A 279,651-nucleotide genomic window follows, 5' to 3' on the forward strand; every position below is an offset into this window, starting at 1 on the left:
AGCACCTAATACCTTCACAAAACTGAAAACTACTCCTTGCCTAGCTCTACCACTGACTTTATTTCTGTGGCTGACGTTGTCATTTCTAAGCTATCTATAGGCTGAACTGCTTGCACAGTGTAATATATTCAGATAACTGTATCTCAGTTCAATTTTCACTTTTCCCTTTAGAATGCAACAAAGTCACTAGATACAATTCAGCCCTTCAAAGCATCTACAACATTAGTGAGAAGATATTCCTTCTCTTCTAGTAAAGGTGTTCTTTAGATTCTTCACTAAATCATAAAACTAGTGCTGTCTAATGCAATATTCACAAGTTCTAGTATTGCGGGCCTGTCTCTATTTAACCAGACATATACACGGCTCAAGTCCAAAGCACTAAACTACCCTAATTTCATGTTGCCCCATAAACAGTACAAGCATTATTGTCCCTTTCTTCCGCTAATGAGTTAGGCAGCTTGCAGTTTCAATGGATTAAAAATATTTTGTAAGGGAACAGTTAGCAAGGTGTGGGGGGGGGGTATCCCTGTTTCCTTTATTTTACTCACAGAAGCACACTCACATAAAATCACAATGCCAAATTAAACAGGATTCCTCACTGAAATCTTTCGGTGGTTCAAAGGACCAGAACTGAACTGTAGTGTGATCTCTATCCTTTTGTACCTTCGGTCATTTCTTTCTTACTCTGAACAATTTTTAATCCATCAGTCAGATCCCAATACAGTAACGTGAATCTGTTCCTCTGAAGCCAACTTGATTTTACGGTGTGGAGTGTCATCAGAAATGGCGATGCACCTTGCTGATACACTGGTGGTGGCTGAGGAGGGCAGTTCGGTGTAGTAGACCCTGCAGCACATGTGGAGTTCAAGCATTGGAATAGCTTCCAACAGAGGCTAGAAAAAGGGACCTGCCTGACAAACAGGCAATGGGAGAGCCATAAAAGGGTCCATTTAATCATGGAACCATGTCACAACATCAACCCAGCATCCTGGTCTTTCCCTTTGATTCTATTTTTGTTGCTTTGTTTCTTCCACACGTGACGTGTTCTGATGCAAGAAACTTAGTATTTGGTTTGCAAATTTCATTAACACGGTTGTATTTTTTAAGGTGAGGATATATATATTTAAATTTTCTTTTGACAAGACAAACACAGCCTTGACAACTAGAAGTAAAAAAAGTGGAAATAACTCATGTGTCTACTAATGAAAGAAACCACATCCATGCTATTCCAAACACGATGGTCTGCAATGGTGTAATTTACAATACCCTGGCTTTTTGTTCAGTACATTCTCCAGCCTCACGTAACAAATTTCACTGGTATCTGACTGCAGTACTTGACTCAGCAAGGTGCACTTTAAGCACAACTTAAACGGTACAAATCAGGTGTTTAAGGTAAAATACAGTTCATGCTAAAACAGGTTCACAGCTAACAGGTGCAAATAATGGCCTGCTCTGCAAGTGCCCCCAAATATACATTTTACACAAAGGACAGATTCAAAGACCTCTTAAATTAACTGACGGACACAGTAAAAACTCTGCCAATGTAACTTAAGTTCAAACAGCTTCTTCGGTGACTGTCGCTATCAAGCTGCAAGACAGGACTGGCCTTAAGGATCTCTGAGAGGCCCCTGTGTAGTGGGAATTCAGCATGTTGCTGATTTGAGTTTTCATTAAGGGCTATTGTGCTAAGTGCGTTGTGATAACAAAACAGTCAGTACAATGGTGTCAAGCAGATGTGCTCACTTCTGTTTTGTTTTGTACTCTCTCAAGTCTACTCTCCTTCCCTCCTAAGGATGCAAGATATGCTTGGTAAAGTGGGAGGCTAGTAGTGATTTATAGAAAAATTGATTGACTTCAGCCATTGTTGTCTTCTTTACCTTGGTCTTTAGTGGCTTTGTGCATTTATTCATGGACTTTTAAATTCCTGTGAAGGTCACCCAATAAGCTGTATGTATGCTATCTTATTGAAGGGCAGCAAAAATATAGCAAAACTTATATTTCAAATAAATACTAGACCTCCACGGCCATAGTTCAGAAACATGTCTGATGAGTGTTTTCTTTCTAAATGCAGTTAAAAATAACACTAAATATAGTGGACAAAATGCATAGGAAGACAGTAAAACAACTGTAGTAGTCAATTTTTTTCATGAGTGATTTCCGCATACTAATTCAGGATATTACATTGCTGTTTCATTCTCATGTAAAATGAATTAACCCCGTGATAAGTCAATTCAGAACTCTCCACAGAACGCAGCTGTCTGGGTTTGCCACTGGATGTGCCGGATCCTTCCTCAGTGGTGTATTTCAGCACAGGGCAGGGGAAATATCACTATTAACAGTGATAATTGCTTGCTATTAAAAAATAAATAACTGGCAACTTCGTGTTTCCCATGCTGCTGAGGAGCGAACCGAAGGTTTGAAACAAGCAGGATCATCCCAGGAAGGGAGCTGTCATTGAGGGTCTCGGTCGCTGCTTGGAAGGATACCGCCTACCTGGTTCCAGTAAGCACACGGAATAAGTTATAGGCAAGCAGAAGCTGGGTTTCATGAGGATCCCCAGTGCTCGGGGTCTTCAGCACCAGGCCTTTCCTTCACTACCTTGCAACTTCTTTTCCCTCCCCAGTGCCCTTCATCTGTCCTGCTGGTACTGCCGACTGCACCTAGTATGGATTGCCAATAAACTGGAGAGATCCCTGCTCATTTTTCTCCCTCCTAAAACCAAACTTTGCTACTAAAATCAGACACTTTTTTTCTTCCAGTTTCCAGCAGGGAAGGGAACAGGAAGTGCCAAAATACGTGGGGGTGAGGGGGCGGCTGTTCTTGTGGCATTTCCAGCCGGGGTCAGAAGCAAACCCACACAAAGGCCTTTTTGCTTAAGTTACCCAGCCCAAAATTCCAGCGCGGAAGGGGGCTGACAAGTTCAGGTACTCCCCCAAACTTTCGGATGCCTGCCTGACCGCAGACCCCTGAGATTTCCTCATCAACGGCACCGCCCGCTTCTTAGTGAAAACGAAAAAAAAAAAGAAAAAGGGGGGCAGGATGGGATTTATATTTGGATTTATGTTTGAGTACATACATACGATGCTAATCTGATTACTCATTAGGAATCCTCCTTTGCAACAGCTTTTTCTTTATTAATCTTACCACAGTAACCTTACAGCCTTAGCAGCAAAGAGCAAATGGAACACGCCAGCCCTGTGTCCCTCCATTTCTGTCTCTCCTGTTTTCAGGAGACACAAAGCGCTCATGGCATGAAGACCCCATGACCCCCAGCAGCTGGGCCGTACCGCTCCTGTCAAACAACTCCTGTGACCAACTTCACCATTCCGAATGTAAATTAATGCAGCAGCCGCTGCAAACCAGGGCTCCCTTCTTGCAAGGGGATAGATGCAAACAGCAAAGTATTGCATACAGCAAGAGCGGGAACAGCCACTGGAAAATTGCTGCATTACATTAATTAAGATTTTATTCGTGCCTTTCGATACGCTCTGCTACAGCAGTAATGCACCACAAAACGTATCACGTTGCACCACCGTCGCCCACGACCACGTGAAGTTACACGCGAGCGTGCGGGCACGCGCTTCCCTCTCTGCGTGTGACTGCATGGGCACACCTGCGCAGGTGCGCTGCCTGAAATAATTCTGGGGTGGGTGTGGGGGGTTGGGTTATTTTACGGTTGATTTGGGGGATTTTTTTAATTGAATGACAAGCAGAATAGAAAAGCACTCACTCACCCGCCCGCCACTGCCGCTGTACCTTCGGGCCGCTCGGGTCCCGACAGTTCCCCCCCCTCCCCGTCCAGCGGGGCTCCGTCTCCCCCCTCCCCGCGGCCGCGCTCTCGGCGAGCGGACGGGGAAGCCTGCCAGGCGGACGGGGAAGCCTGCCGGGCGGCCCCCCGCACCGGGGACCCCCCTCCCTTGCAGCAGCCCCGCTGCTTCCCGGCCACCGAGCCCCGCCTGGCCCCGGGGGGCCCTCCGCCCCCCCCCCCTCCGCCGCACCTGCCGCCCGCGCAGGCGCGGCCCCACGCAGAGAGCTGGGACGCGGACACGCGTGTCGCCGCCGCTGCCGCCGCGGCGCGCACCCACCTGCCGAAGGCGCGGCGGGCCGGCGGGGGGCGAGGGCCCGCCTCCCGGTGCGGGGGGCGCGGGGGAAGCCATCTTCTCGCCCCGCGGCTCCTTCCCGCCGGCGCCCGCCTCTCCTCAGCCCCGCGGCCGGCGGCGTCCCGCGGCCGCCAGCATGCCGGGGCCCCGCGGCCCGGCCCCCGTCCCGGCGCCGGCCGCCGCGGGGGGCGAGCGGGGGTGGGGGGGGGGGGGGTGACCTTCCCGGGCGGGCGGGCGGCCGGCGGCGATGCCGCTGCCCGGGCTGTGCTGCAGCGCGGCCGCACGCCCGGCCCCTGCGCGGGTGGGTGGGTGGGTGGGTGGGTGTGCGTGCGAGGGAGCGTGTGCGAGAGGGCGCGGGGGAGCCGGTGCGGCGCGGCGGGGTGCCCGCAGGCGGCGGCGGGCGCGGAGGGGCGCGGAGGCGGAGGCCGGGCTCCCGATGAGATCATGGACAGCTCCGCGGCTGCCGGCGAGCGGGCGGCGCCGGCGGTGGGGAGGGGGGGGGGGAACGGGGGAGGACCCGCCTCGTCCACGCACCCACACACCCCCCCTCACACCTACAACCATCGCGCACGTACCCCCTCGCGTGTGCCCGCGACCCCCCCACACCCACCCTCACAACCTCTCCCACGCACGCACCCACAGTCTCCCCACAGACCCAGGGCAGCGGTGAGTGGGTGGCCACGGCCAGGGCAGCGGGCTGAACCCATTAGGGCTTTGTTTTAAATTACAACGCCTCCTTATTCCTTCCCATTCTGCTGTGAAGTTTCAAAATACAGGAATAAAACTGTGGCTTAGGGTTTTAGAGAAACTCGTATATTTTCAGGTGCAATTATCATCATCCTCCGCTGTCTGGTTGCACAGAAATGCGGGCAGGGTTTTCAGCTGCTGAATGCCTTTTGGCCTTCGTCTGGGTGGAACACGAGGGGGGAAGAATTATTCCCGGCTGCCTACATCCAGAAATTTTAAGGCCACAAGGGACCCTATAATCAGAGAGTCTGATCTCCCACATAAGACAGGAATTTCTAGGAATACAATTTCCCTCAGTGACTCCTATAGCAAACCCCAAACAGCTGGTGGAGCTACCATATACATGTCAGAAAGACGATTTGAAATCGTCGAGTTAAAATGAAGCCATTATATCCCTAGGCAAGCGGTTCCAACGGTTAATTATACTCACTTATCTCTAGATTTTAGCCACAGGAGCTGGCTACACCCCCGCCTGCCTGCCCAAGGAAACCTTCGCTCGCTCGCTCACATGTAAGTGTGGCACCATGTCACAAATCCTCACCAAAATACCTGTCTAGTTATACAGCGATGCTCCTGCTAGCGTATGAAAAAACGTGATCCTCTTATTCAGGAGAAATTTGCTGCTTCACTCAAGTTTCTTTCCAAAAATATTTTTGCTCTGTAATAAAAGGTATAGGAAAACTGTTATTTAAAAGCATTCCTCTGCAAAACTCAGACTCCCAACCCTGCCCCAGGCTCGAGAGCCTGCTCCAGTTTGTGTGATCTTATCACCAATCCTGTTTTTGAGTGCTATCAGCTAAAATCGGTCTTTGGAAGAACAGGCTCAAAAATCATCATTTTTATTGCATGAGGGAGATGCTAAATTTACTCCTACCAGCTAATTAATCTGAAAACTACTTAGTCTTGTTTACGCTGGGATTTAGCCAACACCTTTAGCCCCACCTCCAGCTTCATATCCCTACATCCCTTCCTTGCCGAGACGTTGGCAGCTGGATGGTCAGCTGGATCCAGCTGCAGGCTGATGTTTTTCGGAGGGCTGTTTGCCAGCTGCCCCGAGGGACCGGAGGGAGAATAAAGCCTCCCTTTGAACAGAAACTTATTTTTTCAGGTTATTATCACAGCTCACTAGGTGCGAAAGTGCTACACAGGCACGGAACACAGCTCCCTCTTGTCAGAACCACAAATAAATAATTGTATGTCTGCCAGCCAGCTTGGAGAGCTGGCACTCCCTCCACATGTATTTCTCCCATAATCAGCATATGTATTCCATTTATTTCACTCAGTGATGGATGCAGAGGATAAGGAGGGCTGAAGAAGCAATGATAGCTGGTAATAGGTGGTGGGAATTGGATACTTAGTTAAAGAGAAGAGTGGAGCGGAGAGAACCAGTGGAAAACCAAGACACAGGCGAGAGGGCAGCAGTGCTCTGGCCATGACTAAGCTTCAGTCTGAAGCCTGCGGTATTTAAAGGTGCTGTTGGACAGTGGCTTTAAGGGAAGCTTGTGACACTGCTCCGGTCTGAGAAAGCGCCAATGATCCTGTTCCCATTCAGGGCTAGTTTTCCCTCCTGTTTTCTTGCAACTCTATTTTACCACTTAACCTCCATAACAATGAGGCTTTTCTTCTCCTTTCCTATCTCCCAAGCCTTTGCCAGGTGGAGGACCTCCCTCACCTCTGCGCTCGGGTACAGCCCATTCCCGGTGTGGAGTTCCTGGGGACAGGTAGGGAGAACCAAGGACATAGTAAAATTCCCAGAGGGTCCAAGGAAGTTAAGCTAGTGCAGAGAAGCTCCCTATGGTCTTTTACTGATATGGCCCATAGCACCGGCTGATTGTGGAAAAATCTCTCTCCTGACCCCAAATAATCCAGACAGGTTCAACCTTGGGCATGGGGACAGCCCAGAAGAACCCCGAGGCACCCCGTCCTAATTTTGTTTCTGTGGTTGCAATAAACTCAGTCTGAGGCAAAAAAGAGCAAGCTCTTGGTAGCCAGTTAGTGCCTCCTGGCAGCAAGGAGGGGAGGAGGAAACCAGCCTGCGTACTGCTGGTGACCAGCGCAAGGCCCCAGCGCACAGGGGGAAACGGTACAAATCTATAAAGAATGATCCAATTTTCTCAATTCCTCCTTTGTCTTTCTTAGAGCGAGAGCGCTTTGGGCATGGTTTCCCAGCCAGCCTGTGCCCTGCTTGAAGAGGAGGACCAATGCTGATGCAGATAGTGATTCAGCCCCGCTCAACTTGGAATAATTGAGGAGAGCACAGAAGGACAACATTCATCTACGTCAATTAAAGCTCTTCGGGGACCTTGCTTCAGCAGAGGATCACACGTGCTGGGGACTTGCCTCTCTAGAGTCCCACCTTCTGTGCCACGTGCCCTGCTCCGCAGGATGTGCTCAGCACGCGCTGTCCTTCTCTTAACGCTCCTTCACAAAGAGTCCTTCAACTTGAAGGACGAGCACACCCGTCATCTCTGCCAGACTTGACGCCTAGCCCAGAAGATGTAGCCCTAACAAACAGGTCAGGTGCATGGTATGTGCATGTGAAATGCTAACATCAGACAAGAAAAAAAAAAAACCTAAAACCAAAAAAACAACATTCCAAATAGACCTCACAATTCTTAACTTCACTGGAGTGCGGCCTGCTTTTTCGCTGCTGATCCAAATTTGTTTCCACCTCCGTGGGCCAAAAGTGAGAGGAAAGTGTCTGGTGGAAAACTAGCGGTCGGCTGGTGTGTAACAGCTGCCACAGATTTGGCTCGGAATGGCCTCAGCAGGGACAGACTATCCTCTCTCCTGTCCCCACTGAGGCTGCTCGAATGCCATGTTTCAAAGCTCAGCTATTTGGCTGAGGCTTCAGCCGGAGGTCTGTGCCAGCGGGAGCCTGGGGATAGTGCTGGGAGAGAAGAGTGAAGAGAAGCAGAGGGGAAAATTCTGACTGAAAATTAGATGCAGTGCAGAGCGGTTGTGATTTTTCAGGACCACCTAAGGACTTGGATGACCAATTCCTGTTTAATTGGGCATTATAATTTTCCAGGCATCTTTGAAAACTTCTGCCAAGACTTACAAACCATTAATTTTCATGTCCAGCTTTGGGGAGCAGCCTGTTCTATCCCAACACACAGTACAAGCTTCACCTTAATGAAGAAAACCTCTTTTCTGCTCAAAGTACTGAGTTTTTGTGACCAGGACATCTCTATTTCTAAGCTGCCGTTGTGTCCTTGCTTTTATTCTCTCTATACTTTGATACCAATTCTAATATTGTTCCCTTTCTTATTGATATCTGCAGGTCCTGGATTAAATGACATTCCTGTACACAGCCTACTAACAGACATCCAGCCTTACTTCCACCATTTAATGTACCCTCTGCTGTGCCTGGGAGTTAAAATCCCCGTTAACACAGCTTTGCCCTTTTGCCTGCTTTTTCACTTGGGCAGTGATTTTACACTCCAGTTCTTTTTGGATGAACAGCCTGTAAGATTCATATAACCAGTTTTCTTGCTGAAGTATTTCTAGTATTGGGCCACAAGCACTCTACTGTTATTCTCTGAACAGCCTCTACCTGTCAAAGCTCAGGGTTTCTCGAGGGATATTATTCCTGGGCATTAAAAACAGGGGCCAGGTTACTCAGCCCTTCTGACTTTGCACCTGACAGGAGGACCCTAAGGTCCTCCCTGTCGCCTGTCGAAGCACTTCAGGGGGTCAGTGGTCCGGTATCAGAATGGTTAGCAGAGAATTAACAGCGGGATAATGGATAAATGAGCTTGACCTGATCCTTGCCAGTCTCTATGTGAAGGGAGCGATCTGCATTACATACACCGATCATCTACTTTCACACCCATGTCAGATGAAGATGTCATTTTCAGAGTGCTGCAGCAAGCAGCATGGCTGCTCTTTCTTGTTACGCCTTCTATTGCCTTTTTTTTTTTTTTTTTTTTTTTTTTTTAAACAGCAGGGCTACATTGCCAGCAACAAGACAGGAGCCCTCCTCTTGTTATTTTAATTTGCCAAACATGACCGGCAAAAGGCTGAGCTGGATTCTCGGGTAGCATGATCTGTATCACTCCCTTCAGTTAAAAAACATCAATCCATACTTTCTAAAGATGTGCCCGTGAGACAGCCTGCAAAATATTCGTGGCAGCTGATGCCTAGCAGCCTGTGCTACAGCTTTGCGGCGCAGCCACGCAAGGCGATGCACCGCCTCATAAAAATCATCTTGTGTGGCGTGTTTGAGAAGAGTGCTGCCTGCAGACAGGTCTGCAGACAAAGCAGAGGCACCATGGAAACTGCTCGAGAACAAAGGCACCACAGAATGGGTAGAAACAGTGAGCTGTGCCACGACCTGTGAGGAATGCCCAAAGTACTTCTCTTTGCCTTATGTTCACCTCCCAAAGCTGCAGCCCCCACTGCACCAAACTGAACTGTGACCTGCCCAGGGATTTCAGCAGGGTCAGGGTTTCACTTCCTCACCTCCGATAAAGAAAATGAATCGGGAATGAGGACAAGCAGATACCGCTTTTGCACAGAATTTTGTTTTCTATCTCCAAGGTGATGATGTAAAGTAGGGCAGCCCGTGGGAAATAGAGAGCATTTACTTTCCAGTAGGCATCACCAAGGACTGAAACAGAGCCTACTAGAAGGGATAATAAAGTAGGAGTTAAAAGAAATACTTTGCACTCTAGAGGCTCAGGGGCTGTTTCAGGGACATATCAGTGTCTATTTACCCATTTTTTTCCTCTTCCCTGTGTACCAACTGCTGGTGCTGCTGAAGACGGGATGCCAAGCTAAAGGAAACCACAGTCCCACTGGGTATATGGCTGCTGTTACTTGTTCTTCCTTTTCACATCTACCATTAGCCAAATCTTAATCTAATTTGTTTTCAGACAACCATAGGGAGCAACACAACCAGCTCATTCCAGCTAATGGAGTCTATACTGTACCTTTTTCATCCAGTGGTCATAGCGGAGCCTACAAGAGGATTCAGACTGTACCAGTGGGAAGGTGACATGCCGAGCCCAACACGTTGTCTCCTTTTGTTAGGCAACAGCTGAAATGAAGTGTAACTGTAGATTTTGGTCTAGAAATTTTGAAGAGTGACAATTGTATTTACTCGTAAGTGGGAGATGACGTGGTCTTTATACAACTTGTGGGTTTTCCCCCGCGTTACATTTTAATGCCCATAAGTACCACAAAACAACGTCTAGCAATTCCCACACGGCTTGTATTGATGTCAAAAAAGCCACTGCATGACATTGCCAGTTCTTTTTCCTCTCCAGTGGCTCTGAGTCTCAGTGACAGATGAATACAAAACAGATGGGGTGGTGGCAGAACCTCATCAGATTGACCTGATGGGCCTCAAGCTGCCCATGGTATTGCATAGATTCGTGTCACGTAACGCTGGGCTTTGTATTTTGATACTGAAAGATACACAGCGGCTTTAGTCTTTCATCTTGTCCTGTCCTAATGTCAGGATCCTCATTTTGACTTGATATTATGCAGAAGATATACTTAAGAAGATGCACCTGTATTTCTGTGTCTCTTATCAGCTTTCTGTGGTAAGCCTCAAAATAGCAAGAGATTTCTCTGCTGCATGAAAAGGCTTTTTGAATCATGGCATTTAAAATCAGACAAAAAAACCTCAAATTTTGACCAAAACGATTTTTGTCTTACTAGACTTTTGTCATGTGTGCTTCTTCGATTGCTATTATCTCACATGCAATTATTTAAAAGCCATATTAGTTTGGAAATATCTGTTTGTATTTGGCCATAGCAACACATTTGACATTTCCATTCAGTCCAAGATATCCCAGCAAGCTATTCTATGAGTATTGACAGCACAGCGATGTCACTGAAAAATAATGTCCTTACTTTCTGACAAAATTACTCCTTGCCTTTTCCACAGCAGACACAAGACATTTCCAAGAGATACTGCAGTCACACAGCCGAGTCAGCTTGCTGAGGCCAAGAACATTATTCAGCTTCTCCGTGACCTGCAGCCGTGTGTGCAGGCCCCTGCAGAAGGGTCTGTCCTGGCCGGTGCGAGGGGCCGGCAGCAGCTCCGAGCACTCAGCACCTCGCAGCTGCGAATCCCGGGTCGCCTCTCTCTCCTTAAGGATGTTCACACCTCTTTTGCAGAGCAGATCTAGAAGAATATCAGAAACAACAGGGAAGCAGAGTGCCACGAGGAATATGTTTGCTGGGTATTAGCTACTGGGCTTTTTTGGTGGTATTACTATTCTGTACATGTAATTCTTATTTTTCGCATTACCACGTGTTGCCCTTTCTAGCCGCATGGTGTCACAGGGCCGCTTCGAGTCATCACCCTCACCTGCAGGCACTCATTCACATAGGCCTCCCTTGGCGCTAGGATGCTGCCGAGACCAGGAAAGCCTGTCCCAGCGCTCCCCGGGAGTCACGCCTTCCCTACGCTTCTCCGAGGAGATCATGGCGAGGGAGGAAGGAATTGCACTGCCTCTGCCAGGGGAAAGCAGAGCCTGTCGTGCCAGCTCACCCCTCCCCATCACATCTGGCTCAGAAAACATCTTGGTATGCTAGAAGAGGTGAATGCCAAAAAACTCAAAAGCTCCTTTCACTTGGGAAGCTGAGATGCTCAGCCAAACTGTGACTGGTGTCGGAAGGGTCTGGCAGACCAGCCTCTCTTGGGAGGTTTTTGGTATGTCCAGCTTTAGGCGTGATGCAAACCCCATGAGAACAGCTCCCCTGCAGTATGCTGTCACTTCTAATTCCCATCATGGCTAAAACCAGACAGTGCTGAGACATGGGGAAAAAAATGTTTTTAAAATTAACCCTTCGAACCTGGATTGGGACCTCCTGGTAGCATCCCTGAAGAGATTCCACCCTCCCATCTGCAGCCAGTCAGCAGCTCCGATTCCCTCGTCCTTCCTGCTTCTGCCACTGCCAGGTTCAACCCGTATGTGCTGCTGCTACTGCCTGCGGCATTTGAGTCTCCACCTGTACACAACAGAAGCACCAGCATTTGCTTTCCTACCTCTTGCACTGAGATAGCAAAAGCCACCATATTTAGAAAATGTTTCAAGCCAGGTACTCCAACTTTCCACTGTTAACTCTCTGCTTCTCAGTTTAATTTTTGATAGGGCTTGTTTGACTGCAACCCCATTCAGCCACAGGCAGCGTGACAGCAGTGCACTTCTTTCCAAGCCTGTTGCATGCCTCTTCCAAAGAGGCAAAGCAGTGGACGAGACACCCATCATAATTTGGAAAGGTGGCAACCACCGATAAAATGACCACCAGCATGAAACAGTTTGATTAACATCTGCTCATGCAGCAGAATACATTGTCTGCCATCCAGCAGCCATCACATTGAGCTAGTGGAGAGAAATAACATTTTCCTGGGTGGGCAAACTGCCTTTTCCCAGCGCAGGATGCCAGTCTAACACTGCAGAAAACACTACCCTTCTCTCTCAGCCTCACCTACCACTAGCTTCAGCAGGAATACCTCCATTTCCCCACATACATTGCCACCTCACATCCAAAGGCCAAGTTATCATCTCCATATATGATGTGACCGCACTCAGCATTAGCCAACACAGCCATACCTCCCCATTGTGAAAGCTCCAGACGTTCCTTTCCGATACAAACTCCTCAGGAAGCGCCCTAAGGAAGGACTCTCTCTTCTCCACACACTGTCCAATGCCTACCAGCTATCAGTTGCTTTAACATGTTTGAACATACCTTAAAATTGTTGCTTTCACACATCAGAGGCGAGCATACGCAATTTAAGACAAAATAAACATGGAGTACCTGACCAACAAAGGAAGAATATATGAGTTAAAAAGAGTGGCCCACATTGTCAGGTTTCCCTAAAGGAAAGAGTCCAACCCAGCCACAAACAACGTGTCCCCAGCACTGGCAAAACACTTAGACAACAAATGGGATATAAAATACAGCACAGGAGTCATAATCGGGGCATCTGAAACAGAGGATGGTACCAAACTCAGGCTTAAAAACTGCAGAACAAGTCTGTGTCCCTCTCCCTGCTGGAAGCTGCGGATGACCTGTTCTGCCACTGCAGCTGCATCTATATATAGTTGCATTGAGAGAGATATATATGGCTATAGAATTATATATATAGTCTAAACCCAATTAGGCTGCTCAGCTGCCTGTTTCAACACCCAAATAACTTTAAATATTGTGCCCCTGATTCAAATTATATTATTCTGGTTCTTCCATCAGTGTAAGAGCGTGGCAACGGACCTGGCAGAGAGCAGTAGGGTTTCAGGTACGCTTGTGGTAAGGAGATGATGAGAGTGTTAAAGGGGCTTACCTTTAATCCTGGCATCCAGGAAACCAATGAGAAAGAGAGAAGAAACGGGTGTAAAAGAAGGACAAGAAAGAAAAAAGATTATGTCAATCAAAAGGAAAAGGGAAATTATTTCCCTCTTGCTTAAAGTTCTCAAGACACTCACTGTGTTTTTTCCACAGTTGTGATTTTTGGCATAATAGCAGTTCTGGTGTAAACACAGACATCGGGTGCCTGGCTGGGCAGCCATGGGCAGGGCAGGGAGTAGGATCACGGCACGGACTGGAGCTGCCAGGCTGAGACCCTCGCCACCATCTTGAAGACCAACCCTTGGCAAAAAGCAAAAAACACTGAGTAAATCTGCTCATCTCAGTCACTTGGTTTTTCTAAGAGCAAAATAAACCACTGTCAAGGGGAAAATCCAGAAGCTGTGGTTGTTTGATACTGTCGCCATCGCTCTAGGTGCAGAGTTTAATCTACCTTTTCACATCTGACACGAGAAGTGAATCCAACACAGACCAGAAAACACCTCAGAGCTATTGCTGAGAGAAGATGGGGGAAAATTATTTGAGGATGAATTGTGGTGGCATAAATAATAAGCTTTGCAGTGGATGTTTCAGTGCAAGTCAAGGCACTTCAGTGGATTCAAAATTCAGCTTTCAGTTTTGAGAGAATTAAATGTCAGAATAAAAAAAAAATATTTATATCAAAGCAGCATTGTATTAAAGAGATTAATTATGCCTGAAACTTCAGCCAAATTAACGGATAGATGTTTCTGTATCTGCCATAGTGCAAGACACTAGAAGCAGGAAAGCCTACAGCTACAACATGGACAATAACAAAGAAAACTGCAACACAAAAGGAGGCAGACAGAACTGGCTTCTACGTTGTCATTAACAATGACCTAACTTTGCTTTGGGAGCTGTACTCAAACATGAGCTCCATGAACACTCTGTACTGATAGGGAAAAAGGCAAAAGGACAGCCTGTTGTTTGTGCCGACTGAATCACACTGGTTTTACAGCAGTGGATGCCCCTGAAGCGAGTGCGCAGCATGGCTGAGCTCACCTCTGCCTGCCTCCGCACCTAAGAACTTGTCTGCACTGCAAAAACGTCATATTTTCTTTAGGCTATGCCAGGTAAAAGCCACTGTGAAGACAGACTTTAGCTTGTCATCGGTGAGAGAAAATTCCCACCTTGTAAGTTACCTTGCAATAAGATTGAATTTATTTGTATACAAGAATAACTGATATATATTACTTGCCATAAAAGAGGAAATTCAGGGCTTTTGGTTTTAGAATAAAGCTCTTTTTGGTGAGTGTGAAGTTCAGACTAGACAGCATAGCCTGTTTCTGAACCAAGGTTTTATTAGTCTGACTAAACTGAGCCAGCAGGCCAAGTACACTTTGCATTTGTGCACATGGAAGAGGTCTTCTAGGCTAAACCTTGCAAGTTATCTGCTGAGGCACCACGTATGATGGACAAGATCTGAAGGAGTGGCTGTATTCCCAAAATACTCCCCAAACAAATACTACACAAAACACTAGGTAATAAAAAGCCACTTTTTGTAACAAAACCACATTTCAGTGTGTAGCGGGTAAGGGAAAGGAAAGCAAACAGAAATACCAACCACGGTGAGGAAAAAAAAAAGCACAACAAAACAAAGAATAAAGTTGCATAAAAGCATGAAGGTAAAAAGGTATTCAACCATGTCCGCTCCATACCTTATTCAGAAGGTAGGAGAACTGGAACTTGCTCCCTCCACTGAGACAAGGAGTAGGGGAGCTTCCTACTTTAATATTAATTATGCTCTTTTGCTTTTGGCGACAAGGAAGAACACATGTAACATGCATCCCACGTATCACGATGTATGCTCCCACCACCAGTTAGGGGAGATCTCTCTGTTGATGAAACTTCTGCATTTATCTGGTCTGTTACTGACTGTGAAGAGTACTTCAGTGCCAAACTACCCAAATTTTTCTGTGGATAGCTGCCGTCTGAGGGAGGAGCAGTATTCAACCCAGATGCAAGTAGTTTCAGTTACCCTCGGAGAAATGTTTTCCCAGCCTGATGAAAATCTTTCCTGAACCTACTAGAAAACCATCCTTCTGGTCCATCACAGGCAGCAGATGAGAGCCAGGGCTCGTGGCTGGTGCCTGGGGACCATGCGTCCCAGCACCTGGCCACCTCGCAGGCTCCCTGGGAACACAGGGGACTTCCACCTCCCCTCCCCCCAAAAAATTATGTTTATAGTTTCATCTATGTGATCAGCCAGGGTGTAACGCATAGCAAAACACGCTGGATGCAAAGCTGCCCTAAGCTTTGCATCGTGCCTGCAGCACAGGACAGCGTGTACCAGCTTTGCCCTCTGCTGGCCAGAGCCTGGGAGACCCCACAGCCCGGCCCCAGGCAGGAGCCCGCCTGCCCCAGGGGCACCCCCCGGAGCTGCCACCCCTGCCCACAGCTCTCCCCAGGCCGGCAGAGCAAGATTAGATACAGCAAGAGACTCGGCGAGTCGTCAGCTGGTGGGTAGTGGCCCCTCACTGGGAACGGCTGTACCCAAAACTCTAGCAAAAAAACAGACTAAAAACCTCTAAGTTTGATGGAGCCACAACCCCTGCCCCCTCCTCTGCCCCAGCCCCACAAAAGATGAGAGAGAAATGAAGTAGCTTAAATGACCTTAAGTAAAATCACACCATACTGGAAGGCTTTTCCCATCAGACTCATCACACTCTTCATTTTATTCCAGGTCCTTTCTTTTACACAAATCATTAGGATTCAACACTGCAATTAGACTTTTGGAAATGGCTATACTGGCAGCCGGCTACCGCTGAGGGGTGCGCAGGGCCAGGGCGCTGCGACACAGGTTGGAAACAGAGATGCCGATGCAGAAACAAAGGCAGCCATTCTGCCCACGCGGCCATCATTAGCTTTCGAGTGCCAGGGCTGGTTTGTCCCTTCCCTTTACCTTTCTCCCACTTCTTTTCACCCTCAGGTGTTTGGTTCCACTCAAAATGCCATAAGGCAATAAAATCGCAGCAGCGATGAGCGAGTGTTTATCCAGCTCAAAACGAGTCGCCTTGGCAACAGCAAGCAAAACTCTCCCATGTTCTCCTGCCTTCATTTTCTCCTCATTTTGCAGCAATTGGTGTGACCGGGAAACAGCTATGCATGCTAAGTATGCCATCAACACCGGTTCCAGCAGAGACGTGAATAGGAGAGCTGGCCCAGCTCTGCTTGTAAACTACAAAAACCTGTGGGCTGCCAAGTACCCCGGAAAACTGCCCAGCCTCTCGGCACTGGCAGCTCCCAAGTTCAAAGGATTCGCCTACCATTACAACAGCGACCGCTCACTCTGAAGGCAAGTCCAAGAGCCCCCAGCTTTGCAGTTCTCTGTCACTTACAGCTCCATTAGAGAATGACCCTTTGAGGATGAAGACACAATTAGAAAATCTGTAAGGTTGGTTCGATTACACGTTCAACCTGTATCTGAACATCAACGGTTTGGGACACAGTGACTTTCTGCAAAGCCCAAGCACTACATTACGCAGCGGGTACTCTCGTTTGCGGCACTTCTGGTTAATGCCTGGCAATGTACACCCAGCGTGCGTACTTCAGCCAGGCACTTAGGTTGTGCTTACTTATACACAATGTCTTCCTCAGCAATGAAGTCAGCTTAAAATTTCCCACCGTTATTTCTCCAGATCCTTGAAATTACACACTTTACAGCAGGCTCCCAGGGACCGCTGTGCAGCAGGACCTGTGGGCTCAGGGGCAGGCACAAGCGGCTGCCCGTGAGAGACAGGACAAACTCCTAGGCCAGCATTGCCACCAAAGAGACAGACTGATAATCCCATCTTCACAACACAACAAAAAGCAGCTAGAAATATTTTTTTTTCCCCTTTGTAAAAGTAATCAAGTACAGTCTCCTAGCCACTTCTCTAACACACTGACAAAACACTTACTGGCATTTATTTAAAAAAGTAAAACACCAAAACATGACAGCTGTGGACTTGCATTTAAAATAAATGCTCTTCAATACTTGCAGGACCAAACTTCTAACCTGCTACAAGAGAAGGAAGTACATTGGGAATATAATGCTTTAATACAGTTGGTCCAAATATAGCTAGTTCACATAGAATAGTTCTGTTCACCCAGAACATTCAAGGTAAACAAGTCATATTCCTCCAGTACAGCGCCACAACTGACACGAAGAAAGTGTATTTAATGCTAGGAAGAATATTGCACTTCTGGTAGAAAGTAACTTCCTTCCTTAACACCATCCACAGAAACTTAATCACTTGTAGGTGAGATAACCATATTACTTCCCCACTCAGGCACATTTCAAAGTCACCCAAGCATACCTTATCTAATTATTTTTTACAGCATTATGCAGCATTATTCCCTGATTTAATCCTGTCTGAGATCATTAGACACGATGGTACCGTAAGTAAGCAATTATGACACTGACCTATGTTCTAGGGGACTTGGGCAGGCAAGTGCCTTTGTCGTCTATCAGAGGGTAATTTTCTAATTTGATTTACAGCCTCTCTAGAAAAAGATAATTTACCTACCTGCTAGCTTTCAAGGACTGCCTTAAAGCCCTATTTAAACTAGGATACACAGTACATCTTGGGGGGGTGGGGGGCAAAAATGTACAGAAAGCCAGTATTAGCTGTGTAAGATAAAACAGGTAGAACAAGCAATGTTAAATCAGACTCAGTCAGATGGTAAAAAAAAAATTAAGCGTTAACAAAGAGAAGGGCATAGTCTTTGGGAATACAGCATGTCAAGAGAGAAGGGAGATAAACATTAAGGAAGCTCTCTCACTGTAGACACACACGCCTCAGACAAGAGCACTCTGGCATCTCATGGTAACTTGAGTCTCCTGTGGGAGCTGTAATTCAGTGCAAATATTCCTCCCCCCACCCCCCAGCTTCTTACTTGCTCCAGGTGACAGTAAGACTGAGGGCAGTCAAACAAGAAACGTAAAAATTAACACGAGGTACAAAATCAAAGATAAAGAAGCTTTTCTATGCTGCCAGGACAGGTAGAAAGAGCAATGGAATACAAGCATCATGCCATGAATGGGATACTGCACTGACTGTGGACCACTGGCTACTGAAAACCCAAAGGTGCAGTAATCACAGAGTATCAGGCTGCTGCTTTTGAGTACAGGTGTTTTACTAAAACCACATCCTTCCTTGCAGCACTTTTACTGCACAAACACAGCTTGTGGGAGGCAGGCAGTCACAAAACAGGAGGACACATGTGAAGATGTGGGTAACGTGAGTGTCCCTTAGAGGCATGCAGTGGCTCTGCAGCTGAGAGCAAGGAAGCCCCGCTACTTTTTTCCAGCACCACTGACATCCTCCACTTGCTCATTAAAAATTACTCTTTGTTGCCATCACACCAACAACTGCACATCTCCATTCCCATCCTGTCCTCCCCTTCCTCCTTCCCTCTTACTTCTGAGCTCTCTAACTGTAGAAAGCCCAACACAATGGAGCCCTGGTCCCAGTCAGCAAGTTGACACCACTAAGGTAACTGCAATAGTCCTTGCTAAAAGACAACAGTACTCACAAGGCCAAACTCTAAGCTTGGAAATGTTGTGTCAGAGGAGAAATCGAAGAAGCCTTCGGGGGGACAAGATCGTGGGCAACGAGATCTACAATCAGATGTTACTGTTACCTTTCCTTTCCTTTTTTTTTTTTTAAACAGAGCTCTCTTTTTAATTAAAGACCCAAATTATGAATATTCTGTTGGCACCAAAGGCCTTACATAGGTCAGAGTTACAGTCCTGCTGCTGCCATGCAATGTCTGCAACTATTAGAAGAGACGTAAAAATATGAGTGCTAAAAATAATTTCAGATTCAACCCTATGCTGGGTCATGAAGAGCAGAATCAATGCTGGGTTTTGCTCCAGGCAGATTTATGTGTAATGACGTTCTTTCAAAACACTCAACAGTCAAGGGAGACAGAAAAATCAGCAAAACCAAATGAGCAGTCCAAGGTCATGAACTCCTATAATTTTACAGTATCATCCTGAATTTTTAAATGAAATGTGGTATTCTTAAGGGGGGGGGGAGTGGGGCAAGGGGGAAGTCACTATTGGAAGTTCCTAGGAGTGTATGAACCTAGAGAAAAACAACAGAGCAGAAAATTTAATGTTAAGCAACAAACCAAACCACTGCAGGTAAACATGCAGACTTCACTAAAGGCACCCTCCATCGGTAAGGTCAAACATGAAGTACCTTTAGGGATGCAACTCTTGGGATGGTAAAACTTGACAGATGGACTCCTCTTCTTAGCGTATGTTGATAGGGAGCGATAACAGCAGCAGATATTAACTGTCATGTGTACTTAAAGACAAAAAAATGCATAAACCATTCATTCTGGCATACTTAAGAATCCAAGCTTCTTTTGTAAAAGCATATAGACCATACTGTCCATACATGACTTCTGAAATAAGTTGCAAAAATTCTATTATTAACTTCCTCAGAAAAAACTAACCACCACCCTTCCCTGCTGAAGCAGATTTCTGCGCTAGTTTGAAAAAGGAAAAAAAGGAGAAAAAGAAAAATGATGTTTAATTGTAAATACTTAACATACATAAATATGGAAAGGAACAGAAGGGTGACTTCTCTTGCTATGCGTTCAAGTCAGGAATTATTAATAAGAGAGCAAAACTCCAGAAGTTAGGCTTTTGCAATTCTGCTCCACTTTCCACAAAACATAAAAAGTCTGAATCATTTATGATGTGAATTATTTATAACGTGGATAAATTTTTCACTTAAATGAATTTCAGCAGAAAAATCCAAAACATTTTACCCAGAGTAGGCTGTTGGGTTTTTTTCCCTTCACATCACAGAAATGGAAGAAAAAAAAAAAAAAAGTGTCCTGACTTTCAGGCAGGATGCCTAGAAGACATTCATTGATCAATTCTTTTCATAGCTAGGCATCTTAGTTCTCTCTGCTGTGTCATCTTACCCACCTAGTATAAGAGAGGAGTGGAAGAGTAAATAATAATTAAAAAAATCCTGCAAGTGGACTACCTCTGAATACCGCTGAGGTCCACACAGGAGGCACCTGGCATACAGATTAGTTCCTAGCCTCCCCCCCCCCCCCCCTTTCCGCTGCAGTCCCCTGAGAGGAATCGTCCTTACGCAACTTCCAAGAACCACTATCAAGTCCTTCCCCTCCAGCCCCGAAAGTTTGTCTCTTATCTCGCACTTTTTCCCCTCTGTATTTCTGCTATCTTTAGTTTGATCACCACTATACCCTGTTCATTCATCTGCAGTAATCCCCTCCATTCCCTCACACACCGCCCGAGGAGAGGGATGCCGTCTGCTGGTGGCTCAGATGCTAATCGGAGTCTCATGGTGGTGAAGGACAGACTTACACTGAGCCTACAGAATGTATAAGTAAATAGTTCCCATTGCTGCGGGAGTAGGCTTCACCACAAGTAGCTGCACAGAAATGGTGCTCCCTAAACATTCCTCCTATTGTGGTGCTTCTCTACACTGTTCTTACCTAGGATAATTTGATTACGCTTAATATGCTTTCGTATAATCTCTTGGACAAAATATTTTGTCCTTTTTTTTCTCCTTTGCCTCCTGTTCTTCGTGACTGCAAAGCCACCATGGGTATTATACCCACACTACTTTAAAGAATTCAACAGAAATCACGCAGATTCTTTTCTTAGCTATCAAAAACATACCAGTGTCACCAAACTTTGATTTATTATAACATGTACCATTAAAATACCTACACCAATCCAGTAATTTGATAGCATAGAATTTAAAAATGTTAACCTACCTAAAAATGTTAGCCTATCTTAGCAGTGAAATCTATAGCCACAAAGATGCCTAGAGTGTCACTGACAGTTTCCTTCAAGGGACTCCGATGGTATTTTAGGAATGTACTTCTACTTTCAGAATACCTTGCTCATCCTTCTATATATAAGGAAGTTTCACACTTTTATAAACCTATGTGTTTCTTGCCCTGCAGTAAAAAAAAAACAAATAAAAAACCACTAAAACAATCTTACATTAATGGAGAGAGCTTTAGTCATACATAAGTCCAACCTTTTGGATCATTCCAATTTTATGTTCAGGTTTGGTTTATTTTTTAAAATATTGCCGTCTACAATACTTTAAAATGCATTAAGATCACTATCTTTACATGTGAACTACACAACTTTAACACTTATCTGTAAGTGAGAATTACTTCTGGAGCTAGAGTTACCAGATGTAACAAACAAAGGTTTTCTTATTTCTTCCCCCGAAGATTCTTCTAAAAAAAAAAAGTCTAAATTCAGTTTAGTGTGCACTTCATTCGAGCAGATTTTCTTCCAGACTTCTCAATGACAGGTTTTCTGACAGTCCTAGCCACTTTAAAATACATGGAAGATTATCATCATTCTACTGTATTTTGGAACAGTCTGACAGACTAAGCAGAGGCCTAGAGAGGTTTATATAGCATTAACCAGTTTTATTATAGTGTCATAATGCATATTGAAGAATTAGAGATGCACAACTGAAAATTTCCCAAGCATTTTATTTCATAACCTAGTATATAAAACTTCAACATACAAAAAAAAACCCAAAACAAAACAAAACCAGAAGTGAACTAAAGCAAGATCTCTTAATACATTTTTTCCAGAAAGCTTTACCTAGAGGCTCAGAAGCAGTAAACATTCAGCCTATTTAGAAATGGGATTCAGAACAATCTTCATACTTGCAGTCTGCAGAATTATGAATCAAACAGACCAGGTTTTGATGCCGCCTTAAAAACGGTTTAGTTGCTGTAAGCAGTGGTGTTTGTGGGGTTTGGTTTTTTGTTAAACACCTCGTTCACTTTCAAGATCACATTCAGTCTTGGTTAGTTATCTTCAGTGAAGCGAATATGTTTACTTGTTTGTTGAGTCTTTTCAAGTCTCATTCTTTCAGCTTTAGCAATCAACTGCAAACAGGAAAAATATTGTAGCAAGTATTAGAGGAAAACTTCATTGTTACAATTTCATCTCACAATCATGAACATATTATTCACAGATTTACCAAACTTCATAAGAAAAGGCTTATCTCTGAACAGCTGAGCTAACCTCTATGTATGACAAAAAATAAAAAAAGGGGGTTGTGTGTGTGTGTGTGTTAAAGCAGCCCTGGTAGAATTTATTTCACTATTGCCTTAGAACCATCAAAAATGCTAAAGCATCCCCTCAGTCTCTGGACAGCGCAGCATCTTCCATTCGATCCCTTCTTCCTCCCAACATGGTTGAGGAGAACAAAATTACTATTTCAAAAATCCTAAAACACAGTCTCATACAGTAAGTTAAAAAGCCCTACCCTTTTATTGGAATCATGCTGTTACTAATGTAAAAAAAACCAAAGTCAGACCATAAAAAAAAAAAGCCTTAGGAATATTGTATCATTTTCTACACTCAGTTGGCAAAGAAACAAAACCACTGAAATCCAGATGGGGGCCACCCTTCAGGCTGGGAAAACAGCACAATACATATCACAACCCTGCTGAGAATTAATCTCAAGAAATAACGGTGCAGTTTGGAGGAACACTGATCCTAGGAATCCCTAACTCAAACCCCTGTCTGACCAGGGATTTGGTTGTTTTCAGTTGCATTTTGGGAAGATTGCCTAAATTACTATAGTACCTGGTTTAGCTGCTCCCAGTACAGAGATATGAGAAATGCTCTTGTGGAACATAACTAACCTGCTAATTGTCAATTTCTGTGTACTGTGTCTTCAGGCAGAAAACAAACCACTGAGAACAACGGTAGTTAAAAGCATACATGTTTTTAAATTGTCCATACTAGACCATTCACAGATTTAACCACAATATTGCAACAAAGTCATACTAATGCCCAAAAGCAAAGGTACAAGCTTTGCTACTGCGATGCCCCATTAAGATTCCTTAACCATAAGCAAAAGCTGAGAAGGTAACATGAATAAGGTAAAAAAACCCAAAATGCTGTCTAATCTGAATAAAAAGTGAGAAAGCAGGAAAATGCTGTAAATCCAGGCATGCCTTTAACACACCAGCATAAATCCACATTAATTTATCTGATGGAGACTACTAAAACATATTAGCTGGTGCTGAGGTAAAGGGACACTTGCTCACCAGGCAGTCCAGTAAAAACTTTGTTAGATTTGAAGAGTTTCATATATAAATCAAATTATTTACTATTTATCCAAATGACTGTGGTCATAGCTATGTCCTGCAGACATTGCATCTTGTACAGAGCATGGAAGTGCAAGGCATGCCGCTGCACTGATTATGGCAGCCAGGAATCACACTCTACTCTGATGTTGCATGGATGAGTTATTTGCTGTGCTGCAATATAAAATGCACCCCCCAGCATTTAACTTGATAACAATCTGTAACATGTTCTCAACAGCATCAAACCATGAGTTCTGGAAAATTAGTTTCTCAACCATTCCTCAGAAATAAAATGGATCTAAAGATGTAACTAAGAGTTACTTTTTCTCTCTGGTATCTGAAAAAATGGCTTAAAAGTTAAACTCTGAAAAGAAGCAAGGAGTACAGTGGCTCAATTGTTCACCATATGGGATGAAGAATCAGAAACACTGCAAGGAAAGCTCCAAGATGTGAACTGGGCAGTTCACACCAGCAAGTATTTCTGTACCAGCACCTCAGAATTTGCAAGAGGCCTCAAGGATTTCCGTTTTCAGCTCATCAACCCAGTATCAGCAACTATTTGTAAGCACACCACTGTTCAGGGCTCCAAACAGGTACCCAGCCCTTCCATAGATATCAACTGCAGAGAACCATGGAAAAAGGCTTATTTGTGCTCTAGAGCAGGACCTCTCCCCACTGGCACACAGGCAACTGGTCAGTCTTGCAAAGACGCAGCCCCCAAGCCCCACGCATAATCAGAAGAGAATAGTGTGGGCTCTGCCCAGGCATTCCCACTACCCTCCTTTCCCATATGTTCTGCAAATTATTCCACCCTTCACAAATACCCAATTGTCACTTCCTCACTAAATGCCTTTCACTTCTACCACCACTCCCACCCTCTTAAACTTCTTCCTTTCCTTCTGCTTAAGAAGATGTACAAAGTGTAAACTAGGTTTCTCAGCACATCCCCCCAGAAGACAAGTACCCAATCAGAAAGCTTGCAGGCACTCATGCCTTTGCTTTGTGAACATAAAACTTTAATCAGTCTAGAGAGTTTAAGGCTACAGACTGATGAATTGCTTTAGATCTGCATAAACTGGAACTGCGCAAAAGAAACAGTTCTGGCAAGAAGATTTTTAATCTGTATCACTAAACCGCTAAGGTTGTTTTATCATGCAGTCCAATAACAGACTAAAGAGAACGTGGATTTGGAAGGGGCAGCAGAGGGGAGCACAGAGGCGACAATGAACAACCAGGCCTGACACTGAACACCTTTTTAACTCCAAAGGACAGCTAGGCATTAGCCACAAGTTCTGGGGAACCTTTGGATATCTAGTCTCTTTTGGACATTTAGTTTATCATAAGAACTATGCCAAAAAAATTTAAATCTCTAAGCCTGTGGTTGTGGGTTGTTTGTTTTGGTTTGGTTTTTGGTTTTTTTTTGGGGGGGGGGGGGCGGGCGGGGCAGGAGGCATTATGCCAGAAACCCTCTGCTGAAGTGATCATTAACCCTTACCCTAGCATGCCGCAAGACCCACTGCAGGAAAGCTGAGTAAGCCCGTACTTTTTAGAACACATGGAAAAGAAGAATCTCAAACTGCCTAAAGTTACACTCAAAAGCATCTCTGTACTCTGTTACCGTGTGCCGCCTGTAACATGATCCAATCCATGCAACAATATGTACATTCATTATTACTATACTCACCTTGACATCACTGCAGCTATATAGCTTGTATTAATGTAACTTTTGAGCCTATGCTTAAACACTAATTGAAAGAAGGTATAAGATGTTATCTTTATTATAAGTATAAAGCAGTTAATAGGCAAATGCTCCTCTTCAAAGAGAGATCCTGTAAGGGATTTTAAAATCTTTAACAGAATAGATCTTTACAAGAAAGATACACTGATGGCATATTCAGCTGTACATGTTTAATTAATGAATCGTCACATTACTTGTTTCCTTCCTTTTATTGTGACCTTCAAAAGAAGTCAACTTGTGAGTACCTCAGTAGAATTTTCAAATAAAAGACTAAAATCAATATTAATGAACAAAAACCCCATTTTTCTTATTATCAGTCTATTTCTGGAATATAGACTCAAAAAGTGAAGAAAGGGTTAAGAGTTACTGACTGCAGGGAGACATTCTTTTCTTGATGTTTTGCTTAACAGTGTTAGCATTTAAATAGTATTCACTAAGCTTTGAAGTTAACACCTCCCAGTGTTGCAAGGTGATGGGTAAGGGGGAAGAGCAGGAGTTTGCATCCTTGCTGCTGCTATTGTTAGGCAGAACTGAGACAGTTTATATTTGCAAGCCTAGATGAGGTAAATTACTGGCCAATTTACACCAGCTTGATCAACAAATACCAGTCTTCAAAAGACGAAGAACAGAAACTTGAGAACAGGGCACCTACAGTCCAAATTAAGTCAAAGGTGCCACTGGCACCTTTTGTTTAAAAAAAGCAAAAGTACATTTAAAAAACCTGAAGAAAACTGCCAGCACTCAGTACAAGGCTCTAAAACTGTACAGTTTTCACATGCCCTTACTGCTTATGTTAAAGAATAATGGCTAGAAGCAATGCCATTTTGATACTTTTAAGAAAATTAAATCAGTCATTTGGGGAAATTCTTTATGCACGCCTTTGTTTAAAAGAATTAGATTTATTTGTCTACGGGATCTCTGAAGAACATTTCAACAAACAAGATAATATATGCAAAATACGCCTTGTACAAGATAAGGTTTTGACCTGCACAACTGCTGTTCCTTTAGGAGAACGTAAAATTTCTTTTTCATTATATATGGAACAACTAGGAAATTTTTGGTATTGTGAGCATCACTGGAGCACATAGGAAACAATAAGTCTCCAAAGTCACCAGCAATAACTAAGGTCAGATGATTTTGAAGTTTTGCAAGCAACAGCATAAAGATTCAGGTTAAAACCAACTCAGAAACCTTATCTGCAATGTGTGTGAAGTAAACCTAGCAATAAAATGTCTGTGAAACACTCTGGCTCCTCTCTGTCAGGTAAAGGATCTGACTGGCTTAATCAGGAAACCTTCATGCCTGGAAGGATCTTCTGGGGCAGGAGTGGAGACTGCAGCCTGCAAGTTCATTGCAACACCCTCAATGCTGCAGCCTGACAGGCACACAAAGGTCAAGGCTGGAAAGAAATTTCACTAGAGGTGAGGCAGTTTTGGTCTGGAAGCTGCTGAGCTACGGATGCTCACAGTGGCATTCAGATTTGTCTGAATCAGAACACAGACACACATAGACTCTTGACTACACTAGGAACACACCAGTGTTTACCATAGCACAGAACTGTACAAATAAAAACACTGTAAATCGTGAGAAAACAGATTTGTTCTGAAGAAAAATTTATTATACTAGAGAATTAAGACTAAAGCACTAGACTTTATCACCCTAGAGTAAATCAAGACTACTTAACTTCTTAACAAGTTCATCCAGGCAGAGTTTTACAGGAAATCCGGTTTACAAATTAACTTCATGCCTTCAGCCATGGACTTGACTTTCTCCAATTGTTTCCCTAAAGACAAGCCTTGCATTTGGCAATTGGACCAGGACAGCCACACATTTTCTATTTTGTGGCTATAAAAGCCTGCTGCAAAGTCAGTAGGAAGTGATTTAACTGGATTAAACACAGAGTCAAACATCAAATTATCAAAAAATGTAGACCTACACAGAAACAGAAACATATTTTCGACCATGGCTGTACAGGAAAAAAATTTACTTGCAAATTACCTTCTCAGTACCCCGCTTCTTTTCTCGAGGCTGGTTAAGTTTAGCTTGTCTGTCCACTAAAATCTTCTGCCAGTAACGTTGTTCATGATCACCTTGAAAAACAAATTAACATTACTGTACATGAATAAAACTATTCAATACAAATGGATGCAGTGTTTTCAGACTGTGATGAGAAGGAATCCTTTCCAACTAAGGTAAACACATGTGAAAATACGTTTTGGGGAAACCTAACAAGTATTTCCCCACCAGTCTTAAATTTCACGGTCAGAGAAACCATACAGCATTGCAACATCTGACCAGCACACACCGAGGTGAACAAAGAAAAGAAAACACCTGTCCAAAGAAGCTTAAAGCTGACACCGAGATCTCTGTTCTGTACAAGCTGGACAGGACCTGAATTATTCATTTTATTAACTTTAGGACTGGATTGCCAAGGTATTTAAGCCTTCCCGAGCGAGGAGTTTTACAAACTTAAGAAGAACTGAGGAGACAGGCAAACACCACTCTCTTCATGTAATTAGCAGAAGCAGCTCAGTATTAGCTGAAGTTTCACCATGGCACTCGGAGGCCCTTTGATTTACTGATGTACTCAGACCCACAACTGATTTTAAACAACTATCAAACAGGAAAAAAAAATTACTGTAAGAATGACTGAGATAATTTTGTTTCATAAAAACCACTGTTAGAAGTAAACTCTGGGGACTTCATGGGCAGTTAGGAATACTTTAACATAGCAGGGAATATGAGAGGAAATAATTTTGCAGCTTCAGTGGCTGGTTTTCAGTAAGAAGCAGCTTGCCACTGTTTCCTCTGGTTTGTGCTGAAACTATCATGATGGGAATTTTGTGATGTAATGTTGTAAGGTCTCATGGGAAATCTTCAGTTACAGGGAAGTTTCTAAGTGATCTTGGAAAAGACTCCTGCAAAAGTTACGGAATTAATAATTCTAAGAACCAATTTTGCATACATTTTAACAGCATTATTTATACATTCAATCACAATAACATCTAAATATTACCGTAGATGTTTAATATCTTGTCAGCTGAAAAGCTGAAGATAGTCAAAGTCAAGTTCTAAAAAGTAAAATATTACGGAAAAAGCTTTAGTTCCTGCAGCAGGGAGCATTAAAGATTCTTTCCCTATTCTTATTCTCTGTATTCACCCTTATGCCACCAAGAAAAGCTGAAATCCTTACTGGGAGTCACTTCTGCGTTCTTCAGAAGCCTTTCCATTCTCATTTCAATGAACCAGTTTGAAAGAAAAAAAAAGTAATCTTAAAACTACGAATGGAATGTTCCTACAGTGTGGCACTTACTCCCCATCTACTACTACACTCTTTTATATAAAGATACAAAACCAGAGAGAAATACACACAGAGCATGCAGCTGTAAAATGCGTATTTCAAGTTGGTTTTGGATCTCTGGAACACAGCACGCTCTGGAGACAAATCTATCTCCAAATGACATTAGCAGCATTCAGTGAGTCTCAAACTTTAATTAACTTTGATATTAAGGTTGATGCCTCCATTATAGCTCTTCCTCTGCAGTCCTTAATTGACATTTATTAAGGTTTACATCCCTGCATGCATGGAACCAGGCCTTATGTGAGGATCTGTGCAGCAATGCGGTAAAATATTTAAATACACAAATGAGAGAATCTCATCTGGATTGTTTTACACGTTTTTTGTGCATTTAGGATTTTTTGTGCCTGTCTATAATTTAAAAGTTCTATGAAGACAGTAACAAAACTTCTCCCCACCTCCTTCTCCTATCCCTCACTTCCATAGAGGTTTCTCTACACTTTGAAGACTAGTCCAATCTAATACACGATATTAATTTAGAACAGCAGAGTAATTTCAGAAAAAAATAACACATATTAGAATGAAGTTCAAAAGTAAGCCGGTAAAAATTTTAGTGTAAATAGAATTTAAAAAAGGCATTACTCTGGCCTAAGTTATTCAACTTCCTGAAAAAAGAAAGATTAATTAGAAGGCAAGTGCTAAAACCACTGTAAGCATATCCATGCTGTTAGATCCTTGTCCTGTTATTTCACACAAGTTCAGTAATTTCACAAAAATCTTCATTTAAAATTATTTTGCATCATCAGAATGTTATATTCATAAAGCTGAAATGTAAATTAAGCTCTACAGTCCATTGCCACTAAAAGTGATGTAAATAAATCAGTCTCAAAATAACAGATTTAAGTTGATAAAGGGAAGCAAAATCGTTATTTTGCTCTGAACAATGGCATAAAAACCCTTACTGTTTTACTAATTTCACTATAATAGCAAAATAAGAAGAATCACAGGGAAAAAAAACCAAGTGCAGTCTTTTCCCCAGCTACAAAGATATCTAAATATATCCATAAAGATACCACGCCATACAATCCTTTTCACACTACTCAAGTCTTCTCCTGTACTACCATTAAAAAAAGAAGTCTTACCAGTGAGAACTTCGAATTTCCAGTTGTTTTTCATCTGTATTTCTTTGTATGATTTCACAACAATCTGTGCATCCTCAGGAGTTTTAAAACGGACATGACATTCTGTGTCTCCCTGCAGCATGTCAACATAAGCAACATCCGCCAGCACTGCCAAAGCATCCTATCAAAGCAAGCAAGAGAACAGACCATAAACTACACTTTAAAAAAAGAATATAAACAGACTGACTTTTTGACCATTTGTAGATGACTGACATTTTCAAAAAGGTCATGAAGTACAAGGCAATAACTGAACTTTTTCATTTAATCAATTAATTTATTGTCAAATAATTCTGAATTAATATATTTTCCTAAGAGGATCATAACTTAATTCTGATTTATGATCCAACCACATCTATTTATCCATCATCCTGTGCTCTGAGAACAATTTAAAGCAGTAATTGCTGGAGATGTTATTCTGTTGCGTAAGAATAGTTGTACTAATGGAGCATCAGTAATTAGTCATTTATTTCAATGCTGTGTCTCTATGGAATTTTTTAAAAAAGAAAAATGATTTGTGTACTCTAACATTGATATAAGTCAGTCCAACAGCAAAATATCTAACTTCATTCTATGCATGAAATATATAAAAGCAAGCTCATTCATAGCAGATGGAGAGATGAGCAGTAATAAACCAACCCTTCCTATGTTTATGAAGTGACCTCTGCCTGAAATTTTTCACTGACAGCTGAAGGGAGAAGAGTCACACATGCTTTTTCAGATGAAGTACTTCACTTGTAATACCTGCTGTTAGGGAAATTAACTAAGACTGCACATTCCTAGTCAATTTAGTTCACAGCAGGGCAGCTCAAGTAAGATGTTTCTATTGAAGAATTACACACTGCTTTTAACCCTCCACTACCAAGGACAGCCTTAAAACAAAAGGTAAGTGCCAATGCTGTTGAGACCATTTAAGAACCAACCAAAGCTACTTTCCACTCTTCATTCTGATATCCCAAAGTCATGCTTACCCGGAAAACTACAACGACCCAGTTTACTGCAGTTGGCAAATGTTATGATCTCTGTAAGCACCTTAATAGCAAAATATGGAAGTAGTGAAGTAAAAAATAAATAAATAAAATCATCAAAATAATATTACAACTACTCTGCAAAGACCTTTCCAGTGTGTGGAAGTAATTAAGCCTGCCACAAAATCAGAAATACAGATCAATTCTGGAAGTTTATTAAGGAAAAAAACCCCAGATGCATTGCTTTGTGGCAGTGTTTCCTGTAGCTACGACAGTCCAGAAACACAGGCAAAGCAAGGTTTTGCCGAAGAGTTACACCTTTCATAAAAGCAACTAGTATGGCCAGAAAAATCCAGTAAGGGTCAAGTACAGTTTGCAGCTTCCACTGCTGACCCCAAAAAGTGCTGGTGCACACTAAAGATTATTGCTTCTTCCAGCTACAGTTGTATTCTGCAATTAAATAAGGCTTTTAGGGAGACATACGTTTGCTAACATTTTGTGAAATATTTTGCCTATCTACTTATTATGGGAACCAAAGACATGATTAATAACTGCAAAGGCAACCCCAATCTTATTTTGTCCCCCTTAACTTTCATAAAGCATAAGTTTTCCCTGGAACACGTCCCTAAAACTAAATCAAAAGAATAACTGGAAATACCAAACTAAGTTTGTTTTCAGCTATTGCAGGAACAGTAAGCTTACCTCCTGACTACAGTATGTTAGGTTGTGACACAAACTTAACACAGTAAGGTGTATACTGCAAAGGGGCCCTCAAATGTTAGAGTGATAACTACTACATTGTCTCAGTGTCTCCAGCACTCAAGACAACTGCCTACAAATATACCAAGGCTGATAAGGCTGATTAAGTTGAAAACCTATCATCAATTTGTTTTCAGAGAGAGACATCTCATCTTGTTTGAATTTATGCACACACTAAACTTTACACACTTGCAAGCAGCCAGTGACTTCAAATGGACTACTCAGTTACAAATATAGGTAGTTTGAGAAGTTCTCAGAACTCACATTTTGAGCCATTCTCTCATTGCCCTAAGTGGTCTGAATATTTATTCCAACATGAGTTGAAGTTGTTCAAATTCTTTCCAGCTGTTATTCATCCAAAAGTGCAATTTGTGAAAGAAAATGTATTGTGTCACATTGATGGACAACTCAGGATCTGAAAAAAGCCTGTTATTTACTTCGGAAAACTTTAAATATTTCCATTCAAAAAGATGCAACTTAAAACCACTATTTTCCTTAAAAGAAAATACTCTGCTTAAAATGTGTAATTTTCATATCATAATGTGAAACAAAGTTTAAGTTACCCTAAACACTTTTTTTTAAATTGTGGAGAAAAAAAAAGTACTTGGCACAGTGAAAAAGAATAATAATAATTAAAAAAAAAAGAAATAAATGGGTGAATTAAATCTACTGCTGTCCCTCTCACTGAACTGGAGTTTCTGTAATTGTGAATTTCTTACTGAAAAAAGACAATCCTTTTCTCATGCAGAGTGCATTTTTTTGCCCCCAAATTTCTGTTAATGGTAAAAAGCCCAACATGCTGTTACAGATTTCTTGATCTGAATTGTGCCAGAATGACTGGCACAATGACAAATACAGAACACTGCACCCACTTTGTCTTCAACTTCTCTTTTTAAACTGGAAAGAACTACTCATCCTTCTTCATTTTTGTCATTATTTTCCTTATAAACTTGACATTGCTTGAAGCACTCTAAAAGCTAATTTTTGCCTTGAAACATCCTCTTTACCCTGTTCTGCCGTTGTAAAATTTGCCATTATCAGGTACTAGAGAAGAATCTGTACACAGCTACTGGCCAAACAAATTAAAAAAAAAAAAAAAATCAAAAAAAATCAGCGAGACTTGTTTAAGTGGTATTCCATATTCAAACATTTGGGGGCCACTGTAAGAGGAAAGGCTAACAGCTACCCTGAGGTTACAAAGGCATTACCTTGATCTGCTTCCTGCCCGGCAGGGGCTCAGTGCTAATGATCTTCACAATTACTCCAGTCACGAACTGGGGCCCCATTGTGTTAGCCTTGGCAGGAGGGGCAGAATCTTCACTGGTGGCTGGTCAATTTAAAAACGAGAAAAAAAAAAGAAGAAAATTTTTACATTTATTGGTTTGTCAAACTAAAGATGCTATGAAAGCACATAAGCAACATGATGTACACAAGAAATGAAACAAGGGGCATCAAATACTGCTACTTCAGATTAAGTGTTTTTTGGTTTTTTGGGTTTTTTTTTTTTTTTTTTTTTTTTTTTTAAATCCAGGATCAAGACTGTTCACAAGGTAAAGTCAATGTGAGTAAACAAAAAAAGGGGCGGGGGGGAATAGCTCCAAGAATCTTAGTGAAGTTTTTACAGCCTACAGGGTCTTCTCATAAGAATATTTTATATTCTGTGGATTACAGTTTAATAGTTGAACCCTCAGTTCTAGGGTGATTAAAAATAAGCAGACAGGCATTGAGATCTCAGTATTGAAGTTAGTGAAGTACAGAGGATCCAGAGCAAAAAAGCAATTCTATCTCTGAAAAACGTAAAAAATTAACTAAGAGGACACAATTACAAAGCTACTCTTAACCATAAAGCTGATAAAACCCAATTGCAATTCATTTTTTTCATGCCTTACATAGCGAAATTATTTAGTAAATCACTGCAGGTATAGAAGCTTAAGCAAATCAAGCCCAAGTTACATCATCAAAAAAGCTGATTCTTGATTCACCTCTCTGAGGGTTTTATAATTACAATTACTTAAAAAGATCCTTATGCTTAAGAAGTGCTACTGGAATATGCTGAAAATACTTGTTAAGTTTTTACTTATGAAATCCCTTAGCCCATAATCTATCTAAATGAGGGGGTTTTGCTTTTAATAATATTTAACATTCAGAGAAAGCACCAGCATTATAGAAAATAAAACCATTTTGCAGTGTTTCTAGAGGACCAGTATCTTAAATCACTTATGTTTGTGTAGTAGAATCATGAAGAAAACAAGACAAAAAACCATCACAAACAGGATTACATTTGTCATTTTCAGATTGAGGCTTTGTCTGTGCACGAGATTCGGTTTCCATCTCTCCCACGGGCTCAGGTCTGATTTGAGACATTGTTTTCTTTAAGGAGGCCATACTGGCTTTTTGAAGGGCCAAATATTCCTGCTTCAAATCCATCCATTCGGTCCTATAAGTGGCAACACAAGCATAGGATGTCAGTTGTAAAAAATTGTTTAGAAACTCAGTCATAACTTTAGACAAAACAGTTTACAAATAGCATAAGCTGAACTTGATGAGCAGTGCAGACCATCAGAGATCTCTCTGCACTTAGGTCAAATTAGGCCTTGTCAGTATCTACACTTTATTATTTTGCTTTAGCTTTTAATATTCCAGGCAAGTTCTAACAAGATCAAGCTATCATTCAAACAGAGTGGCTCCCAAATTTGTTTTACATATTCAGAAAGCATATAGAACAGCTTGGTAAACTGTGTTTTCTACTAGAACTACACAGAGCACAGACGCTAAATTCAGACTTAATTCAGAGACAGTGAACTCTGAATTCACTGAATTAGCTCAGTGAACCGGCTCCTGTGTTACTATATTAAGAATCAGTCATTTATTTTCTAGAAAAATCATTGATGGAAAATCAACAACTGGTTAAACTCACCAAAAACCTACTGAGATAAGAACATTCCTTACTATTCAAATGCATTTTGGTTAAAAAATACCACCACATGGAAGCAATTTATATATTTACATACATTTAACATGGAGATGTTTCTGCAAACAGCTAGAGCTTTGCTCCACAGAAACACAATGCCTATAGTGCCACTGTGAGAACGACTCATTGTTACCCTAATCTGTGCTATCAAACAAGCTGATAGAGGATTTTTAAAGAGGAGGATATCTTGTGGTAATGGTTTTAGCTGTTAACATTGACAACTGTATACTTCAAAAAAGCATCCAGACTCACCCAGGATCATACATTCTCAACAGAGCAAAGACATTAAAATAACAAAAGACCCACGTAATGATTCTTAGAGATAAAAAGGCAACACCATTCCATAGCGAGGTATGGTATAAATACAGGCTCAAGGAGGTGCTTGTTAACTTGACTCAGAGGAGAAGACCATGGGCTATGGGTCAGGCAAGTATTTGCAATGCTTATGCTCCTTTAAAATTCCCTCCCCCCCACCCCCCGCCTTGCTATACTTAACTAAAATTTTAAACTCCTTCTCTTTATTTGATGCAGTAGTTTCAGAATTTCAGTGGAAGTGGGCAAGCATCGTTGATGACTGCCGTTTTTGTGGACCCCTTTTACTTTAACATGGAGGTGCTTTCTGTGATTTAAAAAAAGTAAGTGCTTCCATGTTTTAGTAGAGGTGAATCCTGATCGCAATACTGAAATACCATCCCGGATTTTTTTTGTCTACACTTCAGTTGCAAGATTTTTAGGTCCGGGAAAAGAAAAAGAACTTTGGCTGTAAGCAGATGAAGCGTGCTTCTCCAAGAACTAAAAGCCTAAGTGTTGCTGAGTAAGGCATTTTTTCAGTGGCCTGCATATTTGAAACATTTGAAGCAATTTTTGAATCCAGGACTCCCTTCGCTTTAACATGGAGGTACCTGCTGCCTAAAAAAGTAAGTGCTTCCATGTTTCAGTGGCGGTGGATCCTAATGTTGAACAATGCATTTCTAGAAATGCGCTACAGCTCAAATAAGCCTGCTTACAGTAATATGTGGATGTCCATTATTGCATTAGCAGGACTCTGTATATACCATGCTTTTTTTTTTTTTTCAGCTTTTGCTTATTTTTTTGGTTACTACTTAGACTCCACTTAAGGACCCCCACAACTTAAATGTGGATGTACTTGCTTTGCTCCTCAATAGTAAGTGCTTCCATGTTTTAGTGATGGTGAATCCTTTTTTTACTCAACTGAAAACACTTTCCTCTTCAGAAATATATAGAAACATACCAAAACAGAAAAATGTATCTGCAATGCACATGTGTACTCCGTGTTAAAACAAAGCATAATTTTGCATCATGATGGCAAGGACCCCCTCTACTTTAACATGGAGGTACTTGCTGGATGCCTAAAAAAGTAAGTGCTTCCATGTTTTAGTTGTGGTGACTCCTAATAGCCCAACAGTTTAGAGGCATGATGAATATTTTTGATAAAAGTTTTGGAATGGCTTGACTCCAGGGATTTGCAGTTACTGTTACAGGCGGCACTATTTCAGACAGAACTCCACACAGCAGACTTGAAAAACTCTGGTATCTGAACCTTCTCAGCTACAGGCTAATACTGTTGCTAATATGCAACTCTGTTGTTTAAAATTGGAATTGCACTTTAGCAATGGTGATGGCCTGTCAGACATACAAAGATTCAATTAGTCATTAAAAATATTCCAAAGCTTGAAATATTGTGAAAATCATTGTGCCTGTTAAGCAATAAAAACAATAAAAATGCAATAAAGTATGCAAAATTTGTGACTGACAAAGTGTCCTGTAACTTGACAATTCATACAACTGCATATATATACACTCCAGGAAAACACTTAACATTAATAAAACAGGACTGTTCAAATGCCAAGATTTGGAGAAAGGCAACATGTTGGCTAGCTAAAAAAATAGCCGCCATTAGGCCATCCCTACTGCCCTTTGCAGTTGAAACCACAACAAAAACCTAAATAAATTCAAAACTGTATTGCCAAGAGACAGTGCAAACTGAAAATTACATACTTTGTGAACAAACAGGGAAGCTGAGAGCCCACCCAGCTCCTGGACAGGAGGTGGTGGGATAAATCAAACTGAACAAGCTGGGATCTCACTCAGCAGTATCAGTTTTAGTTGGGGTTTGGTTTTTTTTTTTTTTGGGGGGGGGGGGTGTCTTTTCTAATTTAGCCACCCCCTTTAAGAAGGCCGGTTTGTTTGTGCCAGCCCCTCATCACACATACCCCACATCAGTACCCAATACTGGCAAGAAAAAAATTTAATTAGCTCAGTGAAAAGTGGTCTTCATTATACCAAACAATAAATACCTCCCCATCCACCAGATACCATAAGCTAGTCACAGAGATACCTACTTGGAGAGTACTCTGAGTGGAATGACTTCTTCACCCATTTTGTGTCTTTCTTTGTGTTTTTTCTTATGTTTCCTTTTAGATTTCGAAAGGGATGTGTCTTTTTTATCTTTGTCATCTTCTGCAGAAATGTCTACATTAAAAAGTCCAAAAGAAAAGTGTTTAGTTCTAACATTGACAGGTGCTTAAAAAGATACAGCCTGAATTAACAGTTCCATAAAATGTCATAGTATTATTTACTTGTGTTATCAAGAATAGTTTAATGAACACTGGATCTTTGATTCAAATTGAATAAAAACCCTTTCACAAAAATCGGAGCCTACCACCTATTTCTAGTCTACTTTCTCAACTACCTGAGTTTAGTCTCTAATCATGGATTCTTGTCAATCCAAATGTAATTTCAATGCAGCTTTTAATCCCAGCTATTGCTTTTTTTTTTTTTCTCCTTATCTCACATAAGAAGCCAGGATCATCGGCTTTTTCTTTTGTATTTTAATCTTACTTATCTAGATTCCTATACTGTCACCATTTGCCTAGGCTGACTGCGTAATCCATACTTCACTTCGGTAAAGTTCTGTTGATATTAACTTCTTTGTGAACTATTTTTACTTCTGATGAGATTTACCTGCTTCAGTGTTGAAAGTTCTTTCCTATTCTCCATGCACCTTATCTCCTCAGAATGACTCATTACCAGGTTTAAATTTAACTGCAGGGAACACCACATATTCCTAAACTGACCTTGTTATGCCTCCACCGTATCAACCATTTTTTACCTACCAACTCCAGGCATAACAGTTAAGTTTTCAGTCTTTCAAAGACAGAAATTCAGTGTCTCGGTCTTCTACCAGCACTTGAAAGTTTCACTCAAAAATCTTTAATCCAAGTAATAAACCTATTAGCCTCCAAAATGCATACTAATACATACACTTGTTACATTTCTTGTTGCTTTCCAGCCATGTTCTTTGCAACCTCCCTTTTGTTACCATATCCCTTTCCTCACTTGATTGTGACCCTCTAGCATATTAAGATTCCAATTTACTTAGGCCACTACAAATACCACTTCAACTGCAAAGAATGCAGTTTCTTTAACTCAAGCTTTTCTCCTTCTCTAGACATCTCCCTCACTACTAAGCCTGTAATTTGTAATCTATAAAAGAGATATCTGCCATTTGATTTCATTCATGCATATAAATCTTGAAAATACTAAGAAGACATGCAAGAAACTTTACCATTCGAATCCTTTGGAGCTTCTGTTGTTTCCTCTTTTACAGGATGAACGTCATCCTTTTGAACACTTTTCTTTACTTTTGGAGTTGATGCCTCACCATCTCCAGAGCTCGTTCTTTTTCTCTTCCCTGGCCTGCTTTCCCAAGGTACCTCTGAGCTTTCTGTTCTGTCCCATTTTCTTTTCTCTCTCTTTGAGGGCTGCCTGTGAGTCTCAGTTCCCTCCATTTCTGAACACTCCGATGAAGTCCTATGTCTTTTTGACTTGGGTACTTGCTCTGTTGTAGTGTTCGTGTTTGGTTCCTTTGTCTCTACAGCTGTCTGTACATTGCTCTCTTTCTTTATTTTGGATTTCTTTTTTTTCTTCTTCTTCTTCTCCTCTGTATTAAAAATACAATATTTAAAACTGCCAATGATTAAAACCTACATTAGATTAACTGACCTAAGTAAACAATCACGATAGTGCATGCCATGATAATCTGGGATGCTAAATGAAATGCCTGGCTCTACCATCTCTAACTACAGCAGACATGCAATACATTGTCCCAAAGTTCTTCCTAGGCATTTTCAGCAGAAAAGAAAAACACACAGATACAACTCTCAGTCTCACAAAGTGAAAAAGACCTCTGGGTCGCAAGGGCAGCTTGACTACAGGATTCCTGAAGTACTTACTCTCAAATTAAAAAGAAAGGAGCTAGACTTCTTTGCTTCTCTTTAACAAATGCACATTTTGTTATATCATCCCTTACTTGTCTTTGAGAAGAGAGACCTTCCTCCTTCCAGGCCAAACAAGAAAGACAAGAAAATAAAAAAGACTGCTGATTTGTATGCTGAGAATAAAAGGAGATACTCAGCCCAATGCATCTGTCACACTATTAATGTAATGAACAACTATTTGCCTACTAAATTGAAGAATGTTAACCAATCTGAAAAAAAAAGTTTTCTTTTCAATACTGTCTACTTGCTTCAAAGTTGTCATAGGCAGAATGCAGTATGAAGTAGCAGAGAGTATCTTAAGTGGGTTTAAAGCATGGTTTAAAAAGCATTTTTTTTCTTTGATTTCTTTTTCCCCTAACAATTACTGGTATAAAAAAGAATTAGTGATAATTGTGAGAAATATAACATGATTCATCATTCTGCTTATGAAAAGACAGGAAGATATCTGAAGTCTGGGAAATTGTATTACATCATCAGAAACAAAGAAAAATGTATCAGTGATCAAAGTTGTAACATAATCCTGCTATGTTGCTTTGTAAGTTATAGTAAATAGTATTTATTGGAAACATGCTCAACTGTGAATTCAGGATTCTTTTCTCAGCAATATCCTCCAGGTTTTTACGAGTATTTATGAATCATGTTAGTGGAATTATAAATATGCTGTAAGAAGTTCATTACCCTATAGGCTGCTTTGCTCAAATAGCAAGAGTTCCAAAGAGGAAGAAAGGCAAAAATCCACTGTTTTCATAGTTCTCTCACAGAAAGTTTCAGCAGAGAGAAGAATACCATAAGGTTTGCAGTGAAATATGTCAGATGATCACAAACTCATCTGAACAGCACTAATGTTTAATTTTGCTCTTATGCCTGTATCTTTCCCTTCAATACTAAATATTTTTTAAACAATCTGTGTCAAATTTGTCTTTTGCTAATGATAAATGCTTACATAACAATTTATTGTACAGCCTGAAGGCTGCTCTGCCAGCCTAACAATGACTAATGGTGGTAGCTGGCAACAGAGGAAAAAAGAAAATAAGTTCTTTATCAAGCAAGAAAGAAAAAAGGCAAAAATTTACTATATTTTAGTTTTACACTTTTATTCTTAAGCCTACATTGGCCAACAAACAAATAGCAACATGCATTTTTATTTCTATAAAGTTTTTAACAAACATGAGATTAGACAGCTGTAACAGAGCATTTCAGGGTTCTCTCTTCAGAAGTTGAGGCACAAAACATTGTTTCCTGAATACCACTTACCTACTACACTGCTGTTACTTGTATTCAGTGCAGGAACAGGCTTATTCTTTACTGTTTTGGGGAAAATCCCAGGTTTCCGTGGCGCTTCTTCTGGAGGATTATTCAAAAACTTGAAAAAAAATTAAAATCCACAAACCATTACTAAAAAATAGTATTTTCTTTTTTAATGAATCTCCATCCAAGTTAAAACTAGCAGTCCTATATTCATTCAAGAAAAATGTAGTCCTTCATGACTCCAGACGTAATACATTGCTCTGTCAGTACTGTCAGTGGTGTGGTAGTTTTGTGGGGTTTTGTTGTTGTTGGGGTTTGCTTTTTAAATGCAGAGCTTGCTTGATTTCACATTATTACTGTGATATCTTTATGCATGTTACCATTATGATATTGAAACATAAATACATGTTTTTAAACTTTCAAATCACATTTAAATACAGGAAATTAGGTATGACCATGCTTGTCTGATGAAATTTAATAGCCATTTTACTGTTACACAGGGATCTCTAGTTCTGTAAAAGATGGCAAGAGCAGCCAACCAAATTATTCCAAAAAATATCCACTATGCTTCTAAGTCTCCAGGTTAACAGTATCACACTTTCAAAGAATCACGGAATTGATGGGAGGTCTGGGCGTAGGAGACAGGAACATAACTCCTGCTATGTTAAGTTTTTAAATTATGGTATTTTAGGAATTTCTCTAAGATTCAGTAGGTGAACTAGGCAAGACTACACCATCCGTATGGCAAAGTGACAATCAGGAAGAATGTTAACAGACCAGAAGCACCATTGTTACCAATTAATACGTATAATACAATTGAGGTAACCAGGGAGCTGCTAAAGACCTGTGTACAGCCTGCATCAGTTAATATTTAAAATAGGGAAACAACAACTAGACATGAATTAGGGTTTAGGAACTAACTATTAGACAATGGGCCTTTATGTTTATGTCAGAAAAGGTAATGGATTGTGGTCTAGTCAATAAATCTTGAAGAACTGCTCTGAACTGCCATTATTAGAGAAGAAGTAGGTAAAAGGTAATTACTCCGGGGGGAGATAGTGACCACCGACTCAATGACCACCTACTCAAGACAATGAAGGAAAAAGAGTCCGCGCGCTAATTTACATGAGGGGTGAAGAAAGAACCAATCATTAAGGAAAATAACAATGAATAAATATCAGTTAAGTGTATAAACGTGAGAATTTTTGAGACAAGGGTGTGCTGTCTTGGGACGGGCACCCATTCCTGCACATCAATTAAATTAATTTCAAAATACCTCAACTCTGCGTGTTATTGGCTTGCACACCGTGTAAGTGGACCCTGTTTGTGGGACACCACCATTACTCACCTCAATAGCTTTCTCTGCTTGCTCTTTAGTTTCAAATTCAACAAAGGCAAATCCCTTTGGATCACCGGTAGTTTTATACCGGGGTATACTGATGTAAACTACATTACCACACTTCCCAAACACCCGCTCAATCCAACTGTGATTGACATTTTTGGGAAGCAGCTCCTAAAAAAAAAAAAAAGTAATTTTCTCTCTACTGTATTACCATTGTATCAGATAGTTTACTATATCTTCTAATTATAAACTTGACACAACAAAATATATTTAAGTTTCACATGACAACGTTGAGAAACTTTTTTAATTTCAGTAAGTATTCTTCTTGAGAGGTCTTAGTATTCAGGTAGTAAAACCAGTGATCTGAAAGTGGATGTCTAATCATCCATATACCTATAACAAACACATTATATATTTAATGCAGATATTTTTCTTCCTGTGACAGGTACCAAGACTTCACCTACAGCTGCATCTTTGCAACCTTAAATATCTTTGTACATTTAAGACCTTCAAGCAATATAATTCTGCATTGTCTCAACCTATCCACTGCAAAGCAGAAGGATTTTTATTTTTTTTTAAATTGTTAGTAATCCAGGTATCACAGAAAGAATTCTTGTGGGTCAGTAAAGCATCACTTCTCAAACTGATAAATTCCTGCTGGCAGATGACATTTTAAAAATTAGTAGTTCGCACTTAGAGCCTACTTGATCAGATGCAGCAGAAACTTTCAGCCAGCTCCTTGGATGATACAACTGTCTGATTTTCATTTCTATGAAATCCTTAATATAGCAACACATTTTAGCAGCTTGCAGACATCATGTCTCAGTTCCTAAATACTTCCCTTCACGAATCAAAGAGAAATCCTATTGTAATCAATTTCTACATAGACCCAACTGAACACCATTAAAAACCCTACTCTCAAATTCATGCCTCAACAACAACAGAGTCGGTAATACTTCATTTTCTTCATGGCAAGTTATTGCACTAAAAGGTTTTCCTTGTAGGAAAACATTATCACATTCAGCCAGAAAATTATTTTTGCATGAACTCTGCCTGGCTAAGGAAAAGCTTTCATTACGGTCTGGTATAAAGCTGAAAAGCCAGTTATTTGAAGCTTTAAAAATATTATGGGATGAGTATATGTCAAAGCGTAGCTTATGTTAAAACATATTAAAAAAGGTCATTAACCATAAGATTATTTCAAAGAAATTCAATCAAAACTTCCCCTAAATTAAATGAGATTGTAAAAAAATAATGAAGTTACTATTCCCTAAAGAAAAACATCTTAAAGTCTCAATTCTTAGTTCAGAAATGAAGCTTTGACTTCCTGCATAAATTCAGAAAACATACTACTGTTGAAGACAATCCTTCAAGTGGAGGCTTTAACTGTGACTTTTTTATTAAACCAATATCAAAATCTTTCTTTCACCTACTCCAGATTGAAACAAAACTTACCAACACCTTGAGTACTTCTGCTCCCCCCCATTGCTACATACCAGTCATTTAACATGACTTAACATTTCTGTAATTGCAGTATATATAGCAGGTACCTCATATACTAGTCTTTAAAAAGGAAGAAACCCACCTTTTTTGGTAGGAGTAAGAGAAGGTAATTGGTGGCTACATATTCTCTAAATAAGATCTCTATGAATTCAGTAACTTATAAAACACACCAGTTATCTGTTTTGGTCTTACAGAAAAGCTTAAAATTAAAAACCGTTTAGGTATGTACTTAAGCTATGTATAGACTATGTAGCTTATTAAATTTGGAGTATCTTTTCCAAAAATGATACAGACAAAATATTTGAGAAATTCTAAGCAGTCCCTGTAATCATGTTAGGGAAATAGTAGGATTGGCACCTTGTACTACAAAAAAAAAACCCCAAACAAACAACTAATAAACTTTCCTGGGCTTTTGTTAAAGCACGTAATGATCAGAGTAATCCAGCTTCTCTCTATCTGGATCAGTTGGCATTTTGGGCATGATTATTACTTATGTTTATCACAGAAAGCTTGGTGCCTGCTTAAAATTACTAATTCAAGCTGCTAACAGGTACAGGTAAATACCTAAATTGACAATAGTCATGAAAAGCTTTCTTTAGAGACAAAGGGAATTCCACACTGGCTCCAGTTCTATTTTAAAAATTGCACAGGATTTTAAGTGACAGTTCAACCATCACAACTCTTTCCACGCTACCACTTAAGTGGCTCAACAGTATGATAATAGCTGTTTCACTCAGACACATCTGAAATATCATGTTGAAATTAGGAGTTTTTCCAGCAGCACAAGCTATTTTCATTTAATTAACTAATCATGGCAGTATCAACATAGCCACAGGATAGTGCACTATTAGGAGGAATTTTTTTTCTAAAGTCCCCTAAAAATAAGACCAGCTCATTTAGGTACATTTTCCTTTTAGAAGAATGATGTTTGTGAGTTACAAAACCAGAGGCACTTGCAGTAACAAATTTTGTAAACATATTGTATTCTAGGAAGTACCCCTGATGATCTTGCAAACTCAGCCACATCCTGTTTGATAAAATTAATAAAGTCATTATTCTAACGCTTTGACTACATTAATGCAATTTGTAAGTATTTCTTGGTACCAGTGTTGCTCCACTAATGGCATTAACTAGAAAAGCCCAGTGAAAGCAGTAATGGCTAAATGAGAAAGTGCACCTTTTCTTACAAGCAGCTCTTTGCTCAGCATTAAAATGATTTCAGTTGGTACAAGAAATTGGTGTACCAAATTAACCCCTTTCTTGCCACGGTCACAATTTATTTCCCTTGTGTACACTGTAGAAGCAACAGTAGACGACCAACTGCCCTGTGTTAGCAAGAATATTGCTGCACAGATACATTCCCGATACAAAAAATATATACTGCATTAAACATGTACATTGACCCCATTCTATGGGCCTTAGCATTGCAAGTTCAGTACACTGATACTGCATTTCCCTCCTCACAGTCCTTTTCTTTTGGAGAAGAAAAAAAAAAAGATGACAATCAAATTCTATTAGGTTTTATACTTCATGTATACATTTCCTGTACTAAATCCATGATGTTCTCACAAGAAAATCTACCTGCTAATTCTGGTAAAGCTACATGAATGCTTTATGTTGCTTTTGTTGTTCTTAATACAGTAAATAATACTACACAATTAAGATTGTCATAGACACCGCACAGTGGGTTTTGCACTCTTAAAGAATTAACAGCAAGTAAGTTTAAGAGTCTCCACAGTTAGAAATAAAGCACTCTGCCAGACACAAGGCATGTCCAAGTACAACCTTACCACATAGACTGTACGACTATCCACATCCTTTGGTTCCTCACCCAGCGGTTGGCGTCTTCTGATTCTAGTTCCTTCTAAATCCAACTGAAAGTAACAAGAAATGAACAAGCATTTTCTGTAAGATTATTGCCTACTTCAGTACCACTATCATAGTTATTCCAGCATCAGCAAATACAAAAGAGTGAAATATTAAATACCTCTACAACAGATGAACTTTTAACTGCTCGAGCTATCAATTTTCCATCAGTAGTCAACTTTTTCATTTTGTTGAAAGAAACAAGAAGTGATATGTCAACATCTAGGGATAAAAATGGTGCAAATGGTGAAATCACAGTAATCTAGAAAGCATTAGTTAAGTGTTCTAATCTGACATTAAAACTCCACTAGTATTTCTGTAAAACAATCTGCAAGTCCTAAGTGCAGATTGTAACCATGCTGCCAGGGATGTTCCAGACAAGTTTTACCATCAAAATTAAAGTTCAAAGTAAATCTATATTTAATTTTCTTTTGTGCTAACTTTTATCAAAGGAATTTTGTTCTTTTACCTTCCCACTGATAACTATTGTCTTTGAAAAGAAAGGAAAAAAAACCCTTTCTGATGTAGTTTTACAATACAAAAACAATTTGCATTGAAAACATGCCTCTCCTTCAAGTAGTCAATTAAGTGTTTAACCTAGTCGTCTCAACACAAAAGAGGCCCTGCTTGCACTTCAGCTGCAACAAGTCATGCTGCTAAAGCCTTGACAGAAAATTATGTAGTATTACTCATAACAAAAAAGTTAAAGACAGCCAAGCTCTACTATCTCTAGAAAATGTAGGCTAAGTTTTATTCCTCTGAAGGCCCTTTTTTAAAAACTGGCTTAAAGTTCAATGTAATTGAGGACTACACCAAGCCGTTAGAAGGCTACACTTCTCACACAATGCAACTGCACTAATGATTTACACTTCAAATAAATATGGACTCCTTAACAAAAATAAGTATACACTTCTGGAAACTGCTATTTTTTTGTTTTGATGGAAAAGGACCACCTCTTTGTACAGACATACCACACTTCTAGTCCATCTGGCATAACACAGTTAATTGAATTATACTGATAGATGTATTTACCACACATGCACTGTTTTTTAAAGCAAAAGCATACTAGTCACTGCAGCTGATGCGCAAGTTAATTTCTTCAGAAAATCACAAGTAAGTTTCAGAACCAAGCTCAATTTCCTACTCTGAAGTCAAATCAACCTTGTCAAAAATTGTCTAAAGGAGACCCACAGTCGCCCTATGTGCAAATACACAATTTCTCACATATCAAACTTGTGCAGAAAACACACAAAAAAATGTATCTAACTGCAAATCCAAGTGACATTTTAATTTCTGCATATATATAGCCTACAAGTCAAGTACTGTACCTCCAAGGGCAAAATGACCCTTGTCTGTTTGCTTATTCTTAAAATCATACAAAGTTTAAAAAAAGAAAATCAGGTCTCCCAAGCAGTCATTTGTACCCTGGCAAATGCCTCTAACTTATGGCTGGTAGTAAAGGAAAGTTAAAGGGAAACACTAAATACAGTTTCTAAAAACTAGTACCAAGCTCTGCCTCCTGAGCTACTAATCCTCATGCTGGTTTTCAGCATGAAATTACTGTCTTCCCCAGGAGTAGACATGCACCTCAAAATAACTTGTAAATGTCACCAGCAATATACTGAAGAAGAAAGTTAAACATATCTGTTTACTTAAATACAGTGAATATAAACTTACACCCATCTCTGGACTTTTCTATTTGTTCTCGGAGAAATCTATCTTTGTGGAGATTAACATCACCAAACCAGAAATCCACTTGTTTCGCTATATCTGCGAGCACCTGTTTAACCCTTGACCTCTTCTTTTTCTCTCTCTCCTTTTTCTGTTCAGTGCTTTCTTCCTCCATGGCTTCGTCTCTTGCAGTTTCAGTCTCCATACCTGTCATTCTGTCAACTGAAAGTTACATACAACCTTTGAGAAAAATAAAAAATTTCTTATTTCAAGGAGTAAACACACTTGTTTTCTCTTACACTAAAAACTTCACACATCCCCTGTGAGACTATGCGCCATTCATTATCTGTAGTGTAGAAAAATACAAAGCATACAGAAGATGAGGAAAATTAGGTCACACAGTAACTGTGTGATGAAGACTAAGCTGGAACTCATGTCTCCTGGCACCTAGTACTGCCCTTTAGCCACAGAGATTCACTGGAGTCAAGCTGGTACCAAACTGCAAGGTTTCAATTTAGAATTTGTACTATTGTGTTAATTCAGAATGCCTTGTGAACAGTCTGCCCTCCCCATTAGATTTCTAAAAGCAGCTTTTGAATTTCAGCAGCACTCATGGAATTCACAGTTCCAATTGCTTTTACAAGTTATCAGACAAGCAGCGCTATTTAAAAAAAAAGTGAATTCTTTAAAGCTCTCGTGCAGGTCACAAAGTGTGTTTTAATACATAACTTCCACGTTACCAGAAAAGCAAGCTACTTGCTGAAGAGAGCCTACAAAAACTAGTCTAAAAAAGAAGACAATTTCCCTTCCAATAAACACATTTTCTTAGACTTGAAAAAAGACAGAAATAATTTGTTCTCCACTCCCCGTATCTCCCAGTACAAACCATTAGAAAAAACACACAAAAACCCCAGAGCACTATATACTTCAGAAATCACCCTTTTTTGATTATATAGGAAGACTTCTGAAAAGGCTGGCCAAAGGACCATGCTCAGCAGGCATATATCCTAACTCCAGTGGCTGCGAAGAGGTTACACTGACACACATACAGCAGTTGAAGAGCTTGCTGCAAAAATTTATGGTATGACCTCCAAATGAGAAGCATCTATTAATCCTTATAAATAAATACAATGTACAGACATACTTAAACACAGAGTTGATGTTCATGGCAGTTCTGGTAATAGTAAGCTTTGGTTTTAAAAATTGTCTCGGTTCTGTCCAAAAAGCAAACCACTTACTCTTGTCAATTGCTAAGGCCCTACCAAAGAGCAGTAGTTCAAAATCTTCCAATCCTGCCTTTGAATACGTTCTAATGCATTCTTACTTGCAAGCCCCTGTGGCAACCCATACGTGCTACACATAAACAAAACATTTTTCCTTTCTTTGGTTAGGGCTTTTTCATCAAATGCCACTGATTTTAACAGCAAACCAAGTTCTATCAGAACCTCAGAATCGGGCCCCTAAAAATTAGGCACCAACTAGAGGGAAGTGACTCGAATGTACAGATTTACTTTGAAAAATGTAAAACCTTTTTAATGCATCAATTTTTTTTTGTTGTTCACATTTCAATTCACTGTAGCTACTCAGCCCTCCTTGAAAACTGCCAGTCACCACAGTACTTCATTTTACATAAGCAAAACAAAGCTATAATGCCAAAATCAGACAGCTTTTTGAAAATGAAATTAACACAAAAATTAAAGTAATTAATGTAGCAATCACCATATGAAAGACTTCTCAGCTCTCTGCCAAGGCAACATAGAAGGAAACGTGAGTACAGTCATCAGAAAGGAAGCCCACCTCTACAACAGGATGACAAAAATGGAAATGGTCTTCAAATTATTGTGCAAATCAGGCTTCCTTAGCCGGATATCAGTTTCTCTCCCTGCTGTGAGCTGACCACTCAAGACAGTGAAAGGTCAACAATTACCTTGAAAAGATAAGCCATGTAAAACTCTCAACCCAAGCAGAAGTTTAAGCTCCATTCAAGCCCTTCAGCAAGATATTTATATTAATAATCAGCAGAACAACATAGTATTTAGCTGAGGGCTATAGCGAGTTGCACCATTAAAGGTAAAGCATCATTATGGGTTACTTTTAGTGGCGGAACAGTATTAAATGACCATGCTGACATATAATGAATGTGGCTTATGTACAGCAAAGCTTTATTTTAAGAAGCCATCTAAGTGTTTCATGCATTTTGAGTCAGTCAGCCTTGGGACTTCCTTCCAGGAGAGAGGTTCTCATTCAACCTTAAAGAAAAACAGCTGCAAACTGTATTCCAGGATTCCCCTCACTTTGTGCTACTTGCTTTAGAAATGAAGCTTTGAGAAAATTACTTTGGAGGAGCTTGGAAACACAGAGTCAGAGCAAATGTCAGCTATAAATCCATAATTAGAATATGTATACAATCTTATATTTAGTAGTGAAATATCCATACCTGAAACAACACTAGATTAAAACTCAGGATTTAAGAAAATACTCTTTATAAGTAAGCGTGTCAATAACTCATAGCACTCGCTTTTTCTGTTGGTGTTCTCTTCATTTGCAATTACTCTTGCAAACCTCAACTGATCAGTGAAAGCTGCAATGCCACGGTATAATATATTGCATTTTTGTTGACTTGCCAACTCTTAACACTGCCAGCCTCAGAGCTGCAAGCACTATTCTGATAAACAAAATCAGAACAAAGCAAAACCAGGGTCAAAACTTCACTTTGTTAAAGCAAAACAGCTGCCGTCCCTTAGCTTTCCTCAAATGAAATAAAATCAGTGTCTCTATGTGCAAGAGTGAAACCAGGAAAAGGAGGGACAATTAAGCAGAAGGCAGGAACTCTAAGAAAGCAAAGATAATGTAAATCAAAATAATACAGGTCCACAGAAACCTACAGTAACTTATCTATACTCTTTAAAAGGCAAATATTAAACATGTTGGTGCTAACCTGTACACAGCCAAGGTCCAAACCGAACTTCTATTATTAGAAAGATCTATAAAAACATCATAAAATTTAACTGTAATCCAGGGTTTGGAATAAAGAGGGTCCCAGTTATAAAATATCCTTTATTCTTTTATATTAAGCATTGATGCAAATGCTTGCTTGGGGAATTTTAAATAGTAAAATAGGGCAAGGGGGGCTAGCAGGAAGAGAAAGTATCATTCAAAATACTTTTTATACTATGAAAATGTTTCCATATAGTCAGTGGCCAAGCTTCCTCTTCTGGACATTTCCTCCAAAAATAAATGCAAGTAATCAGCAAACCTGAAACTACTTTGAGACACATTCTGTAATCCACCTTGGGTATTCTTACTCTAACATACACGCAGGCAGAGCTGTAGCAGTTTAAGTTCCTATCCTGCCTTGTAACGTCACTCTTTGGAAAGCGACCTAAGGAAGGACAGAAGTTAATACATGGGGACCAGCATGATTTTCTTAAGCTAAAACCAGAGAACCTCTGCTTTTTTCCCCATTTTAAGCAATGAAACCAATACATGACTTTAAACCTACATTTAAGACTTTCAAGAGATGTCACAAAACCCGTGTGCTCACACACAGAGAAGGCTTTGCTTCCATATGACAGTGATGGGTGTTAAGGCTGTTTCCAGACATAGGCAGACCCCACTGTGTCAGTCCCGCCGTGGTTACCCTTTCCTCTGTCATCACAAGAGGTGGAAAGTGTTTTTTTAATAAAATGCAGGCCTGCAGCACAAGACTATGATTAGATGGACCCAGCTATATGAACCAACAGTTCACTGACACGAAAAGGGCAGCCCAGCTCTCTCATCTTACTTGCTACACAATCCTCCCTCAGAGAATATATCACTCTCTGGTAACCCAGTTCAACTCTGTGACCTGAGAATTAAGTTGCTATTTTGTGGTCCTTCCCTGCTAGATGAGTGGGTTAAACCAACTCATTAAAGAGCTGAATAAGCAGCAGGAATAAGCACTTGGGAGCAGGACAGTGGTGGGTACAAAAGCAAGACATCCTGCTGCCCTATTAGCAGCTGCACACACTGCCCCAGAACCACTGGAGGTTTGTTTCTCCTACACTGCACAACTGTAGGAGAACCTCATCCTCCTCACCCTTCAAAAAAAGGGGAGAAACACAATCTGAAATAGATCTTTTCTAGCCTGGACTTAATCTTTGCCAGCATAGCACCTAACTAAATCCCGGTTCCCAATGGTACATTTGCCAGTTGCACAGGTGTTGACCACTGCAGGTTTCAGCACTGCCGCTGCCGTTGCTCACAGACCTTGTATGCATAAAATAGTAAAGCAGATACTAACACGCTAGCCGAAAGTCAAACACTCCCCATGTCCCCCCCTCGACACAGAACCCTCTCCTCCAACACGAGATGCCAGGTCTCGATGCCATGTGAAGGCACCTGAGCCAGCACCCGCCACCTGTGCTTCACCTGGAGGCAAAGTCACCACAGGGAGACGCTATGGGACAAAGGCTGTTAGAAAGCCTCAGAAAGGCGCCACACACGTCGGCAAAAGCGGGCACCGGCAGGGAACGCTGCCCAGGAGCCGGGCACGGGTGGGCTGAGGACCGCTACGGGCGAGGCCAGGGCACGGTTAAGGGGGACGAGCGGGGTGGGCGACACGCAGAGCGCGACGCCGCCCTGACAAGACGGTTCCCGCCCGCCGCCTGACAGGGCCGACCAACCGCCCGGCACGCGCAACCCCCTCAGCCCAACGGCCGCCGCCTCGCCTGGCCGCACGAGGCGCGCCCGGCGCATGCGCCCCACAACGGAAAGGGTGGGGGGGGCGATAAAGGGGGGGGTGGCTATCGGGGGCGGCAGCGCCCCCTGGCGCCGCCGCCGCGCCCGGCTGCTTCCCTCCCCCCCACCGCGCACCACTGACCTGCCGCCGCGCCCGCAGGGGCTCGCCAGGCGACGTCACGGCAGGGACACCGGGCCTCGCCGGCCGCGCCCGCCTCTCGCAGCGGGCCCTGCCTCCCTCCTCCTCCTCCTCCTCCGCCGCCGCCCCGTCGTCTTCGCCGTCGTCAATCCCGGCGCGACGCGCGACCCCCGCAGGGAGAAAAGCCCCGCGGCGCCGCCCGCGCATGCGCAGCGCGGCGGCAGGGCGCACCGCCCTCGGCGCACGTGATTTCCTCCTGGCGGCGGGGCGCTGTGACGTCGCGCGGGCTGCGGCGGGAAGTTTCGAAGGCGGGGAGGGAGCGCGGTGACGGCGGTCGCCATGATGCTGCGCGCCCGCCCGGGACAGGTGGGTAGGACCGGGGTTTTCGTTGGGGCTCTCGGCCGGAGCGACAGCTCCCGGGGGTCGGCTGACGGCGGCGGGTGTCCCCGAGGGGCGAGGTTCTGCGGCGGGGCCGCGCTCCCTGTAACTCTGGGAAGCCCCCGGGCTTGGATCTAACGCCGCCGTGCTGAGGGAAATGTTTGTGGCTGATGGGCTAAAAAGGGCTTACCGAGCCTGCCTCGGCTGTGTGGGGATGGTGGATGTAGCATGTCTGTGTGAATGTGTGGCAGCAGCGTTCCTATTCACCCCTGTTCCCGTGGCGCCCCGTGCCGAGTTATAGTTAGTGTTCGCATTCATCCAGCTGCTTTTAATAGCTAAAGGACTAATTCTATGTCTTTTAAGGGTGTCCATTTCCAGAGTTTCGCGCCTTGCTAAACACCGGGGGACTGCCAAGAGGGTGGCAGCCGTCAGAAACAGTGTGAATCTCTCTCCCTTCTTAATATAAACTGTTTCTCACTAACCCACAGTGTAAGAGGAGCTGGCAATCTTACCTCGTCTCTTGTGATCGCTTTCGTTGCAGTGCTGCTAACGGATTGAACTGAGGTCGCAAGTGCAGCTCTCTAAACGCAGATGCAAATGGCAGTGCTGATCAAATATTATAAGCCAGTGCGTACAGCAGTAAGTCACAGCTTCTGGACATGAGTTGCTTTTGTAACGATTTGTTCCTGGTTTCATCATCAAAAGCTATTTTAAAAGTTATTGTGATCTAACTTTAAATATGTAGAGGCTTGACTGCATGGGTGACTGGTTTTGAGAGTCAGTCATCTTGAACGTGAATTAAGCATGCATGACCAAGTCCAGAGTCAATAAACTTGTGACAAAATTATTCTGTTAATAGAATCTGTGGTATTTTTTTGCTGCAAGTAAACGTGTTTAGGATAATTTGTTAATTCTGAATAGCAATACGATCACTGGAGTTTTCAGAGTTGTCAGCCGTTTGTTTAAATGAGTGAATTCCCGTGAAAGTTAGAAAATATGTCGGCATCTATAAAAAAGCCACTTTTTACCACTAGCCTTTCTGTTAGATTATCTTTAAGGTTTCTCTTGAAAATGCCCACATCAGCTGTACCCCACTGTTTTGACATTGTCTTGCATCTAGCTCTTTTCTTTTGAGGGGGAAAAAAACTAATGAGCTGACATCTATTTTTTTTGTCAACACATGTCCTTCACAACTCTGGTGGATTCTGAACATTTCCCTTTCTCTCAGGCTGTATGAAGATGTGAATATTTGTGAAATAAGCTGTTGGGTGACTGTTTTGCCAAAGCGATGGCTTCTCAAGAATTTACTGTAAGTGATTTTTAACACTGTGTACAATTAAGTAGAAATACATTAAAAGACACTGTAGCTGCTCTGTTATTTAAACATTTTTTTACTGATTATTATTTCAACATCTTACACATTTAAAACAGGTATTATACACTCACCAAAAAATGAAAAAATCAAAAACCTGGCAAGATGGAATTCTGAGGATTAGAACTGGTGGAAATAAGGTGAACAACTCTGATTTAATATCATCTGCTACTGCTGGACTGTCAGTGGCAATCTAGTTGATCTGTGAAATAAAATTAGTTATTTAAAATTCTATTTTTTCATTGCAGGCTATCTTGTTTGATGATAAAGGACAATGTTTGGAGAGTATTTTTATAAAATCTCAGGTATATTTTTTCGGAGTGTTTTTTATTTTTATGCTTGACTGTGGTTTGTGTTTCAGGAAGCATTTCAAAGTTTTGCTTGGTAACTAAGGTAGTACTTTCTCTTATTGTGGATATGGAAGACTGCTGCAATGAAAATAATGGAAAGCAAAAACAACTTTATTGATAAGTCTTAATGTTTTTCTGGAACCAGTGTAGAGGTTTTATGGAGTTTATTCCTTTGGGGTAAAAGCAGTGTATTACAGTGATATATTAAACAAGCATAACTTGAAGCTAAGTGCTAATGCTTTCTCGTATATTTATATCTTAATCTAAGTATTCATATGGCAGCTGTGATATACTGGGTGTAAATTTCTGAAATTTTTACATACAAGTATTTACAAGACTATATTTATTTAGAAGACTTTTTCTTAAATAGCTCTACTATGTACACACTGGTGCTTTCTCTTTTCTAGGTGAATGTTGGAGATAATTTAGAAAGTGAACGATACTTGATCACAGTTGAAGCAGTAAAAGTTAATGAAAAATGTTTTGAAGATCAGCCAAGGAAAGCAGAAACGCCAGCAGTGGATAGAAATGGCGTAAAATCTGGTGTTCTGCCTCCAAGACATCTGTCCATTGGCTTGAAACGGAAGTTTACGGTATGTCTTTGTTTCAAAAGTTATGTCTGATGTTAACATGCGTTTTAAAACACAAAAGGCACATCTTTTAATGAACGGTAAATATATAGATTATGTCTTCCTGGTTTTTTGGAACTGTAAGCCAGAATGTGTTACCTGTAGCTATTTTTTCCAGAGTCTACTAAATCTGTTTGGTTTAGCAGGATTGGTATTGCTAAGGCTGCAGTGAAAAATCACAAGGCCTTGAGATTATGCCTATACACCTGTGGAATTGTCATGTGCTTCTTGATCAGAATATATTTTATGGAGCGTGCCCTGTTTTCAGCGTTTAATTACAAAACGTAAAGTTGATTTCTGAGTAGAATTAATTTACAATTTCTCCCCTAGGGTTTCCAAGGGCCACGGCAAGTTGAAAAGAAAATATCAACAATGGAAGATGGAGAAAAACCAACAATATTGCCTTTATCTAAGCATTGTCAGGGTACTTTTCCATCCAAGTTTTATGTTACCTCTCCTTTATTTTCTACGATTTGCAAGAAGGATGCAGAAACAAATCTATCTGCAGACTTTCATGAAGATGTGTGTACGGATAATGATGGAGAACACATGTCTCTCTCGTCACTGCTTTCAGCTCCATTTCTTGGCAGATGTGAGGAGGCAGAGAGGCAAAACTCTGATCGGTCCATTGTGAAGCCAGAATCTCCTTCAGTTACTGGGCACGCCAAATCTGGTAGTCAGACAGCTGATCACGGGGCAGTGTCATGCAACATCAGGAGCACAGCACAGATAATAGCTCTTTTGGAGTCTAAACCAACGCAAGGATGCAGAGATCAAACATCGTCTGAGGTCACAGAATGTCTTTTTAGGTTTCAGGCATCAGAAAATGCAGATAGTTTATACAGACAAAAACCCACAATCCTACCTGCTTTTTCCGGCAACCCTGCCAAAGGACTCATTCAAAATATTCAGCATCTGCCTTTTACGAAGGGAACTGTAAATGATACAAAAGAATGGAATGCTGAAATGCTTCTAAATTCAGCTGAACAACCTTGTGATAAAGAAGTCACAGGACAGAGACATGACAAAAAGGCATATACTTTAAGTCAAGACTTAGAAGATCCCTGCAATACAAATAGTTGCTTCCTACCTGAATCTACCCTAAGTAGAATGAGTGACAGTCAGTTTGTCCCATCCTCAGGTGACGTTTCATGTTCAGTAAGTCCAATCACCTTCGAAAAAAATCTCTCCAGATACAGGGAGGATTCATCTGTGAAGTTGCAAAGTGAGCTTCAGCCAAGACAAAATTCAGAAAGAATACCAGGTGAGCAGGAGCTCTCTGTGGATGTAACATTGACTAAAATTGGATTTGTAAAGGAGGAATTAAGTACGCATGGCAAAGACTGTGGTCCAGATGAACAGGTGATGGAGGTTAACTTTAATCTAATGGAGGCTTTTGATTTTAATGACACAGACAATGAAGACCTGTGTGAAAGAGATGTGAATAAGCTCACTGAAGGAGACATGCTTTCACAAAGTCCACATTGCTTAAAGGGAGAAGATGTAGCACAAAATGCTGCATTGAGACTTCATTCTTGCTGTGAAGTAGTGACGCACAGTAAAAACGAAGAAGTCAAATGTTCAACATTTGATGGAGAGAATGGTGGAAATCACTGCACTGAGGGTATACCATCTCAGCTTTGTGACAACGATGTTGGAGATATAGGGAGAACTGCAGAAGACTCCGCAAAGCAGACCAGAATTGAAGTGGAACTTTTGGGAAATGGACACAATATAAGAGAGATTAATGACAGTCAATTAAGTATTGAAGCCACAAACAATAAGAAGGATATTGATGGCTGTGCAGCGCATACCATTGATGGCACGTCATGGATAAAGAGCAAGCACTCTGATCTTTTGCCTGGTGACACAAATGTTAATGAATGTCCCCCTAAAACTAGTATGTTTGAGAAAACTGAAGGTATTTCATGTATTTCCACCAGCGGAATAATCTCTGCAATGGTCAAAAGGACTGAAGAAGATGTTGTACAGCTTGGATGCATGAAATCCCCAGATGTTGATTTAGAACACTTCTGGGGTACTAGGAGTGATGACATTAAACCAGATAGTCCTTTGCTGGCCTTGTCACAAAAATCAGAGCCTAGCTATGGCTCATTCCAGTATACCACAGAAGGCCATCAAAAGGTACTTGGCATTTCACATAAGGAAGATACTCTCATTTCCAGAAATTCTGTCTATCCTTTAAGAAAAGGCCATTCACCTCTAGAGGAAACGGCAATAGGTGAAACCGAGTTTGAAAATGCAGAGAGCATAAATGCCTTTCATGAAGCCTGCAAAGGGGAAAGATTAGGAAGGGATTGCCTGAAATGCACAGCAATGGCTGAAAATTCATCAGACCGTCCTGATTTTGTAAAAAATATCGCTCTTCTAAGAGCTGTGACTCAACATAGTACAGCATTAGGAAGCTTACAAGAGATAGAGGAAAATAATAGCATATTATATGAAGCAGAGACTTCTGAAGAGATATTTGAACCCCTTGTGAAAGATGAAGGTTAGGTCAGCTGCTATTTTACAGTGAATTCTGTATGACTCTGCCTATTTGACTTATGTACTCTTATCTCTCCTGTTGGACAATTCATATTCAGAAACCATACTTGGGGAGTGATGTGTTATAAAGGTTCCCTAATGCAATTTTTAGTGTTTAAAGCAACAATGCGGGCTCCAAGTCTGTGTCTTTGTTTGATTTAGTTCAGTTAAATCCTAACTGTGCAATTATTTGCATGGGTAGGGTTTGCGAGCCCGGTAAATATTCAGATGTTTTCATGTAAAAAGAATACTATAACTGTAACTTATTATGGTTTTCCATCTCTTGTAGCTATAAAACAGTTTACAGAAATGCCTTACTCAGAAAGTATACAGGCATCTTCCTGTTCATACTTTGATTCTTCTGGCCTTATGGTAACCAATTTTTGACTACATATATCTATCTGTACAAGATGAATTAATTTTCCACCAGGCTTCTTGAATAAAATTCTTGGTTTATGAAACTATGGAAGTGGAGCTAGAAGTTGCTTAGAGGCATCAACTAAGAAGCTAATAGTAAACAGAAGATGTCCTCTTGCAGACCCTATTGCCAATGAATGTTCAGGAGGCCTAATGTATGACAAGAAACTTAATGCAAATTGTAGTATTTAGTGATGTTTCATGTCATTAGTATGTTTGGTACTTCTCCTTCCCTACCCCATCTTGTACCATCTATTTTTTCTGTTCTTTCACTATCTCACTATCTTTTTTTGGAGTGCGTGGCTGTCCTAGGAATGTTAGCACTTGGGTTGAAATATACTTGCAAATCTGTTTGTGCTTCATGCTTCACATTGATTTTTGTCCAATGCTATGGATGGTCTTTTTCTTTCAATCCATCCAAAGTGAAGGAAAAATTGTAGATTAAATTATTCTCTTTTTCCTGTCCCATTTGAAAAGCAAACCTAGTTTCTTATCCTATTAGGGATTATTCTGGTTTCTAAATAAAAATGCTGTAATTTAAAATGCTTTCTCTTGTATAAATACAAGAGATTTCGTAGCTTAACTTTTCACTTTAAATGGTTATTAAATTGTTGGAGTAATTAGCTTTTGATACTTGTTTTCTGCAGCCCAACTGTGTGGACAATTTATTACAGAAAACAATAGCAGCGGCCCAGAGAGACCCTAGGACACTTGACTGCCAACCAAAGGTACAATTTCTGTGGAACTGAAGTATAATGAATAGTGTTTCTTAAATTTCAAGTCGGTGGTTTGCTGTTTTCAATATATTACAAGAAGTCCTAATAAATATTTAAGCAGTCTCATAATGGGCTTCTCATTGCTTTTTAGTACATTAGTGTGTGGGAAGTTTTCCACTGAGAGTTTTAAACTCAAATTTTACAATACAAAAAGACTAAACATACTACTTCACGATATCGATTTTCTGTTGACAGACCTGTGCAAAAACATTATTGCTGCCGAGTTGCAGGAGTGCAAGAGAAAGAGAAAAGCATAGATTTTTTTTTTCCCCTCTTCTGCAGTTTCCAAAAGATTATTTTTGTTGTGTGTAAGAAAAATGCCTTTATTGACTGTAGATAGTTCCAGAACATTACTTATTTTCAGTTAATGATGATTCCAATATATTGCGTAGCCTGTTGTGTTTCAAGGGCACCAAGTAAAGGGATCAGCAGCTAGTGAGATAATGTTGAGAGCTCCCTGCTCACAGCTAGGATGGCAGCAGTACCCAGATAATATGGAGTTTGCAGCCGAAAGATTTTTGTCACCCCTGTTTTCAAGGAAGTATGTCATTTCTGACTTCAGACAGGTAAAACATTTTTTTCAAAGTTATTCTTACTAACCTTAGGGCAAGCAAGTATCCTGTAAATGTAGGATAAAAGAGAGTTCATTTTTAGAATGCTACAATCATATCAAAATCACTAAGAACCGAATATAGTGCTTTGTGGTTAAAACTCTGCAGTTAGACAATTGGTTTTACTCATCTTTGTCATAGGACTATGCATTTGCAAGATGTAACTTGGGTTTTTTTCCTGTGGTCAGTTTCACTTTGAAAAATGTACATGGTCATAATGTGTAATAGTAAACAGAGAGAGATTTCTAGAGAAAAGTGGCAGAGGGCTTTTATAATGATTGTTTCCTGGTGTTAGCAGTATAATATTCACCTCAACTGCATTTGAAATTTGGTATATAATTGTTAGAAAGTTCCAAAGCAAGGGTTAAAACTTTCTTGGATTATGATGCTATTCCTCCTGGATGCAAAGAAACACGACATGCGGTGTTAAATAAAGAATTTTTTTTCTAATGCAGTATATATTTCAGTATTTGAAATAATGGAAGAAAATTGATATTTCATTATTTTACTTCCAGAATGGGCTAGAGATACTGAAGAATTGTATCTAGAAATAAGATTTAGAAATAAGAGTCACACAAAGATAATACTTATATGGGGATAAACAGTTTAATTTCTAACAAGTTTTTTGTTTATACTTTTTTGGTAAAGTCTCCAGGCTCAAGAAGTCTTCATGAGGATGATACCAACTTTATCAGAGAAGGAAATTTTCAAAAGAAGTCTAACATTATTAAAGAGTCAAGAATAGATCAGCCCTGTAAGTGAAAGTAAAAGTAGAATGGCAGTGACTGGCCTCAGAACAATTATTCCCCACGACTTCTGTCCTTTGCCTATTTTTCCTAGTATTGGCAATGAATGTGTATTCTGAAGTTCCACCACGGACAATGTCAGGCTCACCTTCACGTTCTGATTTGAGACAAACACAGTGGACTTCATGGGAACCTGACGAGGTGTGAATTGACTGTTGCTTCTAGATCTTTTTGGCTTTATTTCCTGTGTGTTCATGGTAGCAATTTCTTATTTTTGAAAGTGTTTAATCTCAACTCTGAGAGACATTTCAATTGTTTAGAATGATGAGAGAGAAAGAATAGTGACAAAAGAGCTATAATTAATGTTTTTTCCCAGTCATTCACTTGACATGTTAATTCGTCACCTGTAGATGATTTCGTCAGTAGAACTGACTTCCTCGCTTGATCCAGACTCTACAATTTCTCCAGCTTCAGGAAGTGAGGAAACTGTCAGACACATCCAGGAGCCCCTGATACACAGGATCGTGCCAAGGGAACCAGAACTTTCAGAAATTTTTTTCAGTAAGAAATTACAGTTTATAATTGCACTTTACAATAGTTTTGCTAGAAAATCTTTGAGGACTTTTGAAGCACAGTGAGTTGCACTATAAAAGGCAGTTACCCTGGGCACTGAAATACACTGAGATATGTCAGGGTAACTACAGAGTTTGATGTGTGTTTGTCACACGTTTTTCATAGGGGGGTGTGTTACTTTTTTTAAGCACGATTTTAAACAGTGTTTTCCAAATCAGCTGAATTAACCTTGAATTCCATGTCTTGCCCCCTGCCCCAATTATATTCTCCTGAAAGAGACTTCGGAAGAGTGATTTAGTTTTTATAAAGAAAAATCAGCTTCTAGTTCGGGGGAAAAAACAGGTGTAACCTAAGCTTCTAATTCATACTAATGTTTTCATTTATTTGCCTGCTTTTAGTTTTCTTCCATATTCAGCTGTCCTCTGACCCCCTTCCAGTTGACACCTATCAATGACTGTCATTTCTTATTGATAGTGAATTTAGTCAAAAGGATGCTTGTGGTACTGGAAGCCTATTTATCCAAATTGGTTAATGTTAATTTACACAGTTTTGTGGGTGATCTTTGTGGAAAAAGGAGCAAATGTTAAGCTGTTTGTTTTCCAGTTGGCAGTTGTGACTGACCTACCAAGAATATCAGATTAATGACCTCCAAAACACAATAATGCTTAAATAATTTCTACCAAACGCTTTCTTTTATACAAGTAGCATGCCTACAGAAATGCGTTCTGAATATAGGGATTTAAGTAGTAAAAGAATCACAGTTGAAATCACTCATGTCGTATGGAAATTTGGTGTGGTACTGCAGAGGCATGATACAAAGAGCTTGCCAATTAGAAGACAGGATGTAAAAGGAAGAACTTGGAATTCTTTGCTTGTCTTAGTTTTTTGTACCTCTGAAGTTAATGTGCCATCCTAAGTGCTACAAGTTGCTTGTAAGATGTATTTGCCCTACAGCACAAGAGAAACCCAGTGATCCAGAGGAAGGCAACTTCTCAGGATTCAAGCCCACAGTTAAAACACGAACTCCATTTGTCACTCTTCCTGCCACTGAGAAGATCTCTGACGCAGTTTATCCAACTGACAGAGAGGAGGTGCAGCGATCTTTTGGCTCTTCAGCAGTCCATTTAGGCAACAAGTCACCGGTATTTCCTATTAGCGCTTTTGGCCCTGAGGACAGAAATTATGAAACCTCTGTGTTTGGAGAATATATGGAAGACAGAGAAAGGGAATACGTACAACCAGTGTTCCCTAATGTGACTGCACAATATAGACAAAGCAAGTGGCTAAAATACCAAAACAGTGCTCAGTGTGACTTGATAACTCAAAACAGTGATGATGGGGAAGTGACTGATGACATCTGTGCTGAGGACATCCTTGGAATGCCGCTGGGTGACACAGGAGAGAGCAGCGCTGTGAATAAAAGTGCTCCCGGCTCTGCACCTCTACTGACAGCAAAGAGCATGCTTGGTAAATGCTGTGCAAATACCAGCAATCAAGATTTGATTTCAGAGAGGAAGTTACTTTCTCTGCACTTAAGTCAGACACCTTTGGCTGAAGCAACACAAAAGGTGTTAAGTCATCTGAGCTGCCACACTGTAACAGGAGACGGCCAGGTGTGTAACTGTTCAAGCAAATACAGTTATAAGTGACAGAAACACATTTTTCTGGACAAAGTAACTGTGTTTATCTGATTTCCTGCAAGATATTATCAGTATGATTGGATGAAATGTTTCTACATACGTAGTAACACAAAAGAGTCTCAGCTACAGAACAGCAGCCGCTAATGTATTTTTTTAAGTGCCGTGACTAATCCTTTGTAAAGGTAATTTCTTGGCACACAGTGCCAGATTTAGATTTTTAATCTGAATGTTGATGGCAGGAAGATGAAATAAAAGCTGTTGGGCTGTTTTGTCACCTATAATTGGTAAGAATGTGTTTTCAAGAAGTGTTTTTCTTAATTGTGAAATCAGCATTGTTTTAATGAACACTCATATCTTGCTTCAAAGCATAGTCTCTGATTTTAAAGTATTTTAAATTTCTTTAGTTTTAATTGAGGAAAAGTAAGTTATGGCATTGAGTAAGCACCTAAAAAATTAGCACAGCTGTTTGTGACCAGTAGACTGTCTTAAATGGAGTAAATTGGGAAAAAAAACAAACCAAGCACAAGTCAAGTTTTAAGTCGACAAATGGCTGTGTTTGAGAGTTATTGAAAATGTTAGATTTTCCTCTTTTTTTTTTTTGACACAAACTTAGTATGCTGTGTTTTCTAGTTCTTTACAACTGTACAGTAAAATATTCACGTGAAATAGAGGTGGGGAAATAACTAGTGTATTTCATATACACACTGGTATACACATTGTGTGTGTTTTATATATATATATATTTATATATATATATATAAAATCCATGTTTATTGCATGTTAAAAAGCTTATGATAAGAGTTATCATTATGATGTCCACTGCAGTGTAGATGGAAGAATCTCCTCAGGACTAGCTGGGATGGCAGGCACAGGGATAGCTTGTGGTGTGCACACTTTCCTCCAAAGCTCTCTAGTCTGGTTCTTCCTTCCCTAACCTTGTACTACCTTTGCTGTAGTTTCATCTGATGGATTTATTTCTGTGCAGAAATGGTGTTAAAAATGGGGTTTATGTGCTCCTTCCCATGTCTAGGGCTGAAAACATGATTCTGAATTATGTCATTTACTCTAAAGCCTTTGAAAGTATTGTCTATGTTACTATAAATGCGGGCTGTTTGTCAAGGAGCAAATTTTAACTTCATCCTAAATGGTAGTCCAAGCTCTATGCTATAGCTCCAGGTGTACTTAATTTTACTCCTATTGGCAGTTGGATTGTATACATGCTCCTGTACTTACGGTTAACAAAGCCGGCAAACATTTGTGGTGAAGGGGATTTGTATTTTGCTTTTAGAAAACTGATTCTTTATTGACAGTCTTCATGTTCAAACTTGTGGTTGCAGAATGAGACCCTGAATTTTTTCTGTTTAGTTGTACTTACTAATGAGACACAATATAGAAAAGCAAAAAAGGAAAAAGACAAGAAAAATAGATAGGTTTTGGCTTATCTGTACAGTAGCCATTTATCAAAATTTGTCTCATTTGGGGCTTTGCGAGTTTTAATCGTTTATTTTTCTGTTTTGTAGGACATAACGATTTCTGAGTTGTCTTTTCCTAATGTGGATAAAGTAAAATATACTAATCTTCCTAAAAGAAAGGTTTCCATACCAACTGTGTTTCAGTCGCATGTTCACTACAAACAGATATTTAAAGCTGCTCTGACAGGTATGTCTAACACCATGCTACGTAAAATGCTGTCATTATTAAACAGCGTATTTCTGAAGCTTCACAAAGCAGGATGAGAAGGAGAGAGATAGTCAACATCAGCTATTGGAACAACTGTGCGCATTTGGTTTTGGATATATATACTGAAACATATTCAGTGTATACCCAAAATTGCAAAGGCAAACCAAAAGACCAGTATGCTTCTGTTCAACTATGTAACCTTGTGCCTGTTTACTGATCTTTGGATTCCTATCTAAGCCTCCCCCCCGCCCAGTTGTTTAGTGTTTGGATTGTTTGGAGTCATATATTTAAATGTGATTTGAATGAAAGTAAGGCAGTTAGAACAAGTTAATTGCATGTGCAATATGTGAATTTTGCAGGTCACATGGTTTCTTTTAAGACTCAGACTAACTATTTTGATTTAGATTTGGAATTGAAAGTTTGAAATGAAAATGTATTTGTTTGAATGTTCTGTACTTGTGTAATCATTTTAAGGCTGTACTAATTATTCTTTTATTCTCCTCTCTGTGTCAAGAGCAATTAAACATAATGCTATTTGAGTTGTCACAAAGATTACACAATGCTCTTTCAAAAGTGGATACATCATTTCACACTTCATTAAAAGATGGGCAAAGTGAGAGCAAAGAAAGCTGCGTTCCACTCTGCAATCACATGCATCCTGCTAAGCTTGTTACGGTTAAAAAAGAAGGCCAAAACAAGGTGCTGTTTATTCCTTATTTGTTTGCAGTTTGGGGTGTTAGTTTGGCATGTAGAGACCATATTGTGTGAACAATTACAGGTTAAAGTGATGTGTTATAGAGATCCCTTTTAAGGTGAGTTATAGTATCCACTAGTGTCCAGTATTGTTGATGTAATAGTTTTTTCCATACAGAAACAGCTTTATATCTGTAGAGAGAAAACCCTGAATTTATAATTTTCTAGGTTATAAGGGATTTTTGTCAGGTATGATTACACACACTGGTTTCAGGAGCTGAGAGTTTTGGGAACACACTTGTGTTTTTCAGTGAAACACAGTGAAAACACAGGTGTTTATCTGATTATAGCAGTGAGTACTGATCCATTGCTTTACTTTTTTTTTTTTTTTTTAATTGTTTGTTTTAATGTGCTGATGGTCTTTTTTTTCTTTTCCTTCTTTCCCCCCCTCCCTCCCTAGGGTCGTTTGTTCTATACCTGTGATGCCCCAAAAGCTGAGCAGTGTTCGTTTTTCAAGTGGATAGAAGATGTGAACCCCACACAGATAAAATCCAGACCTAGTGTAGTGCTTCATGATATAAAGAGTATTGGGACATACCTCAGAAGTCAAAAGATTTCTCTCTATGAGGGATGCCAGCTTTTGGTGAGGTATTCTGAAACACTATGCACTTTTCACAAGTGCTATGTGAATTGCAGGATTATTTATAAATGTTTCAGTAGCTCGGGATTTCAGTAGCATTTAACAGCAGACAGTTTCACTAAGTATGTTTAAAGAGGCTACAGTTCTGTGTAGAAATGTAAAAGCCACATTAGTGAAGGAATAGCATTCACAGCAATGGCATTTCAGGTCTGCGCTCTTTTCAGCAAGAATCAACACTGCTTACCAGCAACTTGATTAACTGCTTAAGGAAATTCCTTATGATTGTTGCATTTGAATCACTGTTCATTTAATCTTGCGTGATATAATTTGATTTATTCTCTTGGTGATTCCAATTTTAATGTTAGAAGTTGTATCAAAGGCTATTCTGTGCTGCTTAACTGTAGGGGAAACAATTTAATTATGGCTGAATATGAGAGAAGTATTTTGCAGTGAAGATACGTGTATTCAAAACTTGGTAATGCAAGATGATGAACAATCACTAAGATCTGTGCTGTAGAATTTGGTCCAGTCTGTAGAGCTTTCTTATTTTTGGTGGTGAATCCAAAATGTGCCAGTTGTTTACATACTTTTTCTTAAAATTGCAATTTAACAGGAAAGCCTTCGAAATTCAAACACAGCGGTGTAGGAAGTTCAAGAAAATGATGAATACACCTGCCAGGTTTCATGGCGATTCCAAAACCAAATTATACCTCAAACTGAGCAGAAAGGAGCATTATTCTCTCTATAGCAAAGGTAAACAAATCTTAAGCATCAGAAGAATTGTCCGTGTCATGTTGTGCCTTTTTAAAGTTTTAATTTGTAATCTGAAGAGAAAAACTGAATCCTGTTTTTCAACTCTTGGCAACCCTGATCATTCAGTTCTCGTTCTAGAAAGGCAATGAAGTGTCTCATTAATTCATCTTTTCTTGTAAACGTTCAACTACCTTAGAGAAATATAGGAATTCCATGTCCTTGGGTTTGGAGTGTATTAAATCTTTGAACCATGACATTTCAGGAAAGCCCAGTATTCAAGCAGATGATATTTAAGGAAAACTTGATGTAAATCACTGAAATGTCACAAAGTTGGAGGACATTCAGTGGTTTGATCCAGATATTCTCAATAGTTCATTTCACTTCAGAAATTTTTTAATTGATACCATATTTTTATATTTTGTTCACTTTACTGTTCAAAATGATACAAAAGAATTTAGGCAGAAGCAAATGTGTTTGTGCACACTTTACGTACAGACCGAAATGTTCTAACAAATCAGGGTTTTGTAACTATAAATTCTGAAGCTCTGCAGGGGCAAAACTTTTACTTGTGTATGATAATTTTTTATCGTTTTTGTTACAGGCAAATACATATTATTGCTCCTAACTTTGAAGTCTCCCTTGCTGTGCTCTGCAATATATGATATAGGAATAGTGTAGTGAGCTTTAGTCTCATCAGCTCTGCTAAATAAAACAGAACATTTGCAGACTCCCGTATGTGTTGGTTTTGAAAGGGAAGGGAAAATGTACATTTATTTCAGTACTTGCTGTTCTTTGGCAAAAGTGTAGTTCACTAGATTTGTAGTGTTCTTCAGTGATTTGTTCCAAATACTCTCAAAATGGATAATACTTCAGATTTGCCAGAAGTCAAATGCTGCTAAGTGCACCAGGAGAGAACTTTAGAGTTACCATCAATTTCAGACAGTAAGTACTAGAAGAATTGCAAATTACATATTCATTCTTTTAGAACTGAACTAACACTTACTTAGGACTTTCTAATACCCCCTGCTTTCACATTAGCGGTGGTTTAATTTGCAGCATAGTAAATGCTGAGGTATTTTGTCCAGCTTCATTTTCTTTAAAAAACAGCAGTAGAAGCTTATGAGAACTCTGTATTTTTTTTGACAGATGATATTTGGGTTGTTTCGAAGACTCTGAACTTTGATCCCCTTGATACTTTCATTGCATGTAGTGCTTTCTTTGGACCATCCTCCAACAATGAAGTCGAATTACTACCACTGAAAGGCTACTGTCCCTCAAACTGGCGATCAAATAGTGAGTTCTACACCAAATAATTCAGAATTGTGGGAAACAACTATTGAGGGAAAAATCTGGCCAGCAATGAAGGATGAGATTAGAATTTATCAAATCTAATACATTATTTTATTCATAGTGTTTCTTTTCCTTTATTTTTGAATATGTAATTTGAATGCATGAGTACTTAATGCAATTAAACCTGCAAAGTAGCTGGTAAGAAATTCTAAATGGGTGATGAAGAAATGAGGGTAATATAAATAATGTAGTAAATAATATAATACAGAATGCAAATTGACTGTCAGAGTGTAGGTAACAGGAATTTGTTGTTACTGCCCTTGAAAAACAAATGAACAAAAACCCCAAAAAACTCACGATGGAAAATTTATATTTATTTAAAAAGCAACATATTAAATCTGATTTGGCTGTCCCAACGTTCCTTTCTGTGCCCTTATTACAGTCTAGAATGACTAAAAAATTGGTGTTTCCAGATTCAGTAAAAGCAAATCTGTGTAGTTTTAGTGATTTTAATCATTGTACTTTAAAAAGAAAATATAGCTAAACCTAGCATCGATGGTTTTTAATGAACTGCTGACCTTTTTATTCTTTAGCAAGCTGTTCCCAATTAAATTGCAGCCACCCTTCTTTTTGGTTTTAACATTTTTGTTTGGGGTATTTTTGTAATATTTTGTCATCACTGTTTTGGAAACAGTAAGGTTAGCAGGCCTTAAGTGCAGAGAGAAACAGTGGGAGTCTGCTATAGATGTCACAGAAAAATGACAAATGTGCAGCATTTGTCATCAAAATGTGTGTGTTTTGCATCAAACATAATGCAAAAGCTTTTTATTTTTGCTCTTGAATTGAGCTAAAGTTTTGTTTGTGTTTTTGGGGTTTTTTTAAGAAAAAGATAAAGAATGCATTATGTAGTCATTCTGGAGCTATTAATAATATATCTCTGCTTACTTTCTTTTAATGCAATATGAAAATTGTGTGCTTGATCGCTCAAGGCTCTATTCATAGCACTTAACCTTAAGCAGCTAAGTTGAGTGTTTTAAGTTAACAAATTAGTCTTTTTAGGCTTTCTGTGTAATCAGTAGGGAGAGAGTTCCTGCAAAGCACAATTCAGTGAGTCTACATCAGACTGTTCTGAATTACATTCAGAAGACTAAAAAATAGAGAGAAAAAAAATACAGAATGGCACACAAGTTCTTTGTGGGCATACATGCGGTCAAAATCATGGGCTTCAAACGCAATTGGAGATTAAGTTTTGTTTGTTCCCTGACTGGGAGTTGCAGGACTGGATCTATTGAGCAGTCAGGGTCTGGAAGAGTTAATATATAGTTTTTCAGTCTTAATGCTGTTGAATCACAGCATTTTAATTTTTTTTAGGAAATTGTTGGTCCTAACTCTTTCATCATAAATACGGATTATTTCAAAATTCTATAACCATTACAAATCTAAACCCCTAAGTTATATGCAAATAAAGCGTTAAGTAATGTTTAGTTGTAGGCAGCGATAAACAACAGCAAAATAGAGGTATGTGGGTTACTAAACATATTAGAAACCTGTTACTTAGGTGATCCCTGAGCTGCAGAACGTTAGGAAACTGGCAGTGAATACAGAAAAAAATAATTGAATACTTGTTCTGTTCTTATACCCTCCCCTAGGCATCCACTTTTGTACACTTTGGAAATAAGCTAGATGGAACTTGAGTCTGGCCCATTGGAGTTGTTCTTAGGTTCCAGTCTTTTTTAAGAAAGCATCTGCTTAGCTAATGTGATACAGATGGTTTACTTAGAAAATTCACCTCCTAAATTCCAAAGCCTTCTAAATACCTCAAGTGTTTCTAAAATGAGTAAGGATTTTTATCTAAGCTTCCTTTCCAGAAGGTTTCTAATGTTGGAATCACAAATACTTCAAAATAACACACCTTGAAAAGAAGGGCTAATAGGCCTCTCCTCATCTATAATATCCAGTCAGACATGGTAACTGGGTTAATTTGGCTTCTGTTACAGGAGCCTAATGACTCTTTTGTTGGCATTTTGTAATTCATTTTTCTAGCTGATTTGAAGTTTTGGCTAATTTAATTTTTTTCTAATTTTATTTTTCTTTGCCCTTTTCAGCGTTTGTTCATGCCTTGCTGGTTTGTAATGCTAGTGGTGAGCTTACATCTTTAAGAAATATGGAGGAGCACTTCAATCCATCTACATTACCACTAGTACCATACCTACTAAAAATGTAAGTTACAGTTTCAGTGATACTGAGAACATAGAATATGTCAGTAGGTACAGGAAAAAACCACAACAAAAGTACCATTGAGTTTGCCCTATTAAAAAGTGGATGAGGAAAACTAAAATCAGAAAAACAGTGCAAGGAATGAACTGTTGACAATGCAACTTTTAGTTATGCGGAAATTAAAATATATCGGTTGCTTCACTCTGACTTGATTGTAAGGGGTTTTTTTCCTTAAAACTTACCTGCAGCCCATGTTTTACAACCTAGAGATTAATATTGGGCATTATTATGATCATTAGACTGATAATGCAGTCACTGACTGATCTGTATTAAGTTAATGTATATGCTTCACAGGGGTTCAGTGGAACTGTTTTTCCTTCCCAATTTTTAGAGTCACTTGACACAAAACCTAAAAATAAAATATTTTCTCAACGAGTTGGAGCAATATAGGGATATTTCCAAGAGCTGCTTATGATTCACTGTATAAAACAAGTAATTAAATGAATCTCTGCTATCTCTGACTATGTCCTTCTACCACTCTTAATTCTGTCAGTCTCATGGCCTTAGAGTAAGTCAGACTGTAAGTGTTAACATACAGCAAGAATGATAAAACCCAAAAGCCTGTTTCATATGATCCAGCTTTCACCCAGGGAAGTAATAAGGGGTAGGAATATACAGCCCAGGTGTATGTCAGGGTGCAGGGGGCAGCATTTCAATGTCTGGTGAGTAAGAATATCAGAACTATGAGATACAAATTATACCTATGCAGTATTATACTGCAACTTTTGACCATTGTGTTTTTCTTAGGAATTTTGATTCTAAAAATGCTACTAATAGAGTCAACAAAAGAAAATTTATTCCACCTGCCATCAGTCTGAAACGCACAATGATCTATGGACCTGTCAGTACTGAAGTGGCAATGGGACTAGCTGAGAAGATGATCGAAACATTCTCGTTGAACCCAGATCAAGCTACATCACTGATTCAGATAGCTCAAATGATGACCTCATGTGAAAATATCAAACCAGCGGAAGAACATCAGAACTTCCCTATCACAATCATACGTGGTATGAAGCAAATAATTGTGAAATTTGCTGCTATTGTATCTTTCCAAAATTCTAGTTAATATGTGATGCCAGTGTTAGTGAAAAATCCCTAAATTCTCTCAGTGATGAAACAGTAGACTTGTTTTCTTAAGCATATAGTTACAATTCCAGGCAGACTTAAAGGGAGATCGTTATGTCTAGGTAAATGTTGACTTATTTTGAATGTAGCACAAAAGATGAGCTTGAATAAACTGCCTCTGTGTATGGAATATCCTTTTATACTCCTTTGTAACGCTGCTGTCCTCATCTACTCTATGCATTTCCTGAAAATTCATTTCTTGGATGAGGCCTCTCTGATAATGACCTTGACGTTACAACATCCATTCTATCAGCAGAGAGCTTTTGATCCTTGAATTTGCATTCAGCCTATTGCAGAATTTTACAGAGTTCTTTCCTAGCAAGATCTACACAAAACCAGAGTTATTTACTGTCTTCTGCTTATTTATTTTCATATTAAACCCACTTTTTGTCATGTATCAGCTTTGCTAAATTATCATATAAATTTTTTTCTATTACACATTATTCCTTGCTGTTTTCTACTTTCTTCTATCTTTGTTTTATCCCTTTTCGACATGTACAAAAAGGCTAGTAACTTCTTAGTTCAAAGATTTTTTTTTAAAATCAGTATTGAAAAGCAGTTACCATAAACGCGAGTTTTCAGATCCTGTCAAAGTAAATACGTTGACAGTAATGACACTCTTAGTACAGATATCACTAGACTTAAATTGCCTGAGCTTTTGTTAGGCTGTCAGGCACATTAATGTAGTTGAAATTATTAGTCATTCCAAAATAATTATCTCCCAAATTCCTTATTCTGTACCTGAGAACATGGTATGAGGGTTGTGCATGCAGATACTTGTATTATTTTAATGTGTTGATGAGACTCCTCAGCAAGTAATGCATGTATTCAATGAGAAAATTTAGGAAAAATACCTTAGCTTCCCCTCTTCTGTAGTTTTTTGTAAACTTACTGCAGGCAGTAAATGCAAAGTGTAAGAAACTGATTGCCCCTGGATACTTAGAGCTGCTGAAGCAAGCGCGTACAATGTTTTGACAGGAATCCCAGCATAATATTTAATAAGATAAACTTAAGTTATAACAATTGATTAGAACTGTACTTTCTGGAAAATTTCCCTGTGTAACTTTGGCTTTTTCTTCCAAAATACCAGGTGTTTTTGGGGCTGGAAAGAGCTATTTGCTGTCCATTGTGATTTTGTTCCTAGTCCAGCTCTTTGAAAGCAGTGAAGCTATGGAGGGTCCAAGGCCAGCTCCATGGAAACTTCTGATTGCTTCTTCCACTAACGTTGCTGTTGACAGGATACTGCTGGGGTAGGTTACTGAGATTTTTACAGACTATTGTTCCAAAAACAATAACGCACTTATACGGTAAAGATAATTGTGTTGATATTTCCAGTGTAAAACTCCAAAAAGATTGCATTCTTTCCCTAGAAAGTGTCACACACGGGCTTTAATTTTACCCTTGCTCCTTTGTACAGCATGCATATGCTAGAAGACTGTAAGGTTAGCTGCGTGAATTTACATGAGACTAATATTGGGCTCTAGTCTCATCAGATGTACTATTAAAATCCATCACAACAGAAAGTAGTATTGTTCAGGAATCTTTTGGAAGTAGCAGTGGGGGCAGGGGAAGGAGGGATAGAGAGGGAGAGGCAGAGTCAGACTTGGGGAAGTTTCAGCATGAAGCTAACATGAAATACAATTCATGGTTTGGAAGGATAAGGAAGGGAAAGTACAAATGGAAGACTATTTATGAAAGGAGGATCATAAAGGCATTAAGCGTTTTTGAGACAAATCATGATGAGGTAATTTCCTTTGATTTACTTGAATTGTGGCCCGAGTTACTTCATCTGGTTAATTAATCACAGAAGTTTGTGTTCTTCAGTGTTCTGATGTGTCTGTTAGCCTTTTTAGAACCACTTCTAAATTTTTCAAAATTCCTTTTTACATTTCTGTAACGTGTATCTTCTCTTTTTCTTTGAAGTCTACTGGATCTTGGATTTGAGGATTTTATCAGAGTGGGAAGTATTAGGAAAATCACCAAAGCAATTCTTCCCCATAGGTAAGAATCTTAATCTTTCAGGGATCTGTAGCAATTCTGAGATTCATGATAGTATGCATGCTGTAAAATTACTATTTTGAACTAATTAAAAATGTGATTGTAATACGCCTATCTCAGGGTTGTGTCTGTTGTCACCCCGCGTCCGCCCCCGCACAGTGGAGAAATTTTACCTTGATTTGGGAATGTCACTTGCTGCTGAATAGAGCTAATGCTTTTAAATGGGAAGTAGTAGACTTCTCATTAAAACTGCCAGAATAATGGCAGTTACAGATTTGGGAGTTGACACAAGGAGGAGAAGCAAAGCGGACAGACTTGAAATAGATACGTACTGCTGTAGTGATAAGAACTAGGAGGAAGTAATCATAAATTTAATGTGTGGACAATTAATGGTAACAACTCACGAATGCTGTGCTACTTACCCCAGTTATCTTTGCTATAGTGTTCTCGGGTTTGTCCTTTAACTACTTAAAAGTAAGCAATGTGCATGGTACTTTCAACACAATTTGAGAGAACAAAGTAAAGTTCAAGATGAACAAAGATTAAATTTCCATTCCTTGGTGTCAGTAGTATACCAAGGGTATAAAATGGTATGAGAATGAAAAAGTTCTCAGTTCTACTCCACTCTGAAATCAGCTGTGTACTTGGAGAAGTCATTTACTACATGTATGTCTCTGGCTGGGGTGGTAGGGTCTGAGCTGGTGGAATAAAGGTCTGTTTTAAAACAGGTATTACACTAGTCTATCTCAGCTGGATTTGGGATAGGTTAGTACTTGTTGTGAAGAACTGTCATGTATGATTATTCTTCTATATTGGGTGTTCACCGAACACTGAAAGCACTGTTATTTTCAATCATTGTAATGCACGTTATAAAATCTTTTTGAAGTTTACATGCTGGCTCAGGAAATGAAAATGAGCAGTTAAAAGAGCTGCTTGCTCTCATGAAAGAAGACTTAACTCCAGTTGAAAAAATATACGTAAGGAAGAGTATTGAGCAGCATAAACTGGGGACCAATAAAACTATACTGCAACAGGTACAGTCAAAGTGACGGGATGGGAAAGTGGGGATTTGCTACGTCTTATCCGCAAGGCCCAGCAAACAGAAACTGGGAATCCCCTCTCATACCTGCCAAGCTCCTAGTTTTGAGAAATAAAATGACTGTTAGGACTAGGATAGGTTTGATTCCACAGGTATAGCTTAGTGTCTTACCTGTGTATGACTTCACTGAGTTGAACTTGCAGTTCCTGTTTAGTGATCAGGAGCCCTTTTTGAACTTCATTGCAATCTGATTTAATATTACCAATCTAGTTTACACGGCGGGGAGAGAAAAATCTCCGAGCACAGCTAGTCTGCACTGTCACCTTGAAACTAAAATTTTTGTACTCATAAAGGCAAAAGATAAGGACTGAGCTAAATCTATCCTAGAGTTGAGTATCAACTGCCAAGAGGATTTCAAATGTATTTTAAGTAACTTTTCATCCAAGTATTACCTTTTAGGATTACTACTTCCTGTAGAAACATTTTCTCAATTTCTGGTCTTTCCAGTTATTTGCCTTTTCTCCTCAGTCCTAGACTCAAAAAAAATCCCCTCTTGTTGTAGAGCAAGTGTAACAAAGCAGATCTGAGCAATTTGTTTCTTGTGCTTATTCCCAGTAGTCAATGCTGCCACTTTTGCTGCTGGGGCTCAGAAGGTTTTGGAGGTGTAATCTGAACTCTCTCTGTACCAGACCAGATCTGGTCTTAAAATACATGAATCAGTGAATGGTTCTAATGTATAAACACCGCAAGCATAAGAAATGGTAACCTTGGATCCATCTCCATGCATACACAGGGCCTTTTACTGGAAGTTAGACTGTAATTTTTTGAGACCCAACCAGCATAACACAGCATGTAGTAGAAGTGCTAAAAATTAATTTAGGTGTATTCTGCCGCCACAGCTATAGTTATGTACTGCACAGAGATTGACTATTAAATGATCTTAACTTTTTGTCTGCCCGTTTTCCCCTCACTAATACCGAAGGTGAAAGTGGTTGGAGTGACCTGTGCTGCCTGCCCATTTCCTTGTCTCAATACTCTTAAGTTTCCTGTAGTGATGCTGGATGAGTGCAGTCAGATGACTGAACCTGCTTCTCTCCTTCCTATTGCAAGGTACAGCCTTCCTTTTGTGTTTCAGCAGAGAAATAACTCTTAGTTAGCAGTGACACAACCTCAAATAATTGCCAAGCTTGCACATCTTTTTAAGAACATGAACTCCAAGGTCTCACCTTAGAAAAGAAGAGGAGTAATTTTAAATTGAGGCCTGCTCTTAGGTGCCTTCCTTGAGTTACCATGTTATTTTAACTGTGGAAAGAGGGTGATGGACAAGGGAGCCTGATGGAAAGCAACCTGTGATATATAAACACAACATATGCTTTTGTTATGAATAGTCTGACATCCTTTTTAGAACTTTTTTTTTTTTTTTAAACATTCTTATTCAGGTTTCAATGTGAAAAGCTAGTCCTTGTTGGAGACCCTAAGCAATTACCACCAACTATTCAAGGGTCTGAGAGTGTTCATGAAAAGGGATTGGAGCAGACTCTCTTTGACCGCCTTTGCTTAATGGTATGTATTACTAACCACATCTTTAGCAAAGAGGGAGGGTGAAATTGTAGGTCCACTGAAGTCACTAAAAGAGTTCTGGTTTAGATGTCAGGGGATCACTGTTTCAGCCTGTTTTTCAATTAAGCATTCTAGTTCATTTCTCTGTAAACGTTATTTTCACAGTGCAGGGAAATTTGTAAGTATAACAAATGTGAAACAAGAATGGACTGAAAAACAGTAACAGATTCTGCCTTCTGATCTTTTTGTGCAGTTTTCAATCCAGGTAAAAGAATCGGGGGCTACAGTATTTGTTCTAACTTTTGCTGAAGTGAGTGTGTGAAGGTTAAGCCAGCTTACTGCAGGAATTGTTTCCACTTATTTCTTGTTTGGCCTAGGTGGCATTGCAAAATATTTAGTTACTCTTTTTCTTAGTCACACTTTCTATATCATACTTCTTTAGGGACATAAACCAATACTTCTTCGAACACAGTACCGATGTCACCCTGCTATTAGTGCCATAGCCAACGAGCTGTTCTATGAAGGAAATCTGATAGATGGTGTTTCTGAGAAAGATAGAAGTCCTTTATTGGATTGGCTTCCAACGCTATGTTTTTATAGTGTTAATGGGGTGGAGCAAGTAAGTTTTTAAACATTTCTTAAAAAGTCAATATTGTAGTTTTTCCTCTGTTCTGTTTCTTTTTGCATTCTGCTGTTTGTGAGAGCTAAATTGGAATTCTTCTTCCCTAATTTCAGATTGAGAGAGACAACAGCTTTTATAACGTGGCAGAAGTTCATTTTACAGTCAAGCTCATCCAGTCTCTGATTGCAAGTGGAATAGAAGGATCTGCAGTTGGTGTGATTACTCTTTATAAATCACAGATGTGTAAGGTTTGTGTAATGTATCATCAATAAAACAGTTTTCTTAAATGTATTTGTTTATTCTAAACATAGGCTCCATTTCAACTAGGAAGAGTCAACAAGAAGTGAGAAACAAATGCTGGATAGGTAAACTAGAGTTTACCGTAAGTTCTCTTTCTTATTTAAAAAAAATTAAAATCTACCTTTTTTTCCTCTAAAATTAGTCAAAAATCTTTTCATTCAAGCATATGATTAAAAAAAAAAAAACAACTTTCCATTTGTTTTCCTTCCACATGGACACTCAGAAAATTGGCAAATTAAATAGTATATAATTTTCATAAGGAAATGAGGGGCTGCTACAAACTGGTATGTGTGACAAGGACAGGTAACAGAGGTGTCTGCTTAGCAAGGTTGCAGTTGTACCTCACCCAGTCATCATCCAAGGCATGACATGGGCTGCTGTGATTAGTAAGCGAAAGTACTGGTTGCCACACTGAATGCGCCAGTGTTTTGTCAAATACAGGTTCGTTGCGTAGCATTTTCCTGTGATTAGCTGAGGTTTTACTGTCGTCGTACCCTCTAGTTTCTTAGTTCGCGCCTTGTGTAGGCTCAGATTTGTTGAGTGTGTTTGCTCAAAACAAGTGATTGACTGTGAGTAGCATAACTCATCACCATCTGTATTCCTTTTGTCTACAGATTCAGAATTTGCTTAGTGGCGTACACTCTGAGGCTTTTGAAATTAAAGCTGTCCAGGTGTCCACTGTAGATGCGTTCCAAGGAGCTGAGAAGGAGATCATTGTTTTGTCATGTGTAAGAACAAGACAAATCGGGTTCATAGACTCAGAAAAGAGAATGAACGTTGCACTAACAAGAGCAAAGAGGCATTTGTTGATTGTTGGAAATCTGGCCTGTTTAAGTAGGAACAGACTGTGGGGAAGAGTAATTCATCACTGCAAAGGTAATTATTTTCTTCTCCTGTATTTCTGAAACCATGCAGCTCATCTTCTTTAATTAAACTATGTATTATAGCATATATAAACTAGATAACATATAAAGTATATAGTATGCATACTATATAAAACAGTATATTTATTACATGTAAAATAGGGTATATTGCAGGAAAATGCAAGTATTTGCAAGTGTGCGAGCTGCATGTTTGCAGTGTTATCTGCAAACTGGTTTTATACTTGAAGGGTGTTTGTTATCCAGTAACAGGACTTCTTTTTCTTTTGATGCCATCAGATAGCTACACAAAGAGCACGCTAGTAAGGAGAGCTGAAACCCATTGCTGCATTCCTAGTCCTTCACAGTTTGCTTTTACGTAGCAGACCTGGGTAGAAACAAGTTACAAACAAATTCTTCTATACAGCAGTATTTCTGAACAGGTAGTACTTAAATAAAAGAGAGAAAAATGCATAGTATCTTTCTGCAACTAGAGGCTCGTTGGTTTTGGAAGATAAATTTTGAGCTGCTAGAAAAAAACCCAATGCTATTGGAGATAGGTAGGGGAAGGGGGTAGGGCCTCACCTTAGCAGATACTCCACAGGGAGCACTCAGTCTCTAAAGCATCTGGTAATGAATCACTGCAAGAATAGGTACCAAAAGAGTAATCATTTTATTTACCTATTGGTTGACATCAAAGTTGGACTCTGAAGAAGAACAATTTTCAAAGTAGAAATATTATAGCCATTTGATAGGCTTGGGGAAATAAGATGCTTGCATCACCACAGACTAATTACATGATGGATGCTGTAAAGCAAGATGTAATTATCCTGTTTATTGCTGCTTTTAGGATGGGAAAATGGATTACAACACGTAAGCCAGTGCGAGCAGCAGCTAAACGACATTCTTAAGTGTTATTTGGAGAACCGAAAGGAAAAGGAACAAAATAAGAAAAAGGAAAAATAAAATGTGTGCCTATTTTCTGAAGAAATTATGAAGTGCGTGTGTAAAAATTATCAGAAGGATGGCAATCTAATATTTATAGTTAATGTGGGAAATTTTTGTTTGTATCTCAGTGCACCGATCCTTCTGTTTTGACCCTTGTTTGTATGACTAAAAATGAATAAAGTAACTTTATCTGCTTGATAACTGAAATCCTTTTATGCTTACAAAGTACCTAATTGTATTATTAGTGTTTCATTATTCTTCAGATAAGATACACACGTAACACCATCTCTTAGAACAATTCTGTCATCTTGCATATTTACAAATGGGTGACATCTGGGAAGGAGCATGGCTAAAACAATTAAAAGGATAATTAAAACACAGAGTAATTTCTTCAAGAAAAATTACATGTCCTTGGTCTATTAAATCCTGAAATGTCAGCAGAACAAAATGAGACCGGATTGACCTGTATCCAGATTTTTTTACAGGTTTTAGGATAAGATCACTCAGCACTCTTTCGAAACTACAAAAAAGTGGAATGTTTTTGGTTTGGAAAAAGAGTGCTGTTGTGTCAGAAACTCTCTGACAAGAAAAAAAGTTCATCATCTTTACCATGGCACAAGCCGGTCCGTAGGCTGTCTCAGAGGTGTATAGGGGAGGCTCAGCGGTTAATCTACAAACGGTGGGGCGAAGTGGGCTAAGTATGGACATCGTAAAATTTCTAGATGCTGTTAAACTTCTTCCAGAGAAGACTGAGGCACGCCAGAGAGCCTGCATCCCAATAGCGCTGAAGTTACTCGAAGTAATCTTCTGCTTTCTTTTTACGCAGCTTTGCAATAAATCACCTGGTGAGGAGCTTGTTGCATTCAGTGATACGTTTGTTCCCGGAAAGAAATCAGAATTGTGGGAAACACTGAACTTCAGAACACTTGCAGCACGTGAGCTGATGATGGGACTGGTTTAGCCCAGGATGACGTAAGGAGAAGGGATAAGGAGGAAGGAGGGAAATCTTATCTTTAGGAAGCTAATTGAGGTTCTTGCTATGGAAGTAAATGTGTGTGGGTTGGGAGTGGATTGGTCGGTGAATCGGACTAGGAATCTTCCCTAGCTGCGCTGGGTCACCCTTTGGAGGTGAGGGTCAGTGCTGTAGCTCGAGCAGCCTTTGGGAAGGACGTCGCCTCGCTATCAGGGGGTGGGGAACAGTCTTGCTGAGGGACAAGTTCTATATTCTTTGGTGGAGTTTAACTGTTTCTTCTAACAGTGTTTTGATGGCTCGTGGTTGAGTGAGAGGATACTGGATTTTAGCTAGGCTATAGATTTGATCCTAGACGGTGGCTGTTTCCTAGCGATTCATGGGTACCTACCTTGAAAAGACATGTAGGTTATGCCTGGGACGTGCAAGTGTATTCTTCCAGCCATAAAACGACACCTTCTTGCTGTTTGTCAGAAAGGCCACGGTTCTTGCAGAACTTGCTTTCCCCAGCGTGGCACTTACCTTCCCTAATGCGCCGTGCGTAACCCAGCGTTCCTGTCCCTGAGAAGTGGCAGCTCACGCTGGACAGCAAGTCCCACTAACCGGTGTAAAAGTTGTCACCTGTAGGAACAAGAGGATTGTGTGTGTCAGCGTCTCTGCGTTAATTTCATCCCTGCTGTCCCCAATGGCTAACAGATGTGTAAAAACCCTAAACCACCTCATTGCTGTGTTTGGAAACAAAGGCAAAACGTATTGTGCGGTACCTGCCTGAAACCCTATCTGCATTCTTACCTGTCACGCTAAGAGGGCTTTTTCAGGCTGTTCTCCAGGTGCTTTTGCAGAGGCTGCCTTTGAGAAACAGACCCTTGCTCTATGCTCCTATTCGATCAACCTTAAAAAAAGAAAGCCAACCCTCTCCAGGGCTGCATCCAAAGCAGCGTGACCAGCAGGCCCAGGGAGGCGAGTCTGCCCCTCTCCTCCGCTCTGGTGAGACCCCACGTGCAGTACTGCCTTCTGTTCGGCGGTCCCCAAAATAAGAAGGACGCGGACCTGCTGGAGCAGGATGCCCCTCCAACCCCCTCGGGCCCTGCCCGGTTCTCCCCCCGCCGCCGCCGCCGCCAGGTGGCGCCGCCCGCCCGGCGGATCCCGCCGAGGGTCCCCGGTGGCCGGGGCGGGCGGCGACCCCCGGCCTTCTGCCGGGGCACCGGGGAAGGACGGGGGCGGAGAGCGGAGAGAGGCGGGTAAGAAGGGAAGCGGGGCGAGGGGGGGGGAGAAGGAGCAGCGGAGGGTTGAATAGCGCCTTTAAATTACTGCTGACACCTCTGTTAGGGCTCCCTAAAATCTCAATCAACAAGCCATTAGAACTCGACGGGAGTAAAACTAAATCCTCGTTTAAGTGTATTTATCCGCTCTCTTTTCTCTCTTTCAAATGCTAAATCCATTTCAGCATATGCCCCTTCTTTCTCTTGCCTTTCTCTAAAGAGTGGCAGCCCGTACTACTCTTGTAAATATGAAAGATGCTAATCATATGACATATCACGTCTCAGTCGGAGCCTGGAATAAAGCCTTGAGATTTGGGATCATTGCCTCCAGACAACAGCTTCATCAGCCGGAAAGTTGGTTTTTTTCTCCTTTCCTTCAACTCTCAATCCCTTCTTTGTCTGGGGGAAAATGCAGCCAACTCGAGCCACCCCGGCCATATGGTTCACTCTGTGTTTTCTTAGTTGAATCCTGAATTGTTTGTGACTTGCGAAGGGTCTTTTTTTTTTTTTTTTTTTTTGGAAGCGTGTATAAAGACATAGAAGAGCCTGCCTGTATCGGGGCAGCTTTGCAGGGTTACTACATGTTCTTCACGTGTTCATTTCACACACTCCTTCTGCAGCCACTTCACTGCTACCGCTCTGCCCAAGAGCCAAAAGATAAAGCCCCAGACACGCTTTTTAACAATAACGCAACCAATTCCAGGGATCTTGTTATTTTTCCCTTTGGTGGATGGAAATGCCTTCTTAAAACGCAATTCGTTTTGCTTGTACTTGTCCGCAGCCCGGTTTGAATTTGTGGCGTGTGTGAAACAGAGGATCTGCTTACTAGCAAATCCTTTCTGGAAATGCCTTGGCTAAGAGAAGCCCCCAAGTATTTTGAGTAAGGAAGAGTGGCTTTTAAGACCTGTATAAATTAGGAGCTGAATGAGTTCGGCGCGCTCGAGTTTGGATAGCCCCCTGTTTGATAGCAGCCTGCCAAATTTTCTTTCTCGCTTTCCTTACACAAACCCCCAAAAAGGCCCTTTCACCAAATCATTAAATTCTACAGAGGTGGTCAAGCTAGTCCTGCTTTTCAGGCGTTCGAGAAAGAAAAGGGTCCTTGAAGTTTAGAAGATGCCCAAGGAAAACTCATTGAATGACATCAAAAGAATGAGTTTCCATAGCTGTTGAAGCACGAGAGCCGTGTAGCTGCACAAAGGCGGGTTGGGGCAGTGGGACTGTCCCACTGCTCTATCCCAGCACAATTGGGTCACTGAAATAGGGAATTAATTACCATTGGAGAGTGGGCAGCCCATTCACCACTGGCTGAGTTTTATTAAACGCCAATATAAATAACAAAACAACTCTTGTGGCTGCACTATTCCTACACGCCAAAGGAAGGATTATGTTGGGGATTAACATCTTAAAGTCTATGAGACTTTCTGACTCAAGGCTCGGAGCTGGTAATCGTATTTGTCTCCTGGTTCAGCGATTAGTGCTCTCCCTCGCGCACCTTCGCCTGGATGGCCAATGTCCCTTTTTGCAGGCACTGGGTTTTTCACACAATCGGCTGTTCTTTTCCCCACATCTATAGAAAAGAATAAGAAAACTGAAGCGTGTTCACGCGATCCTCAAGCTTCTTCTCTTCTTCATGGGAAAGGAAGGCACCGGCGGCCTTTTTTCACAAGGGGGGGGAGGCAAACCCTCTTGGGGGGGGCCCAGGCGGGGCTCGGGACAGCAAAATCGCTCCGCAGGCCTGCACCTGCCATGCAAATCTGCCGGGAACAATCGGCCCCCGACGAGGGGCTCGTCCGCCCCGGGGGGGGGAGCCCAGGGAAGGATGCCGGGGCAGTGCTCTGAGGGGGGGACCCCTCCTCGTCTTGATCCCAAAACGAACCCCAAACTTGCTAGTGTGGCTTGGGAGTCGGGGGGCTGGTCCCCGTCCCTCCCTGCAGCATGCACGGGGGGTTCAAGAACAACCTGGCTGGGGGGGGGTATGATACTGCAGCAGCCTCCGATTTCTCCCCTCCACAGAGCATCCTGCTGGGCGAGGACGTATTCTGATCCCCAGTTTAAGAGCAGAACCATCCCGCTCGCGGGGTTTGTGGGTGCTGCCGTCGGGCTGGGCACCCCGCTGTGGGCAGGCCTGCTCCCCCAAACCCTCAGGAGACCCACGGGGGACTTCGGGCCCGGCGGGTGGGAAGGAGGCAGAGCTGGGAGGGGTCAGGCCATCCCGTCCCTGCAGCTTTGTCCCCGTTCCTCCCCACTTTCTGCGGGGTGGGGGGGTCGCACCCGCCGTTCACCTGGGGCAGGCAAGTCATTAATGCTGGCTCACAACTTGTGAGGTCGAAGTGTGGATGGGCTGTATCCAAAGGTCTCTCAGCAACACAGACCCTAAACTTTTAGGGCTATCGGGTCGCCTCAGAGTTCAATCTTCTTACAGCAAACAAAGCCTTTCTGAAGGTCTCCCCCTCTCCCGCACACAAGCTCAGCGTCCTTTATTTCTGGGCTGTGTGATAAGCTTAAATCATTGTGCTCCCATTTCTTGATCATCGCCTACTTTGGGCTTTTGTTCCCGTAAAGTAGGATTGAGTCTGGCAAAGGGGCTGAAGTTGAACAGTTTGACCCTTGGAGGACAGTTCAGGCGGTGGGCAGCAGCCGCAGCGCTCCCTCACCCCCCGCAGCCCCCTCTCCCCGCCGCTCTCGGCCCCACGGCTCTCTGCGGAGCAGCTCGGCCCTCGCCGGCCGCAGACCACACAAGCGCCTCTTGGACCTGCGGCGCCGGGAGGGTTGCGAGGACTCGGTAGCCGACTCGTCCTCAGTCACCTCGTGCTCAACCCTGCGGAGAAAACCGCTGTATCGGGGCGGGGGGGTGTGCTGGCGGCAGGAATCGGGCCGAACCCCAAAAAGGCACCCCGATGGGTTATACTCCCCAGGTCTGGCAAAAACTGGGCTTGTGCCCTCCCGACACCTGGCCCAGCACCGCAGCCGCCCTCCCCACCGCTTCACCGCCTCTGCCTAACCTCTCCATTGCTTTCACATCGGCGATGGAAGGACAGAAATGTGGGTACTGGTCTCTTCTGTCAGGTGGTTGGAGATAGGATGAGAGGAAATGGCCTCAAGTTGTGCCAGGGGAGGTTTAGATTGGATATTAGGTAAAATTTCTGTACTGAAAAGGTTGTCAGGCATTGGAACAGGCTGCCCAGGGAAGTGGTGGTGTCACCATCCCTGCAGGTATTCAAAAAGCGCATAGACAAGGCACTTCAGGACATGGCTTAGTGGGTGTGGATGATGGTTGGACTAGATCATCTTAAAGGTCTTTTCCAACCTAAAGGATTCTATGATTCTATGAAATCTCGGTGACCGGGGTGGGGGCAGAGGGACGGGCTGGCCCAGTCACAGGTGGCTCTGCTCTGCACTTTTAGGTGCCGAAAAAGAAAGAAGGTCCCTTTGTGTCACTCTCCTGGGATGCCAGAGGGACCTACAGATTTCCTATTTTTCTAAAGGAGGCGAGGGGAGCGTTAAAATCTCTTGGTAGAGTCACAGAGATTTTCTAATAGATCAGCTAAATCGTAATGCACGGGTTGTCACTGATCTCAGAGGAGGACGTATCCAGGCACAGCCCTCGGCCGCGAACGGCAGAGGGGAGGACGCGGTGCCGGACTGGGAAAGCTAACGCCGGAGTGCAGCGCACGCCGTTTGAGGCAGGCACCCGGCTGCCGTCGCTCTCACGGGCAGCAAGAGCGAGGGATCGAATCGCGGGGGCTTCTGCAGTGCGCTCTGTGAGACGTTCGCCGAGACTTAGCTCTTTCACCTCTTTTTGGCTTTTCCCACCAGTTGCAAATAATTTTCTGTGTCAAAGCCTGACTCTCCCAAAATGCCTCGGTGACGGAGTTTCCGCACGAGGACGACACCGCGCTGTGGTTTTCGTTTTGTACGTCCTCACCGTCGTTCCTTTCCCCGCGGGTCTGGCAGGCAGAGCGAGCGAGCCTGCTGACCCCGGGGGGGCATGTCGCCAGGGCGAGCTATTCACTGGGGCTTTCTGCCCCAGAGGGTGGTCTGGAAGAGAGATGGGGAGGGGGGGAAAGCTTTCCTGGTGGATTGATGAGTTGTGGGTTCTGGTTTTTTTTAAAAAAAGTCTTCTTGAGCCTATGTTGTGTCCCAGAGTTACGTCTGACAGCACCGAGCGAGGACCGCGGCTCTCCCTCCTGCCAAACCACAACTATCAGAGACGCGTGGCTTCTCCCTCCTCCGCCTTGCTCTGCTCCTTGCAAAAACTCCCAAAAACGGAGGGAAAACGCCAAGGCCGAGCCCAGGCGCCGGCGGACAGGGACACCGGCCTCGGGGAGCAGATGCACCCCGGGGGCTGCGCTGCCTCCAGGGCAGCTCTATAGCACCGCTCGAGGCCACAAAAGTCGGCTCCCCCCCCCCCCCCCCGGGCTGTGTATTAATTGTGTGCCTTTAGCAAACCTCCACCCGCGCACCGCTCTGCCCCCCCCGCCACGGGGGTCTCTCTCCAGCACCCACCTCCACTTTCCCCCGGGGCTGCAACCCCCGGCAGGCTTGCTCCCAGCAGAACACGTTATTTCCCTTGACACCCCCCCCCCCAAAAAAAAAAAATTTTTAAAAAAAGGCAAGCCCTCCCCGGGATCGCTGGAGATGATGGGGGGGGGGGGGGTCGGTGTCGCAGCCGCCGCCGCTCCTTAATGAGCGGCTGAAAGAGAACCGGCTCCGGCGCGCGTGGCGCGCGGGGCGCCCTGATTGGCCAGCTGCGCCTCGCGACACCCCCCCCCCCCCTCCCCTTTCCCCCGACTCCCCCTTCCATTCATTAATAAATTAGCGGCACGCTCCAGCCGAGCGCGAGGCACCAATGGCGCGGCGGCGGCCCCGGCCCCCGGGAGGGAGTTGGAGGCGGGAGGGGGTGAGGGGGGGGGGGGGGGAAGCGGCGGCGGCGGCGGCGGCCTGAAAAGAAAAGCGGGAGGCGCGGGCGGGGCGGCGGGGGCCCCGGGGGTAGGTTTGATTGTTCCCCGCGGGGTATATAAGGGGTGTTAAGGAGGGTCGTGTGCCAGACACGCAGCCGCCGGGGCCCCGGGCTCGCTCCGCCGCCGCCGACCGCCGCCCCGGGGCGCGTGCCAGCGCCGCCCGGCGCTTCCCCCCCCCCCTTCCCCCCCCCTCTTCCCTCCCTGCCCCCCTTTTCTCCCACCTCTTCCCTCCCCCCCCATACACACACACCCCCACACACAAATCCCCCCCCCCCCCGCCCCCCTCTCCCCTCCGCCCCGTCCAACCGCCGAACCGTTAAACCGCCGCCCAACCGCCTCCGCCGCCCAAACGTCGTCCCGGCTCGGCCGTGAGGCGAGGGGAGCGCGGCCCGTCCCCGTCCCGTCCCGTCCCGTCCCGTCCCGCAGGATGCTGGTGAAGGCGGAGGGCCTGGCGCCGCCGGCCGAGGAGGAGCTGCTGCTGCTGGGGCTGGCTTCGCCCGCCCCCTCGCCCTCGCTGCCGTCCAGCGCCGAGGAGGAGGAGGAGGAGGAGGAGGAGGAAGAAGAGGAGGAGGAGGAGCAGCAGCAGCAGCAGCTGCGGGCCGCCTCGCCGGCGCGGCCCGTCGAGGCGCCGGGAGCCCGGGGGCTGCGAAGAGCGGAGGGGAAGCGGCGGCCGGGTCGGTCCCGCGGTGCCCCGCGGGCGGCTCGGACGGCGGAGACGGCGCAGCGCATCAAGCGGAGCCGGCGGCTGAAGGCCAACAACCGGGAGCGCAACCGCATGCACAACCTGAACGCGGCGCTGGACGCCCTCCGCGACGTGCTGCCCACCTTCCCCGAGGACGCCAAGCTCACCAAGATCGAGACGCTCCGCTTCGCCCACAACTACATCTGGGCGCTCACCGAGACCCTCCGGCTGGCCGGGGCGGCGCGGCTCGGCCCGGAGGCGGGAGGAGGAGGAGGAGGAGGAGGAGGAGGAGGAGGAGCGGGGGGGGGCACCGCCGAGGGCAGCCCCTCGCCCGCCTCCTCCTGGAGCGGCGGCTCCGCCAGCCCCGCGCCCTCCGCCTCCCCTTACGCCTGCACTTTATCGCCCGCCAGCCCCACCGGCTCCGCTTCGGACGCCGAGCACTGGCCGCCCCCGCCGGGCCGCTTCGCCCCGCCGCCGCCGCCGCCGCCGCCGCCGCTCCCCCCAGCCCCGCTGCCCCGCCGCTGCCTCTAGCCCCGGGGACGGCGGTCCCGGGGCTCCCCCCCCCCCCCCCGGCCTCCTCCGCCCCTTCCCCGGGGTGGCGGCATCTGCCCGCTTCCCACGGAGGGTCTGTGGGAACGTCACCTGCCAAACCAAACTTTCTCTCGCTCTCTCCGATGTGCACTTTGTCCAGTTTCCCAGATCTGTCACCAGGGCTTTTGTGTCTGCGTGTGTGTGTCCGTCCCCGTCGTGCCCCGTCCCCCCCCGCCCCAACTCCTCTCCCTGCTCCCCCCCTTTGCCATCTGTCCCTTATGATTTATAGGCTGGGGAGGGGGGGGGGGGGGGGAGAAAGGGAGGGGGGGAAGGAAGAAAAAAAAAAAAAAAAGTAAATTGTTTTGTTAGGGGTCCAGGTTAGAAGTCATTGTATAATTTGTAGGCTTTGTGAGGGCTGAATGCAAGCGTGGAAATTTAGGCTGAACTCTCTATCAAAAGAAAAAAAAACCTAGAGGAAAGGGGTGGGGGGGGGGGAAATGGGGAGGGAGGACCTCCTCATGCATTATTTATTTCGACCTTTAGGGGCCGAGGAACTCCCCCCTTCTTTCAGGAGATTAAAAATAAATCAACAGACTGAAAACCTAAACAGACACGGAACATTACAGCGATCAGCCACACACGTGTTCACATTTATTTATTATAAAGACAGATTTCATGGAAAATATGTATTTTTTTGTATAATTTACAGAGTTTATTCTAGTATGTATTTACAGCTGAAGAGCAAAGGGATTGTTCTTGTGATAAAATATAAATAAAAAGCTCTAATTTTCGTAACTTTGGGGCTGCTGCTTTTTCTGGTTGACGTGCCGTCTACCGGGAATTCCGGGACTGGGGGAGGCCGGCGCCCGTCCTTGCCATCGGTGAAACCAGGCTCCGGCAGGAGCTGCCTGCGCTCGGAGGGCCTTACGGTGACAAACGCGGGCGACAAACGCGGGCGACACCTTCTTTTTCAGGTAGAACCGCAGCAGACCGCGGGTGCTGCGGCTGTGCCGGCGGCGGTCAGAGCCACCAAAGCTGGCGTGGCCTCCGGCAGGCGGGTGGACGTTTTCATTCCGAAAATTGCTTTTTGCTTCTTAAAACCCCTTTTTGCTGCAGAGTAACACCAAGACTGAACTCTTGGGGATGTCAGCTGAGCCCCAGGGTGAGGCTGGGGCAGGGGAGGGGGGGCACTCTTTGGGTGTAAAGCTGCTTGGGGAGAAGCAGATCCAAAACAAGAAAAAAATCTCTTTTTCCAGCCAAGTAAGGCCTCAGACTGGTTTTAGGGGGAACAGGCACCATCAGAAACACGCGCGTGACTCGGCCTCCGCCTCTCTTCATGGTGTTTCATTTCTGTTCTTGGGTTCCTCGTGCGGCTGATAATGTTGCGAAGGAAAACAGCATTAAGCACAGGATACGTGTGTGTGTATATATATAAAAATAAAAGCTTGGTGGAAGATTACTGATTGTTTACTTTTGCCTCTCGGTACAGAAGATGCTGCACTGCAATTGCGTGATAGATGGATAAACTGTTTATCGTGCTTCTTCAGGCTGATGGCTCCTGGATTTCGCAGAGAAGGCCCTAGGAAGTAAGCGTTACTGAGAAAAAAACCCAAACACACATGGGTTTGAAGACGAAGAACTTCCTTTCTCTCTCTCTCTCTCTCTGAGGGACAGATGAAACCCAAGTGCGAGGCAATTCCAGGGGGTTGGGGTCACTGGCTCGGAGGCCCCCTCGGCTGTCCCAGGGGACCGTGCACAGCGCCGGGTACCAACAGCACACGGCCAGGGATGTCACTGCGGAAGGGGGGGACGCTGGAGGCCGCCGAGGCCCTTCAATCATCGCCCCCGCGCGCCCGGGAGCACTTTGTGACTTCTGGGTACAAACACCTGGAAATCATTAAAAACCAGCAGAGGCGCCTGAATGTATTAATTAAATAAAACGCGCGGCACATGAATCCCGCCCGGTGCCCCCCGGATCCTGGGAGCGTGAAACCCGGCCCTTGGAGCGACGTCCCCAAAAAGGGGGGGGAGAGAGAAAAAAAACACACCACAAACCCAAAACAAAACGTGTGAAAAGAGAATTAGTGAAATTAGGTTAGGCCAATAAAACGTGCGGGGGTTCACCCCCCCGGCCCCGCAGCCTCGGGCGAGCAGCGCTATCTAGCCTGATCTATTGTTTCCCCCCCTGGCAGGGGGGTTATTGTGTGATAAATAATTCCTTAAAAAAAAGTGGGCGCATTTGCATAATCACTGCTTTGATGTGGCCAGCAAGATGAAGCTGTGTCCCCCCAAATCTGCCACGGGCCAGAAGGAACAAAACAAGAGGGAGCCTTTCAATCCGCTGGCAGTGTGTGGGGCAGCCCGTCGGGAGCGGGTTTTTCACTCTCGCTCTCTTTTAACGACCCCTTTTAATGATTAAACTCCAGGAATGCCAAAAAGAAGGCTAGCGCCTCGCTCACCCTCTCCGTCTTTTCTGGTCGGGCCTCATTGTCCTTCCCGGTTTCTCTCCCGCTTTTAAGCAGCGCCGGAGTAGGTGCCTTCGGCTCTTCAAAAGGCCGGGACGGATGGGATGCGTTTCCCCTCTCTCGATGGTGAGCCACGCAGGAGCGGGAGGGACGTCTCGGGTGGCTCAGCACCGCGATGCTCCCTCCGCGGTCCTCGGGGAGGGACGCTGCTTCTTGCCGGGTTCGGCATCCTGGAGGTATATCCTTCCATCCCAGGTAGAGACCCTGTCAGCAGGAGCATCCCCCATCCTGCTGGGGCTATGGCAACGGGAGCCACCGTGGGAAAAAGCACCCATAGCGTTGGAGGATGGAGCGGGGCAGAGTTGGGAGAGGGCTTGTCTGCGCCCGAGCGTGGGGTTTGGGGTGGGAGCCAGGCGAGTCAAACCTTCCCTGCTCCGCGGGCAGGGCTGCCGGCACGGCTGGGCTCGGCGGGAGATGCCCTCGAAGGAGACGGGCCCGAGCCGAGGAAGGCGCGGAGGGGGAGGAAGGGCAGCGCCGGCAAAGGATGAGCCAGAGAGGCTGGGTTTGTTACCTAACCCATTCACCTGCGCCCCGATTTTTCTTTCGAATGGGGCCAAAAGAGCTTATCTCCTTCCTTCTTCCCTCTAAACTTGAGTTTATTTCCCTCTTTCCTTTTTTTTTTCTTTTATTTCCCTCTTTTCTTTCAGAGGACCGATTGTTGGGGGTGATGGGACATCCCAGCTCCCACTAGAGCCGCTGCTCCCCAGAGCATCGGGAAATCAGCCTGTGGCTCCAGAGAAAATGACGGTGAACCTGGAAGCGGAACCGGGGCATGCAGGATCGTAAAGCACCTCTTCGGATGAAGAGGAAAAACCTGGGGGTGGTTTCCATGGTAGCACCTTGCCATAATTAACACGTGTTTATGATCCTTCTGTGTATTGTATTTTGGCATAAAAGCTTCTCCACACCGTCAGAGCTGGAGGGGCAGCTCTACGGCCCCCGAGGGGGTTTACAGCCCTCCTTGGCATAAGAATAGCGACAAGGAGCCAAACCAGTGCCGATGCGACAGCAGCCGCACCCCAAGGGCTTGCGCTCACTCGCTTTCATGTCAGACATAAATCTTGCAACCTATCGCCGTAATTAAAAAGAGCCTTCCCGACACAGCCCTCATCTGGCCGGCGGATTTTAAGCGCAGCTTTGGCCCTCCTTCCTAGGCGAACACCTACGAGCCGAGGCAGAGAACTGGCCTTTTGGGCTCGACCACCTCGCTGCTGAGCCCCTGGATGCTCGCCGAGATTCGAAGTGAAGGTAGAAGACCTGGGAGGTCCAAAAATTCAACTTAGGTAGCTTTCTAGGTAAAGCTGAAGACATTTAGGCTCAGCATGAAGGGTCTAGCTACAAAAAAACCCACCTCATTCGGGTGCCTCAGGTTGGGGTTCAGGGTCCACCGCTCCCCGGGTTTTATTGATTAAATTATTTTATTGTCACAGTGACACCTGGGTTTGCTGACAGTGGAAAAGTAATGCCATTACGCTGGGAAACAACTAGATGAGGGTTCACCTGCTACGGGGCATCCTATGGTGCTCTCTAATGACTTTGTCATTGAAATGTACGTGACATTAAGTAATTAAGCACACACTAGCTGCTTTTTTAACACTGGATGCATTAGTTATGGCATAATGTTGTTTTAATCGAAAGGACCGATTATCTGGGGGATGATTAAACAGTTAGTTACATATTATTTCCATAAGAAAATACGTATGCAACTTAACGAGAGCCCATCCCAAAATATTTGTAAAGCATATTTTTGTATATGACAGGGTATAGATTTCTCTGCAAATGAAAAGCAAGACCCCACGCAATCTTTGCAGTCCTGCCTTCTATCTTGGGACAGGCGTTTCACTGACTGTCTCCAGCCCGGCAATGCTCTGCCTCTGTCCCCTCTGTGTCCTTTAACTCCCTCCCAAATCTCTCATGTCCATTGCAGAGAAGGCACGTTTTGCCTTCCATCATTTCAGGCCAGAGACGGTGCATGGGGCACACCTTCCCACAGCCTCGCCTCAGGCTCCAGCTTTCCCCATGGGCTGGGCTTCAGGGGTTTTTTTGCATTTCACTACTTTCTCCCCCGGGACTCGGCCTTTCCCTGGTTTCATTGCCTTGCTTTTTACATAGGGGGGCTAGTCCTCAAATTTTGGGCTCCTGCGCCTCAGATGGGAATGTCATGGGGTCTTCTCCCTGAACTGATTTCACGTCGGTTAAATACACCAAGAGCTTTTAAGCTGATTTCTCAAAAAAAAAAAAAAAAAAAAAAAAATCACCTTTTCATTTTTATGATGTTTAACAAGTATTTGAGAGCAGCCACTGGGGGAAAGTCCATCACCCACCAGCTCAGTTCCCATCACCGCCCAGCTCTTCCAGCCGCCGAGGGGCCTATTGCCCCCAGAGGTGTGGTTTTATCCTCTGCGGGTCCCACGTCCGCAGGCACCTCGCAGAGCCCCAGACCGATGCAGAAGCAACAAGAGTTTTCCACATCCGTGGAAACAAGATTTTCCACATCTGTGGGACGGGGTTTCGGTACCCGGGGGGGGCTTGCGGACCTGGCAGAGGGGCTACGCATCGGGGAGGAGGACCGGCACACCGGGAGCATGAGCCACAAGCGGCAGCTGATGCCACGGGGCAAGGGGAGGTCCCGGGGGGGGCCAGGAGCCCCCCAGGGAAGGGGATGGCAGCCGTCCTGCCCGGGGGGCCGCAGGTGGCTGGGGGCTGTCTGGTTTTGTGGCCGGCTTACTCTCCCTGTGATGCTGTCACGGGACAAGACACAGCGCGTGTCCTCCAGGCACCGGAGGACATGGGTGGCAGAAGCGACGGGACTTAAGGGGTGGCGGAGAGGGGCACGGCCCTGGTGGGTGTAGGTGGGGGGTCCGGGGGTGGGGGGGAGTGAGCCTGGCATTGCCGAAAGGGCCGCACATCGGCAGGGGATGCCGGCGCTCCCGGCATTGCCTCGCAAAGTCACAACCTTGGCCCGGAGGGGCTCGGCTGCCGTGGGAGCCTGGCAGAGCGCTCTTCCCAATCTGATTTAGGGAAAGGACCGGAACCCGATCCCAGGTCCCAGCCCTCCAAGACAATGGGAGCACTTGGACCCCCCGAGATTTGGCAGCCAGCTCCCTGGACCCGCAGCTTTGCAGTAGAAATCGGGGTGTTGCTTTGCCTGGCAGCAGTAAAGCCCTCGCGACTTGCTGTACCCCCCCCAAAAAGCTTCGTCCAGCAAGCTGCTCCCTGCCTGGGCAGGACATTTTGAGCATTCGCTGGGGATGTCAACAGGCCGTCTGTTTCCCTCGGCCGAAGTAATCAGATAAACTCAGCGTGAAGGAATAAAAGCGAGCCAGGAGCAAGGCTAGCGGTGACACGAAACTAAGCCGGTGTTTCTCCCGGCAGGCCAGAAAGCTTGCCTCGGTGGCAAGCAGCTGCGCCCAGCGGCGCATCCCGCCTGGTCCGTGGTGGGAAGGGGCTGCGTCGCCCCAGCGTATCGCATCAGCAGGCAACCCGAAAAGCACGACCTGCCCGAGACCGAAAAGCACGACCTGCCCGAGACCGAAAAGCACGAGCTGCCCGAGACCGAAAAGCACAACCTGCCCGAGCGGCAGCACACAGGGCTGCGAGCACAGGGGTTTTGCTCTCGCAGGCCGGTGTTTGGGATAAGGCACGCATCCGAGCGAATGTGAAATGGTAATGCACGATCTTGGGGATTCCCCCGGTTGCACGTAGGGTAAGGAGCCGCCAGAGACTTTGCCGGGCTCTGCAGAGGTGTAGGGACCGGGGCGGGGGGGTGAATCGTATGCACCAAATCCTGTAAGGGCTTGGGACTTCATGACATTTTGCCTTTATTATGTGTGGACTTGGCCCACGCAGCCCCGATTCCCATACCATACGGGCACAAAAATCTCAAGCAACCCGTGTGTTATTTGGCGATCGCAGTGCTGCAGTCCACTTGCATGAAGAGAAATCATGGTGGGAGGTTTCTTTTTTTTTAACCTGGTGTAGGTTATTGTCTTACTACGGGGCCAAATCTCACGCCTTAAAGTCTGAGACAGACTCTTTTGCTCTAACAAGCTAACTGACACCTTCCACTAAAGGATATATCCTGCCTTCAGCCTATGATGCTGCAACATTTGCGCAGGTCCAGCAAACTTCTGGCAACCTTCTCATCCCTGTGACTTCTCGTACCAAATTCAGGTTTCTGATTAAAGAGAATTAGTACTGTTGCAATGCTAAGATTTAAAATAAAGCCTTTAGAAATTGATTGGAGAAAAAAAAAAAATTCTTCGGACCGCTGCCTGTGACGGAAGGTTGCTCGGCGCTTCGCAGCGGCCGGCAGCGTGCGAGGAGGGAACGTGGACGGTGCTGGGGTGGCTGCGACACGCAGCCGTCCCCTTTCCCTCGCCTCCCCTCCCCCTGCTTTTATTAAAAAGAAGAGCGACTGGACCAAAGCTGATGGCATATTTACCTTCATGAGTTTTAAAAAAAGTTAATTACTGCTTGGAGCAAGTTGGTATGGCTGTCCTGAGCTGTCTTTTATTAGTAGTCGCCTTCATTAATTTCCCTCGCTGGATTTGCTGCTAATAGCTGCTTGGTCCTGGGCAGCACAAAGCAGCATCTGTGCCATTGAGCAGAAAAGCGGGAGTCAAGCAAAGGGGGGTATTGGGGGCGGGGGGGCGGGGGGGGGCGACGCCGTTTGCAAATCAACCTCTATTAACGTGATGGCCTAGCTCGGAGGGGACGGCAGCCCCGGTAGCCGGCACGGAGGGAAAAGCAGTTTGGGCTTCACTTGGCTGCTACCGAGGGAGCAAAGGCACCCGCTGCCAGCCGGGGTTACCCTGCCCTTCACCGGCCGGGCTGCCCGGGCACCCCTGGGTGCTGGCTGTGCCCCCCTTGTACCCCCCCTTAATGGGGATGGGAAGGGGGATGCTGGACCTGCCTCTGCGGGACCTGTGCCCCCACCTCGGTGCTGCGGATGCTCCGGTCCTGCGGCACAGACTGCTTCGAGCGCGGGAGTTAAGCGGGATCTAGCAATAACCGAATTATTAATAACTTGGTGTCTTTTGAGGAAGGAAAAAGCTCCGTCTTAAAAGGAGCTTGGCAGAGAAGTTTTCTGATTAAAGAATGGGATTAAGTTCTATTTGGAGGGTCGCCGAGGGCAGGTTGCGAGGAGGGGGGGGCTGGAGGCACCACGGGCTCACACGAGCCGGGGCAGCGGGCGGCTGCGGAGGCCGAAAGCCCCATCTGCTCCCGCTTTTGCGGAGGGACACGGGAGATGATTTCATCCAAGTGGAAAAAAAAGGAGGGTGGTGCGTGCTGTTCCCGGGAGAGGGGTGAGAGCAGCACGCTGCTGCCGCGGGCCGTCCCCGGGGTGCTGCTTCCCCGCGGGGCTGGGGAAGGCACCCGGGTGCCGGTGCAGGGACTTGCCTCCGAGGCGGCAGGTGACAGTGACACTTATCAGGCCGCACTTTTCTGCAAATATCCCCGTTCTGGTTATTTCAAGGGAGCAGCGGTTACAACGGTACGTCACACCACCTGTAAAAAGCGTGCTTTTCCCAACACGCATGCAATGCCTACAGATAGAGCTGTGTGTGCTTGGTTTCCCGTCCCCTGGGGGCTCCCCCAGCATCGGCGGGGGGTCCCCCATGGCTCTGCCAGCCGGGGAGCAGGATGGACTGGGAAAATTCCCGCGCTGGGTGCCAGTCCCGTGCCTGGAAGAGCAATCCCACCCTTGCTACCAAGCCCTACAGTGGGAAGGAGATCGCCGAGGAGGCTGGCGCTGCTGCGTTGAGCAGTAGCGCTGAATTTTGCCGAGCAGAAGAGATTTGGCAGCGCAGGCTGCCTTTCTGAGCTCGCTCACGCGAAGCTTTCCCCTCAGTACCCATGAATAGCTCTTTCTGGCAAAGGACCGATGCCTAAATCCAGCAGCTGGGCTCTCAGGGCAGCTGATGCTGGGTTTATGGCAGCGGGGACGTGCTGCCTCGCGTGCAGGGGCTGCCTCACAGCTGGAGGGGTCACCCCGTGCCCGCTCTCCGCTGGCCTTAACGGCCCGGGATGCTGCTGACTCGGAGGGAGAGGGACGGAGGCAAGCCTGGCTCAGCCTTCTGTTGTCAGAATAACCGACGCCGCGTCTTTTGTAACAGAAGTTCCCCGAAGTGCTGCGTAGTGACATTAGGTATTGGCAAAAGAATGAGAAAATCGTTCTCCCTGTGGTTAATAGGCTTTGGTTGCATCAACTTGTTCCTTCTTGATATCAAATTTACTAACTTTTATGCATGAGTACACAACACTGCAAAAAGGTAAGCGGGCAAAACCTCTTTTAAAAAATACCTTCCCTGAAGGACAGGAAAGTATGTCACCACCTTGTCAAGAGCAGGACGTTTTTGTACCTGACTTACTGTAGCACGTGCATTGGGTGTAAACTTACATCCGTCAGTTGGCTGCTTTAGCTGAAAGGAGGAAACGTTTCTTCAGGCTTTATGTCCCCACAATTAATAATAATATTTCACTGTACTAGCACAACACAGTTTTGCTCATTTTGTAGAGACCACAGGGTGACTGGCTCTTAATCACCATACTGAGCTCTTACGTTGGACTTTGGAGTGTGTTATAATTAATCAAGTGCAAAAAGCGCCCTTGGTGGCAAGTTACTTAATATAATCCACTGCGTTTCTAAAAAAAAAACAAACCCCAAAACCCAAAAAAGTATTCCCTAAGCCTTGGTCAGTTTAAATTACTTTCTTCTGAAACCAGAGGAAATAGCAGTACAGCAATTTTTTTGGTCAGTGGCTCTAAGATGAAACCTCCAGCCAAATATTAAATGCTCCATCATCAGTCTAAGTCAACTACTTATTTCCCCCAATAATGACCTATTTATACCACAAATATGAAACAATAATTTAAGTTCTGTGTGTTCTGGGCCATGTGTGTGCCTAAGTTCTTCAGACAACAAGGTTATAGAGGACATTAATCCAGGATTTCCAGTATCCAAGCCCTGGATGAAGACAGAGTGCCTGCATATGTGAAGGACTGATATCTCTGAATTTGTGCCCAAGCCTGTAAAGAGTAAGACCAGTAGAAGCTGCGGAGTTAAATACAATGATGTCTGTTTTAACAGAGAACTGGACAAGCTGATACTCGATACTAACTTTTAACTGTGAGTAGCTGTAACTTTGGCTAAGATGGTAAAATGTGTGCTACAAACTAACGAAAGAAATCAGCTGCTAACTGCAAATGTCAGGAAGAAATCAAAATATTAACATTTCCCACAGATCGATCTATTCAGGAGCATATCTAAATGTGTTCTGTTTTTCTTTCTTTGAACAAGAGGCATAAGCTGGAAAAGACATTACTTTTCAGGGGTCTCGAAACTGCATGTGCTATTACAGCAGACATCGCGGGGCCGGCTGTTGGCAGAGTATTAGGACACTTTGTTCTGCAGAGATTGTCCGGGAGGTTTTGTTTTGCTTTTAATTGTCTCTATAGAGAAGGGAAAGCCTCTGCAGAGAGGCTTTAACACAGCATCTCTGCTGCCTATTAATTCCCGAGATCTTGCTAACTAGCTTTGTTTTCTCTTTAGAGCTCGGTGCTCTCTTTTGCCGGAGCACGAAGCTATGTATGCGCAACGTTTGTCACTTGGTTAAAGCCAGCATTTCCCTACTGCCGCAGACAAGGCCGTCCTTTATTGGCTGCAGAACAAGATAACGGACTTAATCTTCCCAGTAACACGTGAGTTTTCATGTATCACTTTAATCTGCGAAACACTGGGGCTGAGTGTACCGTCACATGCCGATTTTACTTTTCTATGAGCGAGTGACTCCCGGGCTCAATGATGGATTGTTTGCTCGCTTTTAACAACAGTCAAGATGGTGAATGCCCCGGGGTGATAGACAGTGTGCAATGGGAACGGCAGCAAATCTGATGGCCCAGTTCAAGTTCACCTGACAAAGCTGAAGCAGTCTGCAAGCAGCATTCGAGAAAGGATTATTCACACTAGCATTATATTTTTGAATGCATTTTTCTTCCTGCGCAGCTGCCCAGCTCCCCAACACTGAAGGTTTATGCACCATAATAAAGAGATTTAATTTTTTTTTTTTCTTCTCTTGCTTCTCCCTCTTTACACCTAGTTCTAATCGGTCAGTGAAGTGATGGGGCATCTTTCCAAACAACTCGGCACAAACATCACCTAGAAAACAATAGCATTGCTAAAAAGTGGGAACAAAAGCCTAAAACTCTCTGCTGGCTGCAGAAACAAAAGCGGATGGTTTTGTTAAAGCTAACTCTCTGTTGGGGACCCATCTTTTCATGGAAGTTTGATGCTGTGTTCCCTTTCTCATCAGGAAAATCTTCCCAAAGAAACGATCCCAGCCTTTCAGCTTGGGGGCAGTGGGACATCAAGGCTTTGGAGGAGAAGAGGAGAATTTGAAATGAAGGCAGCTTTTCACTGCTGATGGAGCGGGAAAGCTACCTACCATTTTTCAAATGAAGAGCCCCGTAATACACGTGGGAGTGCACATGCATATGTGTGTGCACACACATACTCTGGAGGTGCTAGCATGGTCTTGCAAGAGTAAAATCTAGGTTTCGTCATAGTTTCTTCTGGCTGGAGAGGCAGCAACAAACTTTAGCTCCAGTCCTGTGTCTTATTCCAGTAGTATGTGGCACCGTTGAGGGGAACAGGTATAACTGTTGCTTGAACTTTCCCAGAGGTAGCTTTTCTGCCTGCCTGTTAGGCTAGTAACACCAGCAAAGATGTGCTGGAAGAATATAAGATCGCTTTCCTTCTCCTGTGGAACAGAAAATCAGCTGCAACCTGTAGATGCAAAGATACGCCCTCTGCTTTTAATCAAAATTTGCAATGCATCCCTGACAGAGGCTGAAACAAGCATCCTCCTGGAAGCCCATGCAGGTTAATCACCCATTGGAAATGAAGGTTGAAGCCCACTCATCCTGGCCAGGTAACTCATTAAAAGCCTGTCCGCAGGAGATGGAAAACGGACAGCTGAACTTTTTAGGACTAAAATGCATTAGTCAGCCTACTTGATTTGAAAATGCTTTTTTCATCACAGCCTGAATTTGGGTAATATTGCCAATAGTTTTTTGGTTTGTTTCTTTTTTTCAACCAGACACTCCAGTTGGCTTAATTCAGCATTGAAGGGGCGCAGCATTTTGTGTGAGGAGTTTCCATCCCCTGTTTTTTACGGCTGTTTTCTTTACAGCGCATGTATACATTATCTGATCATGCCAGCAGGTTTGACTCTTTTCAGCTAACCAGCCTGTGCAGGGAAAAAGGAAAAAAAGATTTCAGCTGTTCAGCTAGAATTCATGAAGGTGGGAGGGCACTGCTTTCCTCTACGTGCTTCTGAAATTTGCTGTGACAGAATAACTCTAGCAGTTGGGTCTCTTGGAGGTGCGTGAGTGCTTATCAGTATGTGAATTGCTGTAGGTGTCCAAGAAGGTCACATGAATTAACTGCAAGCTTTAGTTCAAAAAAACCCAAACAACAACAACAAAACCCCCACAAAAGATTGTTTCATAAAAAGTAAAAGGCTGCAGCTGCCTCTAACCCAGGCAGGCGCTACTGAAGCATGTGGCCAGCGTACATGCCATGGGCTGTTCAGTCCTGGTGTTAAAAATCAGAGGCTCTCTGAATATGCTCGATAACAACCACAAACAATAACAAAAATACTGCTGAAACGTTGGAGTTAAAGACCCAAGTTGCAGCTGTTTGCATGTGTGATAGTAAAGCATGTTCCTAGCACAGGCGGAATTGTCAAGAACCCCCCCCCCATCGTGTAGGTACAAGTTTAGTCTTTGCCTGTACAAGTGGAGCGGGGTGGGAGGAGCAGGGTCTAAGTGTGGGCTGTTGGTAGAGGCAGGGTGTTAATATATCACTTAAGTATTATTGGACGTTTGTTTTACTTTCATAAATGTATTTTCTGGGATGTGCCAGAAAAGCAGCAGGTTGGCAGCTCTGCAGGCTGTACCTCCACCAGCACTGAGGCACAACCCATCGGACGCGTCATCCTTGCTGCTGGCAGCAAACTGCAAGCCTCCTTCTGCCTGCTTCTGTCGGGGACTCGGCTGAGGAAGGCGCCTCTCATTCCCAAACACCTTCCACCTCACAGGTCTGTGAGGCTGGTGACAGAGGCTCAAAGGGAGGGCGTGCTTTGCCTGCCTAGTTGGAACCAAAACTGGCACTGAGGCTGCTTACTCTGTGCTTGTCAGATGCTGGACTCCCCCCAGAACCGCTCCTTTGTACAAGCGGCTACACTCACGTCCAGTGAGATTATCTGTGGGAATTAGCTACGGAATTGGTCACCAAATCTGCGGTGCTCACAGCTTCATTACAGGCAGAAGAGATGTGCCGTCCTTAAGCGAGAACTGTTCTTCTCTTGGGAAAGTCTTCTGAGAGTTTGTTAAGTGTAGCAGTCCCCAATTATTCATGTAAAGCAAATCTTGGTTCAAGAACACTATTTTTTCCTTGCAGAGCTTTCTTGGCTGTTACAGGCAAAACCATATTTCCGTCTGTTTACATGTTGTGTCGTTGCGTATGCACATACACACCTCTGAAAAAAACTTTGTTACTTTTTAAGCAAACCAAAACATTACCATTTGTTCCCTGAAGCATTTATACAAGTTTTTGAAAATTTTACAGATGGCTGAAATACAACTCTCTGCTTCTGTCTCACTCTATGTCACATTTCATTTCCAAAGAGCAGATGGTGCCCATTGCCCTTATTGGGTCTGAATGGATTAGAAGTTTATACAGTCTTGTAGTACACCTCTAGCTGAATATGGGAGGCTGTTTTCTTACTCTTCTTATGTTGTGCTGTTAATTCTTACAGATGGTTGTAACAAGATGAGGTTCAGACAGTACACAAGATGGTAACATGGTATTACCAGCCCGGATGCAAAGACCAGAACTTGCCAAACTCATGCAGGTAATGACTGACCCAGCTCACGTGGGTATTGTTTCAGCAGCTCAGCGGCTCTCACAAAGACAATATGCTCCTAAAGGTGCGTAGTGTAAAGTTACTGTCCAGCTTATGGGTCATTCTTTGTGTGACTGTCTTGTGCAAGCCTACATAGGCAGCTCTACTGAGGGTCTTGTTAAAGAAAGGCAGCGACAGATATCATTGCACTCCACATGTTGATTATTAAAGAAGTAATAAATTCCTTTCTTACCGAAGTTGGAGTGTGAAACATCTTTGCTATTAAGAGAATGAATCTGGGGGTCTGTGAGGTAGATGAGGCCTTTCCCGTTACCTGTCACCCAACCTGTAGAAGAGAAGATACATCTTGCTATCGAACATCACAGCTTTTGTATTATCATACTCAGGACTGTCTGCCTGGCACAGCCCACACACTGCGAATGTCCCTTCAGTGATTCCCAGTTTGCATCTAAGTCAGCAAGAGTAGACCTCTAAGAGGTACATAATGAATATTTAATGAAATTAATATCCCAAAGATACCTGTGTGCTAAAGTTTGAGTCTGAAAGGTTTTATCCTTGGCTCTTAACCAAAGAGCTCAATTCTCCATTAGCTGAACAGGGGACCTTTTTTCAGGCTTGCCAAATTTAGGAAGGAGGAAGTGTGACAAAACCCACTGCCTCTTTTAATGATTCTCCTTTAGACGGTTCCAGAAGACACATCCTTGCAGGCGGGCTTCAGCCTAATTGCATGCAGGCCACTCCACGGCACGAAGCTGTGGCGCACTTGGGAGCGTGCGGCTTACGTGCTTTTGCTGTGATGCAGTGGAGAACAAGAGCACTGCTCAAGGCAAAAAAATACCTACACATCCCTCCCTCACTTTATGTCATTTAGAGACAGTACGCCCTTTATATAGCATATTCTGCAACATGAGAGGACACACAAGAAATGAAGTTCGCTGTAATACAAACCTTGCAGATCAACAACAACGTCTGTTCCATTGGAGAACTCATAAGAGAAATGACCGTAGGCCAGACCGTACTCTGTGGCTTTGTACTCATTCTTCACTACCTTCGTGTTATTGGACAGCTTCACAAACTCCCCAAGGATGTAGGGCTCCACACTCACACATCCTTTTATAGTTCTGTCTTCCAGTATCTGAAAAGAGAGTGTTAATGACAGTCATGTGAGCAGAAATGTGAAAACAAGGATGCTAAAGCTCCTCTAACTGAAGTCTTGTTTTTTCCTCCTACAACTTTCCATCGTAAGATGGTTGGAAAGAGTTTCCACGTTAACCCACAGCTCATTCAAAACACAGGCTCACATTTAACTAGAACAAAAGGTGAAACAAGATCCAACACAAAATCAGCCTGACAGGCCAAACTCCACGAGCAACGAATTCTACAACTGTCTAGTTTGTCCAGCAAATGGGAAGCTTCTTTCAGGAGACTATGTCTAAAGAATAAGCTAGAAAGCTAGAAAACATTTGGCTAAACCTGCACCTGGTCCTTCTTCAGTGTGTAAATAACCAGTGGGAGGTTTTGAGAGTTGTTTCAGTCATGTCTATGTTCAGAGACTTGTAAGTACTCATGCCAGACTCTCATTAGGTCTTATTAGCGAGTGGCACAGAGCCAGATCTAGTGCCAGAATGGCTAACAGAAATAGCGATATGCACAGCATGCTATCATATACCTACTCATAACAGAACAGTGAATTCAGCTCTGTACTGTAGAGGGTAGCTCTCCCTATTTGAAACACGAGTCAAATTGAAAGTTAAGCATACGAATACAGAAAAGATCCTTTACTTTCCCGCTGGGGGCTGGATGACAGCTTTAACCTCTGTGCCAGGTCACCCAAATGAGGCTCCTGCCTCTAACAATCAGGCTGGGTGCTGGCACAGCAGGGCCATTTGCCTCGTGGCTTTGCATGCTGTCCTCACAACCATCGTGCAGAAGAAAGAGGGTAGAAGCAAGAGCTGTCCTGGCTACAGTTATGTGAAACACATCAGGCCAGTGTGATCTGTGTGTTAAGACTTGAGGGCATGTCTAATGCAGCTTCCTCAGACTCCATGTGTTTGGAACTGAGTGGGCAAATAAGCACCTCCCGTGACCAAAAGCGGCTGAGTTATGGGTGGTTTTGTTGTTTAAAAAGACTAACCCCAAAGTGCTTTTTCTTGAAACTTTTAGCTTCAAGCTCCTTTTTTTTTTTTTCAACCCGCTCAAGAGACAGAGTAATTCTGGTGACTTTGCTGGCCCTTCCTCCCAGGTTCTCTCAGGTAACTCCACATCCCAGCCAGCTCTCAGCCACTTAGTTCTCGTGGCTCTCAGCAGGCCATCTCCAAGGCTGGACCCTTGGGATGGAGGGACAGAAATGCACCTCATTGAGACGTGGCTGATGGAACCGTTGCCTTGCTGAAGCTCATGGCCCTGCCAATTCCACCAGCCTTTCTTCACCCATCCATGTACACTCGGCTGCAGGGAAGGCACAGGCATTTCCTTCTCATGACTGAGTACAGCCCACACAGCTGGAGAGAGAGATACTGGTTGTGCTGTCAGGGACAATCCGAAAAGGAGCAGGCTGTAGGGCATTGGATCAGAGGTGAGGTTGTGTCAACAAGTTAATTGAACTGTAGTTTAAAGGTGTCCGTGGTCTAAAGGTGTCCTATTCTATGCTAAGGGGTTGTTATTCAGGAAAAGAGCTTTTTGTGATAGCCATTTGAAGGATGACTGAGCTGCCAGTGTGATATGGCCATGAAAAATGCAGGTCTCACTAAGGGTAAGGATTCCTATTGCGTCCGCAAAAGGCGTCTCAGGGGAACACTGTACAGTTCTGATCATCAGTATTTAAGAAATGGGAGTTCAAAGTAGAGCAGGCTCAGGGCTTCACAGGTGAACAGGGCAAGAGAAACCTGTATCTTGATGTGACACGAAAACAAGCTTGGCTTCCCCAGCCTAGAGAACACAGGCTACGAGGGGATGTTTTTGCTACTCCTTCCTTAAGCCCAGGCCTCAAAGAAGTTGTGAGAAAGACAGTAAATATAAATTCACTACTTTTAGGTTAGAAAAAGTTTCCAGACATCAAGAAAGCAGCTCTAGAATGATTTCTTATCGGAAGCAATGAAGGTTAAAACACTAAACACTACGCAACTGCTTTTAACATAGGGCTTAAAAAGTATAAAAAGGGATTATGCAGTGTTGTTGCCTGTGGTATCAGGGCACTGGACCTGATGGACCTCGTGGAGTCACGAGGAGGTCCTTTCCAGTCCTGTGTTCCTGAAATTCAGCATCGTGCAGAAAAGGCCTCAAAGTTGTCCTGCAGCAAATCAACTTGCCTGCAAGAACCTCACTTGCTGGGTTCTAGTGAGGTTTACATGTTTTTGTGGTGCTTAAAATGGGTCACTTTGCTGTTCAGATTTCCTAACTACCCCTGAAAACAGATGGCCATATACTGTTAGATGATATAAAAGGCTGGGTAACTCCTGGGCTTTATTTTCATTTCTGACTTCTAGCAGTACATGGCATGTTTTCTGCCAGTGCACCCACAAACTTGTAGCTCTGCTGGTAGGTGTCTTCTGTCCTGAAATGAACAACTGCAGCTACCAGATAAGATCACATGAATGATACCATGTCATCTCGAGGTAGCCTAACTGCTAGCGTTTTAAAATAAAAATTGACTTAAGACACTCTTCCCATCAATTCCTTTGTATTGCTTAAAGACAGTTCTTACCAGGAGTACTGCAGACGGGATATAAAAGATTTGGGTAGGGACCTTTTGCTCATACAGCCTTTTGTTGAATTCTGTCACGTAGTACTGGGCAGTCATTTGCCGTTCCACATCACTGAAATGATGAAGTAGTCCTTTTTCTTCTTTATATTCTTTCCCAACATACCTAAACAAGAAGAGAAGTGTTTGGTGTAATCAGATTTGCAGCAGACTGCACTTGGGAAGCCCTACTTGTGATACAGAAACATCACTACAAAGCAGAGCTTGGCTGTACAGAAGCAAAGCCAGCTGTTAGTGCTGCATTTAAAATGGTAGTGATTAAAGTTGGGGGTTTATTCTTTTATAGCTCTTACAGGCATAAAATGCTGTACTGATCCATCAAATCCTAGGATGGGGGTTTCATAACACCACAATGTTTAAAGCCAACTCTTCTTGACTCTGAAGGGAGACCCGACTCAGAGGTACTTAAAATACCGTTCTTAACCCATAATAATTCATAAGCTATTTCAAATAACAATCCTAAATCTGCAACTAACAGTTAGCAGAGTTCTCCTGGTGCAGAGGCCTTTATGAGGCAAAGAGATGATTTTAATCCTGCTTTCAGAGCAGATGCATCCATTGCATAAACCTGCTGCTAAAATTAAAGAAAAGCAAACGCATCACCTTTTTGCCTACAGGTATTGTGATCTATCTATCTATATCGCTAATTCTCTGATGCAAAGCTAGAAGTCAAATAAAAAGGAAGCAACATTTAAGCTCCCATGAGATTACCCCAGCACAGACAAAGGTGAAATCAGGCCTAAGAGTTGTCATGAGCAAATGAACACTAACATGGCTGTTAGAAGACAACAGTGAAGTAGCTTTTTCTTCCCAGAAATTAAGTAGTAGAGAGTTTCATGGAGCAACGGGAAAGATTGCCAAACTGCCCAAGAGATTTGGGAAAGCCATAAAACATTCTTGCTACAGAGTATCAGTCAAAATCTAACCAAATGTAAACTAGGTTGAAACAGACTAAAGAAACAATCTTCTCCCACTGTGACTATGATTTCTGTAGTTGTCCAAGTAAAAACTGGTACTGTCTTCTGAAAATACTTGATAAAAGCTACTGTCTAACAAGGCACTGGACTAGCTGAATCTTAGGTGTAAGTGTAAGACTAATCTTACCAGATAGTTTTTATTCACATTTACACAGAAGTAGCACTGATAAACATTTTGTTTCAGAATTGGTTTGGTCAATACCTTCCCAGGCTTTCTTCTTGGTGCAGAAAGTGTATCCAAAATGCATTTCTCTGTTTGCCTTCCTTTGCCACGTTCAGGTAGTCCCCAATGAATACAGCCGTTTCTTGGCCTGTCCAGAGGCCTGATTTCTTCGAGTATTTTAATAGAAGAGCAGCTACAAAAACAAAACACCACAAATAGAATGGACAACTCCACAGGACTGCTCTAAGCCTTTGCTGAGGGATGAAATAACCAGCACCCAGGAGATAAGATATCCAGGCTTCTCTGAAAGCAAAGTACAGGGCTATGAAATATATGGTAAGAGATATCTAGGTGCAGAATTGGATATTTTACATGAAGGACAAAAAACTGCTAAACGGGCTTGTGACATGCAAGATGGGATGAGCCCTACGTGGGTTTTACTTAATGAGCTCAGTGAAGCAGCCTATAGTGGTGTTGCTCTTAGCTTCTGTATTTCTAAGTACATTGATCAAGTGTCTGCATATTAAGGTATGGCTGTTATTTATGATTAACTTAATAATCATTACCTTAAATACACAGTTTGCAGGGATGAAATGTGTAATCTAAATGGGCGACAAAACCAGAGACTCAAGTAATGGGGTAGAAAGGGCTTGGTGAACTGGCACAGGGACTTCAAGCAGCCTCGGTTACCTCTTGCATGAAGAGATCGAAGCAGGAGGGACTGAGGGGGCTCGGAGATGGAGCCCATTTCCATGAAGCTGTGACTGATGTGCAAATGGGTACAAAGGAATAGGAGAAAATGGTTCAAGGGAGTGTTCCGCCATTGCTAAAATTCTCATCCAAAACCTCATAAAACAACAAAAAATTAAGTTCTAATAAATGATGACTATAATGTTGTGTTAAAAAGCCTGAGTCAGGACTGTTCTCTGCGGGAGTACCTACTGCTGCGTGAAAATGCCCATCACTGTGTGGAAACTTACAGTATGCATTATGAAGCTGTTTAGACTTAAAAATTCCAGTAGGCATCAGTCTCTGGACAAGCCAATTATGTTCTACCCCTGCCAGAAGCTGCATGTAATCATTGTCCCTCAGAAATCGAGCGTCAAGGATTTCTTCCTTCGTTCTCCCAGGCATGAAGACAAAACCACTTCCCCTTGGGTTCAGAAATGGACCTTCAGGGGAACCCTTGGGCATCTGTGCTGATTTGTACCATGATCTCAGAGATGAACTGGATTGCCTCTTGCTGCTCACCATGTCCTGAGACTTTTCTTCATCTTCTTCAGTAGTGGCACAGTCAAAGTGCTTGGTTGCGGGTATCTTTCCACCCAGGGGGAAAGCTGTTGGTGCACCGGGAGTCGACTGATGCTTTGGAACAGACGCTGTAGGATTATTGTTTACTAAGTCTCCAATACTGATGAGATCAAATTCAGTGTCATCTATTGTTTCTGCTTGGGCGTCAACTTCAGGCACTTTGAGAGATCCGTTTCCCACCACAGCAGATTTCCCCAGCCAGTCACACGCAGAGGAGTCGCTGGCCATTTTCTGCTCGATGCTTGTTGATAGTACAGAAGCAGCCCCATTTGTGGGGGGATGTGCCTCAAAGGAGGGATCCTCTGTGCTATCTGCAGTTTCTCCTCCTGGCTGGACCCACGCAACCTGGCTCTGGCACCGGGACGCTGGGGGGCCACCGCTGCCCTCCCTGCCACTCTCCTTGGTCCCGCAGCCCAGCTCCACCCAGGACGAAGACTCCTCCTCCTCCTCCAGCCCGGTAGGAACAGAGTAAGGGGTGGAGAAGGAAGGAACCGCGTTGTTCGCCTCCCCTGCTTTCTTTTCTGAAGACCTCTTTCCACGGTGTCTTCCCTCCTGCAGCTCTTCTCTGCAAAGAGACACCTTCTCTACCAGCCTCCCAGCTAGAGGTGTGTCTGCCTCTAAGGAAGGCTGAGGAGATCTCCAACAGCTACGTCGAGGCTCTCGAGGAGAAGGATGCCAGGCTCTGGGAGGCAATGAGCGCAAGTATGCAGCTTGACCATTTTCATCAGATTCTGTTGTGCAACATTGCTCCTCCGCTGAGCCCTTTTCCTGCTGCTGCTCTTCCCTGGGACACCCTTTGCTGCTATTACAGTTTAGTTCCTCCCAGCTGGATGAGTAACTTGATTTTGACAGCTTGCACCAAGAGCTGTCTGAAGTAGTGGTCTGACTCCTGTTTTGCCATCTGCCAAAAACTCCACTTTCATCATTTGTTTCTGTTTCTAATGGCTCAATTTCTTCATTGAAGGAAATTTTCATCACATCAGAGCCAATGTATTTATTTCTCTGGCCACTGAGTCTCTCTGAGCTACTCCCTGCTTTTGGTGAAGTCAGCATTTTCGCAGTGCCTTTCCTCTGGTACACTATTTCTTCAGTAGTACACACAGTGTCTATGTTTTTGGTTTCTGTTCTTAAGGTTGTGATACAAGCTCCCACTTGGTTTTCTCCTGGTGTGGTTTTATGAATCCTGCAAGTATTTTCAAACACTTCACACACTGACAGATGATGCTGAGAATGCACGGCAAGGATTTTCTCAAAGTTGGCTTCCCCTTGCAGGATAGGTTTTTCCACTATGCCTTTATAACTGTCTGGAACATAAGACCTGGCATCAGAATTAGGGAAGCTTTCCACTTGCAGGTGCTTCTTCACGGATGTGATCAGAGACATGATCTCTTTGGCAAGCATTCCTTTCTCCTCCTCTTCTGTAAATGAAGTGCTGTATGAATGCAGTTTTCCCATGGCTTCTCTACATAGTTGACTCACCTCATGGAGTTTCTCACTCTCCCCATAGAGCCATCGATGCACAGTTGTGAGGCAGAAAGCAGCTTTAATAAAACTGTGGAGCTCCTGCTTGCTGGTGACAGGACTCTTATCGTTCTTGGTGAGGAGGCCGATCTCAAAGGATTCTTTGGCTTCGGACAAGTAGAACTTTCTCTTTTCTGGGGGACAGTCCTTGGAGTGACTATAGGACAGCAAACACACCCCACGGATGTTCTGGGAGGGGATGAAAGAGGAGTGAAGGAGTTAAAAACCTGGACCTCTGTCAGAGATAAATAAAGGGTGGATAAAATACGTTTCTTTCCCTTACACAATTGGAAGGAAACGTCAGCTCTAACTGCCTGCTGCTGTGTTTCCTGGAGGAAATAACCTTGCTCTTTTTCCTCTGAAATATAGCTACAGTTAAAGGAGAAGCAGCATTTCCAGATGGGCTTGAAAGCCCATCCTTGCTCTGTGGACAAATACTGCTTTCCACCCATCTGCTTAGCTTCTGATTGGAGTTCAGAGCAACATATAGCATCATACCCACAACACAGACACAATACCCTGTATGATGCAATGTTTGAAAGCCAGGTTAGAGCCAAATTTAATAGACTGGACTCTTCAAATAACACTTTCAGAATGAAGACTAATACTTACCACAGCTGTGAGGACAAACAACGGGGTGTACTGGCTGTAGGCTGCCGCTAGTTTGCAGGCCTCAGCAGCTGATAATAAGCGATGGCTGAACTCTCGGAGAAGGTTCTAGCGAAACAAAAAAAAAAAAAAAAAAAAAAAAAGAGGGAAAACCTCATCTCAAAGACTTTCTTTCCAAAGAGGTGGGTCTACCTGGTAAGCAACCCTGTTAGATTGAAGCAAAGCAGCTTGGGATTTATTTCTTGTTTGTTGTAGGTTCCCTGAGCTGTCCGAGACCTTTGAGTCTTGACAGAATGGACCATCATATCTTAAACAACAACAGCCAGGTCTGTTTCTGCAGGAGACATTTTGCTCAGGTTTACCATCGATATGTCACTTTTTGACCCTATAAATATTCTATATATTACACAGACAGAGACAGACACACTCTGTAAATACTCTTAATGTTTCTTTTTTCCTGAAGCAAGGCATCCTTCCCATCTAGGTGCTAATGAACTTTTTTACCAGGAATGAATGGAAGTTTCTTCAGCCCTCTCAGCACAGGAGAGGAACTAGAGGAAGAACAAAGTGTGGGTGAATTTGGGACGACAACATACAGTCCATATGAAGAATCTACACGCACAAATATCAAACCAAGTCTTACCAGGTCAATCTCAGCATTGGTTTTAAAACGTATGTAATCCTTCTCGTTCATGGAAGCAAAGATGTCTGCCATAATACCCAAGGAAGTAGCAATTCCCTGAAAGAGAAATGGAAAATTATCGTAGTGTTTTTCTCCTTGTATTTTGAATTTTACTGCTTACAGTAAAGGAGATTCTGTGTAGAACATAGGGGAAAAAAATCAAACCAAACAAACAAGATGCAGAGAGAAGCACTGCTAAGAAATTCAGAGACGTCATCTTGGCAGGGGTTTATTAATTTCAACTTGCAGAAAGCATAGCCTGGTGGATACATATGAGTTTCCATGAGTGGCAGCTATCCCTGTTACCACTAACTCTAGGTTTCAACTTAAACAAGCATTGCATTTTCCTTAGCACTGCATTTTCCCAAGGTGCTATTTGTGACAATGAAAGTGAAGTCTCATAATATCACCAAAAGCTGCATTAAGCCCTTGGCTAATCACATCTGAAATAAGACTCAATCTGTTTTACTGTTGTTTTTCAGAAAAGACCACAGAAAACCAAAAATTATGTTTAAGAACTGGCCACTTGATCCCAGTCTTTCTAAAAAATCTAGGGTGAAGATGTCTAGAGAGATGATAGATGTAATAAATGCTCATGACACATAGCCCAAGAAAACAAGCATCTTTTTTAACACACTTCTCTAGCTTACTGCACAGTTTAAAAACCAAATAAACAGAGTTGGACAAAAGTCAAGAGTTCTTGATGTTGACATAATTGGTTTTTTTTCTGGTAATTTGTAATTGGTTCTACAGAATCAATTAGAAAATAAGACATGAACATGTAGTATAGAGATCTATCAACTTGTTAATTGTGTCTCTCTCTGGAAGATTTGATCACTACATGCTAGCTAAGGGTCTGCCCAGCTAAACAGTTAAAAACGCCGGAAATTATCTAGATGCTATCCACAAAATTCACCAGACATCTTTGCTCCCATAGAAATGTTCTGAGCTTGAGGTCAAGCTTTAAGGTATGGCACAGGGGAGGTGATGAGGTCTGGTTTTGTGGTATATCTTATGCTGAGGTACAATTACAAAACTTCTTAAAGCATCACCCTAGGACTTGCAAGACTTAGGTTCACATTCCTGTTTAGCTACGGACACACAGTGTGACTGTTGCTTCATCTACAGTGGGAAGATTAGCGTGGCCAAGCCTCACAAAGGTGTTAAAAGACAGATACGGTAGCTGTTGCAAGGTGTTCAGATACTGCAGTGCCGGGGAACACCCATCACCCACAACAGATAGTGTAGCACAGCTCAGCAAATAAACATGCTTGGTTACCAGAAAAAAATAATTAGCCTTAGTCCTAATAAATAAATAAAATCTATGGCTGCGTTCTGGAATTAGTCTGTCCTTGTCAGAGGCACCTGTGACGTCCTAGGTGATAGTTCACTTCAGATGATTCTGCTTAATGAAAACTATTACTTTTCTTCCCCTGCAGGAAAAAAGGTGTCCGTAAGTCTGTGTATGCATGCGGAAACAATGTGCAATACAGACTTTGGCTAGAATATTTGTCCTGCACGTTAACCTTGTTTCAGGTGCGTAATTGAAACATTATTGCTAAAAGACTTTTGTGAAGTAAACAAAAGCTTATCTGGAAGGATTATTAGATTGGCAAAGATATCCAGGGTGAAAAGGAAATACTACCTTTTTATCTGGTTGAGGAAGTTTGAAATATCCCACAACTGAAGCCCAAATCAACTCTGCTGCCTCATACCACATCCCTGAAATAAATCAGAAAAACAATCATTAAGCAGATTACTGCTACAGATGGCTTTCAATAGTTTATTTTACACCTCCTTGAGTCAGGAGCCCTCAAAACAGTATAAAACCATACCATGGCGTTTTTTGCTTTGGTGACACTGAACATTTATTGGTTTCCTTTAGCTTTTGGCTGTGCATAAACACACATTTTATGCTCATAAAGGACTTCAGCTCAACAGTCACAGAAGACGAAAGGTCACATCAAAAGCATAAAATTAGGCTGTTGGCCTCAAGTACCAAGCCCTGAATACAGAAGTCCATCATGCTGAAAACCAAGGATTTTCTTGTCTTGAGAGGGGAAATTGCTATGATGTACCTATGATAAACTACTGCATGTCTTTGGGAACAACGAATTTGGGAAAAGCGTTAGCAAACATGGAGCAGCACCGGGAAAAAGGGAACAACATTTCAGAATGCTCCTCAACTTCCAGTAAGATTAGTAATAAAATGGTAATTTCTAAAATGTGTTTGCCTGGTACATGGCTCTAGGTCCTTACTGCAAACAGATGCGTGTACAGCTCATCTTCCTTGGCTGTGTTATGGGCATCAGGCAGGTGTTCTACACAAGCTAAAACTCTGACATATGTCAAATGTACCATTTTAAAGCCTGACTGCAAATAAAAAAAAATAGGGGAAAATCTTGAGCAGACATTTATACAAAAAAGCCTTACCAAGCTTTTGGAGAATCTGTCCTCTGATTTGTAAGCAGACTGACTGAACGAGAATCCTATCGCTTTCCTTAGCATATCGCCAGGTACCTGCAGAAGGAGTGGAAAAACTCAGTAGAGAATGAAAAATGTTGCTGTCATTTTAAGCCTCTGAGGGTAACTTAAATCCCAGTAAATTGACAAGATTCTCCCCATTGAATTCAGCTGGTTTAAGTCAGATAGATGACAAAGTGACAGTGCATTAAAGAATATAAGTAGACAGCTATATGGGTATGCAGCTTGAGTGACAGCTATATAGAGCATAAAAACAATCTAAAAAGTGAAAAGTACCTCTATTCTGTGAAGTAACAAAAAGTCATTGTGTATCAACATTGTACAGAGTTCCACTAAAAACCAGTCAAAAGGATTAATATGGAATATCTTTGTTGTCACCAGTATATATAGCAGAGCAAAATACTTTTAACCACTGGCAAAACATGTGTTTTTTTCAGATATTGGTATCTCATGAAGATGAAAACTAAAGTTCTCTTGTTAACACAGTATGATTACTTACATGAAGTCTTTTGTTATCAAATCTGTACTGGATTTCAGAATAGAATATGAAATAAAATCACTAAGGTTTCCTAAGTATTGTGAACATTTCACTGCAATTCTCAGCACAAAGTATCTGTTCAACAACACATCTTCAATGCTGAACAAAGAAGTACTATCACTGAATATTATGAAAATAATCTTAAAGAAAAGCATAATCCCAAGAGAGATGAAATGCAGTGTTTTGCACAGCCAGTTCTACTTCAATAGTGATAACTGGTATTTTGTTAAAAGCCCTCTGCGTGAAGACCCTTCTTGTATGAGAAATTCAGTTTCACATGAAAAACAAACCAACAAAACCCAGAACAGGCTTCTTAAATTTCTAAGTTTCATGGTTGTAGAGAAACCTGAATGTATTGACTAAATAAACCCTGAAGGCTAAGAAAATGGAGAACAGATATAAAACCCTAAAATATATTGTCTCAAAAACATAACTAAATAATAATTATGGATGTCTGTCAAAATTAATGAATTCTTACCATTAGAAATACATATCCCTCTAGATCTGAAACAAGCCACATGACCAGCAGTATAATCATGTGACAGAAAGGGAAAAAAAAAAAGTAATTTCTACAAACATAATCATGCATTAAGGAATGGTCCCACTTTTACAGTTCTGCACATCTATCCAGTGATAGAAGAAACTGCTGTAGGAACCAGGACTCACTCTCTCTTTTTCTTAACCCCAAAAGATACTAAGTAATTACACTGCAGTCTGCTACAGGTCTAGAATAAAGTATTCATTTAGTTCGTAGGTTCAGTGAGAATTTGGAGGATAAGCATTACTCTAACAATCTGGATTTTTGGGGGGCAGGGAATTGCCTTAGTTTTCTAGATCAGTCAATTGCTTGGAATTGGTCCACATTTTAAAATTCTCTAGGCAAAGAAATTTCTAGGAAGGTTGTCAGTCCAGAATATTTTCCAACCCAATTGAAGATATTCAAGGATGAATTATAGAAATTTCAAAACGAAGTTGCATTTTCCACATTTTAGCAAAGAATGGTGAAAAAAAGAGAAACATGATGTAAGGAGTCATTACTGAGGTCAGATTGGTTGTATTTGAAGCTTGTGTGACTGTTAAAATTAGTATCAGAAACCCCACCAAAATAGCAAGTATGCAACTGGAAAAGAAATATATACGTACCTGTTGCTCCATTGTCACTAATAAGGCTGCTTAGGATATATTCAGCTTTTAAAAGTTTACCTGATCAAAAAAATAAGAGATAGAAAATGAATACAAAAATGTATCATGTGGCATGAAGTGAACAAAGATATTCATCAGTGAAACCCCTGCAAATTGTACTCTTCTTCCCAGCACTGTCAGTGTGTCTACACTTAGACTAAACTTTCTAATTAAGTATGCCCCGCAGATGCTACCTTGTGCTCAGAAATCTCTTTGACATAGGCTATTTCACATAGACAACAAATATTGCAGAAAATGCTGATAAGACAACTGCTTCTAGCCAGACACTTGCTTCAGAAAATCTCATTGAGAAGTTGTATGATATTTAACCTGATACATCCCGATATCACGTGCACATAGATTTGTTGCTGTCAATAATCATAAACGTATATGCGCTACATTTTGCAATATGTGCTTGCACAGTAAGATGAAATTACATATATATCTGTTTTACTTCACACACTATACATGCCTGAAAGAGTGCTTAACCTTAAAATGTGAGAAAGTCTTCCTCAAGTCAAGCTCTGGTATTTCTGTTGAATTTCTGTGCGCACTGTCTACATTCTACAATGCAGCTTCAGTAAACCGACCGCAAGGATAAAACAACGGATACCTCTCCTTTATGGGGAAGGCTGAGGCTGTGCGTTGTTTTTAGAGTAAAGCCAAACCCCGCGGCATAGGCAGGTGGCTCCAGGCACTCTTTTCTGACTCTGCTCCTTCCCACGCCTTGGTCTGCTGCAGGATCCAGAGCAGGGGAGGTGGCAACAAGACTGGGGCAGGCACCGAGCTGCTGCCCACCCCACCACCTGGGATTCCCTGCTCTTATTTCTCTTCCAGAAGAAAGCAGTCTAGCCTGCTTCCTTCAGCAACAGAGCTGCTGGTTTCCGTCCCAAGGAAACAAGGGTTTTGGAAACCCATTTTGGTCTCACTGGGGAGTTCACCAGGAGGGGAAGCTCTGCAGATGCACCTCAAAGCCAGCTGACTTGACATCCCAGCACAGAAAGCGTAGCCACAGGCTACGCTGCCTCCCTGTCACCCTCTACCTAGCTTTTAAGAACCATCTTAAGTACCGAACATATAGCCAAAAAATATATAGAAAGGATGCAGCCTGCAACGCAAAGTGAGGATTCTGCCTTTCAGCCTCCTGTCATATGGCTCAGAGGTTTTGTCCACGGCCGGAGTCTCCCGTGGCAGGCTTGATGGGCTGCAGGAGACGCCTTAAGGTCTAATTTGATCAGCTTGATTCATGTTGAACCCTGCTTTTTGTCTCAATTGTCCAGCTGAATTCAAGAAGGCTGCTCCAGCCAGCGAAGCAGTGTAAGTGTTGGCTGAACTAGCCCATCAATTGGAGTGTGCCAGGACCCAGACACCATGGCAATGGGAGCATGAGAAGCCCACAGCCACAGATGAAAATGGCTATGCAGGGAACTTATAGTTCTCTTTTCTGCAAATAAAATATTCCTTAGCTGGGTTTTTCAGAGCAGGTTTGTCTGGCTTTGTTTTGTTCTCCCTGATATAACAGTGGGAAGATACATTAAAAATCCTTCAGGTGTTGCCCACACGATAGGAATGGTGGAATTTATTTTGGTTTTAATCAGTTTATCCTCGAGGGATTGTAAGCTGCATTGTTTGCATAGTCAAGTGGTCCCACTGAAAAAAAAAAAAAAAAAAAAAGCAGCTGGGACAGTACAGAGAAAATGCCGGGATTCTAATTTACTTTTTAAAGGCCCTTGGTCAGAAGTATAGCAATTCAGATATCCCCGTTTGAAACCAGCAGGGAAGATTTGTTAAGGAACAAAAGCTCCAATTAGTATTTTCCACACCCTTTCACAATTTTCTCTCCTGCTTTTGGCTCTGAAACCCTTTATACCAGCCCCTTTGTGCTAGTGAGAGGAGCTGGGAGGGCTCAAGGGGGCTGGGAGTGGGCTGTGCGTTTGAAAAGATGGCACCGGGGCCGTAAGCATGTCATCCCCAGCACGGGACAAAGTATCTTCTTCAAAGTCAAGTAGTTCCTAATTGGGCTTGAGCTGAGAAAATGGAGCAGTACCTGTGTTGACGGAGAGGCGAGCCTGGCGGATGAGCACCTGAGGACTGATTGGCGTGGTGGGCTGCAGCCTGTGCAGACCCTTGGCAATCCGAAGAAGTTTGCTGGAGGCATCAATCCAATACAGGAACCGGTCAATCAGGAACACAATAGCAGTTGCCGTTACGCAGTCCTTGACCATGATGGAGGCTTTCAAATAAACCTGAAAAGAACACCAGTGCCATGGGGCAGCCTTGGAGAAACACACCCCGCAAAGGCTCACTGAACTGACTACAGAAAATATTCAGCTTTAGTAACCCTCTGCCTAATGATGCTGCCTATATGCCATTTCAAAACAGATGGGATATCCTTAGTTATTTGCTATAAAGTGGCTGCACAGTTTTTTGCAGCAAGTGAAGTACTGAACATTACGAGAAGCAAATATTCACTAGCAATTAAAAGGCTGTCTCAAAATTTCTACCCATCTGATAATCTCTATGTTCCTAGGCATTTATATAACATATATTTATATAAAAATAAGCCTTTGTAGCAGTGATCAGATAGGATTTCTTATAACCTGTAATTATGACTAGTCCTGATCACATTTTCATTTTAAGATAGGAAGGTTCCAGCTGTTTATTTTGTTTGAGCCATAGATATAATTCCTGAATTTTTTTTGGTCTTTCTAATTGTCATTTAGTATTTGGAACTGCATAATCTGGTGGTCTGTTAATGAATTTAAATCACGCCCGACAGATTACTAGCAGTAATAACAATTAGTTTAAAAGGAGGACGTGAGTCCGGAAAGACTGGAAATTGTCACTGCAGCCATTGTCCCAGATGGAGCTCAAGCCATCCACTCCTTTGTACACCACAAACAAGCAAACAGGCCAGGAGTCTGGCGTTTTTTCCCCTGCAGGTCATTTTTACTGACTACTAAGTCTGTATGAACTCTCTTGGATTCCCGCAGCGGTTGGGACCAACATGAGGAATCAGCCCGAGCTCCTGAGATAGCATGCTGTTAGGAGGCCAGCAAAGACAGCCATGAGGAGGCACACAGCCTCATCACAGTTGCAGAAGTCTACTACACGGACCTGGGGACATCTACCAAAAACCAACCCCTTCCCATGGTGGGCAGGAGTTGGCACTCTTGGCCGGCGGAGCGAGGACGTGGCTCCACACGCTGAAATCCAGGCGATTCCCATTTTACGGGTTTGTCGCACAGGGCGGTACGCAGTCATTGTTTCACTGGAACGTCTGCCTGAAATACAACCATCGGCTGTAAGGAAAGACCCATCTCTTCAGCTGTGGAGCCTCACGGGTGCCCTGACCTGTCCGGTCTTCACGGCCACCAGCCGTTCCGCAGCCTCACGCTGCCAACAAGGAGCCCGGCTCCCTGCTGCCCAGCCTGGCTCCAACACCCGGGAGCTGGCGATGGTTGAGGACTGCTTTGCGGTGTGGTCAATCACAAGAGGAAAGAAAAAACGGAAAACACCTTAAACTATACAAAGGCTCCTCAGAAAAAAGGATGCATTTCTCCTCTCATTCATGTCCGCGAGTAACTCTGCTCCTGACAGAGTAAAAGCAACACGGGAGGGAGGATCAGGCCCCACAGCACTATCAGAGGATGAGAGACTGCCAAGAAAACTTTGTCCAAATCCCTACTAGAACATCAAATTTGGCAGCTATCTCCCACTTTTGTCTTAGCACCAGCCTCCTTTCCTTGCCTTCCTTGTGGAAAGGCACAGGCAGAGCCAGAGAGACAGCAATGTCCACGAACTGCTTTAAACACCGCGCAGGCTCCTTGGACTCATCCCCAGCCTCATTTCTATTCTCTTTGCTTTCAGCTCAGAGCCCCACAATCTGACAGCAAGACTCGTTCTTAATTTTGAGCAGCATAACCACCATCTGAGGTCTGCAGGAGAAAGCCTATGTCAAACCACTTGGAGAAGAGCCTACGGTATACAGCATGAAGGCTGGCTTGCAGCACCGATCTGTTGCAAGCATTTGCTAGCTTGTTTGCACTTTGGCGAGGCGGATTTGTACAAATTTCCTTTTTTTTTTCCTGAGCCTGAGTTGGATTTTCTAAGAGGATGGCACTTGAAAAGGATTCCTGGAGCCGGGCACGCACAACTCCGCTTGTGCCGGCCAACAATGGAGGAATCCCCCTCTCCAAGCACCTGTAAACTGACACTGCAAACCAGCCATTCGAAATGCTCATCAACAGGCCATATATTTAAGCACAGAGCATCGCCTAATCTATTTTTTTTTCCTCCCCTTCTTCCTTTAATAGATCGGAGCACAAAAGCCTGAGAGAGGGTGACCTACCAAACAAAAGAGCCTTTGAGTTCCTAGGAAAAGTAGACTTGGAGGAGGATGGAAGGAATCCAAGTGGCCCTATTATTTCCACTTGCACTAATTAGACATTTTTCTGTCAGCTATTGAGCACTGCTGAGAGGCCAAACTCACTGAATTCATTTCTAAAGTGTTTACAGAAGTTTGCATCTGTTTGTGTCTCTTCAGGAGGAAAATAAGCACTTCAATAGCATTGTGGAAAATCTAAACGAAGCATCCTATTCTGAAGGGCTTGGCAGTCTTGCAGCTGCATAATTTAACTCTCCGCTCAATGCCGAAACCTCTTGTGTCCCTCTCCAAACCCAAATGGACACAAAATGTAGAAAAGTCAAGCCAGGGAGAGAAACTCGGCTATTTTTTTTTAAAAGGCAGGGCTGCATGCTGTGTGGCACACAGAAACACGGTTCGATGTCAATCTTTGTAATTATGTCCCCCCTGTTCCGAGCAGTACACCGAGAAACTAATACCCGCTCCTTTCATTCCCTGCCAACTCGTGTGGCTGGAAAATTCCTCAGCACCTACAGCTAATGCACCGGCGTGCTGGGCACGCACCCAAACCATGCACAAAGACCCTCCCCATGCCACTCTGAAATGAAACGGGGCAGCGGCTCCCTGTCACCCTGCCCAGACCCAGGGAAACCCTATTGACTTCCAAGATGTCACAGCCTGCCCCACCACAATCAGAAACTCGGTGCCGCTCGCCGCAGCCGGACACTTTGTTCTGCATAGCGGGCTAGTGCCCTAAACAGATTTACTCGCTTTCTTTATCGCTTTAAAGCCAATGTAGGCGCATCTACACAGAGAGAGAGAGAGAAAGAGCGAGGTACGTGCGCACTTTGTTTTCACATCTGTGTCCATGATGTGAAATGCATATGTCTAATTGAGTTTATGACACAAAGGGAACCTCGCGGCTGGGAAGTGGAATCAGGTGGTGAGAGAATTAAATTTGCACCAGATTTCTATACATGGACCATTGGGGAAAATGCAAAACAGCCTTTAGTGAAGGGTTTTTTTCCTTAATGGCGATGAGTGGGAGGGTGTGCTGTTTGCATGGTTTCCTGCATTAGTGGGTTAGCTCCTCCTCACGCCGGGGCTGAAGTTTGGGTCCCAGCTTTGGGTTCAAAGCCACGATGCCTCCTTTGCATTGACAATGGGGGCCGCTCCCGAGAGAGGGGAGAAGCTCAGAACCGGAGCCATCTGGCACTAGGACTGGCAGGAAAGCGTCAAAGGGAAATTATTGGTGCATAGTAAATGAGGATGAGGAGGAGGGGAAGAAAATAGGGGAAAATCTTTATGTGGCAGCTGATGTAAGAGGAATTACAAGCCCAAATAAATGAAATATTGATTTAATCCACTCTCTCTGCCCTCTTTATAAAGTGAAGATCCTGGAGGCAACACCCCCCACCCCAGCCTGTGGGCTCCGGAGTGTCCCCTTTGGAAAAACGCCTCTGCAAGTGGCGAGGTTCGAAAGCAGGGGCAGGAATCATTTCATTTTCAGAGTGTCCCCGCAGTTTTGCAGGGGCTCTGGATTTCTGTATTTGCTTATATCCATTCGTCTCAGACTGTTTCAGTCGTTGTTTCATTTATAACTGCAGTTAAGGTTTAAAATCTTAAAAGAAACCCAAAACCAATATCAGTCAACAAAGAATTTCTAATTCTGTGCACAAGGCAGGAGTTTCAGTGGCACATACTTCCAGGTGCTTTAGTTCTCTCCCAAGAGCTGTTCCTAGTTAGCACTTCACTGAACCCTAACAAATTGCCCGGTTTTCTTTCCCCCTACATTCGTCCCCTGTCAGATTAAACACAGAGTCACAACACCAATGGATTTGGCTGAAGTCTTTCACCCTTTTACCCCACGCGCTGTTAGCAAAGCCTGTCTTTCCAAGAGACCAAAGCTGCTGTCACCGCACGGGACTTCTCTATCAATCTCTGCCTTTCAGCTGGCAATCAGAGCCCACTCGACAAATAAGGAATTAAGCCTCCTACCACCTCTGTGATGGGCAGAAGAAAGCATGTCTGCGAGGTGCAGACGGATACGCTTGAAACACGGGATGGTCAAGTCACACAGTAAATAGCTGCAGACTGAGGAATAAGAAGCTCCTGGACACTTTCCTCTGTGCTCAGAGCAGCAGAGAACCCCATTTAATGGCTTGAGCTTCTGAAGCTGTTAATTAGCTCAAGTTATTCGTCCTGAAGGCAATGGAGAGTTGGGCGTTTATTCAATGGGAGCAGCGTTAGGTCCATTATTAGCAGCTCAACACACCACAGAACGGGTCAGTTTTTTACAACCAACAACATCTTGCTTCACCAACTGAGAAGTGCTAGAGCGAGAACAACTCACGCTTTTCTCAAAAGCCCCCCTTTTTTTCGCAATTTAACTTGCCACTGATTTCATTGTACTGCTGTTGGGATGTTCCACGTGCTGCTCTCGGCTTCCCCTCTCTAGCTGAGAGCCGCTGCTGTTTGCTGGAAGCAAAGCTCCGGCAGAGCAGTGCCTGGAGAGTCCTGCTGGCAGGACCAGCTCCATCCCTTGCAGGATGGAGAGGGCCTCCCACAGCCCATCAAACACAAAGCAGAGAAGGCACCATATCCCTGATCAAGCTGCTGTTGGCATGTGTAGCTCTCAGCGCCGGGTAGCCATAACGAAGGGAGTGCACCTACCCGTGGGGGCAAGTGGGAGAACTCTGTGTGATGAACTTGAGCGGTCTCAGGAAGGAGGAAAGCAGCAGGCGGCTCAGGCTGCTGAACAGCAGCATTTTGGGGCGAGGACAGAAGCAGAACCCTTTAAAGTGCCGAGGAAGCTCCTTGAGGGGAAGTTCCTGGAGGCCTCGTGTATCTGACAAGGCAGCCGGGGTTTTGGGGGACCACAGTCATCTGCAGGAGTACCTGTTCTTAATTATTAACAAGGATAGGTGCAACAATCATTTTGTGGCCCAGATTTGTCCTGCTGGGCTCTATTTATAAACTATTATGGAAATAGACTATTTATAAACTATTGTGGCAATTCCCTGTGGTACATTAAAATACTGTGTTGAAGGGGGTATTTTAATACTTAAAAATAGCTGAGTGCCAGTGACAGACACCCCCCCACCCCCCCCCAGAGGGCAGCATTGAGACCATTATAATCACCTGAAAATCCAAGAGTCTCTTTCCTAAATCTGTGTCCTCAAAACATCAACCCATTTGAGAAGTACTTTAATTTGGAAGGAAAACACAACATAGCAATCTCAGTAATACAACATTTAAAGTCTCTTCCGGGGAGGAAATACTCCATAAAGCTGCATCTGAGAAGAGGAAATCCTAGGCATGAGCAAAGTGAACTGACTGCCCTACAGGTACCCAGGATCAGGCTTCCCATTTTTTTATTTGGTGCTCCAACATAAATTCTGCTGTTGTTTTCCCACAGAGGCAGCAGAAGACCGAGTGCTTTGCAGCATTGCATGCTGGCAGCATCAGGGCAGTCACCCTGGGCAGCTGAAGCTCTCCTCCCTGCGCCTGATCTCTGATACTTCTCATTTACAAAGCGTCAAGGATTGCCCAGCGTAAGGGAGGCTGGGGTGCCACGGAGTCCCTCTCGGGCTGAATTCAGCCCACAGCCACAGCTCTCCCTTACGTCACTCTCCGTTTCACTGGGATCACCCAAGAAGAGCTCTTATGAGGCAGGTAGCAAAAGGTCAGCCTGAACAACCAAGATCCTAGGGCTACGATTTAGGGCTTTAATTCTCCTGTTACCACACCAACAGTTAGAAGGAGGAGAAAACTAAATCCTCAGCCCCCTCTTTAGCTCTTTTTCAAAGGCTTCCAGCTCTTAAGTACCACACACACACCTAAGGGTAGTTAGGGCATGTCCCTCAGAATGGTTTCCCTAATGGCAATCCATCACCACGTAATTAGCCAAGGCCCAGGTAAGGGCTGTGGGGCCTTATTTTCTACTGTTTTCAATATTCCCATTAACTCTCGTGAAATTCTGCGCCAGCAGGGGCAGGATCCGCGTTCCCCCATCCACGGCAGGGAGCATGGGGGTCAGTCTGCACAGCTCCCTACAGCGGGTGCAGAGGGACCTGCAGGAGCCCTACTCTTGGGGGCTTTTCCTTTTGTATTCGCACTGTACCTATCCCAGCAGATCCTGGTCCATGGCTGAATGCCTGAGCCTGGATGCAGAAACTATTGATATATACAATAAAAATGAAGTAAAGCCCCACATCATCAGAATGGATTTGAAAACAGGCTCCGATCTTGCAAAAAAATAATAAAAATATTAATGTGGCATGAATCATCCCACAAGAGAACTACTTGTGTGTATAGAGGTGTCCTTCAGTGAAACCCACAACAGGGTTTGTGGGATCAAACACGTGTACATGGGCATGTTGCCCTCTATTGGCTGGTTACCGAGAGTAAGGCTATTTCCATCCCTTGGGATAGCGAAGATCTGCAGGAAGGGTAACTAACCCCTGGCAGCCTCCCTTCTGGATCTGCAGCCCCAGTCCAAACCCCACAGCACATGTGGTATTCAGAGAGAAAAAGTAATCCCTCTTTATTTATACTTGTCAGCAAGGATGCTGTTGCAATTTTGATTTGGCTTTCATTTGTTAAAAACAAAAATCCCAGTGCTTCCCAGTTTTGGCTTTTGATACAGATGTTGGTTATCGCCCTTCAAGCCTTAGTGCAGATTCCCACCAAAGGGGCGTTCAGGCTGGGACAGGGGCTGCAGGATGGGTTTGGTTTGCTAGCCCATGGCAGCTGTTAGGGAGGCTCTCTTAAAACCTGCTAGGAAAATGTGGAAAACAGTATGTTGAGCTTGTTGAACTGGGGTGGCCTTTGTATTAGTTGGCGAATCCCTGGCAAGGAAAAGAAAATAAAGAAGCCAAACCAAAAAACCCTACCTTCAATAAGATGCAAAGATTTTGTAAAACCTGGTTTGCCTCAAGGATTACAGTAAATCTGTTGCCTTAAAATCCCTAGGGAGATTCAGTAATTTCACATACTGAGGAGAGAGGGGAAAAAAAAGTTTGCGTACATTGCCAAAATCTGCCCTGAGCCCTGCTCCAGAAGCAGCATGTCTCCCATTGAACCAAGGCTGCAGCGAGAGAGTGCCGAGGAAAGCCTGGCTTGCCGCTACCCCCTGCCCCCCCCAAGCTGGTTTTGCCATGCCTTCCTACTGCTTCAGCCAGCGTGCAGAAGTAATGAGCATCCCGCAGCAAAGGCGAAGAAGAGCACTTTAAAAGGCTGCAGGTGCAGGTGGCTTTGCCTTCTTGATACGTCAAACTAGCATGCAGCCGCCAGCAATGGGTATCCCACTTTTTAAAGTGCAACACTAAGGCAAACCCTTGAAGCCAAAGCTTAATCGGCTTACTCACTGTGCTGGTCTCATGGAGCTTTTCAGCCTACTCACAGAGTAAAACATCCTCATGGTGAGCCCTGGTAGCCAGCTCTGCCTCCTCATAACACCACCAGTGTGTTATGGTAATGAAGTGCCTTTCATTCAGGGATCTCAAAGCACTTTTTAAATGTAATGAATTACGGTTTATGAGCTTATTCTGAGCATGGCAAATTAAAATAAACAGTGATGAAAAATTTTAAAGGTTTTTCTGAACAATAAATCGACAAAGACTTATCTTTTTTTCCTCCAGGGAATTAAATTATCCTTCTGTCCCTCATGCCAAAAAAAAAAAAAAAAAAAAAAAAAAAAACCAAAGAAGAAAAAAGTTGCTCAGACTTTTATCTTTCCTCATCACACTGTAATCACTTCTCTTCAGCCTCATTTCCCCCCCCAGCTTTTTATTCAAAGAACTGAAGCAGCCTTTGCTCTGCCTTGAAATTTTATTTAAAAAAAAAGGGAGGAGGGGGGGGAAGGAATGGATGAAGGGGAAAAAAATCCCTTTTCCTGACTAATACTAATAATACAGGTCAAAATGTCAGTCTATCTACAATTAAATGGAAAACAAAAAAGGTTTTCCCTTTTTCCCATGGTACAATGGCACTGGAATATAAATTACCGATGAAGATGAAATAATACTTCAAAGCACATGGGGAAAGGCAGCACAACGTTTACAAAGTATTTTCAACCGCAGGATGAAACATTGAAGACAACGGTAACCAATGGACTTCAGGGGGTGTCGGTGAATAGTCCAAAACTAGCATGCGGTAGGATTTTAGGTCCCTATAGTCTATGACCCCATGATATGCTTTGTTTAACAAGGGCAGCTGCAGTTATCAACAGATGTTTCAGCAATAAATAATTGGTATCATCTCAGAAAAGATCCATCTACCTGGGGAGAAGGCATAATGCTGCAAACACTGCTCCACTATTACAGCCACATTAATCTCCCATCTAGCCAGGTCTCTCAGGGAGTTTACTGCAGGTGTTTATCCTGGGAGAGAGCAGACAAACGCTCCAAAGTTAGAGAGCTGCGCGGGGATTGTAAAGGAGGTCAACCTCTGCCATAAATTTCTGTCTAAGGCCACACACACCAAAGAGAAAAAAGAAAATAAATACCCAAGAAGCAGCCGCTCCCTGCCCACCCCCCCCCCGCAAGCAAATTTAGGATCCCTGCAATGGGGGATGCTGGCGAGGGGATGCTGGGGCTGACACTTCCCAGCTCTGCAGTTGGCTTTTCTGAGCTTCTCATTGCTCAGTGCTATTCAAAGTAATCGTCATCCTCAAACAAAACTTGCGGGCCTTACTTGGGCAGGGCTCTCTCTGAAGCAGGTGAAACCTCCTGGCCACCTTGGAGTTAACAGCAGTTTTGCAGCTGGGATTTCAGCAGGGCCAGACCTTCCTGTCCCGAACCCCCCAGATTTTCAGGCCAGACTGCCTCTTCTCACAAGGAAAGGGACTGCGCTGGCTTCAGACATTAACCACAGTAAGCAAAAAACCACAAAAACTTCACAAACCTCATCTGTACTTTGTCTGTCCTGCCAAAGGGATAGTCATTAGCCTAGATACTATGTTTACCATTGAAAAGGGAATCCTCTATTTGCTTCAAGTCATGTATGACATGCCTCCAACAAAATCAGAAAAGCAAAAAGCAATCCACATTTCTTGCTGCTTTCTAATCTTTAAGCTCAAAATCACCACCTTACAGGATGGGATCCCCAACCACCATTTGGATCCTGCAACTCTACACAGCCAAGTATCCTTTACTCACAAGAGAAGTCGCATTAAATTCTTGCCTTTCCTGCCTAGGTTTTGGTCAGCTTTGGTCCTCAAAGGGATCCTGTCAAGTAATTTTCTTGAAAAAAGAAAAGCAGGTCATGAATTGTGCAAGCCTACTAAAGTGAGTAATCCTCTTTGCCTCTGAGCGGTGCTGAACTAAACAAGGCACAGCTTTTTTTTCAACTTCATAGTTTTTTTTAAAACTTTATGTAAACATTCAGCATTTTAGTTTTATTATAATGCCAGTTCTTCAGGGAAGAGGTAAACATTACCTTGCTGGAAACAGAAACAGAACTGCCCTGTGGGCTGAGCATGAAAGTGAGCAGAAACAGCATAAATGCAGTCAAAGTCATCGCTGCATGTTTCAGCGAATGAGGTTGTTGTTCTGTTGGTGCTCAATGCATGCACAATCCCTATATACCTCTGGGATCACTTCTAGACAAGGCAGAGCAAGCACCCTCCGCTCTGCAATGTCTTTGTTGTTACTATCTAGGCACTTTTTTCCTTGCACAGCAGCAGCCAAATGCCTAGACACGCTCAAAACTTTATCACTTGAATCCATTTTATCTTCCCTGCACTGGGAGAGCACATAAAACTGCAGGTACCAGTAAGACCTCAAACCAACAGCCTTGCGTGGTGTTGCACACCCATCTGCCACAAGCTACATAGCCAACAGACCAGAAGCCTAACCCCGAGGCAGAGCTCCCACTGATCTCACAACCTTGGCTTGGCTGCAGTGGCAGCAGAGAGCAGGACTTTCATTCTCTTGGAATATGCAGTGGTGACATGGAGATGAGCTGTCTCACAAGGAGGAGGAAACCATGATTCACACATGTTGCTTCATAGCAACTTCAACGAAAAAAATCGGAAACTACATGTAGCTTCAGCGTCCCTCTCTTGTCTGAAGACTGAAACAAATACAAGTCACATCTCTGTTTTGGCCCTTTGGCCTTTGTGAGCAGCCCCATCGCAACACAGACTTGCTTGCCTCTGCCTGCCAAGCAGTTCCTCACCTGCTGCTGCCACTGTGCAAAAAAACAAGCCTCTGAACCCACCAGGGCTCTGCATACTCTCAAGCACCTCAGCGGGACATTTTACGCAACAGGTGTGTTGAACTTCATACCAGCAAATCCGGGAGCCTCGCGCTGATCATATCTTGCAGGTTTGTTTTGTCTTCTGGGCCAAGGTCTTGTTTGTATTGCCACTTCTCTGGTACAAAGGGCCACTTCATTTCCTTTGCCTCCTCCAGAAGGGTTCTCAAGTCCTCGGGAAGCAAAGCTGAAAAGGTCAAAGAGCAGGTAAAGATATTGCAGCGGGTTCACAGCCACAGCACTTATGACGGAGCACCTACCCTGCAAAAAGCATACCTCCCCTCCCTTTCAGACCTTCTCCCAGTTGCTACCAGCTCTTAGCTCTTGCCACCAGCCTCATCCGGAGGGAAGGTGAGCTCACCTGTCATCCGTTACCCTTGGCTGCTCTGCCCTCCAGGTAAATGGGAGCTATCAGCCATTAAAAAGGCTTTTAGCAGGAAGTCTCGCTGGCTGGTGGCTGGCTGGGCGTGAAGAGCTGCTCCAAGACAGACAGGAGAAAACCTGTTTCCCCATATAGAGGAGAGGACTTCTGGCAGAGCAAACGAGGCCAACAGCGCAGAAGACCTGTCCCCCTCGCTCAGGGCTTGCTGGTGACAGGGGCAGAGCTGGCTTGAAAACCCACATCCCAACTGGGAGATAAACCTGGACCATATAAAGCTATTAGACAAAGATCTAAAGGGATATAATGAATAACAAGCATACGCTCTTGAGAATAATTATTTGACTGATAATTCGGTAAAAAAAAAAGTTGTTGGCCTGAGTTACTCAACCTGCTCTCAAAGCAGTAGCTATAGACTACAGGACACACTCTCCCTCAGCACAAGAGAGCTCACAGCTATAGCAAGACAAAATGGTTTAACCCACGTGCCTGGGAACCACTGTTAACATGGCAGTGCCCACAGACGTATGGCAGATACCAGCTGAAGCCTTGCCATGAGATTCCCTGTTTGTAGCTGACGCATCTTCTTTGAAGCTGCCCTAGCCAAGTAATTTACACTAGCTGAGGAGCTGGCCTGAGCTTCTGCATTTCTCTTGCAGTTTGCAACAGCAGTTAAAAAGAAGAGGAGAAAGTACCCTTGGTCCAGGCATGCTCCTATCCAGGCACAGCCAACATGGAGCCACACGGAAACCCCAGGCCTCGTGCCTTGCACGCGAGGGTTTCCAAACCCTACCCAAAGCACAGCTTCCCTCCCAACTGGAAAGGCCAAGCACAAAGAAGTCAAAAGACAGATTTTTTTTCTTGGATGAGGGCAAAGCACTCCCAACTCCCACGCCTGGCCCAATCCTCCAGCAACGTGCCACAGCTCGCAAGGCAACAGCGCAGTTTGGCCCATGCCCATGCCCTGCTCCCTCCCCAGGCTGGCTCTTCGCCTCCCATATAACCATCGGCTTCGGCTGGATCTCCAACCTGACCCAACTAAAGATGCAGTTGCTAGTAGGAGCACACAGCTAGAGATCTGGGCTTGGATTTGTCCCTTCCTTTCAGCTGCAGCCCACATTTTAATTTTCCTTGAAACTGGGGTGAAGCTGCAGCCTGAGTGTGCTGTGCTGTGCTAACCGCCTGGCCGGGCAGACTCTCTGGCCAATAAAAGTGGATTAACAAGGATTATTGACCAGATGGGGTTAACGGTGATCATCAGCTGCAGATCTAGCCCCTTCTGGCCATTAATCCTCAGAAAAAGCCCAGCTCAGAGACCATCATTGCTTTAACGAGGCAATGCAATAAATGTATTACTACATATTTTTTAATCAGTCCTTTACGGATGACTGTAGGAAGCACAGTACATAAAAAGTCTAATTCATGCTCGTATTACGGTGCATTCACTGGTACATTTTTCCTAGGAAAAAGTGGCAAGGCGGATATTTAGGGCCTTTTTCCCAAAAAGTCACCTTTAAAAAGATACCACTTTTTCCAAACCATATTTTCTCACTTTTTGCTGCAGCTCTGGATACGCTTCCCGTTACACATCCCAGCTTCACGTGCAGCCACGTTTCCCTTCGCCTCTGAAGTGGTGTCTGGAGGGGCTCAGCCCTCCAAGCCATGGCAAGGTGGCCAAGCGGCAGAGCTGGAGGGGAAAGGAGGTCGTGCTCCCATCCTCACACCTCTCACTGCAAAATCAATGCAGGAGCAGGGATACCCATCCTATCACAAGGAATGCAAAATGACGGACAGAAGGTTTTATCCCCCCATACAAAAGGAGGAAGACCGAGCGTCCCAAAATCTTTTCCAAAGGAAGATGGGGGGGGCAGGGCATGAAGGCAGTCACAGCAAGCACATGTTTCGCCATGTGATCCCAGAGGACTGACATTTTGGGGACCGATCTACAGAAAGAGAAATAGGATGCTTACACAAACAGCCTTTCTGTCTCCTTCTCCACCTTCTCCTTCTGTCTTTCCCACACAAACTCACTCTCACCAAAATAACACTGAAACAGGAAAAAATAATAGTGTCAGCAACTATGAAAATAATCAGTGGGATAATGTGCACACTGGTATTCTCTCTAAAGCATAAAGGTATTACTGCTGTCCTCTTGTTCCTATTTTCCATGCTATCCTTAACTAAACCTCAATCCTCCTCCTATTTGATGCACTAAAGAACAAAGAATATGGCCAAATTCTTTAATATTGAACTTTGATTTTTAGAGAGGCATCCCCAGCAATCACGACTGCCGAGCTGGTTAGAAAAGGAAACCAGGGTAACGTTTTCAGAAGGATTTGGCCATTTAGGAGCCTTCAGTCATCTTTGGGGTTGGACATTCAAGTAAGCCTAGCAGGATACTGCTTCGAGCCTTGCTGTGACGTCTAGTTGTCACCGCATGGAAATAAACACAATTAGTGTGTCAATGACAATAAAACATGTTGTATCGCAAGAACATCCACTAGAACCACACCAATCAGTTGGGGAGCTCGTGTGAACAGTCCTGCAGTTTTCAGCTAAAATCCAACTCCCAGGACAAGAGTTTACTCTTGTAACAGATAGCTGGTCTCACTGCAGGCAATATAAATTCATTAATTAATGAAGGCTGAACTGGCACAGAAGTTGACTGGAATGATCTCTAGCCTAAAAAGAAATAAAAAAGCAATCCAGACCCATCTAACACCCATTCTGCCCCCTCAACTAAAGCAAGATAAAGATGCGCTACTCCTCTCCCCTCTCCCCTCTCCCCCGCCCCATTTGTATGTATTTGGCTTTCAGTTCCTCTTGCGCCTGGTCTGAGAAAGCCAGGGCGAACAAAGGCAGCCTCGGGGGGAGAGGGGGTCGAAGAAACCCCCTCCGCCTCTGCACTAGGAGGGTCCCCCTGAAGCCGAGAGCCACCAACCTGCCAGGTCCTGCCTTCCCCAGGCAGAGAGCCCCAGCAGTTATTAATGTCGCTGTCACTGCCCCACTGCTGGGTAATTTTCTTCCAGCTGATGGGAACACGGTCCTCCGAAAACCCGAGCATCACTTCAGGCTCTGATAGCCCATTTCCTGAAGCAGTTTACCTGAAGGACCATGTCTAATCGAGTGATTATAAGGGCACTGATTTACCTTATCTGGAACTAAAGTGATTATTTCTCATACTTTGTGGTATTTAATAGGAGAAAAGGAGGGAGGAGGATGAGGGAAAAAAGCACTACCTGATTAGGAGTTCAAGAGCCTATTCTAAGGAACCATAATAAAACTTAAAAGAATTTCTGATGAGGAAACAAAGTACCCTTTGTTGAAAACAAAAACGAAGAGAAAAATCTTCCAGTATCCATAACAGAAACCTATACCCCACCCTTCACCGCAAACAGACTTAGGTGCTTCAGAAAAAGACAGCTGACCTCCCAGCAAGAACCAGGATGGTTGGAAAAGCATATTCTCAACGGCTCTGCGCTCCGAGACAAACAAAGGATTTTAAAGATCAAATTAACGTTATGGACGAGTCATTCATGCAAAGCAAAACTAAACACTATTAACACTAAACTGGAAAATGGACGGTACTGCAGATGAGTCACGCAAAGGCAAACCTGCACATAAATAGACTTTTTGTGGTTTTTTGCTAATGCCTTTGTTTTTTCCCCCAGAAATTTCACCTTCATCCTTTACTATATTCTTCCGTAATTGCTGAAGTTATTTTTCTGTGTGGCAGAAAGGGGTACATAACCTCGCTACCCTGTACCAAAAAGGTGTAATTCAAACAAGTTCAGCAATTCAAACATAGCTTTTATTTCATGAATAAAAAAAGCTGTGGCAATGAAGTTATGTAGCCCTCTGGAAGTCTGAACCTAGAGAAAACTGAACCGAGTGTATTACATCCTTTCATGATTGACATGAACTGCATTTCCACTACAATTAAGAAATAATAAATTTTTTTTACAAACCACTCTCAAAGCACCACAGCAATACCAAAATAAATGCTGGTTTCCAGCAGGTAATGCCAGCATTAAAACAAATGAAGAACCCTTCTATTACAGCGCTCTTGTTAAATACTGCTTCCTTTCCCGGTTATTTATTCCAGCCATTAGCCAGCATGGATTTTCTTTTCAAGAGGCATATTGCAAGTTTTTTTCTTTGGACACCACTTAATAGAGGTCACACACATTTTACAAGATAAAGATTCAGGCAATGAGCTCTTTAATATATCAGGAGAAGCTGACAAACAGAAAAGGCCCTCCCCCAGTTCTTATGAAAGGAGAGGAAATATGTGCCCTTATTCAGAAGTTGCATCCTTTTTTTTCTTTTTTTTTTTTTTAATAACTGAAATTTATGTGCATCAGCAAACTTGTGGGCATTGTCTTCCCAAACTGAACTGTTCCTTACAGCCTCATGTTTACTGAAGCCTAAAATTAGAACTGACAGCAATTCACTGCAACAAAGTGGACTTCTTTCCCTGCCTGCCTGTAGCCCGCATCCCATTCATGGCCTCGAAATCCAGGCATTTCTAGACACTCATCTGCCAGGAGAAGAAAAATAGGGCAGGGCTGAGGACCGGCGGCTGCTGCCATGGTCCTGCCGCCTCTCCTGTGGACCTCACCTTGGCACCGCTGGTATTCTCGCTTGTCTTCCTCGCCCGTGTCAGCCTTTGCTGACAGGAGCGCGTCCAGAGCTTGCTTGCACTCCTGCAGCAGCATGGCCACGGCGTTTTGATTATTCATGAAGGCTGATCCCACTCGGCTGTGAATTGGGTGTCCCCGGGTGCACGGTGATCAATTACTTAAGAGAAGACACGGATTCTAAATGAAAAGGATCCCTTCAAGGCTGAGGTACCTGGCGAACAAAGGACAGGGAAAATGATTAACTAAAGTATCATCAATTATCTGAAAGGCTCAAGCAGGGAGAAATAATAGGGGAAATACATGAAAATACATGACAGCCTCGGAGGACTTTATTAGAGGAGTGTGTGAAATTACTGCAGGGTCTCAGTGACAAACTGTGCGAGACGAACATCTCCGAGGTGCCAGGGAGAAAGGACAGGCTCTTCAATGGAGCTGTGAAACCCCAAGCAGGGAAGTGACTAGCCAGGCTGTGCCGAAGCCCTTTGCACCTGGGAGGCTCAGGCTGTCGCACGCTGTTAGCCGGGATTGAATGGCAGAGCCGTGCGCGGCCTGAACTCACGGAGGATGTTGTGTGCGTTTACCAGACCGTGGGGGACATCTCTTTTACCCTGGGGCCTGGGACCACATTGCTCGCTCACCTCCTCTCACGCTAGCCCCGTTCCTGCCACGTAACACGGCGTCCTACCACAGTTTGGTTGAGGCAGCGGAGCAAAAATGGTCTTTGAAGGAGCCCATCAGAATGAAAAGTCTTTTTGCTGATGCTGCAAGCACGCAGCAGGAGCTCACCTAGCACAAAGCCACAGGCCTTCAAGATGAGCGCTGGAGTTGATCACAGCTCCACCAGCTCTGTGACAGACAGAAAGGACTGGGGCTTTCGACCCAGCTGAAAAAAAAACACACACAAGGCTCGTTTTTTATCACAGCCGGGTCTCCACAATCAGACCAGCTCTCAGGAGCATTTCCAAACCTGATAACCCCCTCCTTCCCACCTCCCGCACCCATGCCATCCCTCTGCCTCCCCAAGCTGCCCACCCCATGCCCCCACCCTCGGGAAGCACTCCTGGCACCAGCATTGCCTGGGTGCTGCTGAGCATCCTTCGGGGCAGGGGCCACGGCACCCACGAGCACCCACAGCTCAGGGCTGAGGAGATCAGCTGGTAGCAGCCAGGCACAGGCTCTGGATACACGGTAGAGCAACTCACACGTGATCTGCAGGGTACTAATGCCAAATCCCTTCCAGTTACTGCAGTAATTTTGGGGAAAGTCCCTAGTAGCAAAGGTCTGAGAGTGTCTGCTTAGACCGCTTCTATCCAAGGCCAGGCTGGCCTGCTGTAACTTTTCCACTGCAAGTCCTTCAGGTGCTTAGGACATTGCCAACAGCGATGGAGAACCCCCCCCGCAATTTCCCTCCCAGGTATCTGGCTCAGCATCTGCCAAAACAGTCGAGCGGCTTTCAAAAATGAAGCACAAAAGAAATACTTTGGGGTTTTTTTCCCACCAATTTGGTGATGCTTTCACTTAGAAAACTACTCCCACAGTTTGAAATAATGTAGTCAGAAACAGCCTCTGTGAAAACATTTCTAAAATTGGGGAAATAGTAAGGCTATGAAGGAGGAAGGGGAGTGCAAAGGAACACACAGAGAGGCACAGTTTGCTCTGCTGACTAGAAACGACTTACATTTTAGCAGCTAAATTTCCAGACAGTTTTTTTCCTTTCTGTTGCAGCTCTGGGATCGCTGGATCCCGGAGCTGGTGGCAGATAGCCTGTGTTCTCAATGGCACCAAGTAAGAGCAAGCTGCCAGATTGAAAAGCAGAGGGCAAAAGAGATGCACTCATGCGAAAGCAGAGAGGATCAGAAAGCCTGCCATGGAAGGGCAGGTGGAGCAGGGCAAAAGATGGGATTCATCAGCAAAGAGCCCGGAGGCAGGAGCTAGTCAGTGGGGCTGTGACTGACTGCAGACAAATGTCAGAGAAAGAAGAAATTTAAAAAGTAGCTGTAAAAGGGAGACTGAGGGCAGGAGCACAGGCACATAGGATCAACTGGAGAGCACAGTGGACAAGCAAAAGATCAGCTAGATACAGAGCCACGGATAAATATTAGGCAAGACTAACACTGTCAAACACTCAACATTTCCCAGCATCCGAGGCTTGGCTTTGTCATCACATTGGTGTTTTGCTGGTGTAAGTTCTTTCTGTGCAACCCACACCATGGAGCGCCTCAGCAGGGCTTCCTTCTGCTCCAGCTGCACTCGGGATCATGGCATGAGAAGGTCCTGGCACAATATTTAACCAGCCGCAAAAGCAGACTGTAGTCTTCACGTTCCAGAGGGTACAAACCATCCTCCAGTAAGAATGAGAATCACAGAATAGAATCATAGAACATCTCGAGCTGGAAGGGACCCCTAAGGATCTTTGAGTCCAACTCCCTATGTAGGGAGTCTCAAGAGTACAGGGTCAGACTGAGATACAGAGGTGCTAGCTTCAGTTCTTAGGTCTGCTGTTGATGTCCTCGTGATGTCAAGTCACATACACTATGCCTCGTTTCTCCTTGTCACATACACGAGAGAGGAACAGAGATGCCATCTGAGATCAGGCCTGTTTGCTGGGCCTCTTAATGGACAGCTATAAACCTTGGGTGCTGTGAAGTCAAGCCTGTCAGGGTCTGCGAGATGTCTACCGTATGAATGTACAGAAAGCCTGTATGGTGAAAAAGCGCTCTGAGGAACAGCACAGGTTTCATTGCTGTGGTTGTGACTCTCAGCCAACCAACTCTGTGCTCATAAAGCTGTTAAAAAATTAACGTACCAGGAAAATAAATCAAATAAAATATACAATACGGGTCAGAGTTCTGATAACGAGAGCAGGTTAAAGTTTGCACTCAGGTTCAGTTCCCATCCCTCCAACAAAACCCTGAGACGGGATTTCTGCTGTTTTCCCTTCCCTTTCATATCTCTATGCAAGTTGATATTTCTACCTTCCTTTTCTCTAGTTGCTTTTGTATTATAAATGTCTTTCTGGGAGAGAATTTAGAGTGTTTTCAGAAAACAGGTGCACACACAGGTATGAACATAGTCCAAGAACACAACTCCTAAGCACAGCAAAGTTAAAAGCAAGCCACAAATACAGAATTTATAGGTGAAGGCCTCTCCTAGTGCTTCTCTCCCCATCCTAGTATAGGACATTAAGACACAAAGCAGAAGGAAAATCCATAAAGGGTTCTCCATCTTTTTAAGCTCCAAGTAAGATGGAGCAGGGCTACCCCACGCAGGGCACCGTCCCATAGGTTTTGAGCCAGGTGAGCACAGCTGGGTGCTGGTAACGGGGTGCTGGGATCATCCCCTGCATAGCAGAGGGATGGATCGGGCACAGGGGCCATTTAGGGGCTCCCGCCAAGAGCAAAAGGAGACGGGGCCAGAGACAGGGCTGGAGACACAGCTACAGCATGGACCACAGTCCACCCAGGAGACGGGGCTGAACTATTTGCCACTGACAAAGGTCATTCTAGAAAAAGGCCACCACACCGATGGGATTTGCTCTCAGCACAAGGTCCCAGTCCACATCCTAGTTCAGAAAGGCCCCCTCTCCCTAAGCACCTCCAAGTCGGCAAGGGCAGACACCTGACCCTGGTGACAACACCCAGAAAGCAGACTCTTGGGAAAAGCAGAGTCCCCTCCTTCTACCCTGCCAGGTCTAGAAAAGCTGATCCAGTTGCTGGTTAGCCATCGGGGAAAAGAAAAGCAGCCCCCTCTGCTGTAATCACAGTAACACACCTATGCTAGCGTTGCTTGCTCTGTTAACTGCACTGACATCTGCTAATTGATTTATCTGATTACCCAGCCCTGTGGGAACAAGTGTGCGGCTGTCCCATGAGTACCTCCCAGGTTGGGATGAAGCATCCCTGCCATCTGGCCCTGACTCCATTCCTTTGTATAATTGATTTCTCAAAAATCTTGTTTTCTAGGGAGTCCTCTCCAGTAATCGCCGAGCACATATACATGTATCTCAGGTCCGCTGTGAACAGTAGCCTGACTGAGCAGAGAAGACTCCTTCAAGAGCATGCAGAAGCATGTTGGAGAAAGCCTGCACTCGACTGCCACCTCGCAGTCCTGGTAAATATATGTTCATAAACACAATTTTCTATGAAGATGCACTAAAGCAAACCAATGCTGGGATACTTGCCTTTACAAAAAATAACACGGCATTAAGAGCATACTCCAACTTATCTATCTATGCTGCAGTCCAGAGCCCCAAATTAGTCTCTTAAACCCAGCTTGAGGAAAGGCTGGAAGGCTGCAGTGCTGCAGCCTGGAAGATCACATTGGGTCTGTACTGTAAGCAGGAGGGCCCCGTGGCTTTGTGAGCCACACAGACTGCCAGTCTCACAAAGAACTGATGGGGCTTAGCGGGGAGGCTTAAATTAGTGTAGAAGTACAGCACTTGGCTTCCTAGGATTGTAAAGATTTAACTCACCGGGAAACTGCCAGATCTCTAACAGTGATATATGAATATCAGCAAGCGAGAAATTTTTCTTCAAATACGTTTTTCCAAAGAACTGAACAAACAGCAAGGACACTTAGAGTAATAAATAATGATTTACAACAGCAGCGACAACAAAGTGCTGGAACCATATAGAAAAGTGCAATAAACTGTACATTAGTCCTCAGAAGGAAGATAGCCTTTTGAGACCCATTACTAGGGGCAATGACTCGCATCATAAAATCAGCTTAAAATGCACCAAAGAGCTTTAAACTATAGCAGCATCCTTTACACAGATGCCACTTTGTAAGTTGTGTTTTGTGACAGCTGTAGCACTGAATGACAGCTGGGACGTGAAAATAACCAAGCACACAGCTTATGGACCTGGGGCAAATGCAGGACCTGAGACTAAAGCCGAACAGCAGAACCAGCTAAAACTTCTAGAGGCCTTTAGAACCCTCTCAATGCTTACTAATTAGCCTTCTTAAAGTACTGTTAAATCCTAAGAACCAGTACTTTAGGGAGACTACAGTTTTGAAGTGATAAAAATTGCAGCTTGATATGTTGCACAACTGTGCAGACAAAAATGCTGTAGCTACTACTTTAAAAAACACATAATAAAACCAATTTTGCATCAGATTGAGGACTTACGCATGTTCTGGTGACAGGAAAGCTCCTTTGCTCCAGCTTTGGGCACAGAGTGTTTTTAAATGGTTGATGTAATTGTTAGACACTTTAAAACAGAAATGATGAAAAAAAATCTGTGCCATTTCTAGTTGGAGCCTGGATTAAAATAACTTCTCGCATCAAATATGATGAGAAAAAATACAAAAAAAAAAAACTTACAAAGGTCTCTGGGGATGAGAAAGTGTATTTCTGTGGTTGCCCTCTAATCGGAGCTGGGGTTCAGAACAAGAGGGAGGGAGGGAAGGAAGGAGGGAGGGAGGCAGGGAGGAATTGGATGGGCTACAGTGAAATGATCTCTTTAATAAGAAATGGGCCATACTGTGACATTTCAGAGCCCTTGGGCTAGAAGACCAAAAGATCTGTCAAGAGAAAGGAATTTTAAGTTCTACTGTGGATAGAAGGAAGCCTGGGAGTCTATCTCGCTAGTTTAAGACTGCAATTAGCTTTGCAGGCTTTAAGAAAAAGAAGATGTAATTGCCGCATTCAAACTTCAAATACGGCAAGTGTAACAAGCATTGGTTTCTCAGACAACTTCATTTGGGAAATTTTCCACAGCATTATGGTGCTGAAACACAAATTAGAGATTGCCAGACCTTTTCTCTCTGAAAATATATTATCCTAATTTTCATCTTATTCAGGCTACCCTCCAGTTCCAGGGAGACTAATGAAGAGGAAGCAAAGACCTGATGAGTTCCATGTGGAGACTACATTTATGGATTAATCCCAACAGGGAGCAAATAAACCTTATTCCCAGAGCTCTCGGTTGGGACTCGACACAATCAATCGAGAAATGGATAGTTATTTATGACTGAGGCTGTTTTGACTTTCAAATAAACATTTTAATTATTTTAAGTGCTACACTGGAACTTAGAATCTGAGCCTTGTTTTCATTTCGATGCCTTGCTCTCCTCCCTCCTAATCCCAAACCACTCCGGTCATTATGATACCATGCAAATGATACTGATTTTCATGCCTATTACATTTGAAAGTGTTTGTCAAGGTAAAAATCCACTGGCCGGACAAACTAGGGAAAAGGAAGAAGGAAAAGGGAAGAAGATACCTCAGAGCAGAGCAGCATAAATGAAAGGAACGCCCTCAAACTACACTGGGCCTAAAGAAGCAGAGGCGCCCAACTCTGAAACCCCGTTGTAATCCTGTTGGCACACCCTGATCCATCTTTGTGTGCTACTTTTCTCTGCCTGCTCTTACAAGCAATTTTAATAATCAAAGTACTTAAGAGTGTTTCTTTTTTAACAGCTGTTTTTCAATTCAAGTATCTGTACCACTTGCACTTCTAGCCTTCCCTCCGGTCTAATTCAACTGGATTTCCCGTGCACTTTAGCCATGCCAACACCACGCGGTGGGACAGCATTCTTCGCGCGTGCTGGGGCAGGAATCCTTGCCTCCAACTCTGTGAAATCCAGTTTCCTTGTTCTAATCAAGTAATTAATTGCCCAACACGAAGACTGCCCACAGCAGCTTGCAGTGTGCCATTGCCTATCTACACATAGCTTCACTAAGGTCAATGAAGCTACACTAATTTTTGAGGGAGCTTCTTAAGCTGGTATAGTCTCTTGCTAAATAAGGAGGACGGGTGAAATCACGACACAGAGGCAGTGCTGGACCTATTCTAGCTGCACCCCCTCCTGCAGCTGATTGAGTTACGGTCCCATCTTGACTCCCTATCATGATATTTTGTCTCCCCTTGCTTTCTGTAGGGAGACTGAAAAAAATGCAAAAGATTGTCCCTAGAAGAGCAATTGAACACTGAGGCTGGTGTTTTTTCCTTCAGCAGGTAACAGGGAGCATGCACATCATATGGCACCCTCAGCTGCTCTGCCTCCTGTGGATTTGTGCACAAGCCTTCTGGAGTCCTTCTCATTACGTGTGTCAAAAATAACAGGCACAACTTTATTTTCAGATTTGGCAGCTCGAGAAGAAAAAAAAAAACAACAGAAAAAGAAAACATGCTTACAATAATTTAGCAAAGGTTTCAGTGATTCAGTTAATATCTTCCACAGAAAGCAAACTTAGTTTCCTATTTCAATGCACACATGCTTATGTTTTGCTAGAGCATTCACCCTTCTTTTCAGTACACAGAGGCTTTGCCACATGAAAGAGAAAAGATGGTTTAAAAAAAAAATGCATTTGCTAGGGTGGTTATTTAGTTAGTTAGTTAGTTAGTTTACTCCTCTGGCTTAAAGATTAGATGTTTTCTTTTGGTAAAGCTGGATATACCAACTGGCATTGGCTGTATTAAAATAAGGAAGAATCTCAATCAAAAAGCCTCTCCTAAGGCAAGCTTTCTTGTTAATATGCACCAACATGAAAGGCTTTCTTTTCATCCTATACAACTACAGTGTGTGTAAATTGCAGGGGGCTCATTGGCATAAATCTTGGCTGTGACCTCTGAGGTAAACTGGATTTACATTACTTTCTGACAAGAATTAAATGAAGGCCTTGTGGATATATGAACAGCCTTCTAGACTGCAACAGATGGGCATGAATGTGCTCCCTAGGCAAACTATCAGTGACATCTGTGTCCTCCAAATTCTGGTGGTCTCAGCCAATTAGCAGGCAAAAGGAAAAAAAAAAAAGCCAGCCTCTGCACAGCTACCCCAGCCAGAGCTGAAGCAGAAGTGCTTCTGTTTAGAAATGGGATCAAGAACAGCCTCCAGCAGCAAGGAGGTAGTTAGCCGGCTGGGTATAATACGGAGGTAACATTACAGAAAAAGCTGAAGTAATTAGGTAGAACAGATATTAATATTAACACAGAACAAATCCCAGCCTCAGCTAAGCCTGCATAAGGCTAGTGTAATGGGCTACCACAATAGATTTACACCGCTACAGCAAAGAGTTTTGTCAGTCCTAAAAAGCAGAGGAGGGGTCAAAGAGAAGCCTGGTGCCTGACACAGCTAAGGCAGGCGTTGCAAAAGCCTGGCTCTTGATCCATATTCAAACCTCCACCACATCCCGCTCTCCCTGCAGCGGTGCGAACCAAGTACCCGAAGAGAAATACTGCCCATGCAGACCTGCACTGAGGAATCACAGAAGATCTCGAGTTGGAAGGGACCCATAAGGATCATCAAGTCCAGTTCCGAGCATACCTCCTCGGGTGGATGGTGTCGGGTAAGGAACATACTCAATGGCTGCTGCACCTGCCTGCTCCAAAGCTGAGCTTAAGCTTTGGAAGAGTATTTAAATTGCAAACAGACCAGGAAAAGAGCTTCTCTGGTTTTGCTTGTTAGAATGAGGTTTGGGATTTCTTAGTGCAGCACATACACAAAACGGAGCTTCACTAAAGTTACTGCTATTAAAAAAAAAAAAAAAAAAAAAAAGGAGCTCTAGAACCTGACTTCAAAGCTACCCTGAATCAGAGAAGGTAATTTGCCAGCACTTTTGTAGCAACAGTCACAGTCTAGGGTCTCAGGGGGGTGGCATGTGGGGGGGGCAATCACCCACAGAAAGGTGTATAAGCCGAAACCACAAGGCAGCTGCCAACCGCATGGAGCTGGCAGAAGCAGGTACCAGGGAGCCAAAACTGATCCCTAAACTACACAAACTCCGGTTTGCTAAATGCTCGCTGCCAGAGATCCATGTTTTTAGGCCATTTAGTTATACCAGAGGAGCGGCCCAGACAATTACAAAATGTGCAATAAGCCATCTCTTATGAAACATATTCTCTGCTCCCAGTTTTCACCCGAGCTCTACACCCAGCCACACATCCCTCCCACAGCAGGAGCAGGCAGGACCTCTGGCTAAAACCAGATCTGCCACGGAGCCGGCGCTGGGTGCCAAACAAAAGCACCTGTTGTTTTGCCCTGGTCATGACTTTTTAGAGAGGCCATTTGGGCACTTTCCCCTCACCATTGCTATCTCGTGTACTACTAGGGGATGCAAAAAAAGGGAATAATTGAGGGGCAGATCAATAAATTAAGAAGTTCTGAAAAAAAAAAAAAAAAAGGACATAATGAATTTGGTACAGCACATATTTTTAGATCAAAGATGCCTTTGAAGTGACAAACCCTTAATCCATAAACTACTGAAGCACTTCCTTTCTCTCCCAAACTACTTGTTGTCAAATAAAATGGAAGTTAAGGAAATTATCTTTATCTGAAAATGGCCAAAAGAAGCCATCACCTAATGACAGCCTTGTCAAAATGACAATTGGGGAAATTGTTAGGAAGGGGAGGCCCGACGACTGGAGGAATAAGCTTGCTGTTTGCTCTAATCTGGTCAGGCAGGCCCCACACAATTCCAGTCAGCTTGCTGTGTGAAACAGCTAAGTCTTTGTCAATGCAAGCAGGGGCTGGGAAGACTTCTCTTTCATGAATATGTATCACCACCCTCCACGTCTACAGAAAAAAACCCAACCCAAATGGCAAAATAAAAAAACCTCAAAAAACAAAAAACCCAAAAAACAACCTATCCACCACCATAAAAAATAAAGCCCAGAACAACAAAATCCTAAGATATGGAGCTGTGCAGACAGAAAAAACTACTAAGTAATGAAAGCTCACGTTTTGGAAACGGAGCCAGAAGGATCTTCTTCCCAAAGGCTTTCTTTGGACTTCTATTCCCCAGCAGACTGGGATGAGGCACTTCAAGTCGCCACTTTTAAGTACACAGAAGCAAAATGGCCCGTCGGGGTATATGTCTATCACTGTATTTTATTTCTAGCACTTGTCTTAATGTGCTGCATGGGCATGAAACGCCAGGCCACGAATACACACCGCTGGGCTGGTAAGACAGGGCCTCACATGAATGCCTGCTTACTTGTGCGAGGAGGAAAGCACCCATAGCGGGTCTAAATGCTTCCACGAGCAAAAGTTTCAAATACAGGCACTGAGTCAGCTTCGTATCAGGGTGACAAATCTCCTGTGGAGCTTACAAATGGATGACATTAAAAATAAAGATGATTCTAGGTTTAATAAACTACATACAGCACATTAATACAGTAAGAATGGGTTCCTTTACATCCAACAATACAACTGAGGCTTTCAGAAGTGGCCAGTGATTTCCCAGCGCTCTTACTAGAACCATTTTCTGAGAGACATTCATGACCTTCTGCAAATAAAATCCTTCACAACATCTCAAGTCAGACAGTTTGAATCACGGGTCCCCTTGAAGTTTGGGAGCTTTTTTAACACATATACAATATTAAACTTCCAGCATTCAAAAAACTGGCATAAAACTGAAATAGGAGAGCCAAATCAAGCCTACTGGACTGCCAATTGAGGCTGATCTACAAACAGAAAGTGCCTTAAAAAGATTAAAACGGCTCAGAAACGTATGTCAGAAATACTGCATCTCTGCAGGACTGATGCTGAAACTCTTGTAAGCCCAAACATGGTGTTTAAAGCAACGGAAGGGCAGACGGGGAGAGAACACAGGATCGAACCAAGCCTATGCCTGTTGCAGAAAACCCAAATGAAGATATTTTAAGATATGGTGGATTTTGTCTCTATTGGAGAGCTAGGACAGCATTAAAGCATTCAACAGTGTTTGAAAAGTCACCTTCAAATGTTTGTTGTTATCTTTTTAACTTTGCTTGTAAAACTGCAAACTAAATCTTAATTTACTACAGAGAGCTTGTGGTAATATTACAAACTTTTCTCCAAGTAACAAACAGAAAGTTTGACTTCCAGCAGAGATATCAAGACACAATGCTCAGTTTTGAGGTTTACAATATTATGCAATGTTTGCTGTAGACATTTCCATTTCATTAGCATATTCTACTTTACATGAAATCCAGCAATGAATGCTGTCCCTGATCTAAGGCTAATCCTCTTTAAAGAGCTACAGGCTATATTACATGTGGCCACAGCCTCGGTTATGCCATGGCTGAATCACTTTGAAGCCTATTGAACAGTGTTCCCTTGTGAGACTATACACAGAGCCATAAACCAATGCTCCCTGTGCTGTGAAATCCTACTGTTTTCATCACCAAGAGTTTCTGTAAGGGACAGACCCTCCCTAGTCCCAAGCAAGGGGCTGCACAAGAGAGGAGAGATACACGGCTGCCTTCACCACCCCTCAATGCCAATTTATAACCAAAGCCTATGTGCCTACAGTAATACAAATGCCTTGTTTCTAAACGTCATCAGACAGCAACTGCTCCAAGGGAGGGTTACAAGAACAATAAAAGGTAAAGATGAACCAGGCACCTGCTTCCTTGGGCAAATCCTCTCTCTCACAGTCCAGCAAGGCTTCTGAAATACAGCAGTTTACAACGGCTCAATCTGAAAGGGTGACAGCCAGTATAACCCAGAGTGAGACGGAGGATGCCAAAGTGAGAATATTTATTGAAACTGGGTGCCCTCTTCTCTTCTCTTTCTGCCTCTGTTCCACCTTAGATCCTTTTCTGTGGAAAGGCTCACATTTATTTCAGCAAGGTTCACATTTATTTAAGGTCTATTTTTTTGTCACTTAGTTTTAGGATGCTAGCTAGAAGCAAAAGCAATACCAAATTGATTCACTAGAAACTACAATTAAAGCCTCCATCCAAGGAAAATGGATAGTGTTGTATTGTGCCAGCAAGCTCCACAACAAAGACATCGCAGGTAGAGTAGCTCGGGACACAATATACGCATCTCTAAAAGAAAAAAAACAAAACGAAAACGCCACATACGTCCAAGGCAGGCTGCATCTCTCACAGCTGGGTGCCCTTAAATGCTATAAACTGAAATAATGGAATAGAGTTTTTATTGCCACACAGCACAGAATGTAGAATCTTTAACACCTTAACATCTATACAAATTCAACAGAGGGGGGAAGAAGCGCTATATTCCCTGGCCCTGCTACATATCAGGAAAAGACAGTTTATTTTAGTGCTTATCTTTAACTCTTCAAAATAACTTTCTTTGTACAACCACTGCTTTTGAAGGGAGCTGGAAATGTTGGTTCTGTTCAGTCTGCACTGTACACATGAAATTATCTCCATTTAAATGGTGTCAAACCAGAAAGAGTGAGCAGATGCAGTGTCTATGGTAAAATCTTGGTCCCGGTAAAGGCAATGTTTAAGCACCTTGCTATCAAAATAGTATCTCATCCAAAATGTTGATAATCCAATGCATTTAGAATTGCTACTATATACCTTGGAGACAAGATCACACCACCCCTCATGTGGCGAATATAAAGAAGTACAGAGATGGTGTTTTGGAGGCTACTCCAAAGTGCGCTGGAGTCGTGAAGCTTCTGCTCTCAGTCAAACCATTTCCCTGGAGTCCATATCAATTCTCACAGTTTTTACACTCCAGTGGATTTGTTTCAGAGCAAGAGGAAACAGATTTTTTTAATGTAGCAAATAAATTTTATTGTTAGAACCTTATCAATTCCCAATACAGTATTTAAAGTAGTTGCCACTAGCCAAACTATGTATTGTGATGCCTTAGATTACTGCTGGTATCTAGATACTTTGAGAAAGTGCAGTTTCCTCAGTTTAGCTCTCTAGAAGAGGAAATAGCAAAGAGCAAGGAACATCAAACTGAAATGCAAGGATTATGACCTTGGGAGAACATACTTACCTCTACTGTAATCTTTGTAGGAAACCTGTTGTTCCAGTTCTTGCAAAGAACTGCTGTTGGTCTCTTAATTGTCACAGTTGATCAGTGAGATACCAAAGGTTAATAAACCCTCACTCAATGATTGTAATTTATGAGTTCAAGCCCTCTCCTGTTTAGATCTTCTATGTGAGATCTGATGTGAAAGATGGAGCTTCCACCTGCTGGCATGCCCTCTGTGGCACAGAACTCAAGTCAAGGTGTCACGCTGCGTGCTGGGCTACCCACAGCAACACAGACTTCTCTTAAGCAAGCCTTGATAAGGTCCAGTCTCATACAGCTTGTGAATCTGACAAGGTCAAAAACTGACATATCATGAAGATATCATATATCATATGTACTAAGTTCACAGGGTAACTGGAGGGGGGAAAAAAATCACACATGAATCGCATACTTCTTGGAAGCAATTACAGAAGGAAAAGCCTTATCTGTATGCCAAGTATTTTCTCTTTCTAGTTTGAGAGAAGTTCCACAAAGTAACAAATGTGGGGAGATGTATATGCCAGCTAGAACTGTAGTGACGTACAACTAGGGGAGCAGAACTTCAACTGGTCAATCACCTCCACATACAAAGATGGGAGATGACTACTAAATAAGTGAAAGTTGAACTCACAGTTACTGGTAAACAAAGAGAACTCCAGCAGGGCTCACCAACAAAAACCCCACAGCTTTCTAACTATTATTAGAATACACAGGGGAATCCTGCAAGCCCAGTTACTATCAGCAGCTGTGCACAGACTACTCATCCCCGACATGTTTCTAGGTTGCACAAATTATTTTTTCATTTTGAGGTCTACTGAAATTCATTAAGGCACTCTTCTCTGAGAAATGTGATGCTCCAACATGATTAAGACTCCAGGCTTTGTTCCAACTTCAAAAAAAAGACAATAGGGAATAGCTGACAATTTTTCTTCTGTATCAGGGCTTAAAGATCATTTACTTGGAATTTTGAACAAGAAGCAAGCACCTGCTCTATGGCATAGAACCTCCCTTACTCTTCTTTTTTTCTGCCTCTTGTCCCAAGAAAGTTGGAATTACAGAAGCTTCCCTCCCACCAAGCAGCACGAACCTTCCTCCAAAGACATCGCCATCAATAAAGAAGGGGCTCCAAGTCCCAAGGAACACCTCCACCTCTTTCCACAGTGTCCCCTGCTGTGCTTTCTTTTTCTGGCCCTGGATTTCTACCAGTTATTCATAGAGAGGGCAGCCATTCTTTCAAGAGAATAAGGAGGGAAATGCTGAGGACCCACTACTGGGTCTTGCTGCATGATGCCAACAGACAGATCAGTCTGTTCCACCTCCCAGGCTCTTCCCCGTGTTTGTTTACTTGCTGCCCCATGACTGCATGGTTTCTCTTGTCCTGTAAATCACTCCACAGGTGCCTAGCACAGAGCAGGAAAAGCAGACTGGGGAGAAAGCAGAAATAAGGGCAGTGGGATGGATGAATGGGAGACAATCCAGACAGAGGGAGAAAGGCCTCGAAGAAAAAACAAACAACAGGTCGAGGGAGCGACAGAGGGGGTTGGAAAAACAATCAGGAGAATGGTGAGAGGGAAGAACAACAGACAGCAAGAGGGGCAGGAAGATGGAAGAGAAACTGAGATAGCAGACAGACAAGAAAGAAGCAAAGGGGAGAAGCCAAAGGGGCTCAGGAGGAGGACCAAGGGCAGACCACGATGTAGAAAGAGAAAGAAAATGAGAACTTGGAGAGTGCTATAAACAAAGTCTATCTTGTAAGAAACAGTTCTCTTCAGTAGTCAGCACGAGCTTCCTCATCAGTTTACTCAGGTCAGATGATATGGGAAATGGAAGAGTTCTTTTTCCTGAGTAAACAAGGAGCAAAGAAGTAAATAAACATAGAGGGAACTGTGCTCTCTCTTCTTCCTTTGCAAGACCTCCCCTCTGCTTCATAGAGTGGAGCTGTTCTTAGCACTGGGATCTAAAAGTTCAGCGAACACACCTCCTTCCCATGCATCTCTCCTCCCTCTCACGCTGAGATCCAGCTGGATATCTTGCTTTATTTTTGGCATACGCATGTCTTTGAGAAGAGCCTATTTCTTTCCTGTTTGAACATGAGGTGCTTGGTTGCTGTACGGTAGCAATAACTCATTGCAGAACCTAGCTATAGGTCATTGCGTATTCTGTTACGCCTTTCCCAAACAAACTCTTGGAAGTTACCACTGCCAATACTACCATTAACCTACAAGTACTACAACAGCTCTCACAATACCACAACAGCTCTCACAATATCACAATGAAGTTTCTGACTTAAAAAAAACCCACAAACACAACCCAAACCACAAAACACCAGAACCCCCCAAACAAATGGTGGCTCCCCATGTCTGGTCACACATTGCCACCTACTGGCCCCTGTCCCTGTACCCTCCACAGTGCTAACGTGGTTTGGATCAAGAAATAGGCTGTGAAGTAGAGAGGAAAAGCGGCAGGAGGGCACAGGTTGGTATATGAACCCAACACACATGTTACAGGTGTAGGCTGTGAATATTATTATACTCTAGCATTGTCTACACACAAACAGACACATCCACCAGCCTGGATTTTATGGCTCTAAAGCAGCAATCAGCTCTCACCAACCTCCTCCTCTGTGTCTCTCTACATCCCCGAACGAGTGAAGGACGATTTCAGGTCACCCCTGTGCCACCCCAGAAGAACAAACCCTTGGACAAAGGAGGCACAGTGGCAGCATGCCCCCTGCCACCCAGCAAGCCCAGGCCCACAAGACAGGCGCCTGCCGCAATAAGACAAGAGCGAGACATTTAATGCTGGGGAAAGTCGGCAAACAGAGCACACGTCCCTCGGGAGATGTGCCTGAGGGGCTGCACAAACCAGGGGAATACAGAGAGGGCTGGGGGGTACCTTGCTCACCTATCACGCTCTTCGCAGGCTTTCTGCTAACCTCAGTACAGAGGCTGCACTTCACATCTTCCACACGCATGACCTCAAAACACGAGCGCGTTGCTGATGTCCCCTTGTGGCGAGAGGCCCACCCTGCAGAAAAACGGCATCTCTACGTATTTGCCTTAAAACCAAACCCCAATGCATTCAAATCCACTGTAAGCATTTCTAATGCAAGGTTTGACATAAGAGGTCTCACTAGGTCACTGCATCCGCTTCAATATTTACACGATGACACCACTGACAAGCTGTATCAGTGAGTGAGAAAGCCGGTAACCAAAAAAAGGGCCACCAGAAAACCACGGAAATCATACTTACACAACATTTACAAGCGCAATCACCCCTTTACACCTACACCCGTCCTGTCACACAGCTGGCAAACCTAAGCACTACATTGGCAGTTTTGATAATCACATGTAAAACCTGGCCTTAGGAGGGAAGGACCCAACTGTGGTGAAATCTCAGCACCACTGAAATCAAGCCAGACTTCTTGTTGATTCAACACAATAAGGAGACTTTCACCATGTTAATTTAAATAGCAGAGAGAAATAGGAAGTTTCAGACTGGTCCAGGCTAGTACTGGTCTTATCTCTTGCCTCAAATGTCTGCAGAATGGCTTTTACATAGCAAGAGAAACAGAACTATAAAGGACACGATTCCCGAGTCTCTGAGAAACATTATCACAGTGTTCCCAACTCGTGCCTGGCCAGGCAGACCATTAACAGCCATGCCAACCGCACCATGTGCCAGAGCGCTCAAGAAAACACTAAGGGTGTTCTGGTAAGGTTTATTAACCTCTGGTGTGTTAAAGCATAGGGAGGAAGCTCGGGAAGGAAGGTTTCATGTTGAGTCATTCAGAAAAAATTAGCTGCAACACAGATATCAAAAAACAGTCCTTCCCCTCACTAACCCACAATACACCTTCTGTAACTCTTCTGACCTACTATGAACTTCCTAGAAAGAGAAAAAAACATATTTGCTCTCACTGACTCTCAGATTTTCAAAGCCAATCATGAGTGAAAGCAATGGTAGGAGCTCCTAGTACTGCTGCAAATATTCTGGTAAAGAAATAAAAAATTAATCACATAAAAGAGTTTAGTTTGATTAAGAAGTAGAAAATCGTGAAGCATAGGTATGGGAGTGTTAAGTTTGAAATGTAGCCATAGGAACTTAGGAACTTTAGAAAATGTACTATGTGTAACCATAAGAATTCAAGTATTGTCTAAAATCAGTTAACGACAGAATCTTTGATAAAGATTTGTTGATTTGTACTGTTTTGTTTTAGGAAACTAAGGAAACTGTTATGGACACCAGTTTGCTGCTTGGAAACCCCTTACCCTTCCCACCTCGATCTAATTATCGAGGATTCTAATCAGTAGAGTTAAGTGAGATTAACCAATGATTGTTTTAACATAAGAATATTAATAAGATGGTGTGACTGAAGGACCAATTATTAGAAAGTTTACATTTAAGAACAGACATAGTATGCATTTTTATGTAAATTAATATAGATGATGGTGAGAATCGTACTGCGCACAATCACCTAAGAGAGATCAAGAAGCGGACAAGTGAGGAAGACCACCAGAGGGCTTCTGAGGACCACCAGAAACTTTCACTGCGCCTGCGTGAAAAGACATTTACATATGCTAATGATTTATCGGAAAGTTAATGATTATGTATAACATTTTCTAGAAATTGAGTGAATATGTATAACAGGTGTGTATTTAACCTGCACAGCTAGACTAGACAGGTGCACACGATAGGTGGAGCAATCCCCCATGTGCCCAGCACTGCAATAAAGGAGTGCCTGCTTCTTAACTTCTCATTGCCGTCAAGGAGTTTTATTCCAGATTTCAGTAACAGTATTTTTCCATTTTCCCAATTTACCTATTTAGGCTCTAGAGTTATCCGAAGCCTTAAAAATAAGTCATTAGAAAAACAATACACCACCACTGCCAAGTCAGTCTTTCAGCCTATGCATTACAAATACTTAACTAGCTCAAATAGCTAGCATCGATAATCTGCCACCAATAATTACACAGAGAAGCCACACCAAGCATAACGTAAGCAGGAAACATCCATTTAAAGTAATGAGCATGATTTTTCCTAGGCCTTCCTACTCTCTAGGGATTGGCAAGGCAATGAATACAGGTGTCTGAAAACCAGCCAGCTAGAAGACAACTTGAAAGGACAGCATGGTTCTGCTCCACCTTTATTTTCATGTCCCACGCTGTCTTTGTAGTCCAGGGGATTGCCACGTGCCACCAGCTTTGCAATCCGATGGGGAAAGGCTCAAATTTCCATCACCTTGATTATCCGTTGGATAACTCCAGAGATGCCAGAGCAGATTCATGTTCCGGAAAGGAAAGCACATCTGGGGAAAATCACAACCCCAGGGGCGGAAGGGTTCGTGCAGACAACAAAAAACAGGACGGCAGCAAGAGCAACTAGGTTAATGTTGATATCAGGTCCCCTGGCCCAAGTCCCAGCAGCTTGCTCACCACACAGTGCAGCTCAAGCCTATAAAGCTTTACACATTTATTTGCAGTTTCGCTTTTGACCAAAGAAATATCAATTAAAAAAAGAAGTTACTGTAATACAGGAAATGAACTCTAGTAGGCCACGTAACCATTTTAGCAGGAAGATCACCCAAAAAAGCCACAAGCAGAGTGCCTGAATTTTTTTCTCACACGGGGCAAACCTGGAGTTGTGCTCCTGAAGCTGGCAGTATTTCAATCAGTTAGAAACTTCGGGAAGAGAAGAGCATGCTGTAAATCCAGTTCCTGTCCTCTCCTGTACAAAATCACGCAGAGCTATACTTGTATCACAAACTAATAAGGAACACACGGTTAATATGAGGTTAGATAATCCTAGGGAAAAAAAAGGAAAAGTACTCACAGACTTCGATATGTACAAGTATGGGAATAAACCTATCAGAAAAGCTCTCTCGTGGCCCAGGAAGCAGGCTGTTTCTGGAACTGAAGGGCTGACAAGAATTATAACCATCAACAAATGCAATAAATACCGGGGTTGCACAACTCGGGCTTTTCCAGAAGGCAGCAAAGTGCTTTTGTGTGAGCACACATACCCAGCCCTACTTGCTGCAGGAAGTCATTCTGCTAAGGGAGAAACTTGGAAGAATCTGTTTTCTCTCTCTGCTTTTCAACATGACTTCTTGCCAAACACAGCCTAACCCCTTTTTTCTGATATAAGGGGAGGGCATACACAGCAGACATTATTAGCCTGTGCACAGATAAAAGCTGTTCTACAAGAAATACAAAGGAACTTATCAAGCCACAAGTAATTTATTTGTTTGTGGAATAAATAAAAGGAACCCGCAAATCAAAAATAGTTTATATGAACCAACACAGTATTTCACCGCCCGTGCCAAAGCAATCAAACCTACAGTACTTATCGAGGCACAACACGTTGCTAGTCACAACGCTGTACAAGCACAGGCAAGGAAGAACACTGATTATCCAGGATTCAGTCCGAGATGAAACAGGTTTTTTCCTACACTCTGCCTCTTGTTCTGTGCTTGGGAGTAATCTTGCTTAATAAGAAAAATGAAGCGGCCGAATGAGAGAAAGTTGCTCAATTTTTCCTACCAGATGGCAGCGCTGCCTCAGGTTTTCTAGTGAAATGGAAAGTTTTCAGCTCAGCTTCGATCAGCAGCCAAGGAAAGATTAGTTTTTTTCCTAAAGGCAGTGCAATGAAGCTGAATCACTGCTCCTTAAAGCAAATAACCAAATACTTGAAAACACTCCGTTTAAGAACACTATCAGTCAACTGTTATGCTTATAACGTGCTGCTTACTAAAGTGTTTTACTTTTCAAAGTGTTAATCGGGTGGTGGGGGGGGGGTAGTTGAATCTGAAATATTTTGCCTAAAACCCGAGCCTGCAACCTCTGGATCACGTCCTCGACATCGCTGTGACTACGGGTTTGAGTAAGTTACGAGCACCAGATTTTTAGATGCCCACATAAAACCTCACACAGAGCTGAGGCTATTTTTCCCCCCCCCCCGGTTTAGACACTATAACAAAAGGAGAACTCGGTATACTTTCTGAAAAACTCCCTCAAGTTCGTGCCCCGGCCCCAAGGCAGCCCCAGCGCCTCCCGCCCCGGAGGCGGCCGCCGCCTTCTTCCCTCACAGCCAGCCCCCGCCCCGCTGGCGGGAAGGCCCTGCCGGCGGTCGAGCGGCCCGCACCGCCGCGACCCTTGCCCGCTCCCCGCCTTCCCTCACGGCGTACCGGGGGGACGTGGGTGTCGAGGAGCCGTCGGCGGCCGCAGCCCGCCCGGAGCGGACCCGTCCGTCAGGCGCCTGAGGAGCGTCCCCCGCGGCGCGGAGGAGGGAAAGAGGCGGGAGACGCTGCCGCCCGCCCGCCCGCCGGCAGGGGAAGGGGGCGTGCCGGGTCCCCGCGTACGGGCACAGGGGAGACGCGGCCTTTCTTCGGTAAGTTCCGACGGACGCGGCGGCTTCGGTGAACGCTTTCGGGGAGCTCCGGCCCTTCGCCCTGCTGCCGTCCGTGCGAGGAGTTGGTGGCCGGGGCTGCGGGGCACGGAGTCCTGCCTGGGGTGTCCGCGGGCGGGCAACAAGGTTGGGCATACTCTCACGGGAACCGCCAGCAACGATGGTTATTTTTCACAAAACCACGTTCGGAGCTGGCAGAAGTAGCTTTGCCGAGGAGCTGTTGGCTTGCTGGGTGCAGGGTACACGCACCAGCACACGGGGCAAGCCGGCGCTGGGATGAGCAGAGTTTGAAACGCCGGCTGTGGCCCGTCGTCTCTCGCAGGGGGCAAAAAATACGCTTTTGGGGAAGACGCAAAGGATAGCTGTCCTTGTGTAATGTGCTGGAAAACCACATTCTGCGCTGCCCCTGCCTCAAAGTCCACGGTCATTTCAAAGGAAAGTCAAACAACAACACGGATGTTGTTATTCCTCTTGACACACAGGTTGAACCCTTATGTTTAGATTTGCCAAAGCAAACTGGCAGAGATCTGTGAGCAGTAAATCGTAGAAGGAGTCATAGCTCTTGAAAACATCTTTAAAGAGTCCAGGAGGAGCCCTATGGTTCACAGGTTAGGCATCCTTGCTCTTAGTACTCTGTGTCATTCTCCTGTCTCTAATAATGGGGATAATGACACACGCTGAAGGAGACAATGTTTGAAAATGGGCAAGCGGTAAGATGATGATTCGCTTGACTCAAATTAAGGTACAGACAACAGCAGTGCAACATGCAACCTTGCAGTTGCAGGAGAAGCCTGGATTTAACGATAGACTAGTTTCCATCTCCAGTTGGGAGTTCTCTGAAATTTTTCTCCTGTCTGCTACCATCTAGTAAATAGACACTCGTTCAGTATTTACATGAAAGTATGTTCAGTGCAGCCTCAATAAACCTTTAACGCAGGACTCAGCAGCTGAGCTGGGGATGCCCGAGGTGGCACACAAGCAGATCATGAATAGATAGCGGGGTCTGTGGGAGCTGCTGAGATCCGGATTCAATATGTGCTGCTGAAGCCATCAGTAGCTGTTCTTCCCCTTCCCTATTTAATAAACATAGCCATTTGTAACATTCATAAATGTGAATAAAGCCAACATTGTGCATTGATCTGATACACAGCTGTAAACACTGCAGATTTCTCAAAATATATTTCTTTATATTCCTTTGTTTTGCCCAGTCCTGATCCATTTCAGAAAGCCATGAAGGAAGATACTAACAGAAGCAGAACATGCGTTTAAGATGATATCAAATTCAGCCCAAATCTTGAGACAGAAAACTGTCCCTGTAGGTGGATCTGCAAAATAAGTGAAATGACTTGGTTTTCCCCTTTAACCAAAGCTGACCTCGAATAACATCTCACGTCCTCCTGCTGGTGCAAAACAGCAAAGAGCAGAACTAAGCACAGAAAGAGTCCATCCCGCTGCTCACAGAGCCACTTCCAGCTCCCTGGAGTTGAGGCATACTAATAGGAAGAGGGATGGATACTGGTGCCACCGCAGGAATAACCTGCCATCAGGGCATCTCTTTGTACTTCTGTCAGAAGCACAGATGGTATTTCCTGGTTTTAAAGTGAGCTCTGAGAGCTACTGGAAATTTTCTATTTCTCTAATCATCTAAGCTTGGTAGAAGCACTGTTGCAGCCTACCTAAGCACACAAGCTGAGGTTGCTAAACTATTGCTGTTACTGTGTTAAAGATAGAAGAAGGAAGCGATTTTCAGGTTTCACGCAGAAGGTGACACACTGATACACCACCATTCACTGTGCTTGGAGTTAATGTACAGTGGTATAATTTAGCCTTTAAAAACCCCACAAGTTAGAACAGTTAACTGCAGTGATGATTCACCTACCCATAAAAAAACAGATTAAATGATAAGCTGCTTTTCAGTGTCAGTCATTGACTAGAGCTGGTGAGAAACCACAGGATCTGTGTGTGACATGTTGGGAACTTATTGCAATCTAGAAGGAAAAACATGACAAACATCTGTACTATATTATTTCAGTTAATTGACTGCTCGCATGTTTCTCCGGTGACTAACTGAGAACTCATTCTCTGGTTCCTACTTTAGGTACCCAGCCTTTTCTTTCTTTAGACTAACTTTCAGCGCAGGAAAATACTGAGCTTGCATGTATAGAGGACCAGATCACAGTGTTTCCAGAGACGTCTCATAGATAAGATTTGGATGCACTGCAGTTCCTCAGACTTTAGAACAGAACTCAGTTTACAAGCAAGCGTCTCTGTGCTGCACATGAGAAGCTTAAAAAAAAAAAAAAAAAGCCAAACTAAAACCCAACAGAAGTTATTTATTTTTAGTGCCTAGTTAAGTACTTCTGCAGCAGATAACTAGGATTTCGCCATAGGCAACAGGGAAATACCTAGAGCTGGTGACAATTCCTCCTTTAGGTCTCGCTGATATTCCAGCTTTTGCATTCATTTTACATACTGGCACATCAGTCACTTCTAAACACTGTATTTTGTTTCATACAAGAGGTGAATTATGACTAAAGAGCCAAGAATGCTTTATACGCATTTGAAATACTACTGCCTACAGTCAGACTGCATTTGTAAAAGTCGTTTGATACCTTCTAGTCAAAGGACTACACTGTAAAACAAGAGCACGCAGGCCCAGACAGTACTACTGATGCTCCATTTTAAGTCCATAAAGGAAACCTTACTGTCACTGCTAAGTGACATATTTCTTGCAAAGATAAATCTACCTGTGAGATCCTCAGAAAGAACTAGCTGGCAGCAATTTACAGTTGTGGGTGTTTTTCGGAGTTCTGAAGTGTTACGCAGCCATTGCGACAGATGCGAGATTGACTGCTGGAAAGAATTCAGCAAATCTGTCACTTAGCTGTGGTCACCGAACAAGTCTCTGGCAAAATGGTGGGGAATGATGGTTGTCATGGACTGGGTAGGCTCAACGCCCACTTCTTTGTTCCAGTGGTTTCATTACATTTACTGTCAGCCAATTTGCTATAAATTACATAAACTCACTATACAATAGTACGTGAAGTATCTTAATGCCACGCTGCAGTCACTTTTTTTGGTACTACAGTGATTTCATGCTGTCATTTTACCTCTTTCTTGTAGTTCGGAGGACTCATTTCGTCATGACTTCTTTTGAAGAAGCTGAAACTGAAGAAACAGTAACATGTCTCCACATGACCTTCTACCATCCTTGCCAAAAAGACAAGATGATGTTTCGTTGCTTGAACTTCTGTAAGCGAGAACAGGTCAGAGCAGATGAAATGGCCAAGTTTGGCCGCGATTCTAATGTCTGCCATTATAACTTAATGGATACTCGTGTTTCTCGGATTCAGTTTTCATTGCAGTTTTACAGAAAACTGAACAGCTCAGAATTTTGTTTTGAGATAAAGAACATGAGCAAGAAAACAAAACTGCTAGTGGACCAAACAGAACTGGGTTACTTAAACAAAACAGACCTGCCATGGAAGTGCATCATCTGTTTTGGGGACTACCAGATTTTAGCAGAGGTTCAAGAAGGGGAGTCCGTGGATTATTTTGAGACTTACTTGCACTTGACTGAAGTGCCAATCTTACAAGAAAGATGCCTGCCATCACTGCAACCCATACCGGAGAATGGCATTTCTTCTTCCTTGTTTTCTTCCCAAGGCAAAAGCCCCACAGAGACTGATGAAAATGAGTCATGCTAGCAGGGAGAAGGAGGCTGGATCAGGATTCACCATTTGCAACCTGCACAACTTCCGAAACTGAAGGCTGTTATCTCAGTCCACTGTTCTTGATGGTTCTCACCGCTGCACATCAGTCATCTTACTTGTTGTTCTCAGCATAGGCATACTGGAACATACTTGTTCAACAGAAGCAGATTCCTGCCACTGTCTTCAGCGCGTATGTGCTCTCTGATCACCACTGGTTGCTGCATAAACATGTGGGAGACGTGCAGGGCCACTCCAATCCATTGCAGCAGATTCCATTCAAGAACTGTGACCGCATGCCTTGAACGTGTATTTAACAGGCATTAATACAGAGCACGCAGAACAGTGCTTTAGCCCCAACACTGGTTAGCTAAGTAGGGACATAATGTCTAACTGCATTTGTTATACGTTGTGCTTTGCTTTTGACATGAAATTCCAAACAGTATTTTCAAGCCTAGGTTGTAACTTTCCAGATTTTTGCAGCTTAGAAACACTTTGTCAGCACAGTCCTTCAATGTTTTTTATTAACTTTGCGGCGAGATTTTTCTTCTATTTTTAAAATGAATTAAAAATACCTATTTTTTGCAAGTTAACTCCTTTTGCTTGTGAATGTAAATGAACATGCAGTAGCAGCAATCATGGTATGTAAAAATCCAGAAAAAAATTGTAATAAAAGCATTTGGTTGCCTAGTAAGGATTTGCTGTCTTCTACAACTACAGTCTAAAAGCACTTATGGTGAACAAAATTATTTCCACAACAATCCAGATAAAAAATTTTCACTGGCACTATTCTGGGCTAAAAGTGGCATTGCTCCAAAGTTAGAGTTCACTAAAATACTTTCAGCAAGTTTTCCACCTCTACGCCCCGTCCCTACCTCTCTTACAATTTTGTTTTCATTTAAGTATTTCTAAGGTTGTTTCAGTTAAGTTTTTCTTTGCTACGGGCTCAGCTTTTCATTGGCACTTGTTTTTTGTCAAGTATTTTAGTTTGCTAGAAAGACACACTGGAAAGAATCAGAATAGAGCATACATAAGAGTTAACCATCTTATCACCTCTAAACATTAGGGTGCATTTCAGCATTAATAATTACAAGAAAACCAGAATTACAGCGGAGGGGAGGACAGCTGAATTACGCTACATAACCTGAGATTAAACAACCACAAGTGAGAGAAAGTCACAGGAGAGGCAAGGAAACTTGAACACAAGCTTACGTAGGATTTCATTTGTCTATTCACCTCACCCTTGCCAAAAATACCTTGTTGCCATGTTTTCTACTCTTTGAACCAGGCTCTGGTACTTAACGTTTACAGTCTTTGGCCCTAGATGTGCAATTCAGCTGCCAACTTGGCACAAATGCCTGCACACACCCAGCCCTGCAGCTTAACAAAACAAACCCCAGCAGGTATCACCGTGTCACCAGACATGGTGCTACTGGCTGCAGATTTCCAGCAGTTGTTGGCTGCTCGGCTTTTCTATGCTTTTGACCCGAGTCTTCCGACTCTTTAATTAGACAGTGGCCAATACCCGCAGATGCAAGCTGTCTAGAAAAAGAGAACAAGATGCAAATATCATCTGAAACAAGCTCTTATGCATAAAAGCTTTTACATTAAATCAGCCTCTCATATAAAATGCATGGGATTTCTTACGATCGCTAATTTGGCTTGTGTGCGAGGGAGGAGGAAGCGTTAGTTTTGTATTCCCACTAAATGGCTCTGATCCTATTAGTGCTCTTAAATTATTACGGATGACATGCAAGTTCTTGTTTTGTACTGCTTTGGGTTTAAAAAACCTGTTGCTAATACTACCACTAAGCAGTATTGTTACCCAATTTCCATTCACTCGCTCTGTTACATTAACCTATGGCACTGATCATAATAATTGCTTACACCTTCTGGGCTATTATCTAAAGAAAAAGTGACAACCCCAATCTCAAATTTTCAAGTACAATATGTAAGCAAAAGCATCTACAAATAGAGTATTTACCTGAGAAAAGTCTTCTGTCTGGTCTGCAGAGTTCAGAGTGCTGCGTCTCAGTAGATTTTGTATTCACTCTGTACAGAGGGACGCTACAGATATCCACACATCTAGAGCGGCGGATTCCTTAGGCACATCTACAGGAACCAGGAGAAAACATTGGGAATAGTCATATGCTTGCCATTAGTCATATACTGCTAACTTAATTGTGAGAAATATTACATACACAAAGGCAGCTAACATTTTTTTGTAATTTTTGCTTGGTTCAACTGTCCTAGCATTCACAATCATGGAATACTAAAAGACAATGCTGAAACACCAATTTTATGCTTAACCAAGTAACTCTGAACAGACTGCCCAAATAGTCACGTCAAATGATTTTATATTCAACAATGGTTCAACTTTAGCATAGAAACATATGTGTAACCCGTAGGTGAACAACTCAGTAAAACACTTCCCTGGAATTAAAAATAATACTCTCCTATTAAAAACACTTAATTTCCTCTATACAGGCACAGCTGGCTAAGTCAACTCGAATGGTGCACTAGCTCAGACAGACATGAAGTCAGGGAAGCTGCTTGCATTACACAAGGAAGGTTATCTTACCTTTGAAGTATGAGGGTACAGATGCTTGTTTCTGATAGAAGAAGGGCTCCATGCTCCAAGTTCCTCAAGTCCTCTGATACGGCAGCTTGTCAGAGCTTCCCTTCCAAAGCAACAGGTCTCAAGAAGGGATGCTGTGGAATTCAGTAGTTAAAGACACAGCTAATTATTTATTAAAACCTTCCTTAGTTTACTGACATGCATGACATGGCAGCCACAAAACCAGCAACAGATAAAACATTGCCAAACATAAGACTGACTGAAAATTTTAATGACTTCTAAATTTGTACAGATATGCATTTTACAGTACTGTTGAATTGTTTCACATGAGCTGTTTATATAATCTTTCAATTTCTTAAATTTCCACAAGTATTGACCATAATTTCTTAAGTCACTCTGTGTGGCACACTGAGCTCTGAAAAGCAAAATGCTATTAACCATGGCTACACGACATGCCCATCACAGTAAAAGCCTTCAGCTGGAGTCAGCTTCCTTTTTCCTAAGTGCTTGTTCCTTCTACAGGCAGGACTATCAGCTAGTTTACTTTCTCAAAGCATGGTCAGGACAAGTTAACCTCATGTTCACTGGTCAGAAAAAGTAGTGACCACTGCAAGGTAAGTTACAGTTTCAGCAGGTAAAAAATGTGTTATTTACATGTTGAGAAAGTTGCCTTTGTTTCCATAGGAATATAGTATACAAATAAACGTTCAGGAGAAATTACACAGTAGTACCTTATGCCAAACCAAAAATATACATTTGATGTGTACAAATTTTTAAAGCTTATTACAGGCATTGCAAACGTAGAGAATTACATTAAAATAGTTTCAATGACATAGCTACTATTTAAATTAAGAAATGGAATGTTATCAACAATATTTATCTGTTCATTAATGTTGATATTTGTACATATTTAATCCAAGTGTGCAGTTATTTTTGTTCAAGTTATCATGAAGAGGACCACACTGCAGTGACCCTAATATTATATATAGGCTCACATGATCTAACAGTGACACAACTTTCACCGTCAAATTCAGTTCTGATGATGATTCAGATTTACTACTTAACACAGCGTGTTGCTTTTACTCCGCAATGGTGAAGTTACACCCTGTTCCCTTTTTTTTCAGGGACAAGACAGCTACACAAAATAACAGTAGAATAGAATGGCTTTACTGAAACCTTGGGGAAAGCTTGACATCTACAAGTGTTTTGCACGTCCTCTTCAGTGAGCTTTTTCTTTTTTTAAAAAGTGTAACTTATGTTAAATATTGGGGGACACCACACAATACATTACACCAGATTTGCAATAACTGCACACCTCCTTGAATTTCAGCCTGCTATTAGCAATATTAACCATCCGGTTTAGAGGCACAGGAAAGCTAGAGCACTTAAACACACTGTTTTGTAACTTGAACTTTTTTTTTTTTCCTTTTTAAAAAAAAGGTATCGATAGGAATTCAGTCTTTAGGTTCTTGTTCTTCCCACCCCAGCAGCAGAGCAATCATCCCTCCCCAAGCTCACTCAGCGAATGTTGCTTTTCGATAATTGTTCCAGTTGAGCTGAATTATAAGTTTTTCCACAACTACAGAATTTTAAGGACCATGTAGTAACAGATGTTGGTCTGTTCGTGAGGGCGGGGAAATCAAGACTTTGGTCCTCCCAGTTCTCCACTAGATACTGGTCAAAATTTCCAGTTTGACACAAAGAATTTTTATAGTTGTTTTTCTATCTAGCGCACACTTACTAAGTCTGGCATATTATACAAGACAGTATCTTACCTAAACTGATTATTTATACTAAGTTTATTGAGGTTAACTGTGCTTAGCATAAAGTAACAAAAAAATAAAATAAATGGGAAGAGGATGACACAAGGCTAAGAAGACTATAAGCTAGACAGGGAAAAACTGCAATTTACCATGTGTGAAATTTGTTTTGCAGCTGGCTAACTACACCCTCTAAATAACTAAAGAAAAAGTCAAAAAGCACATACTGGAAATAATTTTTTTTTTTAATTATTTTTCTATATTCAAGTATTAGATAAATTATATAAGACTGTTTATGAGTTAAATGTTAGGCCAATGATGAATCTTAAAACCAAATTCAGTAGAAACATCATCCAGAAAAAAAAGGCTAGTTAAAATATAGATACGTCAAGCTATGAAGCTTAAATTAGTGCAGATAATTTTATATTAAATCCAGATATCCAGAAATATACAGAATAGAATCATCCCAGTTTTCATAAAAGCTTAGAAGGTAGATGATAAAATTGCACTTAATTCTGAATTAATTCAGATAGCAAGTCATTCCCGTTCCTTGCTGATCAATTTGTAAGAAAAAGGGAACCATGTTAAAAAAGAGCAAATCGGTTTTGTACATTCTGTTTCACTTTTCAACATGTGGTCATAAACAAGGGCCACGCAGTTTCATTATCTGTCTTGATGATCAGAATCAGATATCCTTACACCTGATGCAGACAAATCTAATACAGGATTTACAAATCCGGCATATTCTGAATTGCCATTATCATCCATTTCAGCGCTAACAAAGTCATTCTCCCACTCCAATCCATTAGAATCGTCAGAAGCTGAAGCTGGATTACTTCCTGTCTTCTTGCTATTAAATTTCAGTGCCGCCCGGAGTATATCTTCTTCTGTTTTGGAGCGTTCTCTCATTGGAATCATTCTGTTCATGCCTGCAATTTCAGACATGTTTATGAGAAAGACAATTTTGAGGGAAGTACCTTTAGGTTTGTGTTAGAACATCAAAAGAAACAACAAGAATCCTTTAGAGATCCAGACTCTGGTAATTTCACTCCTGAGCATCACCATATCTTTTCTGCTGATGGCGTTCACATTAAATCCATAGTTTACAGGCAGTTTTGGCCCAAATGAACACAACAGCCAATGATGTCATTTTACAGAGTTCTAAGGAAGACAGACAAGATAGTGAAACAACTCACCAGCAGTGTTTATTTCTCCTATATATGCAGCCTGCTGCCCTACATTATGGGCATGTAAATATTAGAAGAATTCTGGTACTGTGCCATTTCAAGAAAAGCTAAATGTCTGGGGAATCTTGTAACGCTCCTGTAACTTTCTGACAAACAGATGAAACATTATCATGTGAAACATTTAAAACAGCAGCTACAATTTAGATAGATACTGGGTGCATTTGCCTAGGAAAGGTCTTCTGTTTGTCTGAAAAGGTGTATTTAATTTCACACAAAATAAGGCAAAACATTGGTCAGAAAACTGCACAAAGACATCAGAGATGCTATTTATTTTGTCTGTAATTATAGACCTTCTCATGGTGTATCAAAACCCTGCCACATCAGTGGAAAGAAAAAAGGGGAGGTTTTACTATACTACTCTTATTCACTGGACTCCTCGTACATTCCTAACTAAACTCCCCTTTTAATTTTGGATTAACTAGCTAACTAATTAATTATAATTAAAAAGTTACATATTGCAAGTGAAACACACAACTCTTGTAGGGGGGGAACAGAGAGGGAGGGAGCCAAAGAAAAATAATATCTAAGGAGGGAGATTTTTCCCTTCATCAGACTTAAATGATGGATTTTTTTGTTGCTACTTTCAACTTGATTATTCCTTTGGTACCAACGGCTCACTGAAACTGTTGTCCCTTTCAAAATACATTGCCTAAAGTACCAATACAACATTAGCACAAGTTCCTTGTCTGTTATCTGTACATGACACCGAAGAATGAAAACAGAATCACTTATCAAAAATCTGTATTTAATCCAGGACAGTTACCGTTTCCATTTTCTCCTCACACCCTTTGTCTTTCTGTATAATACTCTTGATAAACTATAACATTTCAGGGCACAAACTATGCATCTGCTGTGCTCAGATAGCTCCAGTCCACAATCCCATTTCAGTGCTATCATTAGATAATGATTATACACTACCATTAGTAGCACATAATCATGCCCAGTTCAGGATCTAGGCATTCCCCGTTAAGAACCTCCTAATGTGGCAACTTTTCAGTCAAGCAATGTCATCTTTTGCTACTATTCTTAGTAGCTGTTTTTTTAAAGGCTAATACCCTTTCAAAACACTGGTTCTTCTCTACTTTGGGTTCAGCCCCCATACAACTTTGTCCACTAACAGTAAAAATGTGTGACTAGACCATAAATGAAGATCCCTGTTAAGGAAACCCAAACGCACTTACTTTTCTGGAGTTGTTCAGTCTCCATGGTAGATTTTGACAGCACACACAGTAAGTAAACCTCTTATCCCAAGCAAGCAGTCAACCCCTTCAGGGAGATGGTTTTAATATGCTTAAGTTGGGCCAGATCTACCCAGAATGAGCTAAAAACTACTCAAAGTGCTTGCAATATTGACTAGTACTTCTTTCAAAAGACCACATTGCTTCCGTTGCAGCCATGAAAACAAGTAACCTTCTCAAGCATAAGCAATCCTCCATAGGTTATCTCACCATCTCTTCTGCTCAAGATTGAAGGTGACTACCAAGAAGAGATGCACTGCCATTACAATGACCAACTCTTAAAAATTATTCCCCTCTGTAGAGCACAGGCTAGTAGAAATCAGAAACGGAACTATGCAGTAACTCTGTTCTCTGTTTTTAGGCAGTTTGGGGCACTTCTCAGCACTTACTATTTAGTTACCTCAAAACCAGGTGAATACTTATGGCTAAGTCAACGTGACAGTGCTAAGAGAACAATGAATATCAAACATCACAGATTGGAAAATTTTAATTCTGTACACAGAATTAACAACAACATGGATAACATAAGCCCCTATGCAACAAGATCCTCAGCCAGTCAAATGAACAAGGTAATTCTGCATGCAGGTATGCCTGGTAATGACTAAATCTTGGTCTCATCTGGTTTTCAGTAGTTACTTAGAAAGATATTGCATTAAGCAAACACATAAGAGTGGGAGGACAACTCAATCTGTAGAAAAGCAAAGAATGTGATTTTCCTATTTCTTAAGCACGGTGTAGAATCAGAGTTTACAAAACACTGTTTCTGCACTGGTGCTAATTACTCTCAACGTAAAATCCAATGTATTTCACCATACATGATCTTACCCTAGCTTCAGTTCCTCTAGAATGCTAATAACTCTTGCTCACAGTAGCTAAAAAAAAGATGCTGGGTATTTCTGGGTATATCTGTGAAAGTTAAGTCTTTCAAAACAGGTTTCTGACTTAGACATTTTAGTGCTCAAGAGCGCTAAACATTTAAACTACACACAGATTGTTAAAACACAGGCTATTAAAGCAAAAAAAAAAATCTGCTACACCTTGGCTAAAAGAAATTCTAGTTTATTTTTGGTCAGCTTTTCAAGAGTCAATTTCTCAAAATTTTGGATTAACTTTGAAACAAAGACAAGAGCTTTTGCAGATTTACTAAAGAGAACAAAAAAGATCTGTAACGACCAGCAGCAGCAATTAGGATAGTTGGGATACTCACCTAGAACGCAGACCTAAGTTTCCAGTAGAAGTTACAAGAAAAGCAATTAGGGTTTAAAGAAACAATGCTTCCTGAAATACTTCAGTCAAAGACTCCTGACCAACTTTCACATTTTAAAACAAAGCTGCTCCTTCTGCTACTGGCTCACAAGAGGGCAGCATTTCTTTACCATTAGTTTTGTTGTGAGTTTGCAAGTCAGTTCCACAAAATGCAGGAAAAGACATTTACTGAAGGATCCAAAGAAACAAATTCATTTATTAGACAGATAACCACATTTATCAAAATAAGCAATTTTCTAGGTAAAAATAATATACGGTTTAATCATTACACCCTTAACAGAAATTCCATCAGAATTAAGTTTTAGAACACCTTCCCTTTTGAAAATAACAAATTTACAATCAACAGGAGTTTAAAATGTCAGCATTTTTAACTGCTAAGTTAAGAATGAAACTGAATGGCAGAATAAATACCTTCTTCATCTTCCCACTCCAAATCTAATGAAGTGCTGTCATCATTTCCACTCGTTGATTTTGTTTTGGTCATTAAGTCACAACTGCTCTCTGTGTTGGGCGTCAGCACTGTAGCATCAGATGAAAGTCCTACATAAAAAAATGTATTTTTCATTTGTAAACATACTTGAATTTGAGGTTCAATATGCAAATCTAAACTTTCAAAAGGAAGTTTTTATGGTGCTTTGGGCCTTTAAACCCCAGGAACATTTGAAAAAGGATTTCATCCATCACTTCAAAGAGTATACATTAGCTTTTTAATAGTTAACATCACTAAGATATTACAAGAAGACATTTAGCAATACTGTCTAATTAGAACTATAGAGGAATTTAGTAAGCTGTACTTGTGTGAAGACTTGCAAAAAAAACCCCACAAAACAAAACAAAAAAACAACAAAAAAACCCAAAAAACCCCAAGAACCAACCCTCCCCAAAACCACCCCAAACTACAGGCAGTGTTTCCCAAGAATTACCATCAGTCCTCCAACTTCTTAGTAACTATGACATATCCATAAGTTTTCATGAAAGTACAAGCTTATAAAATTGTCTTCCTCTAAATCATTAGTGAAATTTTTAAATATAGACAGCCAAATCCTCTCTTGCACTTCATTAGGAAAAAAAAAAAAACCAAAACCAAACCCTTAGTATGATTCTAATTATTTCCCTAGGAGACAAGTAAAAAAGTATACACAGACATTTCCATCTTTATCTTGCAGCTAGGTTTTACAAGAAAAGTTCACTGTATTGATGTTGCCTCCACAAAGATGGCTGGAAAGTCCTAGTAAAATAAAATCCACACACAGTACTTGTTTGGTTAGAGAACTTTTTGAGGACTGGAATGGCTGTTGCACAAATTGTATATGCTGTGTTTTTCAAACACTTGAAGCATCAAGGATTAGAAAAGAAAATAAGTTTCTATCAGACTTTTTTTTAATACAGATATATGTATACATATTATATATATGTGTGTGTGTATATATAATAATATAAATAAATTATGTTTATCTAGAAAAAGAAATAGCACTCTGCTCCTCAGAGTCACTTGACATTTAAAGACATGCATAAGAAAAGGAAGACTTACTACTACTTCGAAAAGCTTCATACTGGAATTTTGTATTTCTTAAGAAAAAATCAATATCTTCCTCTGCCACAGAGCTGTAAGAACAATGCATGTATTGTTTTTAGCTTAGCTCTAAGGATGCCATAAAAGATATGTTAATCCACGTGCCCCCCAGTTCTAGGCTTTAAAGTACATACAACTTTAACTAAAATCTTTATAAAAGATGAGCATAGAAAATGGCTTTCCATTCCTACTTATCACATCCTCTCCCAGTCTGAGCTTCTGCTCAATTTTTAGTAGTAGTTTCAGTCACTTTAGGTAATGCCTCCTTAATCTTCAATTCCTTTTTTAACTAATGAATTAAAACCCTGCTACTGCAGTCCGTTTCTAAAATCTGTGTAGTTCCTACTCATGCCATAAAACCTCAGTTTTCACAGCTCCCTTTCTAATTGTACTTCCCTAACTGAAAATGCCTCCTATCTCCCTTCTCTTCCATTCAAAAAAATAGGTGTTTGATTTTAGAGTTTTTTCTAAACTCAAATACCATTCCACAATAAATTTCTTGGGGTTTTTTTTTGTGGGTTTTTTTTTCCCACCCTTTTTTCCCCCCTAACACCGAACACAAAAGGTGGGAGTGAAGAGAATTAAATGAATAATATTAATGAAGAAACAGGCAGACTATATAAACCATTCATTGCCCCATTGGATTAGTGTGTATTTTTACAGGACATTTAAAACAGGATTCTTAATAATAAAAATATTTTTATATTAGCCAATATTTTACATATAAACACCTTTATAACATAAAACACTAGAAATTTGTGTGTGTGTGTGTGTGTGTGTATATTAGTATCTGGGAGTAGGTTCAATTTTGTATGCATCAGTCTAATAACTACAGTGAAAATCAGAAAGAAAATCTCTCCACTAATTTTGCATATTAATGGCAACCAGTTTGCATTCAGTAACTATTTGGCGTAAGAAAACTGCAATGAATGAAAACAACTCTGACTTAGAAATGCTGTGTTTGTAAGGTTTGAAAAACACGTGGGTTGGGGGGGGGGGAGTGATAGGAAATGAGGAACAGGAGTAAAAAACAGTCATGATTCTCAATTATCATTAATGAAATTTTATATCTTACCTCTGATATTCTCCATTATTAACAGCATGTGCTCTCTGTGTTATCCTTTGCTGTCTACGTTGCTATTGAAAGAAGTAAATTGTTGAAAAAGCTCAATGCAATCACTCAGGAGTAATATACTCAATACACTAAACATTCCCTTAATTGCGACATGAGGAGCATTGTCCTGGTCCTTGGAGCAGCCTAAGTACAACTCAGGAAAAGACTGACTTTCATTCAGATAAAGATCAAATTTTATGATAACTGAAGGGACCATTACATGCAAGTGGTATTGTTTTTAATCTCAGAAATCTCTCTATTTAAAAGAAGGTAGCTTTGTGAATAGAGCTCTCAACTTTTTAACCTATTTCATGCACCACAAAAGAAAAAAAAAAAAAGCATCAATTTGTCTAGAAACATGTGAACACCACCTCATTCACGATTGCACCTGTCCTCTACTGTCTTCTCTTCTTAAGCCACAGGTATTTGCAATGCACAACTAACACCTGGGTTATGTTTGATTTCTTTTGCTCTGTGCACCAAAACAGTTAGCCTACCATTTAAAAAGAAGTATTTCCTACAGGTCCTTTTATCCCTGTACTTATGGCAATACTGCCATCTCCTCTGGTCATCTGTATCAGCACTAAGTGCTTCATTTATATTATCTTATATTGATAAAAGCTTTGTTGCCTTGCTGGGCCAAAAGTATTAATACCTCTACACTCTTCAGGTAAAAAGCTTTCATGGTATCGCTAGGCAAAAACAGAATGAAAAATGCAAGACACAAGCCATAAAGGCATTTATTTTGCAGTTACAAGATGAACAGCAGATGTCATGGAAGTAGGATTCTGCTTAAGTTTCAGGGTTTAAACAACTTAAGTTGCCTCAAGTTTCTTTTCTCTGCCTTGAAAAAAAGAGAGCATAAAAACTGGGCACATCAACTATGTGATTAAAGGTAAATCGGTTATGAAGCAGTAATTGTTCACTGATTTTGACAAGGACTAAGATAAAAACAAATGAGCTAGTTCTGTAGACAAGTCTGATGTATCTAGCTACTGTATTTTTCTGAAAAATCTATTCTCAGCCTTAATGGATCTGTCCCTGCAAAAGAAAAGCAGGGGTAAAACCAGAATTTTTAATGTCAACTTTAACTTCATCTAAGAATTGCTCTTCACTGGGTAAATAATCTTGTGAGAGAACTGCATTGGATCAACTAGTATTTTTCAATCCCAAAATGACAATGGTTTTGTTTCTTGGCACGCTTTCCATCTCAGGTATTTAAATAAGTATCAGAATAAGCAGATTGAAATCAGTAAGGAAATGGGAAGTGCAGAAGTAGAAATATCACACATAATGGTGGTTATAGGTGAGAAGACTTAATTATGCAGGGAGAAAGAGACAGGAATTTGGGGCCAACATAGTTAACAAGTCTGTAAAAATCAAGTACTGACATATACAACAATTGTCTTTTAAGATTTATATACCCACATAACATCCAATTTAAATTATCTAGCCATTTTGCCAGGTCACATACAAATATCTAGCACTGATTTCCAGGATACACATATATTAAAATTCTCCACTGTTACAAACCCTGACATTTAGTAGGGCAACATCAGCAACCCAAATTAGTTTTAAACAGATGCAACACTGCCATGAAAAAGCCATTTTCTCATTTAGAAGACTTCTGACCACAAACAGCAAAGAGATGAGTTATGTATTCAAAAATGGCTTCTAGTTTATTTAGAAAGGTTAAATGCTTGATGCATATCTGTACAAAAATGCTTCCTTAGAAATCCTTATAATCCTTATGGGTTTGGGGGGGGGGGGGGGGTGGTGCCCACAGGGCAGGCACAGGCAGAGTTGTTTGCAAATGAGATAAGTGGTACTAATTTTACAAGAGAAAGAAATTAAAAGCTCTATAATGCATTCTATCTATCTCAGGTCCTGACTAAAAGAGGTGCATATTAAAAATACTGAAAGACAAGAAAAATAGCATTTTTTTGCACAGAACTTCTACAAAAAAACAATTAAAGCCATAAAACAATTTACTTTTTCTGACTTTATATAGACCAAATGTGTTAAAAAAGCAAGCAAAAAAGGTCAGAAAGAAAGAATTAACCTTCCCATACCACATGACAAGAAGATAGAAAGAGAAATGTGAAATGAGACCTATACTCAGCAACATAAATATTAGATGAAAAGTCAGTCATCACTATCAGTCTGGAAATAACAATTTCCAATTCACTCTCTTTTGAAAATAGACAATACACTAGGGTTGAAGACCTCCCCTATACCTATTGTAGGTTTCAGACTTTTTCAGTTAGTCTAAATCTGAACTTTTGAAAATTTACTTCTAATTGAACACATAACACGTCTAGTGGACTATTTCCTTGACCATGCTACAACTGCAGCCATACACGTTACAGATGAACAGATAGCAAAAAGTGAAAATGTTCTTTTTAACATGCACATTTCTGGCAACCTGAAATTTGTGTGAGAACACGTACTTTAATAGCTTATTGAGATGGCAAAAATATTAAATGCACTGATAACATGTAACTCTTTGAACTACAACATGAAAACCATCAGTAATAAATGTTATCAGGATACAAAACAGCATCTGTTTTCGAAAAAGCAGGAAAACATAACGTGGCCTTTGTTTTGCTTGACCAAGCTCCAAAAGCATGGACAGCAGACATGTGAAAGTAGGCACAGATATATTAAATTAAGATTACTGTTAAGTCATTACTGGACTTTGGCTACTACACATACAAATTGCAAAATGATAGAACAACTCAGGTTGGAAAGGACCTCAGGGGGTCATCTAGTCCAACCTCCTGCTCAAAGCAGGGTCAACAGTAAATTCAGATGACTTGGAAACATATATCTTCATGTTAACACAAACCACAGATAAGGAACAATTAAGTGCACAAATATATAAAGGACATTTTACAAGCCTAAATGATGTCATAATATGTGCTTAATTTCATTTTTTTTTTAACTAGAAAACCACCACAGAACACTTTACATTAAAGATCAGTAACTTCTATATAATGCAAGAAGTCTGTTAAGCTAATTATAGATTAAAATCATACATCTCTCATTCAATATCTATACTTGGCAACATAAGCTGTTTCAAACAATTCTGATCATTTTCAGCTGTTCCAGTCAGCTGTACTTTCAAATTATGTATTTCTTTCTCTACTGGAATTTACAAGCCAAAGCAATTTCCTCATTATGTTTCCTGAGATGTAAAGGATGTTAGGAAAGTCTGCATACATAGAAACAGAACAGAAGCTCTGATATATATTGGGGTCTTTTTCCCCTCACCTCCAAGAGCTTTTTCTGCTTTGCTGCCCTGGCTGCTTCACGTTGTGCAGCATATAAAGCCTCTTCTTCTAGTCTTAACTTCTCCTCTTGTAAGGCTAACTGTATACAAACAAAATAGTAATGGTTAACAAAAGCAGAACCTATCTATCTTCCTATGAATAAAGCCATAAGTTCAATAAAACAAAAGAAGAGCTACTAGAAAATAAAAATAAAATAAAATTGACTATACTAAAACATTTTTCTTCATTAACTGAGTCTAACAGCTTCCCCCCACCAAACATCCCAAGAATTTAGATAACTAAACATTACCCTATTGAATAAACATCATTACTAGTGAATTGCTGTAAATGCACGCTGCATTTTATTACAAACTGCACAGTGAAAGACTTAAATCTTTTCAGTTGCATATTTCATTGGTACTTTATTAAAAATCAGTCTCAATTTCTACGTTGTATTCCACATCACATTCCATTAATTGCTGCAACACACTAAAACATAACGACAAATTATGGGGTTTTTTCCTTAAGAAAAGCTCTGGAAAAATTGGGCACAAGAAAATCTGAGTCAAGTATACTCCCCATTTTGCCTTCCGTAAAAAAAAAATAAAAAAAAAAAATACTACTTCAAATTTAATAGATCTCAGTCAGAGAGTCAGCCTATTCATTTTTCAATTTTTCAGCTAATAGGCTATTAAAAAGCAGCAATCTCTGACGCTAACTTCGTTGCGCAGCAACCTCTTTGTGTATCTTGTAGACTAAAAAATACCAACTGATGAACAAAACCCAATTGTTTCATTCACGTGAATGGAATCTCCTTGTGTTCATGGTTGATCTTAACTACTTTAAAAGAAAAACTATCCATACCATACCAGTCATTGTTAACTGCTTACCTCTGACTGAAGTTTCATATCAACAACTCTCTGCTTTTCAGCAATGGAGTCATAATGTCTGTCTTTCAAGTCAGCAATTTCTTCCTCAGTCAGAGGTCTAAAAGCATGGGAGAAACACAAAAAGGCTCCATCTATTATTTACGCATGACAACCCTAAGTTGCACTTAAACATATCTATATAGTCTTTCTTGACTGGTCCTTCAATGCAAATTCAACAAGCTGTACTTTTGGCCTCCTCCTGCTGAGAACAGAGTTCCAAAGTTCCAGTTTATTCAAGACAATGCTGTCTCTCCTTACTCTTACAAAGCATTTTTTGTATCTTTATAGAAAGCATATTTTCAAAACATTGTTTGCCAACAGAACTACTGGAATAGAATAGTTAATATCATTGCAGTGTAAATGTCACTTTTTCCTTACTTCTTGAGGTCCCCTAATTGTAAATTGTTCCCCTTTCATCTGTTGCCTACTCTTATGTATCTAACAAACAACACTGCAAAAGGGTTATAATAATTATAAGGTTTCCTGTATCACTTCTTTGGGACCATTGACAAGGAGCAACATTTTGGGAACTATCAAACTTAAATAATACAAAATGTCTAGAATTAGACAACCAAAGCATACACTTCAGTGCCTTCGTATGTTTCACATAGAGCAGACTTCTAAGTTTCTACTGCTTACATAAATATTAACACGCTCACAAAAAATTCACTGGAGTTGTAGCACTAACACCCGTGTAACTTTAAATGCAGACCCTGGGAACAAGAATAAAGATTCTCTTTGCAACATACTGTTTTAACTGTCTTGAGCAGTTTTTGCATGATGCATTATCATCTAAACTGTTTTGATGTGCTTAAGCATTAAGGTTAGTTTGACACAGATTCTAAAAAGACAGAAAGGGTTTTGACAGGAACTCTGAAAAATTTAATAGTCATAGTAGGAGAGCAAAGGGAAGGAGAGGTCCTGAATGTCAAAGTCTTACCTGTGACTGCTTCCTGGGCTTTCCCCCTGTTAAAAAAAAAAAAAAAAAAAAAAAAAAAAGTCTGAGTTCTTGAGAATCCCATCAATCAATGAATTTTAAGATGGGGAAAAAAAACCCAATATGAAATCATAGTTTCTCTCACCTATTGGTTTTACAACAGGGGGTGGGGGCTGAAATCCCCTGGTTTAATTTGTAATTAAAAAAAAAAAATCTTCTTATGCAATCAAATGAAATGGCTGACTAAGTAAAACCAGTACTTCCAACTGAAAATAAATATTCTGGTGGTATATTTCAGGAACCAAAATATTAGTCCTCAAGTTTTTCAATATAAGGCAGGGTATTGAAAATGTGGTGTTTGTCCCACCCATTATCAAGCTGTATTAAATTTATAAGAGTGAGGTTTTAAGGCCAACTTCTGTTTTTCTGAAGTAGTGTTCAGCCAGTTTACCCATAATTGTAAAGACAGAGCACTCACAAAACTTTCCTTAGCAAAAGCAACGCAGGTCCATTTATGTTCTCAGATAAAAAGTATTTGCTGAGTCTGATATCAGAGTCATACCAGGAGCAAATCCTCCTTCAAGTCTTTACCACCCCCTATTTTTTTTCCCCTTTTTTTCTTCTTTTCTTTTTGCCTTCCTAATGTCCATAGTGCTCTCTTCCTGAAAGGGTTACTTCCCATACTCCCCTCAACCAGTTCTCTTCTCTTAGGTCTTCACCTCTCCCAAAACGTTAAATATTCATTCCTAGAGCAAGCAAAACTCAAAAATCCTGCCATTTAAGTCTACAACATAGCATAAAGTGGTAGGAAGAGACAGATCTTGGAACCATTTTTAAGGGTTGTATTAGCAGGTTTCACATTATGATCCAGGTACCTACCTCATCACTTTCCACTAGGTTCTCAAACTGCATAAAAAAAGAAATAAACAATCTTTACAATTAAATACAAGAAATCACTAAACACATAGAGCAAATAAGATTACATATTTAATCTGTCTTGTAAAACACTACTCCAATGATAACAGTGGGACTGTAATACCATCTAGGAAAGCCCCTACTTTCAGAGAAAGTATTAGATTAGGACCTATCTTCTTACCGATGTTTCTTTTCCTAAACATTACATTCTCCTAAAGGGAGAAGAGTCAAAATTAAAAATCATTCATCTATTTCACTACAACTTATGTAAGGGCCCTGGCAAAAATGAAATCTCATTAGCTTATAAGGTTGCTAATAATTCTGTGTATCTGAAGCATTATAATACAAGCAGTGGAAGGAATGGTATGGCTCTGACATACACCAAAGCACCCACTCAATTTAAAAAAATGTAGAAGATTTAAGAGGTATAGTGCATTAACCTCTACCTTGCATGGCAACTGTGATGCTTATCAAAAAGTATTTGAAGATGTATTTAATTTACAGAAAATAGAGTTACTTTCTACCCAGAATTCTAAAAACAAGCTAGCAACAACAACCCCCGTCCCAGCTTTGCACGTAAGAAACTAAAGGTCAATAAAGGCAATGTAATGCTTAATGATAGGAAGCCAAAAAAAGCCCAAACTCATCCAGCAGAAGTTCCAACTATCACATAAAAACAAAGCAAATGGAAATTCTCCATGCTATTTTCAGTCATCTTACATGTAGTCAGTAGATTACACAGGTCAGTACCTACAGCAAGGCTCCTTACTGACCTGTATACTGAATAATTGCTGTAAGCAGAATATGAATAACAATTTGGGAGGAGGACAGAACCTTCTTTTCCCTATCATATTTCTGTTGCAGGAACACTCTCTCACAACTTGAAGATGTGCGCTAAAACAGCTTTCCTCACGTCTGCCCCCTTTTCTGAAAGCCAAAGCAGTGATTACACTTACTAAGGTTATTCTCAGTAATGGGGGCAGTGTGAAAGGTCTAGGACTTCTAGACTGTAAGGAACGCTCAGAGAAAGTAAGCCAGGTTATTCTGAGAATCTCAACTTATACAAATTAACCTTACACTACCCTTGGCAAAAAGGGGTGATACTCAGTGACGAAGAAAGGACCTCTGTAGCGAACAAAGCGGACTACAAATGCAACTAACTATAAAGTAACCACATCAGATTCTAGCTTTTTGCAGGATCATGAATCTGATTCTACAACCAAGAACTAAATATCCTGCACTTATACAAGCAGAAAAGAAAATCAATCCCAACGCAGTGATGAAAGGTGCAACAATCAGAGTTTGGAATGCTCGGGTGCCGAGTATCAGATCTCTTCCTTCCAAGTGACAGATTAAAGTGAGATGATATATTAATGTTCTGAAGTACTATAAAACCCAGAATATTTCAGTGTACATAAACTGCAAAAAGTGTTAAAGGCATTGCTAGAATTCAGCTTTTCCCCCTTTTTTTTTTCATCATTAGAATGTAAGTACTCACCTCTATAGTGAAATGTTCTCCTGTTGAACATGTTCTAAAATACTTTGATCTGGAAAAATAAGTCTACAGTTATATTTGACAGTCTTAATTCACAGCACAAGGAAAACAAGCCTGATAATTTTAAATAGCTTTTGAAATATGTTAACTATAAAATAAACCTAAAATCTTCATGTATTGAACACATTTATTCATTAACCTGGGCTCTGTATCGCTACCAGAGTGGAAAGAGACAAAAGCATATAAACATCTTCTATAGAACAGAAGAAAAGACAAGCACCTTCAAGTGAGAAGAAATCACTTATCAGGATGCCGGACCTGACATTTACAGACATTTAGCATGTTCTGCAATACCTTTACTACATTTTTCTCAAAAAACATTATTCCAGACAATTTCTGAAAACGCTGTTGCTCATCATGGCACTTAACTCTTTACCAACATAGCACCTTGTACAACATCAGTGTTAAACAAAACATTTTATTTTGACAGCTTGGCACAGCTAGAAGGTTGAACCTCAGAGAAAAATGTCTACAAGGAGGTCAAGACAATAGTTTTCAACAACAAAAAATAATTTACAGTCTGTAATTTTATACAGGGAACCAGTCTCCTCCCTGATTCTTTAACTATCTTAACACTGTCCTCCACAAAAAACAGGAGTATTAAGTTACCTGAATACATTTTAACATAGTGAAAGAGGTTTGGCTATCATCCAAAAGACCTTTCAAATATATACTGGTGCTTCAGCACAGCATCCATGTCATCGAACTATTTTAAAAACCAGAGTTCCCAGTTGCAAGTCCTGACTGCTATCAGGAATAAACCCAGGGCCTCAGGCATTTCTATACTTGTACAAAAGATCATTCCATAGTTGCAACCAACACCTACTTCTACTACACTAAAAAGCAACACACCAGCCAAAGCCTGAATTATTTTAATCATATCATATTTCATCTCCATCCTATCTTTCTTCAGAAGTCAGTTAGGGTACATCTCCCTGGCAACTTGTTGCGCAACCTTTCCTTCTATATAGCAGCGTACCTCAAGTGCGTAGCTGCCACTAAAAAATTGTTTCAAGTTGATTCATTGCTATGAAACCAGAGGTGAAAGGCCACTTTAATTCATGCACTACATCGCAAGTATAATTGGGACAGGTGGCATGAACACTTAAAGTAATTTCACTGCTACCCCTCTGTGTAACATTGTGGTGTGCAGGAACCAATACCATTAAGAATCTAATTTAATAAAACTCCTACAGGAAAATTGTTTCAGGACTATCTGTGTTGTTAACAAAAGTATAATTGCAGCTTACAGCATCAGGCGCTAACTAAATTATGCTCAACTTCATAAATGCAGAAGCTGCAGTCAGATTAGTTACAAGAATTGAACAGTGAACCTATAGAAAACTAAGGCAATACAATGCAAGCTTACTACATGTAATTACAAATAGCGCAACAGCAATGACACTTCAAGGAAGATCTACACTTTCTGCTACCTGCTGAACAGGGACTCAATAACAGGGGACCTAATTCTATGCCAGAGTTTGAGCCCTTGAATCCCAGAGCAGCTAGGGAAGACTGAGGTCATTACGGCCAGAAATAGAAGACCCATCAACTTCACCCCCATACATAATAGCTTCAATCGAAATAAAACAGTAACCTATTAAAATGCTTCTAGCTTTTATTATTCTCCTTTAAGCTCTACTGTTTCATTATTTTCTAAAACAGACTTGAGAAACATATAGGCTTGATAAGTACTAAAGAACACAGTTCAGCTATCAGGCCAGAGGACTTAGAGACCATCAGATCAATCTTCAAAGATCTAAAGCTATTAAACAGACTAACTTTTCAGCACTCCATACATATATATGTTTTACTCTCCTTTTATGCAAAGTCATGTTATCATCTTTTATAAATAACCAATGTTTACAGATTATGTGTGGAAAAAGTAGTCATTAAAATTGAACACTTAATCTATTAAAACCAGTGCATGAGTCAAAATTACTTTTTCTACACTAGTGACAAACAGGACTGTTTCAATTTTGCTACATGATAACCCCTCCCAAACTAACCAAATAAATAACCTAGAAACAAGTTGTATTTGTTCTTATCTTTTTTTTTTCCCTTCTTTTAAACACTCCTCTAGGAGTAAAGAGGAATACTTATGGTCAAATACAGTGACAAACTAGCTATGACCTACTTTCTAACTCTAATTCTGCCTGCAGCTTGTAGTACTTCAAGCAAATCTACTTCAGCCAAAGCATAAGGACACTCCCTAAAAAAGTAATAAAAAATTACCAACTGTAAAAGGAACTAGGCTTTAAGCCTTAATGTTTTAAGACTATTCATATTAGACATACAACTAATGATTAGAAATTGGTTTAGATATTAATAGAATGCAGGTGCTTATAAAACAATATGTATAAGCTGCTTAATTGTTCTATCAGACTTCCTCTTCATGGCTGGCTTAAAAGCCAGTCAAGCTGAATCACCAGAGAAAGGATCATACACCTTAAACCTAAGACGTGGGAGTAAGTGATTAACTTTAGAACACGATAAATTAATGTAATAACCTCAGTAGGTTTTTTTAGAAATTCATAGGTACCTTTGAAGTGTAAGAAGATAAGTGATGATGGTGACTGGAGACCTTCTGCCTATGACCACCAATCTCAGAAGAACCGAGACATGACAATGGAGAATGGATGAGATAAGATCATGAATGGTAAACGATATGAGAACAGAAAATCGGCTGGAAAATTACAGAGACTTTGGATTGGGACAATGGGTGGCAAAAGGGTATATAAGGTTTGGAAACTTTTGGAAGTGTGCCATTCACTGCGGTGGTGGCCCAACTCTGAGTTGTTAATAAAGCCAACCTAGAGAAACACACATTTGAAAATTCTTTAACACCAACTAAATGTTTGTATTTTTACAGAAAGTTAAACTTATACTACACTAAAGAAGGTTTTGGCATTTCTCTCTACACGTGCTCAACATGCATTGCAGCAATTCATACATAAATCTCCAAGATTTTAAGCACAACTCTAAGCAAAGGATATGGAAGATTCCATATTGCAGGATATGGAAGCACTTGTTAAAAAACTGTGTACTGAATTATTTAATTCAGAGTTTATTTCTTACAGTTAAATCTTGCAGCATCTAAGAATAGCGCAGCACTAGTTTGGGGGGGGGGGGTAGAATCTGAGTAATTCAAATAATCACCATTAACTTGATAAGCTACATTATTACATCATGCTGTTCCAGAAGTAGCCAAATCTGCAGAATTTGGTGGCAATCTAACTTGCAAACTTACAAAATTTATAAGACACATTTTACAGTTTTGTTTTTAATACAAATCCCTGCTTCTCCCACCACACAGCAGAGGAAAATACCTTAATTGCCCAACACTCCAATACCATTCTGTAAACTGCCAGCACGCCCAGAAAACAAAGATTATCTGAGATAGCTGGCACATGTCTGCAAGAAGTAGCACCAATGATCTTTTTTTCATAAACTGATCCCTGTATATCACATTCCAGGTTCAGGCTTCAAAAGCAAATCCAAACAGGTTGCAGCCCCTTCAGTTGGAAAAGTCTGTTTTCTGTACCATCTTTCCATCTTTCTAAGACTTTCACTACAGGCTATGCAACACCTGAAGAAACGTACCTAACAGTTTAACATCACAACAACAGACAGAAAGATTTATTTCACCGGTAAGGACAGTCTGATATTGGACTAACAGAAGCAATACATACACATATGAGTAGCTAAGCCATCATGGCAAACAAACTTCTCCTTTGAGAGTATGCTTATAAAAATTTCTTCATTAATTTCCTGCCATTTAAGAGAATGGCACTTCTCATAATTCTGTGCATCGGCATTCATATTTGCCATTCTAAAACCCAAGCAAGTAGTAAGCCAGTAGTTACACAAAAGGCACCAAAACACACGATGAAGTCTGGCGAGTAAGCCAGTAACTTCAGCAACCATCTGCTGAAAACCAACTGGAGACTATGAGATGGTGCGGCAGGAAGCTAACATAAACAATGCTTCATGAATCAAACAGGTACCAAAACCAAGTACTAGAACAGATGACACCGCAAACACCAATTAATATACAAAAGGGTAACAAAGTATTGCAAACATACAAGAAAAGAAAAAAGAATACAAGGGAAAAACAAACAAACAAAAAATATAGCTAATAGTCCCTTTAGACCAGAGGGAAAGATAAAAGATAACCATATAGCCAGAATTTGCTGTTGTAGCCAAGACAACCGTGTGCCTTTTTGGACTCTGTCTCCTATCCAGTGCTGATAAGCCAATAAGTCAATAAAAAGTAGTTGGGGGGTGGGAAAAAAAGACCAAAGAGACCACACAACCAAAGCTAAAATTTACAGAGTAAGTACACGTTGCCAGAGACTTACTGTCATTACCCTTGACTGCTAAAAAAAGGGTATTAGCCTATGAGCAGAGACTCAGCAAAAAACACACATGAAGCAAGACCCTTTCAAGTATTATTTATTTTTCTCAAAGTATGGTACAAGAAATAGATAGTTAAGTGCCAGCTGTCCAGGCATTTCAGGTGTTCCGACGCTCAGCTAGAGAGTATTAAAAATACAAGGGAGTATACTCCACACATGCCGTCCTGGTCTTTTGCCCATTTCTCTGAAAAGTATTCCTAAAAGGTCTTCAGGACAAGCAGAACATCAGACTTGCCTACTACAGCTGATGTGAAATAAGAGGCCATGAGTTTGCACCATTTAAAAGCCTCAGCATATCTGTCTAGAACGACTTCAATCCTAATACATCAGTCAAAAATACGTGGCATAGAAACATCAAATACTCATAAGCATACGGAAGAAAACCAAGTTCTTGTACAGGTAATGTATCCTTCCCCTGTTTGTAGACTGCTTTTCCATGAACCGGTTGTTGCAGAACAAAACATGGATTACACATTTACATGATATAGGAAAGTTTATTCGGACCATTCTGCTCCTGATCTTCTGTAGCAGTCACCCTTTATCCCAACAGAGTCTCAGCCTCTGACAGAGAACACCACAAGCTCATATTCCAGAAAAGATGGTGGTTTTCCATCTTCGCACAAACACAACCACCAGCACACATTTTGGCAACTGACCTGAAAAATCTTTCTAAGCTGCTGCTTCTGGAAAAACAACCCTGGACGAGGACTGAGGAGACGGTTAACCTAAGCCACCCCTGGAGGTGTACTACCATCAGCCGCACAAAGCCGAGCAACCTTTCGACGGCATTTCATCAGTTCGAGCTGTCACGGCAGAGGTTACCTAGGCGTTTTCTTTCTCTCTCCTGCCTTCAATCCGCCCGCGCTGCTGCTCCTGAGGGGAGGCGGCGAAGGGGGCCGCCCTGCAGCCCGGCCGGACCCAGACCCCGCCTGAGGCGGCGGCCGTCCCCCTCACTGACAGACCCACCTCACCTTCCCTGCCGAGCCCACACCGGGCACCGCGGCAGCCCCCCGGCCTCCTCACCCCCCTCTCCTACCCCAAAGCAACCCACGTCCCGCTGTCAAAGCTGCCGGCGGGGGACGGGGACCAGCCGCCTCAGGGTCCTGCAAGCTCGGCCGCCTCTCCTCACCGCCCGCCGAGGAGGAGGGATGGAAGGCGGGAAGGCGGAGCCGGGCGGGCCCAGCACCTCCCCGCCCCGGGGAGGGGAAAGGGATAGCCGCTCTGCCCGCTTACCCTCCGCCTCGCTGGAGCCGGCCGGCTTCCCTCCGGAAGAAGAGCCCGCAGCACCACTGCGCCCAGCAGTTCCCCATCGCATCCTGGGCGGCAACGGCGGCGGCGGCTGCTGCTCCTCCTCCCTTCAGGCGGGTTCAAACCGCCCCTGCCGTCAAGGGCGGCGGAGGAGGAGAGAGGAGGGCGGAGAGGAAGGGCAGCCGCTGACCCTAAGAAACAAAGGGCCGGGCGGCGGGCGGAGGCTCCGCGCCGACAGCCTCATGGCCGCGGCCGCTGCGCAGAGGCGGACGCCGCATGCCCCGAGCGCTGGCACCGCCCCCCGGCGGCGGCGCGGCCCGCCCCTTCCCGGGCGCTGAGGAGAAAGGCGGCGCCCGCCCAAAAGCCGCTGAGGGGAAAAACCGTCTCCCGTCAAACCTGGAAGTTTTGAAGGCTTTTTTCCTTGAGGACCGTCGCCGAAGGTGTTTATTTCCCTTCCAGGGGTGGTCTCAAGGGAAGAAACGTCACGGGAAGGTGAGGTGGAGGTGACTGAGTTGCCTTCTGCGGGTGTAAACTAAACTAGGTGGGAGAGGTCCTGTGTGAAACAGGAGCGGGTGTTGAGGTTCTGTCGTCTGGGAGAACGGGGTGGGTAAAAAAAATAAGGCAGTTTACCACAAAAATGCCTTGGAAAGAAGGCAGCAGCATCTCATGATCTACTGTGTCATCACCACCGCATGCCACAGGTGTGATTTTTTTTTTTAATTCCGCTCCATTTTGTGCGGTTAAGAGAAATAGGGAATACTGTGAAATCCTCTACCTTGGCATGTGTTCACTACAGCTTGTATGCAAACAAAAATTCCTTAATCAAAAAACCCCAAACTCCACCATTGTAATTTCAGCCCTAAAAGATCATTCGGGGCACTAGACTACTTCATCCCTAACTTCCTCAAGTCATTGGATACTTCATTATCAAAAATATTAAGTAACTAGTTGTTTGTGTGACTCATCTAAAACCCAGCATCTAAACAACAGGAAATATGGTTATTTGTTTTCCTGAGGTTTAACTACAAGAACTACAATGGATGATTCTGGCAGAGACCATGATCTCTGAAGATTTCTGGCAAACAAAATAGAAAAACAAAATCAGAACTGACACTGCATCGACATTCTCTAGATGAACACTTCTGAGAGCTACAGCAAGACAAACACAATGTGGAAGGCACACAGCATTTGGTATAAAAAGGTAAACAATGTATAAAAGAAATGCCATTGCCCCACATTTAAAGGATCCAGAATCCACATTGACAGAAATCATATCAGTTGTACTCAGAATACTGAAAACATCTAACTTATGCTGTAGATACTTAGAAAATGAAGCTATCCAGTTAATCATTGGTTTAGATATAAGGCTGTGTTCACTGTAAGACTACCAATTTAATTCTCAGAAAAAGAAAGCTCTTCTAGCTACTGACTTTAAAACTCTTCTGTCCCTTTTTTATTAACCTGGTGCATGTCCTTTCCTGTGGTCATCCAAGATCAGAAGAGCTAACAGTAGCCTACATTTAAATGCAGAAAAATATTTCAGGGTTCCAAAGGCCAGCATGAAAAAGCATCACCAATAATTACACTTTTGAAGAGAGGAATCCAGTTCAAGGCCCCTGTTGGCTATGGGCATCACATTATGAGAGGAAAAAAAGGGTTTCTCTCAAATTATAAAGACTTAACTCGGTCAGTGCCATTCAGATACCAACAGGCTGTCAAACATATCTGGAGCATGGGTACTATATGGCTTAGCAAGATACCTCACTCGTTCTTCACCACCTTCAGTCTCTTTGGCTTTAAATGATAGCACCACACCGACACACGTCATCGTAAGTTAACAGTGATGTTACATATATAAAAATAAAGATCACTCAAAAAACAAACCCCAAAGCAACCTATAGCCAAAAGAAATCATTGTCATCGTTAAGTTAGTTGCTGATGGAAAAGAACAGCATTACTCACACAGCAGCGAGGCAGCTGGAATCTCTGATTAATAGAGATCCCATTGGCACTGGACACTGTCCATAAGCGAGAAAAGCCGATTCTCCATATTGTTTGCTATGGTTAAAAATAAAATAAAACTGAAGAGCCATCTGCACTGACAAAGTGAGTTCTCAAAGTCTGCTATGCATGTGTGGTTGTGGTTTGTGCCTTTCATTTACTGAAGCTAAAAGTGGTATCTCAGCAGTGGAAGAGTTAATTGGTTGCCACGTTAGCTATCTATTAGCAGTGCTGAACAGATGCCAGGTCCCAGAGAAGGCATTTGCTATAATAATGACAAGCAGTAGAAAGTGGGAGGAATATAATAAATTAATGCCAACAGAGCTCTTGGGTTTTTTTCCTGTAACTGTGAGGTCAGCCTTGAAAGGTGCATTACGGTGATTGTATATAGGAAGTGAGAGTGAGAGGGAAGGAGAAATAAAAACAATCAGAAATGAATTACAGAAGGTGACGCATGTCAACATGACTTGAGAAATATGACAAAGGTTTCAGAAAGTATTATTGGAATATATGATGCCTCATGATGTTATTTTCCAGGGAACTGGCGTTTTGGCAAGGTGTATACTGCTCCTCTCCCAAAGCGAAATGTTGCAGTAGTCAAACCTGATAGCTGTTCATAAATGTCTCCAGAGCAATTGGAGACCTTTTCTTCTGCAGTACCCTAGACTGTGCAATATAGGCCACCGAGCTGAGGAGAGAAATGTTGAGGAATTGATTGGTAAAAGCAGAAAAGGGAAAGTAGCTCAGCCTTTGCACGATGGCTGTGGGGTGTGACATTTTCCTAGCGACCTGATGGGGTAGGAGTTACGCAGCTTTGCAGTCCTTTGAACAGACACAGGTGGTCTCTACTCCTTCCTCCCTGATGCTTTCATCTCTTCTTCCTCCCCCCCCCAACTCTAACATAGCACCTTCGTTTCAGGAATATCCACACAGAATGTTTTTGTTTGTGTAGTTTCAGTTTCTGATTGCTTTCTCTGGCACGCATCCTGCCATGCCACTCCTGACTGGAGCAAGACAAGTCGACGTGAGCGAAAGACTCACCGTCACGGGTGGCTACATCAGTCGCTGTCTCCTTCAGTGGTGTGCAGTGGAAAGAGCAAGAGTAGGTTGGATTAAGCCTCGGTCATAAACACACATGTGTGCTTCAACTTTGCTAGAAGAAGCCCCTATTGAAGGAAACAGGTTACCTTCACGCCTGGTGTTAAGTTGCATGTAACGTGCCGAAACTGCCACGTTTTTAAAATAAAATGCACAGCAAGGGCACTGATACAGAGATCAATCTGATAGCAAATTATTCCACCTTTATCATCACCACGTTCTTAGCAACATAAAGTGCCTTGCAACAGCATGCAGCTGCTCAGGCACAGAATATTCATTAAGTGAATTCATACTGGTTTTTTATCTTGGCGCTCTGCCCACCCCGCATTTTCATGCCAATGTAAGATTGCTTAGTCATTTGTTCTTTATGTGTCTTGATGGCTTTAAGAAAAGAACCTCAAGGGAAAATGTTTTATAAGGCCTTTTTACCCGTTATAGCCAAGTAGCACATCTTGGGCGCTCCCTTAAGCTGGCGTTGTTAGGAAGGAGTCCGGCATCTCCCGTGCCATCAACTCACAAATTTGTTTCGTGGCTGCTCCTGTCCCCCCGGTACCTCAGCCCAAGATCGAATAGCGATCCTAGGCTGAGGGGACGGGGATCCGGAGGTCTTCAAGGCAAAAGCAGAGGAGGGGATTTTAGGAGCAATGGGCCTCAAGGAACGGGAGACTTGTAATTATTGTGGATGACCAGGTCACTGAAGAGGGGTATGACCAAAAAAGGACCTATGGTGCAGTCACTACTGAATACAAACTATTTTCCCCTTCTTCTGATGAGAATATGGTCTTGAACCTTTTAATTAATGAACGTAATTACCCCTGTCTAACAGATACAGGGGCAGCTTTTTTTTTGCCTTGAATCAGCAGACCTACTATTCATCTGGGCTCTCAATATGGGGTTTTTTTGCATTTATTTCGGGAAAGATACAGGTAACAGACAGGGCTTCACTGGGTCCTCTGCTAGTTTTCTAAAATTCTAGTAAAAGATTTGCAGGATGTTGTGTTTAAAAAAAACCCAACAACTAACAGATCTGTTTTGATACAGTTATGTTGATGATTTATTAATAGCCAAGGAATCATGCGTAGCTGACACCCGAACCTTGCTGTTGGCCTTAGCTGAGAAGAGCCATCGAACTTTTCCACAGAAGTTACAATTTTTTTTTAATAAGAGAAGCGTAAAATATCGGGGTTACAATCTACAGCGAGAGGAGTGGCGTTCCCGCCCGGTCAGGCTTGACATCACCCCCCCCCCCCCCCTCAGGGGGCTGACACAAACACAGCAGAGGTCGGGGACAGGCGGTACCTCAGGATCCCGCCTCCGCCCTGCCTCCCTCACGGCGGCCAGCCCACCTTCGTTCTCCCGGTGCCGCCGGTTGCGGCCGCCATCCCTCAGGGCAGCCCGCCGTCCCTCACAGCCGGTGCGGCCGTTGCGACAGGTGGGCCGCGCGCGCGGCGGCTGCGCCTTTACGGCAGGCCGTTGCCCTGGTGACGGTGCGTGGCGGGGGGGGGGGGCCCGGGCCCGCGCCCGCCACCGTCCATCAGCGGGGGGGCCCTGAGGCCCCGGTTCCTTCAGCCCACCACGGCCGCGGCTTAGCGGAGTTTCTCCGGTCCCGGGGCCTTCCGCAGGGGGAAAGCTGCGGCCATGGAGAAGTACCAGGTGCTGGGCCTCGTGGGGGAAGGCAGCTACGGGGTGGTGACCAAGTGCAGAAACAAGGAGACTGGGCAGATCGTCGCCGTCAAGAAGTTCCTGGAAAGCGAGGACGACGCGGTGGTGAGGAAGATCGCCGTGAGGGAGATCAAGCTGCTGAAGGTGAGCAGGGGGCTGTGAGGGCAGCTGAGGGGAGCGGGCTCGCGTTTTGCAGCACAGTCGGACCAAACCGGTGGCTTTTTTGATGGCTTTGTGTTTAAATTCGTCAGCTGGCAGTCGCAGGACGACGCCCGCCGTGACCTCTTCATTTTGAAGCTCCTGTAGTTATTGCTCTAACAACCTGTCCTGCTGCAGGCGAGGGGAACGATGCAGCTCAGCGTGGGTGTTCTCTGGGGAGGGAGAGCAGCGGGGTGCGGGTCCAGCCTCTGCTGTGCGTGAGATGCCTCTTCACGGCGTATTTGGGATCTTAGTCGGGTGTTTTAAATACCTTCATGAAAGCAAATGTCTTGTTCGAGCAGAATAGGAAACTTCATGTCTGTGATCTGAGTTTTTCTTGCAGTAAAGGTGGAGTGAGACCTACCTGTAGGGAGTTGGTGAGCTCTTGGGAGGAAACTGCCTCTTAAGACTTCTTAATAGTCCTTTAAGGAGGGGTGTTTATCCAGTGAAGTTACAGGATAGGTGTAAATTTAAGCCATTGGGTCAGTTTTGAAAGGGAAACACAGTTGCTTCTGACCATGGTTTATGAAGTATAACTAACAAAGTCCAAACCAAAAGAGACTTGATTGGGCCTTTTTTGTATTTCCATGAGCAGCCCAGCCATGGTACATACGTTTAGTCTTTGAGTTGTAGCCTTGTAGAGCAGCTTTTCCCTTTGGCTGGGTGCTGTGCTGGATTTGCCTGGCTAAACCTGGCTTCGTTAGAATCTAGTCTGTTTATGTGTCCTGTATTCAGCAGGGAAAGGTACAAGGAAGGGAGTCACGAGGTCTCCATTCCCTCCTGGTGGTAATTGTGTCCCCCTGTGTTGTGTACCAAATTCGAGTACCTTGCTGCTGTCAATTTGCTGCAAAGTAAGGAAGTGCTGAACTTTTAAAACCTGCAGGTGAATGTTGACCTGAATGTGTGACAGTGTGCCTAACCAGACTGGGTACTGGTGTTACCTGATACAGAAAAATGCTTCGAGGAAAGTTTTACTTAATTTTATCTTATTAATGGCACTTTTCCGGCAGGTTTGTACTGCCAGCAAGAGGCTGGAGGAGAACAGGTATCAAATTCCCTGAACCTTATCAATCAACGGCTAGCCCCTAGGCTGAAGCCAACTGGAATAATGTCCTTTGCTGTTTGAGTGCATGATTTGGGCTGTAGATACTCTGTCTGGGAAAACACTCAAGAGCTTTAGATATACAGGGTTTTATGTGTGTGCTCTTCAGTGTTTTGTCATGTGGTCTTTCTGCTTCCTCTCTTGGCTTTGTTCTTCCTACAGAAGCTTTTGCAAGTTCCTAAACTCTTTCACTCCCAGTTTTTTCTGCTGCGTTCCTTTGTGAATAGGATGCCAAGGTTGCAGGGTGACGTTCCGTGCCAGGTCATACATCTGTTGTTCTGATTGCTATTCTGACCACCTTCAGCCCCTGTGTTTGCCACCGTAATCTCCAGCAGTAGTTGCAAGCATTTTCTTTCTTCCCTTGTGCCACAGGCGGTATGCACAGAAGAGTGCTTGTCTCTGCATGGGCACACATGGTAGTTTTAAACGTTGGGACACAGGTGATTAGTCTGGTGAAGAAATGAAGGAAAGTCTTATTAAAGCTGGAGTGCATCTAGGCTTTTCCTCTGATGCAGGGCATTTTGGAGGAGGGAATACGTGCAAGCCTGTCTGCTCTCCTCTTGGCTGCCACAAGTGTCTCTTTGCAAGTCTGCCAGACTATAGTCCCTGTGCTGTGTAGGAAAAAAGGTGATCTCTGCCATTGCTGCAAGAGCTACAGACCCTTAGAGTTAATAGAAATGTACGTGTCGGAGCTTGAGACGCAGCTAGCAGCTCCAAGCGTTGTCCCCTCAAACTCCTGTAAACAGATTGGTGTGAGTTTGGATCGTACCTGTTCTGTTGGCCAGGCTGGCTTAGTTACTGATTCAAAGCACGTACCACCTCCCAGGTGTGTTGGGAATTAACTTGTTTTCCTGAGTAAATGGAAACTTAGCAAGGGGAACATTTCCATGTATAGCTCAATAAGTGTGGCCTCTCACAGTGAAAATAAATACCTAGAGATTTAATCTTTCTGTAGGTTCTTTACTTGCATGCTCCCTGTGAACCTAATTCTTTTATTTTTTAATATTTTTTTTTCCTCTTGTTCTGGAGTTTGGGCAAAAATTTAATCGTGGCTGAAAACAGGAGAACTTCTTTAGGTCTCCTATGCTGGGAAGGAATTACTTTTTGAGAAAAGAGCTTTTTTTTCTAATTGATCATCTTTTTTAAAATCTTCACTTCTCAGACCTTTTAAGAAATCTGAGTCTATGACAGACCCAGGTGCAGGTTGGCTGGTACTCCCTCTGGACTGGCAGAGCATTTCCCCTACAAGTCCCTGTCCTCTGCAGTCCTTTTGTATCTTCCTTGGTCGTGATCCCTGGGCTATGGTGCTGCCTTTAGGCAGCCTCCAGTGATGTTTCCCTGCCAGGCTCCAAGCTAATAAATAACTGCGCATTGTAGCATGGTCTGTTTTGTTCAAGTGATGTGTGGTAAACCGGTGTTACAAACGTGTAGCGAATTGGAGGTAGATTCTTGGCTGGTCAGAATTCAATTACAAAATAGCTAGAAAATACAGTAGCTTTTTTTTTTTTTTTCTTTCCATTTAAGTTGCAGGGTTTTCTTCTGTCTTCAGCTTCCCCCTCTGCATAATACTGGGAAAAAAACCACCCTCTTCAAATCCTTGGCAATTCTCAGTCTGAATCCACTAGACAAAGTTTAATAGAAGCTGTTTAATTGTTAACACTATTATAGGTAAGAATTCTGAACTTGCCTTTTATCCATTCAATGTGCTTGTATTCTGGCATGTTAGTTATTGTAAAGGTGTATAAGCTGGCAGTGCCAACAGAAATGCTTTGGGTATGGTAGGAGCTTAAAGTCTATCAGCCTTATTAGAAAAAATTAAGATACACTGAGTAGTTGGCAATTGTTAAAGGATTTTCAGTCATGGGTTTCTCTAGGTTTGCTTTATTAACAGCTGAGAGTTGGGCCACCAGCGCAGTGAAGGGCAAACTTCCAAAAATTTCTCAGTCTTGTATACCTTTTACCACCCATTATCCCAGTCCAAACTCTTTGTAATTTTCCAGTTGATCTTGGTTCCTATGTCGTTATCAGTCATCAATTTATCTCATCAATTCTCATGTCCTGGTTCTTCTGAAGATGGTGGTCGTAGGCAGAAGGTCTTGGATCACCACAATCACTTATCTTCTTACACATTAAAGATCACCTTTGAATTTGTGAAAATCACTCAGGCTGTTCTATTAATTTATCTTGTTCTAAAGTTAATCACTTACTCTCATGTCTTAGGTCTAAGATGTATGATCCTTCCTGTGTTGATTCAGCTTGACTGGGGTTTTAGCCAGCCATGATGGGGACTACACATAGGACAAATAAGCAGCTTATACATATTGTTTTATAAGCACCTGCATTCTACTAATCATATCTAAAGCAATCTCTAATCATTAGTTACATGTCTGATACAAATAGTCTTTATGAGGCTAAAGGCCTGGTTCCCTTTACAGCGATGTACTGGCAGCTAGGTAGAACAGAGAAGCATTGCAGCTGGTTTTTTCTTGTAAATGGGGATGTAAAAGATTTAAAAAAAAGAGGACCTAGAGAAAGCAATGACAGAGAAGAGTAGTAAAACTTCCTGGAAATGTGGGAGAGAAGAGACAAATCAGCTTTGGATTGTTGGGACAGGCAAAAAGTTTTCTTAAAACAGAAAGTTGAGAGCTGTCTTCAGCGATCCTTTGCATCTTGTCTTGAAGAGGTAGCTAGCATTGCTCCTTGTTCCCTGCCCTGAGGGAGCAGGCAGGGTAGCACAGTGTTACTTGGTCACCTTGATAAGAATATCTCCTAAAAGGAGTTTGAGTCACAGATACAGCCCAATGTTACAGGAACAAGCTGTGTTTATTGCTGCTTGAGCTGTTCGTAAGCAAAACCAGGGAATTAGCAAGGAGTCCCTGCAGCTCATCAGTCATGGTTAAATGCCCTGTTGTTCTCGCAGTGGTCAGACATACTTGGCAGAATGCTGAACTTGCCGGTACAAACCGTCCAGCTTTGTCTTTCCTGCTAGCTCGGGGACCTCTGGGTTTTCCTTTGCTATGGCAAGTCTTTGTGGGAGATGTTGTTAGGTGCCTGCTGTTTCTCACGTCTTTCTCATTTGTCTCTCAAATGTTCCTCTAGATTTCTTTTTTAGTTCCTCAAGACTTATCTGATGTGGAACATAAACTTGCTCTAAAGCTTGTCAAGATCAGGGCATGAGTTAGCGTCACTTCTTATGTGAGGAGAATATTGTGAGAAGCAGAACGCGTGAGATTTTTCTAACAAAACAAGTGTGTTTTCAGCATCCCCATTAAGAAGAAATGTCCTTAGTCAGTGTTCTATTTATTTTTAGGTTAAAAAAACAGGTGTCTGCATATATGAGGTGGTGGAAATCCTCCAGATAATGTTAAAAAAATAAAATAAAATTGGTGAAATAAAACCTCTTCAAAAATATCAGTGAGCTGATCTTAAGAATAAATGAGTGTGAGTGCCATCACAAGAAGAGCATGCCAGGGCAGTGCAGTGGCTGGGTTGCAGTTGAAAGTATCTGGTTGTAGTTTATCCATTATATGCTGTCAAGCTCTCATAAAATGTTTTCCTGTTTTATAACAGCAACTCAGGCATGAGAATCTCGTGAACCTGCTGGAAGTGTGTAAAAAGAAGAAACGGTGGTATCTAGTGTTTGAATTTGTGGATCACACGGTGCTTGATGACCTTGAGGCGTTTCCAAACGGACTAGACTACAGCAGGGTTCGGAAATACTTATTTCAGATTATGAGAGGAATAGCGTTTTGTCACAGTCATAATGTAAGTATGCCTAAGAAGTCAGCTCTGCAGTTAACCTTGAATGAATAGATACAGAAGCCTATATTTTTCATATATATTAAAACTTAGAAAAATAAAGCTTTTGCCAAAAAGGAAGAGGCAGGGCAGAAGGGCTGGACTGAATTTCATGTAAAATGTCGGTGCTTGATGTCAGCTAATCCAGTAGTCTGTCTCTGATTGATTTGTGAGTGTGTTTCAAAGGAAAGGTCCAGAAGTCCATGGGGATCCAATACTTGGTGGCACCTTATTATAGGTTGGATTGTCTTGCAGAGGGAGATAATCAGTCTCTCTTTAAAAAGTTTGACTCCGATAGTGTCTATGTAAACGTGTAGGCTTGCTTTTTTCTCTTCAGTATTTTTAGGGTTTTGTTCTTGACTGAATTCTAACAGGTTTGCCAATTTAATCATAGTTGTGTAACTCTCTATATAAACACATGTGCATTTATTTATTTATTTTTATGTTTGGGAAACTGTGTCTCTTATGAATTCCTAAAATACTCTTCATGTTTAACTGCAGGACATGCCCATGGCCCTTGTAATACTTACAGCTTTTAAACTTGTGGTCAAGACCAGATTTTCAAGCATAATAAAGTGTGCCTGTTAAAATACCTACACTAAATACACCTGCAGAACATATGCAGAGCAATACATAAAATAAATGCTTCTGTGTGCAAAAATTAGAGGTTCTGTGTTCACCTGTGTACTTGGGTCGGCACTTGTTCATTGACTGTGTGCATGTAGCTGTCTTTTACAGTTTCTGTATGTTTCACACACCTGCAAAAATGTAGTTTTCTACCTGGATGTGAGAAAGCTACTATTTTTGGTGAGCCAGTCACTTTACTATGTAGAAATGGGGAATTTATTTGTCTTGACTTTCTTTTCTCTGTGCAGATAATACATCGGGATATTAAGCCAGAGAACATACTAGTTTCCCAGTCGGGAGTTATAAAACTATGTGACTTTGGATTTGCCCGTACCTTAGCAGCTTCAGGGGAAGCTTACACAGACTATGTGGCAACCCGATGGTACAGAGCTCCAGAGCTGCTGGTGGGAGATATCAAATATGGCAAGTAAGACTGGCACGTGAGGCTGCAGAAGGGTTGTGGGCTTGTGGGGAGTATGGGGTGGGGGGATGCTCTGGTTTTTGGGGAGGCAGGGGACTATTGCTTGGCAAACAGGTTAAAGGGATGCTGTTCAGCATTCCCTGGTTATTCACTTGTAAAGTTTTAAGCTTTCCTCTTCTCTTTCCCACTCTGCAGCTAGCTACTGCCAGTGCTAGGCTTTCCTGGCTCAAAGGTGAGGAAAGCCCTCAGCATTCCTGGTCTGTTGTCTATACGAGCTTTTCAGTTGCCAATGGTAGTATTGGGGAGGCTATGACAGACCTCAGTCCTGTGCAGCTGGAGTCATGGAGGGACGACAGAAAAGTCCCTCCAACAATTCTAGACGGACATTTCAGGAGGGAGGAGGTGGGATGAATGAGATTTTTCTTAATGGGATCCCCAGTGCCACAAAACCTGGTCAGAACTTAAACTGTGTTATTCACAGGTCTGTTAGTACAATTGTGCGGGTTTATGTATGTCCCTGTATTACTTAATTTTCAGCGAGTACGCTTGAAGAGCGGATGCCTGCGGAAAGAGGAGCTGCTTACCTTTGTGCTCTCTGAAGTGCAAGATTCTACTAATGTGTTATGTTGTATTAGTATTTTTAAAGCATTAGTTTTTGGAACCTGATTTTACATCTGTCAGGCTTCTGCTAGCATTTGTCTGCTTCAAGAGCTGAATCCTTGCCATTCATCAGAGCACTTGTAAGCTTGAAAAACAGCTGTCTTGCTGTTTCGGGGAGCAGAGCTGCCCTCGGGGCTCCTAACCTGCTGAAGACGTACTATGCGCTGGCCTGGCTCAGACTTTAGATCAGAGACGAATGAAGCTGTGCTGAGCTGGGGTGTTGTTTGTTGTTTTTTTTTCCAGGGCTGTGGATGTGTGGGCTATTGGCTCTCTGATAACAGAAATGCTTACAGGAGAGCCCCTTTTCCCTGGAGATTCAGACATTGACCAGCTCTACCATATCACCAAGTGCCTGGGTAAGAAATGCCTGTTGGGCTCCTAGTGCCTGCTTAGTAATGAATGAATGAAATACATTTTGAGAGGGGGAAGTAAGGTGCAAGGAGAAAGGCTGTGGTGTGTGTATTTAGGAGAGCATATACTCTTAGCGCCTTTTACAAAGGGGGAGCTAGGACCTTGCGAGTACAGCATCAATTCGTGGCGCACAGGTGGAAAGAGAATGACTCAGACTGTGGCTCTTACAGTAGTGCTGGCCCAGTATTTCAGCCTCTCAAATGTTTCATGGGACTCTTCTGTAGTTATTCCATGGGGTTGCTTTGTTTGTGTGATTCCAGGTAATTTAATTCCAAGACACCAAGAGTTATTCTATAAAAATCCCCTTTTTGCTGGCATGAGGTTGCCTGAAGTGAAGGAGGTTGAATCTCTGGACAAACGATATCCCAAGCTCTCTGCTGCAGTACTAGATTTAGCCAAGGTAATTAACTGATCGTTTACTATGAACATTTTTCTGTTTACTTGTCCTTCACCTTGGGGAAGTGAATACAGCCTATGAAAGGGCTGGGGCTGTTAAACTGGCTTTCCCTCAATTACCTATACAATGAGCAATTGCTTGGGTTGGTAGCTTAGTGAGGACTGTAAGGGTACAACAGCCACCGTCCTGGGTGGCAGGGGATACTAAGCTAGTCATCTCCAGAGCCAAGACAATCACTCTATATCCTCCAGGGAGGATTTGTAGTATCTAGTGCCCCACTAAGTTTTCCAAGGAGATTTGAAAGGTGAAGAAGGGCTTGTATGTTCAAAGTGTCCCACGTACACTTCACGGCATCAGTCGATCTTTTGGAAGGTCTCCCAACAAGTTTTGCCCCCTTGTCTGCTACCTAAGTGGATGCTACGTAGATGATACACAGCCCCTGACTTCTTACTTGCTAGCAGAGCCGTGTGGATAGTGTTTTCTGCTAACCCTACCTCTACTTGCTGGTGGAGGTACTGCAAGCAAGGAGACTTGGATGGGATGTCATCCAAACATGTGCCATGCTCTTGGAGCTATGTGTCTACCATGTGAGAATTAGGAAGCCTACAACTGTGTAATAGATTCTGGAGAGTCCTTCCAGGGAGTGTTTTTGTGCTTTGACACAGTCATCTGGAGCACTGATATGCTGGGTAACTAAAACAACCTAAAAACAACATGGTCGTATTTGAAATGTCTGATGATCAAAACGGTTTCTAAAGCCTTAGCCAAACAAATGTAACTGAAAACAAAGGAGGTTTACTGAGAGCAGAGTGATCTATTTGTATGACAGGTATTCCCTATGCAATGAGTCTTTGTGAGCATTAGTGATTGGAATGGAAGCAGTCAGCAAACATTAATCTTCTTCGGTATTGGTGTCTCTTGGGCCCATCTCAATATAACAGGCCCTAGAAGGGGAAGTTTTGCAGCTTTTTTCTTGACTTCAGTCAGAAATGCTAAAGCCTTTGTTTCATTTCTAATGTATTTGCCTTCTAATGTTTCTTTTGATTTGACAGAAGTGTTTGCAGATTGATCCAGACAAAAGACCATCCTGTGCCGAACTCTTGCAGTGCGATTTCTTTAACAAGGATGGATTTGCTGAAAGGTAAACGGTTCATTTCATGCTCAAAGCAGGCTCATATTAGAAGTAAGTTAAGCAGTTCCGCTTGAAGATTGCACGCGGGGTTTGCAGAGCTGACAGCTGCTGAATGTCTTGGTTTTGTTTGGTTTTAGCCTTCCTGGAAGTAGGAGAACGGTTGAAAGGGAAAACACATTGCAGCGGCATGTTTGCCTCATTACCTTGTTACGACATTAATTCATCAGTGTGTGCACCCAGTGTCACACTGTATTGGGTAGTATAGTCTTACACTGTATTCGCTGTCTGCATCTACACCAGACTGGGACATAAACATATTTATTGCTGTAATGTGAAAAGGGTGTGCTTGTAAGATTGTATTTATTTTAATGGATACATCGTATTTGGTTGGCTTCTCAGTTAAAAAGGCATGGTTTGTTTGATTACTTAAAAGGCTATAGGAGCCTGGGCTGAACACCAACTGATGAGGATACTGAGATTAACAGAAGCCCTTTCCTCCTGCCCCCCCCCCCCCCCATGGAATTTAGATTTGCTCAGGAGCTTAAATTGAAGATTCAGAAAGATGCCAGAGACCATCAATTACAAAAAAAATCAAAAATCAGCAAAAGGGACAAAGATGATATTTTAGAAGAAAGAAGAATTATTGGTGTCCAGGTTGGTCCATCTTTGTTTTCCAAACCTGTATTTTTTCTTATTTGTTTTATGTTTTAAAATCACTATATAAGTATGTGCAGCAGTTTAAGTTCATAGGAAAAATATAAGCATAGTTTTCCATTTTATTTTTTTTTATAAAGACTAGGTAAGTGTGACATACCAGAGAAGCTCACCTTTGGAGGCCACTGTGAGTCTAAACAGTGCTGAAGACCCTGTCACCTGATTCAAGTTAGTACATTAGGCCTGTGCCCGCACAGCTCTGACACTCAGTGCAATACAGCCTGCAGGCTGTTGTGTAGAAGTTCTGTGCCTTTGATTCTAGCTGTTTGGCTGCTGCAGGGTTGCTCTTGTGCTTGGCTCAACAGTCTGCAAGTGGCTATTTGGCCAGTCCCTTGCAGGTAAACTACATTGTGATGCAGTTACTGGTAAATACAGAGCTGAAGGGAGAATCAATTGGGAAGCATAAGTCATCTTGAATCATGAAAACATGCTTGTATGCTGCTGTTTACCTGTGTTAAAGCCCTGTCTTCAAAATTATATATTTTGCTTTCAATCAAATATTAAGGAGCAGAGGCTTCAGAGTGACTTCGAGGTGACACTGGGCTCAGTTCTTATTTCATTTCTTTGGAAGTAACACAGGATACGGCTGTTCTTCCTCCATCATTTCCAATCCCATTTTAAGGTGACTTATTTATAGAGGGTGCTGGAATCCTGACGAGTGTCCTCCTGCTTAATGGAAAACAGAGGTTTTCTAGTAAAAACAAATCCATCTCATCAGCTCCTTGCAGAATCATGCAGGTTTAGGCTTTTGACCGTTTTTTCCCCGCAGGCACTGCTCTAAGCTACTTTTTAAACATGACTGTAAGAGAAAGATGATGCTTATTTTCCCAAACAGGATTTCAGCATTGACCCAAAGAGCAGAGATGCAAAGCTATTAAAGGCGAAGCGCTCTAAAGCTGATGCAGAGAAAGCAGACCGATCCTCCAACCTGAGCTCCCTCTACGACAGTGCGATCAACCCATTTAAAATAAGCCCTCAAACCAGCCTAAAAGATTCCAGCAGCAGCTTGGACTATGCCAAGAATGCAGGCATAGTTATCCCTCCCATCAACCAGAACTTTTCTCCCACCACGGTTGGGATGGGTCCTGTGCCTGGGAACCTTAGTTACAGGTATGGGAGCAGAGCTAGAAGAGCTCGTATCCATCATCCCTCTTGCCAAGGAACTGTAATGTCCTGAGAGAGGTGCAGGGTGATGACGTGGGTATGTGACATGCGGGTTTGGGACAGGACACGGCTAGAAACAGCTCTTGGGTGGAGGATTGTACGTGGATCAGAAGGCCCCGCTTCACCTTGAGCAGCTGTGCTTGTCCACGCAGGCACAGGGTCCATGTGTTTCTGCATTTGGCAAAGTCCTACTGAACAGCAAGAGTTTGCCAGCTGCTGTGACACTGGCCTTTCTTTGACTCATGGCTTGTTCTTTGGACCGAACTTCTCTGTTAACTGAGCTCACAAAAGATATTCTCCTTGTAAGCCTTCTTTCCAAGCCTTTAATGACAGTGTTTCTGGATGTCTTGCTTTTGTTGTTTGTATATTCACCATGTTACCCCAGTTAACACAAAGTTTGGGGCATTTTTGATTACAGAGTTGATGAAAAGAGTAAAAAATACTTGAACCCATTTCTAAAGCAACGGAAGCATTCTCCAGCAGGCCATTACAGTGTAAGCTTGACATCGGTAAGTCATCTGTCTTTCCCCCTTGGCAAAGCAAAAACAAATTCTGAACTCAAGTATGTGTTTTATTGTCAAGAATCCTATCTGTTGCAGCCTTCACCATAACTCCCAACTAGAAAGATTATTTTCTTTACCCCTTTTTTTACATATAGATGTGTTGTCTGCTATCCTTTGCTAATAGTTATCTTATATGAAACATATTTTGTGTCAGAGGAGAATTTTAAATGAGGGGAGCAGTCCAACACGGGATATCTGTGAGACTTGGAATATATCCATAGTCTCCTCTCTGGTCAGGAAAAGTAGACCATGTGTGCTGCGCTACTGAAGCGGAATTGAAGATTTGGATGTAACATGGTCAGGGCCTTGTTTAGTCATATCATAAATGCATTAAAAATTGAAAATGAAAACAAGTGAAATGGAAAGCTTTCCACTGCACTCACTACCTAGGTAATATTCTTCCCTTCCCAGCAGGAACACTTGCCTTTTTACAGATAACTAATCTGAGCTGTTCTCCAAGTGTTGTATTTGTCTCTCTGAAAACAGTCTCGCTTATATGATTGGGGTTTTTTTGCTGTGGTTGTTCCTTTGTTTATAATGTATAAAGGACACTTGAGCAGAATGGATTCCTTCACACGCATTAGAGTCTCTTCTTTTACTCTTGTGGATGTTCCAACTACAGCCGAACATTGCTGGTTTGGTGCATTTTTAAGCTTGAAAATAGCTTTCGTTTTTCTACATTTTCATGAGCTGGTACTTACGCCTTTTGATTACAGGTGACTAATGAAAAAAACATCCTTCAGGCAAATAGGAAAAAATGGGAATTCTCCAAGACAGATGTGCGTTTGCCAGAACTAAATCATCTCCCTGAACTGAGAGGAGTGGAAGGTATGAGCTTTGATGTCCTCTAAATAAAATCTGGATGCTAAATAAGTGGCAGGAAGCGGTGTGCATTACAACAGTCAGCTCTTGCTTCCTTAACATTGTATGCATTGGTTGTGTTTTGCAGCGTGGCATCCCAGATTTCTGAAAAAGGAAAATAAAACGGTTTCAGAGTCCCGCGTCCCCTCCCTTGCTGCTATTGACCTCCATAACCCAAGTCTAGCCTCCCAGCAGGTAACAAAGCAATAAAATAGTTTGTGCTGCTCTGTATTTGTTTGGTCCGGGACTTTCTGAACAGCGTGACCCACAGACTTCCAGTGTGACTCTTAACAGAAGCAGAAATTGCCTTGGTTTATTAACTGTCTAAGTAAAAGGACCTGAGGCCTTACACGGGGGGAAGAGAGAAGGGTGGCAGATGAAACATGGGGCTCTATTTTTCTCTCTGAGGTTAGACTCTCACTGCTAAGACAGACAGCATGAACTGTTGCTATTTCAGCTGGCTGGATCAAGGTGCAAGTAGGCCTGATTTACCGGAGTTGAATAGAGACCAGGAGGGACACGTGTTTTGAGGAGAACTGTTCCGGCTGTGTTAGATGTTGAGGGGCTGAGTGCAGTAGGGAGGGAGAAAGCGTAGGAGCCAGGCATAGGGAGAGAAGGGGAAAGCTTGCAACTCTCTTAAAGATTAGTTCCTCAGTGACATGGAGACATTGTTTGAGAGGTAGGTAATTCCATAGGCAGTCACTTTGGCTACCTTGCTTCCAGTTGAGAATTGGCAGACTGTATTGGGACGAAGAGGGAAGCATTTTTAAAGTCTGATTTTATCAAAGAACAGCTTTGTTTTAAGTTACATGTTGGCATCGCATATGTCCCTAGAAGGTGGTTTCTGACTGTTCTATTTATACTACGCTTGGAAATTAACCCTCTTTTTTTTTTTTTCTTTCTTTCCCAATTTACAGCTGTCAGGGACCTTGATGCCCGATGCATCAGAAGCCAGCTTCCCCAGAGTTGAGCACTAGCCTTATGGAGAAGAACACACCTGCCTGTAAAAGGTAGGCTTTAATTTCTGCAGTGTAGCCTTCTGGTGGCTTCAATTTCTGCTGTGTAGTCTTGTCGTGTCTTTCAAATGGATAGTTTCATGAACACTTACCTAGTTGGGAGGTGCAATGGGAAAATCTTTTGCACTTCACGTTCTCGGTTAGGACACCTAGCTATGACAGACTTCTTACTGTAAGCAGTGTGCAGTTTTCTTTACAGATACTGAAGTTGGCTGTGGCAGGTAAATCATTTTCCTGAGCTGAGGTGCTAGGCATTGGCATTGGAAATTAAGCAGATCAGGAAGCTGGGGGTTGAGCAAGCTGACAGAATAACAAAAAGGGGAAACTGGCTGCCTTCACACGAGGAGTGGAAGAAATGGGTTTTACGTACAGCATTGTCAAGTGTATCACAGAAAATGGACTTTCTTGCAAGAAGGGAGAAAAGCGTTTGGGGGGGCTTGTCAAGCTTAACATTAGGGAAAATTTTTAGTAACTATGTCATGCATTTTAATGTAGCTGAGATACCTCAGCGCTCTCCAAGTATGAGATAGGAGTCTAGGAGAGAAGGAGTCCTGGCTATGTGGTTGACTTGTCTTAAGATTGAAGTACTAAATTTGAATTCTGCCATTCAATTTGCACTTCCACGTAGCATTGCATCTTATCATTCCAGATTGTTTTAAGCTGAGGCTTTTAATGTGGTTTTAATACTTTCTCATCTTGTCCATTGAAAGACATGCAGTTCTTTCAGTCAGTCAGTTTATCTGAAAGAAAACTCATGGAAAAAAAGGTGTGGATTTGTTTGTTGTTTTGCTTTTCTCTGTTGGGGTGTTGTTACATCTTGTGCTCAGCATCTTCCTGCGAGTCTGCTCTATGTGTTGGAGTTTGTCTTGTGCTCTTGAAAGCTAGAAATGCAGTGCTTAGCTGAGGGTTTTTACTCTCATGATCACCCCTCTTTTCTCACTGAGGCTGGGCACAGAGACTGTACCTTCCAGAGGGAGAAGTTGGGGAGAATAAAGAGGGAAGGAGACAAGGTGCTCTGGAAGGGTCTTCAGGGCTGTGCTCCAAAATCTCTCTGGCTCTATTGGAACCTTGTGTCCTGCATAGATGGGCTTTACTCAACGGTCTGGGTACACTGGTGCTGCCAGCCTGGATGTGATCACATACCTGCCCCTCTGGGGATTCTCTCTGTGGCCACAGGGACCACCAGGCACCACAGCCTCCCTCCTCTCCTACTCGGTGTTAGTTACAGATAGCCACAAGCGTGCCATGGCAATACTGTGTGCGTTAGGTTTTTTTTCTTTTGGGCTCTGGTGGTTCCTTTTTGAGGAGAGGGAGCAGCTGCTGACTCTGAAATCTCTGCACCAATGCTGGACGTGCTTGTAATCTATATGAGTGTATTTGTCACTTACATTCACGTGATGTGATGGCTTAATGCTACTAGGAAGAAAGAAGAAAAACCATTGGGGTGGGAAGCAACCCTTATAATAGAAGTGGGGGAAAAAGAAACCTTACTAAAGTTGTCTCTTCTATGAAGCACAGATGTGTAAGTGCACAGCTTTAGCAAGGTAAGGACATGTAATAAATCAAAATAAAGGAAACATACCATCAGGGACTACCTCTGGTTTTGTTAGCCCGTCCATAACATCATTCTGCTTTTCTCCTCGATGCAGGTGGCTGAAACAGTGGGAACAATCCACCTGAGTTTCCGGGTGCTAAAGCTGCAAGGTCTCTGCAGGAGAGAGGAGGATCCCTTACTCTCTTGTTAGCCCAGCAGACTGCCATGGGAAGAGGCTCAGGTCCAGTCCAAGGACAGAGCTCACGCTGCCATTGCTGCTGGATTTCTTGCATGCAAAACAGCTCGTGAAACATTGACTTTCTGGCCTAGGGCCGGGTCTTATCTGAGGTTGCTCAGAGAAAAACAGTGATTATTGGTGTGTGACAAGGGTAGAAGCTGGTTTGGAGGATTTTGAAGGAAGCTGGGCTTTCTTTTGTGTAACTGCTGCCCTCTTGAGGGTTTCTCTTTAAATGAAGAGAGTAGATAGCTGCTGAATTTGCCATGTTTTGGTGGGCTACCTGATCTGTATTGGAAAGCACCTTTGCCTTGACAAAAATGTCAGTGAAGAAAATGTTTGTGCAAGAAATATGATGTTTAAATGTGTAAACGTTCCCAACTGTTCCTTTGAAACCCTTTCTAAGGCTCAGCATCATGTGTGATCTTGTGTTAGGTTCCTTTTCCCTCCATGCTTTCATCCCCCGGTCTTTGGGTGGTTGTTTTTTGGATGTTTAACTCGGCCTGTTGTCTGGCCACGCTGGGTGAATGTCTGGCTGCTGTTAATGGTGAAGGAAGAATAACAGTGTAAAATACTGAGCTGTGTAGCAAGTGGCATGTGAAATGGTTTCTGTGAACACTCATTAACTCACTTAAGTCATCAGTCCTTTAGGTTCCTTGGGGGTTGGGACATGCAAGTGTAAAACTTGACAGTGGCTTGTGGAGAAAGATGGCATCGCTGTTATCTTGGGTCTGTTATGAGACCATTTTTGCTTCTCTGCCCTCAAGCTGGCTGTAGCCAGTTCTGTGCTGTCCCTGCGTTGCTCACAACTCTATTTTCTGGCATCTCGAGGCTGCTGTCACAGCTCACACCCCTGTACAGTGTAATTTTGGAACTTGTCTTTACACAAAATATGGCCTTTACCATCGATGTACCGTGGCAGAATACAGTATGAATGTCATCATATTTAGAACTTTGTGGCTATGCTGTGTTTTGACACTTATGTTAAAATTTGTAAATAAAAGGATAATTGAATTCCAGATTTCTTGGTACTGGTGTCTGCTTACAAATGTGAGATGTGCTCGCTTAGTCTTCCCTGGACTTGGTGTTACATCTGCTCATTTATATTGATGGCATTACTTGCATTTAGAAATAGGACTTTTGAATCAGTTTTTATTGAACAGTTGACATCAAGTTTCTTGCAGCCATTTACAAGCACAAGTTCCTAATGTCCCTCAGCAGCATCCGGACAGCACCTAGCTGACTGCATATCCAGTGTGCCCTTTACCTTTCCAGCTCGGCTGACCTACTGGCAACAGCGCCGTTGCCCTGCTTTTTCTTCGCTGCTATGAACTGCTCTGGGGTAGCCCAGTTGTACCCGCAGAGAATATTCCCGGCTGGCCACAGCAGTCATTCATTTAGCTAGCCGTGGGCAAATGCAACCACGCTACTTGCTTAAAACTGATCTACGGGGAATTCGCCAAAGCCCCAGAGGACGGAGCAGCCCCCAGCCGGGGCCGGGTGCTTCTCTGGGCACAAGCACCCAGATGCTCATCCTCAACACCAATGGGTGGTGGGGTCTTGTCTCAGAAACAGCAAACAACTCCTCCTGGAAAATATTTAGGGGAAACCTCCCTACTGTCCACCTGCGGGCTGGTTTCCCCTGTGGCGCATCAGATGATTTCTGAGTTTATTAGGGAGGGGGGGGGGAAGAAAGGTTTTAGGGGAATGGGGAGAAAAAAGGAAGGTTTGGGGAGCGGGAAGCAAGCAAGGCTTAAGGAGAAGGGGGAGAAAAAAGCAAGCAAGCAAAGTTAAGGGGGGGAGAAAGCAAGGTTTAAGGGGAGAAGGGGGGAAAAAAAAGCAAGGTTTTAAGGGGAGAGGAGGGGGAAAAAAGCAAGCAAGGCTAAAGGGAGGGGGAAGCGAGGAAGGTTTGGGGTGGCGGGGGGAGCAAGCAAGGCGTAAGGGCAGGAGGGAGCTACTCTGACAGCGCCGAGCCCCACTGTTAGACGCTGCCGCCGCTGCAGGCAGGCGGCCCGGCCGGGCCCGGCGCTGGGGTAAGCGGCCGTCCGCCTCCCGGGGCCGGCAGCGCGGCGGCGGTGGCAGCGGCGGGGCGGAAACGGAAACGCAAGGGCCGGGCCGGGCGAGGTGTGGGCGGCCATGGCGGCGGGCGGGGAGGAGGAGGGCTGCGAGCATTACCGGCGGGGCTGCCTGCTGAAGGTGAGGCGGTGGCGGGGCAGAGCGGAGGGTCGGTCGGTCGGTCGGCGGGGGTTGCCGGGAGCGGGCGCTGAGGGTGTTGCCGTGCCGTGCCGTACCGTGCCGTACCGTTGGCAGGCGCCGTGCTGCGGGAAGCTGTACGCCTGCCGGCTGTGCCACGACGGCGCCGAGGGGCACCGGCTGGACCGGTTCCGCGTAGCCGAGGTGCAGTGCACCCGCTGCCGCCTCCTGCAGAAGGTGGGTCCGGTGGGGTGGGCCGGGGGCGCCGCCATTTTGGGGGTGGCGCCGCCGCCATTTTGGGGCGGGGGGGGGGGGGTGTCGGTCCCGCACCTCACGGCCGTTTCCCCGGTTCTTCTCTCCTCCCCGGTGCGGCGGCAGGCCCAGCAGCGCTGCGAGGGTTGCCACAGCCTCTTCGGCGAGTATTACTGCGGGATCTGCCACCTCTTCGACCGCGACAAGAAGCAGTACCACTGCGCCGAGTGCGGGATCTGCAGGTACGTGAGGGGCGGGCGCGACCCTGGGGCCGGGCCCTGCCCCTAACCCCGCCCGGGTGGGGAACGGAGAGGAGGGAACCGGCCTTGGGCTGACGCTTTTCTCCTCAGGATTGGTCCGAAAGAGGATTTTTTCCACTGTTCGAAATGCAACTTATGCCTAAGCTTGAGTCTGCGAGGAAAGCACAAGGTAGGAGTACACCGGTTAACTCCTTATCTTAAAAAAGAAAAACATCTTGCAAGTGAAAGCTGATAGTGCATCGGCTCCATCCCAGGCCATGCTGACAGGGGGAGCGGCAGGTTCTCTGAGTGCACCTAACGGCAACACAGAGCCTTCGGGGCTGGCTTTGCTAGCAGTTGAAGCTCTAGGAAATATACATCTTGGTTTCTTTCACTCCTTCTAAAAGGAGCTGTTGATTGCAGATCTAACAGTGTGTAAGTTTGAGCTCCTGTTCCAGCTGCAATATCGGAAAGGCTAGGCTGCTTGCCGCCGCAGGAGTTCTGTCAGCCTTTTTCTTGTGTATGCTTTCAAGCTGTTTGTTTTTTAAGATGCTAAGCCACCTGTTAATTCTCAGAACTTCAAACTAAATGTAAACAGTAACGTTTTGGAAATCTTACCATTCTGAAGGAATTTTAGAATTTAGAAAAATGCAGATCTCTATGCAGTAGAATAACTTTTTTTTTATTTTGTCTTTGCAAAGTGCATTGAAAATGTCTCCAGGCAGGACTGTCCAATATGTTTGGAGGTGAGCTGCTGCTTTTCATTTCTTGGGTTTGTGCGTGGCTGTATTTTTGACTGTGTTTGAATTACATTTTCTTGTCTTTTGTCTGATACCTGCCTCAAAACAGGATATTCATACTTCTCGTGTTGGAGCTCATGTTCTGCCCTGCGGTCACCTCCTTCACAGGTAAAGCATTGCACATACTTGAGAAAGGGAAATAGCTTCTGCCTTGTGTGTGGCATTTATTCAGTATCACTGTGGGCCTGGTTAGTCTGTATCAGCTACTTACAGATGGTTTCTAAGGGACCCACATGGTAGGGGATAGTCTCTGTTTCATCAGGAAAGACTTTCTTTAGAAAGGTTGCTTTCTTTCCGCTGTAAATTTTGGCGGTGGCGGAGGGGCCTGTGTACTGTTCATTCTAAATTTTTCCATGCTGAATTTCCATCTGTTACTACTTAAATTTCAAGAATCTTGTAGACAAATCCGTCTTTGGTGCAGAAAGCAGTTGGACAATGGTTTTAAGGGGTTGGTGGCAGCTCATCATTTAAGTTTTAGATTTTTTTCCTTAAGACAGCCCCCAAGACAGTGGAGTGCTCTCTTGCACTACAAAAACTGCTGGCTCTATTGGGATTTTAAAGTGATGTGATATATAGCATTGGTGCCTTTGGAGGAATAATTACATGTTTTCCTTCCATTTTCCCATTCTGCTTGTGTCTGGTCTTACAGATGCAGCTTTTTGTTACTCTGTTGGCACTCTTCTTTTTTCCCCTGTTGTCTCTGTGTGCTAAGAGAACGGCCTCTGTGTTTGACGTAGGTCTCTCCGGACTGAATCTTCATTCAACTCCTGTCTGTCTTAAACTTACCTTGTGATGCATCGCACTCCATTTTTTCAGCAAACTTGAACCACACGTTCCTTATCACAGCATTGACTCTGTTCCCTCATGTTAGGTTAGAAGACCTTAGAATAGAACCAGATGTGCTTTGTTTCCAGATTTTTGCCTAAGTACTCACTGATTTTGCTGGCAAGCTTTTTCCTCACTTGGACTCAGGATATTTTTTTAACTTTGGTTTGGGGATAGCTGTGTGCCTTTTCCCTTTGTTCAGCCCAAATGTGTTACCGGTCAGTAATTGCATTCTTCTTACTAAACTTCTCATTGTGTTTTCTTTTCAGAACATGTTACGAGGACATGCTAAAGGAGTAAGTATTTCTAAACATCTCTTCTCTTAATATTGTTGTAGTCCAAACAGATTACTTCAAGAGGCAAAGAATGTGATGCCAATCCTGTATCGAATAACTTAAAGCCAACTCCTAAAGTGATAATGGGCTTTTAATTTCTAATTCTGTATGCAAGAACTCCTCGATTCATAGTCTTTCTCTTTGACTGGTATGTTATGAAACTTGTCATTTTGGGTGGACTTGTTTCATGGCCCCACTCCATCTTCTGATCTAGACTTTTTTTTTCCTTTCTGCCAGAGGTTACAGGTGTCCTTTGTGCATGCACTCGGCTTTAGATATGACAAGGTACTGGCGTCAGCTGGATGACGAAGTAGCACAGACTCCTATGCCCACAGAGTATCAGAACATGATGGTGGAGGTAAGAGATGAGACTTGCACCGATGTCTCTGTTCTTGGCAGATCTGTGCCTTTGCGTTACTGGCAGTAGAGGGCACTAAAAACTTGTCCTGGATCAGAAGTCAGCCTGACAGTTAGGGAATGAGGAAGGAACGTCGTGTGTAGGCTTGCAGTATTCATCTGCTGGGTTTATAAACACACCAAAAAAGCACCCCCCCACCTGCACTCCAAAAAAAACCCAACCCCAAAACCACAACCTCTTAGTGTTGTAGTTTCACACAACAGAGAAGTGGCTTGGTCTTTGGAAATATCTTGCTTTCTCCAGTAGTGTTAGGTGCTGTCATAGGGAAAACCAGGAACATGTGGTTCTTAGCAGCTTGGAGCTTCACTTTCCAGACTAACCATGGTGGGTTTTCTGCAAAAATATTCAGCTATTGATTTGTGCAAGGCTAGCACATAGAGAGTTCTGTTTTCTTCCTGTTTCTTTGTGTTAACTCAGAACTGTGAAACTGGTTGCTATTTGCAGGTAACACCGAATTAAATGGCACTGGTCATTAATGTTTTAGTTGCATCTGTTAAGGTTTAGACAACCCATCCTACCAATTCTTGGAGTCAGGATACTTCTCTTTACTGCCTGTTTTGAGAGGAAGGCTCACTTGCCTGTCTTGCACAGCAGACTGGTTAATGTTGCTAGCTGCTGTTAATCTGTCTCGTTTTCACTTGAGTGTTTCTGTGGTAGTTTCCTACATGGAGAAGAAGCCAAACCGTATCTATTCCTGACTTATGCAAGGAGTCACCTTGCCATACTAACAGTAAATTCTCTGTGATTATACAACGTGATCTGAGTAGTTACAAATGGAAGAGTTAAATCAACCCCACTGTCTTTAAAAGGAAGATATTTTCTGCTTTGTCCCCAGATTGCAAACCAGTTCTGTGGTTGCTAGAAGCATGGTTGTAGTGCATTGTTGGGTGTCCTACTGATGCTAAAGACTCTCTCTCTCTTGTCTATGTGTGTAGATCCTTTGCAATGACTGCAATGCCCGGTCTACAGTGCAGTTCCATCTCCTAGGCATGAAGTGCAAAAACTGTGAATCGTACAATACTGCCCAAGATGGAAGATGCCGACTGCCTTTGGAGGAGCAGTGACCAAGATAGGTGCTGCATTCAGCTGGACGAGGAAGACTCTGCCATGGAAGAGACCATCTATTAAAAAAAAAAGACAAAAACAACCACTTGTCAGTAAAAATTTATTCCAAGTCGTCATGGCACCAGTGAAATGGTTAGAAGATTTAATTAATGCTGGTGCAAAAGAGTTTCACTAATTGTGCCCCCCCTCCCCAGTATCTGGGGCACAGCGCAGTCAGGCCCTTCAGGGTAGTCCCCATCGAGCAGCGTGCTGCCCGATGAAGGTTAGTTCCTAGAGACAATGGCACCCTTTAAAAGAGCCATTTACTGTGTCAGAGAAGGGACAGCCTAGAAGAATAACTAATGAGATGCACAATGGAAATTATAAGCAGCTGACACAGCAGAAGATGTTTTGGGGCAGCTGAAGGTTGTGAGCATAACAGGAGGTGGAGGTATAGCTGTTCTGATTGCAGCTGTTGGAGAAAATTGGTAGCTTTGAGAGTGGCCTCTTTACATAAAGCTGACATCCGCAAAGTTTTGTGCGAGTACATTTTGTTCCTTTTAAATGATGTGTTTGTTCTAGGGCCTCAGAGCCATCGGCGCAAGTGTCTGGAGAGGGTGAGCTTGCAGAAATTGCATCCCTTGGCTTGATTTGTTGACACGTGTGCACACGCAGCACCCGTACAGAATTCACTTTGAAACGAGGCTGGCCTGCCCGCATATGTGCGACGAACGGCCTAAAATTCAAGCCGCAAGGCCACCCTTCTCCCCTGGACACCCATTTGACCTGCTGTCTCTTCACTCGGATTCCTTTGCCAGCTGCAGTCATGTTTACACCCATTTCTTCCTCATTTTGCTTTATTCGCTTACAAAGGCCGAGGTGTTGTAGGGTTTTAGGCATATATGTAGCTTGATGTTTTGATGGTTAAGTACATAAGTGAAGCACATACTATTGTCTTGTCAGGATTGACATTGGGCCAACTAGTGGGGCTGAGCCCGAGATGTTTGCTAAAGTAACAGCAGTTCATAGAGGCACTCGAGTAGTGTAGGGACCAATTTTCTGTGGTTTTGGTTTTTTTTTAATAGTATCTGATTTCACTGGGGGGGAGGATGGAGGAGTGCTTTTAAAAAGCACAACTCAACCAACCTTCCCACTGCCCACAGTGTTTTGCAGTCTAAATATTGCAGAAAGTTCTTAGTTCTGAGAATTTCAGAACATGCAAATAGTTTCCAATAATGAAATAAAAAAAAAAGCCCGGTTACTCTTCACGGTACGATTACTTGTTTTTAACTTGTTCTATGGTGAAACAACAGCTTTTCTTCTTAATCCGACAGCGCCCCTTTATGTACGAAATACGAGGACTGGGATGCTAGCGTTACTGTATCTTGCCTTTACGGGAGTATCTTTTTCTGAAGCACTTTTCTCACTGCTATAAAAAAATGTAAAATAACGTCTCTATTAAAACAAATTACGCTATGTGTGATGTGCTCTCCTTTTACACGCGTATTCTGTGGAAATTCCCAGTTGAGTTTAAACTTATGCGTCAGTGCTGGAAGAGGAGGGTTAGATGTCTGGATGCATGACCCCTGGGTCTCTATTATGAAAACAGCAGTCCTAATGTTTCTGCTGTGCGGGTGGTCAGGTGCCGGATCGGGCCCGGAGGCTCTCGCTGTCCTCTGAGGTGGCCAAAACCCCGGCGGCAGTAGCCTGCTGTGGTGGGACTGGCTGCGAGCAGCAGGTTGGACCCGACCTCCGCCGCAGCGTCGCACCGACCTTCGGTTACCCGCACTCCGCTTCCTTCCCTCTGCAGGAAGGTCGCGCTACCTACCCTTGAGATGGGAGATGCTTTAAATTTTTTTTAACAAATACTTAAATCTGATATAGCAGAGCCCCTCCTGCCTTGCTGAACCTCTCTGGCAAGAGCCCAGGGCAGCACCACGCTGTTTGTCTCCTTATTCCTTCACAGCACTGTTTTACGGGCGACCAGCAAATTAAGCATGCCTCCGTGCTGGAGGGGAGGCCCCATTCAAAGTGAAACCAGAGCTGTTTGTGTCGTCCCAGTGAGCAGAACAGCTGCCAAAACCCAGTTTCTTCAGGTCCCAGCCCACGTCTCTGCTCTCCCACCCCAAATCTGCCCCATCCGAACTACGGTACGGGGGGAAGTGGTTGGCAGAGCGGGCGGTGTGGGTTGAGGCTGGCTTTTTCCACCCTCTATGGCAATTGGGATGAGCTCCATGGTGGGGAACCACGTGTGGGGCCAGGTGGGCTGCATCAGCTCATCCAGACCCCTTAAATAGTCTGGGAGCTGTGCTGGGGGGGCAGTAGGGTGTTTGGTAAGGGAGCAAGTAAGTCTGCTGGAGCACTTCCCTGCCTTTGGGGGCCCTTCTAAGAAAAGAAGGGTTTGGAGGGGGCTGTGCTGGGCACCAAGTGGTGGTTTCCCCTGGGGGCTGTTGTTAAATGAGGGAAGCTGGGGGGACTTTGTTGTTTTCAGAAGTTCAAGTGCAGAAGCAGTTTGTTTGGGCTCCTTGCTGTCTTCACCCATCCTTGCACGAGTGGGGCTTGGGGATGGTCATCCTGGGGAGCGTGTCTCCGAGGGGACACGGCCTGGGGAAAGGGCTGGTTTGACTATGGGACGGTGAATCCCTGCTGCCACGGGCCTATTGAGTGCGGTGATCCCATGGTGCTGACATCCCTGCTTGACTTTACGTTCCTGTAGATGATAAGAAGGACTCTCCTCTTGCTTGTGGATGACGGTTTTGGTTCCTCCGTTGAAGCTGCCAGCAAGACTCCCTGCTGCTTTGGAGCACCCTCCAGATGTGCGCTGTCACCTGGTGGCTTCACTACCCTCCCTGGATGGAGACCTGCTCCCAGGTAAGTCCTTGAGGGCCAGTGGGGCTCGCATCAGCCTGAAGGAGTTGTCATCTCAGAGCTTTGTGGTCTTGTAGGGAGATACCCAGCTCAGGCAACGGGGCTGTGCAGAGTATTTTTTTTAATGGGGAGGAAGCAGCAGCTCTGGGCGTGCAGGGGAATTTGGGTCCCTGATGCCAGCAGAGCTCGTCCCACCACCACCGTCACCACTGCTGCTGCTGCGCTGGGTCCTGCTCGGAGGTTACTGTTGCCCAAACAGCTCCAGCCCGATGGTGACTGCCAGCAGCTTGACACGGTGGTTTCGGCTGCCCAGAAGCAGGATAAAAAAAGTTCAGCTGATGCCTGATGTTTCCGAGGTGCTTTTTTTGCTTTGAGTGTTACTGCTTGAGAAGTGACTTCCCTCTGGCTTTAAAAGGACATGCAGGGTTAAATGAACTGTAAATGGGATAAATATGTGATGTCAAATGATGTCTTTGAGAAGAATCTGAGGAATGTTGTTTTCCTGTATCATTAAAACAGTTCTAGTCCTTCTCCTCCCAAAGCGGAGGAAAAAAATCCCTTGAGCACACTGTTAGTTGACACTTGAGAAGCTCACTGATGGCAAATACTGGGTTAGACACCGTTTCCATAGGCAGTGCTGGTACCAGGGGCTGGGAATTGGGCGGTGGCTGGAGAAGCAGAGATGCATGGAGATGTGCAGAGGGCATACAGCACAGCTAGGAAAAGGAACAAACGATAAATTCCTTTTTCTATTAAAAAGCCACTAAATGGATGCTCCAAAGAAGGTTGGGGAGCTATGTCTAGTCGTCGTGGGCTCCAAAACCAGGGCAGGCTGTCTCTGCAGGCGAGCGTGGCAGTATCCCCGGCTAGGTGAGGGGTGCTCTGGCTTGATGGCAGAGGTGCCCCCACCTTCTGCTGCTCTGTAACCCGGTGATAAAACACTCTTCTGGGTTCCTCACAAGCAAGTCTTGCGTGACACAGGGTTGTCGTAGGTACTATCTGTGCTCCCTGCGTGGATGGGGCTCGAGCCGGGCTTCGTGGCACCTGGCAGCCGTTGCCTTCAGAAGACAGTGAGATGTTGAGTACGTCTAAAGCGCTGCTGGAGGTGGAGGACATGGGCAGTGACTTGACTTTTGCGTGTCTCTAAGGTTTTGCGCTGGCGGGTGGAGAAATGGAGGCTGGTGGTCCACACTATCTCTTTGGGAAGGGTTTGCCCACCCTAACCGGGGGCTGCATTGCCGCCCCAATGCCGGTGCTGGTGAGCCTTTGGGCAAGGATGCTGTTATCCCACCGGGTCCAGTAGACCTCATGGTTCTTTCTGGCAGGCCTTCTCCCTCCAAGACAAGCCCTGTGGCCATGAAAGCCTGAGCGCTGCTAATGACAGCGGGCCATGCAGGACGTGAACCTCTTCAGCCGGCAGATGATTGCTGCTGGGGGCAGCTAGAAGCAGCAATCCAGCCTTAATTAAAAAACAAAAACCAGAGCAGGCAAATTCTCCCTGCGAGCAGCTGCGAGGGAGAAACAGATGCAGCAACTTGTTCATTAACTCCATGAAATATATATTTCAAGAAATATGCTATTCCAGGGCTGCTGCTGAGGTCATGGCCTTGCAAATGCAAGTGGGGATGGCTAACGGAGGGGTGGATCGGTTAGGGCTGAAGGATATACGTACGGTGGGTAGTGCTGCTGGGGAGCGCAGGGGGACAGCACAGGCTTGTGGCTTGCCAAGGTTGACGCTGAATTTCTATGCATCTTGCAGCTATCGTTTCCAGAGCACTCTGTTCATTACCAGCCAATTGTTTCCCGTTTGTGCTGTGGGGTTTTGGGTTTTGGTTTGGGTTTTTTTTTTCCTGCAAAAGTACTGTCAGTTTGTTTAACTGATAAATAATATCGTGGTGCAGCTGGGAAGCCAACTTTGGAAAACTCTATGGCGAAGTAGCCTTTGGCTATGTTGCTAATTGTAAAACTGTGCTGGTCAAGTCCGGAACCAAGCAGGTTTGATCCTAAATGGTAAGCTAACCTTATCCCAGCTGGAAATATTCCTATTCGGGTTCCAGCCACAAGAGCAGGTCGAAAGAAAACCCATAGTTGAGCTGAGCTCTGGAAGAACAGCTCCCTCCCCAGCAGGGCTTTCACATTGGGTTGAGAAGGAAAATGATCTTGGGAGTGGGATCCAGCTGATTTTGACCTTTTGCTTTTATGATTTTGGTATTTGCCTCTGCAAAGTGAGGGGGGCAGCTGGGGAACCCGATGCCACCAGCTAAACTGCTGTATCCTGCATTTAGCTTGGCACCAAGCCCTTAACTCCCTTTGCCAGGGAAGTAAATTGCATTGCGCAGCAGAAAAATGGATGGGTTTCCAAAGTGATAAAGATAAAATGTAGTGGATAAAGACAGGCAGGGAACTGTTATATGGGATGGAAGAGGTGCCGCACTGAGCTTTGCTGCCCTGTCCCGTGGAGATGCTGGATATGGTCTCCTTTTTGGGGGGTGTCCTGTATAGCAGCACATGAGCAGTGCTGTTGTGCAAAGTGGGCTTCATTGCCATGTCCCTGGGGCTCAGTCCCGTCCTCCCAGGGACTGGAGCATCTGGGGTGGCTGGTGCCCTGCATCCTGGCCCCTCTGCTTCGATGGAGCAGCAGGGTCTGCTCAGCCTCTGGTCGAGGGATGCAGGGCAGGTTGTGGGGCAGTCAGACCCGTGATTTGTATAAGGGTGAGCTGGTGCTGCTTTCCGTCCTTGCTGTGGGCTGGCGTCAAGGGGAGAGACATGGTATTGACCTTGGGTGCTTCCCTGGGTCGGGCATGGTGCCACCGATCTCCATCCTACCGTGTGCTGCCTGAGTTTGGATGTGCCCAAGCTGCCGTGCGCTGCTGGGAGCGGGAAGGATGCTTGGATCAGAGGGATGCAGTGGTCCTGGGATGAAGGCAGTGTGGTGGCTCAGCCAGGGCTCGCCCACTGGCGAAGGGGAGCTGTTGCAAAGCTCTCCATAATGTGGGACTCCGGATTTGCCTGGGCTTGTTGGTGCCGAATGCAGAAATCGCTGTACGCCGGCAGGGAGTAGTGGGGTTTGCTTATCTTGCAAGATAAGACGGCATGGTCTAAAGCTGCTGAGTGATGCCTGAGGTGATGTGAAGGTCTCACAGCCTGATGTTGCTTTAGTAAAGCTAGAAGGACTCTTGTAAATCTGCACTGGGTTCCCTGGCCCCCATACTGGCTCGGTGGGCCCCACAGAACTTGCAAACTGCAAGCCTTGCTAAGGGCCAATCAGCACATGATAATTGACTTAGTCCCACCTCGCAAGAGCATAAATTTGAGCTTTAGAATCCTCCATTTTGAGGATGAGAACTCCAACTACCGGATGGGTTGACAAGCCCGGACCTCTCTCCTCCCCAAGCAGAAAATGCCTCTTTGGTAAGATTTGCATCTCCGACAACATCGGATGTTACCGGGAAAAGCATCTCTAACAAAAGCGCTGAACTACTAACTCAAGCTCGATTTTTGCAGTAAGCATATTTACTAATGGCAATTCCGAACTTGTTATATCTGTCGCCTTAATAAATTATCTATCTTTTCAACTTTGCGAAGCTGTTTCAGTGAAAGCCTTTGAGAAGGCTCTGACAGGCAAACATTGACTCTGATAAGTGGCTATACGTGCAATCCTTTAGACGTAAGCCGTTGACCAAGCCTGAGACTAAGACTGGACCTAGCCGCACCTAGACTCCTCTCTGAGAAGAAGTTTAGAAAGCAAGGGGGTCCTTTCTGAACCTCGTGACTCAATGGGAGGTTCTCCCCAGCCACGCATCAGGCTCGTACCCCTAACGTGACACGCCGCCGCAGGGCACGGCAGTGAGCTCCCACGCTGCCTGCCACCCGAAATCGAGCCTCGCTCGTCGGCGTAGGGCAAAATTAGGAGCAGATGGGATTATCGCTGCCTTGTGGGAAAAATGTAGTGATCCAGCAGGCGCAAGGGCCGCAGGCACAAGCAAGGTCAGCAGAGCTATTAATAAAGCCAGAGCCTGCCAAAGTATGCAAAACTCGGGAGAGGGACTTGTTAAGCCAATGAACGGAGCGATGCGGGACCGGGGAGCTTGGCTGAGCCCTCCATCTCCCTGGGAAGGTGCGGGGTGATGGGTCAGGAGCAGAGAGGAAAGGGGATCCCCAATTTTGGGCTGGAAGAATGGGTGTAATGACTCTGGTGTGGTTTTTGGCTTGCTGGCAGAAAGCTGATAAGCGTGATCTGATGGCCTTGGGTCCAATAACATCATTTGTGGGGGGAGTGTATAGCCTTCCCCTCCCATGGGCTCTTCTCAAGCTGGCTGTGTGCCCAGGGATGGGGGTGCGGGTGCAAGGCTGGGGCCGGAGGGGTGCTGGGGTGGTACCCTAGAGCTGACGGATGCTCAGCTGGTGGCAGTGGCTGTGAGACTCAACCCTAAGCTCTGCTGAAGCAGCAGCAGTGTGTGTTTTCAATCTGCATCCCTAGGAGGGCTGGGAGAAAGGCAGGGAGTGCTCTGCTGCCGGCCCCTGTCTCTTGGGTGGGAGAAGACCTTTCCCTGAAGCTGTGCAGGTTCCTCCTTGCTTGTGCATGCTTAAAAACCCCTGTCCCGCAGCAGAAGAGCCCTGGCTTCCCCAGGGCCGAGGCTGACGTCTTGCTGCTGCCTGACTGCAGACAAACTGTCTGTTTTTCCTTTCCAACTGGAAGGAACACAATTAGGGAAAGGCTTGTCATGTTGTGCTATTTATAACTTGGAGGGCTAGCAGAGCATCTGCCTCTCCAGCTCCAAGCAGGGCTGGCTTAGCCCAGGGGGGTGTTGGGACCTCTGCACTGGAAACGGGGTGATTTTCTTGCTTTTTCTCCTTGATGGTCCTAGTTGGAATTGGGGGGAGAGTTTGCACGTGGGGCTTTAACTTGTCACTTTACACTGTCATGAAATAGTTGCTCTCTGGCACCCGCATCTTGTGCAAGGAGCTGGCTCCGGTCTGGGTGGCGGAGGCTGGAGCAGAGCCTCAGGGGGACCTTGGGGTGCTGGCCCCACCACTTTCCTCCTCTCACTCATCTCCTACAGCTTTTGAGGACAGGAGTCCCTCAGGGCTGATGGAGTTATAAGTCCAGGTCCCTGTAATACAGCTGCTGCCCAGCTGAGCAGATGGGATATGGTGGGTGGAAGAAGACTGGGTGCTCTGTGGAAAAAAAAAAACAACCTTTCTAAACCTGTGAAATAATTGCAAAATAATGGATTTTCTGAGGACTTGTGAGAAGTGGTTAGGCCTTCAACACTTATTTTTCTGGTTGTGCTTGCAAGTAGCTTTGTTGGCAAAATAGAATAAGAAATTACACACCTAGAGCTCCTGGTTGGCTGTAGCTGCTGGCAAGCGGTAGTGGCTTTTGGGAGCAGGGGAGGTGGCAGGATGGTGGCTGGGCTCCAGCGTGCCCTTGGGAGGTTGCTCACCCAAGGGTGAAGTCCCACCAGAAGCTGATGGCTCTTGGTTGTGTCCCTTGACCCAGGCAGAGCTGCTGTTTGCTTGCCAAAGCTCAGACATTCACCCTGCCCTGGGGCAACGGGGAGCAGAAGACCTCCCCAGCTGAGTCTTAGCTTGCGTTGAGTGCCTGAGGCTGCTCTTGGCTGATAAATAAAATAAAGGGCTAAAAATAAAAATGCACAGATCTTTCTATAGCATCCAGGAAGACAAGCTGGATGGGCTGAAGGCCAAATAGTTTTACTGGAGGTAGTTGTGAGCCGTGGGAGCTAAAGGAGAGGGCTTCCCCGAGCTGCCTGGTGCTTGAAAAGTGACTTTTGAATAGGAGTGGCACCTGAAGGTGACAGCAATCTGGCGACGTGTGCTAAATGGGCTGCAGAAACAAATTCGGTGACATTTGGTCCTCATGTTGCAAACTTTTCGGTGGGTTTTTGGTGGAACTGACTGTTGTTGGAGGCTGTAGCTGTAGGAACATGCGGTGCAAAGACAAGGTGATGCCTTCAGCTGTGGTCTGAGCTGCTGGGTGCTTTATGTCTCCTGCTCTCACCTGGGAGGTAATTACTTATCATAGAATCATAGAATGATTTGCGTTGGAAGGGACCTTAAAGATCATCTAGTTCCAACCCCCCTGCCGTGGGCAGGGACACCTTCTGCTAGTCCAGGTTGCTCCAAGCCCCATCCAACCTGGCCTTGAACACTGCCAGGGATGGGGCATCCACAACTTCTCTGAGCAACCTGTGCCAGTGCCTCACCACCCTCACAAGGAAGAATTTCTTCCTTACATCTAATCTAAATCTACCCTCTTTCAGTTTAAAGCCGTTACCCCCTGTCCTATCACTACATGCCCTGGGAAAAAGTCCCTCTCCAGCTTTTTTGCAGGTTCCCTTTGGGTACTGGCAGGCTGTTCTAAGGTCTCCCTGGAGCCTTCTCTTCTCCAGGCTGAACAACCCCAACTTTCTTCATAGGAGAGGTGCTCCAGCTCTCTGATCAGCTTCAGGGCCCTCCTCTGGACCCGCTCCAACAGGTCCATGTCCTTATGTTGGCAGCTCCAGAGCTGAACACAGTACTCCAGGTGTGGTCTCACGAGAGCGGGTCCTTATTCACCGAGGGGTCCATCCGTCAGATCCATATCTCTCCAATTTAGAGACAGGGATGTCGTGTGGGACTGTCAAATTGTTTGCACGAGTCCAGGTAGCTGATGTCAGTTGCTCTTCCCTTATTCACCAACACTGTAACCCCGTTGTAGAAGGCCACCAAATTTGTCAGGCACTATTTGCCCTTAGTGAAGCCGTGTTGGCTGTCACCAATTACTTACTCCATCTCCTGAGCATTATTGCTCCCGGAGGCTGCAACCAAGAGCTATCTCTGCTAAGAAGTCATTAATACTCTATCGATTCCACCAAGAGTCTGAGAAGGTGACACTTGGAAACATGTTGATGAGATATTAGCATATTCACAAATAAGCCAAACGAAAGCACAATGAGTGAGGCTGGACGGAGCCTGGAAGTGGTGGTGAAAGCAGCCTGCCGGCTCTCCGGTGAGGGCAAGGCAAGAGACCTGGAGAGGGATCACGTCATCTGCAGCGCTGCTGCCAGGTTCTGCTGCTGCCTGAAAGGCCAGGGGAATGGGATGTTCTGCACAGAGCTATGCGAACTATTTTTTCTATATAAATAAAATATCCCTGCAATGAAATCGAGCCAAAGGCGGGGAGGTGGGAAGCCTTTGGGAAAAATGGGGGGTTGCTATTTTTGTAAATAAAACAAGCTGATGGCGGAGAGTTTTCCTCATCTTTTTTAAAAAAAGAGAAGAATAAAAGAAAGTCTATTTTTAGGGCATGTCCTAGCTGGTTTTTTTCCCCCTTCTCTGCCATAGTAGTGTAGGAGGACAGAAATCCCTGCGTAAACTGGAGGGTCTGAGGTGGAAGATGAGAGGGGTGTTTGCAGCCATCACCTTGAACACAGGCATTGTCCCTTGGAGGGCATTATCCCCCTTAATAAAATGCTTTTTCCACTTGGCAAGTGCATCTGTTATTTTTCAGGCTGTCTTGCGCCTTGGCCCTTGCTGGCGTACAGTGCTGTAGACATAAATGCATAATTGGTGTCGCAGGGTGGATGCATTATGAATAAATGGAATGGGAAGTCTGGTGTATCTGTGGCGTGGGTCACCCAGGAAAGCCCTTTGGTGCGATGTCGGCACCGGCTTCCTCCACCTCATCTTGGAGCTGCCTGCACGGCACCCTTTCTCCAGTAGACCCGATCTCCTGGTACCCCTGAAGTCCCCAAATTCAGCAGGCAGCTGAATTTAGCCGCGTGTTTCTGGGCAGGCGGGCTGTGATGGGGCTGTCTGAGTTCAGTGGAGTGGCCGGCGTGCCTTGCAGAGGCTGGGGGAGAGCGCTGGGCTTTACGTGGCGTTAGCTGAAATAACACCCAGCTCTTTACTCTTTGCAAAGCGACGTATTTAACATCCCTGTGGCGGTGCAGAGGGCTGACTTGCACCATCCTCGTGCGGGCAGAGTCAGGGCATCTCTGCACCTCAGTCCTGGTCCCCACCTCTGCACCCCATAGCTTTTATCCGAGGCCGATGCTGGATTTCACCCAGCGATGCCTTGGAGCTTTATGGGGTGTATCTTGCGGTACCCAACCTGGCAAGCCCTTCCCCAGCTGGTTTTGGCCCCGAACTGGGAGCCTGGCTCAGCTTCGCTTACCCCTTTCATTTTAAGGAGGATGCTCTGAGTCGCGGGGGTGGTACCACAGCACATAACCCAGCCTGCTGTTTTCGGCTCTGTTTCCAAACTACGGGAACAAATGTGATATATTCATTTATGATTTGCTGCTTGTAGTCAGTGGGTAATGGCCTCACAGTGCCTTCTCTACCCGCAGCAGCGAGCACCATTATAAAATAGAAGCGGTTTTGCAAGAAGCCCTTTTTCACTAGAGGGGGAAATAAAGCTGAAGCTCAGGTGCTGTATAAATGTCTTTAGAAAGGCTCATGGCTGGCTGAAGGGGAGAGGGCACCCCGCTGAGGGTCTCCTGAGGCCTGATGCCTGGGTGATGGGCTGGGAGGCTTGAGCCATGTCCGGAGGTGGGATGTCTGTCCTTTCTTCTTTATCTTACCTGTTAGGTGAGTGCTTTAGGGCAGAGCCTTTGCCTTGCTGCTTAAACCATGCCACGGAGCAAAGAAAAGGCACTGGTGATGGTTTCTGGTCCCAGGCCCTTGCGGGAAGCAAGGAATCCCCTTTCACGCCAGGATATCCCTAAAAATACGTACAGCCTCTTCCTTGCATTGTAGGCAAGAGAGTTTAATTCATTTTAATCATCCAAGTGCAGGGTTGAGCAGGAGAGTGGACCCCACGTGCTAGCCTTGCAGACCCACAGCTCGGTGGTGCTGGGGATGAGACAGTGTCTCTGGTTTTCACCGCTGATGCAGAGATGAAGTGTGAATTTGCGTGTGAAATCAGCCCACGCTGATAAGGTTTGGTTTAATTTCTTGGCCAAGCCTTCCTCCTAAAAACTCACAGTGTCCTGCAGAAGATGACACCCAATTTCTGTCCTCCTTCGTGAGAAAGGAATTTATTCCCCTGGGGATTATATTTTTTTAAGTGAAGGTGATGGCTTTTCCTCTCCCTTTATTCCCTCACTTATTTGAGCAGGAGCATTTGAGCAGAGTGAGTGATTTTTTTTAATAGCTTGGGTTTTTTTTAATGCCTGCGATTTGCTGTTGCTGGACAATACTGAACTGTAGCTCAGGAGGGGTTTTAAAGCCGAGCAAAGCAGATGAATTCCCCAATGGGTGACTTTTTGCTGGCAGGGGTGAGGGAGAGACTTTTCTGCGTGGTTTCAGGGAGGGCGAGTGCAGCACCGCATGGTCCAATTTATTTCAAGAGAAGGGTGGGATTTTTTTTACTTAGTTTGTGTTTTTTCTTAGCTGAGGTGGCCTAATTCACTACTTCTTGGCTGCCAAAAAGGTGAAAGGGAGTTTTCCTCGTCCCGAGCATCCTCAGAGTCTGCACCGCCGCTGTGCTTCCCACCTCGACATCGCATTCCCCTCTCCTCCCCTGCCTCCCTAAATGCATCCCATCTTTCCAGAGCCTGGTGGGAATAGCTAGCGGCTGGCAGGATGCTGTCCCAGGACAGAGATGGGATACAGAGCAGTCCTACCATAAATCTCGCCCCATATATGCTCCCAGCCCCAACAGTTTCCTGGGCTGGCTGCGGTTTGAAGTTGCAGTGACCGATCGCTGCTTTATTCTCTTTTTCTACCCCATTTGAACTAAAAGAGGGTGAGGAAGAGCTCGGTATCCGCACCTTAGCAGGTAGGCTTAGTGCCAGCAAATCCCACACTGAAGTCTTGCTGTTGAGCCAGGCTTCAGACACCAGACTAATGCTAATATAAAAAAAGAAGGTGTAATATAAAAAAGAACGTGAAAGGACAGGCCACTGAAGAGGCTAAAAAAGGCTAGGAAGGAAAAGGAAAATGCATAATGATAGCATTTCCTTTGGGGAAGCGGAGCTGGAGGAGATGTCCTTATTTCTCCTGACCTTTTCAGGTGGCTGTTACAGTGCTGGCCGCATTTATTACACTGGCTCGATGAAAATCAAGAGATGATGCATCTGTTGTGGGAAGCAATCATGCAAACGCCCCGAGCTTTGATGTTCCCCAGGACGCTTTGTTTAGCAGCCGGGGCGAACAGCAGAGCCTGTTTCCCAGCCTGCGCCGCCGACACCGATTAAACTGAAGCAAACCAACGCCTGCGTTTCGGGTGAGACGGCAGCTCGAGCCTCTCCTGCCTCATCTGTTTACATCCCATAGGGAACGGCGGCTTCTTCTTAGCCGCCCTCCCTATAGCAGCAAATTGTCTCCTGCTTCAGGGCTTCAGCGAGGAGGTATCTTGGAGGATACCCTGATGAACTCCATGCCCTCCCCATGCAAGAAAATAGTCAGTAATTAAAAGCAGGGACATAAACTGCTGCAAACGGGCACATCTCTACCTGCCCAGGGGTGCTGCTGCCTTTCCCAAAACTCCTCCAGAAACTCGGTCGTGCTGCTGTCTCGCTGAGGGTCCCTGGGAAGAGGCTGATCTACAACCTTTGGGGTGATGGTGACCAGCTCTGGGGGCTTGCTGGGATGCCCCAAACCTTTGCAGCATCATTTAGTGTCGATTTATTTATCAAGGTCATGCGAGCCAAGGGCTTTGCTTTTCACTGCCGGGGGATTTAGCCAGAGGTAGAAGTGGCCGAACGAGAGGATGTGGGCTGGGGTGAGCATCCCCTCCCCAAACCAGCCCTGCCATCGGCCACCCCCTGGCTTTGCACACTAGTAGCTGAATGCATAAATTGGGGATTAAAAAAACCACTTTGCTGTGTTTTAGCAGCCAAGTTTTTCAAGGATTAAAAATAAAGCTGTGGAGCAAGCACCCACGTGTGTGAAATGGGCCACCTCTTGGCCCAGGAGCGTGGGTGGTCAATGCACCTTCCCACGGGCTCCCAGCCTGTGTTTGGGGGGGAAAAAAACCCACAAATAAATGGAAAAAACTGAAATGACGAGCTCATGCACAGAAGCACCTGCAGGAAGAGAAAGGGAGCAGTGACAGAGCTGCCCTGTAACTGCTTGTGGTCCCTGGCGAGGCAAGGTGAAGGATTTCACAGCGGGGCGATGCAGGGAGGTGATTTTGGAGGAAGGGGCATGTGAAAGCATGGGAGACCCCCTGTCCACTGCTGGCTCTGGCTCAGCAGCCCCCGTGTCCCCCTCCCCGAGCCGTGGGGCAGTAACATTTCAAAGGATGCCATGGTGCTGGCTGAACCTCCATCCTCTCCCTTTACCTCCCCCCATCCCTTACCCTTGGGGAACTTGGGTTCCCTTGCCTACAAACCAAGTGGCCGACGTGCCCCAGGACCCAGAGTTTCCTACGCAAAGGCCAAAATTCAGGTTTATTGTGGGCGCCGCACACCCGCCCGCCGGTTGCCCGTCATCCGCCGGACCCGCCGTTAATCCTGCCCGCGGTGGCGGCTCGGCGCCTGGCCATCTCCTCAACAGCGGATGTTCTGCTGCAGAAGCGCTTATAAATTAAGGATTTTTTTTATTATTATTTTTTTTTTTTTCCTCATCCCTGCTAGGAGTCGTCATAGAGAGGGTTGTTGTAGTTGCCCCAGGAGCCGTAGTCGTGGTCATCCAAAAGCCTGCCGTAGGAGGAGTGCCTGCCAGGGGAAAGCAAGCAAACCGCCCAGCGTTACCGATTGCTTTGGTGGTTTATCAGTTATTTTACCATGGGGCAAAAAAAAAAAAAAATGCATGCAAGTCCTCACTAGGTTGAACTTTGGGATATTTTAGCAGGAAGCACCAGGAGAGAAAATAAGCGCAGGCAGGATTTTGCCCCCGTTGAACCAGACTGGGACATGCCAAGGAATTAAAACAAGACCTTTGCTCGACTCAGTTGTCAGCAAAGCCTCATTACAGATGCCGAGCGCTGGGCCGTGCTGCTGTTTATTGTCTAAGTCACGGCAAGACCCGTGGCAGCAGCTTGCCCTAGGGATAATTACTGGTTATGACTATGCTGAACAGCGTCTCCGGCATTTGAGTGAGGCTGTTGTAAATCGAGGAAGAAAAACTCTGCTTTTTTAATATAGACGTGGGAGAAAATGCAGCAGTGCTGGCTAGGACCAGAGACTGCACGTCACCCTGCCGGGCTTGGGGACAGGGTTCCCAAGAGGAGCCTTCGCCCCTGAGCATCACCCTTGCGATGGCGAGAGGGGCTGCAGCCTTGGAGGTGGGGGGGGGCACCCCGAAAACAGCCTTACCTGATCTTGAGGTACGCCGCTGCCCCGAAAACCAGCACCACCACCACGATGACCGTCACGGTTATGGCCACGATGCTCCCTGCGGAAAGTCCATCAGAAAGGGCAGCGCTCAGCCTTCCCGAGTCCCAGTCCCATAGCACTCAGTCCACACCCCGGCTGTTCCCGATACACCCGTGCCAGCCATCTCTGGTGGGGGGGAACATTCCCTCACCGCTTCCCAAAGCTCCTGTGGAGGATGCTGGGCACGCCTATATTTTTGCAATGACCTCCTTCCCGTAGAGGCAAGGCAGGTGGATTTGGGATAAAACACAGCTAGGCTTTGCTTGAGGACTACGGACTTGATCCTTGATGCTCCTCCCAGCACCAGGCAGCACTTAGTGCTGAGCCAAGGCTAGAAAATGTTCCAGATCCCTCCCTTTTCTGGCCTTATGAAGTGCTTTTAAGCTATCTGAGCTTGCAGAAGAGTAGAGGTGAAAGCTAGTGTCAGCTTAGTGAGCTCTCCAGGAGGGAGAAGAAAAACCCACGTCTTCCTAAGTCAGGCTGCCCCCACCGTCCAGGCACTTGTTTCCTCTCATCTTTAAGTGTTTCGAGTCAAATTCGCAACTAAGGATTTTATTCACATCTCTGGGCAACTGAGGTTTGGTATCTACGACTCCTCGTCTCCGTTGGTGGAGCAGATGACGTAGGCTCCTCCAGGAAAGCTCAGCTTTTGCTGAATGCCGCTGGCAGAAAGTTGACCCCCTCTTCCCTTCCAACCTGGGGGGTCTGCCCCTCTGGTCTAAGCACCTTGAGGTTGACCTTATGTCTACATACACGTACGGAGAGCAGCGGTACTCACCTGCGCTCAAGGCGCGCGGGACCTCTTCCATCGTGACTCCGGTGGAAAGGGTGGTTTTGTCGGTGGCGAGGGCATCGGCTGCGGCGGGGCTTGTCGCAGTCACTGGTGGGGACGTTGGCTCCGCGGCCAGGCTCGATGCCATGGCCAGCGTCCCCAGCGAAGGGACATCCTTGGTCAGCGTCGGTGGCTGTGCGGTGCCAGGGCTCACAAGGACGGGCGTTGGGGACGAGACTGTCGTAGGGGACGAGTACAGGTGGCTGGTGGCAAGGGAGGAGGAGGAGGAGGAGGATGCAGGTATACCCGTGGGGCTGGGAGCTGCCCCCAAATCCGTCGTGCCTCTTGCCAAGCTGGCAGTATTTGCTGTCCGAAGACCTGGGGCTGTCTCCAAGGTTGGTGGCACCGAGCTGGGGTTGGAGGCTACGGATGAGCTCTCTGCTATGGTGACGGTGCTCACAGTGACGGAGGAAGGAGAAGGGGACAGTGCCGCCGGGGGGGTGGCATTGCGGCCATCCCCCTCCGCTGGCCCGGAGGACACCCCATCTCCTGCAGGTCCCGTGGACGTGGGCAGCGAGGTCTGGCCAGGAGCCGGCACGGGGACAGCCGCGTCCCTGGAGCCCGGCCCCGCTGGGGTCCCCTCCGAGGGGAAGGGAGGGCTGGCAGGGGCGAGGGGCAATGCTGTGGAGTCATCGCCCAGCCCTAGGAGTGAGACAAAGAAGTATTAATAACGGGGAAATCCTTGGGGCAACCTGGTGTTTGGGTGAACATTAAAGGGTTTGGGAATGAAGCTGGAAATAACTTTATTGTTTTTAAAATGCTGAGAGCCATCTAAAATAAACAGACGGGAGATACCCCTGCATAGCTAGAGGTGAGGTTTAAACCAGATCAGTTGCCCCAGCGTGGGTCGGCACCATTTTTCCCCAAGGTTGGGATCCTCCCCCCCATCCCCAAATGCTCCATCCTCCCAGCGTCTTCTCCCAGCCGCCAGCAAAGCAGCAGGGGATCAAGCTCCTCCTCAGCAGCAACCGCCACGCAGCTGGGAATGATAACACAAGACCCTTCTTTCTCCTCTCCCCCCATTTCCTTGTGCATTCATTCATTTGTCTCCATTTCTTAGCCTGAAGATGAGTCATTTTTTCCTCTATCCCCACCAGGAGACTGCTGGGGCTTTCTCCCCTCCTCCTCCTTTCGACTCGCCAGGGCTAAGCTCAGCACTGGGCCAGCGCTAGCAGCTAGCTCCCTCGGCACAGTCGGGCCAAGGGAAGAGCATGCCAACACTAAGCGACATCGGGAGGGATGTTTATTCCCATCTATTCATTTATTTACACCCCCAGAGCATCCCAAGCCCAGCACTGGGAAGAACAAGAACTTGCTCTGGTACAAACAACCCACAATGAACTGATTATTACATGAGCGTGGAGGACAAAATAAAAAACCTCAGCAAAATGCTGATTTTGTGGGAATCCTGAAGCCAAACTCCCACCTCAGCTCCAGAGACAGGAGCTTGGTGCTTATCTAAGTGAGAAACAATAGCGGTGAGAGCACAGACAACCATGATGGTAGCTCTTTGTGAGCAGGAGCTTGCAGATCATACATGGCTGGGCATCGCTGGTAGGCACATAAGGCTCTCCTCCCCATCACCACGCCATCCCCCAAGGAGATGTTGTCAACCACCACAGCCAAACCTGCTCTCCCCCCGCAAAGTCAAACTGAAATACCACCCGTGCAGGTGACACCCAAGGTAGCGGGAAAGGACACAACCTGCACCAGATACGTGTTTTAGACAGCACAGAGCTGCTGCTGGCCCACCATACAACTCTTAATGCACATAAAGCTGCGCCAAGAAACGCTGGCTTGGGAAGGACTCAAATTTGGGAGCAGGGGCCGTGCAACACAGGGTTCCTCCAGCAACACCCCTTGCCGCTGAGCGCCCAGGAGAGCCAGAAGTCTCCCAGGGCACAGACAGCACCTCGTGCTGAAGGAGAGATGGAAACGCTTAACATCTGTGTATAGAAATGGTGGGATGTGACCCTGGCAAGCAGGGACTCACTAACCATGTTTTTGGGTGTTTTCAGCCATCAGAACAAACAGGAGGCTGCAGGTGTCTAACACTTCATTCAACCTATGCACCTTCAGTGGAGGACAGCAGAAGGGATGTCTCAGCTAAGGACCTCCAGCTCACTGTAGCGAGTGCTGGGTACGTAGCACACCTTTCGTGAAGATATTTTCTGTATAGAAACTGCAAACATATGCTTGGCCATGGATTTAAAGCCGGCTCTGGGGCATGGTTTCTTTTAGGAGCACAAGTCCCTGACACACTCGACCCAATTTTTTTTTGCCTGGCACTGTAGATACCCCTACGATGGGCCCCATTTCCCAAGCAGGAGGGTCCGGGAAGTGGGACCAAGGCCATGGGTGCTCTTCTCCCAGGGACACGCACTTGGAGATGTCTCTGAGCTTTCACCTTCCTCAGGCTCTCGGTCTGCTGAGGTGCGAGGCTGATAGGATAAGGGAGAGGAGATGGATGACAAGCTGGACTCTGGTTACCAAATAAGCCACCTGGCCCAGCACCAATGGTTTCCACACCCAGCCCAACCACAGCAGCAGGGAAGCACCCAGGCATCCCACCTCCTCCTTCTCAGCTTTCCAAAGCATACCAGGGTCCTGCAAAGCTTCTGCTGTCCACAGGGCACTCTGATCTCTCCTCATCCCAAGACCTCTACATCTCAGGCTTCCTGGTTAATACCTGGGAGTTACTGGCGTGCAAACTTGAGCTGCATTACTGTGATAATCCTGAGCTTAGAAGCCATTAGTTCAGATGAATGCACTGGTTTTCACAGCTTGGCTTCACCCGCAGCATCTCACCAGGACAAAGCCTGCCTACGGCTTTGGCCCCATCCAACAAACCCAGTGGGTCCCCACTCCTCCTGTCCCCTCCTCCTGCAGGAGCTGGTGGCTCCCTTCCCTTGCTCAGTGCAGGCACTGCAACACCATAAAACCAAATATTCCCTGTGCCGCTCCGTCCCCTTGCATAGCTTTCCATGCTCATGTGCCGCAGGTAGCAAATACCGGCTCCCCTACAGCACAGGCAGGTCCCGTGCCAGTGTGGTGGGACCTGCAAAGCACCTGCAGGAACATTCGTTAGGGACAAACACCATTCGGTACATCGCTTTCAGTGGCCAGAAACAAGCTGCAAGAACCTGCCTCTTCGACATGTTGATATTGAGGTTCAAGGGGTTGTTTTGTGCCCTTTTTGCTTTTAAACTGCTACCCACACCACCACCCCCCCTTGCCCTTTCTTGATTGGGTTGAAGCATCCCCATATGGTCTTCCCAACACACTCGCTTTGGGGGCAGGTGGTAGAGTACAAAGAAGGGAGGCCACCGAAACCGCATCCCCTTTTTTAAGGGAAAATAGGTGAAAGTGCCATTTCTAGCAGTTACTGTTAGTCCACAACTTTCCACATAGCAAGAGCTGAAGGTGCCATCAGCCACAACTCTGGGAGAGCACAGTCCGCTGGTTTTCACGGCTGAAGGTGGGACACGAAATCCCTGGGTGGATTCACGAGGAGCATTGACCAACAGGGTCTCTCTCAAGGATTTAACAGCATGCAGCCATCCTGAGGCTTATGCAAGAGGAGACAAGGTCTTTGCCAGAGAGCAGAGGGTCTGCTTTAGAAATGCACAGGTGGAAAGGCATATCAGCCATACAAGTTGATGTAAAGGGAAAAGCAAAGAACCCAAGTACTCTGGCCCAGCATTCCCTGCCCCAGCCTCACCAGCCTCCCTGCGCCTGCGCTTCTGATTACAGATAATTGGATTATTTCCCCACACTCACAAGCTACGCGGACACCAAGTCAGCCTCCCCCACCAGCAGTGACGCAAGGCATCACCACCGCAAGTGCTATTGCAACAGCAAACCCCTCAACCTCCGCTACGCTGCCTGAACGACCCGACATTGCATCGCCGGAGCAGCTTGCAGCTCCTGCATGCCCTGAGCAGAGAACTCATCCGCTGTTTTAAGAGGTCTGCGCTGGAGGTGGCTAAGCCAGGGCAGAAATCAGCTGCCACTTGGTAGCAGAAGGTACTGGAAGTGCTGACAAACCTGGACCGAGCATCCCTTCACCCTTTGGTGTTCTTCGGATTAGAGTTCAACATCTGTATTTCTGTAAAATAAGCCTTCCTCCATCACACCTCGGCAGTTCAGATGTGCAACTTCTCCAACGTGTAGCAGACAGCCTCTGCAGCCCGTGGCACAACATGTTGCTGTTACATCAAGCGCAGCAAGACGCTCCCAGGGCTGGTAGCACCTTGAAAGTTTATTACTTCTCTGTAAACATAGATGCTTCCAGTCTCTTGGACACAGGCAGCTTACCACCTCTCTGCAAAGCCACGCCGGCGTCCCCCGTTGCTTGAACTTTGGAGGCAAACCAATAGGGACCTCAAAAAGCTGGCGATACTGCTACCCAGGATGAGTCAGGAAGTTTCGGATAATATCTAAGGGGTATAAACTCAGAGGATGAGCCAAAACTGGATGCAGGAACAATCCTTGGCTGCTGGCTGAGCGCTCCCAGCCAAGCAGGTCACAAGTCACAGGGACTTTTCCCAGGAGATCGAGCACAGCCAAAGGCAGCACGCTGCTCAGCTCAGCCCTGGTTTTCTCCATCTCCCCCCGCTCCCGCACGGTCATTGCCAGCCAAGCCTCGGTTTCCAGGTCGATAATGCTGCATTCATCTCTGCTCGCAAACCCCACCTGTGCCAGCCCTCTGCTATCCTCTTGTTCCCCCGAGCCATCAACTTCCATCGGGTTATTCGGGACCAAGCAACTTCCCTGGGGTCCAGCTCTCGCCCACAGCGCATCACCCCCCCACGCACAGGCTGTGCCCCTTCGCACCGCAGGAAAAGCCCAGCCGGGATCCCAGAGGCAATGCAGGCTGCTTCTGAACCCGGTTAGGATGAGGGGACAAAAAAGGACCTGGCCGAGGACCCCCTTGGTCCACAGGTCCTCATGGCACTGCAGCCAGGTCACGGACAGCCTGCCCCGCAGGTGCGTGGGCCAGAAGAGGACCCAGCTCGTCTGCAAGCCCAGTCCTCTACCGACACATCTGAAAAGGAAAATAACAGCCAAGGTGGGGGTTTCCTTGTTTTTCCAATACATGGTCCGTAGGAGCTGCAGCTGTCAGCAGGAACCAGAGCAGTGCACTGGAATAAGGGACAAAAAGCCACTAGAAAACATCTCTTAGGACCACATGATTTCAAAGGCTAAAAAAAACCCTCAAACGAGGGTTGTCAGAAGGACTGAAGGATGTTAGCTATCAAAGGATGCCAAGCATAGTTCAGCCCTGAGGAATTTGCCCATCTAATCCACTTAAGGCAGTTGACCACCCCGCTAGAATCCAGCTCAGAGCAGAGGCGGGCAGGGAACTGCCAGGACAAGGTAACCACTTGGAAAGATCCTTTTTCCAGGTTGTCTCCCCTAAGAGTATGGGAAACAGCCAAGGAAAGAAAAACCCAAATCCTTAAAATTGTACTATCTTGCTCTTAAGGAATATTAACCCTAACCACCTGCCAACCCAAGGAATGAACCGTCCACCTGATGGACCATCTCCCTCTCCTATTTTCATGCTGTTCTCCTGGCTTCTGCAAGCCACACAAAGGTAGAGGTCTCACCCTTGCAGAAGCTGAACATTTCTGTGCTCTGCTTGGGAAACAGCTGCCCGACCTGGCAGCCTCTCCAGCAATGCATCTTTCAGGCACTCCAGAAGCAATTGCAGCAAGCTTTTAAAATTGTTCTGCCAGCTGAAACGCAGCATAAAAAACAAGAGAACATCTCCAGCCCAACTGAATGACATCAGATTGGAGCAGCCATGCCACAGCAAACAAATATCTACTGATAAGGCAGAGATGGAGCTTTTAACGAGCTTTGCTTCGTGACTCATCACATCTGATGTAACCACCAGAAGGTCCACATGACCTAACCAACACACCACACGCCTGCTCTCAGCCTGAATTAACTAAGGCACCCGTACCACGGCTGCAATAGATGATGGTCCTCTAGCAGCCAAGGCCCCACGGATAATGTAAGTTTCTACAACATCGATATTATTTCTTCTCCCTCCCAGCAGCTTGTCCTGACTGTAGTAACACAAGGAATCTAGCCACCCTTTCTGCACAAGAAATGTAATGATGGAAGAAGAATAAGCCACCGCAACAAGGAGGTCTGTTGGGTACCCACAACATGCTGTGCTCGTGTAGCAAGGTTGGGTACCACTTGCCGTGCCGGCTCAGCAACTGTTTCTGGGGCAGGCACTAACAAAAACATACAATCAAGACAATATCTAAGCACCGTACTTTTTTTTGTAAGGCAAAAGTCCATAATAAACTCACTATATACCCACAAGACTTATCCTGAATAGGCAAAGAAAGATGCTGATACAACCCCATCCTCTGCTCAAAACAAGGAGATACATTAAGTTTAGGGTCAACACAGAAAACAGTTAGAAGCAGAATCAGAACATCAGCCCCACCCCCCCAAAAAAACCCAGGATAAAGTTAACCTATGCACAGCACAGATCCAAACCCCACCCAACACTGTAGACACATACACCCAGAACACATCAGAGACAAGGAGCTGGGACCTGAGCCCAAGCTTAAATGGAGGTCCCAGCCCAATGGGCAGAGGGTGCGTGGGTGGGGGGTCCCAGGTAAGGCTTGTCGGGGTGATTAGGCGCTCCTAGCACAGTGGGGGGCTCTGACATAAAACCTGGTAGCTGGAGCTGTGTCCTTTCTGTATAGTATTGTTGAGAATATAGGAAAAACATTATGGATAATTAATTGTAAATTATGGCCCCGGTGAGGGAAAGTACATGCACAGGGGAGAATTCTTCTTTCAACTTTTTCAGGGGAGCAACTGGAGTTTAAAAGCCAAGGTAAGTTGGTATGGCTCATGCTGGGTGATGTATTTGGCAGTGCCCAATCTTCTTTGATGTTCTGTGGGTCCTATATTATGCTGGTTCTCACCAGGTAATGATGACAGAGCAGCCCTGACTCCTCTGGTCCTGCAGCATGCGTTGGTTTATTACCAGGTTAAATGATGCAGAGCAGTAAAACAATTTATTTTTAAATATAGGGTGAGGACTTCCTGTTCATGACCTTGTTGGCTTGGCTTTGGTTTCTGTGGCTGGGGATTCCCATACCTTGTGCTGTTTGTCTGCAGTTCCCTTCCCCCTTGCTCATGCTCAGGTGTAACTTTGATTGTGCTATTGCTTCTTGGCTATAAAACTGGTAGCATCTAGCTGTGCACGGCAAAAGGTCTCCTTGTGGTGGCTGAAACAAAATAAAACTGGTTTTTGCTTTGGGTTCAACTTGTTTTTCAAGCTGTTCAGCACCGGGCTGCCTCGCCTTCCCTGTCACCGTGTAATTTGGGCTTTGGTGGCGTTCTTTTCGCTGTCCTCTGGTTGGAGGGCCCCATCTGCAGTAAGCAAGGGTCTGATGAAGCTCCGTGCTGATATGGGAGGAGGAAGAAGGAGGATGTGGTGGTTGCCTCGGGCTTTGAACTTGGCTCTGCTCTTGTAGGGCACTGTTCCAGAGTTCTTCTTATCCCCAAGAAATAAGGGTGAGGGGGTGGTCCGGGAGCAGCTCTGCAGGGTCTGAGCTCCGTCTCAAACCCAACAAGCTTCCCATGCCATCCCAGAGGGAGCACCCAGATGGGCTGGTACTGGGAAATGCTAACTCTTGGGGACATCTCTGGCTGCCGTTGAGCTTCGGCGAGGAAACCAGGGCCAACACGGTGGCTCTCCAGGTCTGTAGCAAAGCTCCAGCACTGCATGTGCCTGCCGGTGACCTATAATGCCAACAGCAGCGGGGTGCTGGGCACCCCTGGGTCGTCTGCTGCTTCCTTGCTGCCAGCTCGGCTCCTGCTATATCCCCTTTCTTTTCAATGCCAGGTTGTGTTGGCAATGGTATAAAACCGGTTGTGAGGAGGAGGAGGAAACCAAGTGAGAAAACCGGGGGCCAGAAACATCAACAGGTAAAAGGCAAAGCTATCAAATAACTCCATGAAGGAGCCAAGGCCATCGGATCAAATAAATCTGCAGTTGCTCTCGTTTACTGCTGAGCCGAGCTGACTTCCTGCGTTATTCGTTTTCTTCTGCTGCGTGGTCATTAAGTGGTTTAAGTCTAATTGCTCCGAAGCCTGAAGCTTTCCATAGCAGAGAGAAAGAGTTACGCAATGGAAATCAATGTGCTGCCTCTGTGTCCCTCACCATCCAGAAGCCCCATCCCTGGGGGAGAGGCTGTCCCAAACACGCAGCTGGCCAGGGCACCTCGGGGATGTCCCTTGGTGGCCCTCCTTGAGGACGTAGCCCCCCCAGGGGCTGCTGCTGAGCAAACCCATTGGAATCCACCTCCCTGGACGCAGGGGTTTTACCAGCATCTCTTGTAGATGCGTGGCCCGCCTTTTGCAAAAGGCAAGAGCAAAATCCATGTGGGCCAACACATAAAGTTGGAAGCTTTGGGCAAGGAGGGGCTCCAAGCGAGGTCTTCAGCTGGCTGGTGGGTTACGGCCTGGATTGGGACCAGCAGCCGCTCTTCTCCATTGCATGGGGGGGAAAGAGTTAACACGGGGGCCTGGCTCGCTCTTGTATGTGTTTCAGACCCTGAGGAAAGCTCTTGTGGGCAAACTGATCTCAAGGAACCAGGCCGACAGCTTCACCATCCTGTGGTCTCTGCTCTTCCCAGCTAAAAATGATAACGGCAACTTGTAAAATAAAGATGGTTGCCTGCACGTTCCCTATGACCAGCTCCTTTCTTGCCTGGGGTGGGTGTCCAAGTCCCCGGGCCACCGTCTGCCCTGATGTCCAAACGGAGCAGCAGCAAGGGCTGTTGGTTGCACAGCAAACCCCCCTCATCCACAGCAGCCGCAGAGCTGGGTGGCCGCACCACCCTCCGTGCAAAGAAAACGTGATGTTTCCCCCTGCCCTGCAATGCTAAGTGGGGCTTAATTATTCAACTCCCGAAGCACTGGCTCCTGAAGTGGCAGTGAAATTATGGCAGAAAAGAAGGTGAAGAGGAAGACTCCAGAGGGTTTTTTTTTTTCCTTCTGAGAGTGACGAAGCAACCCACGGCTACCGGTCGACCCATGCAGCCAGAGGTGTCTGATGAGGACCTGGGGCGGAAAGCCTCTGCGTTCCTGGAGAACCCCTGGCTGGCAGGGCCCTGCGTCCCTCTTGGGGGGTGTTGGCAGGCTGTCACCTCACACGGTGGCTTTAGCTGATTGCTGGACATAATGAGGCTGCTGGGCAGTGGGGGAAGTTTTCCTCTTGGTGAGCTTTGCCCTCATTAAGAGCAGCAGTTTACAGCGCCAGCTCTTTCTAAAATGATTTTTGCTCGATTTAAACAAAAAATACTTTAGATATTGCACGTTATGTTTTTGAAAGAGGCAAATATATGCGGCGCTGTGCTTATTTCCCTGGGATGTTACATGTGTCGGCTCTTTGGGCTGGGAGGCTGGCAAGCAGACCTACCTGTCTGCCCGTGCAGCTGGGCTCGGTCCCCCTCACAATACATTTTTGCAGGCGAATATCTTGGATGTGGCTCTCGAGCCGGCCAGGCGTGTTGCAGACAGCAGCTCTGCCCAACTGACAACACACCAGCTAAATAATTTTCCTAGCTAGCTGCTAATTACTGCTTATAGGTGCAGCTTTCAACACACAGCAGCCCCATCCCAGCCTTGCCCAGGAGAGGAAGCGATGGGGTTCAGCAGAGGAATTTCTGAGCATTCTCTGGTATTAGAGGCTGAAGCTGTTGCTTGCTCGTTTGGGCTGAGAGAGGGGATAATTAACTACCCATCTTCCCTGTCCTTCAGCTCGCACACAGGGGAGTGAGGCCAGGAGAGCTTTTTCTCCTCCGTGGCAGCTCAAAGCAGCTGCGAGACCCCCAAAAAGCAGCTTTTCCTCCCCAGAGGCTCCTTGCAGAAGCACCCAAAGCCTTTGAAGCTGAAAGCTGCCTCTTGCAGGTACTTTAAAATGTCTCAGCTGGGGAGCAGGGTGAATTGCTAAAGGGGAAAGCAGGCTCGGTGTTCGTATGGGGCTGGGCATCATGTCAGGAAAGCAAAGCAGGTTTGAATTTACATCCAGCGTAAAAAGTAATAATAGGATAAAAACTTCCTTATGCAAGATGCTATTATTTCATTATGTGGCCAGGCAAAGCCCAATCTTATTTTGCTCCTGCCCAGTGACGTCCTCTCTATCACTAAGTCCTGAAGAATGAGCTCGAAGCATATTTACGTCATGCTTTTTGTTTTCTCGTGGGTAATAAGTAGATATATTATTTCTATGGGCACAAAAAACTCATAGAAAGCATCTGAAAGATTTGGGGCTTTGGGGGTGCTCGGGAGCAGCCCGAGAGCCACGGGACCGTACTCCAGGGAAATCCTTCCCCGCTCCTCTGCCAAGCCTCACTGGCGTTGGTGCTTTAGAGAGGGATGGTCGTGGGAACGGCTTTGGGTTTGGCCTGGGTGCTGGGAAAAACCCGCCTCCCAACCCCAAAGCAGCCGAGGGCTGACTCCCAGCAGCGGCTGGCCGCTTTCGAGCGGCTTGCCGCGGCGGTGGCCAAATCGGGGCCAGGCAGAAGCCCACAAAGGTAGGCGAGCGGCATCCCTGCGGAGCAAAATGTAGGTTCATCCCCGTCCTTCCCAAACGCGCTTGCTTGGAAAGTACAGAAACGAGAGCTTGTTGGCAAGCTCCCCCTTTACGAGGAGAAGGATTTAGCCAGCTCTCCCTCCTCTTGCTCTAGTGGGGGCACTTCACAGGGGAAGATCTCCCACAAGCCGATGTGGTCCAGGGTGATGGTCTGCGGCTCCTGCAGACGTGGCCTCCCCAGTTGCTGTTTTGGGGATATGGCTGCTGGCTGCAGGAGCTCAAAACCTCCCTTAGCCTCGTCCCCTCGCACTGCTCTGCTGCACACCGACAGCAATTTAATACCAGCAGCTTTGCCCGATGTATTTCTCCTTGTGCGCATCCCCGTCGCTCGGTTATGCAAGTGTGTTTTTCATGTTTCTGAGCAAGCAGCTCTCGGTGTTGTTTATTCAAAAAACCCAGCCTGGACAGAGGGATAACCTGTGCGTGCCGTCATCCGAAAGTGCTCGCTGTCGCACCGGCCGGGGACTGAACTGTCTCCTCTGAGCGTTTTAGCGGGGGGGGGGGGGAAAGATGCCAAATGGGGTGTTTTAGTGAAATGGGGAGGTTGATATTGCTTCGGGGGGGGGGCTCAGAGGGAGATGCCTTTAGCTGGTGGGGGAAAGTGCCAGGTGCTGGGTGTGCTGGATCCGCTCAAGGCCGGGGCGAGCGATAAAAGCTCCTTCAAAGCTACTGGGGGAGGGGGGGGGGGGTGCCTTTCCCGTCCTCCCTATCGCATCTCTCCCAGCCCGGTACCGGAGGGTCTCCGGTACTACCCCCCCCCCCCCTCCCCGGTAACCCCTCAACCCGGTCCGGCGGCCAGCACTTACCTGCCGGGAGGAGGAGGAGGAGGGAGAGGAGGAGGCGGCAGCAGCAGCCCATGGTGCCGGCGGCGGTGGCAGCCGCGGCGGGGAGGGACGTGCAGCCCGGCCCCGCTTCCCCGCCGCCCCGGTCCGGCCCCCGCCGCCGCCGCCGCCGCCGCCGCCGCCGCCTCCCCCCCGTCCGCCGCCTGCAGCGCCGGGCGCACAGCGGCACCTGCCGGTACCGGGCACCGCCGGGAGGGAGAGCGGCTGGAGCAGGGAGGGAACCGGCAGCTGGGGACCGGGCATCGGGAGAGGTGGGGACCGGTTGTAGGGGACCGGGCGGTTCGTACCGGGCACGGGCATCCTGCTCTGGGACGTGGTACTGGGCGGCCAGCAGTGGTACTGGGTGCTGAGGAGCGGGGCAAGACCCGGTCCCCAGCATCACGCACCGGGCATGGGGTGCTCTTCTCCCAGCCGGTAGCACCGGGTGGGCGCTCGGCGTGGGCTATGGCACTGCCCCTTGCCCCTCTCCTTCCCCGCCGGCGCTCTGCCCGAATATATTTTTCTGCTTTTGAAGAAATAAATGCTGCGTGCGTGGATATAACTTATGCTTTTAAAGAAATCAACGCTGGGTGCGCCTTGCCAGGGCATCCCTCTTCCCTCGGGGGGGGGGGACATGGGGTAGAGGTCCTCTCCTGCCCCGCTGCTGGGCATCGTCTGTCACATCTGGGGGGTCCAGGGCCCGTGTCAGGGGGACACCCCGGGTATGTGCATCAAGGGGAGCCAGGTCAGAGCCAGGCAGCCAGGGCCCTGCCTTTCCGCGGCATGAACAAATCCCAAAACGCAGATCCCAGCGCCCAAAGGACTCAGCCAGGAGACACCTGCGGCGCAGCGGGAGGTACGAGTACCGAGTACCGTGGGGTTTATCTCTTTACTTCTGGAAAGCGCTTTGCTGCAGGCGAAATGTTTTCAGGCTGAACTCATCTTCTCCGGGCTTTCGCACGCTCACTACAGAAAAGGATGTCATCGAACCCTGGCTGTGGCCGAGCTATCTTTAACTGGGGTTACGCAGCCATCTATTCTGTTGCATTGTGCGGTGTTTTCTCAGGACGGATCCTGGCTCTGGGCCTAAAACAGCAGGACAGAAAATCCAAGTCAGCTGGCTTTTCTGGAGCGGCCAGCATGCCAGCTGCTTTGCCGTACGTCGGGCGGCATCAGCATCTCAGCTCTCCTTGAAACTTTTCCTCCGCTTGGGAGGAGGAAAAATAACGCTCTTATCGCTGCAGGAGCTTGGTGCCGTGGGAACCGCTTGATAATTTCCCTGCCGCCTGTCTCCCATCCTGTTTTTGACTTCCTTTTGCAAAAGGTGCTGCATGTTTCCACGGGCAGGAGGAGAGGGAAGGGCTGGGCTCGGCCGCCGCTCCCCACCGTGGCGTTGGGTGCAAACCCCACGCATGAGCTGGGTGCTGGGGTGCAAAGGTCTGGGCTGTAGGAAGCCTTGAATGCCCCTGCACCGTCCTCGGGCTCCAGCTGCCATCTGCAGGCCACCTCTGCCTGCTCTCATCAGCACGGTCACCTCTGCCTGGTCACTTCTGCGTGGTCTCATCGGCACGGTCACCTCTGCGTGGCCACCTCTGCGTGATCTCATCAGCACGGTCACCTCTGCGTGGCCACCTCAGTAGGGCCACACCTGCCCGGTCACCTCTGTATGGTCACATCTGCCTGATCAACCCTTGCCTGGTCTCATCAGCGTGGCCACCTCTGCTTGGCCACCTCTGCCTGGACTCATCGGCATGGTCACCTCAGCAGGGCCACCTCTGTCTGGTCACTTCTGCCTGGTCTCAGCTCTCTGGCCACCTCTGCCTGGTCTCATCGGCAGGGCCACCCTTGCGTGGTCACCGTGGCGTGGCCAGCTCTGCCTGGCCACATCTGGGGGTGACATCTGCCCGGCCACACAGGTCCCTGGGCCTCCCTTGGGAAAGGTGTGATACTCGCGGCGACAGTGAGAGCAGAGGACATACGGCCAGCGAGAGATCCCTTTTTGGAGATACCTTCTGCCAGCCCTTCCCCATTCCTACTGGAGAATGGAAACCATTGCCTCTGGTGACATCTGCCCCGGGGCTCCAGCTCTTTTAAAACCTCTTTAAAATGCTTTCTCTCCTCAATTTTATCCAAGTATGAAAGGTGCTGAAGGGAGACCGTTTTCTTTTGCTGGGCACAAGGATTTTTGCTGCTTGCTCCCTGCCTTTGCCCGCCCCACCGGGATGAAGCTGGCTCCTCTTGCGTGGCCCCGTGCCACATCCAGGTGCTAGCCGCTGGTTTCCCCGCTCTTGCCCAAGTTGCCGCCATCCCCGCCGGAGCTTTGCAACGTTTCTCCAGTGGTTTAGCACATCCTGGCTGCTTTCAGGGGGTTGGGGCTGGGGTGTCCCCCCCTGCCACCAGCCGGGAGTCGGGGTGGCCGCAAGCCAAGGGGCCGGCAGTACCGGCGTGCCAGAGCTTGTGGCTGGGTTTTTTGGCTGGCCGAGGCCACGGGAGCTCGCTCACCCCCTGGCCAGCGGCCAAATGGCATGGCTGGGTGGCTGCCAGCGCTTGCATTAATAGCTGCCAGCTTGCGGTTTGAGGTCACCCGTTCTTTCCAGTCTTTCATTTCCCGCCCCCCCCCCCCCCCTTATTTCATGCCTGTAATGACACCGAGCAGGCAGCAGCCCCTCCACCCCTCCCTGCCTGAGCTCCTCTTTGCCGGGCAAAGTTCTTTTGCTTTCCTTAGCGCCAGGACAGCATCAGCTCGTAGCACCGCGTCCCTACTGAGCATCCCCAGATGCCAGGAGGGGATGCGCCAGCATCCTGGGGGACACCTTCACCCCAGCGGGGCTCTCCTCCTCCTCCTCCTCGGAACATTGCTCGGGGCAGGGGGGGACCAGCAGCATCCTCCCAACCACCCCAAGGCAAAAAAAAAAAAAACAACCAAAAAAAAAACCAACCCTGAGGCCAGCGTGCAGAAGGCTTGTGCCAAGGCACAGCCCCTCGCAAAATAATTTGTAGCTGCCGTCACTCCCTGCCAAGGGCTTTGGGAGGGTGTTTTATTAGCAGCTCGCTAGGAATAAATCTCCCTTTTCGTAACACTCCGGCCAGGGATAAACAGCTTTGGGGAGGTGAGGCTGGGCTCCGGCCCTTTGGGGAGGGGAACGCCCGGAGGGAGCCCCACTCGGAAACGGGGACGGCGGGATGAGGGGGGGGGGGGGGTCCCACTCGCTCCCCAAATCCCCAGGGATGCTGGGGCGAGGCATCTGCTCGACGCCTCCTGCGCTCTGCCAGGCCGGGCAGGCGGGGAGGCCAGGAGTGGCTAATGCGTGGGTGGGACACGCGTGGGGGGGGGGGGGACGGACACCGGCCACGACACGCGTGGCGGGGAGGGAGGGGGCCACCCCCGGTCCGCCAAGGGATGCCTCCGGCTGGGTAGGAGCCGGGCAGCTGGAGGAGGAGGAGGAGGAGGAGGAGGAGGAGGAGGAGGGCGGCGGTGCTGGCAGCGGCCGCCCCCGTCCCGCCGCGGCCCGCCCCGCCGCAGCCGCCGGGCACCGGGCAGGCGGAGGCGGCGGCGGCGCGTATGGAAGCGGCGGCGGCGGCCCCGGCCCCGGGCGGAGGCCCCGGTACCCTGCTGCTCTGCCTGACCCTCGCCTCCGGTAAGTAGGGGGTACCCGAGGCGGCGGGGATGGGCACGGGGGGTCTCCCTGCCAAGCCACGGGCCCGGTCCCCGGGGCCGGTCCCGGGCTGCCCCTGCCCGGCTGGCTCCCCCGCCCTGTCCCGGTCCGGTCCTTTCCCTGTCCCAGCCCGGACTGGTCCCAGTCCCACGCTGGTGATCCTCCACCTGCCTCCCGGTCCCATCCCGGTGCTGCCCCATCCCATCCCGCCGATCCCCTGTCCCCCCATCCCACCCCATCCCGATGTTGCCCCCGTCCCATCCCAGTGCTCACCGTGCCCACCCTGGTGTTTCTCCGGTCTCATCCCAGTGTCCCCCGGACAATCCCATCCCAATCCTTCCCCCGTGCCCAGCCTGGTGTTTACCCAGTCCTGTCCCTCTGCTCCCCCATGCTTCCCCGCTCCCATCCCAATGCTCCCCCCACATGCCCCCATCCTGGTGCTCCCCACCATCCCATCCCATCCCATCCCAGTCCTCCCCCCTGCCCGTGCCGGCTTGGCTCTGAATCCCTAAATCCCTTGGGGCCGGGGTGTCCTGGCTGAACCCTGGAGCGGGGCTGGGATGCTTTTACCACCTGTTGGTGGGACACTGCTCACGGACGCCCAAATATCCGTGTTTTGCCATCCTCGGCAACGCCAGGGGATGGGGGATGTGGGGAGGGAGGCAGGACCTATTCGGCAAGTGCGCGACTGTCCCCGTGTTAGTTCCTAAGTGCTCGGGAAGCAGGCAAAGCTGCAGGCAGCTGCCTGCTCAGGGCTGGTGGGAGATAACCACGGGTAGGGCTGAACATCAGCCGGGCTTGGCGATGCGCCCTGGCAGAGAGTGCCAGCCCTGGGGTTTTGGGGGAGCCTTCCCCTCCGCCGGGAGCAGCTTGGGTTTGTCCCTTTGGCAGGGCTGGTGACAGCGCTCTGCCAAACCTGCCAAACCTGTGCTGGCAGGAGGAAATCAAGGGTGGCCAACCTGTTTTGGGGCTGGGGTGCCCATCAGATCAAGGCAATGCCCCGGGTGGTTGCTCTCCTGCAATTCAGGCTTTCCCAGGGAAGCATAGGGGGTGTTAGGGCAAAATAATCCGGTATTTGGCGATGCTTTCCTCAGTTATCTCCAGCTGCTCAGGAAAGGGCACAGCCTTAGATAGAGGAGCTGGGCTCTCCGTGCATCAAAGAGGTGAGGTCGTCTGCAACCGCAGCTCCTGGGTGCTGAGATTTGGGTGTCGGGGGGGACCCCCCTGCCCCCCCCCCGGAGCTGGCGGTGCCGCCGGGGCGGTCCTCGCCGAGGGGCTGCCAGCCCGGAGGATGCCAAATCTCTGCATCTGGTTGCAATAAGGGTGGGGATCTCGTCTTGGTGGGGAATCTTTCCATGCCGAGCTGCGAACTCGGTCACCGGGGGTGAAGTCAGCCTCCCGCCCTGCGCCGCTGCCTGCCCGTGCCGCCCGCAGCTGGTTCCCGGGGACGGGGGGGCAGCCGCCCCACGGCTCATCCCCTGGCTCCCACCGGGCAGATCCCACCCCACTGCCTGGGCCAGATCGGGCGGTGGGCTCCGTCTCCTCCCCGGCGGGCTTTTTCGGCCGGGGAGGGGATGCTCGTTAGCGGAGAAGGCCTGGCCAAGGCTCAGCCCCGGCCTCGTTGCAGCTCTGTTACCCAAAGCACGTCGTTAGCGCGGCGGTGGCTATATATAGCCGGGAGGGACGCGTGTGCTGGGAACGTCCCTGCCATGGGACGGGGGGGACGAGGCTGCCCGGGCTCGGCTGCCCAAAATTCCCCCTTTCCAGGAGGCCTCAACGTGCCGAGCTGCAAAGCGTACCCGCTCGGGATGGAAACACCCCCCTGCCTCGATGTGCCACCCCCCGTGGGAGCCACCCAGCACCCTGCCCCATCAGGCAGGACCTGTCCCCCCCCTCCCCTGGGTGCCACCGCAGCAGGGTGAATCCCTGGGGAGGGCCGGGCTGGGAGCGGGGCCCTGCTGAGTCAGTGCTGGTATGCCAGCGATCCGGTTACTGCCGCCGTGACGTGCCGGGGCTGAGCCGGCCCTTGGCTTCGTCCCGTGGCCACGGCGAGCACGGTCGCCCCTTTGCCGGCTCGCTTCGTCCCGGGCATCCCGTGCCCCGGTGCAGCAGCGAGCGATGCTGCAATGGAGATTTAGCACTTGCGCGCCGAGAGCAACTGGGTTTTGAGGGGTGCTGAATGGCAGCGCTGCCGTCCCCTCGCTCCCATGGCAGGCGTGTTTTTCAGCGGCCCTGGCTCTTCTAAAAGGGCAGTGGAGCGAGCCGGACCTCACTGGGGATCCCCCCCTGCGTCCTCCCCGGGCAAAGGGGCCGCTGGCTGCCTGCAGGCAGGGCTGTGCCCCCCAAAACCCACGCCGCTGGCTCCCAGATCCCCCATGCTGGGGTGTTGGTGGGTGGAGGAGGCAGGCGGGGACCGGCTTTCCCTTCTCCTCGCCTCTGGGGAAAAGCTGATGCTGCCAGGGAAGGGGGGCCGTGGGCACAGCTGCGGAGCCCTTTGCCAGTCCCCTCCCTGCGGCAAGGGCCAGGAGAGCGGCTGCGGTGGGGCGGCGGTGGTGGCGGTGGCGGTGATGCCGGGGCTCCGGCCGGGCTCCCCCCCCCGAGCCACCTCCGCTGCTTGTTTCAGGTTTGGCGTTTTTCAGTTGCGTGGGCGCCGACGCCAACGTCACCGCCGGCCACGGCACGGAGGGGCTCACCTGCGGCGCGGCCGAGAACTGCACGGGTAAGGCGGCGGCACCGGTGCCAGGATGCTCGGGGGAGCCGGCGTCGTCGGACGGGAGGTGTGGGGGAGAGGGCCGGGATGGAGGACGGGCAGGGTGTTTTGTCTAGCGTAAGCCGTGCGGCATCCACCGAGCCGGGAAGCGGCCGGGGCCGGCACGCCACGGCCAAGGACACACATGCCGGTGGCTCTTTGCATCTCGCCGGGCTCAGACCTGCCGTGGAGATGGACCAGCTCTGGGATGCTGCCACCACCTCCAGGCAGAACCGTAACCCCTGGGGGGGGAATTTCTTTGTCCTTGTCACCCCCAGGGAACGTGACGCAGCTGAGGCGACAGGGTCACTTCTCCAGGTGCCCGGAGGAGTACAAGCACTACTGCGTCAAAGGGAGATGCCGCTTCCTCGTGGCCGAGAAGGCTCCGGCTTGCGTGTAAGCCACCGCCGGCGGGGACGTGGTGGGGACACCGTGCCGGTTCTCCCCCGGTGAGCGGGAGGAGAGGGGCACAGGCACCACGGCGGTTTTTTGGACCCCCCCTCTGCGTCCCCTGTACCACGGGGCAGGTGCGAACGAGGCTACACGGGGGCTCGCTGCGAGAGGGTGGACATCTTCTACCTGCGAGGCGACCGGGGCCAGATCGTGATCATCTCCTTGATCGCCGCCATCGTCAGCCTCATCATCCTCATCGTTTGCGCCTGCCTCTGCAGTCAGTACGTGGCGGGGGGGGGGACACACACGGGGCGAGGGGCAGGAAGGGAAGGGGCGGCCTCGGATTGGGAGCAAATCCTGCCCACGTCCGCTGGCTTGGGGCAGGTTGAATTTGGGATGCTTTGTTCGCTTCTGAGGGTGCTGGGAGGTGCACGGCGCGTCGCTTTGGGGCTGGAAACCACGTGTGATCCCATCCAAGGCTTCTGCAAGGTGAAAGCGGAGGGAGGAGGAGCAGCATCGCCACGGTGCCTCGTTCTGCTTTTTAATTATTACACACCTCCCCCCCTGCCCCCAGCCACTGTCGGAAGCAGCGTAGGAAGAGAAAGGCAGAAGAGATGGAGACGTTAAACAAGAATTCGCCTTCCAAAAGCGAGGACGTGCTGGAGACGGGCATCGCGTGAAGGTGCGTGGGGACGGGGTGGGGGGGTTCGGTCGAGCCTGGGGTGATGGAAGACCCCCCCCCCCGTTGGGGGTGGCCGCTGAGGCTGAAAGCCTCCTGCCCTCTCTCCGCAGGAGCTCCAGGAACCTGCAGGCGGGTCCCAGACGGCGGCACCGGCTGGCTCGATGGGCGACGGCTAAAACTTCACGACGGCTTAAAATAAAGGGGTGACGGAAAGGTGTCCCCGTGTCGCCGTGGTCCTTAGGGGCCCCCTCTCGCCATCACACCCCACCGGTGGGAGGGGAAAGGGGGGGTGTCAGGCCCAGCCGTGCCGCTGTGCTCCCCAAATTCCTCTCCCCCCCCCCCGTGCCGCTGTGCTCCCCAAATTCCCCCCCCGGCTCCCACCGGCCTCCACCTGCCGCGGCGAACGCGGCACCGCAAGGTCTCCCCCACCGCTGCCGCTTCGCGTCCGCCAGGGGGCGCCGCCGTGCGGGGCAGGTGGGCGGCGGGTCCCCGAGGCTTCAAAACCCACCGCGGCCGCCAGGGGGCGCCGTCGTCGCGGAGACCGGCGCGGCGGCCGCGGCGGCCCGGTCCCGGTCCCGGTCCCGGTCCCGGTCCCGGTCCCGGTCCCGGTCCCGGCTCCCAGGGACCCTGTCGGGCTCGGGGCCCGGCTCCGGGCGGCCGTGCTGGGGCTGCTTCTCCGTCGCCGCTGCGTCTCCCCGCCCGGGGCCGAACCGGCGTGCCCCGGGCCGGGGTGAGGATGCCGCTGCGCCGGGGTCGGGTGTTTCGGCTTCTCCGGGGCGGCTCCGGCCGTGGTTCTCGGGAACCGGGGGTGAGGCTGCCTCCCGCTTGCCCTGGGCGGCCTCGGGGGGCCGGGACGGGGCCGGGTGAGGGAAACCGGGCGAAACTGCGGGGAAACGGGGGAAAACCGGGGCCGAACGGGGCGAGCCGGGGGCGTTTCGTCCCTTCTCGCCCCCCGCGGGCGGGCTCCGGTGGGGGAGCGGCGGCACCGGCCGGCGGGGGCTGCCCCCTTCCCCCCCGGGGCCGGACCCCCCGGCTCTCGGCGTGGGGGGGCTCCTGCCGGGACCCACGGGGGACCGGGGCCGGCTGGCTGCGGGCCCCCGGCTTTCCCAGCGGCAGGAGCTGCCGTCGCTGCCTGCCCTGGCAGCCGCGGGCCGGTGGTCCCTTTCCTTCTCCGCCCCGGTGCAGGACCCCCCGTGGGTGCTCGGGGACTTTCCCAGTGGGTTTGGGCACCAACCCTCTGGGGTACCCTCTCGGGGGGGGGGGGCGGGCAGCTGCTGCAGCTCAGCCTGTGGGGCTGGGGGTCCCCAGCAGCTCCCCGTTTGCACCGTGGGATCAGCCCCCACTCGAACTGTGACCCAGCAACCGGCTGTGGGGGCTCCGCACGCCGCGTCTCCCATCCAGGACGTGGGCTGGGGGTCTCCCGGGGTGGCCGGTGACCCCTCCTGCGGCCGGGCCCCCTCCTCCCGGCACAGGCGCCGGCTGGTTTCTTCTCCCCAGCTCTCCTGGAGCGGCTGCGGCAGGACGGACCCCTCCTCTGCTGGAGCCAGAGAGAGCTCGGACTGGTGAGTGTGGGACCTGCTGCTGGGGCGAACTGGTTTCCACTGGGGTTCAGCCCCTGGGCCCTGCCTGGCATCATCCTTGCTTATGGTGAGGGCCTGGGGGCAGCTCTGGGCCCTGCATGAAGCCCTGCTTTGACTGCAAACCTTCTTTTTCAGCTCAAAAAGCATCTGCGGTGGGAGCAGAGGCCACTCCAGGGACCCACACCGGCTCCCGCAGCCCCATCGGTGAGATGGTGAAGCCAACCTGGCCGGGAACGGGGAACGACGGCCGTCCCGGTGCTGGTGGCCCACGCGGTGTCATGTGGCTGTGCCAAAACGTGGGGAAGGCTCATCCCGACGCCCGGGCGAGGAGTGCGGCCCCGAGGGCCAGGGGACACCTGCGGGGAGGACGTGGCCGGTGAGGTGAGTCTCCGGAGGCGGCGACCGAGCGGAGCTGTGCGGTGGGACCGGGGCGCTCGGCTCCCGGGGCCGGCTGGGCCTGGGGGATCTCCGGTGCCGGGCCGGGTCCCTGGGGATGGAGGGGCAGGCGGGGTCCTGTCCCCAGCTGTGGGAGCAGGGTCGCGGGGGCTGCTGTGCCCCGGGGGTGCCAGGGAGCTGGGCCTGGCCGGAGCTTGGGGAGCGGTTTTGTGCTCGGTGCATGTTGGCTTTGCCCCTCGTCCTGCCGGCCGAGGGACGGGGAGGGTGGGTGCCTTTGGGGAAGGAGGGGTCCCGGTGCACACCCCTCGGGTTGTTCAACCTCGATGGTTGTTCCCCCGTGGATGCAGGGGGCTCTGGGGGGGCCCACAGTTCCCGTTCCCGCAGCCCACCCCGAGCCAGGGCCAGGCAGGTCGGTGCTGTGCATTTGGGGGGGCAGGAGCGGGTGCTGCTGGGGTCAGGCCCAGACCCCACTGGCACTCGTGCGGTGCCGGCCCCAGCCCCAGGGCTGCCGGTTGTCGGTCTGTGCTGCCGCTGCTGCATGGGGTACTGCGGGTTTTCAGCCAGCTCCTGGCTCTTGCCCGCTCTCCTGGGGAGAAGTTTCCGGTGTCCCGTCCCCGTCTCTCCCTCCCCTCCCATCGTGGGTGTGTGTCACCGGCGAGATGCTGGGCAGAGCTGCCCGTGCCCAGGAGGCAGCAGGTTTGCAGGGGCAGCACCTTGGGGGCTCTTTGGTCCAGGCCGTGCTGCCAGGAGCTGATTGTCCCACGTCTCCCCCTGCGCAGGGATGGACACAGGAGCCCCAGGAAGAAGCCTGCACAGCTCCAGCTCAGTGGGGCTTCAGGTCAGTTGTTTGGGCCCCCATATGTTTTCCTTTCTTTATTGGTTTGGGCTCCTGTTTGTTTGCAGGTTCAGTTCCAGGATGGCTCCAGTTCAGTTTTGGCACCAGTTCATTTCTGCCCTGGTTTCAGATCCAGCTCATTTGTGGCTCCAGCTCATTTGCAGCTCCAGGTGGGTTGTTTCTGCCCCTGTTCATGTTGGCTCCCCCCCTATTTTCAGCTCCAGCTCTGGCTCGTTCGCACCTTCAGCTCATTTGTTTCTGCCTCCATTCATTTCAGGCCCAGCTCCATCTTCAGGTTGGTTGTTTCTGCCCTTGGCTCATTTCGGCTCCAGCTCATGGATGGCTCTGGCTTCTGTTCCAGCTCCAGTTCATTTGTTTCTGCCCTGGCTCATGGATGGCTCCAGCTTCCAGCATGTTATAGACTCCAGTTGGTTTCAGCTTGTGCTTGTTAAAACGATCTTGGCTTTTGGCAAGGTCGTAAATCAATCACTGTCATGACGTGAATATGAATATTAAATGTCATAAACTGTACAGGCAGTGACTCGTGTGTTTATTGCTCAATTAGTAGTCCGGGGGTGGGACACCCCTTGGACAAAGAGTTGGAAACCGACAGTGAAAAGCACCTTTTCCCCCAGAGACTATCTCAGACGTTTAATTCGGCCTGGTGCATGCCAGCCTCCCAAACTTCGGGGACCAACGCGACCGGACCCCCACCTCCGGTGGGGGTCCACGCACCCTGCCCACCCCCCACCCAACACCTCCCCCAGCCCCCAACACCCACCCACCACCCCACCACCACCTCCCACCACCCAACCCAGGCCCCTACACCTCCCACCCACCACCCAGTGCCCCCCCACCACCCAACCCAGGCCCCCACCACCCAGTGCCCCAACACCCAACGCAGCTCCCTAACGTCCCCCAACGCCCAAGGCAGTTCCTTAACATCCCCCAACTCCCACCAACACCCCCCAGGCTCTGGCCCCACCACCAGCCCCCCGGGGCTCCGTTTCTGACCCCAAACCGGCGGGACCCGGGCTCTGCTCCAGCCCCCGGCCCGGCCCCACAACCGCAGCCCCGGGGCTCCCTTCTCCGCCCGGGAAAACGCCCGGCTCGGGCCGGGACCCCGCGGCTCCCCAGTCCCCAGAGCGCCCGGCAGAGCCCCAAGCTCCGCCGCCGCCGGGACGGGTCCGGGGGGACCGGGCGCTGCTGGAGAGCGAAGGGGCCGGGGGGACCGGCGGGGCGGGCCCGGCCGCGGCCGAGAACGAGGACGGGGCGGGGGGCGCCGGGCTCCGGCCCCGCGGGCTTTATTCCCCGCGCCCCGCCGCTCCTCCGCCGGCAGCACCCCGCGGCCCTTCCCGGCTCCGCGGCCCCGGACCCGCCGGGGGAGCCCGGCCCGGCCCGGCCCGGCCGCCGCCGCCGCCGCCGCGGGGGAACGAGAGGAAGGGGCCGACGGCGGCCGACGGGGCTCAAATCTGCTCGGCCCCGCCCCGCGCAGGCGCCCCCAGGCCCCGCCCCGCGGCCGCGCCCGCTCGCACCTGTGCCCGCCCCGCCCCGCGCGTGCGCGCCGAGGCCCCGCCCCCCCGCCCCTCCTCTTCCGCCGCCAGACCGGCGCCGGCAGCGACCGCGGCGGACGCTGGTACCGGGTCGGGGGCGCCGGGCGGGACTCGTCGCTTGGGACGCGGGGTCGGAGCCCCGGCCGGGCCCGGCGGCTTCTCCGGGGGCGGTGAGGCGGGGCCGGGCCTCGCGGGCGCGCGGTGCCGGCGGGGGAGTCCCGGCCGGGCGGGGTGCGGGGCCCGGGGCTCTCTCCCGCCCCGACCAGCCGGGGCACCGGCCGCTCCGGAGCCCCCAGCCCCGCCTGGGCCTCCCCGTCCCGGCGTCGCGGGCAGGAGGAGCCGCGCTCCGGGGCCGGGGCCGAGCCGGAGCGGGGACCGGCGGCCCAAGTGCCGCCTCTGCCGCTGCCGCCGGGGCTGGTGTCCCGGAACAGGCATCGGCGGCTCCGCGCAGACGCCGGACGAGGGCTGGGGCTGCCCCGGCACCGTCTGCCCGGGTCCCGCCGCACTCTCCGACCCCCGGGGAAGGGGCCTCGTGGCTTCTCCCGCAGCGCCGTCTGCCCCCGGACCGTCCCCGGTAACCCGCGGGGCTGGGGCTCCGCTGCCCGGCCCCGCAGCACTGATGGGGGCCGGTCCTGAGTCCCCGGGGCCGGGTCTGTCTTCCGAGCCCGGCTGCAAGCCCCCGGAGCCTGGGCTCGGTTACTGCCTTCCAACCCTCCGGCTGCCCCCCTGAGCCCAGTCCCGGTCCCAGCAAGGCAGCGCTCGGGCTCTGGTGTTCAAGCACCGACCCGGGGGATGTGGCCTGAGCCCCAGCACACAGGACTTGGGCTCCAGTTCCCAAACCCCAAACTGGCCCAATGAGCCTGGATTGAAGCCCCAAAATGCAGGACTTGGTCTCTCTTTTCAAGCCCTTAAACTGCGCCTATGAGCCTTGTTTCACTCTCCCAAAACACAGGACTTAGTCTCTCTTGTCAGAAACCTAAAATTGGCCAAATGAGCCTGGTTTTGAGCCCTGAAACACAGGACTTGGTCTCTAGAAACCCAAACTTGGCTGAATGATCCGGGTTTGAAGCCCCAAAATGCAGGACTTGGTCTCTCTTTTCAAGCCCTTATACTGCGCCTATGAGCCTGGTTTTACACTCCCAAAACGCAGGACTTAGTCTCTCTTTCCAGAAACCTGAAATTGGCCAAATGAGCCTGGATTGAAGCCCTGAAATGCCAGACTTGGGCTCTGCCTCTGAGCCCCAAAACGCAGGACTTAGTCTCTCTTTTCAGAAACCTAAAATTGGCCAAATGAGCCTGGTCTGAAGTCCCAAAATGCTGGACTTGGTCTCTCTTGTCAAGACCTTAAACTGCCCAGATGGGCCTGGTTTGACACTCCTGACACGCAGGACTTACTTAGTCTCTCTTTTCAGAAACCCAAAATTGGTCAAGTGAGCCTGGTTTTTGAGTCCTGAAACACATGACTTGGTCTCCAGTTCCCAAAATTGCCTGAATGATCCTGCTTCTCAGCCCAAACATGCAGGACTTAGTCTCTTGTTCAGGAACCCAAAACTGGCCACGTGAGCCTGGACTGAAGCCCTAAAATGCCAGACTTGAGCTCTGCTTCTGAGCCCCAAAACGCAGGACTTGGTCTCCAGAAACCCCAAATTGGCCGATGACCCGGGATTGAAGCCCCAAAATGTTGCACTTGGTCTCTCTTTTCAGAAATCCCAACTTGCCCAAATGATCTTGAAGCCCCAAAATTGGCCGAACGAGCCTGGTTTGAAGCCCCAAAATTCTGGACTTGGTCTCTGCTTCTGAGCCCCAAAACGCTGGACGTACTTAAACCTCCCATTCCCAAAATTGCCTGAATGATCCTGCTCTGAAGCCCCAAAATGCAGGACTTGGTGTCTTTTCAGAAACCCAGAATTGGCCAAATGAGCCTGGTTTGAAGCCCCAAAATGCTGGACTTGGGCTCTGCTTCTGAGCCCCAATATGCTGAACTTGGTCTCTCTTGTCAAGTCCTTGAACTGCCCAGATGAGCCTGGTTTGACACTCCCAAAACACAGGACTTAGTCTCTCTTTTCAGAAACCTGAAATTGGCCAAATGAGCCCAGTTTGACACTCCCAAAACACAGGACTTAGTCTCTCTTTTCAGAAACCTGAAATTGGCCAAATGAGCCCAGTTTGAAGCCCCAACATACTGGACTTGGTCTCTGCTTCTGAGCTCCAAAACGCAGGACTTGTTTAAACCTCCCGTTCCCAAAATTGCCTGAATGATCCTGCTCTGAAGCTCCAAAACACAGGGCTTGGTCTCTCTTTTCAGAAACCCAGAACTGGCTGAATGAGCCCTGTTTGAAGCCCCAAAACGCTGGACTTGGGCTCTGCTTCTGAGCCCCAAAATGGTGAACTTGGTCTTCTGTTCAGAACTCAAAACTGGCTGAATGAGCCTGTACGGAAGCCCTGAAATGCTGGATTTGGGGTCTGCTTCTGCGCGCCAAAATGCTGAACTTGGTCTCTCTGGTCAAGTCCTTAAACTGCCCAGATGAGCCTGGTTTGACACTCCCAAAACACAGACTTAGTCTATCTTTTCAGAAACCCAAAACTGGCTGAATGAGCCCACTTCGAAGCCCCAAAACGCTAGACTTGAGCTCTGCTTCTGAGCCCCAAAACGCAGGACTTGGTCTCCAGTTCAGAAACCCCAACTTGCCTGAGGGATCCTGGTTTGAAGTCCCCAAAATTGGCCGAACGAGCCCAGCTTCACACAGGGGCCTTGGCCCCCCACCCGCCCCCGCCGGCTTGTTTCCAAGGCCAATGCGGCCGGGACTCGGGCTCCCTCCCCCAGCCCCGACCAGACAGGGCTGTGGGGTTCCCGGGCCGGGGTCTGACCCCACGACTCGGCTTCTGGAGCCCCCCGGAGTTACTGTCCTCCCCCCCGAGCCCCTTCTCCATCTCGGCAGCCCGGTTCCCGCTGCGGGAAAACCCACGGCTGGGCCCGGTTCTCAGCCCCGGAACAGGCCCCGAGCCGGGGCTCTGCTGCTGAGCCCCACAACCTCTCCTCTCCGCTCCGCCCCGCCCGTGCTGTCGGAACGGGCCTAGGAGCCCCGGGGGTGTTTGGGGACTGCCCGCGGGCCAGGCCGCTCCGCGCCCGGCCCGGCCCGGCTCCGCTCGCCCTCCGCAACGGAGGGAACCGGCCTGACGACAAGATGGCGGCCGCCACACGGCAAAGCTCCCTCGGCCCCGCCCCGCGCATGCGCTCTGGAGCCGCGCCCCACCCAGGGGGAGGAGACTGCGAGGGGGGCGTGGTCAGCGAGGGGGCGTGACGAGTGGGCGGGGCTGCTCATCGGCCGCCGGGGTCCCAGCGCCCGCCCGCTGCCGCCGCCGGTATCACCGGGGACGCTGCGTTCAAACCGCGGCTGCCTTTGAGTCGCAGAGGGTGCGTGGGAAGAGCCGCCCACGGGGGATCCCCGGTTCCAGGGGAGAACGCAAGGCCGAAAGTGCACGGCCCCAAGCCCCGCGGCCCTGCGCAGGCGCACTCCTCCCGCCAGCGCTGTCATGGCGGAGAAGGTGCAGAAGAGGTGAGTCCCGGTTCCCTCCCACGCACACACCGGGACGCGGCGGGGCCGTATCCCCCGCTCCCCACGCACCCTCCCGTCAGCCGTGTGTCGTCGTGTGTGTCCCCTCCCTCCCTGTTCGCGCCCCCACGGTTCCCCTCACAGACCCCCCCCCCCAACCCTCCCACCCTCTTCCCGCAGCGTGAAGATCGCCCCGGGGGCCGTGGTGTGCGTGGAGAGCGAGATCCGCGGGGACGTGACCATCGGTAAGGGCCCCCCGCCACCCCACTACCACCTTCACCCCCCCCATCACCCCCCTCCGTGGGGGGGGTGTGTGCTGTCGGGGGGGGGGGCTGTCGTGGGGGTCGTGACCGGCCGTGGGGTGACCGTGGGTTGTTCCTCATCAGGGCCCAGGACGGTGATCCACCCCAAGGCCAGGATCATCGCCGAAGCGGGACCCATCGTCATCGGGGAAGGCAACCTGATTGAAGAACAGGCACTCATCATCAATGGGTCAGTTGGAAGCTGGATTTTTGGGGGGGGGGGGGGGGGGAGTCGTTCCCCAGCACAGCTTTGGGCTGAACGGTGTCCCTCAGCGCCAGGCAGGACGGGGAGGGGGTTTGTTCGGGGTCCCACAGTGATGTTCCCACGCTGGGTTTGGCAGAGGTTTGGTGTTTTCTGAGCTATCTCAACACGGATGCCGTGTCAGTCTTGTCAAACGTGAGCTTGTGCTTACAGCTCTTTAAGGAGCAAGGCATTAGCCAAAAAACTCTAGGGAGGTAGAATTTAAAACAAACAAAAAAAACCCAACAAAATTCTGTACTTTTGTGATGTGCGTGGCACTGAAAAACTCTAGGGGGGTAGAATTCAAAACAAACAAAAAAAACCCAACAAACTTCTGTGCTTTTGTGATGTGCGTGGCACTGCGGCTAGGGAAGAAGTCTTCCCTCTGTGAATCCTTCTCCAGCTGACAGAGAAGGAACCTAATCCTGAGTGTAAGAGACCCTGTGCAAGAGCAAGGAGTCTCCTAAACCCTGACAGCCTGGCTGGATGGGGTGGGATATACATAACTTAAGCCTGTCGCAAAACTGAGCTGCCCAGCAGGACAGCATCTTTGTGATCTCAAAACTCAAAATATATTGTTCCCGTCATGCAGGTATCCAGAAAATATTACACCAGAAACTGAAGAGGTGGAGCCCAAACCAATGGTCATTGGCACCAACAATGTGTTTGAAGTTGGGTGTTGTATCCTTGCTGCGCAGTGAGGCAGACTGTCCGACACGCCACGCTTTCGGATCGGTACAAGGGGAAGCATGTGTGGGCTCTGTCGGGGTTTCAACAGCCTGGGGCTATTTAAGGTGCAGGGTGTTGGTTTGAAAATGGTGTCGGGTCTTACCTTTTGAAATAAAAGCAGAACATTTCCCAGTTTCCTTTAACACGGACCTGTAGATTCCCAAGCAATGAAGGTGGGAGATAACAACGTCATCGAATCCAAAGGCAAGTCTCAGCTTATCATCTTGGCCCTTGTGAGGTTTTGCTCTTGTAAATGCAGGGAGCAGTTGGGGTTGTCATGCTGTAGCTGAGGCCAAGCTGGAGCTTGTCACAAAGCTGTGGTTTTCACCCAGAACCCACGTGTGGTACTGCCTCGGTGGGAGCTGGGCTGGGCTGGCTCTGGCTCCTGGCGCTGAGCAGCTTGTGATGTTGATGTTTGGTGGTTTAACCCCACCGCGGGCACGACTCTCAGAAGGATTCCTCTCTCCCTCCGGCAGCGTTTGTCGGCAGGAACGTGATCCTGACGAGCGGCTGCATCATCGGGGCCTGCTGTAACGTCAACACCTACGAGGTGATCCCCGAAAACACCGTCATCTACGGGGCCGACTGCCTCCGCCGCGTCCAGACCGAGCGGCCGCAGGTGGGTGCGACGCAGGGGTGCCACGCCGTCACCCTCCCCTCCTCCACAGACCACCTTCGCGGTGGCAGCGGGGCCGCTGCCTGACCTCCCCTGCCTCTCTTTCCAGCCCCAGACGCTGCAGTTGGATTTCCTGATGAAGATCTTGCCAAACTACCATCACCTAAAGAAGACCATGAAGGCCACCTCCACTCCTGTCAAGAGCTGAGCTCCTGCTGCTGCCGGTGGCCGACCGGGGCTTTCGCCTGGTCCTGCAAAGCACTACATGGCCCCGGGAAGCAGCCGATCTCCTCGTCCCTCATTCCATCTTTGAAAAAAAAACAAACCCGTCTTGTTTATTTGTGTCCTTTATTTATATTCCGCCGAGCACCTCGGACCAGCTTTGGATCCGCTGCCTCTCGCGCGCTAACTCTATTCTACGTGCTTTGTTTGGGGAATAAAAATGTCACCTGCTTTTCTCTCAAGGGGAGGAACTGCAGTTCTTTTGGGGTCAGGTAACGTGCTGGACCCTGCTCTTATAATTAACGACAAGGCCTTTCCCTTGCTCCAGGGCCCGTGTCCCTGCCGCCATCCCACCTCCCCGCTCCTTCCCCGGCCTGCCGGCAGAGGGAGACGGGCCCACGCCGGGGGACAGCCGGGCTCCTGGGAGAAAGGGGTGTCCTGGCCCCGTACCCCCAAATCCATGCGGATGGTGGGGTGGGAAAAGCTCCGGGGCCGGTGTCGTGCTCTCTCCCCGGCCGCCTCCTGCTCGGCTTCCCTCCCAGAGGGTCCAGAGCAGAGCCGAAGCTCCTCCGCTCAGTTTCCCTTCTTCTGGAAAGCGTTGGATGTGTCCAAACTTCCCAGCCAGCCCCCGAGATTCCCCAGGGATGTTTTTCACAATTTCCCTTTCTATCCTTGTAAAGCACAGCCCGACGTTTTGTCTCGGCGCAGAAGGAAATCGATGTTGGAGCAGAAATGCCTGTAGGAAAGAGAGGACAGAGAGAACCGGGAACCGGAACGCCGAGTACCAGCCGGGCTGCAGGACGTGGGTTTTTGGTTTGGGACCGGGGGTTTCAGGTTGAGACAGGCCAAGGCACAAAAGCAGTGCAGCGCCCACCAGAGCCGATCGGATTTTTCTCCCCGAGTTCAGTTGCAGGGATACCAAAAATAAAAACCTACCATTTTTTGGCTTCGCGATTCCAACCCCAGAGTCCAGCGCTGTTGGGAAACGGCAGCTCTTCCCTAAAACTGAGTCCAAACAACAGATATTGTCCCGGCCGCCACCGCCTCTCCAGCCCACCCGAGCAGCCTCAGCCAAAGCTTTTTGTGGAGATGGTCACGGAGAGGGGGAGAAGAATGGGAGATGAAACTCGTCTCTCCTCTCCAACTTCTCCCCTTGCTGAAAGATAAGGCAATCTTCTGCCGGGCATTTACCCCAAAAGCAAGAGGCTCCAGCAGATTTGGGTAGCTAGATCGGTCCCCGCACTTTCGATTCCCTGTCGGGGCCACCTGCCCTTGTAGCCAGACACTTCACGCTCCCCCAAATCCACCTGGCACGGCTCATTTCTATCTCCCTCCCAGCAGGAGAGGTTCTGCTCTGGAAATCACCGCTGCAGGGAGGCTGGAAACCCTCTGCGCCAAGGCGGTGGCAGGGCTGAGTCCATGCCGGCAGCCGCTCGCAGCTCTGTTTCGGCCGCTGAGTTGCGGAAAGGCAAGCCGTGACCTTAAACGCCCGTTCGGTACAAGCCCTCGGCCATCGGCAGGATGTCCTCAGCGTCACCTCCGGTCCCCGCGTATTGTGTGCGGGCAGCATCTGCTCTGGACGCGGCCGCTGGTCAAACTCTTTTCACCCCCAAGGTCTCCGGATCACGCTGCTCCGGAGCTGAGCCTGGCCCTGTGGGACCACGGCCCCATCCGTGGGGATGTGGCGGGGCTGGGATCAACCCAAAACCAAGATATTAAATCAAGTGAGCCAAATACAAGGTCTAGCACAGGCTCACCTAAAGCCCAGCCTAAGCAGTGTGGGAGCTTAAATATAGCCCTGGGGCCAGGTGGGGAGGGGGTGTGGGTGGCCGGGACCCCAGGTGGGGCTGGTTGGGGTGATGAGCCCACGTCCCCAGCCCTGTATCTTGTGTCCTCAGCATCTGTCCTGTATCCCCAACCCTCTGTCCAGTGTCCCATGTCCCTGGGACTGTCCCCCGTGTCCCTAGCCCTGTGTCCTGCATCCTCAGCCTTCTAGCCTGTATCCCCAACCCTGTGTCCAGTGTGCCCAGCTTGTGTCCCATGTCCCCAGCCCTATGTCCTCAGCCTCGTGTCCCGTATCCCCAACCCTGTGTCCCAGACTGTACCCCATGTCCCCAGCCTTCTGTCCCGCATCCCCAACCCTGTGTCCCACGTCCCCAGCCTTGTGTGCTGTGTTCTCACCCTTCTGTCCCATGTCCCTAGGACTATATCGTGTCCCTAGCCCTGTCTCCTGTGTCCCCAGCCTTCTGTCCTGTGTCACCAACCCTGTGCCCAGCGTCCCCAGCCTGTGTCCCATGTCCCTGGGACTGTGTCCCACGTCCCCAGCCTTGTGTCCTGTGTCCTCAACCTTGTGTCCCGTGTTCTCAGCCTTGTGTCCCATGTCCCTAGCATTGTCCCCTGTGTCCCTAGCCCTGTGTCCTGCATCCTCAGCCTTGTGTCCCGTATCCCCAACCCTGTGTCCCAGACTGTACCCCATGTCCCCAGCCTTCTGTCCCGCATCCCCAACCCTGTGTCCCACGTCCCCAGCCTTGTGTGCTGTGTTCTCAACCTTCTGTCCCGCGTCCCTAGGACTGTATCCCGTGTCCCTAGCCCTGTCTCCTGTGTCCCCAGCCTTCTGTCCCGCATCCCCAACCCTGTGCCCAGCATCCCCAGCCTGTGTCCCATGTCCCTGGGACTATGTCCCATGTCCCCAGCCTTGTGTCCTCTGCTCTCAGCCTTGTGTCCCATGTCCCTAGGACTGTACCCCATGTCCCTAGCCCTGTCTCCTGTGTCCCCAGCCTTCTGTCCTGTGTCACCAACCCTATGCCCAGCGTCCCCAGCCTGTGTCCCACGTCCCCGGGACTGTGTCCCACGCCCCCAGCCCTGTGTCCTGTGTTCTCACCCTTCTGTCCCATGTCCCTGGGACTGTATCCCGTGTCCCTAGCCCTGTCTCCTGTGTCCCCAGCCTTCTGTCCTGTGTCCCCAGCTTGTGTCCCATGTCCCTAGGACTGTATCCCGTGTCCCTAGCCCTGTCTCCTGTGTCCCCAGCCTTCTGTCCTGTGTCCCCAGCCTGCGTCCCATGTCCCCGGGACTGTATCCCGCGCCCCCAGCCTTGTGTCCTCTGTTCTCACCCCTGTGTCCCACGTCCCCAGCCCTGTCCCCCGTGTCCCCACCCTGTGCCCCACGCCCCCAGCCCTATCCCCCCCCCCCCGTCCGCAGCCTTCCTCCCCAAGCTCCCCCGCCCTCTCCCTCCCCCGGCCCCTCCGCCCCGCCCCGGTCCGTCCCCCCCCGCCGCCGCCGCCGCCGCCGTCCAGCCCTTCAGCACCGCCCGCCCCGGACGCGGCTGCCGCCGGCGGGACGAGGAGCCGGGGCCGGACGCACCATGAGCAGCCTCCCCGCCGACCGGGAGGGCGGCCCCGCCGACACCGGCCTGCCCGAGGAGGAGGTAACGGGGGGGGGGTGGGGGGGAGATGGGTCCGTTTGGGTTTTGTTGTTGATTTTTTTTTTTTTTTTTTTTTTTGCGGGGGGGGGGGGGAGTCCGGTGTCCCCCTCCCCACCCGCGATCGCCACGCACCCCACGTTTGGGGGGTTTGAGTCTGTCGGTTTGCGCGGTCCCAGGCAGCCGGGGGTGCTGGCGTGGGAGGGGGACACACACACAGACACGGAACCGTGTCCCCCGCACCCCACCCCACGGGGGGCTCCCCGCAAACACCCCTCCGCCTCCCCCGGGGAAGAGCGGCGGGCGGAGGGGAGCCCCACGCAAGACACGCAGCTCCCCGTGGGTGGGTGTGGGGGTGTGTTGGGGGGGGGGGCAAACCAGCCTCACCCCCAGCCCCCCCGGGGCCGGTGCTGGGTGCTGCTGAGGGTGGCTTGGGGGGGGTGGGTGACGGTGGGTCCCACTCACCCAGTGGGCTTCGCGTCTCTCTTCCAGCGGGTCTCACCCCAAAGACGGACGAAAAAACCCTCTCGTCCCCACGGGGAGACAAACCCCACAGCCCCGCCACGGGGACCGGAGCGGGGTTTTCTCCGTCGCAACCGCAAAGTTCCTGGTTTTGCCCGTGACCTTGAGATGGGAATCTGGATTTTGGGAGGGTGAGAGCCGGCAGACGGGATCCTCTCCTCGCCTTTCACCCGCCGGGGGCGGCTTCGGCACGTCCCCGCCGGCTTTTGGGTGGTGGGGTCCCTGGTTGATAGAGAACGCCAGGACTCACCGCAGCTCCGCTCTCCTGCCATCACCTGCCTTGATTCTTCTTTTTTTAGTCCAGAGGTGGTTCCAGCCTGAAACTTCTCAAAGTTTCCCAAAGCGCTCCAATAATGGGGTTTTCCCGCCGGCGGCCTCGCCGGGCTGCCGGGTCCTTGCGGGTGATGCGGTTCGGACAGGCATGGCGGTGGGAGACGTCCACGGAGGCCCATCGCCTTTCCCAACAGCGTGGCACGTGCCGTGCCCTCGTCCCGCTCCCGCTTGGATTCGGGGAGGGGGCGAACGAGGGGCCGGCCATCGCACCGCCGGCCCTCGGGGACCCCCTGACCTTGCGACGCAGCTCTGCCCCGGGGGGGACGGCTGCGAGGTGCCAGGGTCCCTCGCCATGTTGGGGACGCGTTAGGAGGGCGATGGCCGCTCGTGGTTGCGTGCCGGGCTCCTCCGGTGCCGGGCAGGTATTTTCCCTGCAGGAGTTTTGCCCAGCCCTGGCTGGAAGAGCCGGTGCTGTCGAGTATTTGCTTAAGCTCAAGCGAAGGGGGTTGCCCAGTTACTGCACCCTACCTCCCTGGGGCTCGCCTCCACCCCCCCAAAAAAACCCAGAGAGAAGCAGCACCCATCCTAGGGAGGAGATCAATCAGGGTGCTGCTGGGTGGGACGAGCCCCCCGCTCCAGCCCCGCTCCTCTTGCCTCTTCCCTGGGTGCTCCTGGCACCCCGGGGTGGTCTCCCCCTCAGGAGGGACCCCTCGGTGCAGGGGAGCTGTGGGCCCGGGGGGGGGGTTCACCCACAGAGGAGCCTGGCGGCAAGGTGGGGGGGGGGGGGCAGAACGATTTGGAAAGGAGGTCACGTCGCTTTGGCCGGGCGAGAACGGCATGTAAAAGGCTCGACGGAGGCCTTATTTGGTAGCGGAGCGGCTCCGGAGAGCCCGGCTCGTGGCCCTCGTCCCCATCCCATGCCAGATCCCTCATCCCCGGGGTAGCGGGGCGTGGGGAGGGGACCCCAGGGACACTTTCGTGGGGGGAAGGTGCCCGGCGAGCGGCTAAGGTTTGGCCCGTGGCCCCTGCGTCACATCCCCCCCCGGTGCTCTTGCTTCCTTTCCTCCTCTAAGCGTGGGGTCCGGAGGATTTGGGAACAAGCCCCGGGGTGGGACGCGGCCAGGCGTGACCCCTGCCCGTGCCCGCCGCTCCTCCGCTCTGTTGCAATCTCCCATCTGCTGCTCCCTTGGCTTCTCGCTGGCTTTTCCTCCGCCGCTTCCTCGTTCCAGCCCCGGCAGCTCCGGACTTGCTTTTCCCCGAGGGCTGCTCCTTCTCCTCCCGTCCTCTGCCGGACGTTCGGCTGCCGGTCCGGAGAAATGGCTACGGGTGGGTGGTGGGACCGGAGGCTGAGCCCGCTCCTCCCGTATCCCCGGGGCGCGGGAGCCAGCATCCCTTGGCCTCAGCCTTGTTTACGTCGGGGAGTTTTGCGGGTTGATGGCGTGCGTACGCACGGCTCGGGAATCTAAACCCGGCCGAAGAGGACGCTCCATTAGCGAAGAGAGTATTTACGCAAGGACGAATCCCCGCGGGGCTGGAATGCACCCCGCTGCGGGGGAGGCAGCACCCCGCTTTGCCGGGGAAGGAGGCGGGGAAGGGGGGGAAAAGCTCCGCTTGCCGTGTTTTACGGCTCGATCCCAGCCCCGTGCCATCGCCTTCCTGCTCCCACCGGGATCCGGCTGCCCGGCGGTGCCTCCCCGGCAGCGGCGGGCAGTCAAGCGGCTAATCGGCTGGTAGAGAATTAAAGCGAGCCCCTGCTGAAAGGTGGTGGACGGGGAGCTGGGGTTGAAGGAGGCAATTAAATGCCTCGTGAATGAATCACCCGGACGCCTTCCGCCTCTCCCCTCCGGCCCCCGGCCTGTTAACGTTTACCCGGGGCTGGTTTGCGCAGGGGAAGGGGAGCGTGACCGCGCCGGTGGGGTGCCCGGCATCCCTTGGGGCGCCCGGCATCCCTCGGGGTGCCACCATCTCATGGGGGTCCAAGGCGGGCAAATGCCTGCTTACCTTTGGGAGACAAACCAGGCTTGTGGCTTCATGGGAGGAAGAGGAGGAGGAGGAGGAAGAAGAGCTGCCGGCGCTCCGCCATGGACTTCTCCATGCCGAGGCCGTCCTTGAGCCGTGGTCTGGAGACCCCAGCCACCTCTTGGACCAGGTCCCCAACAATTCTTGCGTGTCCCCAGCCCTGACCGTCCCAGCAACCCCCCCCAGACCCTCTCCAGCATTCCGTTAAATTGGCCCCAGACGGGACGTGGTATTTCGGGGACAGCAGAAGGTGATGGTGGGACGCAGAGGAGCAGAGGTGAGAGGGACGGGCCAGAACTTGGACAGAGATGGCTTCTGAGGGAGAGGAGAGGAGCAGAGGCTAGGAGAAGACTTTCTGCAGGGACAATAAAAGCCAGGAGGGGACAAACCAGGAGCGAGGTGGCAAAGATGGGATCCAGCGGCCCTGGCAAATGTGGGAGCTGTGGGGTGCAGCGGCAGGAGCAGAGGAGGACCCTGGAAAGGGGACATCGCGTCCTCCTCATGCGATCCCGTAGCTGTCGTCCTCGCTGAAGGAAATCAAGGTGGTGGTCACCTGCGAGGTCCTGCACCCATGGCCAGCAGCTTCTAGGAGCAAACATCAGTACTTCTGACCTGGAAGAAAACTTTGGTTTCACCCCAAATTGCAACAAGAAGGAGAGATGGAGGAACGCTCCACCAAGAAGAAACTCTGAAAAATGTCTGCGCTGCAGAATTGAAACAAAACACCGTGGGCTGCCCTAAACCGGGGGTGTCTGGGCTGCGGGAATCCCACCACCATGCTCGAATGCCCTTCGCTAATCCTCGCTCGGGACCTGTAGGTCTGGCCCCGTCCCACAAGACGCTCGGGAGCACACGTCTCGCCCGATCCACCTCCAAGAAGGGGACATTTTTCCCTATGGAAGAGCAGCATATAGCTGCCTGCCGGCCGGCAATTTCTCTGACAAGGTTTTTTTTTTTCCCCCACGTCAAGGGCAGGATTTTGCCCTGGGAGCGTTTCTGGTGGAGGATGGAGGCTGAGCCCCTGGGATCTCTCGGCACAGGAAAGCCTGGAGCAGCTCCCTGCGGGCTGAGGCTCCTCTTCCATTTAAGGGCAGGAGTAATATTTCCGCCTAAAAATCTTTCCCTTGGCAAAAGGATATCCGTCCAGCCTGCTGGGAATTATCCCCGAGGACGCTCCCTTTCTCTTGCCAGTCCCACCTCATTTTAACACAGCCCAAATCCTCCCACCTGCTCGTTACCCAGCCCAGCGAAAGGACGCTGTTTACGTAGGACCTACTCAAACGTCCCTTCGGCTGGGGTACGCCAGCCCCCCGGCACCCTTTTGCGGGGTGCAGATGGGGAGCACCCGTGACCTCGTATCTCCTCCCTCACACCCCCCACCCTCGGCCCCCAAACATCCTTTTGGGGCTGGAAACCAGCTGGGGGATCCTTTGGAGCCCTTCTCCCGCTCGCCGCTGTATAATTTTACGGTTTAAAACTTGGCCGACCCGTGTTTGAACTTTCAAAGAAAACAAGTCATTACCGAAGAGAAGGCTTTCCTTTGCGAGGCCGAATTTCAGAGGGTTTTTCAGGGTCTTTTATCTCTCCCATCTCTCTGCCGCTCGGCTATGGGACTAAACGATCTGGCAAGCCTGGCTCGTAGGGGTTTGGATTTCAGGGACGCGGCAAATTGGCGGCGGGTTCTCCCCCGGAGCCGCCTCTGACGCCTCTGGTGTTCCACGCAGCTCTCTGGGGAGAGGAGAGGTGGGAAGCCAGCGTTCCGGGGAGGACCGGAGGCTCGAGGGATGATGGAGACGGAGAGGACCACGCAGGGATGCTTAGCCTCCTCGGGAGGCAAACCCAGCTGGGAAGGTGGATGAGCCAATTCCCTGGATAGCAGCCGTGCTCAGGCGGACCTGTCCAAAGAGGAATATGTTTTTTCCCCTAGGAAAGGCTAAATTTGCATTCTTTACGTTGAATTTCAGGGGTGCTCCTCCAGCTGAATCCCTCCCCAGCCCTTCCCGGGAGATACTTGAGTAGAGTCTCCGGTGCAACACTGAGCGCCTTGGGATGCTCCATCACCTTCTGATCTCGGAAGACAGGCAGAAAGCTGTCGGGGGGTCCCCCAAGGTGCTTTGGTGGGTGGCTTCCAGCCCACCGCCGATGTTCCCAGCGGAGGGGACGGGCTACCAGGCTGTGCCTAACTGCAGCCCTGGCTCCTGAAGGGGTGAGGACATGCCTGCGCTGATCCCAGCCTGCCGGGAGCTCTCGGCATCCCTCTGGGCAAGGCCCTGAGCATCCTTTCCTGGCCGGAACAGGCCTCGCTTTCCAAGAGGAGTCAAGCGCGGGATGGCCGTCGTATTTTCACGGCTGGCTTGTTTTCTGGCAGCCCTCATGCACCCAGCGATGGGTGCCAGCAGCGATGGGTACCAGCAGCGATGGGCATCACCCGGGCTGTTGACACGAGGGCCATGAGTACCTTTTGTCATTTAATAGATATAGGTCAGCCAGAGGTTTTGTTACACAAAGCAGGAACGTTTGCTGCTCCCAGGCTGGGAGATGGGCTAGATAGCTTATCTGCAAGAGAAAGAAGAACTGTCAGCAGAAGAATAGGCCCGGGCTGGCTGTTTCTGGCTGTTTCGCATGTCTCTGTCCCAGGGAATGGAGCAGGCAGGGTGCTTGGCCAAAAAATAAAATAATAATAATAAAATAATCAAGGTTTTCCCCTCCTCCAGCTTGGCACTGGGGTGGGTGACTTTAGTCTAGCCCCTCCGGACCAGCTCTCACAAGGCATTTGGATGCCTGAAAAAATAAGCTACAGCCACCAAATCCCCCAGATTACCTCCCGGTAAAATGCTACGGGAGCAGCAGGAATGGGGCTGGCTCACAAGCAAGCCTGGAGCTGAGTGGGACAGCAAGGCAGGGACCCGATCGACACCGGCGCCGTCCCTGGGTGCCCCAGCAAGAGGCAGAGCTGGTGGGTGATGGCAGCCGGGGTCGGACCCCCCCCCCATGGGGACAAGTGAGGCTGAGACCAAGGCGGCAGCTCCCTCCCGCAGCGAGGTCCGAGCCTAAATACAGCCCCAGGGCCGTGGGCAGGGTGCGTGGGTGGGTGGGGGGGTCCAGGTGGTGCCAGTCGGGGCCCTCGTCAGTCCCCGGCCAGCCATCGCCAAAGCGTTTGGATGAGATTTTGGGGATGAGGAGAGGGGGACCAGCAGCAGGTCTAGCTGTTGGTCTCCTGGCCCACACGGCTCCCCCGGTTACGAGCTGGTTGTAAAGCAAAACCATCCCAGCATGGGTCTTGCCCAGGTGGGGTTTGCCCGTCCCCGAGGAGCCCCACATCCCCCCTCGGGGTGGGTGGAAGCAGGGTTTCTGCAAACCGCCCCGCCTCTGAGGATGCTGCACCACGGCAAACATTAGATCCACCCAAAAAAGAGCTAAAACCCCTTAAAAGGTGACTTTTATAAATAAGGGACAGGCTGCTAAAAACCAGCTCCCTCCAAAACTGGGCCATTCCTCCAGGAGGAAGAGTTGGGGTTTGCTTCTCCCCGTCCTTAATGAGCTGCTGCAATTAAACGGAGACAATAGGCATTGTCTGCAGAGTAAGGGCTCTGCTGGGGATGCCAGGAGAGATCCTGTTTGCTGGACTGGGGTAGGAAGGCGCTGGGATGCTGGCAGCCTTTTTGACCCGGAGAGCCCTCGGTGCGGTGAGGACGGGTCTCAGTTACCTTTCCGTGATGCTTTAGCTTCTTGCTCTGCCATCACCCGAAGGATGGGGACGCCCCTCCCAAAAATGCCACAACCTCCACGTGTGGTTCAAGGCTTTTGTCTGCCCACGAGGTCCCCCTCGGGCTGGCATCGTCCCTCTGGCGTGCCACCACCTAAGGCTGCGGGAGGTGTGGGGTATCCCCAAGTTAGGGATGAGGGAAGGTCCCCAGGAACCTCCTTTCTTCTTTTTTAGGTGAGGACGCTCTTTGTCAGCGGGTTGCCGTTGGACATCAAGCCCCGGGAACTTTACCTGCTCTTCAGGCCCTTTAAGGTACCAGATTGCAGAGGGGAGAGGGGGGCTGGAAGCGTGGGGCTGGCCCCCTGCCCCATCCCTGTGGCCCCTCCAACCTTGGTGGGATCTGGGAGCTCACTGGTTTCCCCCCAAAAAAGTCTAAATCGGTCATTTTATTCACAGAAACAAGTTTCTGAGCCTTTCCTCCCCCCAGTAAACCATAGGAAAATGGCATCGGGCACTTTGATTGCACCGGGGTTTTAATTGCACGTTGACTTGCACCCCATTTAGCAGCAGCAGAACGTTGGCTGCAAACCTCTCCAGCCTTTTCGCCCTGCCAGACCTGCAGCTCAGACACCGGCTCTTTTCAAACACGAAGGATAATATTATCGGGCATCCAGCATCCCTACAAAAATCCAGCGGCGGCCAGTCCCTGCACTGGTGCTGAGCCTTGGCAAGCTCCCCCCCGGCCCTGTGCCCACCTGATGCCCCCCAGCTGTAGGGCTGCCGGGTGATGGATGCTGGAGGTTTCCCTCTCCCAGGGGCAGCTGAATCGCGGGGATCTCCACCAAACACCCTTTTTTTTATTCTTTTCTTGCAGGGGTACGAAGGATCTCTCATCAAACTCACCTCCAAACAGGTAGGAGCTGCTCAAAACGGGGCAAGCATCCCATACCAAGCTCCCGCCCTCCCCCGGGGTGGGGGGGTCCCCCCTCTGCTCCCCGCCAGCCTGACTGATGGTGCCTCCTCTCCTTCCTCCGCAGCCCGTGGGCTTCGTCAGCTTCGACAGCCGCTCCGAGGCGGAGGCGGCGAAGAACGCGTTGAACGTGAGTGCGCCTGACCGCTCCATTTTTTGGGGATTGCCCCCTCCCCCCCGCCTCATTTCCCCATCCCCGGGTACTCTCTGAATTCCTCCATCCCGGGGACGGGCATCTCCCGCACCGGCTGGCCCCACCGCATCCCCATCCCTCCAGCTGATCCCCATCGGCTGCTTCTCATCTGCATCCTCTCCCCCGGGGGGCTGCACCCCTCTCGCCTTTCCCAGGGCCATCCGGGGGGGGGTCTGAACCCTAAGGATTAGAGCCTTAGATATGAGTCAGCAAGAGATGCCCTTCCCAGCCTCTCCTGTTTCTTCACTGGGAAAAATCCCAGCTAAAGCTTTAAAAAGAAAAAGCAGATTTTTCTTTCCTTTAGCAGCTCCCTCCTACCTCTGCGGAGTTAACCTCCTGAAAACAGTCACGGGGAGAACCGCGTGGAGCCGGTTCTCCAATTCCGCCCCGGGTTTTGGTTTGGTTTTTTTTTTTTCCTCCCTTGTCTTCATTTTCAACGTAAAACTTTTTTTTTGGCTCCGCTAATCCCTCTGGATAAGAGCTGGGCCGCGCGGGATGCCGACTGCCAAATATGGTGCCGATGCTAAAGATGCCGGAGGAATGCGAGCTGCCTCGGGGCCCGGCAAATTAGCTCATTTCAAGGCTGGAAGTTGAAAAAAAAAATAAATAATTGGGAGTTATTTTTGCCGCGGGGCCGGCACGCGGCGGTGCTCGCCCACCCGCCGTGCCTCCTTCCCTCCCGCAGGGCATCCGCTTCGACCCCGAGATCCCCCAGACGCTGCGGCTGGAGTTCGCCAAGGCGAACACCAAGATGGCCAAAAGCAAGCTGGTGGGCACCCCCAACCCCAGCACGCCTCTCCCCACCGCCGTACCTCAGTTCATCGCCCGGGAGCCCTGTAAGTATCGGCCCTGGCTCTCCCGAGGGAGCCCCGCGTGGTCCCCCCGACCTGCCACCGCGGCAGTGCCAGCGGGTTTTGGGGTGGCAGGTGCCAGGGGTTGCCCCCATCCTCGTTTCGCCTCGGGAAAACACCTTATTCGGGCAATTCGGTGCCGTGCAGAAATCACGGGTGGACGTAGCGATGCTGGCTCCCCGGCACGCGATGCTGGAGGGAGCAGGGGTGCTGCGGCGGGGGGTGGCAATGGGCAACACCAGGTCCAAGTGGAAGCAGCAGCGCCCGCTTGCTGCAAGCGCGGTGGCACGTGCCGGCTGGTGGCCGAGGGTCCCCATGGGGGTCCCCAAAAGTGTCTGCTGGCGCTGGAGAGGACCCAGGGGCAGGCGACAGCCGGCTTGGCACGGCGGGTGGGAGCGGGATGAACCCGCGGTGCTGCTTCACCGCGCCGGGCAGTTGCCTAGTTGCGGCTGGGGGTCTTGGCGGAGACCTCGGCGATGTCGTGCCGTGAGCGCGCCGTACCCGTTTCTGCTACTGGAAGAGCATTTCTCACGCGGGCGCCGGTTCGTCGTCTCGCTGCTGCGCACGGGCATGAGCCGCGTGCTCTCCTTCGTGCCCGCCGACACCAGATCCCCTGGGGTAATTAAACCTCTCGGAGACGACGAACCCAGCCTGGCCTCCCCCAGCCACGCACCCAGCCCCACGGCATCGCTCGCCGCCGGCCGAGCCCCGCGTTCTCCCACCGGGCGAGTTCGGCGTTGGCTTTGCGGGTCGGCTCTCGCCGGCAGCACCGGCATGCCGCGCTTCTCCGGGGGACGCTCCGCTCCCGCTCCCGTCTGCTTTGGGGGGAGAAGGAAGGACCAGGGGTGCCGAAAACTGGCGCGTGGAGTGGCAGGGGCCACGGCCCGGCAGTCGCCGTTAACTCTCCTTCTTCTTTTCTTGCAGATGAGCTCACAGTGCCTGCACTTTACCCCAGTAGCCCTGAAGTGTGGGGGCCGTACCCTCTGTACCCAGCGGAGTTAGCACCTGCTCTACCTCCTCCTGCTTTCACCTATCCCGCTTCGCTGCACGCCCAGGTAATTCAGACCCATCCACCACCACTGCCGCTCACCCTCCCAGGACCCCCCGTCCCTCCTTTCCCCTCGGTGCTCACCGCACCACTAACCTCTAGCCAGCTAACAGGCGCTCACTCCCCTCCTCTCCCTGAGATTTAGGGACGGCACCCAAACCGAGCTGAGCGCTGGCAGCGGGGCGCCGCAGGCAGCACCGCCTGCCTCTCCCCAAACACCTCTCTCTGCCTTCCTACCTTCGCTCTCGCCCGCGCCAGGGGCAGGCGGGGAGGGAGGGAGGGATAGGGGATGCTCACCAGGGCTGAACTGTCCCCCCCAAATCGCTCCCGGCACCGAACGACCCGTCCGGCTGCTGGTGCGGCTCAAGACGGGGGCTCCCGAGCCCCCGGCCGCCCCTCGAGCATCGCTGGGATGCGGCTTGCCAGGACGCGGGGTGTGAAGCAAAGCGACTCTGACGGGGAGGAGAGAGCAAGCGAAGCGCGAATGGAGGACCCATCTTTTATTGACGAGGCGCGCTCGTCACAAGCGCTTTTCTGCTGGCTGCCACTGCCGGTGGCCCCCGATGACAGCACGTGGCTGTTAAAAATTAACCACCCGCCCCGGGAGAGGAGCGGGGAAAAGAAGAGAAGAAGTGGAAATGGAGGTGGCAAAGGATTTCTTTGCAGTGCCAACCTTCGGGATGTTTGCTGGAGCGGCATCGCGGGGATGCCAGGAAGAGACCCCCGCCGTGGTGGGGGGAACGGGCAGCTGCCTCCCCAGCAGACATGCCGGATATCATCCTGGCTTTTTTGCTCCTCGCTGCCGGCTCCGGCTTGGCGGTGAGCAGGAGGAAACGAGCGTACGGAAACAGATTTGCCGGATAAGCCACATCTGAAAGGCTTTTGGCCCTGGCCTGCCAGGATTGAGCCGGGTTATCCGGAGCCGCTATCGCTGGGAGCCGGAGGCAGCTGGGGGCTGGTTGGAGCAGGAGGGCGAGGAAAAGCTCTCGGCGTACAAACCAGCCCCAGCCTTTGGATGAAACTCCGGCTTTTTGGGCCCTGCTGTTTATAGGAAGAGCGGTGGTAAATATTATTGCAGCTACGTACTTGCCTTGTCAAATAACCGCTAACAGGCAGCACCTGCGCTGCTTGGGAGGCTGGGGAAATGGCCGGCGAAGGAAACGGAGGCATAAGGAGGCTCTGAGGGCCCCCCGGGAAAACCCAAGCTGAGATGCGATGTTAGATGCTGTTAGAAGAAACATTATCTGCCGCGGTTATACAGCCGGCGCGGCGGGGACGGTGGCGGTGGCACTTTTGCTGTCACCCCTGGGTGCTGCAGTGAAGCAGGCAGCGTTCCCCTGCTGGGGGCTGCAGCCAGTCCCCGTTCCCCCTGTGCAGCTGCCGGCGTTGCAGGTTTGGTGGGGATCACTGGAGATGGGTGCCACCACCCAAACTGGAGCTGATCGCTGCAGGGTGGCCTCCCCGGCTGGGTCCTGCAGAGAGCAGCAGGATGGTGGGGCCGACCTGGCGTTATCCGGCAGAGCACCGAGCGCCCACGGGCAGGCGGGGAGAGCCGTCGGGTTTTGGCGTCTGACATTTTCCCTGCTCCATCTCACATGGGCTTTGCAGGTGTTAAGAGGGGATGAGCGCACGTCGTGCCTGGTTGAGACCATGGTGCTGCTGTCCTGGCTCATTCCTGCTGCAAGCAGCGATGCTGGGGGCCGCGCTCAGCCCCAGCCGGTGTTACTGTCCAAACTGGAGCGGGGACGGCTGTCCTGTTTTGTTCCGCTTCCCTCTGCCCGGGGAAGGCCGGGAAAGGGGAGCCCAGAGGCAGACGGCTCTCGCCAGGGTGGGTGGCCACCACCCCTCTCACCCTGTGCCCCTCTTGTCTTTGCAGATGCGCTGGCTCCCTCCTTCCGAGGCTGGTTCTCAGGGCTGGAAGTCCCGTCAGTTCTGCTGAATGCCGGGTGAGTGCCGCCTCTCCGCTCCCATCCTCCTGTGCTGGCGTGGTGGGCTGGGGGCCACCTCCGTCCTTACCCTGAGCTCCCCCCGCCGTGACTCTCGGGGTCTCCAGCAGCTGAGGGTGGGTGTCCAGACCCTTCCAGCCACTTTCCAGCAGACACCGTAGGTCCGGGTGCCCTCCGTGCCCTCAGGGACAGGATATCTCTGCCACCGTTGACCCCAACGCTTTCCCAAATTTCCTGGGGCAAGATGGAAAGGCAGGTCTGCGGTTTGCCAGCCCATGCTGCTGCAGCAAGCGGAGACTGCGTGCCTGAGGGGTGTAGCGATGGCGTGGTCCTGCAAATGAAGGCAGCAGCAGCAGGGCCGCCCGGCTGAAGGCAACCTCCGCCTCCTGGTGCAAAACAAACATCTCATTAAACCCTAATGAAAACTCTCCTGGCAGCCTGGGGTGGCAGGGCTGCCAAAACAAGAAGCCTTGCGTTACCAAGTGCCCGGCTGCCTGGCAGGAGAGAGGGGGCTGGTTCGACGACACCTGGAACCTCTTTGGACGGAAAAAGCCTCACAAGATAACGCTCCGCAAATAACTCAGCCTTTCGTGGATAAATAAACAAAAGGGATTCAAATGGAGGAGGGGAAAGCTCAGTTGATGCTGAGCATCGCTTGTCCCGTGACCCCAGCCTGCCTTGACCATCTCAGCTACCATCCCCCCCGACTCTGCCGATGCCTGCCGGGAAGCCTCTTGTGCCATGTCCGCACCCACCTGTGGAAAAACCCCAGCAGATCCAAGGAGGTGGCATGGCTCCGGCATTGGCTGCCCGTGCTCCTGTGCCATCGCTCTGCCTGTCCGCCTGGCACCTGCAGCCCTGCGCCGCGGCCACGAGGCTCGCTCGCCGTGGGAGGGCAGGAGGACCGGCCGTGGCTGCCACCGACCCGTGACTCGGATCTGCAAAGCATTTACCGGCTATTTTAGGCCCAGCAGCTAAAAATAAGGAGTGGCGAAGCTTTGAGAACCAGCGTTTCTTCCAAAATATGGAACGTGCCAATGTTTCCAGCTAAATTGTAAGCAGAGCAGTATTTGGGAAAGGGAGATGAGCGAATCCCTTAGAACAGGTCCACCTGCCCGCAGCAATCCCAGTAGCCACAGTGGGTGGCGAGGATGCAGGTTCGAGGACCTCCCGGCTCCCCACCAGGCTCCTCCAGCCCCGAAGGGCTACGGCACAGCGCAGCGAAGGGTTTTGCTGCTGCCCTGGCTCTCCCACCTCCATCGTCCCCGTATTTGCCGCGTGGAGTCCATCAGGACAGGGTTAAGCTGGAAACTGCCCCTTTAGGAAGCGCCGACCCTGTCCACCGCAAAATAACCTCTCCCTACAGCACACTGACCTCAACTCTTGCCTGCCAGCTGTCCCTAACCCTCCGCTGTGTCCTCTCGCAGGTCTCAGGTGTGTGATGGTGGCCTACAGTCAGTCTTGTGGGTATTAATGGAGTCTTCCAAGGCGGCTACTGGGTTGGCGTGCTCTCCGCATAACCACAGTGTGCTGGTAAGGCTGCAGCGGGACGCCCGGCTGGGCCAGGGGGACGCGGCCCCTTGAGCTTTGCTGCTTTGGGGAAGGGGTAGAGGGGTGAGGAAGGCAACACGATGTCCCCGAGGAAACGGGCAGCGAGGTGGGCACATCCCTGGGACTGATCCCTGCAGGGTGGCATCGCTGCTCCCGCTATGGCACGGCACGGTGCCTCTAGCACCGAACCACGGCTCTGCCATTCCCGCGTTTATCCTTGTTATCTGGGGCGAGAGTTTCGACAGCGGAGGAATGCCTCTCGGCTTTGAATTACCCCCAGTAATCTCATCTCGCTGCCGTCCTCGCTTCCTGCCTTGGATCAACAGAGACTGAATTCCTCTTAAGTGCAAAATTCAACGCAAACTTAACTCTCAGCTTCCCAGCTGGTGCCTCCTCAAGTTAAAACCCTCGGGGCTACAGTCATCGGGAGGAGCAAACTGGGAACAGTGGGGTCCTTCCCCTCTGCCCGGCCAACCGACCCTGGGGTACTGACAGCCCCGGCTCTCCACGCAGGCATTTCCCACCTTGCCCTTTCCCGGATAAACAACTGTCCTTGGAGCGTGGTCCCGGCCTGGGCTGCTCTCCCTTCCTCACCCCGTTTCCAAAACAAGCCTCCCTCTCCCCGAGGCTGCGGCACAGGAGCTTCCCCACAAAGAAAGAGAGATAAACCACAGCCCCTTTTCCACTTTGCCTCAGTCCAAGATTACAGCAGCTTTTTTTGTCTTTTTTTTTTTTTTTAAACACCTCTCTCTCTTGTTACAGGCTTGAAAAAAAAAACACCCTCACACAAGTTTGGATTCCTCCAAGACTTTCCCACAGCCTCTATCACACATCTGCTCTCCTAGAAGAAAAACGAAAAGCATACCTAGTAATAATGTTTTTCTCTTTTACACTGTATATTTGTAAGAAAGAGTGTGTTACTTCTGAAAGCATGGTTTGACAGGCATTGCTGTAGCGTTTGAAAAGTCTTTTCAAACAGAACCATAGGAAAGCAGACTACAAAAAAAGCAAAACGAGAGCAAGTATTTTTGTACCAAACCTCCTAAATAGGACAATCTTACACTGGGTCGGACCACAGGTTTTGTGCTTGACTTTCAAATGCGTGTAATTAAGAGCCTCTATCCCCCCCGCCCCGTCAACTGCATGTCAAAGGCATGATGTTCACGTGCGCGCAGATGTCGAGACACACGATTCCGGTTGGTAGGAATTGTGCTCCAGCTGTGTTGGCAAGACATCTGCGGACACTTACAGTATTACCGTTTTCTTCCCAGTTGTACCAAATGACAACCAGGCAGGACAATCAGAAACTTTCTTATGGTGATTTTTTTTACCTTAGGGCTATGTTAATAGCTTGCTGTGCAAAGCTTCGGCATGGTACAACGGCTCGGATCAGGGATGGGCAGAGACAGCCCGCACATGTAGCAAGGTGACAATTTGCCTCCTCCTCCTGCCATGACTGCTTGAAGTTGTTACGGGCAACGTAAACTGCTGTATGAGAGATAAAAAAAAACAAACAACCCTCCGTTCGCCAGCTTACTCGAGGTTGGGTGCGAGTCCCTGAGTGGGCCGAGGGGCTTAGACACGTGCCTACCGTTACGCCAAAGCGCTGGGCTGAACTGGGGTCTTAGTGTCAAGGTTATATGCCGGCCTGGCGGCTCGCTGTGTAGCATTTCCATGTTTCCATGTGCAAAGACAAGAAGGGAGGCTGCTAACACCCTTGGGGCAGTATCTGTAACCTTTACAGAGATAGCGTACCAGCAAAGAGACCGCTTGACATACTAGTTTCTCCTCCTTGCTCCAGGAGGAATTTGGAAAAAGAAAGAGCAAAGCAAACCAAAACAAAACCTCCAACAGATTTCAGTTTCCTGCAAAAGGAGGCGCAAAACTTCTTTCATTGCCTTTCCCCCCACCCCATCCCTGCTGCGGAGCACACCGAGCTCAGCCACTGCCCGGGCTTTGCTGTAGCCGGTTTGCCAGCTGCGCTGAAGGCACAGGGTGCCCGTGGCCTTTTTAAACATCAAAACCTTTTTCTTTCTCCTTCCTCTGATTCTGCGGGTGGGCCAAAATAAGATGGCTGAGATTTTGGCTGCTGGAGCTGAGGCAGGGCGGGGGGTGAGACGGTGCGATGGGAACTGTCCCGTTGGGGTGTTCTGTAAAAAGTGGCATTGATAAAGGCAATGTGAGAAGAAATCAATTCCAAGACAAACCTCTGAGCGGCTCTAAAAGGAACGATACCAGCGTTTCCAAGCGACGGACTAACTCTTTTAGCAAACTATTTCCTGTACTTTGTCTCGTGGAGAGGAGAGAAGCTTCCACATTGTCTACTCCGCTTTTGGAAATATGTTTAAAGGTACTTTTCTATTGTAATTTTTTAAAAATAAAACCAGTGATTATTATAAGTTACACGCAGAGCGTCGGTCGTGTGCTGTGTATCCGGTTAGGAACAGGGAGAAGGATCCCAACGTATACCCTTCAGGGCCTTGGGGAACAGCAGCCTCCTTCCTCCCTCGGGGTAGTTGAGGGCAACACTCCTGAGGGACACAGCGATTTTTCAGGGCAGATACCATCCTCCTGCTTGGCTTGCTTGGATCTCTAGGAAAGCTCCAAAATCCAGGCTGGAAGGAGCAGCAGGCTTTAAAGGAATGACTCCAAGTTTACAAAGATGTTATCAGTTAGTTATTAAACCTACTAATCTTGGCACTGAGCACAGGAGCTAAGCTGCGATTTTCCATGAGCTCAGCCACAGCAGAGGCAAACGTAACCTAGAGACGAAGGGCCAGATTATTTTTATTTTTTTTTTAACACGCTGAGAATTTTGAAAAACTCGGTTCATAGGCCCAACCTAGAAATTCCTCCTCCTTCCTCCACTCCGCCTCCGCCCCGATAAATGTGACCAGCGTCCCCAGGAGCCTCAGCCAACAGGCCAGACTCCGAAAACAAAGTACAAGGAACAAGCTCCAGCTTAGCAAACGCAGCCCAGAACATGGTGTGTAAAGGACATTATTAAAGCAGGCTACAAACTGTCAAGGGCGGAAGAAAAAGGCATGGTGGTGTTACTCGAAACCCCCAGCTGGCAAGGATGAGCCGGGGAGTTAAGCCCTTAATGTTGGATGCTAATCCCCCCGCAGCCACCGCAAGTCACAGCTTTCTTTCCGAGTTGGATTCAGGGGAGAGGTTTCTTGGCAGCCCCAGCCCAGGAAGGGAAGAGAGCGACAAGCTGCAAGCGCAATGCGAACATATTGCTCAGCCCAACTGCTATTCAGAGCGGCGGTAACTGGCCGACACCACTGTCCCCGGCACCGCTTTAGCGAGACACGCAGATGCTTTCGGGAGCGGATTCAACAGCAAACATCCTCCAGCTAAGAAAGCGCATCGCACGCATCCTCCTGGATTTTGCCTGGGCACGGCATCTGCTCTGAGATCTGCCCTGCAAAAGGAAGCGGGGCCTTGCCGAAAATATTTGACCTCTTGAGCCGTTTTTTTCTTTTTTTAAGTTTACCCAGTAAGCCAAAACGTTTTCGGCTCCGTGCTGATCGGTGTTGCCCGCATCGGTGAGGGTCGGGAGCGGCAAGCCGCTCACCCGGTCCCCGTGTCCCCTTTGCCGTGGTGACCTTTCCCCATGCGGCCGGGGGAACATTCCTTCCCCGTGACCGTCGGGGCATTTACAGGAAGGCCCGAGCTGCTGGCTGACGCCGAGAGATTGCAAAACAGGACCAGGGACTCCCGGGCCGGTGCTGGCATCCGATACCAGGGATAAATCCCAGGGGGTTTGAACAGGCAGAGCTGGAAAAACCAAAATGAGAAAATTTCACACTCTCATTATTTCCACTTTCCCAAGTCTTTCTCTCCCCATCCTTCTAACACCAAGGCGAAGCTCAGGGAGGCATGGGGGTGATGCGAGCAGCTCCTTCCTATGCATCCCTGCATCCCTGCAGCTCCTTCCTATGCATCGCTGCTGCCCTGAGGCTGCCCACTGATGGACAGCAGGCTGGAAGTGTCGGCAAAGGCAGGGAACAAGCCGGCAGGGTCTGCGGAGAAAACCACGGCTCTAACTCCCCACATTGGATGGACACAACCGAGCGGCAGAGGAGTGGGAACAAGATGGGAGAAGGAGAGCTCTATTTCCCAGAGGATTGTACGGGGGGGCAGGCAGCAGCGACAGGGACTAGGGGATCGTGCTGCAGGAATGGGAACGGGCCAGCCGGGGCAGGGACAGCAAAGGGCAGACAGAGCCGGCGCCGAGGCCAGCCGGCAGCACCCACAGCCCGGACAGGGCAGGGAGGAGGAGCGAGCCCAAGAACCCGCTCCTGCGGGCCTCCTCGGGAGAGGGGGGAAGGAATAACAAGGCCGGGAGAGGAAAGATGAGATAGCACTGGGGTTTGGCGAGGCAGCTTTAGAGGCTGAGACGCAGGCGGGGAGGGAAGCTGGCGGCTAAGAACAAAGAAGTGGCTTTGCGAGGACAGCTGGGGCCAGGCTGAGGGCACACCGTGGATTTGCTCCCCAATTCTCGAAGCTTGGGGAAATAGAGAGGAGTCAGCCAGCAAGGGTCAGTGCACTGCCTGAATGCTGCCAGGCAAGGCTGCTCTGTGCTCCCTGCCAACATGAAAAGGCTCCGTGCGCCTGGGAAAGCATGCAGCTAAGGCATCGGCCATCCCACCGCCCTGGGAAGGAGGGGAATAACTGCACACAAGGGATTGCACAGCACACCTAAATGCCTAAAGTATGCCCTGGGGCCGTGCCTGCAGCCCAGAGCCAGGGCAACCGTCCCCAGGCCAGGCAGTGCCTGCACCGGGGAGGCATTTCAACCCAGGGAGATGAGCAGGGTGCTGCAGATGTGTGCCCTGCAACTGCAGGCTGCCCAGAGCGCCAGGCTTCAGCTAACATTTAAACACCGTTATCTGCCTCGCTGCCACGCTCAGGCTAGAAACCAAGATGACGGTGGAGCTTAAAAAGCAAAGCTAAGAAATACCATTAGCAGATCCCTGAAATGCTTCTTGTAAAACACGGGGAAGTCAACCATTAGCGGAGTCTGGACTTCATCTCTGCAGTCTCCATAATTAATAACTAGCTCAGGAGGGAATAGAAAATACAACCTAACTGATGGAGGCAGGAGGAAATCGCACAAGTACTTCAGGCTTTGGATGTAAGCCCAGAAGCACAGGTATAGTCAAAAAATTAACTTAATGGAAGGACAACCTCCTGCCTTACCCATCCTTTTCCCCTGCTGTGCTTGCACTCTGCACAACGTCCAACCCACGAGGCCGGTGGAGTGTGACACGTGGGTCCCAACCACAGAAGCACCGATGGGTTTTCAGAGTCACGGCTGTTTTTTTTTCTGGGCTGGTGGGTAACACAGAGGCCGCTGCACACACTTGCAAACCAAAGCAGCAGAAAGCAAGTCAGCGAGAAACAATGAGAACTGCTCTTTCAGCAAGCCGGGTGGCAGTGAAGGAACCGGGGCTCGGACTCACAGGAGCACAAAGATAAAAGGGGCCGCAGGAGGTCTCTGACCCAAACTTCCTCTTGCAACAGGACTGTTGCCAATATGAGATCTGGGCAGCCTGGTCTTGTCTGAGCGATGCTTGAAACCTCCATGGATGGAGACACCTCCCCACCAGCTTTTTTTTTCCTAATATCCAAGCCAAACTTCCCACATTCCCCTATTACGTCAATTGCCATGGCTGCCAAAAAGAGTTTGACCACATCATCTTCCTAATTGCCCTTCACATTGCTCTACCCATGATTAGATATACCCCCAGCTGCCTCTTCACCACACCCAGCTGTCCCACCTCCCTGCTCCCCTCCCAGGCTCTCTGCCCCCCAGCCTGGACCAGCCCAGAAGCCCCAGCCAGACCTTCCCCACCATCCCTGCATCCCTCCTAAATGGAGACAGGGGGAGGCCCAAACTGGGCATAGTTTCCTGGTGTGACCTTCCCAGTACTGAGCAGAGAGCCAGCAGCTTCCCTTGCTCCGCTGACCCTTGCCGGAGTGGCACAGGCTGCGTTTGCCTCATTCGGGAAGAGAGCAGCTACAGCTAGGCAATACCCAGCACGATGGAGAAGCTGCTTTCCTGCCGAGAGCCCTGCTGTGTCCAGATAAGCCCTCTCTTCTGGGGAACTGCAATTCTTCCTTATCTGCTTTACAGGGATGTGTCCAGAGAGCCTGCACGGGACTAACAAGACAGACATGGTTAGGAACGCACCTATGGAGCCAGAACAAGAGACTTGAGAAGCAGCGCAGAAGCAGACCCTCTTTCTCCTGGGAGGAGATCGAGCCCCAAACCACCTGGCTTTCTGCATTACAACAAAACGCTGGCCCAGGGCTCCTGGGTGGTGTGGCACTGCCTTTTGCAAGCACCCTTAGAGCCAGGCTGGGCAGTGCTGTAGCAACGCCAGCTACCTGAGGTGGCCGGGAACGCTGTTTTCAGGCTGATCCTTCCCTGGCTGACAACTCGGCGTTGGGCCTCGACGATCCAGCTGTATCCCTGACTTTGCCAGCAGTAGAAAGCCAGCAAATTGGGGTCCGAGCATTCCTCTCCCTGATGGTTGTTAGCGGTTAGCCTTGCTGGTCTTAACCAGTCAACAGTAAGCACTCAACCCTACTGGACATCCTCCCCCAGATGCAGTAGCTGCCAGAGGCCCCCGAGGCAGTAACACACATAGGAATTTGGGCCTGGTACATTAGCAGCGACCGGAAAGCAAGCAACAAAGCTGGAAATAATGAGATGTCAGTACCATAGTTGCTTCTAGTCATCTGCAAATGCAGCCCCTCCTCATCAGCAGGTACTGGGAGCCCAGCTCTCCCTGGTGGCCCTGCACTGCCTGCCCGTGCTCATCAGAAGTGACAGCCCTCGCTGGCTACATCCACGTGCGGGGTCTTTATACCATTTGTCAGGGCTCCCTTGCCTCTCTCTCCTCTGCTCTCTAAAAGCCTTGAATGATCATGATGAATTATAGATTAGCTCTGGTGCACACCGCCTTATGTCAGATTTCTCATTCAACCATACAAAATCCTGCTGTTTTCCATTCCCTTCCAGAATGATCTTTGTAACAGAGGAAGAGGTGGAATAACTTTTCAGTCAGAGCAACTTTTAGGAGAGAAGCCAGTATAGCTCCATGATTAGAGGTGTGACACCCCTGGGCTATTCAACTTCAACCTTAAAACAACAACAGTGCTTTTATTTTGGGGGTGAGGAGAGGCAGATGAAATAAAAGGTCTGGTTCACATATATAGACACAAAGAAGTCCTAATGAGCTTCTCCTGAAGAGCCAGTGCAGCCCCTGATCCCCACGGGCAGGTATGCTGACATTGCTACCAGATGCCCTACAACGATACCTTTTCAGAAGCAAATCCCAGACCAGCAACGCCCAGCTAGAGAGAAAGAGCTATCAGCGACGTGACCTGGCTTTCCCTACCAGCTCCCTCCTCCTCCAGTTTCATCACAGTGGAATCGGTACACCTCCCTTCCAACAGGACAAGCTAGTGTAATATTGAGGGGGAAACAGAGGACTGAGTGCATGTCTCCGGCTGCTTGCAGACCTTAAAAGAGCTGTGTTCTCTTGGGAACAGCTCTAGCGACCGCTGCAGATACTGTCCTCGCAGCCACAGGCTTACAAGATGCAATTGTGCAAGCGAAAGGATGACAAAGACAGCCAAGATATACCTCGGAGAGCTCCCATCATTGAGAAAGAGTGTCCTCCTTTTCCCCATGGCCCTGTCCGTATGTCCGTCAGCATCATAGCAGGTGGGAACTGAATGCCTCTGCTCCTGGCTGATATGGCAGGGGAAGAAGAGAAGGATGCTGCATCAGAACTGTTCATCCGTGCCTGCATTCCTCCATTGCCCCAGAGGGTTAGAAAGGCTCAAATGACTGCTCCACCAGGACTGACACACCGAATCCTGGAGCTGTCCTTGCTGGACAGGACACGCACCACCTGAAGAGCCTCAGGAGAGTGGAAGAGGCAAGTCTTCACCTGGCAGGGACAGGCAAAGACCGCACTGAGATGGGTTTGCCACAGAGCCTTCCTGAAATCCATGAGACGAAGGTGCCTGCCACGGGCTAGATGACCATTGTAGGTCCCTTCTGACTGAAATATTCTATTCTATGGTCTGTCTTTGTCAAGGGCAGCCCGAGTCCCCTTATCTTCCTGGTTGGCAGCAGACTCTTCCAGGGAAGGAAGAGAAAAATGGACTAATAGGGCCATGGCCCCCAGGAGAGAGCGTGATGTTTCTCAGCAGCCCTGCCAGACTGAGGGAACAAGAATTTTGCCAAAGAAACCAAGCTGAGGCCATGATGGTTTTGGCCACTGGGAGAACCATCCTGCCAGACAGAATACATGAGAACACCCTGAAGGAAGATGAAGCAGGTTTACGTTTTTGACAGCTGTGAACTCTTACGCTGAACTTCAGCAAAAAGCCTGATTTGGACATTACGCTGTGAGGAGACTGGAGTGCACTGGAGTGGTACTAAAATGCTTTCAGCAAACAGACTCCCGTTGATATAGTCCGAGACGTTTTCAAGTTGCACCATTTGATTTTTAAGAGGTCTTGGAAAAAACTCGTAAGGACTGCTGGGAGCATCTTCGATACAGCAACAAAACCCAACTCCTGAAATCCACCAAAAAAGAGGAGCTCATGCTTATTTTCTGAACTTGTTTTCTCCATGACTGCTTCTCTATATTCCATGCCACCTCTAACGCACCAATGAAAGCTTCCCTTCAGCTATTTTTGAGACTGTCCCCTAAAAAGTTGTAAAACTTACTATGCCCGTGAGACAACACATCTAATCCAGTCTTTCCAACTGGATATCAACTGGACCGTTTTGTTCCTTTGAACACTGGAGCCTGACAATGCCAGCACAGCACACAGAGCTGGTAGTCAATCTTCCTTTCCTGATATCCCATTTTTTGACCTAACATATTTTTAATCTTTCAAAGTAGCTAGAGGCGTTTTCTTTAGACTTCCCTATTATCTTAATCACTTGAGCAGAGAAACAAAACAGGTAACCTACCTTACAGTTTGCTTTGCAAACTTTGGTTCACAGAGAAAGGGTAATGCTATGTAAGATGACTGGGAAGGTATCCCCATAAAAACCCCCAAAGGTATGAAAGGCAACTCAGAGCACACCAAGAGCTCTGCTTTTGTCTAAGCACCACCACCAAAAAAATCACTGCTCAAAAATGCAGCAGATGGAAGGGAATTTTTTTTCTTTCCCCCTGAGCGAAAATGACAGAAGAGAGGTGAAGAGTTTTGCAAGTGTGCCACGGGTGCTTTAAAGCAGAGCTGTAACGGAAAACTAAAAAGCTCCAAGAGGAATTGCTTGTGCTGACCTGGAAGGTACCAGCTGGAACAGCTTGCTTTTTATATATATAACTATATTTGAAAAGCATGAAAAAAAAGATCATATATCTATATAAAAAATAATAGAAGAAACCTCCTACCGGCATTTTGCAACTCTTTAAACAGGGCTGACGTGTGCAATGCTGGAAGTATTGTCCGTTTCTCAAAAGAGCAGTCTTCAAAATCAGGAGGATAAATGCTATGCTTACAGAAGTATTTTTCTCCCGTGCTTCCCCAAGTAGACATAACTTGTTCAGTGCAACAGCAACAAAGCCTTATTCTTCACCTGTTCATGTGTTCGGATCCGACGGCCTCTGCTTCAACCCCCGATACATCAAGCAAGACAACAGCTCATATGCACGCAGCAGCAATCTACTGTCAGTGGGATATCGCAGTCACCTATTTTTATCTTTGATCCTAACCCTAGAAGAGCAAAGAAACAGCTCCTCTCCTACAGTGCCATGAAAACAATATCAGCATTGATTGACTCTGGTTCAGTATGTAAAAATAAGTTATCAAGAGGACATAATTTGGCCACATTCCACATTAGTCTGTACTGCACAGAACATCAAGCATCTAACAGGGAGCTTTCATTTAAGGTGGTTCCTCCCTCCTCCCCAACCAAGAACGATTAAAAAGATGACAGTGTTAACCCAGAACAATAAGTCACTGAGAAGATAAAAATATAGCAAAGATTGCTTTACCTCCTTGAAAAGGAAAACACAACGCAGAAGATGTTAATTCTCTCAGTCTTTAAGGAAGCAACACTGGAAACCAGCATTTTAAGTTTATTACTTAAAAAAAAAAAAAAAAATTGCTTCAGTATTACACTGTCATTTTATTTCCCTCCGGTCCATAAAGTAGAACTGTGCAACACACGTGCATCCACTACAGTGAGGAGAAATCACCGAGGGCAATTTCTGATTAGCATTAGGAAGCTACAGCTGCATTGCCATCCTGCAGCCTGCTGGGAGTTCAGGAGAGCGTTTTTTCTGAGTTTGAGCCTCAGATATCACCCACGTTCAGTAAAGCTCAGTCCCATGGCAAGGAAGACGCATACAAACCGAGGGTGTATTTGACTGTGAAAGAAACTTGCCTGCAGTGATTTTAGGAAAAGGTTTTCCCGAAACAGGTAAAACAAATACTGTATTCAATTCTACTAGAAAGCCCCTTGTAAGTAATCCGGGTAAATACCCATTAAGCAATGTAAAAGCAGAGTTAAGCACTGAACAGGAACTCCTGCATTACATGCTGAGCACCATTTATCACTCTATGCCAAGAGGCAAGTAGTGAGAACCTCTTACTTAAAGACACATTTCCCATTAGCTAATTAAATTAAACTCTAAATTTAGTAGTTCATACTTGCTCTTAAACTGACCTGTTTCATCTCGGCAGTTGCTGGGATGGGGGAAACATATCACATTTACTATATACAGTCAGTCTTTCTGCGAGCAGACACTGAGCCCGAGTGGCAAAAAGCCTTATAAAAATGCATGTTTGCTCCAGAATTCAACCGGTCACTGTTTGCCAGGAACGACATCAGAGTAATCTTTTAATACTCCAGCCAAGTGGTCATTGTGAGTCTTAAATCGACGTTTCTTCTGAGAAGCGGGTTTCTTCCTCCTCTGAATAGGAGCCTACAAGAAGAAATAAACAGTAGTCAAAAAATCTGCCCTCCAGCTGTGACATCTGACCTGATGTGCGACGCTGTGGTAGTCATCACTTCTGTGAAGAAGAGCCCTACTTGAACCAGGGGTGGGCAGGCAGGGAAGGAGCTTGCTTTTTTTTGCAAGAAGCAACAGCACTCACTTCAAATCCAGGCAGAGAGATGACCCTGGGGACAGAGCAGAGTCTCTGTACGCCATGCACAGTAGTAAAGCTGGTGTTTATAAGTAAAGTTTTCAAACGCTCCCACACAGCTAACAGAAGCAGGTACATGACCCATAATTCTACCCACAATTATGTGCTCAAAGACGCATTTAACATATAAGGAATTCATGAGGGGTTCCTATACGATGACAGGCATTAAAGCATCTAGTGTAGTGACTAGCAGAAACCAGGAATAAGTCTTGTGTGGAAGGGCTCTCATGAAAGGACAGTTTGAAGCCAAGTGCAGAAGAGACGAGACATGCTATATCATATACAAACAAATGTTAAAAAAAAAAAAAGTCTGAAGCCAGAAGGAAAGCATCTTTGGAGAGCCTGCAGCCATTTTGGCCTCCCAGTAAAACACGAGGGTATTGCACCCAGTTTGGAGAACAGTGTGTGTGTGGTGGCAGGCACGTTACACGGTTCCCATCAGGATTTCAAAGCTTCTTAGCAGAAAAGCGAAAGTTAAAAACCACCCCACCCTTCCCCCAAAAAGTAACTATTCTTCTACTCCTAATGTATTGCACAGCTTCAAGCAGAAGCTTCCACTTTGGAGCTCACAGGGATTTCTGGCATTTGCCCTCTTCTTGATGCTGCTTGGATTACACCGGCTCAAACAAGTTATAAAAACACTGACTGCTGGCTACAGCATTGTTTTTTGCAACTTCTTAAAATTGGTCACACTTCCCCAAGCTACACAAAGCAGCTGTGCATAGGCTCACCAACATGTTTTGGAATTAACACTGCATGGTCAGGAAAAGGGGAATCTCCTAGAAAGATCTGTAATTTGTATCTCTTACTATTTTCTTTGGTCCAGTTTCTTGCATGGAAGAAATACCCTGTCGTTTCAGATACTCTTCAATTTTCTCCTCATCCATAGAATCCACGGGAATGCTCCTCCACAGCTTCTGAAATTCTGAAACACCAAACAAACCCTCATTTTATATCCCAATGAACAAACCCTGGGCAAAGCCCCCACACAAAGGGAAAGAAACAGACTTGATTTCAAATGCTGAAGTATTCTGGCATGTCAGTCTGTGATTGTACAGATGCAGTGGTCACCGCCAGCAGGCACCCAATTAGCACAGCCTTTACCCACTCCAAATGCTGGATGCACTTCCAAAAAAAAACCCCAACCAAAAAACCCCCAACAAAAACCCCAAACTCCAACCAACAAACCAACAACAACAGAACACCCCCAAAACTTAATAGAAAAAGATGAGCTGATTCTCATCTGTGCTAACTGCACTCCAGCATCCTAGCATCAGGAGCACCCACCGGCAACACGTGCTTTTAATGTTAATTTGCTATAGATTCTCTAGCATCCCTATAGCTGTCAACGTGTGTTATAAGCCTTGGTTCAAAAGATCTTGGTGAAGGGTAATAGCTAACCATAAATGGCAACTTCATTTACACATCTTCAGCTGCCATTGTCTTGGGAGACTTGTCATCTCATAGTCCAATTTACTAAAGATTCAAGACATTTACTTCAGTGGGTTTAAACTCGTTTATCACTGTAATATAATACATACCATGCTATACAGACAATAAATTACTAAAATTCCTCTGGTGTTAAAAAGAAGAGAGATACCTTAAAAGCCACAGCAGCAGGAAAAAAGACAGAGACAGTAAGTCTTAATTAGAGCAGCTGCCATCTGCCTGCACACTTTCTGCCTCATGTAAAGTTTCACAGAGCCTTTGGAATGCCTTCTCCAGGCAGCGGCTGGTACAATCCTACCTCCCTTCATTCCCCAGGCACTAAGTTAGATATATCCTGTCAGCAGGTTTGGCTAACAAACTATAAATAAAACACGAGGCACACATAGCAACGCAAGACTAAATTTTTTCCTTTATTTCCAGATAAATTTAGTATACAGTTGTCAAAACAACCACAACTTCTGCATGCTTAAGAAGCTGTCCTATGCAGCAGGCGATGAAACGCTCCAGTGACGGTCTGCCACAGATATACCAGCTCTAGACACGTCGCGACAAAACGGCACTGTACGAAAAGCATACGTAACAGACTTGGTTCCTGCACTTGGACCAATTCCCTTCCTAATGCATCTTGTTTTTCTATGAAAGTACATGCTTTAAGTCTCAGGTCTTTCTTTTCTTCCCTTTGCCAACAGTAAGGGACTGTTCAAGCTTTCCAGGAAACAAAAGAAAGGAATTTTGCCAGTGAAGAACAACAATGTTCATTTTTGGTAATGCAGCATTTTTGAAGAGAAATAAATCCTGTCAAAACACCACTTTTGGTCACATGGAGATAGCGCTCAGCTTGTTTCTCATACAGGCACATATACAGCACAGCGGGATCGAGACTGCAGTTTTCAGATAACTTAATGCAAGGACTGACACTATAGTCAAGACATTCTCCGTCTGCTCATCCATTTTGAGTGTAATTCCGGGCTTTCAGCATCGCTTGCGGTGCCAGCTATCACAGATCATCCCTCACCTATTCCTGCTGTGGCAGGTGGAGAAGGTTGTGTTATGATTAAAGCTGAACGTGTAAGAGAGATTTCTCAGCGATGAGCACTCAGATTAAGTCTTAACAGCAGAAGCCTGCGCAAGGGTCCTGTTGCATCCTCCAGACTTAGAAGACCATGCTCTTTCAGGCTATTTTGTTTCTGTTCATGCCCCCTCCCTGTCCTGAGCACCCAAGCTGGACTCAGCTGGACACCATGACGCAGCGGTGCTTGGAAAGACGAACCAGGTGATGGGTGTGCAAATGCAGTATCGCGCTTCGCGAGTTAACTGTACTGCAAATCATGTGTTTCTGCAGTTCACGCGTGAAGTGACAAGGCTGCACGTAAATGCATGACTGTTAAACAGATCCCAGTTAGAGATACTTTGAGATTGTGTTGGGCTATACTGCCTTTGGCTCTGCACAGTCGGCTCCTGTGGGAGGTGGAGAGATGCAGGTCAGTCCTCCAAGATGCACGACAGGCACATGTACAGAAGGTGATAGCAGATGAGAGACTTGATAACTCTGCACTTTTACATGACAGTGTCCTTTTATTTATAGTGTTCTGCTACAAACACAGATGTGTTGTTTCCTTGTTAGAGTTCATGCTATATGGACAAATATGCCCCGGTCAAAAAAAAAAAAAAAAAAAAAAAGAAAAAAAAGGCTGAGGATAGGTGCTTAATGTTAAACTGGTCTACATTCTTCTGGGGAACAGAAGTGAAAAATTAAACGCTAGAAAATAAATGGTCAGCTCTTCAAGGATCAACATGCACAAAAGTGCAGATCACAGTTAATATCTAACCACAGCATTTTGCATTTCTTGTAATGCAGCAGTTATACCATCATTACAGCTTCACATTCACCTTTTAAACTTGGCCAAGAAATACGAATGTAACAGTCACCAAGAATCAAAACCGCAAAGCGAAAATCGACTTTACATACAGATAATTTAATCCACTAATCGGCCCCACCAGAGTAACTCTATACGGTATTCTGCAACTCCATTTAAAAATTCCTTTGTAAATCAGGCTGCTTTCAGTGCTATTGCTTTGATTGCAATAACTGCAAAAGAAACTTCTTCCCATGCTGAAGCTCCACATAGGGCAGTAAAATACCTTATTGCCTAGGAAAGGGGGGAGTCACAACAACATGGTCCGCCCCCATCCCCCCCCTCCCACCTCCCCCAATACTCTGTGTTAAAGGATTGGTTCAGAACTAAAAGCACAGGATAAAGGTGGAGAAGCGTACAGAGCTGCCACCCTTCAGACGGCTGTGCATACTAGCTGTTTGCATTTAGGGTGCCATCTAAAGGGAAAAGGAGATACATCTATCATCTCATCACAAAA

The 279,651-nt window shown here is 46.7% G+C and overlaps 14 protein-coding genes and 3 long non-coding RNA genes across 48 annotated transcripts in view; 10 read left to right on the forward strand and 7 right to left on the reverse strand.

Moving 5' to 3' along the window:
- ANK2 (ankyrin 2) overlaps positions 1-4,279 on the reverse strand; it is a 381,291-nt gene extending 377,012 nt beyond the window's left edge. Inside the window, exon 1 of the mRNA XM_075037668.1 lies at positions 4,086-4,279. Within this exon, the coding sequence (XP_074893769.1) occupies positions 4,086-4,157 (72 nt within the window). The 5' untranslated portion in view covers positions 4,158-4,279. The remainder of the gene's footprint in view (positions 1-4,085) is intronic.
- Positions 4,280-10,044: 5,765 nt separating this feature from the next.
- On the reverse strand, positions 10,045-51,137 carry LARP7 (La ribonucleoprotein 7, transcriptional regulator). 7 transcript variants are annotated; one of them, XR_012651950.1, is made up of 19 exons: positions 51,002-51,137; positions 46,147-46,362; positions 44,591-44,691; positions 44,394-44,477; positions 41,107-41,271; positions 39,765-39,873; positions 37,799-38,173; positions 36,573-36,702; positions 33,518-33,675; positions 32,447-32,565; positions 29,476-29,635; positions 27,034-27,125; positions 21,796-22,085; positions 21,369-21,416; positions 20,940-21,125; positions 19,376-19,483; positions 13,289-13,451; positions 11,658-12,623; positions 10,045-10,983 (listed from the first exon to the last, which is right to left on the reverse strand). XR_012651950.1 is itself a non-coding variant. In XM_075038241.1 (13 exons), the coding sequence occupies exons 2-13, from the start codon at positions 46,352-46,354 to the stop codon at positions 22,005-22,007; spliced, it is 1,782 nt and encodes a 593-aa protein (XP_074894342.1). In that variant the 5' UTR covers positions 46,355-46,362; positions 51,002-51,137; the 3' UTR covers positions 21,661-22,004. The 7 variants fall into 7 exon arrangements, 1 of the variants encoding a protein (XP_074894342.1); XR_012651948.1 differs by having other exon boundaries at positions 11,658-11,813; positions 12,555-12,623; positions 20,940-21,416; XR_012651949.1 differs by having other exon boundaries at positions 11,658-11,813; positions 12,419-12,623; positions 20,940-21,416.
- Positions 51,138-51,264: 127 nt separating this feature from the next.
- Positions 51,265-77,445, forward strand: ZGRF1 (zinc finger GRF-type containing 1). Of its 5 annotated transcripts, none has more exons than XM_075038114.1 (28): positions 51,265-51,364; positions 51,918-52,015; positions 52,605-52,685; positions 52,808-52,888; positions 52,997-53,053; positions 53,506-53,691; positions 54,058-55,872; positions 57,339-57,419; positions 58,727-58,832; positions 58,919-59,025; positions 59,235-59,385; positions 60,352-61,010; positions 62,558-62,696; positions 63,232-63,416; positions 63,871-64,058; positions 64,664-64,803; positions 65,950-66,096; positions 68,199-68,313; positions 69,118-69,377; positions 70,586-70,745; positions 71,419-71,496; positions 72,380-72,527; positions 73,515-73,642; positions 73,972-74,095; positions 74,535-74,711; positions 74,828-74,962; positions 75,629-75,890; positions 76,725-77,445. In XM_075038114.1, exons 3-28 carry the CDS (start codon positions 52,665-52,667, stop codon positions 76,838-76,840), a joined length of 5,766 nt encoding a protein of 1,921 aa, XP_074894215.1. In that variant the 5' UTR covers positions 51,265-51,364; positions 51,918-52,015; positions 52,605-52,664; the 3' UTR covers positions 76,841-77,445. The 5 variants fall into 5 exon arrangements, with proteins under 5 accessions (XP_074894215.1, XP_074894225.1, XP_074894244.1 ...); XM_075038124.1 differs by having other exon boundaries at positions 51,918-52,003; XM_075038143.1 differs by lacking the exon at positions 74,535-74,711.
- Positions 77,446-77,648: 203 nt separating this feature from the next.
- On the reverse strand, positions 77,649-149,543 carry ALPK1 (alpha kinase 1). 9 transcript variants are annotated; one of them, XM_075038218.1, is made up of 18 exons: positions 147,411-147,851; positions 146,744-146,821; positions 146,187-146,258; positions 145,171-145,293; positions 129,537-129,769; positions 124,569-124,723; positions 113,959-114,157; positions 111,873-111,932; positions 110,141-110,227; positions 109,353-109,429; positions 107,669-107,764; positions 107,029-107,133; positions 104,565-106,605; positions 103,624-103,777; positions 102,388-102,550; positions 99,633-99,819; positions 98,917-99,009; positions 77,649-78,413 (listed from the first exon to the last, which is right to left on the reverse strand). In XM_075038218.1, the coding sequence occupies exons 5-18, from the start codon at positions 129,655-129,657 to the stop codon at positions 78,391-78,393; spliced, it is 3,561 nt and encodes a 1,186-aa protein (XP_074894319.1). In that variant the 5' UTR covers positions 129,658-129,769; positions 145,171-145,293; positions 146,187-146,258; positions 146,744-146,821; positions 147,411-147,851; the 3' UTR covers positions 77,649-78,390. The 9 variants fall into 9 exon arrangements, 6 of the variants coding, with proteins under 6 accessions (XP_074894319.1, XP_074894264.1, XP_074894298.1 ...); XR_012651944.1 differs by lacking the exon at positions 77,649-78,413 and adding an exon at positions 85,730-91,274 and having other exon boundaries at positions 91,323-99,009; XR_012651945.1 differs by lacking the exon at positions 77,649-78,413 and adding an exon at positions 85,730-87,115 and having other exon boundaries at positions 87,688-99,009.
- Positions 84,443-85,228, forward strand: NEUROG2 (neurogenin 2). The gene has a single exon (XM_075029973.1). The coding sequence runs from the start codon at positions 84,443-84,445 to the stop codon at positions 85,226-85,228; it is 786 nt and encodes a 261-aa protein (XP_074886074.1).
- Positions 149,259-154,067, forward strand: TIFA (TRAF interacting protein with forkhead associated domain). Its single transcript, XM_075038281.1, has 2 exons — positions 149,259-149,655; positions 152,797-154,067. Exon 2 carries the CDS (start codon positions 152,817-152,819, stop codon positions 153,378-153,380), a length of 564 nt encoding a protein of 187 aa, XP_074894382.1. The 5' UTR covers positions 149,259-149,655; positions 152,797-152,816; the 3' UTR covers positions 153,381-154,067.
- A 3,881-nt stretch (positions 154,068-157,948) lies between these two features.
- Positions 157,949-177,678, reverse strand: AP1AR (adaptor related protein complex 1 associated regulatory protein). 2 transcript variants are annotated; one of them, XM_075038321.1, is made up of 10 exons: positions 177,419-177,678; positions 171,711-171,759; positions 170,177-170,203; positions 169,301-169,326; positions 168,322-168,418; positions 167,433-167,531; positions 164,121-164,182; positions 163,004-163,077; positions 161,884-162,012; positions 157,949-158,650 (listed from the first exon to the last, which is right to left on the reverse strand). In XM_075038321.1, exons 1-10 carry the CDS (start codon positions 177,493-177,495, stop codon positions 158,385-158,387), a joined length of 906 nt encoding a protein of 301 aa, XP_074894422.1. In that variant the 5' UTR covers positions 177,496-177,678; the 3' UTR covers positions 157,949-158,384. The 2 variants fall into 2 exon arrangements, with proteins under 2 accessions (XP_074894422.1, XP_074894412.1); XM_075038311.1 differs by lacking the exon at positions 177,419-177,678 and adding an exon at positions 176,842-177,201.
- Positions 177,679-177,731: 53 nt separating this feature from the next.
- On the forward strand, positions 177,732-180,567 carry LOC142035816 (uncharacterized). The gene is made up of 3 exons (XR_012651963.1): positions 177,732-177,925; positions 178,450-178,634; positions 180,387-180,567. It is a non-coding gene; the product is annotated as an uncharacterized LOC142035816 (long non-coding RNA).
- Positions 180,568-181,804: 1,237 nt separating this feature from the next.
- CDKL2 (cyclin dependent kinase like 2) lies at positions 181,805-198,046 on the forward strand. 2 transcript variants are annotated; one of them, XM_075038293.1, is made up of 13 exons: positions 181,811-182,338; positions 187,065-187,259; positions 188,168-188,346; positions 189,244-189,356; positions 189,672-189,811; positions 190,861-190,949; positions 191,468-191,594; positions 192,490-192,764; positions 193,237-193,327; positions 194,098-194,209; positions 194,331-194,437; positions 195,160-195,252; positions 196,908-198,046. In XM_075038293.1, exons 1-12 carry the CDS (start codon positions 182,171-182,173, stop codon positions 195,217-195,219), a joined length of 1,656 nt encoding a protein of 551 aa, XP_074894394.1. In that variant the 5' UTR covers positions 181,811-182,170; the 3' UTR covers positions 195,220-195,252; positions 196,908-198,046. The 2 variants fall into 2 exon arrangements, 1 of the variants encoding a protein (XP_074894394.1); XR_012651957.1 differs by lacking the exons at positions 192,490-192,764; positions 194,331-194,437; positions 195,160-195,252; positions 196,908-198,046 and having other exon boundaries at positions 181,805-182,338; positions 194,098-194,155.
- LOC142035819 (uncharacterized) lies at positions 191,480-199,326 on the reverse strand. The gene is made up of 3 exons (XR_012651964.1): positions 199,203-199,326; positions 196,841-196,966; positions 191,480-192,323 (listed from the first exon to the last, which is right to left on the reverse strand). It is a non-coding gene; the product is annotated as an uncharacterized LOC142035819 (long non-coding RNA).
- RCHY1 (ring finger and CHY zinc finger domain containing 1) lies at positions 199,123-204,607 on the forward strand. Of its 2 annotated transcripts, none has more exons than XM_075038332.1 (9): positions 199,123-199,223; positions 199,338-199,457; positions 199,599-199,714; positions 199,823-199,901; positions 200,413-200,457; positions 200,561-200,619; positions 201,606-201,632; positions 201,909-202,029; positions 203,025-204,607. In XM_075038332.1, exons 1-9 carry the CDS (start codon positions 199,164-199,166, stop codon positions 203,151-203,153), a joined length of 756 nt encoding a protein of 251 aa, XP_074894433.1. In that variant the 5' UTR covers positions 199,123-199,163; the 3' UTR covers positions 203,154-204,607. The 2 variants fall into 2 exon arrangements, with proteins under 2 accessions (XP_074894433.1, XP_074894442.1); XM_075038341.1 differs by having other exon boundaries at positions 203,077-204,607.
- A 4,698-nt stretch (positions 204,608-209,305) lies between these two features.
- LOC142035837 (uncharacterized) lies at positions 209,306-226,420 on the forward strand. Its single transcript, XR_012651971.1, has 4 exons — positions 209,306-209,412; positions 221,181-221,302; positions 226,007-226,033; positions 226,128-226,420. It is a non-coding gene; the product is annotated as an uncharacterized LOC142035837 (long non-coding RNA).
- PARM1 (prostate androgen-regulated mucin-like protein 1) lies at positions 217,297-230,740 on the reverse strand. Its single transcript, XM_075038371.1, has 4 exons — positions 230,611-230,740; positions 219,109-219,804; positions 218,271-218,349; positions 217,297-217,670 (listed from the first exon to the last, which is right to left on the reverse strand). Exons 1-4 carry the CDS (start codon positions 230,660-230,662, stop codon positions 217,586-217,588), a joined length of 912 nt encoding a protein of 303 aa, XP_074894472.1. The 5' UTR covers positions 230,663-230,740; the 3' UTR covers positions 217,297-217,585.
- A 3,352-nt stretch (positions 230,741-234,092) lies between these two features.
- BTC (betacellulin) lies at positions 234,093-238,399 on the forward strand. 2 transcript variants are annotated; one of them, XM_075038393.1, is made up of 6 exons: positions 234,093-234,263; positions 236,905-237,000; positions 237,309-237,426; positions 237,558-237,704; positions 237,998-238,105; positions 238,216-238,399. In XM_075038393.1, exons 1-5 carry the CDS (start codon positions 234,188-234,190, stop codon positions 238,101-238,103), a joined length of 543 nt encoding a protein of 180 aa, XP_074894494.1. In that variant the 5' UTR covers positions 234,093-234,187; the 3' UTR covers positions 238,104-238,105; positions 238,216-238,399. The 2 variants fall into 2 exon arrangements, with proteins under 2 accessions (XP_074894494.1, XP_074894484.1); XM_075038383.1 differs by lacking the exon at positions 234,093-234,263 and adding an exon at positions 234,642-236,199.
- Positions 238,400-245,756: 7,357 nt separating this feature from the next.
- On the forward strand, positions 245,757-248,249 carry DCTN6 (dynactin subunit 6). The gene is made up of 7 exons (XM_075038469.1): positions 245,757-246,026; positions 246,204-246,268; positions 246,410-246,515; positions 247,159-247,247; positions 247,452-247,499; positions 247,772-247,914; positions 248,021-248,249. Exons 1-7 carry the CDS (start codon positions 246,004-246,006, stop codon positions 248,117-248,119), a joined length of 573 nt encoding a protein of 190 aa, XP_074894570.1. The 5' UTR covers positions 245,757-246,003; the 3' UTR covers positions 248,120-248,249.
- Positions 248,250-251,398: 3,149 nt separating this feature from the next.
- On the forward strand, positions 251,399-268,186 carry RBPMS (RNA binding protein, mRNA processing factor). Of its 6 annotated transcripts, XR_012651973.1 has the most exons (9): positions 251,399-251,557; positions 258,306-258,383; positions 258,946-258,984; positions 259,109-259,171; positions 259,920-260,070; positions 261,010-261,140; positions 263,010-263,079; positions 264,507-264,612; positions 265,393-265,426. XR_012651973.1 is itself a non-coding variant. In XM_075038415.1 (8 exons), the coding sequence occupies exons 1-8, from the start codon at positions 251,495-251,497 to the stop codon at positions 266,084-266,086; spliced, it is 690 nt and encodes a 229-aa protein (XP_074894516.1). In that variant the 5' UTR covers positions 251,399-251,494; the 3' UTR covers positions 266,087-268,186. The 6 variants fall into 6 exon arrangements, 5 of the variants coding, with proteins under 5 accessions (XP_074894516.1, XP_074894558.1, XP_074894547.1 ...); XM_075038415.1 differs by lacking the exons at positions 261,010-261,140; positions 264,507-264,612 and adding an exon at positions 265,967-268,186 and having other exon boundaries at positions 265,393-265,498; XM_075038457.1 differs by lacking the exon at positions 261,010-261,140 and having other exon boundaries at positions 265,393-265,580.
- Positions 268,187-274,445: 6,259 nt separating this feature from the next.
- Positions 274,446-279,651, reverse strand: part of GTF2E2 (general transcription factor IIE subunit 2) — a 28,407-nt gene continuing 23,201 nt past the window's right edge. For 2 of the 5 annotated variants that reach the window (XM_075038495.1, XM_075038531.1), the window contains 2 exons: positions 276,639-276,754; positions 274,446-275,606 (listed from right to left, as the gene is read on the reverse strand). In XM_075038495.1, coding sequence (XP_074894596.1) covers positions 275,487-275,606; positions 276,639-276,754 — 236 coding nt within the window. In that variant the 3' untranslated portion in view covers positions 274,446-275,486. Of the gene's footprint in view, positions 275,607-276,638; positions 276,755-277,649; positions 278,911-279,651 lie in introns of those variants that run through there. The other 3 variants (XR_012651978.1, XM_075038514.1, XM_075038526.1) reach the window with 3 other exon arrangements.

The sequence above is a fragment of the Buteo buteo genome, chromosome 1, assembly GCF_964188355.1.
Source record: "Buteo buteo chromosome 1, bButBut1.hap1.1, whole genome shotgun sequence".
NCBI lineage: Eukaryota > Metazoa > Chordata > Aves > Accipitriformes > Accipitridae > Buteo > Buteo buteo.

What these genes read in the sequence shown, in the direction of transcription:
- BTC (XM_075038383.1), top strand. Translation starts at nt 236,112, where the DNA reads ATGTGCCACCCCCCGTGGGAGCCACCCAGCACCCTGCCCCATCAGGCA. An exon ending in GAGAAGGCTCCGGCTTGCGT is followed by an intron (nt 237,427 to 237,557) that starts GTAAGCCACCGC and finishes ACCACGGGGCAG; the next exon opens with GTGCGAACGAGGCTACACGG. An exon ending in TGCGCCTGCCTCTGCAGTCA is followed by an intron (nt 237,705 to 237,997) that starts GTACGTGGCGGG and finishes CCCTGCCCCCAG; the next exon opens with CCACTGTCGGAAGCAGCGTA.
- NEUROG2 (XM_075029973.1), top strand. Translation starts at nt 84,443, where the DNA reads ATGCTGGTGAAGGCGGAGGGCCTGGCGCCGCCGGCCGAGGAGGAGCTG.
- ALPK1 (XM_075038186.1), bottom strand. Translation starts at nt 129,657, where the DNA reads ATGAATAATCAAAACGCCGTGGCCATGCTGCTGCAGGAGTGCAAGCAA. An exon ending in CCAATGCTGAGATTGACCTG is followed by an intron (nt 107,134 to 107,668) that starts GTAAGACTTGGT and finishes TTGTTTCGCTAG; the next exon opens with AACCTTCTCCGAGAGTTCAG. An exon ending in CGTTGTTGTTGATCTGCAAG is followed by an intron (nt 99,010 to 99,632) that starts GTTTGTATTACA and finishes TCTCTTCTACAG; the next exon opens with GTTGGGTGACAGGTAACGGG.
- ZGRF1 (XM_075038114.1), top strand. Translation starts at nt 52,665, where the DNA reads ATGGCTTCTCAAGAATTTACT. An exon ending in GTACCATACCTACTAAAAAT is followed by an intron (nt 68,314 to 69,117) that starts GTAAGTTACAGT and finishes TGTTTTTCTTAG; the next exon opens with GAATTTTGATTCTAAAAATG. An exon ending in TCTCTCCTTCCTATTGCAAG is followed by an intron (nt 73,643 to 73,971) that starts GTACAGCCTTCC and finishes ATTCTTATTCAG; the next exon opens with GTTTCAATGTGAAAAGCTAG.
- TIFA (XM_075038281.1), top strand. Translation starts at nt 152,817, where the DNA reads ATGACTTCTTTTGAAGAAGCTGAAACTGAAGAAACAGTAACATGTCTC.
- PARM1 (XM_075038371.1), bottom strand. Translation starts at nt 230,662, where the DNA reads ATGGGCTGCTGCTGCCGCCTCCTCCTCTCCCTCCTCCTCCTCCTCCCG. An exon ending in CCTCCTCCTCCTCCCGGCAG is followed by an intron (nt 219,805 to 230,610) that starts GTAAGTGCTGGC and finishes TCTCACTCCTAG; the next exon opens with GGCTGGGCGATGACTCCACA. An exon ending in CCCGCGCGCCTTGAGCGCAG is followed by an intron (nt 218,350 to 219,108) that starts GTGAGTACCGCT and finishes GACTTTCCGCAG; the next exon opens with GGAGCATCGTGGCCATAACC.
- CDKL2 (XM_075038293.1), top strand. Translation starts at nt 182,171, where the DNA reads ATGGAGAAGTACCAGGTGCTGGGCCTCGTGGGGGAAGGCAGCTACGGG. An exon ending in CAGTACTAGATTTAGCCAAG is followed by an intron (nt 189,812 to 190,860) that starts GTAATTAACTGA and finishes TTGATTTGACAG; the next exon opens with AAGTGTTTGCAGATTGATCC. An exon ending in CAAGTCTAGCCTCCCAGCAG is followed by an intron (nt 194,438 to 195,159) that starts GTAACAAAGCAA and finishes CCCAATTTACAG; the next exon opens with CTGTCAGGGACCTTGATGCC.
- LARP7 (XM_075038241.1), bottom strand. Translation starts at nt 46,354, where the DNA reads ATGACAGGTATGGAGACTGAAACTGCAAGAGACGAAGCCATGGAGGAA. An exon ending in AGCTCCAAAGGATTCGAATG is followed by an intron (nt 36,703 to 37,798) that starts GTAAAGTTTCTT and finishes TTTTTAATGTAG; the next exon opens with ACATTTCTGCAGAAGATGAC. An exon ending in CGGGCAGGAAGCAGATCAAG is followed by an intron (nt 29,636 to 32,446) that starts GTAATGCCTTTG and finishes TTGCTTTGATAG; the next exon opens with GATGCTTTGGCAGTGCTGGC.
- RCHY1 (XM_075038332.1), top strand. Translation starts at nt 199,164, where the DNA reads ATGGCGGCGGGCGGGGAGGAGGAGGGCTGCGAGCATTACCGGCGGGGC. An exon ending in GTCTGCGAGGAAAGCACAAG is followed by an intron (nt 199,902 to 200,412) that starts GTAGGAGTACAC and finishes GTCTTTGCAAAG; the next exon opens with TGCATTGAAAATGTCTCCAG. An exon ending in TACGAGGACATGCTAAAGGA is followed by an intron (nt 201,633 to 201,908) that starts GTAAGTATTTCT and finishes CCTTTCTGCCAG; the next exon opens with AGGTTACAGGTGTCCTTTGT.
- RBPMS (XM_075038415.1), top strand. Translation starts at nt 251,495, where the DNA reads ATGAGCAGCCTCCCCGCCGACCGGGAGGGCGGCCCCGCCGACACCGGC. An exon ending in CCGGCCTGCCCGAGGAGGAG is followed by an intron (nt 251,558 to 258,305) that starts GTAACGGGGGGG and finishes CTTCTTTTTTAG; the next exon opens with GTGAGGACGCTCTTTGTCAG. An exon ending in TGCTCTTCAGGCCCTTTAAG is followed by an intron (nt 258,384 to 258,945) that starts GTACCAGATTGC and finishes CTTTTCTTGCAG; the next exon opens with GGGTACGAAGGATCTCTCAT.
- AP1AR (XM_075038311.1), bottom strand. Translation starts at nt 176,939, where the DNA reads ATGGTAGTACACCTCCAGGGGTGGCTTAGGTTAACCGTCTCCTCAGTC. An exon ending in AATAATGGAGAATATCAGAG is followed by an intron (nt 163,078 to 164,120) that starts GTAAGATATAAA and finishes TTGTTCTTACAG; the next exon opens with CTCTGTGGCAGAGGAAGATA. An exon ending in GGAGTGGGAAGATGAAGAAG is followed by an intron (nt 158,651 to 161,883) that starts GTATTTATTCTG and finishes CTGAAATTGCAG; the next exon opens with GCATGAACAGAATGATTCCA.
- DCTN6 (XM_075038469.1), top strand. Translation starts at nt 246,004, where the DNA reads ATGGCGGAGAAGGTGCAGAAGAG. An exon ending in CAACGTCATCGAATCCAAAG is followed by an intron (nt 247,500 to 247,771) that starts GCAAGTCTCAGC and finishes TCCCTCCGGCAG; the next exon opens with CGTTTGTCGGCAGGAACGTG. An exon ending in TCCAGACCGAGCGGCCGCAG is followed by an intron (nt 247,915 to 248,020) that starts GTGGGTGCGACG and finishes CTCTCTTTCCAG; the next exon opens with CCCCAGACGCTGCAGTTGGA.